The 288,358-nt window shown below is 32.6% G+C and overlaps 20 protein-coding genes and 2 long non-coding RNA genes across 23 annotated transcripts in view; 15 read left to right on the forward strand and 7 right to left on the reverse strand.

Moving 5' to 3' along the window:
- Window positions 1-3,998: 3,998 nt before the first annotated feature.
- On the forward strand, window positions 3,999-6,824 carry LOC145333132 (uncharacterized). Its single transcript, XR_013884471.1, has 2 exons — window positions 3,999-4,082; window positions 4,680-6,824. It is a non-coding gene; the product is annotated as an uncharacterized LOC145333132 (long non-coding RNA).
- Window positions 6,821-10,252, forward strand: LOC145333131 (uncharacterized). Of its 2 annotated transcripts, XR_013884470.1 has the most exons (3): window positions 6,821-6,891; window positions 8,391-9,886; window positions 9,985-10,252. XR_013884470.1 is itself a non-coding variant. In XM_080178285.1 (2 exons), the coding sequence occupies exon 2, from the start codon at window positions 8,431-8,433 to the stop codon at window positions 9,604-9,606; it is 1,176 nt and encodes a 391-aa protein (XP_080034411.1). In that variant the 5' UTR covers window positions 6,821-6,891; window positions 8,391-8,430; the 3' UTR covers window positions 9,607-10,252. The 2 variants fall into 2 exon arrangements, 1 of the variants encoding a protein (XP_080034411.1); XM_080178285.1 differs by having other exon boundaries at window positions 8,391-10,252.
- Window positions 10,250-13,601, forward strand: LOC145333133 (uncharacterized). The gene is made up of 2 exons (XR_013884472.1): window positions 10,250-10,325; window positions 11,776-13,601. It is a non-coding gene; the product is annotated as an uncharacterized LOC145333133 (long non-coding RNA).
- Window positions 13,600-22,499, forward strand: LOC145333129 (uncharacterized). The gene is made up of 2 exons (XM_080178284.1): window positions 13,600-13,675; window positions 16,603-22,499. Exon 2 carries the CDS (start codon window positions 16,653-16,655, stop codon window positions 18,600-18,602), a length of 1,950 nt encoding a protein of 649 aa, XP_080034410.1. The 5' UTR covers window positions 13,600-13,675; window positions 16,603-16,652; the 3' UTR covers window positions 18,603-22,499.
- A 6-nt stretch (window positions 22,500-22,505) lies between these two features.
- On the forward strand, window positions 22,506-31,020 carry LOC145333135 (uncharacterized). The gene is made up of 3 exons (XM_080178287.1): window positions 22,506-22,572; window positions 25,493-25,566; window positions 27,179-31,020. The coding sequence occupies exon 3, from the start codon at window positions 27,222-27,224 to the stop codon at window positions 29,367-29,369; it is 2,148 nt and encodes a 715-aa protein (XP_080034413.1). The 5' UTR covers window positions 22,506-22,572; window positions 25,493-25,566; window positions 27,179-27,221; the 3' UTR covers window positions 29,370-31,020.
- Window positions 30,959-63,095, forward strand: LOC145333134 (uncharacterized). Its single transcript, XM_080178286.1, has 3 exons — window positions 30,959-31,080; window positions 33,427-35,332; window positions 62,385-63,095. Exons 2-3 carry the CDS (start codon window positions 33,478-33,480, stop codon window positions 62,804-62,806), a joined length of 2,277 nt encoding a protein of 758 aa, XP_080034412.1. The 5' UTR covers window positions 30,959-31,080; window positions 33,427-33,477; the 3' UTR covers window positions 62,807-63,095.
- On the reverse strand, window positions 48,285-49,327 carry LOC145334368 (uncharacterized). The gene is made up of 2 exons (XM_080179822.1): window positions 48,859-49,327; window positions 48,285-48,578 (listed from the first exon to the last, which is right to left on the reverse strand). Exons 1-2 carry the CDS (start codon window positions 48,967-48,969, stop codon window positions 48,285-48,287), a joined length of 405 nt encoding a protein of 134 aa, XP_080035948.1. The 5' UTR covers window positions 48,970-49,327.
- On the reverse strand, window positions 57,494-58,984 carry LOC145333137 (uncharacterized). The gene is made up of 2 exons (XM_080178289.1): window positions 58,031-58,984; window positions 57,494-57,729 (listed from the first exon to the last, which is right to left on the reverse strand). Exon 1 carries the CDS (start codon window positions 58,851-58,853, stop codon window positions 58,260-58,262), a length of 594 nt encoding a protein of 197 aa, XP_080034415.1. The 5' UTR covers window positions 58,854-58,984; the 3' UTR covers window positions 57,494-57,729; window positions 58,031-58,259.
- Window positions 63,096-63,232: 137 nt separating the features above from the next.
- Window positions 63,233-72,251, forward strand: LOC145333136 (uncharacterized). Its single transcript, XM_080178288.1, has 13 exons — window positions 63,233-63,368; window positions 63,825-63,888; window positions 64,248-64,381; window positions 65,176-65,239; window positions 66,016-66,104; window positions 66,509-66,574; window positions 67,063-67,169; window positions 67,603-67,637; window positions 69,351-69,431; window positions 69,838-69,926; window positions 70,460-70,592; window positions 71,141-71,206; window positions 71,778-72,251. The coding sequence occupies exons 1-13, from the start codon at window positions 63,304-63,306 to the stop codon at window positions 71,973-71,975; spliced, it is 1,191 nt and encodes a 396-aa protein (XP_080034414.1). The 5' UTR covers window positions 63,233-63,303; the 3' UTR covers window positions 71,976-72,251.
- Window positions 72,252-75,543: 3,292 nt separating this feature from the next.
- LOC145333139 (uncharacterized) lies at window positions 75,544-81,270 on the forward strand. Its single transcript, XM_080178290.1, has 2 exons — window positions 75,544-75,598; window positions 79,253-81,270. Exon 2 carries the CDS (start codon window positions 79,314-79,316, stop codon window positions 81,237-81,239), a length of 1,926 nt encoding a protein of 641 aa, XP_080034416.1. The 5' UTR covers window positions 75,544-75,598; window positions 79,253-79,313; the 3' UTR covers window positions 81,240-81,270.
- A 1,348-nt stretch (window positions 81,271-82,618) lies between these two features.
- LOC145333141 (uncharacterized) lies at window positions 82,619-85,938 on the forward strand. The gene is made up of 2 exons (XM_080178292.1): window positions 82,619-82,696; window positions 83,865-85,938. The coding sequence occupies exon 2, from the start codon at window positions 83,934-83,936 to the stop codon at window positions 85,026-85,028; it is 1,095 nt and encodes a 364-aa protein (XP_080034418.1). The 5' UTR covers window positions 82,619-82,696; window positions 83,865-83,933; the 3' UTR covers window positions 85,029-85,938.
- LOC145333140 (uncharacterized) lies at window positions 85,936-92,298 on the forward strand. Its single transcript, XM_080178291.1, has 3 exons — window positions 85,936-85,998; window positions 86,530-86,594; window positions 90,254-92,298. The coding sequence occupies exon 3, from the start codon at window positions 90,317-90,319 to the stop codon at window positions 91,871-91,873; it is 1,557 nt and encodes a 518-aa protein (XP_080034417.1). The 5' UTR covers window positions 85,936-85,998; window positions 86,530-86,594; window positions 90,254-90,316; the 3' UTR covers window positions 91,874-92,298.
- Window positions 87,150-89,212, reverse strand: LOC145334461 (uncharacterized). Its single transcript, XM_080179925.1, has 3 exons — window positions 88,700-89,212; window positions 87,477-88,542; window positions 87,150-87,280 (listed from the first exon to the last, which is right to left on the reverse strand). The coding sequence occupies exon 2, from the start codon at window positions 88,537-88,539 to the stop codon at window positions 87,748-87,750; it is 792 nt and encodes a 263-aa protein (XP_080036051.1). The 5' UTR covers window positions 88,540-88,542; window positions 88,700-89,212; the 3' UTR covers window positions 87,150-87,280; window positions 87,477-87,747.
- Window positions 92,299-98,516: 6,218 nt separating the features above from the next.
- LOC145333142 (uncharacterized) lies at window positions 98,517-103,384 on the forward strand. The gene is made up of 2 exons (XM_080178293.1): window positions 98,517-98,740; window positions 100,168-103,384. Exon 2 carries the CDS (start codon window positions 100,214-100,216, stop codon window positions 101,771-101,773), a length of 1,560 nt encoding a protein of 519 aa, XP_080034419.1. The 5' UTR covers window positions 98,517-98,740; window positions 100,168-100,213; the 3' UTR covers window positions 101,774-103,384.
- Window positions 103,385-103,418: 34 nt separating this feature from the next.
- Window positions 103,419-114,696, forward strand: LOC145333144 (uncharacterized). The gene is made up of 3 exons (XM_080178295.1): window positions 103,419-103,458; window positions 103,698-103,791; window positions 113,058-114,696. The coding sequence occupies exon 3, from the start codon at window positions 113,118-113,120 to the stop codon at window positions 114,156-114,158; it is 1,041 nt and encodes a 346-aa protein (XP_080034421.1). The 5' UTR covers window positions 103,419-103,458; window positions 103,698-103,791; window positions 113,058-113,117; the 3' UTR covers window positions 114,159-114,696.
- Window positions 114,697-114,991: 295 nt separating this feature from the next.
- Window positions 114,992-117,998, forward strand: LOC145333143 (uncharacterized). The gene is made up of 3 exons (XM_080178294.1): window positions 114,992-115,494; window positions 115,734-115,827; window positions 115,997-117,998. The coding sequence occupies exon 3, from the start codon at window positions 116,059-116,061 to the stop codon at window positions 117,412-117,414; it is 1,356 nt and encodes a 451-aa protein (XP_080034420.1). The 5' UTR covers window positions 114,992-115,494; window positions 115,734-115,827; window positions 115,997-116,058; the 3' UTR covers window positions 117,415-117,998.
- A 4,044-nt stretch (window positions 117,999-122,042) lies between these two features.
- Window positions 122,043-124,187, forward strand: LOC145333145 (uncharacterized). Its single transcript, XM_080178296.1, has 3 exons — window positions 122,043-122,146; window positions 122,385-122,478; window positions 122,648-124,187. Exon 3 carries the CDS (start codon window positions 122,710-122,712, stop codon window positions 124,063-124,065), a length of 1,356 nt encoding a protein of 451 aa, XP_080034422.1. The 5' UTR covers window positions 122,043-122,146; window positions 122,385-122,478; window positions 122,648-122,709; the 3' UTR covers window positions 124,066-124,187.
- Window positions 124,188-127,160: 2,973 nt separating this feature from the next.
- On the forward strand, window positions 127,161-129,954 carry LOC145333147 (uncharacterized). Its single transcript, XM_080178297.1, has one exon. The coding sequence runs from the start codon at window positions 127,222-127,224 to the stop codon at window positions 128,935-128,937; it is 1,716 nt and encodes a 571-aa protein (XP_080034423.1). The 5' UTR covers window positions 127,161-127,221; the 3' UTR covers window positions 128,938-129,954.
- Window positions 129,955-159,640: 29,686 nt separating this feature from the next.
- LOC145333574 (rho guanine nucleotide exchange factor 16-like) lies at window positions 159,641-171,585 on the reverse strand. Its single transcript, XM_080178734.1, has 17 exons — window positions 171,476-171,585; window positions 171,226-171,294; window positions 170,234-170,288; window positions 169,966-170,090; window positions 169,444-169,502; window positions 169,128-169,241; window positions 168,698-168,756; window positions 168,241-168,292; window positions 167,702-167,883; window positions 167,080-167,133; window positions 166,441-166,519; window positions 166,187-166,262; window positions 165,884-165,985; window positions 165,322-165,464; window positions 164,348-164,483; window positions 160,479-160,566; window positions 159,641-160,042 (listed from the first exon to the last, which is right to left on the reverse strand). The coding sequence occupies exons 2-17, from the start codon at window positions 171,248-171,250 to the stop codon at window positions 159,967-159,969; spliced, it is 1,425 nt and encodes a 474-aa protein (XP_080034860.1). The 5' UTR covers window positions 171,251-171,294; window positions 171,476-171,585; the 3' UTR covers window positions 159,641-159,966.
- Window positions 171,586-175,177: 3,592 nt separating this feature from the next.
- LOC145334463 (uncharacterized) lies at window positions 175,178-197,962 on the reverse strand. The gene is made up of 12 exons (XM_080179927.1): window positions 197,895-197,962; window positions 189,949-190,064; window positions 189,321-189,540; window positions 188,607-188,773; window positions 184,825-184,953; window positions 183,833-183,885; window positions 183,495-183,694; window positions 183,101-183,160; window positions 182,411-182,509; window positions 176,347-176,404; window positions 175,401-175,472; window positions 175,178-175,186 (listed from the first exon to the last, which is right to left on the reverse strand). The coding sequence occupies exons 1-12, from the start codon at window positions 197,960-197,962 to the stop codon at window positions 175,178-175,180; spliced, it is 1,251 nt and encodes a 416-aa protein (XP_080036053.1).
- A 13,921-nt stretch (window positions 197,963-211,883) lies between these two features.
- LOC145334464 (uncharacterized) lies at window positions 211,884-218,471 on the reverse strand. The gene is made up of 5 exons (XM_080179928.1): window positions 218,343-218,471; window positions 217,149-217,309; window positions 216,433-216,604; window positions 212,970-213,021; window positions 211,884-211,888 (listed from the first exon to the last, which is right to left on the reverse strand). The coding sequence occupies exons 1-5, from the start codon at window positions 218,436-218,438 to the stop codon at window positions 211,884-211,886; spliced, it is 486 nt and encodes a 161-aa protein (XP_080036054.1). The 5' UTR covers window positions 218,439-218,471.
- Window positions 218,472-228,077: 9,606 nt separating this feature from the next.
- Window positions 228,078-288,358, reverse strand: part of LOC145334465 (uncharacterized) — a 144,524-nt gene continuing 84,243 nt past the window's right edge. Inside the window, exons 13-23 of the mRNA XM_080179929.1 lie at window positions 278,797-278,852; window positions 276,234-276,342; window positions 257,744-257,803; window positions 256,133-256,198; window positions 254,219-254,367; window positions 253,015-253,170; window positions 250,106-250,174; window positions 246,012-246,083; window positions 245,212-245,311; window positions 244,430-244,667; window positions 228,078-228,178 (exon numbers count right to left, since the gene is read on the reverse strand). Coding sequence (XP_080036055.1) covers window positions 228,078-228,178; window positions 244,430-244,667; window positions 245,212-245,311; window positions 246,012-246,083; window positions 250,106-250,174; window positions 253,015-253,170; window positions 254,219-254,367; window positions 256,133-256,198; window positions 257,744-257,803; window positions 276,234-276,342; window positions 278,797-278,852 — 1,176 coding nt within the window. The remainder of the gene's footprint in view (window positions 228,179-244,429; window positions 244,668-245,211; window positions 245,312-246,011; window positions 246,084-250,105; window positions 250,175-253,014; window positions 253,171-254,218; window positions 254,368-256,132; window positions 256,199-257,743; window positions 257,804-276,233; window positions 276,343-278,796; window positions 278,853-288,358) is intronic.

Consider the following 288,358-nt stretch of genomic DNA (forward strand, 5'->3'; position numbering starts at 1 on the left):
TAATTACCCCAAGTTTTGGTATCTTTCAAAAAAAACGGCGGCGGGACCGCCGCTCCCGCCGCCGTTTTCCGCCGCCACCAAAAATATTTTTTTTATTGCATTTCTCGTTGAATTAGGCAATTTGGAATCATTTGAGACCATGTTATTTTTTTCAAAAAATTTTCCCCTTACAAGCACCCCTGACAGTCATTTTTTTCAAATTCTCGTTTATCAATGTATATCTTAAATTCAGAGCTACTCCTGTGCTTTTAAAGATATTCAAACAAAATCTTTTTAGGTTGGTAAGTAAAAAATATTTGAATTAAGAAAACGGCGGCGGAACCGCCGCTTCCGCCGTCCGCCGCCGTTTTCTGCCGCCACAAAAAATATTTTTTTTCATTTCTCGCCGAATTAGGCAATTTGGAATAATATGAGACCAAGTTATTTTTTTCAAAAATTTCCCCTTACAAGGAACCTTGCTCCCTCCATCCGCCGCCGCCGTTTTCCGCTACCGCCCCCCAAAAAATTTGAAAAAATAACATGGTCTCATATTATTCAAAATTGCCTAATTCAGCGATAAATGCAATAAAAAAATTTTTTTGGTTGCGGCGGAAAACGGCGGGAGCGGAGGTCCCGCCGCCGTTTTTTTTAGAAAGATACCAAAACTTGGGGTAATTAGTGACACAATCAAAAAGATTTCATCCAATTATCTCTAAAACTAAGGGAGTAGCATACTGTATTTAAGATATACCTTCATAAACAAGAATTTGAAAAAAAGTCCCCCTGTAAGGGGAAAATTTTTTGAAAAAAATAACATGGTCTCAAATGATTCCAAATTGCCTAATTCGGCGAGAAATGAAATAAAAAAAATATTTTTGTTGGCGGCGGAATTCGGCGGCGGGCGGCGGTCCCGCCGCCGTTTTTTTTTGAAAGATACCAAAACTTGGGGTAATTAGTGACACAATCAAAAAGATTTCACCCAATTATCTCTAAAACTAAGGTAGTAGCACCAAAAATAAAATTGCTGGTATGTCGTGTGACGAGTACTTCATTCCCCCCCCCCCCCCTTTTACAAATAAAGTAGAAATTCCATCAGAGTCAATTATCTATAATACAAAACAGACCGATGTCTGTCCGGAGCTAGGTCTAGGTAACTGCTGAACTGAGTGGACACCCCACAACCCACCGTAAATAAAAAAATTCCTACCTTCCGGCAAAAAAACAAAAACAAAAAACAAACTAGTAATTGGGGGGAGGAATATACAAAATATAATAGATACAAAGATGAGCAAATAATATTTTTTTACATTGAAAATATGTAAGCATGACTGTTTAAAAGCATCCTAAATTACCTATCTAATGTACATCATTTACAATGAAAATCATAATGTTTAATACCTTAGTTATGTCAGTATAATTCAATGTAATTAACACATAATATTTGTGACTTTCTTTAATAGGTATATATCTGAAAATTATAGGCATCATAAAATATATTTATTACTAGTATGGCTTCAAAACTGATAAGTATTCGTTGTATTAGAATTTGTTCTCAGCCTTATATTGAAAAATCATATATAGCATCGTATTATAGGCAGGTTTCCACAAATATAAGAATAAAAAATCATAAAATTAATGTTAGTTTTTTTCTTACAGATATTTTTTCATTTTTTAATATCCACGTACGGAAAACTGTCTATAATACAGTGCGTTAAATAAAACCGTTTAATTTAATAAATTTGCATATTATATAAAGAATTTTCACTGTAAAAATCATTGCCATATAACAAACTTGTGTAAAAATCTCCTATTTCTATCATAATTAATTTTAAATAAATATTCTAATTTCTAATGCATTTTATTAAGTTTAATAATTATTTTACAAATTATTCAAAAAAATAATTATTTATTGCATCGTATCATAGACAGCTATTCACGGATATTAAAGTAAAAAATTATGATAATAAAACCAGTTTTGTCAGTCCCGTGGTGCCTACAGCCCAAGCTAACAAAACTGGTATTGATTTTTATTTTAATAATAGTAAAAAATTAGCTGTAATACGATTCTTAACATGGTTTTATTGTATGGACGAGAATCGGTTCTAATCCAGCGGATATTAATCGGTTTCTAAGCCGATAGGCAGGTATATGAGTTGTTTATAAACAAAGTACAAATGCCGCACACAATTATTTCATAAATATGTCGTCTTTGTTTGAAAACAAGTTTTCATGATATAATTTTTCTATTTTTAAATTTAATTTTCATTTAATCAATTATGTTTCTTATCAATTTTTTTTGTAATATAAAGTATTTTATTCTTTAAAGGTATTGTTTATTAACTTTTATGAACTTAAATAAATATTGCATTAAGGTTAATTAAATATTAATAGCCGGGGAGAAATGTCTTAGGAGGAATTGTTACAAAATTTTCATGGTATTAATTTTCCTTCATAAAAATAAATTACAAATTATTTTTCCTTATTTTTCTTTAAAATAACGTCAATATATCTTTTTAAGTTTTTATATTGAATTATTTTATTTTTTTTTTAATATTATTACAGCAAGTTCTGCTCCTTGGTATTTGCCGGAGAAATTCGTTACAAAGTTTTCATGTCATAAATTTTCTTTTTTATTAAAAGTATGTATTTTAAATTCACTCCGCATTTTACTAATAAATGACGTGAATTTATGTTGATTTATTAAACTTTATAATGATTATTTTTAAAAAGTATATTGAAGGTTAGTAAATTATCATTTTATAATTTATGTTTGTCGGGAAAAGTTGTCCACAGAGGAATTGTCCAACACTTTTTATGCGTAGACGACATTTACATAAAAAATCGAAGTGCGGCATTTGGACATGTAAACAAAATAATTTTTGCCGTTAGATAATCATTTGTAAACAATAACTTTTTGAAAAATAATAACATAAAACAGATCGTTTATTATTGTTTTTTTTAAAATAAATACGTTTTCAAATGCTCTTTGATTTTTTAAGGAAGCAATTAAGAATATGAATTTTATTCGTTTTTTTTATATATAAGAAAAATAAATCTAAGAATATTTATATTTTTTTAGTAGAAATTGAAAATATACCAAGTTTTAAGCAATTTATTCAAAAAATATTGTGTATAAACATTTAAATCAATTGAAAATGGAAGGTATTACGTAAAAAAATTGTGAAAATTGTTAAAAAGAATGAATTTACTGAATAGATGTTACATTATTTCTGTAATTTTGTTAATAGCTAGGTATGATGTGCTTATCACAATGTAATGTTGAATATAGTATGTAGATTTTAAATATGTATATGTGAATAAAACAATTTCGTTTTTCTTCATTAGTACTAAATCTTTTTTTGCCAATGTATGTATAATGTATATGGCATGCAGTTTTTATGTTTAAATCAATTGAAAAAAGGAGGAGGGGCCGGGTCCTTAAAAAAATAAATAAAATGAAGGTTAAACTTTGCTTCCCCCCCCCCCCCTTTTTTTCAGATGTTGAATGTTTATCCTCTTTAAATTTTTTTACCCTTTCTCCACTTAGAATTGAAATCTTTGACAGATATGATTCAATGACCTAATAGCCACAATTTAAAATTCGTTACTTAAACTACATATTTATTTTCCTCTATCGGAAATATAGAATGCCATATGGAATGAAAGTAAGCAGAATAAAAAAATGGATAAAATCCTCTTAGAAATATTTTTTTCAATTTTGAAAATTTTTATACAACATATAGCATGGACAACAAAAAATTTTACTGATTTAGATTAAGTTTATAAATGATTTTTTAAAAACAAATGCGTAATTATTATTATTATTGCCCATGATCATATCTCATCTCTCCCATCTACTTCCTTAATCCTTTATTTTTAATGACAGATTGGATGATTAACTAATAAGTTATCTGTAATTTATAAAAAAAAAGCATTTTTAGATGCAAATTTCAACTCAATGCTTGATTTTTAATCCCAAGTGTTTTCTGAGAAAATTTCTCAATATTATTATATTTTTCAGATACGCAGGATGCATTAAAATCATTAAGCTAGAATAGGAAGAACTTTACTTAAGATTCATTTGGAAAACAAAGAAAATTCAGGTGACTTGTCTTGTTTTGACATTAAAATTTATGGCTTTTAATACTTACACTTTCTTCAACCTAAGAATGGCAGTTGTCTTACTTGGAAAAGAGTACATAATGTTTAAGACAGTGTTTCGGAGCCGGGAGCAGCAACATTTTTGGTGGAGCCGGATCCGGAGCCGTATTTTCGTTAAAAACGGCTCCGGCTCCAGATTAGCTAAAAATGATTTTTTAAAGAAATATTATAATTTGGCAACGGTCTTTTTCCATATAATAAACTGAAAAACTATTGTTACTTAACAAATAGACACACATCCTTCTACTTTTAAATAGCTTTTATCAAATAAAAGCAAAATATTTTATATTATTTATTTTATTTTATCAAATTCAATAATGAACAAAAACTGATATATTAATTTTAAGGTAGGAGCCGGAGCCGTATTTCCAGATACGGCTCCGACACCCTGGTTTAAGAATACAAAGAATTGATAAGTTAATAGCTGTTGTTTTTTCCAATTATTTCAATTTTCTATTGTCTTGTAATCAATTTTTTTATCTGTCCTAAGTTTTAAATTCAAACATTGATCAATTATTGACTTGATCTTGATAATTTAGATTTGTGCCAGATTAACTGTTGGAATATTAGCAATAAACAAAGAATAATGGATACAAAAAAGAAGCATTCTTGTGACGTTTGTGAAAAATCATTTAACACAGCTCAAAATAAAGATATTCATATGAGAACCCATACAGGAGAGAAACCATTTTCATGTGAATTATGTAATAAGGCATTTTCACAGTCCAGTACTCTTAATATTCATATGAAAATGCATACAGGGGAAAAACCATTTTCATGTGATGTGTGCGATAAATCATTCACCACAATTCAACATAAAGATATTCATATGAGAATACATACTGGAAAGAAACCATATTCATGCAAAATATGCAAAAAGAAATTTAATCAGTCCAGCAGTCGTAATATTCATATGAAAATACATACAGGTGAAAAACCCTTTACATGTGATATGTGTAATAAATCATTCACCACATCTGGTAATAGAGATACTCATATGAGAACACACACTGGGGAGAGACCATATTCATGCGAAATGTGTAACAAGTCATTTACACAGTCCAACAGTCTAATAATTCATATGAGAACATGTAATGGTGAGAAACCATATTCATGTGAAATATGTGGTGAAACATTTTCATACTTAGGTAATAAAGATGCACACATGATAACACATACTAAAAGTTCAACAATGAGTTTAGAAGAGAAAACCACTTGTCAGATTTGTGGGAAAACATTTGGCACAGAATTTAATAAAAATGTTCATATGAGAACCCATACTGGGGAGAAGCCATATTCATGTGAAATATGTGGTAAATCATTCGCGCAATCAGTCTATAAAAACATACATAAAAGAACGCATACGGGAGAGAGACCATATTCATGTGAAATATGTAATAAGGCATTTTCACAGTCCAGTAATCTTAATAAGCATATGAACAAAATGCATAAAGATGAAAAAGTTAGGCATTTAAATAAAGTCGAGAAGAATGAAGACTATGAATCAGAATCTTTTGACTGTAATGTTTGCCATAAAATATTTCCTAGTATTGATCTTTTAAATGTCCACAAATATCTTCATCCTGTACAGAAAGAAAAGAATGAAAACATTAAAGAGAATGAAAATCATGTGTTGGTTAAACAGGAGGAAGAAACTCTTATTATTAAGGAAGAACCCTTATATAATGATGAAGCTCCTAATATCATGAATGTTAAAGTAGAAATAATAGAAGAAGAAAATGTTTCTCTCTCTATTAAGGAAGAGCCTGCTCAGAATGATAATGCTTGAGACACTGCAAATATAAAAGAAGAAGAAACTGACGATTATCTCTAATAACTAAATTAAATAATATTTACGAATACAACAGGCATTTATAAATCTGTAAATCTTTTTTTTGTGAGTTTACTTTTGTTGTTCTTGGAAAATTCAAAATTATATCAATATCTTTATTTATCATTTCACAATTCTATGAAAAGGAATTATTTGCAGCACAAAATTTAAAAAAAAATGTTAATTTTCTTGTTTTATGTAATCTTTCCTTGAAAGAATAAGTAAGTTTAATTTGTACTAATTTTACTCTATAATCAATTTTAAAAAAATAAGTTATGTAAACAAAGAAACTGAAGTGGAAGTAATATTTGATAATGATTCTCTATCTGGTAAAGAGGAGCCTGTCTTGAATGATTAAAGCTGTAAATGTATAAAGACATCTTCATTTATTTTATTAGTTTTAATTATAGACAAAATATTTAGGTATATTAAATGATTTTAAATATTTTATTATATATAGTACAACACCATTGTTTATGATTAGTGTTATTTGAAAGGAAATTTCCACTTTACTTGAATCCACCCTAATTTATAGAACCTTGATGTATCAAGCCATGATAGGCTGTAGAGAATATTTGATTATCACATCTTTGTGATGCTTATGCTAAACTCGAACTATCCACTTCTAGAATTAAAAGTACCCAAACAACTCAACTTCTTGTTTAAAATAATAATTCAATCAAAAAGATATTTTTATGTTGTCAAGGTAAATATAAATTAAATGTGTTGAGTTTTAGGTTTGTTTTTAAGTGTTCAACCTGCTTCCCTCCTTTTTTTTATTGTAGATTTTTGTTAATATTCATTCTTTAAGCTACCTAGTCATTAATGTATAACTAATGTTACATCTTTCAGATGAAATGAGATGATGAGCTAGAAATATAAAAACTATAACACAGGCCGGTCATTCACAAGAAATACAGGTGACGTTTCAAATATTTTTAGTAGTGAGGCTAGTCTATATATTCTTCGTTCGTATTCCTATTTGCCACGTAGAAATTGCCTTTCCCTCTAAACATTTTTTTTAAGCTTTTTCTCGCAAAATTAGACAACTTTGTATCATCTGAGACAACTTTTTTTAGCTAATAATGCAAAGTGTAAAACATTAAGTTGGCCTTAAAAAGCACAAATAAATGTGGCGGCAGCAGTGGTTCTACAATCATTTCTTCACAGTTCGATTCCACATTGTATCTTGTGAAAGCTACTGTCAGGCCTTATTTTACGCAGAATTATTATTTGCAATCATCCCCCCCCCCCCCTCCCACATTATTTTATTGAATATTTTTTAACTAGGTGTATTAAAAAGTTTTTCATAAAGAATGACAATTTTTTTGTATAAGCAAAAAAGTCATTTTTGAGATTTATAACAAAATCAATAAATATAAAACTGATGCTATTCAAAATTTATAAGTGGCACCAGATCTGTACAGTTCTTGTTCATTATTTTGTAATTGGTAATTACAGTGAGATTCCTTTTAGACCTTTTTATTCCAGTTCTAATGATATGCGTACAGTACACTGAATGTGCTGCCAGCTGTTTGGGAGCTACTGCATGATCTTATATCTATAATACAAAGTTAAATAATGTCTGTCCGTCCGTCTGTCCCTTAAGATATCGGTAACCACTGAATCGCTTGAATTCTACTCTTCAGGGAATATACCTGCTGGTCCTGTGGTGGTTTTAGGATATTTTCTTAAACCCTAAAACCAACAAATCCCCCCAATTTTTTTTAAGGTTGATACCTTTTTTTAAAGTTAAATTTTTGTGTATACAGCGAACAATCTGGGTTTAATTTTGCCATAGAGTCTTTTGACAAATAATAACTTTTAAAAAAATATGTAAAGCTCTAGGTAAGAAAAATTCTAGATAGGAGGGTTGACTTCCCAATACATTATAGGGCTAAGCCCCTAGAGGCTAGAGGCGAAGCCGCTAGTTACTGAAATTAAGTGAATGCTCAAATAAGGTCCAAAAAACAATCAATAGGTATAAAAATCGTATAAGTAGATATTTTATGCAAAGCAGCAAAATATTACAAAACATTTACAAATGCGCGCCATTTGATTAAGCCTATGAAATATTTCCTTATATCTGCCGTTACCGCCGTAATGGTGCTTCCTTCGAGAATGCTACTTATGACAACTTATGCTGTGTTTTAGAAGTTCTAGAAAAAAGTTTTTAAAGTTCAAGTACGTAAAATGACTACCAAGACCACTCCTAGGGGTTGAAAAGGTTCTCCCATATCCGCCGCAACCGCCATAACAGAACAGGGGGGGGGGGCCAATGCAAAAATCTCGAAATCAATGATTAAATGGCACTTAGAATCCGAATTCCATTGAAACTTGGCATGAGTAATTATTAGCATGTATCTAATTATCCAAACAACTTCAAACATCCTAATATTAACCCTTGTTTTTTATTTAGATTTCAACAAACAAGCTTGAGACTAGGAATTACAACAATAATGGATTGTGAAGAAAGTAAACATTCTTGTCAGACATGTGGAAAATCATTTTCAAGGCCTGGACATCTCAATATACATATGAGAATACATACAGGAGAGAAACCATATTCATGTGATATATGCGGTAAATCATTCTCCGATAAAAGTGCAAAAAATAAACACGTGAGAATACATCTTGGAGAGAAACCATATTCATGTGAGGAGTGTGGTAAAACATTCTTAACAGCTTTTGAAAAGAATGCACATATAAGATCTCATACAGGAGAAAAACCATATTCATGTGAAATATGTGGACAATCATTCTCCCAATTAAGTCATAAAAATAGACATATCAGAACACATACTGGTGAGAAACCTTATTCATGTGAAATATGTGGTAAATCGTTTTCGGAAATTGGATCCAGAAATAAACACATAAGGACACATACTGGAGAAAAGCCATATTCATGTGATATATGTAACAAGGCATTTTCACAGTCCCATAGTCTTAATATGCATATGAAAATACATACAGGTGAAAGGCCATTTTCATGTGAATTGTGTGATAAATCATTCATTACAGCTGCAAGTAAAGATATTCACATGAGAACACATACTGGAGAAAAACCATATTCATGTGATTTATGTAATAAGGCATTCACCACATCTCAAAATAAAGATATTCATATGAGATCACATACTGGTGAAAAACCGTATTCATGTGATATATGTGGAAAGTCATTTACTGAATCAAGGAGTAGAGATAGACATGCAACTAAGGCTCATAAAGTTGACACTGGTGACAACAATATTGTTAAATCTGAATTAGCTAAAAAGAAAACACATTCCTGTGATATATGTGGCAAAACATTTACACGACCGAGTCGTAAGAATAGTCACATGAAAAAACACAAGGACAAAAATGAAACAAAGAGAAGTGCGCTAACTGCTGACCTAGTTGACTGTGTAGGGGATATAAAAAAGGAAATTAAAGAAGAAGAAACTCTTGATGATGGACTTTTTACCATTAAAGAAGAACCTGTATACACTGATGTAACTCCTAATATTATGAATGTAAAAGTAGAAATTAAGGAAGAAGAAACCCTTGATAATAATTATCTGTGTATAAAAGAGGAGCCTGCTCAGAATGTTATTGTTAAAGAAGAAGAAACTGGTGATTATACCTCTGGAAATTAAAACATTTTAAGAATACTATATCGACATAATATAAATCGGACCATAGAAAGAAAAAAAAGTAGTGTGTTTTGTCGTATTTTCACAGTAGCGTTTCTCCTAATTATAGCCCCTGCGTGGGGCTCTAAGCCTTAAGGGCCAATTTCCTAACCTTAACATTGATTTACCTAAAATAACCTATCTAAAACTAATGTAAAAATACGACGAATCCTCTTAATCTTGTTTTGACTGCATTTCCTTTATAGAATTCTATGGAAAAAAATCAAAAAAATTTTATTTTTAGGTTAGGTTAGGGAAGAAAACCCCTGTGGAAATGAGGGTTTCAGGACTTTTTGGTAAATTTTTGTGTAACCTAACCTAAAACTAAAATTTTCCATTTAGATGTAGTACCTATTGGACTGGGCTTATGTATCAAGTTTCAAAATTCTAGCTCAATATTTAGTACTTTTTGCACACGGTTTACGGTCAGATGTCATTGTGTGTGCACCCCTCTCCCTTTCCAGTCTTTTCTAGTTTTAAAAAGTGTCTCATTACCCTCCACCTCTTTATTTTTGTTTTGTTTTAGAATTATGTACATGCATATTCTTAATTGTAGAAATCAATGCATTATGGTTTTTACTTCTTTTTAATACTGTTAATATTTTTCAGATTAATAAGATTAAATGAGATAAAGAGCAAGAAGAATAAGAACTATATCCCAGGATCATTTATAAAAATTACAGGTACAAATCAAGTATTTCAGTAGCGAGGCTATTCTTTATTCTCTTTGTTCGTTCGCCTGTCAGTCAACCACGTTTAGGTGAAAACGGTTCAAAGGGTGAAGTACAGTATTTACAAAGTATGTGGTGTCAAATTTTATAAATTTATGGCAAAAAAGACAAATTTAGAGCTCTTAATGAAAAAGACTTACCGTATAAAAATCTATTTTTCTATAAAGTAGTAAGGTTTTTTTTAATCTTTTGATCTTGAAAATTATTGGTCTGAATGTGTTTTCAGAGAGGCATTATAAATGTCTTGAACTGGTTTTACGCTATTTTCATGACATCCCAAACCCCTACCTCACTCAACTTCCCCTAGAGGCTAGGGGCGAAGCAAATAGTTTGATATACTTTGGAGAAATTACACTTAACCCCTGTGGGCCACCAAACCTAGCTGGCTGATGGTATTTTTAAGTTTAATTTTTGATATTAATGTCACGCTAATATTTAGTAATAGTCACTGTCATTTTAACCAAACAAGGGGAGAAAGGAGTGGAAGTTTGTACACTTATAGTGAATGAAAATTCAGTATCAAATTTTGCCGTGGACGTTTGGCTTGTTTTTATAATTATCAACCTAATTCTTTTTGTAAACTCTCTTATATGATTGGATCTACCTGCAAAACTTTGAAAATCGAATTTTGGAACTTTCCTTCTAGGAGCTAATGGGCCAAAAGACCCCCACAAACACTAAGATTTTAAGCAGTTTTTTTTAAATGGAACCTTTTATTACATAAATGAGTTAGTTAGTCATCATATATTTCATTTTTGCAATCTACTTCTTGGGGCTTGTGATCTCAAAACTTTTTTATATTTGGGGGGGTTGTTTTACCCCAAAAGTTCCTAGAAGGATAGTGCGTAAATGAAATCTGTAGTTACTACTTAATTCAGTTATGTGAAAATAGTTTCTAATAAAAAAAATCTGCCCGATATCTTTAAAAATAAGTTCAGTTCTTAAAATTTTTGTTTCAGGGGGTCTTTTGACCCATTAGCCCCTAGAAGGAAAGTCCCAAAATTTAATTTTCAAAGTTTTACAGGTAGATCTATTAATAAAAGAAAGTTTACAAAAAGAATTAAGTTGATAACTTTAAAAGTAAGCCCAAGCCCAAACGGCCTGGCCAAAATTTTATAGCACTTTTAACAGTTATCAATCTATCTCAACCATAACATTTATAAATTAGTAACTACTGCTCCTTCATAACGAAATATATTTCAAAGAAAAAATCTTCATTATCAATCGCATCTTTTAGTGAAGTGAATCAAGTAAATATAGCTTGGTCAGTTTAGAATTTTATACTGAATTTTCATTACCATATATACCACAGAAATAAACATAAATCAGAATAGTAAAGAATCGAAATAATTATTAAAGTAATACTTTATACTATTCGAAATTATACGAGTTAACATTTCAGATTTGTGAGAGATACTTGTAAGAATATCAAATATCCAGAATAATAGAATAATGGATACTGAAAAAGAAAAGAACTCTTGTCAGATTTGTGGAAAAACATTTAGCAGACCTTACCATAGGGACATTCATATGAGAACACACAATGGAGAGAAACCTTATTCATGTGAATTATGTAGTAAATCATTCTCGGATAAAGGCAATAGAGATCAAAGTATGAGAACTCATACTGGAGAAAAACCATATTCATGTAATATATGTGATAAGTCATTTTCAAGGTCTAATGATAAAAATAAACATATGAGAACTCATACTGGAGAGAATATATTATATTCATATTCATGTGATATATGTGGTAAATTGTTGTTGTTGTAGCCATGATTCTCTGAAGTTAGGATGCATTCTCACGTTCAAATAGTAGAGATATACATATGAGAATACATACTCGAGAAAAACCATATTCTTGTGAAATATGTAATAAATCATTCCCGCGTAAAGATCATAGAGATACACATATGAGATCTCATACTGGTGAAAAACCATATTCATGTGATATATGTGATTAAATGTTCACCACATCTAGTGAAAAAAATGTCCATATGAGAACTCATACTGGAGAGAAACCATATTCATGTGAAATTTGTGCAAAATCATTCTCGCAGCATGTTCATAAAATTAGGCATATGAGAACTCATACTGATGAGAAACCATATTCATGTACTGTATGTGGTAAATCATTCACCACATCTCATGGTCAAGATTATCATATGAGAACTCATACAGGTGAAAAACACATTAGTGAAAAATCATATTCTTTAACTCTGAATTAGCTAAAAAGAAAACACATTCCTGTGATATATGTGGCAAAACATTTACACGACCGAGTCGTAAGAATAGTCACATGAAAAAACACAAGGACAAAAATGAAACAAAGAGAAGTGCGCTAACTGCTGACCTAGTTGACTGTGTAGGGGATATAAAAAAGGAAATTAAAGAAGAAGAAACTCTTGATGATGGACTTTTTACCATTAAAGAAGAACCTGTATACACTGATGTAACTCCTAATATTATGAATGTAAAAGTAGAAATTAAGGAAGAAGAAACCCTTGATAATAATTATCTGTGTATAAAAGAGGAGCCTGCTCAGAATGTTATTGTTAAAGAAGAAGAAACTGGTGATTATACCTCTGGAAATTAAAACATTTTAAGAATACTATATCGACATAATATAAATCGGACCATAGAAAGAAAAAAAAGTAGTGTGTTTTGTCGTATTTTCACAGTAGCGTTTCTCCTAATTATAGCCCCTGCGTGGGGCTCTAAGCCTTAAGGGCCAATTTCCTAACCTTAACATTGATTTACCTAAAATAACCTATCTAAAACTAATGTAAAAATACGACGAATCCTCTTAATCTTGTTTTGACTGCATTTCCTTTATAGAATTCTATGGAAAAAAATCTAAAAAATTTTATTTTTAGGTTAGGTTAGGGAAGAAAACCCCTGTGGAAATGAGGGTTTCAGGACTTTTTGGTAAATTTTTGTGTAACCTAACCTAAGACTAAAATTTTCCATTTAGATGTAGTACCTATTGGACTGGGCTTATGTATCAAGTTTCAAAATTTAGTACTTTTTGCACACGGTTTACGGTCAGATGTCATTGTGTGTGCTCCCCTCTCCCTTTCCATCCAGTCTTTTCTGGTTTTAAAAAGTGTCTCATTACCCTCCACCTTTTTATTTTTGTTTTGTTTTAGAATTATGCACATATTCTTAATTGTAGAAATCAATGCATTATTGGTTTTACTTCTTTTTAATACTGCTAATATTTTTCAGAATAATAAGATTAAATGAGATAAAGAGCTATAAAAATAAGAACTATATCCCAGGATCATTTATAAAAAATACAGGTACAAATCAAGTATTTCAGTAGCGAGGCTATTCTTTATTCTCTTTGTTCGTTCGTCTGTCAGTCAACCACGTTTAGGTGTCAAATATTATAAATTTATGGCAAAAAAGACAAATTTAGAGCTCTTAATGAAAAAGACTTACCGTATAAAAATCTATTTTTCTATAATATAAAGTAGTTAGGTAGTTTTTTTTTAATCTTTTGATCTCGAAAATTATTGGTCTGAATGTGTTTTCAGAGAGGCATTATAAATGTCTTGAACTGGTTTTAAGCTATTTTCATGACATCCTAAACCCCTACCTCACTCAACTTCCCCTAGAGGCTAGGGGCGAAGCAACTAGTTTGATATACTTTGGAGAAATTACACTTAACCCCTGTGGGCCACCAAACCTAGCTGGCTGATGGTATTTTTAAGTTTAATTAATGTCACGCTAATATTTAGTAATAGTCACTGTCATTTTAACCAAACGAGGGGAGAAAGGAGTGGAAGTTTGTACACTTATAGTGAATGAAAATTCAGTATCAAATTTTGCCGTGGACGTTTGGCTTGTTTTTATAATTATCAACTATATTCTTTTTGTAAACTCTCTTATATGATTGAATCTACCTGCAAAACTTTGAAAATCGAATTTTGGAACTTTCCTTCTAGGAACTAATGGGCCAAAAGACCCCCACAAACACTAAGATTTTATGCAGTTTTTTTTAAATGGAACCTTTTATTACATAAATGAGTTAGTTAGTCATCATATATTTCATTTTTGCAATTTACTTCTTGGAGCTTGTGATCTCAAAACTTTTTTTATATTTGGGGGGGTTGTTTTACCCCAAAAGTTCCTAGAAGGATAGTGCGTAAATAAAATCTGTAGTTACTACTTATTTCAGTTATGTGAAAATAGTTTCTAATAAAAAAAATCTGCCCGATATCATTAAAAATAAGTTCAGTTCTTAAATCTTTTGTTTTGGGGGGTCTTTTGACCCACTAGCCCCTAGAAGGAAAGTCCCAAAATTTAATTTTCAAAGTTTTACAGGTAGATCTAATAATAAAAGATAGTTTACAAAAAGAATTAAGTTGATAACTTTAAAAGTAAGCCCAAGCCCAAACGGCCAGGCCAAAAGGGGGGGGGGTAAAATGTGGTGACTCGTGCCACGACATACCAGCAATTTTATTTTGGGTGCTACTCCCTTAGTTTTAGAGATAATTGGATAAAATCTTTTGGGCTGGGTCAGTAATTACCCCAACTAGAGGTATCTTTCAAAAAAAACGGCGGCGGGACCGCCGCTCCCGCCGCCCGCCGCCGTTTTCCGCCGCCACCAAAAAATTTTTTTTTTTTGCATTTCTCGCCGAATTAGGCAATTTGGAATCATTTGAGACCATGTTATTTTTTTCAAAAATTTTTCCCCTTACAAGCAGCCCTGCGGGGGGACTTGTCATTTTTTTCAAATTCTCGTATATCAAGGTATATCTTAAATACAGTACTTCTCCTGTGATTTTGAAGATAAAACGCCGCTCCCGCCGTCCGCCGCCGTTTTCCGACACCAAAAAAAAAAATTTTTTTTTTGCATTTCTCGCCGAATTAGGCAATTTGGAATCATTTGAGACCATGTTATTTTTTTCAAAAATTTTTCCCCTTACAAGCAGCAGGGGGACTTTTTTGTACATTAAGGTGGTAGGTACTCCTGTGATTTAAAAGATATTGAAAAAAAATATTTTTAGGTAGGTCAGTAACTAATGGCAGAGAGAAATGCAAAAAAAAATTTTTTTTGTTGGCGGCGGAAAACGGCGGCGGACGGCGGGAGCGGCGGTCCCGCCGCCGTTTTCTTCAAAGTCCCCCCGCAGGGCTGCTTGTAAGGGGAAAAATTTTTGAAAAAAATAACATGGTCTCAAATGATTCCAAATTGCCTAATTCGGCGAGAAATGCAAAAAAAAATTTTTTTGTTGGCGGCGGAAAACGGCGGCGGACGGCGGGAGCGGCGGTCCCGCCGGTCCCGCCGCCGTTTTCTTTATTAAAATATTTTTTACTTACCAACCTAAAAAGATTTTGTTTCAATATCTTCAAAATAACAGGAGAAGTACTGTATTTAAGATATACCTTGATATACGAGAATTTGAAAAAAATGACTAAGTCCCCCCGCAGGGCTGCTTGTAAGGGGAAAATTTTTGGAAAAAAATAACATGGTCTCAAATGATTCCAAATTGCCTAATTCGGCGAGAAATGCAAAAAAAATTTTTTTTTTGGTGGCGGCGGAAAACGGCGGCGGGCGGCGGGAGCGGCGGTCCCGCCGCCGTTTTTTTTGAAAGATACCTCTAGTTGGGGTAATTACTGACCCAGCCCAAAAGATTTTATCCAATTATCTCTAAAACTAAGGGAGTAGCACCCAAAATAAAATTGCTGGTATGTCGTGGCACGAGTCACCACATTTTACCCCCCCCCTTTTATAGCACTTTTAACAGTTATCAATCTATCTTAACCATAACATTTATAAATTAGTAACTACTGCTCCTTCATAACGAAATATATTTCAATGAAAAAAATCTTCATTATCAATCGCATCTTTTAGTGAAGTGAATCAAGTAAATATAACTTGGTCAGTTTAAAATTTTATACTGAATTTTCATTTCCTATAAATGTACAAACTCTCTCCCCCCCACCCCTCCACTTTAAACACAAGAATTGTGTTCTTATGTATAGCAATGAGATACAACCATCAGACAATAACAATTTAATTTGCTATTATAAAATTATTTAATATCAGACTTGAGATTTACTTACAATACTATAATACTGCAGAATATTAATTACCATTTATTAGGGCAGGTTTCCTATTTTAATACCACAGAAATAAACATAAATCAGAATAGTAAAGAATCGAAATAATTATTAAAGTAATACTTTATACTATTCGAAATTATACGAGTTAACATTTCAGATTTGTGAGAGATACTTGTAATTATTTCAAATATCCATAATAATAGAATAATGGATACTGAAAAAGAAAAGAACTCTTGTCAGATTTGTGGAAAAACATTTAGTAGACCTTGCCATAGGGACATTCATATGAGAACACACACTGGAGAGAAACCTTATTCATGTGAATTATGTAGTAAATCATTCTCGGATAAAGGCAATAGAGATCAACATATGAGAACTCATACTGGAGAAAAACCATATTCATGTAATATATGTGATAAGTCATTTTCAAGGTCTAATGATAAAAATAAACATATGAGAACTCATACTGGAGAGAATATATTATATTCATGTTCATGTGATATATGTGGTAAATCATTCTCACGTTCAAACAGTAGAGATATACATATGAGAACACATACAAGTGAGAAACCTTATTCATGTGAAATATGTGGGAGATGTTTCTCAAGATTAGATCATATAAAAGTTCATATGAGAACACACACGGGAGAGAAACCATATTCATGTGATATATGTGATAAATTGTTCACCACATCTAGTGAAAAAAATGTCCATTTGAGAACTCATACTGGAGAGAAACCATATTCATGTGAAATTTGTGCAAAATCATTCTCGCAGCTTGTTCATAAGATTAGGCATATGAGAACTCATACTGATGAGAAACCATATTCATGTACTGTATGTGGTAAATCATTCACCACATCTCATGGTCAAGATTATCATATGAGAACTCATACAGGTGAAAAACACATTAGTAAAAAATCATATTCATGTGAAATATGTGGAAAATCATTCACCACTGCTCAAAGTAAAAATATTCACATGAGAATACATACAGGAGAGAAACTATATTCCTGTGAAATATGTGAAAAATCATTCACCACATCTGGAAGGAAAGATACACACATGAGAACACATACAGGAGAGAAACCATATTCCTGTGAAATATGTGAAAAATCATTCACTCAATATCAACTTAAAGAATCACATATGAGATCCCATACTGGGGAGAAACCATATTCATGTGAGATATGTGGAAAATCATTCGCTTCATTTAATGGTAAAAAATTTCATATGAGATCTCATACTGGTGAGAAACCATATTCATGTAATGTATGTGGAAAATCATTTACTCGATCAAGCCAAAGAAATAAACATGCTATGACACATGAAGTAAATACTAGTGGAGAGAAACCATATTCATGTAATATATGTTTAAAATCATTCACCACAGCGCAACATAAAAATTCACATATGAGAACCCATACAGGAGAGAAGCCTTTTTCTTGCCAAATTTGTGGTAAATCATTCTCAGAGTCTGGTTCTAAAGTTAGGCATATGAGAACACACAGTGGTGAGAAACCACATACATGTGAAATATGTGGTAAATCATTCTCAAAGAAACAAACTAAAGACACTCATATGAGGAAACATACTACAGGAAATAAATTAGATACATCTGACAAGTCCAGTAATTTATTCATGGATGGTAATAAACATAAGACTGGACATAAGGAAAACTACAACGGTCTAATATCAACAATGAAACCTGTTTGTGTCAAGCTAAGAAAACTTTCATCTTTAGAAATAAAATCATTATCTGAAAAAAATAATGAACACTGTCTTGATTCTAGTGAAGTGTTCATAGAAAATGTGATTAGTGATCCTCTTACTATTAAAGATGAACCTGTCCATGATAATGATGTTAGTATTATAAATTTAAAAGAAGAAATTAAGGCAGAAACTCTTGCTACTGATCCTCTCCATATAAAAGAGGAGCCTGCTTTCATTCACAAAGCTGATGCAGATGATAATGTAAAAGAAGAAGAAACTAATGATTATCTCTATGACATTAAGGAAGAAGAAACTGATGAATATGGAATTAAGGGAGAAGAAACTCTTACTAATGATCCTCTCTCTATTAAAGAGGAGCCTGCTTTCATTGACAAAGCTGATGCAGATGTAAATGTAATAGAAGAAGAAACTGGTGATGTTTAGTTCCTAATCTAACCCATTTATAAATACTTCTATTTTGTTTTAATTAGGGATGACAATCCGTCTAATTTTTGGACCGGATTCGGATTCTTACAAGAATCCGTCCAAAAATAAAACGGATTCAAGCGGATTCCGGATTCTAGCAATATTTTAAAGGCTTTCAAAAATAAATAAATTAAGGGATTGAATTTTACCGGGTACTGGGACGAATCTAAAGCTGCGTTTTATCATATTTTCACAGTAGCTTTTCTTTTATTTCTAGACCCTACAGCGGCCAAAATGACTGTTAAAAACTAAAATATATATTTGGACCAAAAAAACTCAAGACGCTAATTTTAGCCCAACAATTAAGAATCCGAATCCGCTATTAAAAACCGGATTACGGATTCGGATACGGATTCCAAAATTGGCCAAAAATTGGGCGGATTCCGGATTGCAGATCCCGAATTCTGATACGGATTGCCAATCCTAGTTTTAATTGTATTTAAACCTCATATATCTACCAATTCTTGTAAATTCTTGTTATAATGTAGTATATATTTATCAATCATTGAAACAGTTTGTAAATCAGTCCATCTGTAAATGGTAAATGGTATTAGAACATCTTGGCTTTTATTGAACATATACCTTCCAAGGATTGCACATTGCCAAGTTTCATAACGAAATTTGGATTTTAAGTCCTATTTGCGCATTGATTACGAGATGGTCGTATTACCCCCCCCCCCCCCCCCCCCTCCGAAACGTAATTAATCTTATCTGGTATTGTATATTTATATTGTTTTGTATTAGTTGATAATTTTACATGTAAGTTATCTACATGGTGTCCCTCGTAAACTGTTTTTTTGAAACGCTTATTACTCCCTTAATATTTGAGCTATCTTGGTAAAATAAAAAGTATTTGGCAGCCTACTACTGACCATTTTATGGGGTAATGATGAGAAATCCACAAAATCCACAGGAAAAAATCTACGAGGTATTACATAAGAGATTAATTTTTTTAAATTAGACTAACCCACAAGAAAATATTTGCTTTGTGAACTTTAAGATTAGTTTGGGTCCAAACGGCTGGTCGCTCAGACTTTCTAAGCACAAAAATAGAACAGGCTTGACATGGCATACCAGAAATTCTCAATATTCAAGAATCTGAAGTGTAATATAAGTGAACAATATGTAAAAATAGGCATAATATTGATCTTCATTGTTAATTTTTCATGCGAGCTCGCTTCCAATGCACACAAGAACCTGAAATATATCAGATTTTTTAATTAGACTACAATGCCAGTTCTTATAATGTTTGGAGTAAGTCTTTGTGATCCACTGTTTGACCACCAGCTGCTTTAAAAGTTAACTAAGGCATATTTTTTATGTGGATTAGTCTTATATTCACTAAAATCAGCCTGTTTCGTATTACCTTGTAGATTTTTTTCTTTTAACTTTGCGGATTTTTCATCACTATATCATTAAATAGTCAGTAGTAGGCTGCCAAATGCTTTTTGTTTTACTAAGATAGCTCAAATATTAAGGGAGTAATAAGCGTTTAAAAAAAAAAATAGTTTACGAGGGACACCCTGTAATTCACTTTGATTTACTTTATTACAATTTTTCTTCCTTGTAATTGAAAAAGTATCTCTTTTTTTTAATATCCTATTATAACCTACCTGTATATATACTTCTATTTTAGTTAAATGTTATGAGCTGTAATATTTTTTTATCAAGGTGGGGGGGGGGGGAGTTTGTACACTTTTAGGAATGGGATGGACGTGTGGGCTTGTTTTTATAGTTATCAACCTAATTCTTTTTGTGAGCTCTCTTATATGACTGGATCTACCCATAAAACTTTCAAAATTGATTTTTGGCACTTTCCTTCTAGGGGCTAGTGGGGCAAAAGACACCCCCAAACACTAAAAATCTAGGTTCTGAGCTTATTTTTAGAGATATTGAGATGATTTTTTTTCTTCAGAAAACTTTTTTAACATAACCAAACTAAGTAGGTAATCATTAGAGATTTCAAAAAGAGCAAAAGACCCCCAAACACTAAAAATTTGAGTTCTGAGCTTATTTTTAAAGATATCAACCTGTTTTTTTTTAAGTAAACTTTTCCAACATAACCGTACCAAGTAATCATTACAGATTTCATTTTGGGACTTTCCTTCTAGGGGCTAGTGGAGCAAAAGACCCCCAAACACTAAAAATTTAGGTTCTGAGCTTATTTTTAGAGATATTGAGATGATTTGTTTTTCAGAAAACTTTTTAAAACATAACCAAACTAAGTAATCATTAAAGATTTCCTTTTGGGACTTTCCTTCAAGGGGCTAGTGAAGCAAAAGACCCCCAAACACTAAAAATTTAGGTTTTAAGCTTATTTTTAGAGATATTGAGAAAAAAAAAATTTCAGAAAACTTTTTTAACATAACCAAAATAAGTAATCATTACAGATTTCATTTTGGGACTTCCCATCTAGGGGCTAGTGGAGCTAAAGACCCCCCAAACACTAAAATTTAAGTTCTGAGCTTATTTTTAAAGATATCAACCTGTTTTTTTAAGTAAACTTTTCCAACGTATCCGAACTAAGTAATCATTACAGATTTCATTTTGGGACTTCCCTATAGGGGATAGTGGAGCAAAAGACCCCATAACACTAAAAATTTGAGTTCTGAGCCTATTTTTAAAAATATCAACCTGTTTTTTTTTACTGTACTGAGCAATGTTTACAAATTACATTTTGGGACTTTCTTTCTAAGGGCTAGTGGAGGAAAACATCCCCCAAACACAAAATTTTTAAATCTGAGCTTATTTTTAGAGATATTGAGATGATTTTTTTAATGAAATCTTTTTGAACATAACTGAACCAAGTTATCATTTTAGTTTTCTTTTTGGGACTTTCCTTCTCGAGGTTAGTGGAGCAAAAGACTCCCAAACACTAAAAATTTAAGTTTTGAGAGGGGTCTTTTGCCCCACAAGCCCCCAGAAGGAAAGTCCCAAAATGAAATCTGTAAAGATTGCTTAGTATGGTTAGGTTAAAAATTTTACTTTGAAAAAACAGGTTGATATCTTTAAAAATAAGATCAGAACTTAAATTTTTAGTGTTTGGGGGGTCTTTTGCTCCAATAGCCCCTAGAAGGAAAGTCCCAAAATGAAATCTGTAATAATTACTTAGTACGGTTATTTGAAAAAGTTTACTTAAAAAAAACAGGTTGATTTCTTTAAATAAAGCTTAGATCTTAAATTTTTGGTGTTTGGGGTTCTTTTGCTCCACTATCCCCTAGAAGGAAAGTCCCAAAATGAAATCTGTAATGATTACTTAGTTTGGTCATATTGAAAAAGTTTACTTAAAAAAAACAGGTTGATATCTTTAAATATATGAGCTCAAAACTTAATTTTTGGTGTTTCGAGGGTCTTTTGCTTCACTAGCCCCTATAAGGAAAGCCGCAAAATGAAATCTATAATGATTACTTAGTACGGTTATTTTGAAAAGTTTACTTATATACTGAATTTCATTTCCTATAAGTGTACAAACTCCCCCCCCCCCCTTATTCTTCAAATTAACTTTTCTGTCTGTAGAAAATGGTAAAGATAGACTGCTTGACTTTTTTGTAATATTTTCCTTATACCCTATCAAGCATATAAACTATTTAGGTCAATATCTCATATATTTTGTTTAACTTTAAAAGGTATAAACTGTATTATTAATATTATTATATATTTATTGTTATTAAGCATTTTTTTAAGGCATCTTTTTTTTCGTTTAAACATTGATTTAACCATTTAGTACATCTCTCATAAATATGTCTAATTTGTTTAACTTTAATGTTATGTTGTCATTAAAAAAAACCACTTTGTTTTACAATAAGGCATAGTTTATGTATAAAATATAGTTTATATGTTAAAATATTATTTTTTTTCTTCAGATAAATACAATGCAATGAAATGAATGTGGAGAATAAATAAGCACTGAAGATTATAATAGATAGAGGTGAGTAAAATATGTTTATTGTAATTGATAATTTTACCAAATAGTGAATATTTTTTTTTCTACAACATTGCTTGGCTGGGGTTACTGCTATCTCTTTTTAAAAAAAATAATAATTTTCAATATAAAAAAATTTGTTCAAATAAAATAATAGACTAATAATATCAGAAGTTTATTGTATGAGTTCAGTACATTTTGATAATTTTTGGAAAACGCAATCACTTTTATAAAGGTTAGAAAACAAATTCATTACCTAGCTATTTAAAAATAAATTCATATACAAAAAATATTTTTAAATTTATTATGTTTTTTCTTACCTATACATAAAGGGGGGGGGGCGTAATGACATAAGCTCTTAAACCGTGAGCAAAATGGTCTAAATATTGAGCTAGACCCTTCAAACTTGGTATATAAGCCTAGTCCTATAGGTATTACATCTAAATGGCAAAAAAATCCAAAAATTTTTATTTTTAGGTTAGGTTAGGTAAGAAAAACCCTGCTGAAATGGGGTTTTTAGGCTTTTTTTTGTCTATTTTGATGTGGAAACTTGCCTTAAATTGTTTTTTCTTAGGGTTTTAACTTAAATACACTGTATCTATTGACATTATTTAAGATGATTCAGCAAGTCGGGGACCGACCCCAGCGGGCTAGGTGGGTGGCCCGCATGGGTTAAGTGCATTTTCCCCAATATATATGATGTGATACATCAAATGATATGTTTTTTAGGTCAAAGAACTCAAATTCAGAGCTAAAATAAGCATTAGAATAATCTGAAGCTAACCCCAGCGGGCTAGCTGGGTTGCCCACAGGGCTTAAGTGCATTTTACCTAAGCGAACCTAGAAACTTACATTTATTATTTTTTTTAGGTTTTTTTTCTAGAATAAACTGTCCATTCATGAGGACCTTATTTCAGATGATTCAGGAAGTCGAAGACCGACCCCATCGGGCTAGGTGGGTGGCCTGCAGGGGTTAAGTGCATTTTCCCCAATATATATGTTGTGATAAATCCAATTATATGTTTTTTAGGTCAAAGAACTCAAATTCAGAGCTGAAATAAGCATTAGACTAATCTGAAGCTAACCCCAGCGGGCTAGATAGGTAGTCCACAGGGCTTAAGTGCATTTTACCTAACCTAACCTAGAAAATTACATTTAATATTTTTTTTTTAGGTTTTTTTTCAAATAAACTGTCCATTCATGAGGACCTTATTTCAGATAATCCAGCAAGTCGAAGACCGACCCCAGCGGGCTAGGTGGGTGTCCCTCAGGGGTTAAATGCATTTTTTTTAAAAGTATGTGTTGTCATACATCCAACTATAGGTTTTTAAGGTCAAGAAACTCAAATTTACAGCTAATAAAAGCATCAGACTAATCTGAAGCTAGCCCCAGCAGCGGGCTAGGTGGGTTGCCTGCAAGTCTTAAGTGCATTTTACCTAACCTAACCTAGAACCTTACTTGTTTTTTTATGGTTTTTTTAAGATTTAAGACCCCAGCAGGCTAGGTGCGAGGCCCGCAGGGGTTGAGTGCAATTTTAGTTGTCATGAATAAAATTATAGGTTTTTTAGGTCCAGAAATTCAAAGGGGTAGTTTCACGAAATGCATTTGAACTTAATTTAGTGAACTGCATATTTTTTCCTGGTTAATTGGTTAAACTACATTTTGATAGTACAATGTTAGCGGTGGAAGAATTTAATATGCTAATAGGATACAATTTTTTAATTTAATGTATACCACATACCACGAAAAAACTAGCATCAGGTTGCTATTTGTTTTTTAGCTCCAAATTGACTTTAAAAACCTATAGTTTGATGTATAACAACACATAATTTGGAAAATTTACCCCTGCAGGCCACCCACCTAATCCGCGGGGGTTAGTCTTAGGTCAGTCTAATGCTTAAAATAGCTCTGAATTTGAGTTTCTTGACATAAAAAACCTATAATTTGATGTATGACAACACATACTCTAGAAAAAATGCACTACACCCCTGTGTGCCACCCACCTAGCCCGCTGGGGTCGGTCCCCAACTTGCTGGATTATCTAAAATAATGTCCTCATTAATAAACACAGTTTATTCAAGGAAAAAAACCAAAAAGAATAAGTAAGTTTCTAGGTTAGCTTAGGTAAAATGCACATAAGCCCTGTGGAAAATCTACCTAGCCCGCAGGGGTTAGCTTCAGGTAAGTCTTATGCCAATTTTAGCTCTGAATTTGAGTTTCTTGACCTCAAAAATCTTTATTTTGATATATAACAAGATCTATATTGGAAATAATGCATTTAACCCCTGCGGGCCACCAACCTAGCCCGCTGGGGCTAGTTTCAGATTAGTCTTATGCTAATTCTAGCTCTGAATTTGAGTTCCTTGACCAAACTTATAATTTGATGTATCGCAACATATATATTGGGAAGAATGCACTTAACCCCTGCGGGCCACCCATCTAGCCCGCTGGGGTCGGTCCCCGACTTGCTGGATCATCTTAAATAAAGTCCTCATTAATAGACACAGTTTATTCAAGAAAAAAACCTGTGAAAATATAAGTAAGTTTCTAGGTTAGGTTAGGTAAATGCTCTTAAGCCCTTAGGCTAGGTTTAGGTTAGGGAAGAAAACCCCTGTGGAAATGAGGGTTTCAGGACATTTTTGGTAAATTTGGTAACTTAAAACTAAACTTTTTGGATTTTTTCTATTTAGATGTAGTACCTATTGGACTGGGCTTATGTATCAAGTTTCAAAATTCTAGCTCAATATTTAGTACTTTTTGCACACGGTTTACGGTCAGTCATTGTCTTCTCTGTTTTTAAAAAGTGTCTCATTACCCTCCACCTCTTTATTTTTTGTTTTGTTTTAGAATTATGTACATATTCTTAATAGTAGAAATCAATGCATTATTGTTTTTAATTCTTTTTAATACTGCTAATATTTTTCAGATTAATTAGATTAAATGAGATAAAGAGCTAGAAGAATAAGAACTATATCCCAGGATCATTTATAAAAAATACAGGTGACAAATCAAGTATTTCAGTAGCGAGGCTATTCTTTATTATCTTTGTTCGTTCGTCTGTCAGTCAACCACGTTTATGGGAATACGGTTGAAAGGGTGAAGTACAGTATTTACAAAGTATGTGGTGTCAAATTTTAGAAATTTATTGCAAGAAAGTAAAATTTAGACTTACCGTAAAAAAATCTATTTTTCTATAATATAAAGTAGCAAGGTTTTTTTTTAATCTTTTGATCTCGAAAATTATTGGTCTGAATGTGTTTTCAGAGAGACATTATAAATGTCTTGAACTGGTTTTAAGCTATTTTCATGACATCCCAAACCCCTACCTCACTCAACTTCCCCTAGAGGCTAGGGGCGAAGCAACTAGTTTGATATACTTTGGAGAAATTACACTTAACCCCTGTGGGCCACCAAACCTAGCTGGCTGATGGTATTTTTAAGTTTAATTAATGTCACGCTAATATTTAGTAATAGTCACTGTCATTTTAACCAAACAAGGGGAGAAAGGAGTGGAAGTTTGTACACTTATAGTGGATGAAAATTCAGTATCAAATTTTGCCGTGGACGTTTGGCTTGTTTTTATAGTTATCAACCTAATTCTTTTTGTAAACTCTCTTATATGATTGGATCTACCTGCAAAACTTTGAAAATCGAATTTTGGAACTTTCCTTCTAGGAGCTAATGAGCCAAAAGACCCCCACAAACACTAAGATTTTAAGCAGTTTTTTTTTAATGGAACCTTTTATTACATAAATGAGTTAGTTAGTCATTTTTGCAATTTACTTCTTGGGGCTTGTGATCTCAAAACTTTTTTTATATTTGGGGGGGTTGTTTACTCCAAAAGCCCCTAGAAGGATAGTGCGTAAATAAAATCTGTAGTTACTACTTATTTTAGTTATGTGAAAATAGTTTCCGATAAAAAAAATCTGCCCAATATCTTTAAAAATAAGTTCAGTTCTTAAATCTTTTGTTTTGGGGGGTCTTTTGACCCACTAGCTCATAGAAGGAAAGTCCCAAAATTCAATTTTCAAAGTTTTACAGGTAGATCTAATAATAAAAGATAGTTTACAAAAAGAATTAAGTTGATAACTTTAAAAGTAAGCCCAAGCCCAAACGGCCAGGCCAAAATTTTATAGCACTTTTAACAGTTATAAATCTATCTCAACCATAACATTTATAAATTAGTAACTACTGCTCCTTCATAACGAAATATATTTCAAAGAAAAAATCTTCATTATCAATCGCATCTTTTAGTGAAGTGAATCAAGTAAATATAGCTTGGTCAGTTTAGAATTTTATACTGAATTTTCATTTCCTATAATTGTACAAACTCTCCCCCCCCCACCCCCCACTTTAAACACAAGAATTGTACTCTTATGTATAGCAATGAGATACAACCATCAGACAATAACAATTTAATTTGCTATTATAAAATTATTTAATATCAGACTTGAGATCACTTATAATATTATAATACTGCAGAATATTAATTACCATTTATTAGGACAGGTTTCCTATTTTAATACCACAGAAATAAACATAAATCAGAATAGTAAATGATTAATAAAGTAATACTTTATACTCTTCGAAATTATACAAGTTAACATTTCAGATTTGTGAGAGATACTTATAAGAATATCAATAATAATCGAATAATGGATACTGAAGAAGAGAAGAACTCTTGTCAGATTTGTGGCAAAACATTTAGTAGAGCTTACAATAGGGACATTCATATGAGAACACACACTGGAGAGAAACCATATTCATGCGAATTATGTAGTAAATCATTCTCGGATAAAAGCAATAGAGATCAACATATGAGAACTCATACCGGAGAGAAACCATATTCATGTAATATATGTGATAAGTCATTTTCAAGGTCTAATGATAAAAATAAACATATGAAAACTCATACTGGAGAGAAACCATATTCATATGATATATATGATAAATCATTCTCACATTCAAACAGTAGAGATATACATATGAGAACACATACTCGAGAAAAACCATATTCTTGTGAAATATGTAATAAATCATTCCCGCATAAAGGCAATAGAGATACACATATGAGATCTCATACTGGTGAAAAACCTTATTCATGTGATATTTGTTGTAAATTGTTCACCACATCTAGTGAAAAAAATATCCATATGAGAACTCATACTGGAGAGAAACCATATTCATGTGAAATTTGTGCAAAATCATTCTCGCAGTCAAGTAGTAAAGACAGACATATGAGAACTCATACAGGTGAAAAACCATATTCATGTGAAATTTGTGGCAAATCATTTATCACTTCATTTGAGGTGAAAAAACATATGAGAAATCATACAGGAGAGAAACCACATTCATGTGAAATATGTGGAAAATCATTCACCACTGCTCAAAGTAAAGATATTCACATGAGAACGCATACAGGAGAGAAACTATATTCCTGTGAAATATGTGAAAAATCATTCACCACAGCTGGAAGTAAAAATATACACATGAGAATACATACAGGAGAGAAACCATATTCCTGTGAAATATGTGAAAAATCATTCACTCAATATCAACTTAAAGAATCACATATGAGAACCCATACTGGGGAGAAACCATATTCATGTGAGATATGTGAAAAACCATTCACTTCTTATAATGGTAAAAAATTTCATATGAGATCTCATACTGGTGAGAAACCATATTCATGTAATGTATGTGGAAAATCATTTACTCGATCAAGCCACAGAAATAAACATGTTATGACACATAGTGGAGAGAAACCATATTCATGTAATATATGTTTAAAATCATTCACCACAGCTCGAAGTAAAGTCTTTCATATGAGAACCCATACAGGAGAGAAGCCTTTTTCTTGCCAAATCTGTGGTAAATCATTTTTAGAGTCTGGTTCTAAAGTTAGGCATATGAGAACACACACTGGTGAGAAACCATATTCATGTCATATATGTGGTAAATCATTCACATGGTCTAGTAATAAAGATTCACATATGAGATCTCATACTGGTGAGAAACCATATTCATGTAATATTTGTGGAAAATCATTCTCAAGGAAAGGAACTAAAGACACTCATATGAGGAAACATACTACAGGAAATAAATTAGATACATCTGACAAGTCCAGTAATTTATTTCTGGATGGAAATAAACATAAGACTGTACATAAGTATAACTACAATGGTCTACTATCAACAATGAAACCTGTTTGTGTCAAGCTAAGAAAACTTTCCCCTTTAGATATAAAATCATTATCTGAAATAAATAATGAACACTGTCTTGATTCTATTAGTGAAGAAGATTCTCTCACAATTCAGATAGATGGAACAATTACAACTGTTGTAGAGAAAACCAAAGAGAAAGTTCTTGATTCTATAAATACAAGATGTGAAATTAAGAATGAAGTGTTCATAGAAAATGTGATAAGTGATCCTCTTACTATTAAAGATGAACCTGTCCATAATAATGATGTTAGTATTATAAATTTAAAAGAAGAAATTAAGGAAGAAGAAACACTTGCTACTGATCCTCTCCATATAAAAGAGGAGCCTGCTTCCATTCACAAAGCTGATGCAGAAGTTAATGTAAAAGAAGAAGAAACTGATGATTATCTTTATGAAATAGAGGAAGAAGAAACTGATGAATATCTTTATGAAATAGAGGAAGAAGAAACGGATGAATATGAAATTAAAGGAGAAGAAACTCTTGCTAATGATCCTCTCTCTATTAAAGAGGAGCCTGCTTTCATTGACAAAGCTGATGCAGATGTAAATGTAATAGAAGAAGAAACTGGTGATGTTTAGTTCCTAATCTAACCCATTTATAAATACTTCTATTTTGTTTTAATTAGGGATGACAATCCGTCTAATTTTTGGACCGGATTCGGATTCCTACAAGAATCCATCCAAAAATAAAACGGATTCAAGCGGATTCCGGATACTTATTTTTGACAGATTCCGGATTCTAGCAATATTTTAAAGGCTTTCAAAAATAAATAAATTAAGGGAGTGAATTTTACCGGGTACTGGGACGAATCTAAAGCTGCGTTTTATCATATTTTCACAGTAGCTTTTCTTTTATTTCTAGACCCTACAGCGGCCAAAATGACTGTTAAAAACTAAAATATATATTCGGACCAAAAAAACTCAAGACGCTAATTTTAGCCTAACAATTAAGAATCCGAATCCACTATTAAAAAACGGATTCGAATACGAATTCCAAAATTGGCCAAAAATTGGGCGGATTTCGGATTGCAGATCTCGAATTCTGATATGGATTGCCAATCCTAGTTTTAATTGTATTTAAACCTCATATATCTACCAATTCTTGTAAATTCTTGTTATAATGTAGTATATATTTATCAATCATTGAAACAGTTTGTAAATCAGTCCATCTGTAAATGGTAAATGGTATTAGAACATCTTGGCTTTTATTGAACATATACCCTCCAAGGATTGCTCTTGCAAAGTTTTATTACGAAATTTGGATTCCCAAAGTCCCTTTTGCGCATTGATTACGAGATGGTTGTATTAGCCTCCCCCCCCCCCCCCTCCGAAACGTAATTAATCTTATCTGGTATTGTATATTTATATTGTATTAGTTGATAATTTTACATGTGAGTTATCTAATTCACTTTGATTTACTTTATTATAATTTTTCTTCCTTGTAATTGAAAAAGTATCTCTTTTTTTTTATAATACTAGCGGCTTTGCCCCTAGCCTCTTTCTCGATTAAATAACGAATTCGCAAATTCGTAAAAAAAAAAATAGCGATTAAATAACGAATTTGCAAAATTCATAAAAAAAAGGGGGGGAGGATTTTTTTGGTTTTGGGGGGGGTTGAGGGTGTCCCACCCCCTCAAGAAAATAGCTTAAAACCACCGCAGGACCAATAGGTATATACCCTGAAGAGTAGAATCTGATCGGTTCAGTGGTTACCGAGATCTTAAGCTTCAGACGGACGGACGGACGGACGGACAGACATCAAGCTACTTTGTATTATAGATACTAATATAACCTACCTGTATATATACTTCTATTTTAGTTAAATGTTATGAGCTGTAATATTTATTATCAATTATTCTTTAAATTAACCCATCCTTCTGTAGAAAATGGTAAAGATAGACTGCTTGACTTTTTTGTAATATTTTCCTTATACCCTATCAAGCATATAAACCATTTAGGTCAATATCTCATATATTTTGTTTAACTTTAAAAGGTATAAACTGTATTATTAATATTATTATGTATTTATTGTTATCAAGCATTTTTTAAGGCATTTTTTTTTCGTTTAAACATTGATTTAACCATTTAGTACATCTCTCATAAATATGTCTAATTTGTTTAACTTTAATGTTATGTTGTCATTAAAAAAAAACACTTTGTTTTACAATAAGGCATAGTTGATGTATAAAATATAGTTTATATGTTAAAATATTATTTTTTTTCAGATAAATACAATGCAATGAAATGAATGTGGAGAATAAATAAGCACTGAAGATCATAATAGATAGAGGTGAGTAAAATATGTTTATTGTAATTGATAATTTTACCAAATAGTGAATATTTTTTTTCTTCTACAATATTGCTTGACTGGGGTTACTGCTATCTCTTTTAAAAATAATAATAATTTTCAATATAAAAAAATTTGTTCAAATAAAATAATAGACTAATAATATCAGAAGTTTATTGTATGAGTTCAGTACATTTTGATAAGGGGGGGGTTTTTAATGCAACCATCTCGTAATCAGTGAGCAAATGGCACTTAGAATTCGAATTTCGATCTGAAATTTTGCATGAGTAATCCTTGATAGGTCTATTTTCCCTAAATCGAATAAAAAGTTGGAAAAGTAACGGCTGGCGGCTGGCAGCTCAGCCGTTTAGCCGTTTTTTGCCTATTTTTAGGGCAAATTCATCATTTATTACGTAGGAATCAACATTTTCAAAGATATTTCTGGTTTAATTCATGTTAAATGATAACAATAACCATTTTTCAAAATTTTTAGTACCAGCTGCTAAACGGCTAGAACCGGCTGAAAACGGCTGGGAGCCGCCAAGAGTATAAAGGGTAGATAGGGCTTGTGACATGTCTAGGGGTAGGTTTCTATGGGTGCTGAGCTCAAAAATGCTACTAAAAATAGTGACGGCCAATCCATATTGCAGCTGGGTAACAGCTGCAGCTGAGCTGCGAGCGGCCAAGAGTAGAATGAGTAGATAGGGCTTGTGACGTGTCTAGGGGTAGGTTTTTATGGGTGCTGAACTCATAAATGCTTCTAAAAATAGTTTCGGCCAATCCCTATGGCAGTTAAGTTTGTGAGAAGTTCAATAAAACTGGTATGACCCCCACCGTGGACACACAAACAATGTAACATTTCACTTAGTAGTACTTGATCATTGTAGGCCTCTCTAAAATACACAAAATAGGATTAATACAACATAAAATAAAACCCCAGAGATCTATGGTCCTTCACTCTCTGGAATTGATAAAACATAAAAATAGAATCATAAATGCTCATAAAATATATTTGACAAAATACAATTTTGGTCTTTGATCACTGTAACAGAAGAATCCATTCTTTTGTCATTGATCATGTCTTCTTCTGTTCACATCCATGGAACATATTTGGTCTTTAGCTTGGCATCACAGGTACCTAGATAGGAATACATATTTTAGTCTGTTATCACATTAATTATAAATACTTTCTTTTCCTATCTTTTCATTCTTTAGTATTCTATCTGTTGGCTTAACAAAACCTTACAGAGAGTGACAAGACTAAACTAGATTTTTTGTTACATTGAGTCGTAGATCTTTTCAATTGACGCCAAAAAACTCTGCTTCAATTGAGAAGTTCAATAAAACTGGACACACACACAATGTAACAATTATCGGAAACACTTGTAATACTACTAATATATTACTTAACTTGGTAGGTCTATTTTCCATACATGGAACAAATAGTTAGAAAAGTAACGGCTGGCGGCTCAGCCGTTTAGCCATTTTTTGCTTATTTTCAGGGCAAATTCATCATTAATTACGTAAGAATCACTTTTTAAAACATATTTTGGTTTAATTCATGTTAAATGATACCATTTTTTAAACTTCTAGTACCAACAGCTACCGGCTAGAACCGTTTGATAACGTTTTTAAGTGGCAAAGAGTATTATGTGGAGATAGGTTTCGTGACTAATTTGCTCTATAGATAGCCAAAAAATGGTAAAACGGCTGAGCCGCCAGCCGTTAGCCGTTACTTTTCTAACTTTTTGTTCGATTTAGGGAAAACATACCTACCAAGGATTACTCATGCAAAATTTCAGATGAAAATTCGAATTCTAAGTGCCATTTGCTCACTTTACTCCCCCCCCCCCCCTTTTATTTAATAAAGGTTCTAAGAACCACTTAAAATATTGCAATATATTACATATTATTAATTATAATACGTAGATAGTGATCAGTGGGGTAGGCGGTCCGCAATTTTTAATGAAAAAATCGTCTAGTCAGGGTAAAAACAGACTCATTGAAAAAGGTTTGACTCTTAAAACTATGTGAGAAGTACCCAAAAATGAAATTGCAAGTACTTCTTGTGTCGAAGGTCTGTAAAGCATCCCCCCCCCCCCATTCGCTAGTTTAATTACAACTTAAAGATGGGTTAAAAAAACAAAAATAAATTAAATATATTATTAAATAGATGATTAGTTAGACAATAAACTTATGAAAAAAAGCCTTATTTTGGTACAAAAATACAAATAGAATAATATTATTTCTTTGATAATGTCAAGCCAATTTTTAGTAATATTCACTATCACATTAACCAAACAATTATAAACCTTAAACCTTCTAAAATAATCCTTGTTTTTATTTCAGTTTTCTTGACTATTATCAACAAACAAGCAGAAACTCGGAATCACAACAATAATGGATTGTGAAGGAAATGATTACGCAAAAGAAGAAATTAAAGAAGAGGAATCTTTGGATAATGACTTTTTTCCCATCAAGGAAGAGCCTGATTATCCTGATGAATATCCTAATATCTTGAATGTTGTTGTAGAAATGAAGCCTCATTCATGTGATATTTGTGGTAAAGCATTCGCTCGTTCTGATCATAGAAACAACCATATGAAAACTCACACAGGAGAGAAACCATATTCTTGTGATATATGTGGTAAAGCATTTACACAATCAAGTCATAAAAGTAGACACATGAAAACACACAAGAACCAAAGTGAAACAATGGACACTGAACAAACTGTTGATTGTGGTGGTATGAAAACACACATAAAAGACAAACCATATTCATGTGATATATGTGGAAAAGCATTTACACAATCAAGTCATAAAAATAGACATATGAAAACACATAAGAAACAAAGTGAAACAATGGACAGTGAACAAACTGTTGATTGTGGTGGAAATACAACAGAAAATATTGATGTTGGCCACATTACCAAAAAAGAGAAACCTGCATATTTAGATGTAACTCCTAATATTATGAATGTGAACGTAGAAATTAGGGAAGGAGAAAAAGAAACTCTTGATGATGATACTCTCTCTATTAAAGAGAAGCCTGAACAGAATGACACTGTCAAAATAAAAGAAGAAGAAACTGGTGATTATATTGATCCTCTCTCTATTAAAGAGGAGCCTGCTTTCATTGACAAAGGGCAAATGAGTGAAAATGAGAAGCTCTCATGTCAGGTTTGTGGCAAAACATTCAGTCAAGCTTATAATAGAAACATTCATATGAGATCACATACTGGTGAGAAGCCATTTTCATGTGAAATATGTGGCAAATCATTCTCTGTTTCCAGTCATAAAAAGAGACACATGAGAACACATACAGGTGAGAAACCATATCCATGCGATATATGTGGGAATTCATTCACCACAGCTCAAAGTAGAGATATTCATATGAGAACTCATAGTGGGGAGAAAACATATAGTGAAAAACAGAAGAGTGATTGTCAGATATGTGGCAAAACATTTGTTACAGTTCAAAGTAGAAATACTCATATGAGAATACACACTGGGGAGAAACCATATTCATGTGAAGTATGTGGTAAGTCATTCTCTGATTCAAGTAGTAAAATTTGTCATATGAGAACACACACAGGAGAGAAACCTTATTCGTGTGATATATGCAACAAATCATTTTCTCATGGCCATGGATTAGTTAAGCATAAGAGAATACATACTGGTGAGAGACCATATTCATGTGAAATATGTAATAAGGCATTTCCAGAGTCAAGTAGTCTTAATATTCATATGAGAATACACACAGGAGAGAAACCACATACATGTGAAGTATGTGGTAAATCGTTCTCCAATTTAAGTAGTAAAGTTTGTCATGTAAGATTACATACCGGGGAGAAACCATATTCATGTGAGGAATGTGGTAAATCATTCACTACAGCTGGTGATAGAGACAGACATATGCGAACTCATACAGGAGAGAAACCATATTCATGTGAAATATGTGGAAAATCATTTGCTCATTCAAACAGCAAAAAGAAACATGTTAAGAATCACGAGAGAAAAAATGATTATCCTGAGTTTGTTAAAAAGGATGTTGAAACATTTAATTATGGCCTTCCTTCCATTAAAGAAGAACCTGTTTATATGAATGTAACTCCTGATATTATGAATGTGAATGTAGAAATTAGGGAAGGAGATGAAGAAACTCTTGGCAATGATTCTCTCCGTATTAAAGAGGAGCCTGCCCAGAATGAAAATGCTTATGAAAATGTCAATATAAAAAAAGAAGAAACTGGTGATTATGGAGATGCGATCCTCAATTTTCAAATTCTTTGAACGTACATATGAGACTTTTACAGAAATGCTTCGCATCCACAACTATCTATCTATGCTTGATATAGAATCAACACTTTATAGATCATATTATGAACCTTTGATTGACACGTGCCCTGCAATTAACTAGTAGCACTCAGGGGCAAGACACAATTACTTTAGCTAGGCCCAAGGCATTAGTTGTATCAATTTATGCATTCATAGGCCTGTCTCTACCTATATGACACCAAATACGGGTAACGACAGCCTATTCATGGTAATCTGTATGTGATTTGCTAATAGTATATGTTTATTAAAGATATTATGTTTATAGTTAATGTAATCATATAAACAACCAGTACATATATGTATGCCTACAACCATGCCTGATTTACGTCACATATTAACACACAGATATTTAATTGCACAGACAAACACTAAAATCCTGGTCCAGAGCTAATGTTATAGCATGTACCTCTTGAATTTATTCAGTTATTTACTAACTCTCCTACCATCAACTTCTCTTTCTGGCTTTAAAAGGTAATGACTTAGTTGTTTGGCATGCATTGTAGTTTAAATTTAGGCCCCTTAGTACTTAGCATGAATTGAGCTCAGGCCTTATGTTAGAACTCTAACACTTAGCACAATTCACTGCTTGGGACTTAGGGCACATTTCTGTCCTACTCTACTTATAATTTTAACACTTATCCTGTAAATATTCCCATACTTAACTTATGCACTTGTGATATAAATACACTTTATAAAAACGTTTTCCTTCCTTAATACTTAATATACTTATATGATTCTGATCGAATATCAAAACCAACCATTTATTCTTAGGTTAAAGCAACATAATACTTCGCGTGGGTCTTTTGTTGAGCTTCCACCAGCTCAACCAAATTCGTATTATACTTGTGGGAATAGAGGGTTAAGCATTCTAAACAAGCGAACCGACGATGAGAATGTCTATGTGTATTGCATTAAAATTAGGTTTTAGTAGTACTCATAGAAGAGCGGTCTCCATACCTAAATATGGACAAACGCCCCATTCGCACACACAATGGTGCAACTTACCGGTTGTATCTTAGAAAAATTTTACTTCATAAATTTTTTTTTCTTTTTTTCCTTACCGTACCCGAACCGCCTAAGGCAGGTATTTTTACCAAAATCGAATAATTGTAGCTATGGCAAAATCGGATTTACCAAAACCTGTGATACTATTTGAGAGCAAGGTTAGGACTATGAGGCGTTTGAAGAGATAGGGACTGAAAGGCACGACACAAATGCAATTGAGAGCCTCGTGTACGAGCAGTTGCACTAGCTGACACTCTAGAGGCCCTAGGGAATGCTAGCATATTTGTGGCCATTGGTCGCCGCCCTATAAGGACACTCGCACTGGTTGACACTCTAGAGGCCCTAGAGAATACCAGCACACCGGCACCTCCATGTCCGCCTCTCTTTAGTAAAACACTTGGGTTGGAATAATCTATGATTGAGCCATGTGCAAAATTTTGATTTTTGGACTTAGTCAGAATTTTGAAACTTAGGAGTTGTGCTAGGTGGCGGAGTATATATATAAATCTTCGGACTTAGTATGATTTTTACTTATTCGGAAATTCTCTAAGTGTTGAAATACTTGAATCTTTGATACTTAAACCAGAACTTATTAAGAATCAAGCATGGAGTAACTTTTCATTTATAAGCTATCAAAATACTATTTGTAAAGGACCATTTTGAACTGCCTTATTAAATGAAAACTTAGGAGCAAATCCTATAGAACACGGGAAACGCTGTTAGTTGGGATACATATTGTCTTTGGAGCCATGTTTCTGAAACAATATGCCGAAAGCAGTTAGTACTCTTGAGTCGTAGTAAAGGGCCAAAAGATTATTACAAACTTGTAGCATTTTTACTCAAGTTAAACTGTACTAATACTTTGGTGCCGTTAGAACCGATTTTCTGAGATTTGCACTTACTTATACATGCCTAGGACTTATATTCTTAATGCAATTCTGATTTATATGCGGATGTATCAAAATAACTATCGCCTCTAAAATTTTGAGTTAAACAAAATATTTCAAAGTCTCAAAGATATTCTCAACATCGATCGGTTGGAATGATATAAGTGTAGACAAATTGCTGTATGCAATCAGAGAAATAACTCCAGAGACTTCCTGAGACTCTGAGCAAAATATTCCACTTTTGGACTTAGCACCGTTTCTATTTCTTTTGTTACAGAGAGAATCTCGAATCTCTGGACTTATAGTAATTTTTATAAAATTGTGAATTTGGTTGGAAATTTACCAAAATTTGGACTTGTAATAATTACGGTTTTTTTTCCAACTAGATTAACAAATTTCATTTTCCACACTTAAAAGAAAATTTTGTCTTAGAGTATTTTTGTCTTAGCCAAAATATTCCAATTATGGACTTAGAGAGATTCTATTTCTTTTGGTGAAGGATAATTCTAACACTCTAATACTTTATAATTTTAAAATCCTTAACTTAGCGAGATTTGCATTTAGTCAAAATATTCCAACAGTGGACTTAGAGTGATTCTATTTCTTTTGACTTATAGGCAATCTTTAAAGTAGCTTTGTGATTGAACTGTTAGGAAATTTCTTCTCGGACAAAATATTCCACGTCTGGACTTAGAGTAATTCTATTTCTTTTGTCTCAAGAAAAATTCACTATTTTTGTACTTAGCATAATTTCATTGAAAGGTTTTGGACTTAGTCAAAATTCACTAATCTTGTACTTAGCATAATTTCATTGAAAGATTTTGGACTTAGTCAAAATTCACTAATTTTGTACTTAGTATAATTTCAATAAGAAAATTTTTTTTGACTTAGTCAACATTTGCTAACTTTTTGTACTTAAGATAATTTTAGATTTCTTTTTCCTAAGCCAAAATTTATTGATTTTGTACTTAGAATAATTTCATTAGAAACTTTTTGGACTTAGTCAAAATTTTCCAACTTTGGACTTAGAGTGATTCTATTTTATTTTGACTTAGAAAGTTTTTAATTCAATCTTAACTTAGAAAATCTTTTTGTTTGTATGTTCCTTACAAACACATATATAAATACAATAAGCAGTTCACTCAACAATAAGTAGGACATGAAAACTAAATTTTTACTTGCTTTGCTAATGCTAACATTTCTATTTCATGTACCACCAGGATTCAGCAGTGAAAGTGAAGACAAGTTAATTACTAGTGATAGTGACCATTAGTGATATAAAAGTATAGTCAACAATATAGGCCCTATATGTACTGAATAGCACACTTTAAGAGACAAAGTTCTATACACCAAACGCAGCAGGAGGTTGCAGCAGCCTACCTTGGGAGAGTAGGACGTCTCTAAAAAGAAGTAGCAGAAGTACTACGGAAAAGTACCCTACTGTCTTTAAATATCCGGAATCATAATTTTTTTCATATCGAGAAACGTATGTTTACTTAGGCTTACTAGCACATAGACTATAACCAAGTAACATAAAAGTGTGTCTACATATAGCCCAGAGTTTTTATAACCTAACAGATTACTTTTAGATAAGTAAAAAAAAAAAAAAAAAGTGCACTAAAATCAGTTAGATTAGTTTTCAAAAAGTATAAGTATCGTTTAATTCAAAGTTGATAGGCTCCTTTGAAGTTTGATTGACAACCTCCACATTATAGGTTGGCCACCTAGTGTAGGATCTCACACTTCCTCAGAGTAAACTTGCACTTGAATATTGTAATACTACTAATTATAATTAGATTACATCCGGTCAGATAATTTTGAAAACAATCTTTACATATATAAATATAGGTATATCTAAATTGTATATCCCACTACAGTTATAAGAATTGAAGTCATAAGTGAAGCCCCAATTTTGCGCAAATTACGTTATAGGATTGGAAGGAAACCCCTAATACAACTATAAGTAAGAGGTGGCGAGATCTTTGACATTCAGGCAAAATTGTTGCAATATTATTAGAATATAGACGATCCTTTGGGAGTGAACCTTAGTAAGTTATATTCATAATAGCCTTACAGGAATAAGTAGATCGTAAGCTATAAACACATATCCTTGGAGTGAAGTAAGAGTTCAACAAGGATTATAAATTGCTGTTTTCTTTTCTCGACAACCATAATTTGCTAGGAAAGTCGACTCCTGAGCAAACTAAAAGTTAATTTGCGATAGTATATAAGCATACCCAAATTAACTCCGCTGCAAACATTACTTAACTTAATAACCAATTTGAATAGCTAACTAGCTCAAATTGACTCCATAAATAAAACTATACAAAAGTTAAGTAGGAGTGTTTCTACAGTTGAGCCTAATTAAGAATAAGAGTGCATTAGCGCACATCTTTAGAATATCAATCAAAAGCTCACACGCACGTATATACGACGTAGAAACAACTATAGGTGAAGCATATATCATACCCATCTATAACCAAACACAATTTAAAGCAAAGAATTGTTAACTTAAACAGATTCTTGATTGTTTTAAACTATACTCATTATTTGTATTCCTCTCGAACTTTCGCTATTTTTATCATAAAAATAGTATAACATTCCACTGGCATCTAAAAGAACTTACAATTAGTTTTAAGACTTTACAACTATTATCATGTCATCTGCCCGCAAGCAAGGCCAGCAGAATGATGAAGCTGGTAAGGAAACCACTCCTTGTCGGGGACGCTCGACAACACCTGGTATAAACACCCCTTCAGCTAATACAGACATTAGAGACTCCGATGCTTATGAGGAAATACAAATATCCAATTTAGAAGAATCAGAACAAATTGGCAAGAGGAATATGAGCCCTGAAGTGAATGCGATATCTCTGGTCTCACTATCAACACAAGCTAACTTATCAGACTCATGGAAAACTGTTTCCCACAGGCGGACAAAAGTAGCAGAACCAGCAGAAGAACTTCTACTCTCACAGAAACTGAACACAATACAACTTGGTAGACCTAACACGAGTGGTTCACTTGAAGTTGGAAGGCATCTCTGCACAAACTGTACAACGAGTATAGAATACAAGAGAATCCACACCACCAACACTTCGAAATCTAAAGAGAGAAGAGCTAACTACAGAGACAGACAAATTGCCAAAATAGAGGCCATCTCAAATTATCATAGAAGAAGATCCACCGCTAAAGAAGTGGCTACAAAATCACCCAATCCCAAACCTCATCACAGGGATAACAGGGACAGGCATTTTCAGAGGAATACCAAGCGGGATTATCAAGCTTCTTATAGGTTATCACCTGGACGCTACTGTGTAGCATGTGGACAATATTCTCACAACATATCTGATGGATGTAGATTATTATGTGATGATACAGGGCGGTTATACCCAACTGTATTGACATCAGCTTTCTGTACAAACTGTTATAAGACATATGGTAAAGAGTTATACCATTCTCGACACTTATGTCCTGGAAGGCCAGCCATGATGGAATTATACCATAGTGGTAAGGTGAAACCTAGTGGTGTCTTCAGGCAAACATATGAAGACTGGGCTAAAGCCAATGCTGAGGAATCATCTAGAGATTGTAACTTCAGTGGAATCACAGCTGCCACAGCGGAAATAATTCCCAATGAGCCTAAAGATCAAGTAAGAGATAACATTATACCAGCAAAGGAGGAAGAAAGAAAATTGTACCTTCATTGCTCTGGTTGTATGCCAGAAGAAATAGATTGTAAATATGACTATGATGTACGCATGACAGCTTTACTTGACTCAGCAACAGATAAAAACATCATATCAGCCAGGTACTATAGCAAGTTGTTTGGCATAGTAATGAACGATGATAAAAATCAGCTGGAAGAAAGTCATGATCTACCAGTTACATGTGCAGATCACAGGATCCCCGAACCCAGAGAAGTAACTCTCATGATTCGCCCCACATCATTTTCAAGCCGTCATTACCCAATTCTCTTTTCAATTGTAGCTGAAGACCATGAGGATGTCGCACCTATGATAATTGGACTGAATGGTATTAGAAGCCTACAGCTAACATGGACGCCTGTCACAGACAAATACCGGTTAGCACCGTGTTTGTATTCCATTCTTCACCCTGAAGGACCGCTGAGCAGTATCTTCTGTTCTGAACTTGAGCTCCAGCTCTGTACAGGAGTAGTTAAAAAGATCAAAGCTAAAGAAACCCAAGTGATAGTAATGAATATCAACCACTTTTTCAACCTAGCACCTGGAACACAAGTAATCCTCAGCGACGATCATATTTCAAACGAAAATGCAGGAATCAAAATCTTACCTGGACAAACACAACTCATTATCAATGATGATGGACAACTCAGTGGCAGAGCTTTAATAATCAACAACTCCGATCACACTATCACCAACACAGTTATCACTGGTTACATAGAGTCCAGCGACCAATCTATTGTCAGAGAGGTAGTCGTTGATTTTGACTTCTCAGGATCATTCATATATGGACTACCTATGCTACCAGAAGTAGACGAATCTGATGACGAATTGGATCAACTTGCCATAGCACGAAACACGCCAGCTATTAATTAGATCACTCTAGTTACTAGTAGCCAACCCAATAATACTCTTATACCAATCTGAAACACAAAATCAATTATTACATTGATTAACTTATTAAGCTGATAGATACACTTTAATTCATACAGCTATCAAACAGGGCACTCACATATCATGAGTGATCTTAATCTGATTATCATCTTAATGCTAAATAAAACTCCAGTCTCATCAACTCCTGAATACAGTAAATTCATTGAACCCATAGATGATGATGTAAAAATTAGGTTAAGGTATATGATCAAGATTGAAAATTTCACACACTACTATTTCAAAAAAAAAAAGAGAGAGAAACTTGAATAGTAAAATAGCTAATGTTTTATGGCATAATTCTAAACTCTTCATACATTCACATGTAGACAAAAAAAAAAAGTCCTGAACAATCAACAGTGCCAAAATTCCACTGGGACTTTGTCTAAAGACTATCATTACTTGTGAAGCAAACTTTACACTAAAACTCACCCTAAGACAGACAAGACAAAATTGTAAAACAAAAATATATATTAAGGACATGACCTGGATAGTACACTCCACCCCAGGAGCCCAGTATACTTAGGGAGTATCATTAACTTGATTGAACTATCTAAAAACGAAGTCAGAATTACTGAACATATATTTTGAATATTCTGAAGAAAGTTGTGGAGAATACGCACATAAAAGATAGAAAATTTAGTTTGAGAAAATTTCACTTACCTTGAAAAGTTGTAACTTTTCCTTAATTCTAGATTTACATGTCTATTGCAGTATAAATTGAAAACAAGCATAGCAGTTTTCAAAAGATATATGGACTTACAGATTTTACAAAAAAAAACTTCTTATGCGCATATTCACAACAATAGGCATAAATGAACCAATAGCACATTCGATCTCACTTATACCTTCGGGTTGGATGAACTTTTGTCTCAATCCTAGCACAACGGTGAAACTTAGAGGACACTATGAAAGTTTGGCAATTGGACCAATTTTGGTAGAATTAACTAGCACATTGACATGTAAAATAACCCTGTCAAATAAAGCTAGTACCACCTCTAGCTTTTATGTAATAGTCTTATTATAAACTGCATTATTAGAACTCACAGACCACTTTTACCACCTGATCTAATCTTTATATAAGCATACAATATTATATCACTCCTGGTGATAAGATACCAAGCTTATCGTTGTATTTGCAAGCAAGGAAAACAGTATTGAATCTCTTGAATTTAAATTTTGATTATCTCGAAAACCCTATGAATTATAATTCCCAAGTAACCTTGCAGTTAACATTAAGTCTAAGAAACACATCTCGGATACTTAACCCATCAGCCTTTAATAATACCTGAAACATGTACCCAAAACCATGTTGCGGCAAAAGTGCATCTAATTTGTATATAATTGTGATACAAACAAAAACTATCGATTAGGATCTGTACGAACAAAACTATATCTTTAATGCTCTTATTTAAGAACACAACAACAGTATACATTGTGATATGCCACAATTTCACCCATCAATGATTTTATTTAAAAATCTAGTAATTAAGCAAAAACCATTGCCTACCCTCAAAGAAAACTTCAATCAAACAAGATTAAGTTTTCTTTCTTGCATATTGTACTCAGACTTCTTTAAAACTTTAAACTTCAGAACTATAATATAACCCAAATACCAATGCATCTTGTCAACAAATGATTAACAAGTATATTACAGTTCTAACCAAATTAGATTTGAACTGCTACAACAACAACACAACTAATAATGATGCCATAAAATATTTAAGTTATAAACCATATGAACTAATTATAGCTCATACTATAAGAAGGGAACACTATTGCTCTTCTTTCCTTACGCAATATTATATGCTGTACGCAATTTTTGATGAAACAGGGATATTTAAAAGTTTAAATAATAAAATTCCCCTATATCTATTTTAAAAGATGCCAAAACCTGTTTTAATTGCTAATTAAAGATAAGATTATAACTAAAAATCACATAAAAAAAAATTATAAAGGTAAACTTACAGAAAATACATGAAATTAACTAAATACTTTCCACGTGAGACCAATCCTAATATCACACATATCCTCTCACAGTATTAATAAATTGCAAGTTTTCAAAATAAACATGGTTGAAAGGAGATCTGATATAAATACAGACAAGTTAAATACCCTTTCAAAATCAAAGAGTTTCAAACTAATTGGCTAATATTTTGACACTTTCATAGAGAATACAAAAGAGTAATTATAAAGTCTTACAATAAGTCATGGACTAAAGATAATTAACTAAACGAGACGCTTCCACTTATAATTTTGGCCAAAAACAAATTCTGCGACTAGAGATATGTGCACAATCATCCCTTTATGCACAAATAAGCAGCAGAATGACTATCATTATAACAAAATGCAAATTTAATTAATACAAAGCCTATAATTCTGCACACGTACAGAATTCATATCTGTAAAACATTAAACATAAATTATAATATCAGATTTCGAGAGATATAAATCAAATCCAACAACAATCACTTGCATTTCCGTTTACCCTGTAAACTCGGGAACATGTAATAGTATGTTATTCTAATCTGATAACAGAGATATCATAATTTATGCAGAATTTTCCCACTCAAGGTTATATATCCAGTGGTAAAATTTACGTCTTCTCTCTTAACAGGGGGAGACCAACCATATACAATACATGTCGACTAAATAAGTCGATCCCTTCAAAAATATTTAAACACAAAAATATATAAAAGGAAAATTGTATATGTATAAGTTTTGAATCTGTATAATCTAAACAGAGTCAAACGAGTAATACAAACTGTACAAATATACGCATGTCACTGCGTAACCCAATATATACAAAATTGAGTTAAAAGTTAAAATATCTAATCACACAAGCATAAAAATATTATTAGACAACCTATATATAAATGCCTTGAATTGAGATGAACTTGATTAGTTATTAAGCTTATAACCAATCTACATACAAAAAAAATATGTCAAAAACTTTAATTATAGTTAGAAACCGGAAACGCCCACTCAGGATCTAGCAGTAGCGAAAGTGGGATAATAAATAGATTTTGGAAAAATAAGTTAGTTTATCATAGAACTCCAAGCAGTGAAGACCTTAACTATTAGTGTAAGTGTACCAGTCAGAAAAGTAACTTTTGATTGTGGATATAAGCATCTATTAAATAAACTTAACTGTTTAACAATGTATTCTAAGATAATATTAATAATACTAAGTACGTACTACTATAGTACAACAGCAGACACAATGACAGACTTGATACCCACTCACTATCAAAGTGGAGAATATATAGGCTACACGGCTGTAGCAATTCGATCCATTCAAGTTGATATATCTGTAGACAATACAGCGCCTGAAATAGCAATCTATGATGGCCTGAAGACTCAATTAGACATTAGCTACGATGGACGCACATTCACTTCAGCACAAACTAAACTTATAGGCAAGTTATATACCAAAAAGATTAAGGACTTGCTTAATGAAGTAATAAAACTTATCCGCAAAATCAAGGAAGCTATTGAAACAGTAACTCCTTTAATAAGTTCTAACCGCATTGAAGTGACTAATAACGTAAATAAACTTTCTTATAAGCTAGATCATGATAAGTTTGACTTTACACAGTTATTGCTTGCGGAGATAGTACCACAAATTGTAAGTGGTATAATCCTTCATGCCAAAGCAGCTAACTTTGTGCAAACAGCAGAATACTCTTATGTTGATAGCTTGAGCAACTTAGCCATCACGAACTTAGAAGATCTTAAAGCAGACTTGAACTTCAGACTTACTCTAATTCAAGATCTTGCAAAGACAGACATCACAGACTCTATTAAAACTTTTGTAAGGCAAGAACTTAACTTGGACTATACTCATAATCTTGGATTGGAAGTCCAAAGTCGTTTAAGTGGTGGTACCACATCATTCACCACTATCCTATCCATGGAATTAAGTTCTGAGCCAATAAAAATCTACAGATACGCACCAATTCCTTTTGATGAGTGCTATATCGATTCCATTTATTACTTGGATAAAACCAAAAGAGTTTACAGACAATCTTATTATAACGCTTATCTACCGGTTGAAGCTGACCAGTGCCTTAAGGGACTACTTAGCGTTAATGAAACATTGATAACCAAGCACTGCCCTTTGGCAAAACAGACTTATCCCTACGCTCATGTGCAAGATGGAATTGTCTTTACTAGCTTGAGCGAGAATACTAATCGCAGTTTAGAGAATGCATCAATAACTATTACATCCACTCCTTTTATTATAACAGGAGGATCATATAATCTCACATTGGGAGATACGATCGCACAGTTCGCATTAGGATATGACCGACAGACCACGGCACGAACTTTACCATTTGCGTCAGAAGCACTGTGCCCACCAAAACCTAAAGAACCATTGACCATTAGAACTATCTTCGCTCATATAGAAGAAATAGCTATATACGTGTCAATAACAATTATCATGGTTATAATATTAGACAGGATCACTACATTCCTAGTCAGACTCTTGAAAAGAATATTAAGAGTATTTCAGAGGAGTTTGCGTATACGCGGTAGAACGCTTGTCCCTCAACGACCAGATGCACATCATCATAACCTAACGGTAATCTACGGCAGGAGAGGTCACCCCGCCGCGACTACCGCTAGTTATCGACCTAGGAACTCAAACAGAATAGTTAGATAAATATACAAGTTAACATGATTCCCATGACTTAACTTCTAATGCATCCAGATGGAAAGACTAACGGACATTCCCAATGATATAAAAGACTTTGCCAAACGGAAAATATAATACTCTCGTAGTTACCTATACAATATTGTACTTATATTCTTGTACGTTTCTTATAAAAATCTCCACGTTATTATTATATGAGTTATCTAAAAAGGTAATGATAGAAACGGTAAGAAAATAGACCACATATATAATAACTATAATACCAAAAGAACATAGTAGGTAATGTTATTACTCATTTTAATTGTTATAAAATAAGCGAACTTTAAAACTAGGCTAGACGCTTCACAAAGGTAACAATTTAATTTAATTATTATCACTACTAACGTGACAAACAAACAAGTAACGCTTATAGAGTAAGCTACGTAATTTTACACAACATATGTTAAACCAGTAATTAACAAATTATGTATGTTACTTAAAAATCTCTATATTTATTTTAACAAAAGTAGATAATCTTTAGAAAAGGTATAAAAATTTGACAAATATTTCTCTTTGGTGAAAATTATAAAGTTAAGACAATTTCGAAAACAGAATATAACCTTTCATTTAACAAAAATCGTTGGAAAACAAAATTGTGATAATAAGAAAGATTTCTGACAAGTTTTAACAAATTTAGTTAATATTTTTTTTTGGACTTAAGCTGTATACTGGCACATAAGAAAAAAAATTCCGAGATCATTAAAAACAATTGAGCAATAAATGCAAAAACTTATATATATATATAGGCACACAGCCTATCAACGACTCTACTTGAATTAGGAAAATTCTATTTGGTGGAAATAAAAATTTAGATTTAACTTTAATGACAGGCCTAAGAAAATTTTACCCCGAAACTTAAGTTTTACGGCTATTGTAGTAAGAATTAAAGGGATGTAAAGTTCTATAGTTTTGAAGAGGAATGATATATATTCTAAACCTTAATAAGTTAAATAATCTTCCTTAATAAAATTACCCGATCAATGAAACTACTCTAATTGCTCAAATATTAAAATTTACAAACAGTCTTTACATATCTCTCTTATAAGTACTTGAATAAGCATATTTGAATAGCTTTGTCTAACGTCAGTCCTTCAGTCTACTTAGATATTGGTTACAAAAAATATACGCTATTTACAAGTCCTCTATATATATCACAGCACAATTAAAATTCACGATTAATGCACAGGGATGGATATAAATGAAAGATCAGAGAAAAGGTACTGAGGCGCAAGTTCGATTAAATATCTATATACATAACCCTTAAAGCTAACAAGAATGAATAAATTGTGATATAAGGCTGAAATTAAAATTGTTAATATAATATTGAGAAAAGAAATTTAGTTCAACTATGACGAAGGTGATTGAGATTACACGAAGTTTTAAATTAGGGGAAAGAAAATACAACCTTATACCATTATTTCCTTACATACTAAGTTCCTTACAAGCTAACATGTAATGATATAACAAAATAACAATGGTGTAAATTATTTGGTCTTGTACAGTATGAAAGTCATAACGTCTAATATTTTACTGAATAGTAATCACTATTTTGACTAGTTACATAGATTAAGAATTTTGTCACACGTGTCTGAGCAGTCTTTGTCTAATAAAATTTACAATGTCTATGACCAAGCTAACATTCGCCACTTCAACGCGTACGCTTAGGGCCGGCAGAACCCCGTCGCCGAGGGACACCTTCAGCATCGGACTCCTCTCTGCTGTTATCCGACGAACGCACAACTGAGGTCAGGCTAGCAGTCTCTGAGGCAGTCTCTGGTGGAAGAGATGGGGTGGGAGTCTCGACTGTAAGACGCAGCCGCTCTAAACCTCCAACCATTCTCTCTGGCAATGGGAACCGAATCTCACTACCCATGGAACCGAACTGGCTGGATGGTATATCGATCTCGAACACGTTCACCAGAGGAAGGGTATTTTCCGCTTCCTAAAATAGGGAAGTAAATATTAGTTAAAATAGAAAATCTTAACGAATAATCAGGGAGAAATATAATAATGCTTACCCATATAGATAATTGAGCATTCTTGATACTTTTAGAAAATTTTTATTAAATCCGCTAAAGTCATGATGCTAACCAATGGAACGGGAATAGCACCATGATTAAAATAACTTATTGTATATACGCATAGCTAAAGTCACCAAATTCTTTACCTCAAGTCACGTAGTTTTGGTGACTAATAATATTAAACGAATGTAGCAAACTTACCGCTGAAAGGTCCGCTGCAGATGGGGAATCAATTCGACTCAAGCATAGGGATGAACTATAGCTGGATCCTTCTGCAGACCCTCCAGAACTGGGTGGGCTAAACCTTAGCATGTTTGTATAGTGTTCCTCCAGATTGACTGAGTTGGTCGCCTAAAATATAATAAATCTTATTAGTTTAATCGCAATGCCAACAAAAGAATCTAGGAAAATCAGGAAATGAGAATGCCTAAAATCCTGTAAAGCTATATGATTAGGTAGCAATTCAACCCACTTTATACTAGAATTAAAATCTTAGATCGGTTCAAAAATGCTTACGCAACCATACATTTTAAGATTAATATTCTACCAATAAAAGAATTTTAGTTGCAAATACCTCTAGATACGTGTACAAATATACAGCCTCTTTCTAAAAAATTAATAGAAAACTAAAGCATGGATACTTACATGTAAACGCTCTGTTTGATCAACGATCAACGGACGGAAGCCAGGACTTCCCGTCGAGGCTTCCAAGCCCACAGGCACATTTCTTCCAGTAATCCGATCCTCAGTGGCAGACAAACAGTGTACGGCAAACAGGCCAATTCTGGACCTTACTTCTGCTGGAGTCGATGGACTAGCAGAGGGAGCCTAAAACAAAAGGAAAACATTAAAGTCTTGATCTAACATTTAAACCCCCAAGGAGAAACGTACGGCACGAGCAAACTCTTAACCTTCCCAGAGGGATATAATATTAGGTTGCTACTTAAGATTTTAGTAAATGTTAACTGGTATCTCAACTTAATTGCGGTAACCGAGCAGATTTCTCTGGCGACATAAAACGACGACAAACGGAGAGCGATATATATGGAAGAGCCGAAAGTCAACGTTGAGGAAGTGAGAATAGGACAGAACAACCCTGCAACAACATGATGCTTTATTAGACAAAACGGGTGGCTAGAAAAAAAATTATACAAAAAAAAAGAATATACAACAGAAGACAACTCACCTGTGTATCCGACAGAATATCATCAATCTCAGAGGACGCGGCTTCATACATGGTGTCCGACGGCTCCGCAGTTGGTGACATAGCCCCAGATCTAGTCCTGTTGGTCCTGTTACCGCAGTGAAGAAGCTCAATGGTCCTGACGCCTATGTTTCGGAGGCGCGTACATACATCTCTGTCTCAACCATGACACTTTGGTTGAGCTTGGACTTCCGAATTAGCGGGAAGTTCACGAGATCAGTTGGCGAACATACAAAACCCCCAATACCAGGAACCATCAAGTTTCAACAGCAGGTTTGAATATAGATTTATTGATGAAATTATTTCAAAAGACCTGAAATTACAAGATCAATTAATAAACAGAATAAAATATTATTCGTTATCTTAAAACTTTGAGCACTAAAAAAATCTTTTTCTTTTCTTATGGTTAAAGAATCTTTGGAAACTTTGGCTTTTAAAGGAAAATTATTTGGTTTAATAAATCATTGTTAAATGCAACAATAAGGCACATAAAAATTACTAAAACATATATTAATCATAATTAAGTTTCATGCTTAGCTGGCTAAAGCCTTTTTTTAAAACTACATATAATCGTCCTATACACCATACTTCTTAATCAAATTAACAAATTCTACCTGAAGCTCTTATGGTTTCAAATCCCTGATATACTAGGGTAGTTCACACTCAATGAGACCAATGATAGGCCCAATTTTGTTCTCCGCAATCTTCACACTCTCATATCTCATTCAAAAGTAAAGAACGTGCGCTTCAAAATAAACAAACACTCTATGCCGCGCCACATTATGAAAGGAAAGCCCTAAAAGACGACATTTGCGCTTTGTTTTTGGTTTAATGATAAGGAATTTAATTTCGAACTTGATAAACACAAAGCTTCCTCGAAAAGAGGTTAAGACACACCCCCCGTTTGAAAGTCAAATTAACTTCCTTAACGAGATTCAAGGTTTTTTTTCGCGCTGAGCACTAGCAACATTTCTCACTAAACTCAACTCACCATAATCACATGAGAATGGCCACATCCCGAAAACGTGACAATTTTGCTCCTAACTAAATGAAACCCCGTGAAATGCATACACAATATTATACTCCTCACTAGGACTCATAATACCTCACATTTTAGGATAGAAGGATGGGGATTGGTTTGTACCATACAACATTCCATGCACATGACAATCACAAGATCACATACACAATCCTAAAATAGATAATCCTATTAATCATGATGTTGTAAATATAACAACTATACTAAATAATAATCATTTCATAATCAATAGGCAATAAATCATTATTAATAAATCAATAAGTACCTACGAAATCAGGTTGAAATGTAAATGTAAACAATAATGGTAAAAATAAAACGAAATAAATCTTAGACAAGAAAATTAAGATTTATAGGTACTTAAAACTAAATTTGTTAAGCATCAAAAAGAGTAGTAAGAAAAAATTTTTCAAAATCCTTGGGCAGAAAGTTTTTCAAACCTAATGAATAAGAACTGTAATATCTTAATCAACAATAAAACTTTTTAATACTTAAAGAATAGCAAAATAATAATATCTTCTTTAGAATTTTCATCGGAATTATAAAAAAATACCAATTTTTTCTTTGTAAAAAAAATGAGACTTTAAATATGAATTTTCAATCATTCCTTGATCTGAATAAAAATGTTTTACTTGATTGAAATTCATATATAATTTTAAAAAAAATCTGCTAAAAAATACTTGATTTTTTTCTTAGAATAAATATCGAATCACGCAACCTCGACACATTTATTCCTTTTTGTTAAACTTTTCAGGTAAGTTTTTAAAATGAATTGAACTTTTGAAAAGAAATAAAACTCAATAAAATTAAATTTGAGCATATGAAATAGAAGAAAATTTAATCGCATTTCATTTGATTCTTATTTTAGGCATAAAAATAGGCATATGAAAAATGTGGCTTTTTACTAAAAAAATCTCAATTTCCATAAAATAAGAATCAATTATTAATCATAATTTTTAACAACTGCCTGACTGATACAGCATGTTCTTCTAGGGGAGATTTATCTGTCAGTCTGAACAAGACTCTTGCCGTCTTTCTTCCATCCTCAATTCTCGTCACTCGGCCCATCCTCAAACATCTCATCAGCGGATTGGTACTCGTAACCAGAACTATATCTCCATCAGTTAGTGGCTCCGCCATCTCATCCTTCCACTTGGACATCCGTAATATCTTCGGTAGGATCTCCTGGCGGTAGGCAGTCCAAAACTGGGCAGATAAATCTTCCAACAACTTCAACCTGGAGGAAATTTGGTCCTCCGGTTTCATCGCCACATTGCACAACGGCTGGCGGTCAACATTTCCCAGCAGCTGGCCAGGGGTAATCAGCCGCCAATTCTCCACGTCGTTCGCAGCTTCAATCGTCAGTGGTCTGCTATTCATAATTTTGCTGACCTCCGCCAACAGCACCAGGAGCTCGTTGAAATTAACAGAACTATTCACCAACTTCTTGGACAGCAATCTCTTGGTTAATCCCACCATTTTCTCAGCCTGCCCAATATAATGGTGGGCTCGGGCCGGGATCTGAGACCAAGAAAACTCTACCTGGCTGCCCAACTTCTGCTCTAAAACCTTGCGAGCACCGGATAATTGTGTGCCCATGTCGCTTACTATGATCTTCGGCAGACAATGAACAGCTTCCAACTTGCGCAGGGACAACAGGATACTGCTGGTATCATACTTTTCCAAGGCATCTAACCACAACGCCCCTGAGAATCTGCAGACTACCACGAACACCCACACTTTCTTCGTTGCTGTCTGACTCCTCGTTTTGGCGGCAGCTCTCCTCGTAACCAGCGGACCCATCAGGTCGACTTGCACAGCTTCAAAAGGCCTGCTCGGGACCAACTTGTCAGGTAACACCTCCTTCATGGTAGCACGACATTCCTTAGCCCTCTCGACACTGCAGGGCCAACATTTCTTCACTTCCATGATGGCCAATCTCCTTGCCTTCACAATCCAGCACCAACGGCGGCTCTCAGCTAAAGTTCCACGGACACCAGAGTGAAGCTCAACATGCGCTTCTCTCATAAAAACAGCAGCTAACCAATTACCAGGCTCCAAAATTATTAAACCTGGCATGTCTTCAAATATCATTTTACGGCCGCCAGTAATGGCGTCAATGACTGGCTGTCCTCGACCAACCATTTTAAGAATCCTCATCTCCCTGGTCACATAATTTCCACCGGGACCAACGACAGGCCAGGTCAATGATACTTCATGCACTAATGGATTTAATGACGCATAATTGCCTTTAGCATCATTTATCCACTCATCCTCTTGGCTTCGTGACACAATGAAAAGTTCCGCCGCCGCCATAAAATTGTACAAAGACGGCTTGTACACAGAATCTGCGGCTGCTACATGACTACCAGCGGCTGTAGCCTTACCTTCTTGTCTGCTCTTTAGCTTCTTCAACCAGGTGTTCGCAACTTGCAGGACAGCTGCCATAATACGTTTGGCCTGTCCAAATGATCTCCTGTGCTTAAACCTAAAGACATCTTCAGCGGCTTCTCCGGCAACTTTCATTGAACATAACTTAACCATTTTGGTATTCAACTCCTCTGGGGGTAAAACTTGCTTGACTTCTTCGGCAGTTTTCACCGGCCACGCACTTTCATCCTGGCGCAACCATTCTGGGCCCAATCTGTACCTGGAACCTGGTCCCAAATCTGATACTTTGCAGGTGCTTCTGGTGCCCAAATCTGCAACGTTTTGCGTCCCCGGGACCCACCTCCAGTCATCCTTGTTGGTCGCAGACTGAATTTCTCCAATACGATGAGAATTAAATGTGTTCAACATAGCACTGTTGGAAACTATTTGTGATAAAACACACGATGAATCAGTAAAATACATCACTCTGATAATATCGAAGGGCAGGGCATCTCTGACGGACTTTGCCAACCTTGTGGACATCTGGCACCCCATCAACTCAAGGCGTGGAATTGACTCACACTTGACCGGCGCAACTCTTGACTTGGTGGCTAGCAGAAACGTTTCAAAACCTTGTCTAGTTGGCCACCTCAAATATGCATTAGATGCATAAGCCTCTGATGACCCATCCGAAAACATCATCAAGGATGGAAGGCCAGTTGGTTCATCCGGGACCACACAACGGTCAAACTCCAATTTAGCGACCTCAGCTCTGTCCTCCAGCGACTGGACAAGTTCATCCCGTAGACTTTTTGGAATGAAATCTTGCCAGCCCAAATTCAGCAAACAGGTTTTCCGCAGGACAAGTTTAATTCTCAACAGAATAGGGCTGCAAAGCCCGATCGGGTCGAAGGTTTGGGCGGCGAACCTATGGACCATCTTCTTTGTCAGATTCTCGTCCAAGGCGTCCTGGAGGTTGTACAAATCAGCATCCTCTTTCACCTTCCTTCCCTTGACTTTACCATCTTGGTTGACTCTTGTGGCGATGGACAACACATCGGTGGCTGGCTTCCATATCAGCCCGAGAACCTTGGTATGCTGGCAATCATCTCCAGAATAAATGACTTGTTTGAAGGAAAAACTACCTTTACCGATAATCCTGTCGGCCTCTTTCATCATCTCCTTGGCTTCTGGCTTCGATCCTGCTCCCGAAATAACGTCATCTATGAAGCTGTGCTTCTCAAGCTTGACTGCAACTGGAATCTGAGGTAACTTGAATTCCTCATCAGGGTAGGTAGGTATTTGTGGCTCCTTCCATAATTCAGGTTTGGCAACAATTTCACTACCATTTATTTGTCCCTCTCCATACATCTCCTTGACCTCTGCTTCACTCTTTCCGCCGAACAGGCGGGACGTCAACTTCAGGGCTGTAACTGCCAAATTTCCCGCAGCTAACTCGCCGAAATTTACAACTTTGGTCAGGTAAATTTCAAGTGGACCATCTGGCGTCGGGGAAAATAAAACTCTCTTCATCTGGCTGTCGAACTCTGTGGCCAGGATGGAGTTATAAAACTTGGAGATATCCGCGGTTATACCAACCCTGTAACCGCGGAAAAGCATCAAATGATAAAATATCTTCTGCATTGGCGGCGGGCCTCCCAGCATTATGTTATTAAAACTGGTACCCTTGAACGTCAGAGAACTATTTGCACACAATCGCATGGGTGTGGAACTTGAATCCTCCTTGAAAGCAACCACTATTGATGAACAAGACTTAGGTCCTTCATACTGCAACTCTTCAGGCGTGGCTTTTTGGAAAACGCCTCTTCTTATGGCGTCGTTGAATACCTCCACATACATTCCATAGGTACCTTCCTTGACCATCCTGGCACGATCCTTTTCAGCAATTTTGCGGGCTAAACTCTCATTGTAGGGTAAAGTGTGAGGATCTTCAATATAAGCATATTGACCTGTCCACTTGTTGGACTGCAAGTCTAGTGTTAAACCTGCCTCAATTATCCTCTGCCTCTCACGCTGGTCCCAGGTAGTGCCGTCGGCCATAGCCTTGCACTCTTGACAAGCAGTACATCCTGGACAAAGTGCCTGCGGCTGTATGCCAAACGATTCAGACGTCAGAAAGTCTGGCAAATTGCCTCCACTGACACTGACAGCCTTATAAGCCGACTTTTGATCTCCAGCTCCACCATCAGCACTCGTACAGATAAAACCACTACCAAAAATGGTTCGCCACAACATAGACTGGCCCACTTTCTGGTAGGTTGAAGGAAACACGTCAGGATGTGTATTTCCAATGATGATATCTAAGCCTCCACTAATATATGTAAACCTTTCTGGCGGCATTTTAAATATCTCGGCGGCAGTTTCGGGGTGGACCGAGCGCATCTCGTTGGCCCCGCCGAGGGTAGGCATGACAGCTGCCTCAAACTCCCTCAGATTGCCGTCCCTATCCTTCAAATAAAACACAACATTGCGGCAGGAAGACTCACTGCCATCAGCTACAGAAATCGTTGTATATCTGCCAGTAGATTTCAGCTTCAACTTGTTGGATAACTTCTCAGACACAAGTGGCAAATTTGCCCCGGAGTCAAACATTACCGTGGCGTGGCAGGTGCCGCCGCCAGGTGCTACAACAGGAACTAACTGCAGTAAGAAAGTACAGGGGCTGGGTGCAGAACTTGACTTGTAAACTGTATTCACACCAGCACTAGCCTCATGGAGTAACCTGGAATGGTATCTGTCGCAATTATTAGTACCACAAACACCAAGCTTATCAGACTTATTACACTTGTCAGCAGTATGGCCGTCACATAGGCAAAGTTCACATAATTTCTTCTGCTGGACAACTTTCTTTCGGTCAACCACGTCCATCTTCTTAAACGTGAGGCAACGGAAAATCGGGTGTTTCTCCTTGCAGCTCTCCACAGGACATGCACTGTTCCACTTGGAAGCCTTGTCCTTTCCAGCCTTTCCATTCTTATTGTCGTTGCGGCCAGATACTTGCGCGGCGGCAGCTCTGTCACGATTTCTCTTGCCGGCGCCATTGTCATAGGACATATCACCAGCCAACATGGCACCCCTGGTCCTCTCCAGCAGTTCAACAATCTTCGGGATGTTGGGTTGGTTCATGCTACCTAGCTCCATCATAATTTTGTCTCTCAAATTTTCAGGGCACTTGTCTTTAAAAATATGAATGAGAGTTAGGTGGTTGTAATCCTTAGCTGCAGAACCAACGATGGCTTCTACCTCCTGCATCATGCTCTTGAAGGTAGCAATTGCGCTAACCACGTCCACAGGTTTATCCACAGGTTTCATCTTGTTCAACTTAGTTAAAATCCTCATGAACCGGCGAGTGTTTGATAAAAACATCTGGTCAAGAAACGCCCATTGTTCATTGTGATCTCTAATCGCTGACACTTGCTTGCGTAGTTCCGGGTTGGTTATCACCTTCTCCATACACAACATCAGACTTAACCTCTGGTCAGCAAATCCATAACCAGAGCAAAGATCCTTAAAGACCTGTTTAAAGTTTGGGTAATCCGTGTCAGTACCGTCGAACGACGGCAATAAACTGTTGTCCCAGCGCCCATACTGCGGGTTGGAACTCCGAATATCCACGGCAGACATACTTCTGGAGAGCATGGCAGGTGTCCCACTCTCATCCAGGTTAGATGAACGACATTCCATCTCTCTAAGCCTTCGGTACATATCACGTACTTCTTGGCGCAACTCCACGGAAATTTTAAGCACTCCCATGTCCATCTTCACCTTCTCAATGACGTCGAGGTTCCTGGCGACAGTGCTTGACCTCGCGTCATCTGAATCATTGTCAAGCCAGTACAGAATTTTTGTACACTGCTCCAACGACGCATAAACTTTATCTGCAACAGTTTTCTGCTCACTAGCTTCATCCAAATCACGCTTAAACTCGCGCAGCTCACTAGTCTCCACGGCAGGTTTTAGACTTTTTATTAGGTCAGATTGGTCCTTGACCTCACTAAAAATGTCACGAATTGATTTTACATTCACATTTTCACATGAACTAAAACTTTGGCAGGCTTTTAGATTGTCATAAAACAATTTTAACTGTTCATCAAAAACTTCTAGCCTTTCACTGCCAATAGCGATTGCTCGCTCAATTTTCTGCTTTTTGGTTAGTGGCATATTGATTCACTAGGTACTTATTTCACAGAAAAAAATTGTCACAGTTTATTGCATCAATAATTCACTAGATGCTATTGATCTCTTGATGAATGCTAACGCCTATTCATCAGATATTTTGAAATTGTCTCAACCATGACACTTTGGTTGAGCTTGGACTTCCGAATTAGCGGGAAGTTCACGAGATCAGTTGGCGAACATACAAAACCCCCAATACCAGGAACCATCAAGTTTCAACAGCAGGTTTGAATATAGATTTATTGATGAAATTATTTCAAAAGACCTGAAATTACAAGATCAATTAATAAACAGAATAAAATATTATTCGTTATCTTAAAACTTTGAGCACTAAAAAAATCTTTTTCTTTTCTTATGGTTAAAGAATCTTTGGAAACTTTGGCTTTTAAAGGAAAATTATTTGGTTTAATAAATCATTGTTAAATGCAACAATAAGGCACATAAAAATTACTAAAACATATATTAATCATAATTAAGTTTCATGCTTAGCTGGCTAAAGCCTTTTTTTAAAACTACATATAATCGTCCTATACACCATACTTCTTAATCAAATTAACAAATTCTACCTGAAGCTCTTATGGTTTCAAATCCCTGATATACTAGGGTAGTTCACACTCAATGAGACCAATGATAGGCCCAATTTTGTTCTCCGCAATCTTCACACTCTCATATCTCATTCAAAAGTAAAGAACGTGCGCTTCAAAATAAACAAACACTCTATGCCGCGCCACATTATGAAAGGAAAGCCCTAAAAGACGACATTTGCGCTTTGTTTTTGGTTTAATGATAAGGAATTTAATTTCGAACTTGATAAACACAAAGCTTCCTCGAAAAGAGGTTAAGACAATCTCTTATCCAGCGAGCCAGCGACCTGTCTGAGGTGTTGTCAATACGTGTAAGAGTCTCAAGCCCTACAGCGCCGAAGAAGACCACTATAAGAGCACATGAAAACAAGCCTAAACCCAACAACATGTTAATTAAGCCATCCATGTTGAATGTGTCCAGACTCGTCTTCTGGTCTCTCCCCAACTCGGCAGACCCAGAATCACCTCCGGCAACATCGTCACCAATGTCACCGCAGGAGTTCTGCATCACCGAATTGAGGAGAGACCAGATGATTTGTATCGTTCTACTAAGCATCAGTGAGAGATGCTCGTTGCCGAACATCTCCCCTTGATCCCTTTCGGACTCTACAGTACTTGTACTCCCATAGTCATCGACATCAGCAAGGCTTGGCATCCCAGACTGGTCGCTGTACACTGAACTCGAGTCGTCTAAGGAGTTTTCAAGAAACGAGGAATTGGCAAGAGTGGCCGCAGCCGCCCTCATTGATTCCTCGAATCTTTCCTTAATATTCTGATGCGCGTCCAGGCTGTCAGGCACATACATTATGAGCAAATGTAAATTTAAAAATAGAGGACTAGTGATTCTGAAAGGCAATATAGAAAAGTTAATTTTATGAAAAAGACTGTACACACGAATGTTTTTTTTTGTATTTTAAGCAACTATGGTTGAACCTCCTAACCATTAAAACTTTGATTTATCATCTAAAAGTAAAATTCTTTAAGTTAAAGAATATGTAATTAATCTTACATGATTCAACGCTTAAAAATAGCTATCGTTAAGCTATTTAAACATTAAAACTTTGTTTTATTAGATTCAATTAAGTTAAAGAATATGTAATTAATTTTACATGATTCAATGCTTAAAAATAGCTATCGCTGAGCTATCAAAAACATATTCATTATGATGTATTGAGCAATAAAAAAAACTTATATACTAGCTAAATCTGAGTATCTTCACTGATGTTTTAAAAAAAAAAAAAAACACTTTCGATAAAGCTAGCTAAATATAATTTTTGTAAGCGACCATTTTTTTTTATAATATGGTTGAGTTACTCGTAACGCAAATAATCTATCAATTAGCGTCATTATAATTGAATTAAGTAAAAAGAAAATCTTATTTTAAAACCTATAGTAAAATTGTTTTAGAAGATTTGAATCAGGACTCAATAAGTTTTGATTATAAAAAGGGAACGCTGTAATCAAAAGTTAAAACGAATAGAATGATGGAACATATCTGTGTCAATATAAGTTTTGTTTACGATGAACGAATTTAACTTTTGCAGACGGAAAACGTAAACAAAACAAGGTACGTCAATTTACCTGATGACTCAGATATGTCCTATCAAAACTACAAATATTATATAGAATAAAATTGTCATATATTGAAGATGTACCCATATTGCTTCTAACCCACTTTCGTTTAAAAACACAGTGATAAAGGCCTTATCGACGAAGAAAAAAAAAGATTCTTGAGTCTTAAATAGCGGCTAACGAATGCAATAATGGGCATATCAACAATCTATAACATAAAAACATTCATATAAAACAAACGGGTTACTATATTTTATCACTTTTATATAAATTCTCTTGGAATTTAGCGGTAAAATTAAACACTCGAACGCAAGCTCCGCTCGCAAAGACAATTATTATATAAATGAGCATAATTACTGGGCCGCCAGCTTTTTATAACCTCGCTCAAATCCAACCCCTATCACTTTTGACCGCCCAAACATAAACAAAGGGTTGACAACTTATTGTTACGTAAAATTTAATTACGGACGTCGAATGATATATTTTATAGATATTAAGTCAAAAAGGTACACTTGATAGCGACGTAATGTAAGATATTAGTCTTTAAAATGATTAAAATTTATTCATGTTAAAAATAACATAAATACAGCTAATACCAACAATGGTATAAACCATATGTACATATACAAAATATACAAACAAAGGGTTACCAACTATTGTTAGTAAAATCTTATATTTTTACATACATACGAGTAATGTAACCAAAGAAAATAATACGATATGTAAATACTAATTGTACTTATACATTTTTATATAAAATATTGTTTATATTCAGGAAACAGTTATATTTAACAGAAATAAAGATAAATAACCAATCCATTATAGGTCTATCTGTAACGAAAGAACTTCTAGAATATCCCAGGGATAAAAGGATTAATAAAAGATTATTAAAACTTCTTTTGTTTAGATTACCATAGCCAGGATACCCCAAGGAACCGGTTGGAGCACGCGCACTAACTCTTTTTAGGATCTACCATGGACCAGCCTGGAGATAACCTAGATGATCATGGAGTATTGGAGCCCTACCACCACCCTACCTTGGACGGATTGCGGTTGTGTTCCTGTCAACACCTTGACACTATAGACGAGAACAACAACATCATCACCATACCAGAGTACGATGGATTCTCAGAGAACCTGTCCATCACCATCAGGAATTTCTTGTTAAATACAGCCCTGACTACCAGAGAAGATAGTAGAGTGGAGACCGATAGTGACACTAGCTCCAGCAGCACACTGTCCCTCTCTACCAATGACCTCAACCAACTCTACTATGACCTGGAAAATCACTCAATCACCTTGGACGAGAATGGAAACGAGGTAGCACAAGTGGACGCCCTTGGCTACATATCTACCTCACCCCCAACCTCAACCTACACTTCGAACGAGAGCACTTCACCACCTAGTTCATCATCAGAAGAAGCTGAACTATCCAGAACAACCAACGCAAAAACATTTATTGATGTGACAATGTTAGATAAAACTAAACCCCTCAAGAAAAGAATGTATTCTATTTGGGAGGTTTATCATCTTGTATACCCAGCTATGAAAATACGCAAATCATACTTTCTTAATGGAAAGCGTATTTAACTTAGCTTGGAATACATTTATAGTTTATTATATATGCCTATATACTGGGACTACTAAACTTTTTCTTTTTCTCTTTTTTCTTTTTTTTTACAACTTACCCCCATTGGAGATGCGATCCTCAATTTTCAAATTCTTTGAACGTACATATGAGACTTTTACAGAAATGCTTCGCATCCACAACTATCTATCTATGCTTGATATAGAATCAACACTTTATAGATCATATTATGAACCTTTGATTGACACGTGCCCTGCAATTAACTAGTAGCACTCAGGGGCAAGACACAATTACTTTAGCTAGGCCCAAGGCATTAGTTGTATCAATTTATGCATTCATAGGCCTGTCTCTACCTATATGACACCAAATACGGGTAACGACAGCCTATTCATGGTAATCTGTATGTGATTTGCTAATAGTATATGTTTATTAAAGATATTATGTTTATAGTTAATGTAATCATATAAACAACCAGTACATATATGTATGCCTACAACCATGCCTGATTTACGTCACATATTAACACACAGATATTTAATTGCACAGACAAACACTAAAATCCTGGTCCAGAGCTAATGTTATAGCATGTACCTCTTGAATTTATTCAGTTATTTACTAACTCTCCTACCATCAACTTCTCTTTCTGGCTTTAAAAGGTAATGACTTAGTTGTTTGGCATGCATTGTAGTTTAAATTTAGGCCCCTTAGTACTTAGCATGAATTGAGCTCAGGCCTTATGTTAGAACTCTAACACTTAGCACAATTCACTGCTTGGGACTTAGGGCACATTTCTGTCCTACTCTACTTATAATTTTAACACTTATCCTGTAAATATTCCCATACTTAACTTATGCACTTGTGATATAAATACACTTTATAAAAACGTTTTCCTTCCTTAATACTTAATATACTTATATGATTCTGATCGAATATCAAAACCAACCATTTATTCTTAGGTTAAAGCAACATAATACTTCGCGTGGGTCTTTTGTTGAGCTTCCACCAGCTCAACCAAATTCGTATTATACTTGTGGGAATAGAGGGTTAAGCATTCTAAACAAGCGAACCGACGATGAGAATGTCTATGTGTATTGCATTAAAATTAGGTTTTAGTAGTACTCATAGAAGAGCGGTCTCCATACCTAAATATGGACAAACGCCCCATTCGCACACACAATTATCTCTCCAATGTGAAAGTAGAAATTAAGGAAAAAGAAAAACTTGATAATGATTCTCTGTCTATTAAAGCGGTGGCTGCTCAGAATGATAATGCTTATGACACTGTCAATATAAAAGAAGAAGAAACTGATTATTATCCCTCCAATGTGAAAGTAGAAATCAAGGAAAAAGAAACACTTGATAAGGATTCTCTACCTATTAAAAAGGTGGCTGCTCAGAATGATAATGCTTTTGACACTGTCAATATAAAAGAAGAAGAAACTGGTGATTATCTCTCTAATATGAAAGCAAAAATTAAGGAAAAAGAAACATTTGGTAATGATTCTCTCTCTATTAAAGCGATGGCTTCTCAGAATGATAATGCTTATGACACTGTCAAAATAAAAGAAGAAAATGGTGATGATATTCCTGATAATTAAAACAAAGAATACAATATCTAAGAAGTGAATATTCTGCACAAGATTCATTTAGAAAAATATTTTTAAAACTCTTTATTTTATTCTTATTTTCCCCCCTCCTACATATTCTTTTAGTACTTTTCACCAAAGAAGGGAGAAAAATGCTTTCATTTCTTTTAATTTTTACACTTTTTTTATTCCATCCAACCTCATATTTTAAATTTTTTTTACCACCCCCCCCCCCCCTTTAACAGGGTCAAATTTGCAGAATATAAACCCCCGCAATATCTATGAATCTTATTCTGTTTTGATTAAAATTCAATTTCTAGATAAATTCAAAATTCAAGAAACATTTTGTAAATATAATATTTTTGTTTGTTTTATATTTGTGTAATGTGTATTATTGTCGTTGCTTCTTTTTAATACTGTATTATACTTTTTATTATAATTTTTCAGCCTGAAATTATTCAATTGACTTCAATTTCAGAAAAAAAACCTTGTTGTTTATACAAATCAAAATGCCATTGGCTTATATTAGAAAAGGGGATGAAGTGGTGAGTGCTCCCGGAATAGTAGAGTTACGGTAAGGTTTTTCAATTAAAAACTTTAAATGTATGTATATTGTCATTACTTTTGATAATAACTTCTAGGGGTAAATACTCAAATTGAATTATTAATAATAGAAATACTCTGTTTCTAACATTCAGAATCACCAAATTAAGATTTCTCTGTTTATAACTTACATTTAAATTAAATGTATAAAATATGTACACAATACAAGTTAGAATTATGACTAGCCAACTAAAGGGGGAGGTAGGTTGTGGCAAAACTCCGTAAAAGTGTTAGTTTTAAGGCTTAAAAAACAGTAGTAGAAGGATAATATTCACTAAATATGTGTATTCTTCATTGACAAGAATTATAGACAAAAAATTTTTAAGTTAACATAAATTTTTTCGTTCTACTACTGTTTTTAAGTCCTAAAACGCACACCTTTACGGAATTTTAGCACAACCTACCTCCCCCTCTATATTATTTTTAGTTGGAAGGGAGATGACCCTATGTTCCATAAGGATCCTGTTGATATGTTCGAAAAACAAAAAGAAGTAAGTTCATTCTTTCATAAAAGTAACATGTTGTCTGTAGCTTATGATCTCTATGAAAAAAAACCTTCCTACTCATACAAAAAAGTTTGTTGATGCCTATCTTTTTTTATTATTTCCCTAAGTGCCTCAAGAGGCCTCTAGGGACGAAGCTGTTATTAAAAAATTTCATGGTTAAAAGGAAAACAAGTATTCCAAAACACATACCTACAAAAAATCCTCTAATTGTCTTCGTTCTATTCTTGTTTTTTCACATCAATTTATTTCTTTAATTAGTAAGCCCCAAGAAAAAGTAATCTATTCAAGAATATTTTGCGTTGAATATATCTATTCTTTTCCAATAATTGAGAATATGTGTTCAGGGTTTGGATGAAAGTTACGGGAAGAAGGACAAGAAAACTGGGATCCAATCATATTTTAGATGTCTCCTCTGTGAATGTGATATGGCGAGTATCATCACTCTACGATTTCATTGTGAAGGATCTCAACATTTTATGTAAGTGGTTTCATAGCTGTTGGATGTTTGTCTTCGAGAGTATTTTAATCAGACGGGCTAATGCTTTAAGAGCCAAAATAAAAAATATTGATCTGGTCATAATTATTATCCCATTATATAAAGAAGTAAAGTTTTAAGATTTCAATAACAAAGATCAAGTTCTTCACGTTAGGGAAGCTTCACATAGGTCCAGGAATAGTTTTAAGCTATTCTATTTTTAGATTTAAGTATTTGGATGGCTTTAGGCTATTTTTCTTACCCCTACTTAACCCTTTGAAGTCAGTCGATACTTCTAGATAAAATAAATGAATATTTACAAGTTAATAGCTTTGATATAAGAAAATATTCTATAGGTGCATCCATTCAAAATGTTTGTTGTATTAAATTTTTAGTACGAGAAAATTGGGGGGGTGGGAGTAACATAACCTCCCATCCCTTGCCCCGTTCATAACCTAAGTATAAAAGTTTTAACCATAGATTCAGCCGTGTACAGTATCCTACTGGTCATAAATCCAGACAGAAATGTTGTAAAAGAAGTAAAAGAATAGAGGGGGCACAAGCTATATGCAATTCTACCCGCTGGGCGGGGACCCTGTGCCGACTTTCAATTGGATCTTTGAATATCAGCCAATAGCTTCGGAAATTTAAACACAGCCAAGTTGCTACAAAAGATCAAAGCAATTTGCTAGCAGACGAAAAAGGTCCTTACAACTTGGGCCAGTTAGTTGTCTGGGTTATACGTCTATACTTTTACATTTATTGTATACCTAACTATAGTATATATTTTAATTTAGGAAGTCGTGTTCTGTAGTAGCAAAATATAAACAAGAATTGAAAAATGATCCTTCACTTAATATGGTAAGCATCACATTCTTACAAACCTAAACAGATAATAGAGAGCAATGATGTTTACTTTTTTTTCTTTGTTTGTCCAATTTCTTTTATTTTGAGCATCGCATTAACGGAAGTTGTCATCCTTGTAAGTAAGGCAGCCAGTTGACCAAGATTTGGGAGGCAGGGGTTCAAGACATCATCTAGAGAACATAATTGAATCTTATGCAACCCTTTGATTGCAAGACTTCTATCTGGAAATCCTAATGAGTTACGCCTGTTTATTTTCCAAAATATTCTCTATACTTTCACAATTGGTGACAAAGCAGGTAATATTTGTAACGTCTTTAGTATAACCCGTTGAGGCCCAAACTCGAACCCGACACCTCCCCATTATCAAGCAGGCAACCTACCGTTTAGGCCATTGTCGTGGGTTTAGAAATAGCGGAGCTACTCTATGAATATTGTTATTACAAATTAAACCTGACCCTGAAAGCGAGGATAATGATCCTCAGTATGATCTTCATTCTGTCTTGGAAATATGAATATTATTATTATAGAAACCTGACCCTGAAAGCGAGGATAATGACCCTCAGTATTATCTTTATTCTGTCCTGGAAATATGAATATTATTATTATAGAAACCTGACCCTGAAAGCGAGGATAATGACCCTCAGTATTATCTTTATTCTGTCCTGGAAATATGAATATTATTATTATAGAAACCTGACCCTGAAAGCGAGGATAATGACCCTCAGTATTATCTTTATTCTGTCCTGGAAATATGAATATTATTATTATAGAAACCTGACCCTGAAAGCGAGGATAATGACCCTCAGTATGATCTTTATTCTGTCCTGGAAAAGCAAAGAAAAGAAATATGTGGACTCAGGTATTATGTATAGGGATACATGGATAGGTCAATTATCAATAGAATGGCAATTTTTATTACAAAAAAAATCAGCAAAAAAGATATCCAAAGAAATGAGAATACCCCTCCTCCGTTCCCGCAGGGTTATATATTTTTAAAAAATAACATGGTCTCAACTTGATTCAAAATTGTTTAATTTGGAAAGAAATTACCTACCTATGATTTTTTGTGGGTCTAAGGTTTCGCCGCCGTTTTTTATGAAAGAATTTTCTAGTTTGAGAAATAACAAGCTCATTATTAAAGGTTTGACTTCATTACCTCTAAAACTAAGGTTAAACCACCCATATTATATTGCACTTGCTTAATGCTAAGAGTTTCCACTTCTCAAGATGATTAAAATGATATATGTATATATATATATTAAGGTATATAACAGAATTTACAACAAATGACAGAAAGCCTTTGTACCACTGTAGACTCCAAAATTGCAAGTGAGTATTTAATTTCAAACATATTCTATATTTTATCTAGGTACCTACCTAAAAATCCATAAATATATTTACTATCTTCAATTCTATCCTATGTAATTATCCATCAATTTAAACATAAATCTATCTAAAAATATATTAGTCTGTTTTGTATTAATTTGTTACTATTTAATATTCTATTTTTGCTTTCTGGAGCAACACATGTCTTATATTCAGCATTTATTTTTATCTATCTGTATGTACATCCATCTATCTATCTTTCCATCTATCAACTTGTCTATCTAGAAATAAACAAGGGGATGTTGGGTATTTTAACTCAGCATTCATGCGTTTTATCTTTCTATCCATCTTTTTTTCATATATTTATCTATCCTGATATATCTATCTATCTATATTTCTATCTAGAAATGAACAAGGGTATGTTAGGTATTTAAGCAAAAACATATTTTAACTCAGCATTCATTGGTTTTTCTATCTATATATCAATCTAGAAATGAGCAAGGGGATGCTGGGTTTATGAGCAGACACATATTTTGCCTGAAGCACAGAGCAGCCTGGATCCAGGAAGACCAGAATGTTCTTCATTGTGTCAAATTAGGTATGTTAGCCATGCTCTTCTATAAGTACTGTCCATTTTTTTGTTTTAACAAGATGCTATCTCTGCAATGATTTTTATAACTTTTTGAAATAAAGAAATGAGTAGGTATTTTTTTCCATAAACCATTTAAAAATTTTTTTTGAATGCTTTTTATTTTAGTGGGGGGAGGGGGGGGGAGTGAACACCACTTTAATCCCCTCCTCCACACTTGGATGTTCTTCTTGCCACCCTGAAAATCATTTGAGGAAGGGGAAGGTTAATCACCCATCCCCGATTGGACGCCCTTGTTGCTAATTCTGAATTCAATAATATCCCATATTTTTATAAATTAGCAGCCTTGTCATTTTTGTAAGTACTCACCTGACCGACTGTCGGATTTGTTCATGAATATTATCATCCATTTTTTATTAGTAAACTTTTTTTTTGTTTTTAGAAACTGTTACAAGTTATGTCCAACAACACAAGGAGGTAAATAATAATTTTCTGGAAAGACCTTATTTATGATTGAACGACCATTAATCAAGAAATTTTGGGAAATATTTAAGGACTTTTTGTTTAGGTATACTTCTAGATATTGTTAATATTGATTGCGTTGTTTCTTTATATTTTTCAATAAGCTTCAATAGTTTTTGTTAATGGAGAGTTTTTTTTAATAGAGAGTTAATTGCAATTGCTTTAATGGGGTATAACGGGGATTTGCCGGGTTTATAATTTTTTGGCTGGCGACAGCGGCGGTTTTGCTGCCGTTTCTTCAAAGTTCATTGTATCAAAAGCGCAACTGCCGTACCAAATTTTAGAATTCTATTCCTTTTTTAAATTCTTAAAAAACTGGCCTTTACGGAAAATCCGCTCAAAAATGTCTTAATTTAAAAAGTTGCCCTTTAATAGCTAATACTATAGAAGAAAAATGATAACTGATAAGTCTTTCAAATATCAATATTCAATAATCAATAGCTATTTTGCCTATAGACTAAAGAGTCTTTGTTGATTCTAAAATTCTTAGATTACCCTTACATCTAGCTTTGATTGTTTACTGTTTAGGACCTGAGAGAAGATTATGGTAACATCTGCCAAGTTCACGATGAAATATTATATGTTTAGGATCTGAGAGAAGATTATGGTAACATCTGCCAAGTTCATAATGAAATATTATATGTTTAGGATCTGAGAGAAGATTATGGGAACATCTGCCAAGTTCATAATGAAATATTATATGTTTAGGATCTGAGAGAAGATTATGGGAACATCTGCCAAGTTCACGATGAAATATTATATGTTTAGGATCTGAGAGAAGATTATGGTAATATCTGCCAAGTTCACGATGAAATATTATATGTTTAGGATCTGAGAGAAGATTATGGGAACATCTGCCAAGTTCACGATGAAATATTATATGTTTAGGATCTGAGAGAAGATTATGGTAATATCTGCCAAGTTCACGATGAAATATTATATGTTTAGGATCTGAGAGAAGATTATGGGAACATCTGCTAAGTTCATAATGAAATATTATATGTTTAGGATCTGAGAGAAGATTATGGGAACATCTGCCAAGTTCATAATGAAATATTATATGTTTAGGATCTGAGAGAAGATTATGGGAACATCTGCCAAGTTCACGATGAAATATTATATGTTTAGGATCTGAGAGAAGATTATGGGAACATCTGCCAAGTTCACGATGAAATATTATATGTTTAGGATCTGAGAGAAGATTATGGGAACATCTGCCAAGCTCACGATGAAATATTATATGTTTAGGATCTGAGAGAAGATTATGGTAACATCTGCCAGGTTCATAATGAAATATTATATGTTTAGGATCTGAGAGAAGATTATGGGAACATCTGCCAAGTTCACGATGAAATATTATATGTTTAGGATCTGAGAGAAGATTATGGTAATATCTGCCAAGTTCACGATGAAATATTATATGTTTAGGATCTGAGAGAAGATTATGGGAACATCTGCCAAGTTCACGATGAAATATTATATGTTTAGGATCTGAGAGAAGATTATGGTAATATCTGCCAAGTTCACGATGAAATATTATATGTTTAGGATCTGAGAGAAGATTATGGTAATATCTGCCAAGTTCATAATGAAATATTATATGTTTAGGATCTGAGAGAAGATTATGGTAACATCTGTCAAGTTGATAATGAAATATTATATGTTTAGGATCTGAGAGAAGATTATGGGAACATCTGCCAAGTTCATAATGAAATATTATATGAAAAAGTCAAAAATAAAGAATTAAGGGTGAGTCTTCATCTTAAATTGCCTTTTAAGTTTTTTTCTTCCAAACAAATATTTACTGTTTGTCCCACTTAAGTTTGAATACATATTTATCGCAACGTATACAGGCAGCTTTCCGCGGATATTAAAATTAAAATTATATGATTAAAACCTTCGAGGCTGACAAAACTGGTATTAATTTTATGCTTTTCATTTAAACATTTGTGGAAAATTGTTCGCAATACATAACTCTACATGATTTTTCAGTTTGGCTGAGAAACAGTTCTAATCCAGTGGATATTAATCGGTTTCAAAGTCTTATTGGAAATTAATTTCCACACGTTCTATGATTATTATATGCCTACTCAAAAAGACAGTACCTAATCTTGTAAAAAGTATTTAAACTTTTCACTAATCTTGTTATTTTTAGAGTTCTCGTGAGTTACCTGAAATGAAAGCTAAACCCAAACTTGAGAATGATTATCTAATTCCAAACAAGAAAATGAAATTTGATCATAGGTACCTACAAAATATTTTATATTATCTATTTTATTGCAATCTTAATGATACTAATATAATCACATTGAAAAAAGATTTAGATCTCTGTTTGTTTGATAATATTTTGTTTCGGCAACACCTTCTTAAAATTGAAAAAGACCCTTTTCCCCCTTTTCACCCCTTCATGGTTTGCACCCCCTAGAAAAAAAACATGTGCACACCACGGGGTTGAACCCTTGCTGTGCCTATAGATGAAGGGCTACCCATAAGGTAACAAATCTACTCACTCTTCCCCACCCCCCTACTACATTGTTTGTTTTAAAAATAAGGTAGATGGTGAGGTTTTGTGTGGTCTCTGGACACTTTGAGGGAAACCACCGAAAAACCCTTTTGCATTTTGAAATTCTTTTTAAAGTTTGAAGAAAAATTGTGATTGATTGACTATCTCGGGGAAATAAAGTGTTGTTTATTTAGTGACATAGCAGCTGATTAGGGTAAATAATCAGGGATCTAAAGGGATAAGACAATGGATGATAAATGTGTTGTTTATTTAGTGACATAGCAGCTCCTGATGATGATATTGCTGAACCTGAACAACAAGTGTCAGTACAACCACAGCTGTCGGAAATGCACAACTTTGAGGTGAAACCACAGCTTTCTGATGATCAAATCAAAAAACAATTCAAGGTAGGTACCCATTAATATTTATTGATGCTTTCCCCCCAAAAAAGCACTGCGCTAGTTAGTAGATTAGTTTTTAAAACCATTACGGTCGTTCCGTACGTGCGTAATTTAGGAGGCGTAGCAACTCAATAATCGTTAATATAAATTCCGTACGCCCATTTATAACATGTTGATTTTAAACTTATTTGACAACAAATTTTTATATGATAAAAATTTAAGTATGTCATTACTAAACAATACATTATCCTGTATTTAGAGCTTTGAAACAAATCTACTTACAATTTTATTTAGACTTATACATTTTGCTTATTCGGTTGTAAATGTTTGTTTGTCCTACCGTTTAAGAGCCTCTCTTTAATGGATGTTGTCATCCTTGTTTTCCTATGCCTAACACCTGCGGTGAAACATCTTAATTTTGAAAATGGCAGTTAATTTTTCTATTCTTATTCAATCTGTATGTTTTCAAGGACTTGTAAAATGTTTATCTGTGTGTCTGCCAATCCATGTAGAAATTTTCAAAGATATGAGTTTTCATGAATATCTTTTACTAGAGAGATGTGGCTGAGGTTGTAAAATCCTGTTTGAACACACATTATCCAACTGCCGCGGAGTATAAGGTATATATACTTTTTTTTCTATTATCATTTATTTAATACCAGCTGCGGCTGTGCCCCCTAGAGGCCTCTACAGACATGCGAGTGAATGTTGGTGGGGGGGGGGGGGGGGTAACTTGACCATTGTTTGGAATGGCAGCAAGAATTATTTTTCCTAGGAGCGATTTCTCTCTAGAGGATGGAGAATGAGATACCCATCAAATTGCAATAAACTTCCCTGGATCCTGGAACTTTAAGAAGCTTTACTGTAAAGGATAACTATATCGGTTCAAAAGGAGATCCTTTACTACAGAAAAAAACTGTTAAAGCGTTTTTAAAGTTTATTTCTATCAAATGAGTTTCAACTTTTATGAAAAATCTAGCTTGTAATTAACAATATTAACTTAAATGAATACCTACCTACTTATATGTATAATGATTCCTTTAACAAATAGGTACAACTGTATAAGTAAATCATAATTTTTTATTGCCAGGTTTTATTCATAATCCATGCATACTTTATTTAAACAATGGCTGTTTTCATTTTTGTTGTATCTATCTATTATCTATCAATCATTGGCTTTACTTATTTCAGGAGGGAAACAAAGCCTTGACAAAAGAAGAATACATCAACTTTGCTCAGAAATTCACCAAATCAATGAAAGCTGAACTTCTGAATGATTTTATTCAGACAAATACTTCAGTCAAAAATCTTTCTATTACTAAAATATATGAACAAAAAATACGGGCCTATGTGCTCAAATACTTAGAAGAATATAACAATGAACAATAGTCATAAAAATAGATGATTAAATAGCATAATGGGAGGGAGGAGACATTGAAATGTAAAAGGGGGGGGGGGGGGGGGTGGTGTATGTGACACTTTTTAAAATCAAAACTAAAAGTCAAAGAAAAGAAAAGAAAGAGTTACAACACTGAAATTTGGCATGGCATTTGTAACAATATATATATTTTTAAATCGCGTGATTTACTTTTAATTAGATTTTATATTTTTGTATTTTTTACCAAATTATTAGGTATATCTGACTCAAAATACATATTTCAGAAACTGAAAATGGGTCGGCTATACTACATATAACAGACAATTGTAAAGTAAGTTATTCTAAGAGCCAAGCTATTCTATGATTGTTCTGAAGTCCGTTTTGATACATTTAAAATCTAGGGGGTGGAGCTACGGACTTTCAAAGATACTGATTCAATTCTTTTTGTAAAATCTTTTTTAAAATTTTGTTTTGGCACTTTACTTTTAAATCTGAATCCTAACTGATCTGAATAAAGTTAAAGAATTTAATTTACTTTTGCATTGGTTAATGCATTATATTTTTTCGATTGATGTTTTACCTAATTTATTAATCAAAAAAAAGTATATGTTTACTTTATCTTTTGATGAATCTTCAAGAAAATTATACCTTTTATTTTATTATTAAATCTTTTTAATTCAGTCATCTGCGAAAATTTTCTTGGTGTTACCAGTCAGAACTTGGGTCTCTTAATAGTTTCAGATGTATCATAATATATAGAAGTAGCATTATTTTGTAAAACTTATATTATCTTGCTTCTTACATTATTACATTCAAAATCAATGACGACATTTTCTTTTGGGTGCAACGACGACATTTTTATAAATAAATACATTTTAAAGAAAAATGTACTTCTTTGCATTTAGTTTTATTCTAACTTGGCCACTTCAAATGCGAAAATGCCGTGAAACTGTTAATTGTCGCGGCATTACTTCTCTTGTAGACGTAAAGAAAATATTTTAAAACTCACCTTTGTTGTTCATTTTGCCGGTTCACGAATTAATCTATAAAAGTCTCTTATTTTATTACTTTAAATGATAAATTGTTCATCTCTCGCTCTTAAATGGTGAATCATTAAGACCCCACAGAAGTTATTCTAGAAGATAACAATTTCACAATTCATTGCCTAATCTAAATATTATATGCAATTATATTCTCCAGTATAAAAGTAAATGAAAACAAAGAAATTTAAATTAAAAGATTAATACAACTAAAACTATAATATATTATTTACATGATATTTAATATTCTAGGTTTGTGCCTGATCCACTGTAGGAATAGAAACAGCAAAGAATAATGGAAATTAGATAAAAGGAGCTTACATCGCATATTCATACGAAATATTCGCAACAAGTCAAGACAAAGATGTTTATGTGAGAACACATACTGAAGAGAAACCATAGTCATGTAAAATTAGTTTCTCTCCAGTATGTGTTCTCATATGATAATCTCTACTACTTGATTAACTAAATGTCATACAGCTTATATCACATGAAAATAGCTTTCCTCATAAATAATATGAGTTCTCTTAAGACACTTGAAAACACATGATATGAAAATTCAGATGTGTTCTCATATGATACTCTACACTACTTGATTGACTCAAAGCTATACAGCATTTATTACATGAAAATAGCTTTCCTCATATATAATATGTGTTCTCATAAGACACTTGAAAAGACACAATATGAAAATACAGATGTGTTCTCATATGATAATCTATACTTCTTGATTGACTAAATGCCATACAGCATATGTTACATGAAAATGGCTTTCCTCATATATAATATGAGTTCTCTTAAGACACTTGAAAAGACACAATATGAAAGTACAGATGTTAATGTGAGAACCATATTCATGTAAAATTAGTTTCTCTCAAGTATGTGTTCTCATATGATAATCTCTACTGCTTGATTGACTAAATGTCATACAGCATATATTAAAAGAAAATGGCTTTCATTATATATAATATGTGTCCTCATAAGACACTTGAAAACACATGATAAGAAAATAAAGATGTTTATGTGAGAACACATACTGGAGAGAAACTATAGTCATGTGAAATTAGTTTCTCTCCAGTATGTGTTCTCATATGATAATCAAAGAAATTGTGGAAAAGATATGAAAGAAAAAATTGCAGAAGAAGAAACTTCAGATAATGATGTTTTTACAACTAATGAAGAACCTGTTCAAGTTCATAATGATGAAGTTTCCAATCTCATGAATGTAGTAAGAAGAATCTCTTAATAGTGATTAAAGAAGAGCCTGCTCAGAATTATAAAGCTAATTAAACTGTCAATATTAAAGAAGAAAAATTAGTTGATTATTTTCTGTTATTTAAAACGTTACATACGTTACATTATTAGTATTGATGTTTAATGCAACAGAAGACACATGATTATTTTTGAAAAAAGTTTTCAGGGTTTTATACAGGGGTGTATATTCTGCACAAGATTTATTTTTTTTCCCCTGCTACAAAATTTTTTATTTTTCTCTCCCCCTAGTTTTTTCTCACCCAGTAGGGGGAAAATGGAAAAATATTTATAGAACTCTATATTTTATTTATTTTATCCCTCCTACCACACATTTTTTAAAGTTTTTTTCACCAAGGAGGGGGGGGAAATGGAAAAAATGTTTTTAGTTTTCTTAATTTTTACATTTTTTTTCCCTCCAACCACTTATTTTTTATTCCCCCCCCCCCCTCTGAGCAGGGGATCCCATGTAGAATATACACCCCTGGTTTTATATCATTCTTAATGACAATTGAACATTTGCTTCTTTCACTTTGTCTGCTTGTCAAAAGTAAAATACTAAAGGAAAGTAATATTGTGTGTATTTAACTAGTTAAGTTTATAATGCAAATAATTTTACAATTCTTATAATAAAGTAACAGGATATGATATGTGTCTGTCTGTGTGAGAGTGCCGAAGGATCTCGCCTGAACCACTGAACTGATATGGTTCTATTATACAGTGTAACTTCTCTTTTGTCCTGAGAAAGTTTAATATCTAGTTTGGGGATGGGAACCACTAACCCCCCACCCACTTACCACAAAGAAATCGCTCCAAGAAAAAAGTATCTCCCTCTAAATTTTTCAAAAACTTCTCTTTTTAAACCAAAAATAAAAATTAGAGGTGAAAAACCCCTCCCCCCCCCCCATAAAAAAATGCCCTTCCCCTCCACCTTACCCTCAAGTGCACCTAGAGTACCGCTAGTGTAAAGTTAAGTATCTACTTGCATTTGGTGTTTATGCTATTAAGTTATAAGTTTAAATGGATATTGCATGGACAGGGGTGTATATTCTGCATAAGATTCCTTTTTTACCTAGCTGAAAAAATATGTCCCCCCCCCCTTATTTATCTTTTCATATTATACCTTATTAAAAGCTACTTAGAGCTTCTTTTTCCACCTTTCATTTTTTTTTTTCATTCCCCCCTCCTTTCTTTAACAGAGTCTTCAATGCAGAATAAATACCCCTGTGCATGAAACTATGCCTTTATATATTTTTATATTTGATGATTCTGTATAATATTTTTTTTCAGAGATGTATAATGAAATCAGATAATTAAGAAGATTTTACCTAGGACAATTTATGGTGAGTAAAATATGTTAACTAGAATTGTCAATTTACATTGATTTTCTTTTTCCATGCAATTATATTGTATTGTCAGCATCCTTAAACTAAAATCTAGGGGGATGTGAGCTAAAGGTAGGTGCAGGGGTTTATATCCTGCCCAAGGAAGATTAATTTTTCTCCCCTGCTTCAAACTTTTTATTTTTTCCACTTCTAGTTTTTTCCAGCAAGGAAGGAAAAAAAATGGAAAAATATTTCAGAACTATATAATATTATCTCCCCTTCCCCATATTCTTATTGTTTTTTTTTTCGTCAAGGAGGGGGGAAAAGGTAAAAAATTCAAATATTTTAATTTTTACTCCCTCTTCCCCCTCCAACCACATGTTTTGTTTTTTTTACCCCACCTTTTAGCAGGGTCAAAGAAGGCGTCTTAACTTTTTAATTTTTATTCTAGCTAGTCGGTGTTTTTAGTAAGTAGTAGATACAAAATTTTCCATAGAATTTAGATATGCAATCGGTTTTTTTTGTAGACCTCTTATTTTTAAAGTAATTTAAGTTTTTTTTAATAAATGATTAATTCGGTTTTAAGGTACTAAAACACAAATTGCCATTATGAACAAAAATACTAAGATCTTTAATTTGACATCTTACTATTTGAATTCTGTCAGGTAATTATTGAAAAAATCAATTTTTTAAAACCTCGGTTTAATTAAAACTTTTAACATGAATATATCCTAAAACAGGCATAAAAAATATGGGATCTACTGCAGTTCATGGTAAAATATTGCTGGTAACGAATGCTTCCTGGTTCCTGGCAATATTACAAGATTCCTGGATCCAGCAGCACGCAAATTCCCCTAAATCCTAGGTTCCTGTTAGCTGGCAATCTGCAAATTTTCCAGGTTACCAGCAATGAGAGAAGATTACTGGCTTACAGGAGTTTTTACCCCATACCCCTTATCACATTTTCTTAGGGGGTAAACAGCAATGATTAATAAGGGACAGTTGTTTCAATTATTTTATTAATAGAGGTGGGGAAAGGATATAGGAGAGTTGGATCTTTACCTATATATTTAACTGTTTATATCTTAATATCCACTTTCGCGCCAAAATTTAGGCGCTCCTTTTTATTTTTATAATATATTGAAAAGTGGGGGAGATAAATTCGTAATTTTAATCGTATTAATAAATCAATTTATTTCTAAGTGAGGCTCTGAAAACGGTAAAACCAACAAACTTGAACACCTATAGAATGCCAAAACTTAATACTAGCCCTTATAACCTAAACTAACGTAACCTAATTATAAAAAAGTGCCGCGGCCAGGTTTCATTGTTTTTTTTTTTTTTGGGGGGGGGGGGAGGATCAAAATTGAAAAAAATTTCTAAGAGGATAACGCCAACAATTCTAGCATAAATCAACAAAAAGTGTGGCGTAACTGGGCAGTACAGACCATAGAACCATGTAAGTAAGATTATGGCGGGGTTTTTATTTCAAATTATTCTATTCCCTCTCTTTATTAGACTTTCAAATGTAAATCAATAAACCTTTACACTCATATGATTAAATTGGCGCCAAAATTTCGTAACTATACCTTACAACCCATCCCACTCAATACTGTACAGACAGCTGAAGAGCGGGAGTTTTTAAATTCAATTAACGCTACCCCCTCCTCATTTAAGGCTGTATAAACTTTAGGGGAAAGTTTAACACTTTTGCGCCAAAATTTGAATGGCATCTTTATTGCGTCTTATAAAATGCGGGGTTCTAATTGGTGGGTATTCGAGTTAAGATAAAGTAACCTCTTGACAAAAAAGCTAATTGGTTACCCGTTTTAAATTTAAAATTTATGAACTGAATCTCTGATAATTTTGGCGGGTGTTTTAAATTCTAATTAACTTCCTTCCTTTTGATGCTTTGTAAACTCAAGCAAGCAAGGTTGACAATATAGTAAAATTTGTTTGTCTCTCAATTAATATCTCACTAACCACTGATTCGATTGAGTTCTTCATTTTAGAGAAGCTTCTCAAGGTTCTATCAATTTAAAAACGGAGCCTCATGATGCTAGGGGCGCAACCGCTACAATCTACAATATAAAGTAAAATATTTAGAAGAAGTAAGTTACTATTACATAATGAGTTTCATACTTATTTATAAGTATCACATTTTTGTGTGTGTTTGACTGTCTTTGTACATAGAGGGATCTTGCTAACCGAAGAACCAAAAAATTATAATATTTTTTTCTAGTGGCGGTTTATCTTAGGAGGATTGTGTATGATACCCTCAAATAAACCAAATAGTTAAAACCTTCCCAGGACCTATTAACCTTAAAGTTTTTCCTGACTACTTTTATATTGTTACTTTTTACACCTTCATAAACGTTGTATTAATAACTGTTGATAAAATCAGAAATAAGGAATTTTTATGATATTTGTCTCATTCCCCCCCCCCCCCCCTCCCCTTTCTCTAATTCATTATTTACATTTGATCAGTTTAAGGTTTTTAATTTACTGTGAATTGTTGCAGAGCGGAGCAATATTTATACCTTTTCCTAAATCCCACAATTACTACAGAGAAACAACACCCCCCCCCCTCACCCCCCCCCCCCTCCCAACATCAGACAAACATGCCAAAATAGCCACTTTTGAGTTTTGTGAATCTTATCAACCTCTAATTGTGGGGTAAGTGTAATAAAAGGGAAATGTGAATTAAAAGGGAAATATTGCTTTTTAACAGGAATATTTCAAAAATGGCAGTGACCAGGAATATGCATAAATTGCTGGCAACTAGGAAAGTTAAACATTGGTAGCTCCAGCATTATTTCTTGTTATGCTAGATCCAGGAATCTTCTAACATTGCCAGGAAACAGGAAGCATTCGTTACCAGCAATATTTTACCATAAAGTGCAGTAGATCCAAAATATGGGTTCATATATGCCTTTAGAATCAGAAAAATTTTACGAATCCATTGTAAGCAAAATTGAAAAAAAGTAAAAAAATTTAAATTAAAAAAAATGGCCCAACATATTATGTTAAACAGACAACACTTACTTTAACCACCTCTTTACCCCCTTCCCATTTTTATTCTCAAAACAACATTTAAGATGGTTGCCTGTATAATAATTTCATATAATTTCTTTTATTGTAGTTATTTACTATTTTGTAAACTTTTTATTTCAATTTTGCTTACAATGGATTTGTAATATTTTTCTCATTCTAAAAGTATACATAAAATCCTATTTCTTATGTCTGTGTAATGATATATTTATATTCAAAGTTTTTTTTCTCGTGGGTTCAAAAAATCGATTTTTTCAATAATTACTCAACAGAATTAAAAAAGTAAGGTGTCAAATTAAAGATCTTACTATTTTTGATTATAATGGCAATTTTCGTCTTTTTTTTGTTGCGTTCTAGTACCTTAAAACCCACTTAATTCTTTTTTTTTTAAATCTTAAATTACTTTAAAACTAAGAGGTGTACAAAAAAAACTGATTGCATATCTAAATTATATGGAAAATTTTATATCTACTACTTACTAAAAACACCGTCTAGCTATTTAAGATAAAAATTTTAAAAGTTAAGACGCCTTCTTTGCAGAATATAAACCCCTGGCTATGTTACTTGACTGTATTAATCTTTATATGATTATTTTGAACTGATTACTCATTTAAATTTCAGGTTTGTGACTGATGCCACTGTAGGAATATCAAATATTTATATTAATAAACATCAAAGAATTATGGATACCCAAGAGGAAAAGAACTCTCTCTGTATTAAAGAGGAGCCTAAACAGAATGACACAGTTAAAATAAAAGAAGAAGAAATTGGTGATTATAATGATTCACTCTTTATTAAAGAGAAGCCTGAAAAGAATATTAATTCATATGACACTGTTAAAATAAAAGAAGAAACTGGTGATAATAACGATTCACTCTCTATTAAAGAGAAGCCTGAAAAGAATGTTAATGCATATGACACTGTAAAAATAAAAGAAGAAGAAACTAGTGATTATAATGATCCTCTCTCTTTTAAAGAGGAGTCTGATTTTATTGACAAAGCACAAATTAGTGAAAAAAAGAAAAACTCTTGTCAGATTTGTGGTAAAACATTTAGTACACCTCAAAGTAGAGATATTCATATGAGAATACATACTGGAGAGAAACCACATTCTTGTAAAATATGTGGTAAAGCCTTTACGCATTATAATAGTCTAAAATTTCATATGAAAACACACACAGGAGAGAGACCATATTCATGTGAAATATGTGGAAAATCATTCATTCAATTAGGTCATAGAGATGCACATGTGAGAATACACACTGGTGAGAAACCATATTCATGTGATGTATGTGGTAAGGCATTCTCACGTGCTGGCGACAAAGATATTCACATGAGAAAACATACGGGAGAGAAACCATATTCATGTGAAATATGTGGTAAATGTTTTACCACTCCACATGACAAAAATAGACATGTAAGAATACACACTGGAGAGAAGCCATACTCTTGTGAAATATGTGGTAAATTATTCTCTCAGGCTGGGGATAAAAAATCGCACTTGAGAACACATACTGGTGAGAAGCCATATTCATGTGAAATATGTGGGAAATCTTTCTCACGTTCTAGCTATAGAAATGTACATCAAAGAGCACACACTGAAGAAAAATCTGTATCAGGCAATGAAGATAGTGTTATACAAACACACATGAACAAGAGTGAGACAATGGACAGCGAACAAAACGCTGACTTTGTTTATTACGGAAAGGATATAAAAGAAGAAGTTAAAGATGAGGAAACTTCGAACAATGAACTTCCTACCATTAAGGAAGAATCTGATTATCATGATGAATATCCTAACATTATGAATGTAGTTGTAGAAATGAAGCCATATTCATGTGATATTTGTGGTAAAGCATTTGCTCGAAATGAACATAAAAAAAGACACATGCAAACACACACAGGAGAGAGACCATACTCGTGTGAAATATGTGGAAAAACATTTACAAGATCAAGCAATAAAAGTAAACACATGAAAACGCACAAGGACAAAAATGAAACAATGGACAAAACTGCTGACTCAGTTGATTGTGGAAAGAATATAAAAGAAGAAATTAAAGAAAAGCAAACTTCAGACAATGAACCTCCTATCAATAAGGAAGAATCCAATAAATATGATGAATCTCCCAATATAAGGAATGTCGTTGTAGAAATGAGAGAAGAATCTCCTAAGAAGGTACATTCATGTGATGTTTGTGGTAAAACATTTGCTCGTTCTGATCATAGAAACAAACATATGAAAACTCACACAGGAGAGAAACCATATGCATGTGATATTTGTGGAAAGGCATTTACACAATCAAGTCATAAAAGTAGACACATGAAAACACACAAGAACCAAAGTGAAACAATGGAAAGTGAACAAACTGTTGACTATGTTGATTGTGGTGGAAATATTAAAGAAGAAATTGAAGAAACTCATGATGATGGCCATTTTACCATGAAAGAAGAACCTGTTTCTATGGATGTAACTCCTGATATTATGAATGTGAGTGTAGAAATTAAGGAAGGAGAAGAAGGAACTCTTGATGATGATTCTCTCTCAATTAAAGAGAAGTCTTCTTATGCAGCTGTCAACATAAAAGAAGAAAAAACTGTTGATCATTGAAACAATTAATATTTAATTATACAATATTGTTTAATATGTAAATCTTAATCTTTTTAAAAAGAAATTCATTTTTTAGATACCTAAACATTATGAAAAAATTAATTTTTTAATTTCGAGTCAAAATGAGAGAAATCATTTTTAGCCTAGAATTTATTTATTTAGGATGTTTTGTTCACAATAATAATTCGTATTTCAAGTAAATCAACCTTTTAGAATTGTCCTAAATTATGACTTAATGTAGATATCTGTGTAAATGATTTTTCGTGTTTTTTTGTCATTGAACTGAAATGATTTATTTCATCTTATTAGGGTGAGGCGGGGCATTACCGGTAATTTTTTCGGTTTTTTTAAAAAAAATGGGGTAAATATTAATATTTTTAAATGGGACCAAGACCATTAGAAAGCTTACGGAAAGGACTATCAGGTCCTAATAGGACGTTATCCTAGGACTTTTAGAAGTTTGTCATAACTGGACTCAAAGAAATTACCGATAAATGCCCCATGGTGGGGCATTGTGGGTAACGTCTTTTCAACCTAAAAAAAATCGATGAAAAACGGCCAAACGGCCAGTCAAACATGAATAATCATAATTAGTATAGGTTATAGGGATTATCCACAAAAATTTTCATAAAGATCGGACTATTCCTTCTATGTCAAAAATCATTTTTTTTAAAGACGAGAAATTTCGATTTTTTTTTCACAAAAATTTTCTTTCAAAATAAAATTTAAATTTTTTTATATAAAAAAATCTGTTCTATTCACTTTTTGGCCTAATTCTTAAAAAGCCCATATTGAATTTTAGATTTTACCAAAGAAAACCTGAAAATTGATCTTAAAAATCGAATTTGAATTTTTTTTTCGACGTTACCGAAAAATACCCCGCGCGAACTTTGGTCATTTTTGAAAAAAATATTAACTCTACATTTAAGCTCTCAACGGATTTGGAAAGAGCGGGCAATTCTTAGTTCAAAAGGTTTTTACGGATCAGTTCTAGGTCTTACCAATTTTTGTGTAGGTCGATCTTTATACACATAGGTGAAAAAAATTTTGAAAAAAAAATTTTTTCGTCCGACTTTGAGACCCCAAAAGTACCCTTAAAATTTATCTCACAAAAATTTCATTTTATACTTTTTTGTAGGCAATTTAATAAGGAACGAATTTGCTTTTATGTTTTTTTCTGTCAGTCGATTAAAACATGGAGAAAAATGTCATTTTCTGAAGGTGGGTAAAAAATTACCGGTAATGCCCCTTACCGGTTAATGCCCCGCTTGACCCTACTGTACTAAAGTATTTAGTACTAAGTGTAAATAATTTTGTAAAGTAATGAAGTTAATTTGATAATATAACTATTTCAAAAATGTCACTGTATTTTATTTTTCAGATTTAATACCTAGATGAAAAAGAAATAAAGAACTATAAGAGTAGGAACTGTAACCAAGATTCATTTCTAAATGCAGGTGACTTATTAACTATTTACAATATTACTTTATATTTTCCCTGTTTGATTATACCTAATCATAATTTAACATGAGTAATCTCCACTAACATGACTAATAAAAAATTTTTTTTTAATGGCGGAAAAGTTTGGAACAAAATATAGTTTACCTTAACTTAATTAAAGATACAAATTACCACTCGATCGTGATAAGAAAAGCAAAGATTATATTTTTAAATTCTGAGTTTGCTTTTATAAAGGTCTTCATTTAACCACTCCTAAAGGGATTATATTAACGGCAATTTTTATTATTTGGTTGCTAAGGTCAAGCAAATTCAGCTACCAATTAATGATATATTGAGTAGTTTTATTAAAATTTAAATCAAAGCGAACTTGTAAAGAATGAAAATTATGAAAAGGATAGTTTCATGAAGTGCATATCAGAAAAACAAATCAAGAGCATAAGTTACAAGTATACCACCAAACTTATATAATTTTGTATATCATAAATAACAAACAAGAGGGGGGGGGAAGTTTTGACACATTTGCGTAAACAGTGAGTATAGGCTTTATCTTTGGACTGCGAGGATAGGTTATTAGGGATAAAATCATTCTTATATGATGAATTTTCCCAAGTTTTAAGATTTTTTGGATAGACCTCTAGGTTCAGAAGCTGCAGGCTCTAAAATTGCATATATCAGAAGAATAAGATTTTCAATTTTTATTTTTAAAACAAGTAGCTTAAACAATTGAACAGTAAAAAATATGCAGTTGAATTCAAGTTTAAATGCATTTTGTGCAAATACTCCTTTATTATGATTGTGTTGGACCTCCTAAAGGATGAAGTTTGAACCTGAAATTTTCAAACTTAAAGGGATAGTTGCACGAAATGCATTTGAACTTGAATTCAAACTGCATATTTTTTCCTGTTCAATGAATTAAACTACATATCTAGGTCATATATTTTGAGGAATTTCAATTTCTTTGAAAACTTTTTTAGGGATGTCTAATAGTTTATTTTTTTATTGCAATCCAAAATTAATATGTAAGTTAATTTATCGAATTGTACTAAAGCATTTAATGGTTCACTGCTTCAAGTACCCAAACTCGTTAAATACCCTTCATGCAACTATCCCTTTGCAAAAATTAAATTTCTTAGGATTTTCTGTTAATGCTAGCTTTTTTTTTAGAACCTGTTATCATTTTGAGAAACCAAATTCATACAAACTGAAAGCAGGAACCAAAACTTACTAAATATAATGAATAATGATGGTAAAAAAATTTCTTGCAATTTGTGTAGCAAGTTATTTTCTAGGTCTGATCATCTCAAAAGACACCTTTTAACACATAGTGATAAGAAACCATTTTCATGTGATGTGTGTAGTAAATCCTTTCCTACTTCTTTCGAAAAAAATAGACATATGAAAATACATACTGGAGAGAAACCATTTTCATGTGATGTATGTAGCAAATCATTTTCTACTTCTTACGAAAAGAAGAGACATATGAGAATACATACTGGAGAGAAACCATTTTCATGTGATGTATGTAGTAAATCATTTACTACTAATTTTGATAAGAAGAGACATATGAGAATACATACAGGAGAGAAACCATATTCATGTGAAACATGTGGTAAATCTTTTACACAGGCGAGTGATAAAAAATCACACTTGAGAACACATGCTGAAGAGAAACCATTTTCATGTGATGTATGTGATAAAACATTCGTTGATTTGAGAAGTAAAGTTTCTCATATGAAGACACATACCGGAGAAAAACCATTTTCATGTGAAGTATGTGGCAAAGCATTCTCAATTTCTAGTAATAAACACAGACATATGAAAACATGTGGAAAGAGACCACAAATAGTCTCCCCAACCCAATATCCATGTGATATTTGTGGCATGATATTCATCAAGGCTGAAAATAGAGATAGTCACATGAGAACACATACTGGTGAGATGAAATATGAATCAGCATCTTTTTTCTGCAATGTTTGCAATAAAATATTTCCTAGCATTGATCTTCTAAATATTCACAAATACCTTCATCCTGTCCAGATAGAAAAGAATGAAGATTTTAAAGAAACTTTTGTTAAACAGGAGGAAGAAACTTTAGATAATTACCCACTTTCCATCAAAGAAGAACCTTATGAAGATGAAGCTCCTAATATCATGAATGTGAAAGTAGAAATTACAGAAGAAGAAGAAGAAACTCATGATAATGATTCACTCCCTGTTAAAGAGGAGCCTGCTGAGATTGATAATGCTTATGACACTCTCGATAATAATGAAGAAGAAACTAATGATATCTCTGATAATTCTGAAGAGGAAAGTGCAGGCATTAACTAAACTTATGATGCTGTTAATATTATAGAAAAAGCAATCAATGATAATCTTCAGTTGGACTATAATTGTCTTTTTTATTAAATACCTAGTTATTGATAAATCTATTCTTCAGCTTTTTAAATGTTTAGGTACCTATTTATTTAACTTTTCATTGCTATTATTCAATTTTCTCTGAATTAATGTATTTTTTTTTAATTTTAAAACTGATCGTTTAATTTGATGTTTTATTTCTTTGATTTTAAATCAAGTGGCCATTTAGGCTTAAAAGGGGAGAGTTAGATTTCGCAGAATTCCGAATGTGTGTGTGTAGGAGTAAAAATAGGAATAGAACTCTAATATTTGGTATGGCTGTTGCTCTAATATGGTACAACATAGAATTATGAAGAAACGGCGGCAACCTTCGAAAACCGTTATGTACCGCAAAATTTTTTATTGGTATTCTCGCTAATTTGAATCATTTAAGACAAAATATTATTTTCTAATAAAGTTGACCTTTTATTTGCTTTGGAAACTTGTTTTTTTTTATTTAATAAAAAAATGTGTCAGTAGAAAATTTAGGACAAATTTTGTAGAAAAAAAAGTTTGTCTCAAATGATTTAAAATTGTCTAATTTGGTAAGAAAATGTGAGAAAAAAATTGGCGTTTTTCGGTGAGAGCGACGGTTTTTTCCAAAATCCACGTTATCCACACCTTACCAAATTATAGATTTCTCCTATTTTAAAGTCTTATAACACATAATTTTACGGAATTCTGCGAAAGCTACCTCCCCCTTTAATATTTTCATACTTACCTATTCTTATGCCCATGTAATATACTATCATTATAATAGTTAAGATATTATGATATAGTGTTGATATTATTGTAAAGTAAAGTTTTGTCCATACTTCATATATATTACTGTATATATTTCAGATTGTTAAGATGATAGGAAGTAAGTGAGCGTAGTAGCCTAGGTTTATGCAGGAATATTCAGGTTATATATTTTTTATGCCTTTTTTATTAAAGGCATCTGGTTCTCATATCTTCATTATTTTTAAAATGCTTTTTCGTCATTTTTATGGCTCTTGGGACATATAAAAGATGGTCCCCTAAAAGTTTGTTTGCCTGTCTGTTCGTTACGCCGGTTAAATACTGATTTGGATGTAGTATAATTGAAGAATGGTTTTCTCAGTTTATTGAAAAGGAACCTAGTCAATCTAGGAAACTAAGGCAACTGCAATTATATCGTTTGCATGTCCGTACGTCTGTTCGTCCATCTAAGTAAGTTAGCACTTTGGTTACAGTAGGACAAGAAGAATTGTTCTTTCATTTTTAAAATCGTCCAACTCAATCTAGGACACTACTACGTCCGCATTCTCATATTTGTATGTCCGTCCATCATAACTATACCTTTGTCTATAATAGGGCTAGAAGAATTATTCACAAAATAAAAAGGGTTCAACCAATCTGCTATAATTAGGAAATCTCTTTATCGATTGTTTTGACATTAGTTTTTAAATTTTAGTCTGGTGTGGATATATTGTTGGTTGTACCATTCAGAACTGTTGTCCCAAGTTTCTTTTATTATAGGTAAGTAATTTTTATAAGAATAGAATTCTTATAATTTTTCAAATCTATGATAGGTTGTAAATATTTGTTCAATATTAAAGGGATAGTTCTACGAAGTGTATTTAAAGAGTTAAGGTACTTAGAGTAGTGAACTTTTATATGTCTTAGTAGAATATATTAGGCATTGGATAGATATGATTATATGTTAAAGAATTTTTAACATTGACCAGACCAAACTTTTTTTATTTAACAATATCTAAAAAAGTTAAAGTGATTTGCCACATAAATTACATGAGAATGGTCTATTTTTTTCCAAATATGTATAGCCAAAACACCAATATGAGAGAATCTTTTTTCCACATATTTCACAAGAGTTATAAAAAAATTGAACAGGGGTTCCCCTTGGGACAAATAAAAAAATTGAACAGGGGTTCCCCTTGGGACAAGTTACTTAAAAAACATAAAAAATTGTGCGAGTCTATAAATTTTTACCTTTCAAGGAAGCCTTAAAATTTCTTTGGCCTAGTCAACTCGCATTTTGACTTTTTCACTATTCTTCTGAAACATATTTTTTACTCAGTAAATAAGCACAAAATTAAGCTCTTAGTTTCATAAATATTTCTTTATATATTTTTGGCATTGATTTATGACTTGAGATTTACTATTTCTTAGGTTTCTTATTTGTGGCTTGAATTACAGGTTAAAACCTACAAAAAATAGTTATTAATTTAAATAAAGATTTTAAATTAAAAATGGTCTCAAAATATTTTCTCAAAACAAGGATGACAACATCCATAAGTAGCAAAGCACAAAATTTAATTCCCAGATCCTTTACAATAATCATTATTTAGACAAATTGGCTTATATCAATACAAATAATAATTATATGATTAAACTACTTACATTTTGCTCCTAGGCAGAATATTTGGCCTAAGGACTTCCTCTGCTTGTAGAGGGAATATCTGGATGGTCACCAGGGACTAGTCCACCATGGTTATCGCTTGAGTAATCACGCTCATCCTCACACTCTGTCCCTACAGAAGCATCTTCTTCAGAGTCCACAGAAGTATCAACAGACACCTCAAATATGTCTGAACCAGTATCATCAGGGTTAGGGAATGGACCCAAAGCATCCAACCTGGACTTAAGCCTCTGAGCCTCACTCAACTCAGTATCACGCCGCTTGGCTGGCCACCTTCAACTCCAGGATTCGAACCTGCAGGGACTCAATACAGTTGGCCAGAGTTCTAACCTCTGCATGTAACAACTCGAAGTGGATCAAACTGTCACACACTCCCCTTTCCTCCGTGCGGCAGGTCAATAAACGCTCCCGGCACTCATGCAGATTCTTGAACCTCTCGGAGAAAAACTTGTCACTTAACCCAAACAGCAATGTGTTCTTGTGACCAGTCAAAAGCTCCTGAGCAGCCTGCAGATCTTTACCCAGGGTTTCAGCCACCTTATACTGGGCAAAATAATGGCGTGCTAATACTTCACACCGCCGTTTCCACCAGGTCTCAGTCTTCCCGCGTTCAACATTAAACCTCTGCTTTCTGGCAACTCTGGCCTCCACAGCAGCTTCCTCCTGTTCCCTGAGGACACCTGGCAACACTCTCAGCTCAGCCTCTAGACGCTGTCTCTCAGCAGTCAGTCTCCCTTTCTCCGCCGTCTGTCCGTTGACTTTCTTGTTGACTTTCACAACAGAAGCTAACAACTGAGCAGGAGTAGGATCTCCTTCTACATCAGACGCATCAACAACTTGTACCTCGCTGTCAGCATCATCATTGTCGGCGGAACTATCCACACTTCTCTCTACAACTCTCCTCTCTCCCTCATAGATAACTTCATCATCTTCCCCAGGGGCATCTGGGTTCCCTACCTCACCAAGGTGGGCTGCCTGCACATCTGGGATCTCATCACCAGAGTATCGCCTCCTGGGGGAATGGTCAGCTCGTCTCTTACTCATTAACTAAAAGAAAGGTATTGTTCATATTTAACTTGTATATGTTTAGCTTCCCCTTCTTTACTTGACCAGAGACAACCAGGGAGAAAGTTTTTAATAATTTCATATTAATAGTAAGACATTTATATTCAAGACATATCTTTTTAAATAAATAAACACATACCTCTAATTAACTGCTTATTACAATGGTGCAAGTTAATTTTAGGTCATTTACTATTAGGATCTGGAAATAAAATGCCAACATTAATAATCATGAATTATATAAAAAGGTGTTATGACCACATCTGGCCTTACATAAATAGTATAAAATAGGTGTATAAAATCTGTACAATAATGGTTTGGATAAAATAGGCCTTTAATCCACTTTAAAATATCTCAATAAAGACCTTTCACTCAAATATAGCTTTGAACTTTAGCTGCTAATTAAATGCATAAACTGCTCACTAAATTGGCACAGATCCAAGCAAATGAACATAAATTAAGTCACATATTATAATAGCAGCCTTCTTCTTTGAAGGAGCATCCACTTTAACTTCATAGTTTGGAAACAATCTTCAAGCTTTGATCTTGCATGTTTCCTCTTTATGGTTGAGATAATCTTGGGTGGTCTATCCCTCCAGGTATCATCATCTGGCTGGTTCATATCAACAGATTCTAAACAATATCTGATTACTACAAAAATAACGTCCGGTTCATTATAGGACAGGTTTTCTATAGATTCTTTTTAAAAAAAATAAAGAAAACCGTCCGGTTTACTTACAGTATACACATTATCTCACGCGGAAATACCAACTAACCATACTACATATAATATATATATATATAAAAAGACCATTCTCATGTAATTTATGTTGCAAATCACTAACTTTTTTAGATATTGTCAAATAAAAAAAGTTCGGTCAGGTCAATATTAAAATTCTTTATCACAATCATATCTATCCAATGCCTAATATATTCTACTAAGACATATAAAAAGATCACTACTCTAAGTACTATACTAAATATTTTATTGGTCATTCTTTGTTGTTATGTATATTTTGTTGTATAAAAAGTTTGAAGTTCTATTAACTAGTAAATGCTATCTAAAGTTGTATTTATGACAATAAAGTTTTTGCCATATATAACATGTAACGAAGTTGAAAATAAAAATGAAAAACTCATTTTTTAAGGAAAATCCCTGGTCAAATCTTTTAATTTTAATCAATAACTTTATATTATGCACTAATACGTTATTTAAAATAGAAAAAACTTACAGTTCACTATTTTTTTTAAAATGCACTTCGTGAAACTATCCCTTTAAGAAATATATTAACAAAAATTCTTTCTATTACGGCATTAGATTTCGTACTTATTAAGTTTGTAAGCTTTATATTTTTAATGAAACTACCATAAGGCTCGTAATGCAACTATTCCTTTGATTGAGTGAAATGATATTCTTGTGCAAGTCCTTCCTGTGCGTGGTAATTGTTTGCACTCCCTCCTACGTTTAATGTATGTATGTGCATGAACTAAGATTTAAGCTTTCACTGCTTATATTTTCTGACTTGTCAATTTGTAATTATCTTTAAAAATCATAAAAATAATCAACTGTAGTAGCTAAATAAAAATAACATCTCTGGTAATCCTCTGCCAAACTCCCATTTATTACTTTTAGTTTTTCTACTGTTTTCTACTTGGCTGTATTAACATATTCTTCAGCTAATTATTTAAATTTCAGGTTGTGACTGATGGCACTGTAGGAATATCAATTATTTATGTTAAAAAAAAACATCAAAGAATTATGGATAATCAAGAGAACATGAACTCTATCTCTTTTAAAGAGAATCCTGAACAGAATGTTAAAGCGAACGACACTGTCAATATAAAAGAAGAAGAAACTGATGAATATAATGATCCTATCTCTATTAAAGAGGAGCCTGTTTTTATTGACAAAGCGCAAATGAGTGAAATAGAGAAAAACTCTTGTCAGATTTGTAACAAAACATTTAGTACAGCTCAAAGTAGAGACGTTCATATGAGAATACATACAGGAGAGAAACCATATTCTTGTGACATATGTGGAAAAACATTCTCTCAATTATATCATAAAAACAATCATGTGAGAACACATACAGGAGAAAAGCCATATTCATGTGAAATTTGTGGCAAATCATTTATCACTTCATTTGAGGTGAAAAAACATATGAGAAATCATACCGGAGAGAAACCACATTCATGTGAAATATGTGGTAAATCTTTTATTACTTCATTTGATAAGAAGAGACATGTACGAAGACACACTGGAGAGAAACCACATTCATGTGAAATATGTGGTAAATCGTTCTCACAGTCTGGTGAGAAAGTTATTCATATGAGAATACACACTGGAGAGAAACCATATTCATGTGAAATATGTGGAAAATCATTCACCCAGGCTGGTGATAAACAAGCACACTTAAGAATACATACTGGTGAGAAGCCATATTCATGTGAAATATGCGGTAAATCTTTCTCACGTATTGGTAACAAAAATGTACATAAGAAAACGTTGCACAAAGAAGAAAAATCATTATCAGATAATAAAAATAGACTCATGAATACACACAATAACGAAAATAAAACAATAAACAGTGAACCAAATACTTATTTTGTTGATTGTGGAAAGGATATAAAAGAAGAAATTAAAGAAGACGATAATGACCTTTTTACCATTAAGGAAGAGCCTAATTATAATGATGAATATTCTAATATCATGAATGTTGTTGTAGATATGAATGAAAAAAACCTTGAGAAGCCACATTCATGTGATGTTTGTGGTAGAGCATTCGCTCGGGTTGGAGATAAAAACAAACATATGAAAATACACACAGGAGAAAAACCATATGCATGTGATTTATGCGGAAAAGCATTTACACGATCAAGTCATAAAATTAGGCACATGGAAACACACAAGGATAAAAATGAACCAATAAACAGTGAACAAACAGAGAAACCATATTCTTGTGATATATGTGGAAAATTATTTACACGATCAGGTAATAAAAGTAGACACATGAAAACACACGAGGACAAAAATGAAACAATTGACAGTGAACAAAATGTGGACTTTGTTGATTGTGGAGGAAACATAGAGGAAGAAAAACTTGATGATGACCATTTTACCATGAAAGAAGAACCTGTTTATATGGATGTAACTCCTGATATTATGAATGTGAATGTAGAAATCGAAGAAGGAGAAGAAGGAACTTTTGATAATGATTCTTTGTCTATTAAAGAGGAGCCTGCTCAGAATGATAATGCTTATGACACTGTCAATGTAAAAGAAGAAGAAACTAGTGATTATCTCGTTGATAATTAGAATATTTTATTATTACTTTTTAAAGACACAAAATTTTAATCTTTTTTGGTGTTTTTTTTTAAATTTTATATTAAGTTTTAGATTTCCAAAGAAGGGGGGGGGGGCTTGACTAAAAACCATGCGGAAATGGGGTTTTAATGCCTTTTTTGGTCTATTTTGATGTAGAAACTTACTTTTAATTATTTCTTTCTTGTATTTTTTTCCTTGAATACACTATGTCTATTCACAAGGACATTATTTAAGATGATTTATCTAGTCGGGCACAGACCCCAGTGGTGGCTTGCAGGGGTTAATTGCATTTTTTCATATTTTGTGTTGTCATATATCGAATTATAGGTTTTTTTAATTTCGGTCTCCAACTTGCTGAATTATTTTAAATGATGTCCTTATGAATAGACTTATTGCATTCAAGGAAAAAACTTAAGTTCCACTTCTAAGTATTGTTCCAAATTATGAAATAATACAGATTTGTGTACAGATTAAACTTATAGGTGTATAACCTTTTTTTTATTTTTTTATTAATGCATGTATAATTATTAGGGTTGGCAATCCGTCTAATTTTTTGACCGGATTCGGATTCTTACAATAATCCGTCCAAAAATAAGACGGATTCTCCACGAATTCCGGATTCTTATTTTTTTGACGGATTCTGGATTCTAGCAATATTTTAAAATGCTTTTTAAAAAAATAAATTAAGGGATTAAATTATACCGGGTACTGGGAAAAATCTAAACCTGCGTTTTTCATATTTTCTTATCTGTCCTTGGTGGGTAAGTGGGAAGAGATGGGGGGGGGGTGATATTTGCATCTAAAGAGGGGGGGGGGGGATTGAAAGAAAAAACTCAAGACGCTAATTTTATCCTAACAAGGGGGGGGGGGGTAGATATACCACACTTTTCTGGGATCTTGCCAAGTCAAGTATCAACTGTTGGGAATATCAAAGGATGACTCCATGCAAAATTTGAGCCGGATCCGGCCAAAACCGGCCGTGAATTTTATGAAAAACCGGTTTTTTCCGGTTTTTAGGGGGTATCTGTAAATCGATTCAGCTGGAGCAAAACCGGTTAGAGGTACAAAAAATTTTACTTCACATGAAATTTAGCCAATGCAATTGCCTACAAAAATGTACTTCATCATCAACTTGATTGGACAACTCTTTCTCCTCCTAAATGTCCATTAAAACCTCGGAAACGGCAAAAATCGCCAAAAATCACGCCTTCGGCGGCAAATAACGGCTAAACGGTCAGCCGGAGGCGAATGAAACATAAATAAAGAAATGTCTGCCTCAAAAAGTTGTTCAACATCAAAGAGATGCTTGAAGTCTCTAAAACGACTCCTTCCCCTCCTTTAAGGGGAATAACTGAAAAAACGTGATTTTCAAAAGTATGCCCACTTCGTGGGTGTGGGGGGCACTGAACCCATCACCCCAGGGTCACCAAATATAAAGTCTAGGCGGCCCACAATGCTGAATTTTCACCAAGTGAAAGTCTTGTGTCATTATCTCTTATGAGAAAAAAGTTATTAATTAATTAAAATTTCAAATTGTGATTTTTTGATGGATTTCTTTGATGAAATGACAGGCCGGTCAATTTTTAGGCTATTTTTTGCGGTTTTTGGGCCGTCACGCCCAAACGGTTTGAGATAATCTCACGGGACCTTTTGCCCAACCTAAGTCTGGTTATTTGTGAGGTCTAGGAAAAAAAAACAGACTTACGCAAAAGATTATAATTATAATCTTTACACAGAAAAATGGCACGAGGTGAGGGTTTGAGGGGGCAAAATGAGCCGACCAGCGATTTTTGACGGCGCGCAGCGACGTCGTGCTTCATCCAATCCGGGATTTTTTTTTTCTTAGACCTTACTAATAACCAGGCTTAGGTCGGGCAAAAGGTCCCGTGAGATTATCTCAAACCGTTTGGGCGTGGCGGGCCGAAAACAGCAAAAAATGGTCTAAAAATTGACCAGCCTGTCATTTCATCAAAGAAATCCATCAAAAAATCACAATTTGAAATTTAAATTAATTAATAACTTTTTTCTCATAAGAGATAATGACACAAGACTTTCACTTGGTGAAAATTCAGCATTGTGGGCCGCCTAGACTTTATATTTGGTGACCCTGGGGTGACGGGTTCAGTGCCCCCCACACCCACGAAGTGGGCATACTTTTGAAAATCACGTTTTTTCAGTTTTTCCCCTTAAAGGAGGGGAAGGAGTCGTTTTAGAGACTTCAAGCATCTCTTTGATGTTGAACAACTTTTTGAGGCAGACATTTCTTTATTTATGTTTCATTCGCCTCCGGCTGACCGTTTAGCCGTTATTTGCCGCCGAAGGCGTGATTTTTGGCGATTTTTGCCGTTTCCGAGGTTTTAATGGACATTTAGGAGGGGAAAGAGTTGTCCAATCAAGTTGGTGATGAAGTACATTTTTGTAGGCAATTGCATTGGCTAAATTTCATGTGAAGTAAAATTTTTTGTACCTCTAACCGGTTTTGCTCCAGCTGAATCGATTTACAGATACCCCCTAAAAACCGGAAAAAACCGGTTTTTCATAAAATTCACGGCCGGTTTTGGCCGGATCCGGCTCAAATTTTGCATGGAGTCATCCTTTGATATTCCCAACAGTTGATACTTGACTTGGCAAGATCCCAGAAAAGTGTGGTATATCTAGGGGGGGGGGAGTTCTGCCACTTTCGCGTAAACAGTGTGCAGTGGACTAGGTATTGATTTTAGATTATAGGTTATTTAAGATAAAAGTTTACTTTTGGGTATTAGTTCACGTATATTTAATCATTTTTTGAATAGGTCTCCAGGTTCAGGTGCTGCAGGCTGGAAGGTCGTTTCTGGACAGGTAAAAAAATTAAAAATTTTTTGTTTGAAGAGTTAGAGAGCAACTTATAAAACAAAATATGCTTCTTTTTGAATGTTATTAACATATCTGCAGAAAAAATTAAATTCGGCCTCCAGGTTCAGGTGCTGCAGGCCTCCAGGTACACTCTGGACAGGTAAAAATTAAAAAAAGTCATTTGAAGAGTTAGAGGTACACTTATTAAACCAAATATGCATCTTTTTGAATGTTATTACCATATTAGAAGAAAAAATGACAATCGGCCTCCAGGTTCAGGTGCTGCAGGCCTCCAGGTACACTCTGGACAGATAAAAATTAAGTTTTCTTATTTGAAGAGTTAGAGGTACACTTATTTAACCAAATATGCATCTTTATGGATGTTATCATCATATTTGCAGAAAAATTTAAAATCGGCCTCCAGGTACACTCTGGACAGGTAAAAATTAAAATTTCTTATTTGAAGAGTTTGATGTACATTTATTTAACCAAATATGCATCTTTTTGGATGTTATTACCATATTTGAAGAAAAAATGACAATCGGCCTCCAGGTTCAGGTGCTGCAGGCCTCCAGGTACACTCTGGACAGGTAAAAATTAAAAACATTTATTTGAAGAGTTAGAGGTACACTTATTTAACCAAATATGCATCTTTTTGGATGTTATTACCATATTTGAAGAAAAAATGACAATCGGCCTCCAGGTTCAGGTGCTGCAGGCCTCCAGGTACACTCTGGACAGGTAAAAATTTAAATTTCTTATTTGAAGAGTTTGATGTACACTTATTTAACCAAATATGCATCTTTTTGGATTTTATTACCATATTTGAAGAAAAAATTACAATCGGCCTCCAGGTTCAGGTGCTGCAGGCCTCCAGGTACACTCTGGACAGGTAAAAATTTAAATTTCTTATTTGAAGAGTTTGATGTACACTTATTTAACCAAATATGCATCTTTTTGGATGTTATTACCATATTTGAAGAAAAAATGACAATCGGCCTCCAGGTTCAGGTGCTGCAGGCCTCCAGGTACACTCTGGACAGGTAAAAATCAAAATTTCTTATTTGAAGAGTTAGAGGTACACTTATAAAACAAAATATGCATCTTTTTGGATGTTATTACCATATTTGAAGAAAAAATGACAATCGGCCTCCAGGTTCAGGTGCTGCAGGCCTCCAGGTACACTCTGGACAGGTAAAAATTTAAATTTCTTATTTAAAGAGTTTGATGTACACTTATTTAACCAAATATGCATCTTTTTGGATGTTATTACCATATTTGAAGAAAAAATGACAATCGGCCTCCAGGTTCAGGTGCTGCAGGCCTCCAGGTACACTCTGGACAGGTAGAAATTAAAATTTCTTATTTGAAGAGTTAGAGGTACACTTATAAAACAAAATATGCATCTTTTTGGATGTTATTACCATATTTGAAGGTAAATTGACAATTGGCCTCCAGGTTTAGGTGCTGCAGGCCTCCAGGTACACTCTGGACAGGTAAAAATTTAAATTTATTATTTAAAGCAAATATGCAACTTATTGGATGTTATTACCATGTTTGAAGGTAAATTGACAATCGGCCTCCAGGTTCAGGTGCTGCAGGCCTCCAGGTACACTCTGGACAGGCAGTTATAATATTTTTTGATACTTTTTGATTTGGACACCTTACCTGGATCCTGGTGACCACTGGTGACTGCTTGTGGCCGCTGGCAAGGTAAATTCCAATAAAGGTAATATTTGATATTAGAGGAAAGGTTTCTAAATAGAAAATTATTAAAATATAATAATATGACAAAATTTATTAAGTAAGTCTTCTATTTTTGTTCCAGGCAGGCTCTAGGTAGCCTCCAGGAGCCTGCTGGACAGGTTTAAAAATCAATTTTATAATTTGTTTTATTTAGATGAAAGGTTTGAGTTGTTCTCCAGATAGGGTCAAGGTGGCCTCCAGGAGCCAGCTAGATAGATCTGTATTTATTACTTTTTGTTTATGTATGGTTTTCCACACATATGCAAAATATAATTCTGTCTAAGAAATAATATTACAGATACTCAGAATGGGGAATGCAATTTCAATAGGATTCAGATTATAAAGTATAGATGCTAGTGAAATAATTTTAAAATTACTACTGAGAGAGGTTAATTTTATCCAGATGTCATTCAGAGCTACAGATTCTCCATCCAGGTTAGTAAAATATAAAGAAATTCTTAGATTGTATATTCAATCCACGTCTAAAGAAAAAGGCAGGAATTCCTGACACTTAAATACCTGGAGGCATGCAGCACCTGAAACTAGAGTCCAATTTGAATTTTTTCTGTAAATATGATAATAACATCCAAAAAGATGCATATTTGGTTTTATAAGTGTACCTGTAACCCTTTAAATAATTTTTTTTAATTTTTACCTGTCTAGAATGGATCTGGAGGCCTGCAGCACCTGTACCTGGAGGCCGAATATCAATTTACCTTCAAATATGATAATAACATCCAAAGATACGCATATTTGGTTTAATAAGTTTACCTCTAACTCTTTAAATAATTTTTTAAAAATTTTTACCTGTCCAGAATGTACCTGGAGGCCTGCAGCACCTGAACCTGGAGGCCGATTGTCATTTTTTCTTCAAATATGGTAATAACATCCAAAAAGATGCATATTTTGTTTTATAAGTGTACCTCTAACTCTTCAAATAAGAAATTTTGATTTTTACCTGTCCAGAGTGTACCTGGAGGCCTGCAGCACCTGAACCTGGAGGCCGATTGTCATTTTTTCTTCAAATATGGTAATAACATCCAAAAAGATGCATATTTGGTTAAATAAGTGTACATCAAACTCTTCAAATAAGAAATTTAAATTTTTACCTGTCCAGAGTGTACCTGGAGGCCTGCAGCACCTGAACCTGGAGGCCGATTGTCATTTTTTCTTCAAATATGGTAATAACATCCAAAAAGATGCATATTTGGTTAAATAAGTGTACCTCTAACTCTTCAAATAAATGTTTTTAATTTTTACCTGTCCAGAGTGTACCTGGAGGCCTGCAGCACCTGAACCTGGAGGCCGATTGTCATTTTTTCTTCAAATATGGTAATAACATCCAAAAAGATGCATATTTGGTTAAATAAATGTACATCAAACTCTTCAAATAAGAAATTTTAATTTTTACCTGTCCAGAGTGTACCTGGAGGCCTGCAGCACCTGAACCTGGAGGCAGATTTTAAATTTTTCTGCAAATATGATGATAACATCCATAAAGATGCATATTTGGTTAAATAAGTGTACCTCTAACTCTTCAAATAAGAAAACTTAATTTTTATCTGTCCAGAGTGTACCTGGAGGCCTGCAGCACCTGAACCTGGAGGCCGATTGTCATTTTTTCTTCTAATATGGTAATAACATTCAAAAAGATGCATATTTGGTTTAATAAGTGTACCTCTAACTCTTCAAATAACTTTTTTTAATTTTTACCTGTCCACAGTGTACCTGGAGGCCTGCAGCACCTGAACCTGGAGGCCGAATTTAATTTTTTCTGCAGATATGTTAATAACATTCAAAAAGATGCATATTTGGTTAAATAAGTTGCTCTCTAACTCTTCAAACAAAAAATTTTTAATTTTTTTACCTGTCCAGAAACGACCTTCCAGCCTGCAGCACCTGAACCTGGAGACCTATTCAAAAAATGATTAAATATACGTGAACTAATACCCAAAAGTAAACTTTTATCCTAAATAACCTATAATCTAAAATCAATACCTAGTCCACTGCACACTGTTTACGCGAAAGTGGCAGAACTTCCCCCCCCCCCTTAAGAATCCGAATACGCTATAAAAAAAACGGATCCCAGATTCGGATTTTAAAATTGGGCGGATTCGGATTGCCAGCACTAATAATTATATTGTTTCTTTGTTTGATTAATTGTTTCTTTGAACTATTACAATATTTACTTAAATGTCACTGTGTTTTATTTTTCAGATTTAAAAAGATAAAAAGCGCGAGAAGAGTAAGAGCAGTACCCCTTGTCATTTCAAAATACAGGTGACTAGTTTCTTTATTGCTTATACTTTTCCCTTATAAAAAACCTTATTTGGGGAAAATATCTTTTCCTTAATTACTTTTTTTTATAACTAGTGGCTACACCCCCCCCCCCCTAGAAGCCTCTAGGGGCACTTAAGGTGAGAGGGAGAAGATTTTTAATTTTAAAAAAGAAAAAGTAAAAGTAAAAAAAATATTCTTTTTAATTGTGGGGGGGGGGGGTCTTTTTTATTGGGATGGTGAAGATTCTCTCTTCCAAAATAGTTAAAAACCTTCCCTGCAACTATTAGAATCTTCACTGTAAAGGAGAACCATATCAGTTCAGCGGTTAGGGAGACCCTACGCTACAGACAAAAAAGCTTATTACTTTATAAAATAGGATAGTGCCATGAAGTGCATTTAATGAGTTGAGGTGAACCTGGAAATATTTTTGTAGAATATGATTATTTTGGGTTGGTCATAAATATAATCGAAAGATAATGAAATTTGAACACAAGGTATTTGATCACCGTCAAAAAAAGGAGTCATTTTTTCACGTATTTTTTGTAAAAGTTGTCCTAACTCTACCAAAAAATAAGATGAGATAAATATAAATAATCTATGTTATACCCCATCAAAGCAAAAAGCAACTGCAGTTTGTGTCAGATGATTAAAAAATTGCCTTATTTGGCGAGAAAAAGCAGAAAAAAATTTCGTCGGTTTTCGGAGAGAGCGGTGGTTCCGCCGCCGTTTCTTCATTGTTCCATATTGTTCCTCTTTAAAGCAACTGCCATGTTAAATGTGATAGTTCCACGAAGTGTATTTAAAGAGTTAAGGTACTTAGAGTAGTGAACTTTTATATGTCTTAGTAGAATATATTAGGCATTGGATAGATATGGTTATGTGTTAAAGAATTTAACATTGACCTGACTGAACTTTTTTTTACAAAATCTAAAAAAGTTAGTGATTTGCTACATAAACTACACGAGAATGGTCTATTTATATATATTTATGTGTTGTATGGTTAGTTGGTTAACGTTGTTGTATAAAAAGTTTTTAGTTCTATTAACTAGTAAATGCTATCTAAAGTTGTATTTTTGACAAAAAAGTTTTCGCCATATATAACATGTAATAAAGTTAAAAATAAAAATGAAAAACTCATTTTTTGAGGAAAATCCCAGGTCAAATCTTTTGATTTTAATCAATTGCATTACTACGTTATTTAAAATAGAAAAAACTTACAGTTCACTATTTTTTTTAAATGCACTTTGTGGTACTATCCCTTTCAGTTTTTAACCTTTTTTTTTAAGTTTATTTCCTTTGATTTAGTTTTGGTTTTTAAGTGTGACACATCTGCCCCCCCCCCCCCTCCTTTTGTTTGAATTTTTCTTTAGAATAGGAATCTTTTAACTGAAATTATAATTTATTATAAATTAGATTTTTATATTTAGAGACTTACCTACACTACTGAAGGAAAAATAATAACTGCGGATAATTATGGAAACTCAAGAGAAGAAGCAGCATGAGTGTCAGATATGTAATAAATCATTCGGTAAAGCTCAACAAAGAGATAGACATATGAGAACTCACACTGGTGAGAAACCATATTCTTGTGACATATGTAAAAGATCATTTTCAGATTTAAGCACTAAAAATAAACATATGAGAACACATACAAGTGAGAAACCTTATTCATGTGAAATATGTGGGAGATGTTTCTCAAGATTAGATCATAAAAAAGTTCATATGAGAACACACACGGGAGAGAAACCATATTCATGCGAAATATGTGGTAAATCATTCTCAATATCAAGCAAAATAAATTCACATATGAGAATACATACAGGAGTGAAACCATATTCATGTGAAATATGTAATAAATCATTCTCACAGTTAGGCCAAAAGAATACTCATATGAGGCTGCATACTGGTGAGAAACCATATTCATGTGAAGTATGTGGTAAATTATTCTCTGATTTAAGTAATAAAAATACGCACATGAAAACACACAAGGACAAAAATGAAACAACTGACAGCGATCAAACTGCTGTCTTTGTTGATTGTGGAGGTAATATAAAAGAAGAAATTGAAGAAACTCTTGATGATAGCCATTTTACCATGAAAGAAGAACCTGTTTATATGGATGTAACTCCTGATATTATGGATGTAGAAGAAGAAAATAAGGAAGAAGAAACTCTTGATGATGATTCTCTCTCTATTAAAGAGGAGCCTGCTTATGACACAGTCAATATAAAAGAAGACGAATCTGGTGAAGAGAAGAAGAAGCATGAGTGTCAGATCTGTGGCAAAAAATTTAGTAAAGCTCAACAAAGAGATACACATATGAGAATACACACTGGTGAGAAACCATATTCTTGTGACATATGTAAAAGATCATTTTCAGATTTAAGCACTAAAAATAAACACATGAGAACACATACAAGTGAGAAACCTTTTTCATGTGAAATATGTGGGAGATGTTTCTCAAGATTAGATCATAAAAAAGTTCATATGAGAACACACACGGGAGATAAACCATATTCATGCGAAATATGTGGTAAATCATTCTCAATATCAAGCAAAATAAATTCACATATGAGAATACATACAGGAGTGAAACCATATTCATGTGAAATATGTAATAAATCATTCTCACAGTTAGGCCAAAAGGATACTCATATGAGGCTGCATACTGGTGAGAAACCATATTCATGTGAAGTATGTGGTAAATTATTCTCTGATTTAAGTAATAAAAATAGACATATGAAAACACACAAGGACAAAAATGAAACAACTGACAGCGATCCAAATTCTGTCTTTGTTGATTGTGGAGGTAATATAAAAGAAGAAATTGAAGAAACTCTTGATGATAGCCATTTTACCATCAAAGAAGAACCTGTATATATGGATGTAACTCCTGATATTATGGATGTAGAAGAAGAAGATAAGGAAGAAGAAACTCTTGATGATGATTCTCTCTCTATTAAAGAGGAGCCTGCTTATGACTCAGTCAATATAAAAGAAGAAGAAACTGGTGATTATCTCCTTGATAATTGAAAAAATTGATATTTAATTCTACAATATTGATGATAATGTAAATCTTAATCTATTTTTTTTCTTTTTATAAGAAGTTAATTTATTAGATAGAGATGATACTAAAATATTTTTTTTTAAATTTTTATTTTGAGGCAAATGAAGGATTTTTTTAGCCTATAATTTATTAATATTACTTAAATGTTTAGTACTTTAAACTTTATTGTTGTCCATTGTTTACTTCTAAGAAAGTGTCAGTTTATACTTTGTAAATTAGAACTTCCTTTAGTATTATATTTTTAAACTATTTTTAGTAGCGAAGCTACTCTATAACTTGCAATGTCCGTCTGTCTGTATGTCTGTCTGTATGTCCGTATGTCTTAGTTTGGGGGAAACGTGATTTTCTCGGCTCCTATAAAAGATAAAAGGCTGAAATTTTTTGACAACATTCCCATTATTAAGGAGCACAATTAACTTTAAAACATCAATGGCGGTTGGACCGCTTTTTAGCAGGTTTTAGGCTATTTTTGTATTTTTTACATTTTTGTCTATATCTTTGGTGTTTATGGTCCGATTTCCAAATTTTTTTTCAGTTATAGTATCAAAATTAAGTTTCCTGTCTTTTCCATAAAACAATTATGACGGTCAGACTGCCTTTAAGCAGGTTTTAGGCTATTTTTGTATTTTTCACATTTTTCTCCATACCTTTGGTGTTTATGGTCCGATTTCCAAAGTTTTTCAGTTATAGATATCAAAATTTAATTTCCTGTCGTTTCAAGAAAACATCAACGGCGGTCAGACTGCCTTTTTGCAGGTTTTTGGCTATTTTCATATTTTTCACATTTTTCCTCACATCTTTGGTGTTTATGGTCCGATTTTAAAAATTTTTGTAGTTAAAAATATCAAAATTAAATTTCCCGTTGTTTTGAGCATCCAATTACTTTGACTGACCTTCTGTTAGTCATAGTACTGAAATATAAATATCAAGAAATTAAAAACAAATGTTAAAAAGGTTTCATGATTTTTTTCCTAATATACATGCTTTTGACAAATAATCTTTAAATTCTTATACATATTTTTTCTGCTTCGCTACTTATGGATGTTGTCATCCTTTTTACAATAATAATTCATATTTTTATGTAAATCCACCTCTTTGTATCAGTGTTGCGGATCCGCATTGATTGCATGCGGATCCGGATCCTCCAAATTTGGTCAGTGCGGATCCGGATCATTGACAATAAAATTAAAATCACCAAATTTTTCAAAAAATATTTATTCTTTAATCTCTTAACAAGGTTACCAGATAGTTCAAAATTTGTAAGGACTATTTTATATAAATTTAGGTAGATTTAAAATTTGTACTCAAAAGTTTGGACTCAAAAAAATGCGGATTCTTGCGGATCCAGATCCGGATCCGCAACACTTCTTTGTATTGGCTCAAAGTAGATAATTGTGCAAATATTTCAGTTTTTATTAGTTTTTATCTTTGAAATGAAATGACTAAATATTATTCCATATTCCATCTTTTTATTGTTCTATAATATTACTTATTGTAAATAATTTTGTTGATTAATGAATCTTATACCTAATGTCTTTAGTTTCTAAAATGTCATCACTGTATTTAATGTTTTCAGATTAAAAGGATGAAAAAGAAATAAAGAGCTGGAAGAGTTATAAGAATTGTTACACTTGTTCATTTCTAAATACAGGTGACTTATTAACTATCAACTATTTTGCTAATTCTACCAGTTTAATTATACCCAATCATAATTATAAATTAGTAATCCCCGAGAACTTTACCAATTAAAAATTATTTTGTGCTGGCAAAAAGTTTAAAACAAAATATTCTTTAACTCAACTTAATATAAGATGCAAAAATTTCTAAGGAAGCTATTGATCAATATTTATTCATTATAAACCTTTTTAAAAATTAATTTAATTGTTTCAGACTGCTGAGGAATTATTATTTGGAATAATATTGTTGTACCAGTCAGTACTTGAGTCTCCAAAGAATATTTAGATTAATTTCGTAATATATCTAGGTAAGTATTTTTAGCATCATTGTATGTTTAATAGCATTGTATTTCTACAATTTATTTGTGCAGAATCTATATTAATATAGCTTCTCTAACATTGAACATAAATTTATAATTGGTATAAGAGCATCATAAATAATTATTTAGAGTAAATTATTTAAGTTTACTTTTACAGATTTGTGACTGGTGCCACTGTAGGAATATCAAATATCTATAATTATATAACAGCATAGAATAATGGATAATGAAAAAGAGAAGAACTCTTGTCAGATTTGTGGCAAAACATTTAGTACATCTAGTTATAGAGACATTCATATGAGAACTCATACTGGGGAGAAACCATATTCATGTGATGTATGTGGTAAATCATTCTCTCATTCAAACAGTAGAGATGATCATATAAAAACACATACTGGAGAGAAACCATATTCATGTGATGTATGTGGAAAATCATTCACCACAGCTCAAAGTAAAGACAGGCATATGAGAACTCACACTGGTGAGCAACCATATTCATGTGATGTATGTGGAAAATCATTCACCACTGCTCAAAATAAAGATACTCACATGAGAACACATACAGGAGTGAAGCCATATTCCTGTGAAATATGTGGAAAATCATTCACCAAAGCTCAAAGTAAAGATACACACATGAGAACACATACAGGACTGAAACCATATTCATGTAATGTTTGTAGTAAATCATTCTCACGAGTAGATAATAGAGATACACACTTGAGAACACATACTGGAGAGAAACCATATTCATGTGAAATGTGCGGTCAAACATTTTCTCAATTAGGTAGTAAAGATCAGCATATGAGAACACATACTGGTGAGAAACCATATTCATGTGAAATATGTGGAAAATCATTTTCTCAATTAGGTAGTAAAGATAAACATATGAGAACCCACACTGGTGAGAAACCATATTCCTGTGAAATATGTGGTAAATCATTCTCACAGTCTGGTGATAAAGATATACATATGAGAACTCATACAAGAGAGAAACCATATTCCTGTGAAATATGTGGGAAATCATTCTCACAGTCTCAACATAAAGATAGTCATATGAGAACACACACAGGTGAGAAACCATATTCATGTGAAATATGTGGAAAATCATTTTCTCATTTAGGTAGTAAAGACCAGCATGTGAGAACACATACTGGTGAAAAACCATATTCATGTGAAATCTGTTGTAAATCTTTTTCTGAAAAGGGAAGTAGAGAAAGACATATGAGAATACATACTGGAGAGAAACCATACTCCTGTAGTGTTTGTGGAAAATCATTTACTCAATTAAGCAGCAGAAATAGACATGCTAAGACACATGAAGTGCATACTAGTACGAATAATATTGATATTAGTGACAACAATATTGATATTAGTGACAACAATATTGATATTAGTGACAACAATATTGATATTAGTGACAACAATATTGTTAATCCTGAATTTGAACAAGTATTTATAAAGGAAGAGGACAAAACTAATATTTCTCAAGTAAAAACAGAAAATGTTGAAATACAAGTTGAAGAAGAAGATTTGGTGAAAAAATATTGGGAAGAATTTACTTCAGATTTGCCCTAGTACCTTAGTGTGTCAATTAAAAATTTCCATGGACTAAAAATTGTGTGTTAAAGTTGTGAATAACTAAAATATTTGTTTAGGTTGTTTGTTGCAAATTATTTGTGAATGTGAAGATTACCTAAATCAGAAATAATGATTAAGATCAAAGTTTATATTTTGTAATTTCAATGATATAGAATTATATTAATTTTTCTTTATTCAAAAGCTTTTATATTTGAAATTCTTTATTAAAGAGGGACATAATTTTATTTTCAGAGAATTCACTATTTTTAAAGCACACCTATTATAGGAAATGTATGTAAAATATCCAGTAATATAAAAGTGTGTTAAAGGGAAAATGTACTGTTAAGTGAAATAAAATAACCTAATAAAAATATACCTTTCCATTATTCTATTAATTGCAAGGATTGCATACCAAAAGTAGCTTTTATTTGGGACAATCACTTCTCGTTAATGTGAAGTTCTTTCAAGTAATTGGGCAAATATTTCATTGGCTTGTAACTATAAGTTTTAGGCGCCACACTTAGTAACCAGCTAGCATAGACATTGTAATTTAAGTTTTACTAGATTTGATGCTTAAAAGCGTAACAATTTACTGAAGTATAAAAAATAATGTAAACATATAAACACGAAGGTTTAAATAATACCTATTTAAGTTTTATATCTGAATAATCCAGAGATTTTTACATGTTTTTCCTTAGTAATAAACTTTGTTTTTATAATTTTAAGGTAATGTCATTAAGTTTATTTATTCAAAAATTGTTTTAAAGCTTTGTTCTTTTCAGGTTTAAATCTTTATAAATCTAATATATTTAATTACCAACTCACAAGTATTATTATAAAGTTTTTTTTATATTACAAATTTCATGTACAGATATGTAAAATCCCCAGATGCGTATAATAAACTCTAAAATATGACCTAATATAATTCTAACATATGATTTTCTACTGACCATATTTTTAAATTATTTCTTTTTATTGAGTAAATCTAAGCATAAGCTTGTAGAATAGGGGTTAAGGAGGGAAGGGGCAACACTCTTTAATATAGGAATTGTAAAATTCTGATATTTATCACCCAAATCATGCTTTAATCTCCCTGGCAAAACTCTGTGGATGCCACTAAATCTAAAATTTAAACAGGGGTGTATATTCTGCACAAGATTTATTTATTTCCTTGGCTGTAAAAATATTATTTACCTATAGAACAAACAACCTGTGTGATCCTGATAATTGTGCAAATATTTCAGATTAAAAGAATGAAAAAGAAATAAAGAGCTGGAAGAGTTATAAGAATTGTTACCCTTGTTCATTTCTAAATACAGGTGACTCATTAATTCAAGAATTATTATTTGGAGAAATATTGTTGTACCAGTCAGAACTTGGGTCTCAAAAGAATTTCAGATTAAAATCATAATATATCTAGGTAAGTAGCTTTAGCATCATTGTATGTCTACAGTTTACTAGCATTGTATTTCTATAATTTATTTGTGCAGGATCTATGTTTATAAAGCTTCTCTAACATTTAATTATAAATCTTTTCTCTAAATTGATAATTATATCACAAATAATTGTGTTCTTATGTATAGCATTGAGATTAAGTTAATCAATAGATTAAGTATGGCAGGTGTTGTCCTATTTCAATACCATTAAAATGTACATTATCCTAGTATCAATTAATAAGTACATATTTTATTTGAAAATATATAAGTTTATTTTTACAGATTTGTGACTGGTGCCACAGTAGGAATATCAAATATCTATAATTGTTATAAACATAAAATAATGGATTGTGAAAAAGAGAAGAACTCTTGTCAGATTTGTGGCAAATCATTTAGTACACCAAAGTTGTTTTTCTAAAAAATATCCTCCAAAATCATAGGTATAAAAAATCTACAAAAATTAAATAAAATCATTTTGTAACAACCCTTATATGATTTTTTAACACTTTTCTTTAAAGGGGGGGGGGGGGGGGGTTAATGCAACCATCTCGTAATCAATGATTAAATGGCACTTAGAATTCGAATTTTGATCTGAAATTTTGCATGAGTAATCCTTGGTAGGTCTATTTTCCCTAATTCGAACAAAAAGTTGGAAAAGTAACGGCTAACTGCTGGCGGCTCATTTTTTGGGTATCTTAAAAGAAAATTAGTCACGAAACCTATCTCCTCATAATACTTTTTTTTGCTTAAAAAACTTATAAAACGGTTCTAGCCTGCTGCTGTTGGTACTAGAAACTTAAAAAATGGTTTTTGCTATCATTTTATATGAATTAAACCAAAAAATGTTTTAAAAGTTGGTTCCTACGTAATTAATGATGAATTTGCCCTGAAAATAGGCAAAAAGCGGCTAAACGGCTGAGCCGCCAGCCGTTACTTTTCCAACTTTTTGTTCAATTTAGGGAAAATAGACCTGACAAGGTTTACCCATGAAAAATTTCAGAAAGAAATTTTAATTCTAAGTTCCATTTAATCACTGATTACGAGATGGTTGCATTAACCCCATCCCCCCTTTATAGACAATTTTGTTTAAAATGAAATTTTGTGATCTGGCTACCATCGCCATTTTAGCAATTTTATATTTTTTAAGAAACCACCTCTGATAGTTTAAATAAAGATTCCTAGAAATATGATATTATAAATGCAGAAGTAGGAAATAAGGAAGAAGAAACTCTTGATGATGATTCTCTCTCTATTAAAGAGGAGCCTGCTTATGACACAGTCAATATAAAAGAAGAAGAATCTGGTGATTATCTCCTTGATAATTGAAAAAAAAACATTTAAATATCCTTATTGATTAATATGTAAAATGTTAATCTATTTTTTCTTTTTATAAGAAGTTAATTTATTAGATAGAGATGATACTAAAATATTTTTATTAAAATTTTTATTTTGAGGCAAATGAAGGACTTATTTTTGGCTCAGAATTTATTAATATTACCAAGATGTTTTGTACTGTAATCTTTATTGTTGTCCATTGTTTACTTCTAAGAAAGTTTCAGTTTATACTTTGTAAAGGGGGAAGGCGGATGTGCCACTTTTGAAACCAAAAGTAAAACGCGCATGATCTCGGCCCATAAAAGATTTACAGCTCTAAAATTTGGCACAGCGGTTGCTTTAGTGAACAACAATATGGAACTGTGAAGAAACGGCGGCGGAACCGAAGCTCCCGCCGAAAACAGGCCGTTTCCCGCCGATTTTTTTGCCTTTTTTCGCCATATTAGACAGTTCTCAATCATCTGAGAAAAACTTTTTTTTATAAAAATTTCCCTTATATTTTCACGTGATTTCAAACATGTCTAGTGTCAAGTGAAAATAAAAGGGAAATTTTTATGAAAAAAAAGTTTTTCCTCAGATGATTGAAAATTGTCTATTATGGCGAGAAAAGGCAAACAAATATTTCGGCGGGAGCGGCGGTTCCGCTACCGTTTCTTCACTGTTCCATATTCTTCTCTACAAGAGCAACTGCTGTGCCGAATTTTAGAGCTGTAACTCTTTTATGGGCTGAGATCATGCGCGTTTTACTTTTGGTTTCAAAAAGTGGCACATCCGCCTCCCCCCTTAGAACTTCTTTTAGTATTATATTTTCAAACTATTTTTTACAATAATAATTCATATTTTTATGTAAATCCACCTCTTTGTATCAGTTTTGCGGATCCGCATTGATTGTATGCGGATCCGGATCCTCCAAATTTGGTCAGTGCGGATCCGGATCATTGACAATAAAAATAAAATCACCAAATTTTTCAAAAAATATTTATTCTTTAATCTCTTAATAAGGTTACCATATAGTTCAAAATTTGTAAGTGACTATTTTATATAAATAGATTTAAAATTTATACCCCAGGATACAGATCCGCATTTTTTTGCGGATCCGGATCCTTGGACTCAAAAAAATGTGGATCCTTGAGGATCCAGATCCGGATCCGCAACACTTCTTTGTATTGTCTCAAAGTAGATAATTGTGCAAATATTTTTCAGTTATTATTAGTTTTTATCTTTGAAATGAAATGACTAAATAGTATGCCATATTTCATCTTTTTAATGTCCTATAATATTACTTAATGTAAATAATATTGTAGAATAATAAAGGGGGGGGGGTTCGTAATGACATCTATTCGTAAACCGTGAGCAAAATTGTCTAAATATTTAGCTAGACCCTTCAAACTTGGTATATAAGCCTAGTCCTATAGGTATTACATCTAAATGGCAAAAAAATCCAAAAATTTTTATTTTAAGGTTAGGTTAGGTAAGAAAAACTCTGCGGAAATGGGGTTTTTAGGCTTTTTTTGGTCTATTTTGATGTGGAAACTTACCTTAAATTGTTTTTCTTAGGGTTTTAATTTAAATACACTGTGTCTATTCATATGGGCATTATTTAAGATGATTCAGCAAGTCTTGGACCGACCCCAGGGGGCTAGGTGGGTGGCCCGCAGGGGTTAAGTGCATTTTTCCCAATATATATGTTGTGATACATCAAATTATAGGTTCTTTAGGTCAAGGAACTCAAATTTAGAGCTAAAATAAGCATTAGACTAATCTGAAGCTAGCCCCAGCGGGCTAGGTTGGTGGCCCGCAGGGGTTAAGTGTATTTTTTCCAATATATATCTTGTTATATATCAAAATATAGGTTTTTTACGTCAAGAAACTCAAATTTTCAGCGAAAATTAGCATTAGACTAACCTGAAGCTAACCCCCCCGGGCTAGGTTGGTTTTCTGCAGGGCTTAGAGCATTTACATAACCTAACCAAGAAACTTACTTAAATTTTTACAGGTTTTTCTTGAATAAACTGTGTCTAATAATGAGGACTTTATTTAAGATGATCCAGCAAGTTGGGGACTGACCCCAGCGGGCTAGGTGGGTGGCCCGCAGGGGTTAAGTGCATTTTTTCCAATATATATATGTTGTGATACATCAAATTATAAGTTTTTTAGGTCAGTAACTTAAATTCAAAGCTAGAATTAGCATAAGATTAATCTGAAGCTAGCCCCAGCGGGTTTAGGTCGGTGGCCCGCAGGGGTTAAATGCATTATTTTCCAATATATACCTTGTTATATATCAAAATATAGGTTTTTAAGGTCAAGAAACTCAAATTCAGAGCTAAAATTGGCATAAGACTTACCTGAAGCTACCCCCCGCGGGCTAGGTAGATTTTCTGCAGGGCTTATGTGCATTTTACCTAACCTAACCTAGAAACTTACTAATTCTTTTGGTTTTTTCCTTGAATAAACTCTGTCTATTAATGAGGACATTATTTTATATAATCCAGCAAGTTGGGGACCAACCCCAGTGGGCTAGGTGGGTGGCCCACAGGGGTGTAGTGTATTTTTTCTTAAGTATGTGTTGTCATACATCAAATTATACCTAGGTTTTTTAGTTTAAGAAACTCAATTTTTTTTATCTCAAATCATCGGAATCTGAAAAATCTTATTTTAGCTTCTTGACCTAACTAAAACTGTAGTATGATGCAGTAAATACTTTTGAAAAATTTTAATTAACCCCCTGCAGGCCTTTCTTCTATCCTCCTTGGGTCAGCCTCCTGTATGAAGAATCTTTTAAATGATGGCTTTAGGAATGAACACTGTGTATCTAAGTAAAACCTAGCCCGCCTGGGTCAGTCCCCGACTTGCTGGATCATCCTAAATAATGTTCTCATGAATAGACACAGTTTATTCAATTAAAAAACCTTTATAAAAGTAAGATTCTAGGTTAGGTTAGGTAAAATGCATTTAAGCCTTGCAGGCAACCCCCCTAGCCCGCAGGGGCTAGCTTCAGATTAATCTGATGCTTTTATTAGCTGTAAAGACCTAAAAACCCTATAATTTGATGTATGACAACACATACTTTAAAAAAAATGCATTTAATTAGTCTGATTCTATTATTAGCTCTAAATTTGAATTTCTGGACCCAGACTTGCTTGATCATCTTAAATTATGTTCTCATAAATAGACACAGTTTATTCCAGAAAAAAACCCTAAAAAAACAAGTAAGGTTCTAGGTTAGGTTAGGTAAAATGCACTTAAGACTTGCAGGCAACCCACCTAGCCCGCTGGGGCTAGCTTCAGATTAATCTGATGCTTTTATTAGCTGTAAAGACCTAAAAACCCTATAATTTGATGTATGACAACACATACTTTAAAAAAAAATGCATTTAACCCCTGCGGGTCACCGACCTAGCACGCTTGGGCTAGCTTCAGATTAATCTTATGCTAATTCTAACTCTGAATTTGAGTTACTGACCTAAAAAACTTATAATTTGATGTATCACAACATGTATATTGGGAAAAATGCACTTAACCCCTGCGGGCCACCCACCTAGCCCCCTGGGGTTGGTCCAAGACTTGCTGAATCATCTTAAATAATGTCCGTATGAATAGACACAGTGTATTTGAGTTAAAACCCTAAGAAAAAACAATTTAAGGTAAGTTTCCACATCAAAATAGACCCAAAAAAGCCTAAAAACCCCATTTCCGCAGGGTTTTTCTTACCTAACCTAACCTTAAAATAATTTTTTTTTTATTTTTTTGCCATTTAGATGTAATACCTATAGGACTAGGCTTATATACCAAGTTTGAAGGGTCTAGCTAAATATTTAGACCATTTTGCTCACGGTTTACGAATAGATGTCATTACGAACCCCCCCCCCCCCCTTTTTTAATGTCTATAGTTTCTAAAATGTCACTGTATTTTATTTTTTCAGATTAAAAGGATGAAAAAGAAAATAAAGAGTTGGAAGAGTTATAAGAATTGATACCCTTGTTAATTTCTAAATACAGGTGACTTATTAACTATCAATTATTTTGCTAATTCTACCAGTTTATAATAATAATAATAATAGAACTTTTATTCAATAACTCTTCAATCCTGTTATGAGTAAATCACATAGACAATTAATTATTATATTGAAATTACATGTTAATATTTCATATTATATCGATAATAATTATATGTTTTTATTATTACTGGTAAACATAATTGCGGATTTTGATAAACTAGGTGATTTCTCTTGGCGGCCCAGGTGTGGCTGAGCCTACTTCGGGCTGGACTGTGGTTGGTGTCGGTACCACTTTCGCCGGCCGGTAACCGCCAAATAAATGCGGATCAGAAAGTTATCCGCTCGTGGTTCCACCGCTTTACCATCTGCGAGCTCGCCTTCACTTCAGCTTTGCCTGCACCTCCTTCTCCATACCCTCCATATGTCAACCTTTACAGCAATGTTAGTACGTGACCGGTCAACGAATTGACCGGCTAGCGGTTAGACAGATAGATAAATATTGCGCCGATATGGGAATATGAACCATTTGATTATACCCAATCATAATGATAAATTAGTAATCCCCGAGAACTTTACCAATTAAAACATATTTTGTGCTGGCGAAAAGTTTAAAACAAAATAATCTTTAAATCTTAATATAAGATGCAAAAATTTCTAAGGAAGCTATTGATCAATATTTATTCATTATAAACCTTTTTAAAAATTAATTTAATTATAAATCTTTTCTCTAAATTGATAATTATATCACAAATAATTGTGTTCTTATGTATAGCATTGAGATTAAGTTAATCAATAGATTAAGTATGGCAGGTGTTGTCCTATTTTAATACCATTAAAATATACACTATCATAGTATCAATTAATAAGTACATATTTTATTTGAAAATATATAAGTTTATTTTTATAGATTTGTGACTGATGCCACTGTAGGAATCAAATATCTATAATTATATAACATCATAGAATAATGGATAGTAAAAAAGAGAAGAACTCTTGTCAGATTTGTGGCAAAACATTTAGTACAGCTGGTAATAGAAATACTCATATGAGAACACATACAGGAGAGAAACCATATTCATGTGATATTTGTGGCAATACATTCAGTAGAGCTTACCATAGAGACATTCATCTGAGAACTCATACTAGAGAGAAACCATATTCATGTGATATATGTGGGAAATCATTCACAAATTCAAGTCATAAAGCTAGACATATGAGAACACACACTGGTGAGAAACCATATTCATGTGATGTCTGTGAAAAATCATTCACCACAGCTCATGATAAAGATACTCATATAAGAACACATACTGGTGAGAAACCATATTCATGTAATGTTTGTAGTAAATCATTCTCACGAGCAGATAGTAGAGATACACATATGAGAACTCATACTGGTGAGAAACCATACTCCTGTAGTGTTTGTGGGAAAGCATTTACTACTTCAAGCAACAGAAATACACATGTTAAGACTCATGAAGTACATACTAGTGAGAATAATATATCTGTTAGTGACAACAATATTGATATTAGTGACAATAATATTAATATTAGTGACAACAATATTGATACTAGTGAGAATAATATATCTGTTAGTGACAACAATATTGATATTAGTTACAACAATATTAATATTAGTGACAACAATATTGATATTAGTGACAACAATATTGATACTAGTGAGAATAATATATCTGTTAGTGACAACAATATTGATATTAGTTACAACAATATTAATATCAGTGACAACAATATTGATATTAGTGACAACAATATTGATATTAGTGACAACAATATTGATATTAGTGACAACAATATTGATAATAGTGACAACAATATTGATATTAGTGACAACAATATTGATAATCCTGAATTTGAACAAGTATTTATAAAGGAAGAGGACAAAACTAATATTTCTCAAGTGAAAACAGAAAATGTTGAAATGCAAGTTGAAGAAGAAGATTTGGTAAAAAAATATTGGGAAGAATTTACCTCAGATTTGCCCTAGTACCTGGCTAGTATACATAGACATTATTATTAAAGAAGGGGTTGCCGAAAGCTTGTAAACTGTGAGCAAAATGCACTAAATATTGAGCTAGAATTTTAGAAGCCTTGTCCTTTAGGTACTACATCTAAATGAAAAAAATCAAAAGAAATTTATTTTTAGGTTAGATGAGGTAAAATGCACTTTACCCCTGCGGGCCACCAACATAGCCCGCTGAGGTAAGCTTCTGGTTAGTCTAATGCTAATTTTAGCTCTTAATTTGAGTTTGACCTAAAAATCCTATGATATGATGTATGACAACACTTGTCTTAGAAAAAATGCACTTAACCCCATGCGGGCAACCCACATAGCCTGCTGGGGTCGGCCTCCGATTTGCTGGATCATTTTAAATAATATTCTTTTGAAGAGACACAGTGTATTCAAGGGAAAAAACCCACAAAAAACAAGCAATTAAAGTTTCTACGTCAAAATACACCAAAAAATATTTCTGCTTTGTTTGTCCTACCTAACCTAACCTAAAGCTTAAAAAAAAATTTGGATGTACTACATATTGGCACCTAGCTTATGTAGATATTGTAATTGATAATAAAAATTTTAATACGTTAAAAATATTCATTATTAATTATGCAAAAGCAAAAGCATAACAATTTACTAAAGCAGAAAAAATAATGTAAACATATGAACACGAAGGTTTAAATAATATTTAAGTTTTATATTTTAATAATCCAGAGATTTTTACATGTTTTTCCTTAGTAATAAACTTTATTTTTATAATTTTAAGGTAATGTCATTAAGTTTATTTATTCAAAAATTGTTTTAAAGCTTTGTTCTTTTCAGGTTTAAATCTTTATAAATCTAATATATTTAATAACCAACTCTCAAGTTTTTTTATATTACAAATTGTTTTAAGTGCAGATATGTAAAATCCTCAGATGCGTATAATAAGCTCTAAAATATGACCTAATATAATTCTAACATATGATTTTCTACTGACCATATTTTTAAAATTATTACTTTTTATTGAGTAAATCTAAGCATAAGCTTGTGGAAGGGGAAAAACTCTTTAATATAGGAATTGGAAAATTCTGATATTTATCACCCAAATCATGCTTTAATCTCCCTGGCAGAACTGTAGGTGCTACTAAATCTAAGATTTAAACAGTGGTGTATATTCCGCACAAGGTTTATTTTTCCCCGGCTTTAAAAATTATTTACCTAAAGAACAAACTACCTGTGTGATCCTGATAATTGTGCAAATATTTCAGATTAAAGGATGAAAAAGAAATAAAGAGCTGGAAGAGTTATAAGAATTGTTACACTTGTTCATTTCTAAATACAGGTGACTTATTAACTATCAACTATTTTGCTAATTCTACCAGTTTAATTATACCCAATCATAATTATAAATTAGTAATCCCCGAGAACTTTACCAATTAAAAATTATTTTGTGCTGGCAAAAAGTTTAAAACAAAATATTCTTTAACTCAACTTAATATAAGATGCAAAAATTTCTAAGGAAGCTATTGATCAATATTTATTCATTATAAACCTTTTTAAAAATTAATTTAATTGTTTCAGACTGCTGAGGAATTATTATTTGGAATAATATTGTTGTACCAGTCAGTACTTGAGTCTCCAAAGAATATTTAGATTAATTTCGTAATATATCTAGGTAAGTATTTTTAGCATCATTGTATGTTTAATAGCATTGTATTTCTACAATTTATTTGTGCAGAATCTATATTAATATAGCTTCTCTAACATTGAACATAAATTTATAATTGGTATAAGAGCATCATAAATAATTATTTAGAGTAAATTATTTAAGTTTACTTTTACAGATTTGTGACTGGTGCCACTGTAGGAATATCAAATATCTATAATTATATAACAGCATAGAATAATGGATAATGAAAAAGAGAAGAACTCTTGTCAGATTTGTGGCAAAACATTTAGTACATCTAGTTATAGAGACATTCATATGAGAACTCATACTGGGGAGAAACCATATTCATGTGATGTATGTGGTAAATCATTCTCTCATTCAAACAGTAGAGATGATCATATAAAAACACATACTGGAGAGAAACCATATTCATGTAATATATGTGAGAAATCATTCACCACAGCTCAAAGTAAAGACAGGCATATGAGAACTCACACTGGTGAGCAACCATATTCATGTGATGTATGTGGAAAATCATTCACCACTGCTCAAAATAAAGATACTCACATGAGAACACATACAGGAGTGAAGCCATATTCCTGTGAAATATGTGGAAAATCATTCACCAAAGCTCAAAGTAAAGATACACACATGAGAACACATACAGGACTGAAACCATATTCATGTAATGTTTGTAGTAAATCATTCTCACGAGTAGATAATAGAGATACACACTTGAGAACACATACTGGAGAGAAACCATATTCATGTGAAATGTGCGGTCAAACATTTTCTCAATTAGGTAGTAAAGATCAGCATATGAGAACACATACTGGTGAGAAACCATATTCATGTGAAATATGTGGAAAATCATTTTCTCAATTAGGTAGTAAAGATAAACATATGAGAACCCACACTGGTGAGAAACCATATTCCTGTGAAATATGTGGTAAATCATTCTCACAGTCTGGTGATAAAGATATACATATGAGAACTCATACAAGAGAGAAACCATATTCCTGTGAAATATGTGGGAAATCATTCTCACAGTCTCAACATAAAGATAGTCATATGAGAACACACACAGGTGAGAAACCATATTCATGTGAAATATGTGGAAAATCATTTTCTCAATTAGGTAGTAAAGACCAGCATGTGAGAACACATACTGGTGAAAAACCATATTCATGTGAAATCTGTTGTAAATCTTTTTCTGAAAAGGGAAGTAGAGAAAGACATATGAGAATACATACTGGTGAGAAACCACACTCCTGTAGTGTTTGTGGTAAATCATTTACTCAATTAAGCAGCAGAAATAGACATGCTAAGACTCATGAAGTACATACTAGGGAGAATAATATAGTTGTTAGTGACAACAATATTGATATTAGTGACAACAATATTGATATTAGTGACAACAATATTAATATTAGTGACAACTATATTGATAATCCTGAATTTGAACAAGTATTTATAAAGGAAGAGGACAAATCTAATATTTCTCAAGTAAAAACAGAAAATGTTGATATGCAAGTTGAAGAAGAAGATTTGGTGAAAAAATATTGGGAAGAATTTACTTCAGATTTGCCCTAGTGCCTTAGTATCCAGTTGCATATATCTTAATAATGCAGAGATTTTTGCATGTTTTTCCTTTGTAATAAACTTTGTTTTTATAATTTTAAGGTAATGTCATTAAGTTTATTTATTCAAAAATTGTTTTAAAGCTTTGTTCTTTTCAGGTTTAAATCTTTATAAATCTAATATATTTAATTACCAACTCACAAGTATTATCATGATGTTTTTTTTTATATTACAAATTTCATGTACAGATATGTAGAATTCTCAGATGGGTATAATAAACTCTAAAATAAGACCTAATATAATTCTAACATATGATTTTGTACTGACCATATTTTTAAAATTATTACTTTTTATTGAGTAAATCTAAGCATAAGCTTGTGGAAGGGGCAACACTCTTTAATATAGGAATTGTAAAATTATGATATTTATCACCCAAATTCATGCTTCAATCTCCCCCTGGCAAAACTCTGTGGATGCCACTAAATCTAAGATTTGTATATTCTGCACAAGATTTATTTTTTTCCCTGGCTGTAAAAATTATTGACCTATAGAACAAACAACCTGTGTGATCCTGATAATTGTGCAAATATTTCAGATTAAAAGGATGAAAAAGAAATAAAGAGCTGGAAGAGTTATAAGAATTGTTACACTTGTTCATTTCTAAATACAGGTGACTCATTAACTATCAACTATTTTGCTAATTCTACCAGTTTAAATATACCCAGTCATAATTAAAGATTAGTAATCACCGAGAACTTTACCAATTAAAACATATTTTGTGCTGGCGAAAAGTTTAAAACAAAATATTTTTTAACTCAACTTAATATAAGATACAAAAATTTCTTAGGAAGCTATTGATCACATTCAAAATATGCATAAAGTCAATTTGTATACTTTGTAACCTTTATAAACCTTAAATAACTTCACAATATAAACATGACGTCTAACATAACATAATTATTTTCATAGCAGCAGGAAACAATCTGAAATAAACAGCAAAACATTAATAAAATATTTATTCATTATACCTAAGAATATCAGATAAATTTCATAATATATCTAGGTAAGTAGTTTTAGTATCATTGTATGTCTACAGTTTACAAGCATATTTCTACAATTTATTTGTGCAGAATCTATATTGATATAATCTCTAGAACATTGGATAAAAATTTAAGAGTTAGAGAGCAACTTATAAAACAAAATAAGCAACTTTTTGAATGTTTTTAACATATCCGCAAAAAAAATAAAAATTGGCCTCCAGGTTTAGGTGGTGCAGGTCCACTCTGGACAGGTAAAAATTAAAATTTCTTATTTGAAGAGTTAGAGGTACACTTTTTTTACCAAATATTCATCCTTTTGGATGTTATTAACATATCATAGAAAAATAGAAATCGGCCTCCAGGTTCAGGTGATACAGATATCCGGCTGATTTATATTTATATATGATTTTACTTTATCATTTTGCTAATTCTACCAGTTTAATTATACCCAGTCATAATTAAAAATTAGAAGTCGCCGGGAACTTTACCAATTAAAACATATTTTGTGCTGGCGAAAAGTTTAAAACAAAATAATCTTTAAATCATCTTAATAAAAGATATAAAAATTTCTAAGGAAGCTATTGATCAATATTTATTCATTATAAACCTTTTTAAAAATTAATTTAATTATTTTAGACTGCTGAAGAATTATTATTTGGAATAATATTGTTGTACCAGTCAGAACTTGGGTCTCTAAAGAATTTCAGATTAAAATCATAATATATCTAGGTAAGTAGTTTATCATCATTGTATGTCTACAGTTTACTAGCATTGTATTTCTATAATTTATTTGTGCAGGATCTATATTAATAAAGCTTCTCTAACATTGAATAGATATTTATAATTAGTGTTAGGAGATTCTACTTGATAATTACATCCCAAATAATTGTATTTTTATGTATAGTATTGAGATACAACCATCAAATAATAACAATTTATTTGTTATTTTTAAATTATTTAATATCGGGCATCAGGCTCACTTACAATAATACAGCAGAATATTACTTACCATTAATTATGGCAGGTGTCCTATTTTAATACCATTGAAATGTATATACATTATAATAAAGAATAGAAAGTAAATACTTTAGTTTATTCGAAATTATATAATTTTACTATTACAGATTTGTGACTGGTGCCATAGTAGGAATATCAAATATCTATAATTATATAACAGCATAGAATAATGGATAGTGAAAAAGAGAAGAACTCTTGTCAGATTTGTGGCAAAACATTTAGTAGAGCTAAAAATAGGGATATTCATATGAGAACACATACAGGAGAGAAACCATATTCATGTGATATATGTGGAAAATTATTCACCACAGCTCAAAGTAAAGATATACATATGAGAAGTCACACTGGTGAGAAACCATATTCATGTGATGTATGTGGAAAATCATTTTCGCAATTAGGTAGTAAAGATCAGCATATGAGAACTCATACAGGAGAGAAACCATACTCCTGTGATATATGTGGAAAATCATTCACCACAGCTCAATATAAAGATAGACATATGAGAACTCATACTGGAGAGAAACCATATTCATGTGATATCTGTGGAAAATTATTTACTTCATCTAGTGTTAAGAATAGACATATGAGAATACATACTGGTGAGAAACCTTATTCATGTGACATATGTGGAAAATCATTCGCCACAGCTTATGGTAAAGATACTCATATAAGAACACATACTGGTGAGAAACCATTTTCATGTGATATATGTGGGAAATCATTTACTCATTCATACAGTAGAGATATACATATGAGAACTCATACTGGAGAGAAACCATATTCATGTGAAATATGTGGAAAATCATTTACTCGATCAAGCCGTAGAAATAAACATGCTAAGACTCATGTAGTAGATACTAGTGAGAATAATATATCTGTTAGTTACAACAATATTAATATCAGTGACAACAATATTGATATTAGTGACAACAATATTAATATCAGTGACAACAATATTGATATTAGTGACAACAATATTGATATTAGTTACAACAATATTAATATTAGTGACAACAATATTGATATTAGTGACAACAATATTGATACTAGTGAGAATAATATATCTGTTAGTGACCACAATATTGATATTAGTTACAACAATATTAATATCAGTGACAACAATATTGATATTAGTGACAACAATATTGATAATAGTGACAACAATATTGATATTAGTGACAACAATATTGATAATCCTGAATTTGAACAAGTATTTATAAAGGAAGAGGACAAAACTAATATTTCTCAAGTGAAAACAGAAAATGTTGAAATGCAAGTTGAAGAAGAAGATTTGGTAAAAAAATATTGGGAAGAATTTACCTCAGATTTGCCCTAGTACCTGGCTAGTATACATAGACATTATTATTAAAGAAGGGGTTGCCGAAAGCTTGTTAACTGTGAGCAAAATGCACTAAATATTGAGCTAGAATTTTAGAAGCCTTGTCCTTTAGGTACTACATCTAAATGAAAAAAATCAAAAGAAATTTATTTTTAGGTTAGATGAGGTAAAATGCACTTTACCCCTGCGGGCCACCAACATAGCCCGCTGAGGTAAGCTTCTGGTTAGTCTAATGCTAATTTTAGCTCTTAATTTGAGTTTGGCCTAAAAATCCTATAATATGATGTATGACAACACTTGTCTTAGAAAAAATGCACTTAACCCCATGCGGGCAACCCACATAGCCTGCTGGGGTCGGCCTCCGATTTGCTGGATCATTTTAAATAATATTCTTATGAATAGACACAGTGTATTCAAGGAAAAAAAACCACAAGAAACAAGCAATTAAAGTTTCTACGTCAAAATACACCAAAAAAGGGCATATAAAATATTTCTGCTTGGTTTGTCCTACCTAACCTAACCTAAAGTTTGAAAAAATTTGGATGTACTACATATTGGCACCTAGCTTATGTAGATATTGTAATTGATAATATAAATTTTAGTACATTAAAAATATTAATTATTCATTATGCAATGCATAAAAGCATAACAATTTACTAAAGCAGAAAAAATAATGTAAACATATGAAGACAAAGGTTTAAATAATATTTTAATAATCCAGAGATTTTTACATGTTTTTCCTTTGTAATAAACTTTGTTTTTATAATTTTAAGGTAATGTCATTAAGTTTATTTATTCAAATATTGTTTTAAAGCTTTGTTCTTTTCAGGTTTAAATCTTTGTAAATATAATATATTTAATAACCAACTCACAAGTTTTTTATATTACAAATTGTTTTAAGTGCAGATATGTAAAATCCTCAGATGCGTATAATAAGCTCTAAAATATGACCTAATATAATTCTAACATATGATTTTCTACTGACCATATTTTTAAAATTATTACTTTTTATTGAGTAAATCTAAGCATAAGCTTGTGGAATAGGGGTTTAGGAGAGAAGGGGCAACACAATTTAATATAGAAATTGGAAAATTCTGATATTTATCACCCAAATCATGCTTTAATCTCCCTGGCAGAACTGTAGGTGCTACTAAATCTAAGATTTAAACAGTGGTGTATATTCCGCACAAGGTTTATTTTTCCCCGGCTTTAAAAATTATTTACCTAAAGAACAAACTACCTGTGTGATCCTGATAATTGTGCAAATATTTCAGATTAAAGGATGAAAAAGAAATAAAGAGCTGGAAGAGTTATAAGAATTGTTACACTTGTTCATTTCTAAATACAGGTGACTTATTAACTATCAACTATTTTGCTAATTCTACCAGTTTAATTATACCCAATCATAATTATAAATTAGTAATCCCCGAGAACTTTACCAATTAAAAATTATTTTGTGCTGGCAAAAAGTTTAAAACAAAATATTCTTTAACTCAACTTAATATAAGATGCAAAAATTTCTAAGGAACTATTGATCAATATTTATTCATTATAAACCTTTTTAAAAATTAATTTAATTGTTTCAGACTGCTGAGGAATTATTATTTGGAATAATATTGTTGTACCAGTCAGTACTTGAGTCTCCAAAGAATATTTAGATTAATTTCGTAATATATCTAGGTAAGTATTTTTAGCATCATTGTATGTTTAATAGCATTGTATTTCTACAATTTATTTGTGCAGAATCTATATTAATATAGCTTCTCTAACATTGAACATAAATTTATAATTGGTATAAGAGCATCATAAATAATTATTTAGAGTAAATTATTTAAGTTTACTTTTACAGATTTGTGACTGGTGCCACTGTAGGAATATCAAATATCTATAATTATATAACAGCATAGAATAATGGATAATGAAAAAGAGAAGAACTCTTGTCAGATTTGTGGCAAAACATTTAGTACATCTAGTTATAGAGACATTCATATGAGAACTCATACTGGGGAGAAACCATATTCATGTGATGTATGTGGTAAATCATTCTCTCATTCAAACAGTAGAGATGATCATATAAAAACACATACTGGAGAGAAACCATATTCATGTAATATATGTGAGAAATCATTCACCACAGCTCAAAGTAAAGACAGGCATATGAGAACTCACACTGGTGAGCAACCATATTCATGTGATGTATGTGGAAAATCATTCACCACTGCTCAAAATAAAGATACTCACATGAGAACACATACAGGAGTGAAGCCATATTCCTGTGAAATATGTGGAAAATCATTCACCAAAGCTCAAAGTAAAGATACACACATGAGAACACATACAGGACTGAAACCATATTCATGTAATGTTTGTAGTAAATCATTCTCACGAGTAGATAATAGAGATACACACTTGAGAACACATACTGGAGAGAAACCATATTCATGTGAAATATGCGGTCAAACATTTTCTCAATTAGGTAGTAAAGATCAGCATATGAGAACACATACTGGTGAGAAACCATATTCATGTGAAATATGTGGAAAATCATTTTCTCAATTAGGTAGTAAAGATAAACATATGAGAACCCACACTGGTGAGAAACCATATTCCTGTGAAATATGTGGTAAATCATTCTCACAGTCTGGTGATAAAGATATACATATGAGAACTCATACAAGAGAGAAACCATATTCCTGTGAAATATGTGGGAAATCATTCTCACAGTCTCAACATAAAGATAGTCATATGAGAACACACACAGGTGAGAAACCATATTCATGTGAAATATGTGGAAAATCATTTTCTCAATTAGGTAGTAAAGACCAGCATGTGAGAACACATACTGGTGAAAAACCATATTCATGTGAAATCTGTTGTAAATCTTTTTCTGAAAAGGGAAGTAGAGAAAGACATATGAGAATACATACTGGAGAGAAACCATACTCCTGTAGTGTTTGTGGAAAATCATTTACTCAATTAAGCAGCAGAAATAGACATGCTAAGACACATGAAGTGCATACTAGTACGAATAATATTGATATTAGTGACAACAATATTGATATTAGTGACAACAATATTGATATTAGTGACAACAATATTGATATTAGTGACAACAATATTGTTAATCCTGAATTTGAACAAGTATTTATAAAGGAAGAGGACAAAACTAATATTTCTCAAGTAAAAACAGAAAATGTTGAAATACAAGTTGAAGAAGAAGATTTGGTGAAAAAATATTGGGAAGAATTTACTTCAGATTTGCCCTAGTACCTTAGTGTGTCAATTAAAAATTTCCATGGACTAAAAATTGTGTGTTAAAGTTGTGAATAACTAAAATATTTGTTTAGGTTGTTTGTTGCAAATTATTTGTGAATGTGAAGATTACCTAAATCAGAAATAATGATTAAGATCAAAGTTTATATTTTGTAATTTCAATGATATAGAATTATATTAATTTTTCTTTATTCAAAAGCTTTTATATTTGAAATTCTTTATTAAAGAGGGACATAATTTTATTTTCAGAGAATTCACTATTTTTAAAGCACACCTATTATAGGAAATGTATGTAAAATATCCAGTAATATAAAAGTGTGTTAAAGGGAAAAATGTACTGTTAAGGGAAATAAAATAACTTAATAAAAATATACCTTTCTTTATTCCATTAATTGCAAGGATTGCATACCAAAAGTAGCTTTTATTTGCGACAATCACTTCTCGTTAATGTGAAGTTCTTTCAAGTAATTGGGCAAATATTTCATTGGCTTGTAAATATAAGTTTTAGGCGCCACACTTAGTAACCAGCTAGCATAGACATTGTAATTTAAGTTTTACTAGATTTGATGCTTAAAAGCGTAACAATTTACTGAAGTATAAAAAATAATGTAAACATATGAACACGAAGGTTTAAATAATATTTAAGTTTTATATTTTAATAATCCAGAGATTTTTACATGTTTTTCCTTAGTAATAAACTTTGTTTTTATAATTTTAAGGTAATGTCATTAAGTTTATTTATTCAAATATTGTTTTAAAGCTTTGTTCTTATCAGGTTTAAATCTTTATAAATCTAATTTACTTATTTACCAACTCACAAGTATTATCATGAAGTTTTTTTATTTTACAAATTGTTTCATGTGCAGATATGTAAAATCCCCAGATGCGTATAATAAACTCTAAAATATGACTTAATAATATTCTAACATATGATTTTCTACGGACCATATTTTTAAAATTATACCTATTTAATTGAGTAAATCTAAGCATAAGCTTGTAAAATAGGGGTTAAGGAGGGAAGGGGCAAGACTCTTTAATATAGGAATTGAAAAATTCTGATATTTATCACCCAAATCATGCTTTAATACCCCTGGCAAAACTCTGTGGATGCCACTAAATCTAAGATTTAAACAGGGGTGTATATTCTGCACAAGATTTATTTTTCCCCGGCTGTAAAAATTATTGATCTATAGAACAAACAACCTGTGTGATCCTGATAATTGTGCAAATATTTCAGATTAAAAGGATGAAAAAGAAATAAAGAGCTGGAAGAGTTATAAGAATGGTTACACTTGTTCATTTCTAAATACAGGTGACTTATTAACTATTTACAATGTTGCCAAGTCTTTTCCAGTTTGAATATAACGCATATGTCCTTGTTCTCTATACATTTCCATCAGAAAAAAATAAAAATATTTTTTTATATCAATTAACAGTAGAGATTATCAAAGTTAACAGTTTAAGTATACCCAATCATAATAAAAAAAATAGAAATCGCCGAGAACTTTACCACTTAAAACATATTTTGTGCTGGCGAAAAGTTTAAAACAAAATATTCTTTAACTCGATTTAATATAAGATACAACAATTTCTAAGGAAGCTATTGATCAATATTTATTCATTATAAACCTTTTATAAAACTAATTTAATTATTTCAGACTGTTGAAGAATTATTATTTGGAATAATATTGTTGTACCAGTCAAAATTTGGATCTCCAAAGAATATTTGGATTAATTTCATATAATATATCTAGGTAAGTATTTATAGCATCATTGTATGTCTACAGTTTAATAGCATTGTATTTCTACAATTTATTTGTGCAGGATCTACAGCATGACCCTCGAAAAAGTATTTTTAAGCATCTGCAGCCTATATTTCTCAATAAAATATTAAAAGATTCATATGTACTTGTTCTCTATAATTTTCTACATCAAAGGATATCAAAATATTTTTTTTACATCAATTAACAGCCGAGATTTTTAAAGCCTTGTTTTGAAAAAGTGCTTGAGAAACTGGATATTGCTAAATATTTCTTAGTTTTTTATTAGTATATTACTTTTTATCAACCAGTTAAAAAACAAATAAGAAAGAAGAGCAAGTTTACAATTGATACATTTTTTATTGCATTAAAAAACGTTACTTTTACTTAAAAAACTACTTTTCAAATTTTACTGAATAGGTACATTTTTCTTATAACCATTTTCCATCAAATCTTATAATATCTCCCACTTATTAATATGACCTTAAATAAACCCATCCCCAATTTATGCTCATTTCCGGAAGGATTAGCACCACCTTTACCTATAAATTCACGCCCACTCATCAAATTAATCTAAGACACATAAAAATCATTTAAATTGTTAAATGTTTAATAAAAGTTTGTAGCTGTAACTTTTTGGTTTTTTAACTTATTTTGATAAAATAAAAGTGTTTCATTTCTATTTATGTAAACTTTCAATTTGCTACTATTTTTTATAGGATTTCTTTCTGTAAGGGTGTTTTTGCAATTTACACTAATCTAAAAATGCCTTTTAGAGCAAGTGAAAAAAGTGAAACATCTTTATATAAGTTTTATAAAAAGTATTGAAATTATGAGGAAAACACGTCATTTCACTTTAAAAAAAAAACATTTTTCTTGAAAAGTTACTTTTTCCTCAGCCACTTTTTCAAAACTTTGGCTCTAAAAATCTCAGCTGTTATTTGATGTAAAAAAAATATTTTTATATCTACTTATGTGGAAATCTACAGAGAACAAGGACATATACATTTTTTGATAATTCATTGAGAAATATGGGCTGCAGATGCTTAAAAATACTTTTTCGAGGGTCATGCTGTATGTTTATAAAGCTTCTTTAACATTGAATTATAAATCTTTTTCTCAAAAAATTAAGAGCATCTACTTGATAATTATATCACAAATAATTGTGTTCTTATGTATAGCATTGAGATTTAATTAATCAATACCGGGCATCAGACGCAATTAAGTATAGTAGGTGTCCTATTTTAATACCATTAAAATGTACATTATTATAGTAGCAATTAATAAGTAGATATTTTATTTGAAATTATTTAAGTTTACTTTTACAGATTTGTGACTGGTGCCACTGTAGGAATATCAAATATCTAAAATCATATATCATCATAGAATAATGGATAGTGAAAAAGAGAAGAACTCTTGTCAGATTTGTGGCAAAGCATTTACTACAGCTGGCAATAGAGACATTCATATGAGAACACATACTGGTGAGAAACCATATTCATGTGATATCTGTGGAAAATCATTCACCACAGCTCAAAGTAAAGATACTCATATAAGAACACATACTGGAGAGAAACCTTATTCATGTAAAAAATGTGGGAAATCATTTACTCATTATCAAAATAAAGATACTCATATGAGATCACATACTGGGGAAAAACCATATTCCTGTGAAATATGTGAGAAATCATTCTCACAGTCTGGTGATAAAGTTAGGCATATGAGAACTCATACTGGTGAGAAACCATATTCATGTGATATATGTGAAAAATCATTTTCTCAATTAGGTAGTAAAGATCAGCATATGAGATCACATACTGGAGAAAAACCATATTCGTGTGATATATGTGAGAAATCATTCTCACAGTCTGGTGATAAAGTTAGGCATATGAGAACACACACTGGTGAGAAACCATATTCATGTGATATATGTGGTAAATCATTCTCATGGTCTAGTAATAAATATACTCATATGAGAACTCATACTGGTGAGAAACCATATTCATGTGAAATATGTGAAAAAGAATTCATTTCAGCTCAGCATAAAGATACACATATGAGAACACATACAGGAGAGAAACCATATTCATGTGATATATGTGGTAAATCATTCTCACAGTCAAGTAGTAAAGATTTACATATGAAAACACACACTGGAGATAAACCATATTCATGTGATATATGTGAAAAATCATTTTCTCAATTAGGTAGTAAAGATCAGCATATGAGATCACATACTGGAGAAAAACCATATTCGTGTGATATATGTGAGAAATCATTCTCACAGTCTGGTGATAAAGTTAGGCATATGAGAACACACACTGGTGAGAAACCATACTCATGTGACATATGTGGTAAATCATTCTCATGGAAAGGAAGTAGAGACAGACATATGAGGAAACATATTACTGGAAAGAGACTAGATACATCTAACAAGTGCAGTAAATCATTCCTGGATGTTAATAAACATAGGACTGTACATAAGAACAACTACAATGGTCTACTATCAACAATGAAACCTGTTTGGGTCAAGCTAAGGAAACTTTCACCTTTAGAAATAAAATCATTGTCTGAAATAAATAATGGACAAGATTTTGATTCTATTAGTGAAGAAGAAACTCTTAATAAAGATCCTCTCACAATTCAGATAGATGGAACAATTACAACTGTTGTAGAAGAAACTAAAGAGAAAATTATTGATCATATGGATAAAATATGTGAAATTAAAAATGAAGAATTTGTAGAAAACGTGTTTATTGATCCTCTCACTACTAAAGATGAGCCTTTGAATAATGATGAAGCTCTTAATATCATGAATGTAAAAGAAGAAATTAAGGAAGAAGAAACTCTTACTAATGATCCTCTCTCTATTAAAGAGGAGCCTGCTTTCATTGACAAAGCTGATGCAGATGTTAATGTAAAAGAAGAAGAAACTGGTGATTACCTCTATGAAATTAAGGAAGAAGAAACTCTTGCTAATGATCCTCTCTCTATTAAAGAGGAGACTGCTTTTATTGACAAAGCTGATGCAGATGTTGATGTAAAAGAAGAAGAAACTGGTGATTATCTCTATGTTAGTTACAATATTTGTGATTCAGAGATTTAGGAAAATATAATTGCAATGAAAATTGAAGACTTTTTTGTTTTAATTGTATTAAACCCTATAATATCTACCTATTCTTCTAAATTCTTGTTTTAATGAATATAATAATATTATTAATCATTGAAAAATTCTGTAAATCATTCCATCTCTGTGTAGAAAATGGTAAATGGTACAGGGACTGTTAAAGAGTGATTATTTGTGAAGATTTCCTGTACCCATGCAAATAAAGTATATAAATTGCCTGGTTTGTCAGTAATGCAATAGTTGAGTTTAGCTTTAAGGTCCGAGAATAATATTTTATAAAAGAAAGCTATTCCTTCAAATTTAAAATTTTTCTTTTAAGATGAAACATTTTTAAAAAAATTTATGTATTGCATTACGCCATTTTTAGTAGCGAAGCTACTCTATAATTCACTTTGTCCGTCCGTCCGTCAGTCCGTAACGCTATGGGGGAAATGGGATTTACTCAGCTCTTATAAAAGATAGAATGCTGATTTTTTTGATAACATTTTCATCAATAAGGAGCACAATTAAGTATAAAACATAGATGGCGGTAGGACCGCCTTTAGCAGGTTTTAGGCTATTTTTGTATTTTTCACATTTTTTTCAATATCTTCTGTGTTTATGGTGCGATTTTCAAAATTTTTTCAGTTATAGATATCTAAATTAAATTTTCAGTCCTTTAAAGAAACCAACTATGACAGTCAGACTGCCTTTAAGCAGGTTTTAGGCTATTTTTGTATTTTTCACATTTTTCTCCATATCTTTGGTGTTTATGGTCCGATTTCCAAAATTTTTTTAGTTATAGATATCAAAATTAAATTTCCTGTCCTTTTAAGAAAACAACTATGACGGTCAGACTGTCTTTCAGCAGGTTTTAGGCTATTTTTTTTTATTTTTCACATTTTTCTCCATATCTTTGGTGTTTATGGTACGATTTCCAAAATTTTTTAAATTATACATATCGAAATTAAATTTCCTGTTGTTTAAAGAAACAATTTTTCCATATCTTTGATGTGTATAGTCCAATTTTTCAAATTTTTAAAAGTTTTTTGTATTTGCTATTTTTGTATGTTTTACATATTTCCTCATATCTTTGGTGTTTTTTGTCCAATTTTAAAACTTTTTTGGGATATCAGTAATGTATCAAAATAATTTTTCCTATTGTCATGAGCATCTTTTATGTTATTTACTTTGATTTTCATCATTATACAAAATAAAACAGGGTTTCGTGTTTATTAGTAGCGAAGCTACTCTATAATTCACTTTGTCCGTCCGTCAGTCAGTCCGTAACGCTATGGGGGAAATGGGATTTACTCAGCTCCTATAAAAGATAGAATGCTGAAATTTTTGACAACATTCCCATCATTAAGGAGCACAATTGACTATAAAACATTATTGGTGTTCGGACCGATATTTAGCAGGTTTTAGGCCATTTTTAATTTTTTCACATTTTTCTCCATATCTTCAGTGTTTATGGTCCGATTTTCAAAATTTTTTCAGTTACAGATATCAAAATTAAATTTCCCATCGTTTCAAGGAACAACCATGAAGGCCAGACTGCCTCTTTAGCAGGTTTTAGGCTATTTTTATATTTTTCACATTTTTCTCCATATCTTCAGTGTTTATGGTCCGATTTTCAAAATTTTTTCAGTTATAGATATCAAAATTAAATTTCCCGTCTTTTAAAGAAAATAATCATGACGGCCAGACTGCCTTTTTAGCAGGTTTTAGGCTGTTTTTTATATATTTAACATTTTTCTCCATATCTTCAGTGTTTATAGTACGATTTTCAAAATTTTTCAGTTATAGATATCAAAATTAAATTTCCCGTCTTTTAAACAAAGTAACCATAACGGCCAGACTGCCTTTTTGGCAGGTTTTAGGCTATTTTTATATATTTAACACTTTTTTCCATATCTTCAGTGTATATGGTCCGATTTTCCAAATTTTTTAAGTTAAGGATTTAAAAATTAAATTTTTTGTCGTTTTAATAAAACAACCATGACGGCCAGACTGCCTTTTATCAGGTTTTTGGCTATTTTTATATGTTTTACATATTTCCACATATCTTTGTTTATTTTGATGCAATTTTCAAACTTTTATGGGATATCAGTATCAAAATAATTTTTCCCATTGTTATGAGCATCTTTAATATAATTTACTTTGACCATCGTCATCATGCAAAATAAAACAAGGTTTCATGTTTATTTTATCCAATAATTCTATTCTTGATTTTAGTAAAAACCTTTTAAATCTACCTGTACGTATTCCCATCGACGATTTTTTGTGCTTCGCTACTTATGGATGTTGTCATCCTTGTTTTTTTCCAATAAATCAATTAATAAATACACTTTAAATCTACTTGTACGTATTACCATCTATGATTTTATTTTTTGTGCTTCGCTACTTATGGATGTTGTCATCTTTGTTTAAACTATAACCTCTTTTTCAAATGTATTTTATGGAACTATAAACATTTTGATTTGCTTAAAATACTTACAGCTGATGCTAAGCTTGTCTTGTATTTTTTAATAATGTACAATACCAACTCCATATACTTGATTATTATTTGTATAATGTACAGAACATAGTTCATTATTTTTCAGACAAATAGAAAATGTATTGAAAGAAAAAAGAAGAAATAATAGATACTCTAGATTGGAGTTTATAAGAGGGAAAATAGAGTTGAGTAAAATGTTTTTTATAATTTTCCAGAATAGTAAATGTGATTTTTCTTCAATATTTTTTTTTTTTAATATCAATTATATAGGTACCTACTTATAATCCCCCATACTCTAGAGAGGGCGGGGGATGTCAGTAAGTAGCCTGAAACCAACCAAAGACATTCATAAAGTGCCACTCAAAAGTACAACCCAGTTGGATCAGTATTTTCTGTGATCTTTAGCTTCAGACCAAAACCTTAATTATGTAATATGTGAATTTATATTTAGTTTTTACAAATACCACTTTTTTTATGTACCTACTTTCTTAAATAGATATTTAGAATTTAGATAGAGACAAAGATATAAATAAATAACATCTCTATAAATTTTTCTTTGCAGATTCTATTTTTTAATCACTTAAATAACAAAACTTACCACTAATACTTTGATTAAATGAAATATTTCTAATAACTACCTTAGATATTGCTCCATCATGTTATTCCCTGGAACAAAAAATGTTTATTCCTTGCCATGGTAGTGATTAGAAGAAACATTCCTATATCAAAATTTAAAAATTAATAGGTAGCTATTAGCTAAATGTATAAATAAAAAATTCTTATTCTACATTGAATTATATTCTTATGTATAGCATTGATTTTGATATTTCAAGTATTATTAAGTATTGGACATTAAGTGTGGCAGGTGCCCTATTTTTATACCATTCAAATACATGTAGATTATAGTAATAAAGAATTTATTGTATTCTTGTCCAAAGCAATGAGATACAACCATCAGTTGATAACAATTAATTAGGTAGTATTCAATTATTTAATATTGGGCATCAGACTCACCTATAATACATTATTTATCATTAAGTACAGCAGGTGTCCTTTTTTATATCCTTCCAATAGTATTTATAATAAAGCAAAGAAAGAATTGATACGAAAGTAGATACTTGAGTTTATTTGAAATTATAAAAGTTTACTATTTCAGATTTGTAACTGATGCCATTGAAGGAATATCAAATATCTATAAATATATAACAGCATAGAATAATGGATAGTAAGAAAGAGAAGAACTCTTGTCAGATTTGTGGCAAAACATTTAGTACTGCTAGTAATAGAAACACTCATATGAGAACACATACTGGTGAGAAACTATATTCATGTGAAATATGTGGCAAAACATTTAATTCATCTCAAAATAAAGATATTCACATGAGAACACATACAGGAGAGAAACCATATTCCTGTGAAATATGTGGTAAATCATTCTCACAGTCTGGTGATAAAGATAAACATATGAGAACTCATACAAGAGAGAAACCATATTCCTGTGAAATATGTGGGAAATCATTCTCACAGTCTCAAAGTGAAGATAGTCATATGAGAACACACACAGGTGAGAAACCATATTCATGTGAAATATGTGGAAAATCATTTTCTCAATTAGGTAGTAAAGATCAGCATATGAGAACTCATACTGGAGAGAAACCATATTCCTGTAGTGTTTGTAGTAAATCATTCTCACGAGCAGATAGTAGAGATACACATATGAGAACACATACTGGTGAAAAACCATATTCATGTGATGTTTGTTGTAAATCTTTTTCCGAAAAGGGAAGAAGAGATACACATATGAGAGTACATACTGGAGAGAAACCATACTCCTGTAGTGTTTGTAGAAAATCATTTACTCATTTAAGCAGCAGAAATAGACATGCTAAGACTCATGAAGTGCATACTAATGAGAATAATATAGTTGTTAGTGACAACAATATTGATATTAGTGACAACAATATTGATATTAGTGACAACTACATTAATAATCCTGAATTTGAACAAGTATTTATAAAGGAAGAGGACAATACTAATATTTCTCAAGTGAAAACAGAAAATGTTGAAATACTAGTTGAAGAAGAAGATTTGGTGAAAAAATATTGGGAAGAATTTACCTCAGATTTACCTTAGTACCCAGCTGTTATAAATATACTAGGCTTGAAGGAATCCATATTCATGTGACATATATTGATAACCATTATTTAAGCATAATCATGTAAATACTTTGTAAGTCTCATTAAATCTTATAAAAAATAACAGGATCTTTGTGTCTGTATGTACTAAAGGATCTCGCTAACCGCTGAACTGATTTGGTTCCCCTTTACAATATAACTTCTTAGGTCCTGGGAAGGTTAATAAGGTGGGGGAGGGGGGTGTTTTAATGCAACCATCTCGTAATCAATGCGCAAATGTCACTTAGAATCCGAATTTCAGGATGAAATTTGGTATGAGTAATCCTTGGTAGGTATATTTTCCCTAAATCAAATAAAAAGTAAAGACTAATAGCTGGCGGCACCATTCTAAGAGAAATCGCCCCTAGAAAAAAATGAACCTCGCCTATTTATCTAAGGGAGAAACCGCTAGTATCACATAGAGTCCTGATATTGAAGGGAAAAATTTGGAAATACATGTGTTAATAAAATTTAACCTTTAAGATTTTTTAAACTTACAATTTTTTTTTATATACCTATTTATAATCTAAAAGTAATGCAATGCTTCCTATTTGCTTTCTTGTTTTAATTTAATAGTAGAAAATTTATAATTTTAAATATTCATTTATCAGCTTTTGATTACATTAATAGACAACTTAGAACTACAATATAAATTATACATTTGTAAAAATATACTTTGCATTAAATATCATAATAGTTATTTATCGCATCGTATCATAGACAGTTTTCCGTGGATAATAGAATAAAAAATTATAGGTTTAAACCCAGTTTTTTTAGTCTAAGGTCCGGTCTATTAAAACTGGTATTAATTCATGATTTTATTATAATATTTGTAGGAAAATTCTGTAATACGATGCAATACATGCATTTTAAGTATGGCGGAGAACCGGTTCTAATCCAGCGGGTATTCATCGGTTTCGAAGACATACTGGAATATTTATGCTTGTTAGATATGAGCAAGACAATTAAAAAAAATTTTAACTTTTGTAAAACAGTTTTAATGATACATTACATTTGTTTATTTTTAACAGAACTCTATTTATTTTAAACATTTTTATAATGAATAAAAAAATGTATTTAAATGAACGGTTTATTATATATTGTTCAATTTTTAAAAAGAAATATTTACTATACCTAAACATGGCTTTGAGATTGGAAAATTTTTGTACAGATTTCCTGATTCAAGTATCTATTACACTTAGAAACATTAAAAATGTAAATTACACAACTTTGCTAATAAACTATTATCCAAGACCTCTACCTGGAACATTTTTAAAATCTAAAGTTTGGTTAAGGAGGGGTGTGTGTTAAAAAAAGTACTTTATGAACTTGGTATCTAATCTTAATTTTTATTGGTAAAAAAGTATTTTTTCAATTTTAAACGGTTTGTTTTACTTTTATAATCAAAGAAAGAAATAATTAATTTACTTATCTTAAGTTATTTTTAAAAGCGAAGCTTTTTATAATTATAATTATTTCGTTTGGTCTGTCCAAAATGGATAGCTCTTTCCGTTAACTTAGACAGGTTAGAGTATTCCTATAGATTATTAACTTAGCATGGCGATTCCTGTAACAGTTAGGTACGATTTAAAAGCGTAATAACTCTATAATCATTGCCAGATAGTCCGTTCGTCCATTTAAAACATGTTGATATGTTATATGTCTTTTAAATTCAAATTTTACTGAAAAGTTTTCACTTAAGTTATTAATATTAGAATTATCACATAAGCCATAGGAACTGCATGATTTCTTCGTCCTTGGGAGGGTTTTTACTCTTCAACATTGAGGAGTACTCTTGTAGCTTATCTGAAATATATTATTTATTGTCAGAATAGTTCTTAAGTCATTTCTTTTAACCCGCGACCTTGGCTCAATTCGTAGCGCATCTGCTCGTCGTTGTGAGGTGATAGGTTCGAATCTCGGTCCGACACCGCGCCATGACTAAGGACGTTAAAACTGGTTCCTACTGTTGCTATGTCAGATGCGCGACATAAATATTTCGAGTATGGGGAATTCCTTGGCCAGAAATAGGTGCAACTCATTACCATGCACAGTTAGGACTTTTCAGACAAAGGTCGTGCAATCAAAGCGTTGGTTGTCTGATCGGTGTTACCCTGGGCGATTTAGCGCGTTACACTGCAATTCAAAACGCAGAATATGGTCAAAGGTGACGTGTAGATGACTTGTACCCGAAGGGTCACCTAGCCCCTAAACAATGAAATCATTTCTTAAGGTAAAGCTCTTCTATAACTAAAGTCAGTCCTTTAGTCCTATCAACTATGTTAGCTATGACTGTAGCAACTCTATAATTATTGCAAGAAATTTAGTATGCAGTTTTGCCAGGGGAAAATTTGCCGTCTATTTTTATCTTTCGATTTGTTTATCTCTCTATCTATCTATTTTCTATACCTTTACAAATATTAAAATCTTTCAAAGCTCTTTTTACATTCAACTTCTACATTCATACCTGTATTAGTTAGGTACTTTTAAGAAAGCAGAGAAACTCTATGATCGTTATTAGAATGTCCGTACGTCCATTTTAAACATGTTGATTTTGAAGTATTTTAACAGCTAATTTTTATGTGATATAATTATTCGATCGATCTGATTTTTTAATACTGATTCCTAGGACAACAATTTACAATGTTATAAGCAAAGCATCTCTATAATCAAGATGTAAGTATGCCCTTAAACATTATCATTTATTTAAGCAGATTTTCAACAAATTTACTTTTTTACATTTTTATTCAGTTCTGACACTCTACAAGTGTTAATGTTTGTTTCAGATCTTCGCTTTTAGGGATGTTGTCATCCTTGTATTATAGGTATCTACGTATTAAAATTTTTCAATAATATTAACAGCCTTTAACTAACCATTATAGGTATATATTTTCGCATTTTTAGTAGCGAATCTACTCTTTAATTTACTTTGTCTGTACGACAGTCCGTCAGTCCGTAACACTATGGGGAAAATGTTATAAAGATAAATTTACATATGCACATAAATTATATAAATCGTTTTGTCCTTCTGTCCGTCGGTTATGCTTCAAAAGACATAAAGCTTACTTTTAAAAGGTTTTGTGATTTCTTTTGAATTTTCATATTTATCTATCCTTTTTTCCTTGTTAAGTCAATTAAATTACATTTTTTTAGCTTTGCTACTTATAGATGTTCTCATCCTTGTTTTTCCATAAATATCAATGTATTTAATATTTTTCAATAATATTGAAAGCCTTTAACGAATCTCATTAAGAAATAATATTTCCAATATATAAAATTAAAATTTTTCAAGTACTAAATAACTAGATTTTTAATATGAATAAATGGAATTTTATGTTGTTTAATGTTTATATCATAAAATTATATAATGTGTTCAAAACTACAATTTTAGTGTATTTTTAGTAGCGAAGCTACTCTATAATGTAATTTACTTTGACTGTCATCATTAAACAAAGTATGTGTTTATTTTCTCCAATAAATTTATTATTGAATTTAATAAATACACCTTAAATCTACTTTTACGTATTGCCATCCATGATTTTTTGTGCTTCGCTACTTATGGATGTTGTCATCCTTGTTGTGTTTTTAGTTAGAGTTGAATAAGCATGACAACGTCCACCATATGTAGTAAAGCACAGATTAGATATATTTCATTATATCCTTTTATATAAAGTAGTTTGGGTTTCTTGTCCGAAGCTAAAGATCTTGGGAAAAACTGGTTGGGAATGGTCGTACTTTGAGCGGAAGCTTTAATTATGTCAAGGGGTAGTTTCAGGCCATTTTCTGGATTTCCCCCTCAATCCTCTTTAGGCTAGGGGCGTAGAAATTAGTATAGCATATAGCAAAATATCTAGAAAAGTTAAACAAACAGACTGATTATTCTTCAATTACTGACAACAACAAAATAGTGGATGAGGAAAGAAATGTCATGGGAATCTTCACTAAAAATATCAGTTTTATCGGGAATAAGGTATAACCAACAAGCAAAATAAATATAAAATAAAAATTTGGGGGGCAAATGGAGAGGTCGTCAATTTTACGATGTGTTGCCCCCCAACGACAGCTGAAAAACACGTAAAGGTTTCGTGATTATTTTCAGAATTAATTTCGTTATTGGTGTAAGCTGCAGTTTTATATCCTCTATAGAAGCTAAACAAATAATGTTTCCTTTAGTCTTACAAGCGGACGGAAAACGTGAATGACAGGAAAAAAGTATTTCAATTTAGTTCCAATTTCCCAGTTGGAACCAATTGATATATTATATCTTTTTATTGTTTTATTGAAGATGATTTGTAATATTGTGGATAACTTTTTTTGATACTACATTGACCATTTTAGGTTATCCTTGATTTTTAAGCAAAACTTTTCTTTGATTAGTGTTGGTATACTCGCACTCCCGTATTGAAAAGCCCTTGATTTCAAATTTACTTATTGGAATAATGATTTCTAATTCAACAATGTTTTAAGCAAGGCATCTCTATAATTAAAACATTCACCAAGAAGTACATGTATATTTTTAAACAGTAAAATGTAAATATTATTTGCATCAAATCTACATAAAATTTGGGTTAGACAATAGACATGTATTTGTTTGTTTGATTTTGCGCAACCGCTTTTTTTAATGTTGTCATTCTTGTTAGACGACAGTTAAACTATTACAAATTAAATTTCTAGCTGTGTAACATATGGTAATATCTGCAAATGGCAATAATCAACCATGAATTTTCAATTTTTAAAAGCGAAGCTTTTCTATAATTAGGGTCGGTCCGTCCGAGATAGTTAGCTTTTATTGGTTAATTTAGGCATGTTAGAATTGTCCTATCGATTTCAAACTTTGCATAGTGATTCCTCTAGTAGTTAGGTACGATTTAGAAAGCGTAGCAACTCTATAATCATTACCAGAATGTCCGTACGTCCATTTTAAACATGTTTATTTTTCTTCTTTTTTAACAACAAATTTTTATGTGATGTAATTATCCGTTTGATCTGATTTTTGGTATACTGATTCCAGGGACAACAAAGAACAATATTTTAAGCGAAGCAACTCTATAATCAAGTCCTAAAGATGTAAGTATGTCCATAAATATTATCCTGTATCAAGCAGTTTTGACAAATTTACTTACAATTTTGCTTCGACTCTTATACTTTTATTATTCAGTTCAGACACTATAAAAGGGTTAATGTCCGTTTGTTCACCGATTCAGTGCTTCGCTTTTATGGATGTTGTCATCCTTGTTTTATTTAATTTTAAGAAAATAGTCCCCATGACAATCTAGGCACCAATTGCTTAGAAATTATTTACCCTAGGAAATTTTTGATACCTTGGAAAGGAATAATTAGGTTATCAGCCAAACAAAGAGGAGTCTTTTTTTTTGGATATAAAGCAACATGAGTATTCAATAAAAATCGTGTTATTGTAGATGGACAAGCCTAGTATGTATTGTATACTGTATATAGAAAAGCTGCGTTCTTTAGACCGATGTATTGTACATTATGTTGTAAAACCATTTAATTAATTCCTATTGTCAATTGTGTTTATTCTAGATGTCATGGAAAACCGGCAGGGAGCAGGGATACGGAGTCAGACCTCATATTTGCTATATTGTTGTATATCAGGGAGTAAGGGAGGGGACAATGGATCGAATATTCAATCTTTAGGAGTCTCAGACTTTGGGGACTGGATTAAAGGGAATGTGCAAGAATTTAGCAGTTTCTGACTGAGTTTGGGGACTTGCGCAAGAAATGCCGTTACTCGCTATGTTAGTTTTGAATATATATAGTTTTGCAGACAGAGAGTAGTTCAAATATAAATACACGGCCCCCCTCCCATACTATATTTCACTCCCTTCATCCCCACCTCCTTTTTAAAAGTAGACGAGAAAGGGAAATGGAGAAGGGAGGTGGGGGAAATAAACAGGATAAAAAGGGGCAGGAAGGCGTGCGGGTCAGTATACTTGCCCATCCAGCTACATGCCTGCCTGCCCCTTTTTTCCGTTTTCACATCACTTGCCCCCAAATCTCTTTTCTCTTTCCCTGTTATCTGAAGAGATCCAGAGAGATATTTCTAGTAATTAATTACAGAATGGTTATGTCAGTCTGTAATACTGGTAATCTTATTTTCAAATGATTGCTTTTATTCTTGGAACTTTTTTCTTAGTTTATGGTTTTCTAGATTTAATCAACAATCACTTTACAATTTCCACCATATTTTCGGGATTATTCTGGTTTTCATGGCCTTTCTTCAAAAACTCTTAAATTGAATTAATTGCCCATTGTCCCCTCCCTTACTCCCTGGTTGTATATATTATGATTATGTTTTGTATTAACTATCCCTTTCACCCTGAATAGGGTGGAATTTTGTTATTATTATCAGTAATCTGTAAACCCCTAATAAAACTAATTGTAAATAGTGAACTGTGTTCTTTTTTGGAGCAAAGCTCAACTATAAACCAAGGTTACCGTATGTCCGACATCTCTACTGGAAGCGTAGCTACACTGTATCTGCATCCGTACCGTCCGTAGTTCCTCACAGGATTTCACTCTAACAAATGCCTCAAAATGTCAAACTAGTATAAATTTATAAAGAAAATACTACAGTTACATCAAATTTATGCCTGTTTTTATAATTTGTCAATTTTATTACCCCTTTTTTAGAAAGAAAAATACTATTTCTTTGATGTGTTGACCTCCTTAAAAACCCCTCCCTTCTCCCTTATTTTTACTATCATGTTAGCATTTACCCTACCAGCTTCTTAACCCCTTTATTTAATAATCCTTGTTCTAAGGTCCTAAATTGGATTATAACCTATTACCTAAAGTGGTTAAAACAATTTTGCTATGGTCGTATTTTTACTTTGATGACTCAGCTAGATATTCTGGCATCCTATTTATAGCCATGTGAAATAACATAACCCCCTCCCCCCCCCACATAATAATTATTTGTGACGTATGAGGGGATGTACAGACAGACCGGAATACGAGTATAGAGTAGCTTCGGCGCAATTATATATTAATAATATAACAAAGGTATTTCTAAAAAATACAAGATTTATTAAGTAAATAAACTGGTTAGAATAGGCAGATTAATGGGATGATTATTTATTGGATATATTTAAATATGATATCAATTAAAAGCTTGGACGTCTCGTTTTCTGTACAGGACAGAAAACCACGTGCACAGGAATATGGAACTAAGACTGTCGACAACCTAGCATATAGGTATACAGTCTACCAAATGTAAGCTGGTGGTGAAATGTTCACACAAGGCCTACATAGAATCAACTAGTCCCTCAACACAGCAGGATGGAGTATAATGGCGGTTATAAGTGGAGGTCTGACTCAGCTAGAGAAGTATAGGAATGTGGACAGGGATGGAAATGCATAAACTTGAATGAAGAAGGCACCATGCCACACTCGCCTCCTTCTGAGGGAATATGAAATATTCCCTCACAGTTGACCTGCACGCCTGCTTCTGCGGGTGGTTGTTGTACTCGCAGGTTCTTCGATTTCGGCCATAGCCTTTTTTACGATATCAACAGGATTGGGTTCTGAGGGAGTAGGACCTTCTGGAGCTTCTGGAAGCTCTGGAGCAACAGCATTCTGGAGGGCCAACACACCTTCGCAGGGAGCCTGGGCCACTGGGTCCTCAGAGACAGCGCCAGCCTGTGGGTTAACAGGCAGATCGATTCCAGATGGAAAGAGCTCGCTGATTTGAGCGTCAAGCTCTGTGTCACTGTTTTCCCCCTCTGCAGGATCAAGGACCACGGGATTGCCTTCTCTGTCGGTGGGTCTGTATTCATCAGAGCACTCAGAACCACCGTAGTGGGAAATCAGCTCAACCCCATCATCATCTGGTCGGGGTGCGTCCTCAGCGGGAAGAGATGCCTCTATGGTCGCCACATTCTGCCCAGGTACATTTACAATATTACAACGAGTATTAATATATTTAATTACCCTGTCAGAGTTTTGGTCCAATAGTCGACTAGTGGACTCAATAACAGAGGTCATTCGTGCTTTTAGCTCGACGGTCGAGTCCTCGGAGACAGTGCGAATTTTTTCGCGTAATGTTTTGCGGTTCCGCAGTAATTCGGCGGAAATTTCAATAAGGCGCTTGCCATGGTGTATGTGTGCTTTCTCAACATATGAGGCATTGTTAGCAATTTTAGATTCCAGACTTCTCTGGAAGGGGAGAAGGGCTTCTTCTACTGCTTCTTTTACGGTGGAGGATAGAACTTTTTTCCATTCCTCAGCAGTCACCCAAAAAGCTTTAGGCTCATTTTTGCTTTCTGCTAATGTCTCTTTCTTTTTAGGGGGTAAAGGAGGCGGTTGAGTTTCCACCTTAGCCTTCTTGGCTGCTGGGCCGCCGCTGCCTGTTGGTGTTGGCGGTCGTTTTTCTACCGCTTTTGGGGCTGACTTTACGGCGACTACCTCTAGTTCAGGTGAGGCATTACATTTTGGTGGTGATTCCACCCGATTTTTTTGCGGTTCCCCTCCCCTTGGTATCATATTTTGTTCCATTAAAGGCCTGACCCTAGGTCTGGCTTTATCGGGATATTCGTTGGCTTCTAAACTTTTAGCCTGCCGCAAGTTTTCTTGGTGCTCAAGTAGCTCCTTTGGAACATCTTTCCCAGCAGTGCGATAGACGTGGATCGCTTTTGAGACACACTGGAGGTCAGTGAGGTTCTCAGGGTTGCGTGGCGGTTTTACTCGAGGCTGGGTGTGATACCTGTTCTCGTCAGGCTCATAGTAGGCTTCCTCATGGCCCTGGGGATAGCCATGGTTGTTGTCGTAATAATAGTCCTCTTCGGGGTAGAAGGGTGCCTCTTCATATCCACGACGGTATGAAGGGTGACCGGCCCCATGGGAGTGGTGAAAACCCCTTGGGAAATTTCGCCTGGGATATCCTAAAATAAAAATAATAAACTTAAAATTAAGGGTCTTTAATTCCTTATACCGAATAAGGAAATATTTTTACAAAGACAACCTTCAGGGACGACAATCTTATAGGTATATATGTCTGTTTACAGGTCGTCCGTTTTTTGGAGATTAGTTTTCCCCATTATTTGTAAAATCCCGTAATTCGTGTGTTTCACTCGTACCTCCTGCTTTGTACGCGTGAATTTTGGTGCAGGCTAATATGTAGATGATAAAAACGACGCATAATAACGACCCTATTCCTGTAAGGATGGCTGCTACTACAAGCACCATATGGTACCAAGTACTAGATAGGAAATCAACCACTTTATGATACGTTTGAATAAACCAGGAGTCGGTAATTTTTACTTCAAAATTATTAGAGTCTGCGGCCAATTGGCTGAGGTATAATTCCTCGGCGCTTTCTGAGAAATTAGTTTTTTCTAGGCTTTGCCAAGAATGATAAAGAAATAGGCTAATCGGTTTATCCATAAGATATTGGTTTACATTTAATACTTGCATACCCTGCCCTTGATTCCCAATGAATTTTCCTTGGTACAAATGTAAGAAAATTGGATTTTCGGAACATTTGGTTGGAGTTAGATGGGTGGTGTTAACCAATCTGCGTGAAAACGGTGATATCCCCATAGTCTTATTATTGATTGAAACTGAGAAATGATCCACAAAACAGGGTAAATTTTCTCCCACAGAAACATTGATTTTAAGGTTATTGCACTGTATTACCAGATCCAGCTCACCGAGCGCCCTAACTAACTTTTTACGATGGGTCTGAATACTACTTTTAGACAGAAAGTGGTTCTGTAAGCAGCGATTTTCGGGGACAATTAATTTACTATATTGTTGGTAGGAATAAAAAATCTCTAGTGGTAGCATGTCATCTTTTTCCTTAGCGTTTAAAAGTGGAAAATATGGTTTTACAGAGTTTGTGAACCATACCATTAAGTTATCAATATTAGTTTTGTAATAAGATAATTCAGGAATTAGATTTTCAAAATGTCTTTTATCTTTAAGTTCTAACGCTAGCGTAATTTGGGGATTGATCACTAGATATTTTTGGTCACCCTGTTCTCCCTCAAATGTAAACAATGAAATATTAAAGATGTCTACCGTTCGCCAAGGAGAAGTGAATTTTTGTGCGTTATCAGATTTATCATCTGAGATAATTCGATCGTAGCCTAATCTAAGATTGTGATCTAGACAATTGTTTCCCACCCAGTGACTACCCAGGTAACAGCCCGCCTTTGTTTGTAATAATTCAACAGGTTCAGCCTGGACCCCTATTTGTTTTTCCTCAAATGTCCCAGGGATAAAAATGCCGTTAATGGCTACGCCGTGTCCCTCGCAGGCGGGGTCAATGCCGTTAAGGAGGTCGTTGGGGTAAGAAAGCGTCCCGTTTACAATGAAACGCGTGTATGACATCTGGTGTTCATACACTGAGACTGATTTTCCTTCAAAGTTAAATATTTTAGTTTTGGACATGGTGTAACAGTCTTCATAAGATACGAGGCTCGGTATCTCCACCAGTGCTGGAGCAGCGAGGTGGACGTGGCTATATCTGCCACAATACCAGTAGTGAGTACTGGTTCGGAGGTGGCAACGAATTCCAGGTATAATTTTTCTTTCAACCTTTTGAAGCAGGTGAAATTGCTTTTGTTCAATATTAGTAATATTAAGAAACGCAGCGCATTCAGAGATTTTCAAACGCGGGTTTTCGTTTGCTACACATTGAGTCGCATCTATTTGTATTATTTCGGACGCATTTGATTTTGCCAAAATAATAAAAAGCCCCAAGAATCCCAAAATAAATTTACCTCGGGCTCCTGGTGCTTTTGCCAAATGATGCTGCATTTTATTTTTATGCTTCTTGTTTTCTCTGAAATATGTTAATTCGTTAGTTTTAACGTATATTTTTTTTTTTTTTTTTGTTTACTTTCATTATTATACATACATAAATTAAGCTATATACATTTGCCAATTTTTTTTTTATATACATTTTATTTCTTCCTTTTAATTGGGTTATGCAGTCCGATTTGGACGTGTATGCGGTTATCCCCCCCTTGTGACCTAGTTTTTCTTTCTTCTTCTAATATATATTTAGGTACTATGCTTTGTTTGTTAACATTAATAACTTTTTCAGGGCTGGATTGTTTGGGTCGTTGCGCGAAGAAAGATGCCTCGGACGGGACAGTCTCTTCTAAGAAACTATTTTCGACATGGATGTTAGGACCGGATGACCGATCTACGCCAGGGGATTCTTGGTTTTTGGGCTGTGGCTCAAGTGGTGAGTTTTTTTCCATTATATCCCCTCCCCCATCGCAATCCACCTCCCCTTGGGGTACATCCTGATTAATTTCAGGGTTTTCTTCGATAAATTCATCGCTATCATTATCTAGGTAGGTAAAATCGTCGTTTTCTATACCTTTATTATCGTTTATTTCGGTTTGTCCGGTATTATCTATGGTCAATGTTATTTCCTCAGACGGGACAATTTCTTCAATTGGAAAGACGTTAAAGGAAAGTGTTTCCCCCAATAATTCTACTTTAGAATCTATTTTTCGTATTTTATCTCTGCTAACAACTTGGTTAGTTTTTATTGGATTTGACCCAAAGGGACTAAGTTCAAAAAGGGCCTCTGAGAATTTTTTTGTTACAATAAAAGGACCCCCATAGAAAGATTGCAATTTTTTGCTGACCCCTATCTTGACTAGGTTAAAAAAGGCAAAGCATACGTCGTTAACGAAAATGGGGGATGAAGCCTTTCTAGATTTATTTTGAAATTCTAAATAGATTTTAGATTTTTTGGAAACCTGTGCAATAATTTCTTCCAAATTTTTTAGGTAGTTTAAGTAAGACCTGCAATCAATGTCTTGCCTGTTCTGCAGAATTGGTGAAAAGAAATCGAGATTAAGAGTTGGTTGTCTGCCGAACATAAGGTAATATGGCGTATACCCCGTTCTTCTAGACGTACTTGCGTTAATTACAAAAGTGGTCAAAGCTAATTTTCTTGCCCAGTCTTTACTTTCGAATCGGTCATCAGATCTTAGACCTGCATAAATGCTTTGATTATGCCTTTCGCATGGGTTACTATTAGGGTTTCTTGGGGGAATAAGTTTAGTTTCGATACCTAATTCATCCATAACTTTTTTGAAAACTTCCCCCGTGAAATTTGTTCCCCTGTCACTCCTCAATGACCGAAATAAGCCGTAGGTGGGTACCACCTGTTCAAGAATTACTTTTACCGTGCTCTCTACGGTGGCGTCTTTGATAGGGTGAGCGATTATGTACCTAGAGAATAGGTCAACTAGGATAAATATGTAGCGGACATGTTGTCCTTGAAAGTAGTTAGGGGTTAAGGGACCGATAAGGTCTACTGATACTTGGCCAAAAATCTCGTGACTAATGGCTGAATGGGTGATGGGTTGTTTATGTTTAGGTACCTGTCCTATTTTTCTTAGGCAGGTGATACAATTTTTAATGCGTGATTCTACAAACTTATTAATTCCTATAAGGAAGAATCTTTCATTTATTTTGCGTATTGTTTCATTAACCCCCTTGTGACCTATAATATTATTATGTGCTAATTCAAAAACTTTATTATATAATCCAATGGGTACGACGGGTATTTCAATGAATGTTCGATTGCTAAGAGGTTGTCTAAATATTAGAAGTCCTTCCATAACATATAAATGTTCTATTAATTTAAAAAGGACCTCTTTCCGGCCAGTTAGTTCTGCTCTTTCAAAACTCGACAACTTCTTTTTTTCAAATATCTACCTACGAATGTCAGATAATACTTGATCTTTTTGTGTTTCAGATTGCCAGACATTGTGCACACCGACTTCAGACGCCGCATGTAACTCAAAAATCTGGTCTTGGTAGGGACAATCCTGTTCATAAGGATCTAAGGTAAATGAACTAGTGCATTTTTCACAATCGGTTTCCTTATGTTCTTTGCATAAAAATTGCCCTCTAGATAGATTGTCGGCATTGCAATGGTCCTTACCCTTCCTATGAATTACTGTAAAGTCGAAACTTTGGATAAAGAAAATCCAACGCAGAGTTACCCCATTTATTGTCCCTTTTTGCCATTTTTTGTAATGAACTAAGGAAATCGAATCTGTTCGTACAATAAAGTTTCTAAATCTTAAATAATGGAGAAAGGTTTTAAGAACAAATACTAGGCATGCTAACTCGCCTTTATAACTTGGATAGTTTTTCTCTGCCCAGTTACATTTTTTGGAACATATTCCAATAATTCTTTCTTCACCCCCCTGTTTTTGGCTGAGAATTCCAGCGAAATAACTTGTAGAAAAATCTACATCTACTATAAAGGGGTTTGTGTTATCCCACTGGGGATAACCTTTACTTATAGAATTTGAGAACATATTTATAAAATTTTCCCAATCTTTTGATAGGGAATCGGTCCATTCGATAACTTTATCGTTTCTGTGTTCATCTAGAGTACAAGAATTTTTTGCATAGGATGGGAAATAAGCCCTATAATAATTGGAGAAGCCCAGGAAACGCTGGAGTTCCTTGCCTGTCCTGGGCCTGCTCCAATTTTTAATCTGTTCTAAGTATGCGGGGTTCATTTTAAGTCCCTGGGAACTGACTATATGACCTAAATATGTACATTCAGATGTAAAAAATTTACATTTGGCTAGATTTAACTTCAGTTTTGCTATTTTTAGGACTCCGAAGAGTTTTCTGAGATGTTTCAGATGTTCATCAACATTTTTTGAGAATATAATAAGATCATCAAGGTAAGAAATTATGAATTCGTACAAGCCAAGGATAAGGGTTAGGACTCTGTCCATCAAATGGCAGAAAACACTTGGCGCGTTACACAGTCCAAACGGCAGTTTCTTGAAAAGATACTGCCGGTTAAGGGCTGTGAACGCCGTCAAATGTTTACTTTCCTCTGAAATGGCTAGCGCATGGAAGGCGCTAGTCAAATCGAGAGTGCTAAATACATTGCCAGTGCCTAATTTTTCTAAATTACTAGAAATCAAGGGAAGGGGCCAGTTAATTTTTCGTGTTACACTATTAAGCGCACGAAAATCTATTACAAACCTAAGTTTACCCTCCCCCCCAGCCGTCGGTTTTTTCTTTACGGCAAAGATCGGGGAGGACCACTCGCTGTAGCCCTCCTCAATGACGCCCCCCCTTAACCAATTTTCAATTTGTTCTTTTAATTTGGCTTCGTACAAAGGGTTTAATTGAATGTTTCTAGCCTTAGTAGGTTTGGCCCCGGGGATCAAGTCTATTTTATACTGTAAGAGGTCGCAGTTACCGATATCGGCATCGTCAACCGAAAATATATCGAAATGATCAAGGCATAATTTTACTACCTTTTCCTTCATCCCTGGGTTATTTCTGATTAAGTCGCTATTTTCTAAGTCTAATTTTTCTTTAATGAATTTAATTCTTTTAAGAAGTGTAGTTCCTGACAATTCATTTATTTGATTAATATTTTTATTGCAGGAATTCTGGGGATCTGATTCAAATTCAAAACAATATCCAACTTTAACGTTATTCAGTAAGGTAATATTTTTTCCTGCTAAATTAACAAAATTTACCCAACATTCTCCCTTCTCATTTACATTATAAATACCCTCCATAAGCATCAAGCCGTTATGGCTTGTCATTTTAGAATTATTTGGAGATATATACAGCTTCCCGTTTTTTCGGCGGGTAGGTATTGTTATTACCGTTGTATTTCCTCCCGGCAGAAATGTTGTTTTCTTTGCTAGTTTTACGCATGTTTTATTTTGCTTTAATGTCCCAGTCCCCCCCTTGTTACTCCAATTTATTCCTGGGATAAGGGAATTTTGTTCTGTATGAACATTGTTTGTAGGAATTAAGGGTATGTTTTTACTCTCTTCAACTATGTTAATTGTTGAATTTTCTATTGGAATTTGCTCGCCAGTGGGGAGCTCAAATGAAAACTTATCTAGGAGCAAATTAATTCGATTAACTTTAAGAAATTCATATCCTAAATTTATAATTTTAGACGTCGTTTCAGGGATGTAAAATGTTTCCTCGAATATTTTATCTGATCCATCAAAACTGAATTTTAAGTTTACGTGTCCTATGATATTTACTGGTTTTAAATCTACGGACAGGGCGCTAAGATTGGCAGGGGTAAATGTGATTTTATTATCATCTAAGATTTCTTTAGAAATAAGGGACCTAAAGTTATTTCCTGTATCCACTAAAGCGTGTTGCAGGAATTCCCCACCCCGCGGGATTAAAAACTTTTAGTTTTGCACAGATTGGCATTATAAAATTAATTATATTTTTAGGCGAAACCTAAGATGCATATCTTCCAAGATCCCAACCCCAGCGGTTAAACGGTGGTAATCCTCACACAGAGATTTCCTGTGCTCCAGGTATAGTTGTTTGTCGAATCTTTTTAAATAATGAAATGTTTTAACAATGTGGTTAATTGTTAAAATAATTTTATATAACTTCCTGGGTTTCATTAAGTTTTATTTAGCGCTTTTTAGCTCGAGAAATTTTTTAATAAGCATAAGAATGTTGATAGTTCTAAAGAAACTACTAAACTTTAGTACGGGTCCTTATTTATATACCTGGATATGTGATAAAGACCTATCGGAGTAAAATTGAACTAAATTTTTTTTTTTTTTTTGAAAGATTGAAAGGCTACAAAGTAGCTTAAAAATAAGTGTTCAGCTTGCAACTAACAAGACATTAAAAACCGACTGAATTATTTTTTGACTTCTGTCTGTATTTATACAAATTATAGTTTTACTAGTTTAGTATTTGAATCACAATTTTAAATAATATAAAGTTAGCGCTGTGTTACAGCTCAAAAAATATTAGATATGACTAATATAATAAAGAGGATCAACCATGACTGATTTATTATTCTGATATTGTTAGTATTTATACTTAATTTAAAAAGTTTTTTCCACCTATGGGGTAGAACAATATGCATTCACTTTTATATAGTGGCCCTTTATTCCGCTGATTATCCTAGCGGAAGTTAATAGAACTAAGATATTTTTAATTTGCTAGTAGTCCTAGTGAAAAATAATTCAATCAAATATTAATTGAAATAATTTAAGATTTTATTAATCACGTTTTAAGTGATTTAAGTTTTTAATTTTTAAATGCTGCTTGATTGCAGCTCAAAAAATCAGAGAGGAAAAGATAATTAAAAATCTTTCTGAACAACTGAATTAGATTTGGGTATTCACTCGTATTTATACAGATTTTCCAGTAGACCCCCCCCCTTTTTCTTATTATCTATTTATATGGACCGCGGTAGCACTCGAGGCGACATCTTTCGGATACATAATAAATTAAATATAGTTCTATTATTGTCACTGTGCAGAATACAATGATATTAACCCATACAAATCCGTTATTATACATAATTGCTGAAAATGAACTGAAAATGTGCAACTTTCAAATAAAATTGATACTGAGGATTTAGCTCTAAAATCATTGTTTATATACAGATAATTTGCTTACAGTCCCCTAGCGGTTAAAAATCGAATTCAAATGTTTTAGATTCATATGTATATACACTTAAAAATATACGCTATTTACATTTTAAATAGATCATGCGATATCAAAAATAAGTACTACTAAATAGTAAATAAGTATTCACTTGTTGGCTTCTTTATAAAGACTATTAATTTTTTAAAAGGAATGGAAATCTTAAGTGCATGTGAAATGCTCCTCAGGTTACCTCCCTATTTCCCCCAATTTCCTGTATCAGCTACAGTTGGATAGGGAAAGGAGGGGAAGGAGTTTATTTTATGTTGCTTAGTCATACTTAATAATAACAATTTGTTTTATTTTCCCGCGCCAAAGCATTGCCTGGTAAGGGATATTTGATATTAAGGAATTTGCAAGTTTAGCTTGACATGGGATATTTTGTTTATCTTTCCATATCAAAATATGAAATTCATTCAGCCAATTTTTATTTTCTAGGATAGGGACAATTAATATCGCATATATCCATTTATCTTTTACATATAATGGACGTGATTTTTAACAATCGCTTGTACATGTTTATCTATTTCAGATTCATCGCTGGCTTCCTGGTCCATTTGGTTGATGGTTTTACGCGCATACTGCTCAGGTATTTTATTACTATTACCTGAAACTTTTCTAGGTGGGGTGAATTTACTTCGTGTTTTACCAAAGCGGGACTCAGGATGTGGGGGCTCCCCAGCTTTCTTTTTGTTGCAGTTCTGCACTACGTGGCCAGGGATATTACAATGCCAACATTTAATATTTTTACTCCTCCCATTAAAGGCTCCTATGACGCCCTCGATTTGATCCCAAGCAATAGGATCATCCTCATGATCTACCCAAGAAGGAACCTCATCAGGTTCTTCGGTTAAGTTTTCCTTATACACTGCTGTGTTAGTGGGGGTATTATCTTCGATAATGCTGATTATGGGTTGTTTTTTCGTTTCCGCAGAATTTTTAGGTAGGAACATTTCCATGGCTTGGGAATAGCAAGCCGAAAGGTTTTCCTTGCTAATGTGGCCAGACCCGTCCCAATTAACGTATCTTTGTCCGAGGGTAATAAGTTTATTTAAGTAAGCGTTGTAGTCGTCCAAAAATTGCATATTCTCAACATAATTGGCCATGTCCATGGCAAGGTTTGAATACAGTAGATTTTTGCTAACGTTAAGGTAGAATTCTTTCCACTTCTTTTTAGGTATTATGCCAGGGTTCATGAGTTTGAACACCTTAAGTTTGTTTTCAAAGTAGGTGTCAAGGGGTTGATTAGTCTCCTGTTTTAGGTTATAGAAGTACTGCGAGGCTACTTCTGGATCCGAGAAAGGAGTGACCAGCCTTCTGATCATCAGGTAATAACTTAAGGCAGATAAGGCCTGATTTCTTTCAGGTGTAATTAGGTCTCCTAATCGTTCCCCTCTAGAGTCATAAATTCGCTGGTATAAAATATCCTTAAAAAGGATTGGGTCACAGATTCTGTATGTTTTAGCAACCCTCCACAAATTAGAAAAGAAATTATCAAAGTCGGCTCTACCGTCCCACCTAGGGGCATCCCTAGCAAAGTCGGAATCCCATTTTTGTCCCTTAATAAAGCATTCTTTAATAAAATCATCGTCGTCGGCGCTGGTTGCTGCCGTCGCGGGTGTGCCTGGTGTGCTTCTTGTAGAGGGTCTTGTTGCTACATTGGGTGCAGACCGTGTAGATCTACGGAGAGGCTCTAACGACTTAATCCTATCAGGGATAAAGGGAAACCTTTCTAATAAAGTTTTTTCGTATTCCGTTAGGGAAGTTTCTCTTACATTCATCCAATTGTCGTTATCCGCCGGACCTACAAAGCCTACAATTGAATAAGCCATACAACCTGGGGCTGTAATTCTATCCTTGGCGACCCATTCGGTCACGTTTATCTTTTGTTGGACCGATAACCGGTCGTAAAAAGTGGCATTAATTGAGTCATCACCTATGGTGTTAAAATGAGTCGTGTTGAGACTTTCGTTTAACGTTTTTTCCGCAAACAATGGGCCTAGATTTCCGTCCGCTGGGAGTTTTGATACCCTACGTTTTAGGTCTAAGATGTCGGTATCGGCTAATAATCTGCGATGTGATTCCGTGTCCTTAAACCCTGCCCATTTTGTTTCTATTTCGAGCTTCATAATCTCGGATTCTTGTTTTATTATATCTCTATAATGTGACGAGTATTCGTTTAATTTAACATTTAACGCTTCCGTTATGAGTTCTTTGATTTTTTCAGGGGAAAGTGGGTCTGACTGCGGCTGCGTGTTATCAGGGACGGCCGGAGCCGGCGGAGTTTTGGTTTTATCATCCCCCTTCTTGGCATTATCGGTCATGGTGCTGGAGCTGTAGTGTTCGTTAACACTTATTTGTCTACCACGAACTTTTTAAGAACTTGGGAGTATCCCTTTCTTCCTGTTTTAGGGAGAAAATATGGAAATGTGTGAAATTAAATACTAGTGTGAAAATAAAAGGCGGGTTCCTTTTTATCTTTATTTGGCAGTTTGCCACGAAATGATTATTAGCAATATTCTGTAACAAATTGTTACTATAAACTGTTTCCGTGAATAAACTTAGTTATCAGGAAAATATTAATTTCACTTTGCAATCGAAGCTACTTTACAGTTTGATTTTGTCTGTATGTTAATAATTATCTATACCTTCCCTCCTCAAAAATTGAGTGGTAGACAAGACTGCGCCAAAATGACGTATGAGGGGATGTACAGACAGACCGGAATACGAGTATAGAGTAGCTTCGGCGCAATTATATATTAATAATATAACAAAGGTATTTCTAAAAAATACAAGATTTATTAAGTAAATAAACTGGTTAGAATAGGCAGATTAATGGGATGATTATTTATTGGATATATTTAAATATGATATCAATTAAAAGCTTGGACATCTCGTTTTCTGTACAGGACAGAAAACCACGTGCACAGGAATATGGAACTAAGACTGTCGACAACCTAGCATATAGGTATACAGTCTACCAAATGTAAGCTGGTGGTGAAATGTTCACACAAGGCCTACATAGAATCAACTAGTCCCTCAACACAGCAGGATGGAGTATAATGGCGGTTATAAGTGGAGGTCTGACTCAGCTAGAGAAGTATAGGAATGTGGACAGGGATGGAAATGCATAAACTTGAATGAAGAAGGCACCATGCCACATTTGTATCTTTAGAAAAAGCTGGAGGTTATGTGGAATATATTGTGTTCCAAACCCCCACTTGGTATATAATTTTTCCAATTAAAGAAAATCAATATTCCCTTCAAAATTTTTCTATTAATAAATTTGAAGGTAACCAAATTAATTTTTAAATAATCCATTAGTCGTTAATCAAGTTTTAAAGAAGTTCAGTTTTTGTTAACCAATAAACACAATACATTATGTTTAGAAACACCTTTGTGTATTGTTTATTAAAAGAATGTATAAGAATAGGTGCATACCCAGACAACTTCATCTATATTTAATTTTTATAGGAATTTAAAAAAAACTATATATTCAATTCTATAAAAAGTAAATAATCTTTAAACCTTTTTTATGTTACTTTTTATATTTTCTTTTAACAAAGGTTTTCTTGGATTTTATTGCATCTCCAAGAGCCAGTGCTGCTATATTAAATTGCATTTTTATAGGACATAAAAACTAAAACATACTCTCTTTGTACAAAATATTAAGAATAAAACTAAAAGGAAGTCTGCAAGAAATACAACGCATTTAACTGCTGAAAGACAGCCAAAAAAGACCCAATACTCCAAATTGGAAGCCTTCAGCTTCAATAACAAAAAAGTTCTAGGCATTTAGAATTACATTTTATGTGCAATAGAAATTTTGAAAGATTTTCACTGCCCATACTAGAAATTACAATATTAAATTAAGTCGCCTAGACACAAAAGTATAACCTTATCTTTGTCAAACACCCCTTTTCATAGTCAAAATCTCAGAAAAAAATCTGTCATTTGTAAGCGTAAATTCATAGCAGAAACAAATGAAACTATACTAGCTTAGCTGTGATTGGTTGTTGAGCTGATTCAGCCTTCTGATTGGCTGTAGCTGAAGGCTTTAAATTTGGGGTATTGGATCTATTTGTGGCAGTCTTTCAGCAGTTAGATTGGTGCATTTCTTGCTGGGTTCCTTTCAAGAAAAATAAACATTTCCTACAAAAGTTATTCCTACTTTAAAAATAAAGTAAGACAGGACAAAAAACAAAGGTTTTGATATGAGCTAAGATAAAAATTAAATGAAAAAGAATAAGAAAAATATACTTAAAATGTTGATAAGGAACTTTTAAAAGGGGTATTTTTAGAGATTCTATGAACAAAATTTAAAAGTAACTATACAATTTTTATTTATAGTTTTAAAGTATGGATTTTAATATTTTGGTAATGCTCACATTGAATTTTCCCTCACCAATATTAACATTATGATAGTTAAATTAAATATATTTACAAGATATAAATTTTTATTCAACCAAAGGACCTGTTTTTATTTGCATATTGATATACCAAAAATTTAACATATTTTACCAAGATATGGAAATCAATGAAATGAAAGTATAAATGGACTTGATGTGATTGAGAATAATCAAAAAACACTTTGAAAGTTTTAGTGTTGGATAAAAGTGTAACGGATCCGACGTTCTTGTTGAGTTTTTTAAAAAGCAATTGTAGTCCGCCTCGAGCGGTGGTGACGGAGCTACTCGTTGACTTGGTAACGTTGCGGCTGAGGGAATATGAAAGCGATGCGATTCGATCCCTTTGTTTAACGTCTCCGATACGCAAATAATACAAACTAATCACGGATGCCCACAGGGGACTTATAAGGTTTCTGGATAGTTAATAGCAGCTAGTAATAGCTGCGCAAAAATTAGGAATTAGATCCTCCAATAAAGACTGATTCTGCGGAACTGATATATTTTGGATAGAACAATCATAGTTTACACAAATTAATGAATATATAATACATATAGGAAAATTACAGAGTATTGGTGGGCGTTTCTGATCATACAGGGATGGCTAAGGATACACGTAGGTCTGCACATGACATTTAAGCAGGCCGTAGTGTATGTTGAGTTTCCAGAATAGTCACGTTCAGTTGTGCCGTGGAAATCTCCGTGATGCATTGAGGATGCCATCCCTGGATATCTGGGTGCCTTTCCACTAAAAGAGTACAAAATTATATCTCTCTTAAAATCTACACGCGTAGGCTTAAAAAGGTCAAATATACATATTTATGCTGCGCAGAAATATGTATTTTGACTTCTTGGAAATTTTCCAGAAAACACATGATAAAATCATTCAATATTACAAAATACTAAAAGTACTAAGTTTTATAATTAATTACGAGATCCATCATTTGTGGGCTTAAAAATGCAAATAAAAGTTAAATCAATAGAGAAAATTAAATGCTTCAAAATGCTACTAATTTCATAAAAATCTGTCCACTCGTTTAGAATATCGTACTGTCATTCTGCTTTATTTTCCAAGTGTCTCAAGTAAGCCCCACTACAAAAAGAATTATCCTCACCTGAACATCTTGTTTAATATCTGTACAATCACTTGATTATTTGAAAAAGATTCTTGGAATTATTTTTCTTGTATTCATTCGAATCCGGTGGATAGGAACCGGTTCTCATCCATACCAAAAAAACTATGTCTAGCATCGTATTATATCCAGCTTTCTACGAATATAAAATTGTACAATACGATGAAAGAAATAAGTATTATCATATTCAGTGGATTAGAACCTGTTCTCATCCACACACAAAAAATCTCTAGCATTGTATTATATCTAGTTTTCTACAAATATAAAAATAAACAATCATAAGAATAAAACCAGTTTTTGGCCCGTGTCTTTGGCATCTTGGGGCTAAAAAAACTGTACATTTCATATCCATGGCAAGCTGTTTATAATACGATGCAAAAAATAACTATTCAAAGTAATATTTTGCATTACATTTCTTGTCCAAATAAGATATTCAATTAATAAAAACTACATTCAAACCACTGAGCATTTATTCCAATACTCTCAAAAGCCTATTCATAGTTCATAATTTATGAAAAAATAACTGAACAAGCGGCAAGATTCCTTGGAATGCCCATTGTCTGTAATGGATGAGATAGTTGGGCTACAGCAACAACATCTGGTGATAGAATGTTTCTAATTCAAAGTATATTTTTAGATAACTGCTCTCATCATCTTTCTATGGCAGACATTTACATCTATTTCCAACTATATAGATGATCCTACTGGATCCACAATTGAGAAGGTGACTCTGGCAGATGTTGCAAATCTTCAAATTGTTGCATGTGATATGGATCAGTTCATGGTGAACAAGTCACTAAAACATGGTTACAAGTTGAAAATCTCTTTTTACAGTGGTAAGTAATTCAAAAGTTTTAAATTTCTTGGATAGTAAAAGTGACAAAGTTATCTAATAGTTATCATAAGAAACACATGCTAAATTTAAAAGAAGTTCTAATCTTATGTGTCATTCTATGTTTATTATGACTTATTTGCAAACAGTTCAATATAAGTTTTGAATGTTTTGAATCTATGCATGTGAAATATTAAGTTCTATTTTTAGGTGAAATTGATGATCAGCCTGGTGTTGTCTCATGGAAAGGTGTAAATCACAATGAAACATACAATAAAATATTTGATGACATGTACAGTCCAAACTATGAATCTTTGGCTCCATATTTAGGGGCATACTATCAAAATTCAACAATAACTGTACATCCCTTTGGAAAGTGTCTACTGATTACAAACTATTCAAATCCTCTTATGATCAAGACAAAGAGAAGCATTGAGTTCTTTCTGACCGATGCATATCAAGACACTTATTTCAACCTGGCACGTAAATCTTTTACAGGGGACAAAATAGAGGTACATTTGAGTCACAATGTTGTCTCTGAGTATGCTACTTATAACATTAAGATTTCACAACACCAACAGCTAGAGTACAAAGGTTTGTGTCATGATTATGGATCTCTTCAAGAATATGATGACTGTCATCTTGCCGAGTATAAAAGAATATTGAAGAACTGTGTACCTAAGTGGGTGGACAATCAGACATCCTGTGAAATAATATCACTAACTGATGATATGAAAGATTTCAAAAGTGCTCTTGAAAATTTGACTATTTATTTGACTGGGGGAAATTCTCTATCAGTACCAGGATGCAAGCCTCATTGTATGAAAACAATGATTGAGAGTAATCAGCTGGTCTACAGGAAAAATATAGGTCAGTACAAATTTTAATAACTTAATTGTTTATACATTTAGAACAACTTCATATTATTCATAGAAAGGTTTTCATTTTACAATTGTTTATACATATTTTTTAAGCTTATGTAGATAATAAATTAGTTTAAAAGAGCCATATAAGGTTTGGTCCTACAAGGTCAGATCTTAGAGGAGGTCAGAAACAATTTTGTTTCTTTAATTTAATGGGATTGGGGCCATTGGTCCACTTGTTAGAATGAGTTAAACTTCCTATCATTTGAGGAAGCCTAGAAGAATTTTAAAACATAACATTGTCCATTGATGACAGTTATCTCTTACTTTCTACTAGGAAAATAAAGTTATGTAATCGCTGATTTTATTCTTTGCAATTATAAGGTTAGTTTTATACAAAGTTATAATTACTATATTATTAACAAAAAAAAAATTTAGGAGGCAATACCAGTTATATTGACCTTTTCTTTGAAAATACTGTGGAAAAAGTTGTAGAGACTCCCAAGTATTCTGTTATCACTGTTCTGGTTGACATTGGTAGTGCTCTGGGGTTATGGCTTGGACTTTCAGCTCTAGATCTTCTGGCCGGATTTTTTGAAAGATCAAAGTTAATTGTTGATAAGGTATGTTATAAGAACATGAAATAAAATGTGATATCTTAATAAGATTGGAATATTGTAGATGTTGACTGATTTTATGTATTTTATAATAAAATTCTAAAAAAGAAAATTTTTTGATCACATAAGAATTTGTTAAAATCACATGAGAAAGAAAATTACTTAATATGTGGGGGATATGGTTATTAAACTTATATAATTTATACATATGTCCTATACCTCTCTGAAAAAGGTAACTGTTATTCCACATGGTTATGCTGAGGACTAAAATTGATAAAGAATCCTTGATATATAGTGTAATAACTCTCAAGATCTAAATACGAATTATTGCTGGCAGACATCGTCCCGATACTTGGCTGTTCAGAAGAAAACACAGATGAGTTACAAATCATTTATTGATGAAAACTGAGATCTTTGGTGGCAAAAATGCATTTTCTTTTGATCACTAAACTCACATCTTAGCTTGTGCAGGTTCCGGAAGAGACAGAATTTTCTAGAATCTCTCGGAGCCGGCACAACACATTATGAATGCCGCGTTCTCTGGGAGGGGACTTAGAGGAAAGGTCGTCGTTGTTGCCTTTCTGATGTAAGGATTAAGGAACATTGGGATTTCCGTGAAGGTTCGACTTCAAGGACTGTAGGAGCAATTAGGATCTGGCACATATAGATATAGAAATACAATGCAAAAAGTAACTAAGACATTTAAGCAATCTGAAGTAAAATATGCTTTTTGATTTTGATATACAAATCAGATAAATGTATATAAAAAAAGAGAACAAAAACTAAAAAGCAAGATGTATGTTTTTTCACTCATTGATTAAAATGCACTCTAAGGTCTTTATCAATTAATTGAACCAAATTAATGCAATTATACAATTAATCCAGGGTTATAATTCAGTAAGCTTTGTTGTTGTTTTTGTTTTTTTACATTAATTTTGTTTAATTACTTAATAAAAATGAAATAACACAAAAGCAGTTAATGATATAGTCTAAAAAGTAACTGACTTTCTGAATTTGCTACACTTTCTAAATTGTACCTAACAGTTACAAGAATCATTTTACTATGTCATACTATAGGTCAATTCTATAATTCCAAAATTAACAAAAAAAGCTATCCGATACGGCCAGATGTACAGACGGACCGATCTCATAAATGCATAAAAGCTTTCCATTTAAAAATGTATTAAACTTTTTTTTAAAATTTTATTGTCTATACAAAAATATAAAGAAAAATCTACGAATATTTATCACAATATTAAAATCACATAAAAACAAAATCATTTAATTGAAATATTTATACATAAGCATACTAAAATATAACAATTTAGAGTAGCCAAACATTATTGGAGAGAATTAAGTAAAAATTAAAAAGTTGTTAAAAAATCATCTCTAAATGTCGTATTCTTGAAAGAGAATGAAAAAAATAGTAAAAAGCTTTTGAACACAATATGGTAAAGCTAAGTTTTAAAAAATAATTTTTATACTGGTAATTTTAAGTTACAATTAAAGCAATGAATCAATTAAATTCTAAGACTACAAATACATAAAAAAAAATTCTTAAATTTTCATTTGGTTACAAAAAATAGAGCTAAAATTGTTGTTTTTTCTGACATAAACCAAAATTTTCAATAAATATATCTAAAATTTTAAATAAAATCAAAATCACAAAATAACATTTACAATTTTTTACTATACATTAAAGCATAAGCGAAAGCCATCCTATAGTTTAAAAATTACTAGAAAATATATACAAAAAGTAGCAACTTAAAAAAATTAATAAAGCATTTAATAAAAAAAGAATAGATACAATTTCTATTTAAGTAGAGGGTTTATATATTTTATTCAGGGCTCGGCAGCCGCGAGTCAGCCTTAAATCTTATTCCGTTTGAATGCTTTTAAAATTTTTATTGAAAGAAGGATTGTCATATTTAAGTACTGTTTAAACTTCCAGTTGATTTATTAAATTGTAAAAGGTTTATTTTTCTGTGAATTACCAGTAGCCGAGCCCTGAATTTCTTCTTTGATGAAAAGCTAGATAGGTTTCTATACAGGATTAGAATCTATTGCAGCGGTTTCTAAGGATTTGAGAAACAGGTAGCGTTGCTTAAAATTCTTAGCTCTGAAACAAAAAGATTATTTATTTATCGCATTGTATTATAGACAGATGTAAATTGAAAAATTATGTTAGCCCCAAGAGGCCAAATACCCGGACTGACAAAAACCTGTTATTTTGGAGGGTAGGGGCAATTTTTTCTAGGGTCTTTTTCTCTTGGGAGATTGGGTATATCCTTTCCCAAATAGTTAAAATCCCCTGGACCTATAAGAAGCTTCATCGTAAATGATAACCATATCGGTACATTGGTTATCGTGATCCCTCACTACAGACAAAAAGCTTTACTTTATATCAGATGTAACCAGCAAAAAAATGGTAGGGGGACAAAGTGTCTCTCAACTCCCTCAATTTTATTACGTCACGTGGCTAATTTTTGAGACACTGTGTCCCCTTACGTCAGATAGACAGATATACAGACATACAGATAGACAGAAATACATACCTGACATGATCAGACTCGATCTCTTTGGTTATATATGCAGGAACCCACCCTTGGGCTCCATCCCGACACCTTTCTATATACAGGATACCTATAATAGATAGATAGATAGATAGATAGATTGATAGATGGTTATATATACAGGAACCCACCCTTGGGCTCCGTCCCGACACCTTTCTATATACAGGATACCTATAATAGATAGATAGATAGTTGAAAAGACCAATATATTGAGGGATGAATAGATAGACCAATAGATACATAAATTGATAGAATGAAGATAGATAAATTCATAGATGGAACAATAGATCGATAGATAAATAGATTAATGTATAGATAGATGAATAATTTTATTGAAATAGATAGAAAGTTAGATAGAATAATAGATTAATAGATAGATTGATGGATAGATAGATTAATAGGTAGGTTAAAATGCGGATCAAAAATAGATAAGTATAATTAGATTGATAGATTAAATGTGATTGATAGAAAAATTTTAGAATAATAGATATAAATTGAAAAAAATGATTTATCAAGATGATTTAATTAAATAAGTTTGAATAACTGACAGGCAAAGTAAATAATAGAGTAGCTTTGCAACTAAAATGTTTTCAATGATTAAAGTTAACTCCAAGGAAGTTTGGTATAATTTTTTTCCAGTATGGCTTCGAAACTGATTAATATCCGCTGGATTTGAACATTTTCTTATCCATACTGAAAAATCATTTTTCACAAATATTAAAATAAAAATCATAAAATATAAACCAGTTTTAATAGCTAGAGCCTTTGGCCCCTCGAGGATAACAAAACTGGTTTTCATTTTTATATTCGCGGAAAAATGAATATAATTCGATGCGATGAATAACTATTCCTTACCTTTGTAAATTTGAAGATTGTTAGTAAACAACCCAATACAAGCCACTAGAGTTAATATTAGGTAGAGGTTGCCACTAGAGTTAATACTATAGAGCTACAGTCTAGAGGTTTCTGTTAGTTCTGACTCGCATTCACAACCTAAGTAATAGGGTTAGTTCTATAAACTAGTTCATAACTATTCTATATATTAGTAATATCTAAGGAGGGATAGGACAACGGTGTATGGATTATTCTAACCCCTTTTCTTTCACAATTTCAACAAAAAACAAATTAATAACTTTATTTCGATTATTTTGAGGTAAAATTTAATTATCAACCATTGTCCAACCCCTTAATTTCTGGTAAAATAAAACTATTTTTAAAAATCCTTTTTTTACCAGTGCAGTGCAGTGGTCCAATTTTAATTTTGAAAAATACTTAAGATTGATTAAATCTTAGAACTTATTTAAAGTTAATAAAAATAAAATGGTGGATGGATTTTATACACTGGTTAAAAAGAGGGATTATAAAAATCCAAGCAATTTTTAAATTCATATCTCCAATTGCTTTATTATTAGGGGGAAAAAGGTAAAATAGCAACATCAACAAAAAAAGAACTTTTAAGGTGTTTATAGCTAATTTGTTGATTTTTTTAAAATTAAAAATTTATTTATACGGATTTTATTATTTAACATGCATTCTAATACCGTCACCCTACACTACAATAGGCAGAAATTTGCAAATTTTAATGGATTTTACTAAATTGTGTATTCAATTAATTTGTTATTTTCCCTTAGTAAATACACACACAAGAGAGAGAGGAGACAATGGACTGTTTGTTACACTAGTCCCCAAATTTTTATAATAGCCTTTTCTAATTTGTTTGCTTAACAACTTTTGGGACATCAGTGATTTCTGATTAGTTTGATCATTATGTTGAGTGTCCAAGCGTTTCAACTATTTATAATTGTAATCTTTAGAATGGATTATTCTATGTAATATGATTGGGGATTTACATTATTTTATTGGCCATTGTCTTATACCTTTAGATCCCTAAGATACACATGCTTAATAACGTGCTATTATTCCTGACCAGGGGCTGCTATTCAGCCAATTGATTCCAATTGAAAATACCGCAAAATTTAATATTTTGTTGGAGTAAGGCTGGAGTAAAAAAAAATTCCACGTAACTGAAGGGGAGTGGATGAGAAGGGGAGAAAAAAGAGAAAGGGCTTGTGGGGAAATTTTCCTTTAGAATTGTTTGTCAGAATATCATTCCCTGTTCCTGACATAATTTCTATTTTGAACAATTTTGAAACCAAAACTGATCTATTGAAAGTTTTGAAACAAAAGGGTATTTGCACTGTACAGATAAATTTAGAAATACCCTACAGACAATTAACACTTTGATTGAACAACCTTTGTCTTAAAGCCCTAATCATCTCACTCTCAATATAAAAGTATGGTTTTAAAATAATTTTATCAAATAAAGGTTAGATGATTTTTACAATATCGAGATTTAAGTTTAACTCAATTTAGAAGCAAAATAGAATATAAATTGTTTAATTCTTTACTTCAAAAGGATGAATAAAAAACGGCGCATTTTCTTTCATAAACTACACATTTGATACATAAAAGATTTCATTGAATAAAAAGACGTCAAAATTATAATATCAAAAAGAGACCATCTAAATCAAAAAGGAAACCCTTTCAAACTGGATTATTTTTTTTATGGAAAATAAGTTTTGTGTTTGATAAAAAAATTTAATATTTTTGTACGATTTATTTAAAATTGAATGAATTCCTATTTCCACTTAAAGGAAGCCTGCAAGAAATACCCCGCTTTAACTGCTGAAAGACTGCCACAAGTAGACTAAATACCCGAAATTTGAAGCCTTCAGCTTCTATAACAAAAAAGTTCTAGGCATTTTAAAATTACATTTTATGTACAATGAAAATTTTGAAAGAATTACAATGCTCATGTTGAAAACTTTGAAATTAAACTACGTGGTCTAGAAACAAAATTATAAGCTTATTTTTGTCATAAATTTAGGTTTCCAGTAACTAATTATATTTTTACAATAAAAATACTCATTTTTATAGTCAAAATCATTAAAAAAAAATAAGTTTTACTTGCGTTGTACCGAATGTACTGTAGCCAATCAGAAAGCTGAATCAGCTTAACAACCGATCACAGCTAAGCTTGTATTAGTTTACCCCTTTGTTTCCGCTATGATTTTCGTTTAAAAATGCAATTTAAATCGAATTTTTTTCTTAGATTTTGACTATGAAATGTGGTGTTTTTATTGTAAAAATGTAATCAGTTACAGGCAATCTAAGTTTCTGACAAAGATAAGGTTATAATTTTGTGTCTAGGCGACGTAATCTAATATTGTTTTTTCTTTTATGAGCATTGGAAATCTTTCAAAAATTCCATTGTACATAAAATGCTATTTTGAAATGCTTAGAACTTTTTTGTTATTAAAGCTGAAGGCTTTAAATTTGGGGTATTGGGTCTTCTTGTGGCAGTCTTTCAGCAGTTAAAGCGTGTTATTTCTTGCAGGCGTCCTTTAACTTTTAGTTAAATAAATTATAGATATACATCTTGAGCTACTTGCAATACATCTATACTTAATAAGTATAGATGTATGATCCAGACAAATACCTGCCTTACGCGGTTTAGAATCTTTTCGTCTGCTAGCAAATTGCTTTTTGTTCCTTTGAAGGGACTTGGTTATGTTTATATTTCCAACGAATTAGCGATTTCAAAGACCCAATACAAAATAGGTAAAGGGTCCCCGCCCTTTGGTCAGAGTTACATATCTATCATGCACCCTCTATTCTTTTACTTTAATCTACTTGCAATCAGTTTTTAATTCATGCAAACATGCTTTTTATAAACATCTAAGGATAGGACAATGGACAATACATTAATCCTTCCCCAAATACTGGAATGGGTTATTTTATTAATTTAATGTTCATTGTCCTCTCTCTTCTAAGATTTTTGTTCAACTTACCATCTTGTGATTTTTTCAATACTTTGGCGGTATCTGTAGGTTCTAGGGCTAGCTCTGACTCTGAGCATGGTTTGTACGGGACTATAGCTTCAACCTTGGGACAGTCCCATCCCTCGTAGATCTTCTCTCCATCAACCTAGATAGATAGATAGATAGATAGATATATATAGATAATTTGGTGTCTTGATAGATAGATAGTTCATCTAAGCAATAATTTAAACTGCAGAATTGTAGTAATCTAAAAGGATAAGAGACAAGTGCCGATAAATTGATCCAATGATGATACACGAAATTACTCCTTTCGTAGATTAAAATTAATGATTTCAACTTAATGAAGCAACCAATAAAAAGTGTTTTAGTCCCAAAAGTTGTTAAAACAACGAATAAGAAAAGTTATTATAAAATATTGGGGACTAGTGTAATAAAGAGCCTATTGTCCCCTCTCTCTCTCACACTCTCTCACAGAATTAATTATTATCTATCTGTCATTCTTTATGTAAATCTATCTATTTGTGTATCTATCCATCTGTGTATCTATCTATCTATCTATCTATCTATCTATCTCTACCCGGGCTGTATTAGGTGTTAGCAAGTCCATCCAAGCACATCTTTCAACAGCAGAATTAACAAGTATCTATCTATATATCTATCTATCTATATGTATATCTATCTAACTATGTATATCTATCTATCTGTACCTGAGCTGTATTAGATGTTAGCAAGTCCATCCAAGCACATCTTTCAACAGCAGAATTAACAAGTATCTATCTATCATTCTTTCTGTATATCTATCTATATGTCTATCTATCTATATGTATGTCTATCTATCTATACCTGAGCTGTATTAGGTGTTAGCAAGTCCATCCAAGCACATCTTTCAACAGCAGAATTAACAAGTATCTATCTATCATTCTTTCTGTATATCTATCTATATGTCTATCTATCTATATGTATGTCTATCTATCTATCTGTACCTGAGCTGTATTAGGTGTGAGCAAGTCCATCCAAGCACATCTCTCAACAGCAGAATTGACAAGGATAAGAAGTTCCTGAGTTTTATTCTCATGATTGTTGAGCAGGGTCAGCCATAGGGGAAAACTTCCAGGTTCACATAAACCTTAACAAAAAACAAGGATGACAACATTCATAGGTAGCAAAGCACTACTGTATATGGGTTTCAATTATATCAATTGGGTTCCTGTATCCACTACCTTTAATTGACTGGCTTTTTAAATATTTCTCTAAAAAAACCATTAATATGAAATCTAGATATCTACTGGCTATCTTTCTAAGTATCCACTGACTATATATCCACTAGCTATCTCTCTAGGTATACACTAGCTATCTCTCTAGGTATCTACTGCTAGGTATAAACTGGCTTTCTATCAAGGAATCTCCTGACTATCTAACTAGGTAACCTCTGACTATCTTTCTAGGTATCAACAGGCTATCTATCTAGGTATCCACTGACTATCTATCTAGGTATCTACTGGCTATCTATCTATGTATCTACTGACTATCTATCTAGCTATCTACCTGTAATTGGATGGCTATCTGAAACTTGTAACATATTTCTCGGACAATAATCTTGAACCATGACTCTTTCTCCTCCCTTTCTTTTTCCAATAATCAGAAGGTCTGAAAAAAAAGGAAAAAGGCATAAATAGCGTAATTTGTAATTTTCAGAAAGTGTTGTTTTTTTAAGCTTTTTTATAATTAGGTTCGGTCCGTCCGTCTATTTGCAACAAATTTACTTCCAATTTTGTTTAAATATATACCCTCTCAAAAAAGACAAGGCTGTTTTATTTAGCCGTTTTAAAGATCTTAATTATAACAAACCTGTTAATAAAACAAGAACAATTCCAGTCTTTTGTATCCGGCGACCAAAAGTCAGCTTTGCCGATTCTCCACCATCCTAGAAATTACAAGATCATGAAAATTGTCTGTTTTACGTTGCTTTACATGATTTTCCAGTATGGCTGAGAACTGGTTTTAATCCAGCGGATATTAATCGGTTTAGAAGCCTTACTGTAAAAATCTTTATATGTTATGTTTTCATTGATATAAAATTAGAAATATAGAATAAAACCTGCCTTTAAACAAACTTTAACAGCATCTCCCTTTTTAACAAGCCATCTGGATGCTGAGATTATGGGGACTGCCTTCAGGTCTCTAAAATAGACAGATAGATTATATAAATTAGATAGATAGATAGATAATAGATAAATTGATTGATTGATAGATAAAAGATAGATTAATAGAGAGATTAATGGATAGATTGATAGATAGATTAATAGATTGATAGATAGATAGATTGATAGATAAATAGATAGATGGTTAGAAAAATAACAGATAACATTAGTTAAATAGAGCCTGAAGCATTCTAAAGGTTAATTTTAAGGTCTCTACTATATAGATAAAGATAGTTTGGTTTAGATGGATGATGTTATAAATTGATAGATCTATAACATATTAGTGGCTGCGCCTCTAGAAGCAATTGAGGTGGAGTTTTAAAAGGAAGAAAATAGGGGATAGTTTTTTTCCTTGGGCCAATTTCTCTTGGAAGGGTAAAGTTACCCTTTCCTAAAATAGTTATAAATCTACCCTGGAAACTTTATAGCAAAGGAGAACCATGTCAGTACAGTGCAGCGGCGGTTAGTAAGACCTGAAGCTACAGACACACAGGTTATAGACATCCTGTTACTATAATATAAGGATAAAACTAGACTAACCTAAAGTCCAGTTGTTGTGATAATAACAAAAGTTCTTCCATTCTTTCCATAGTTCTGAAATAAAGATTTAATCAGGGATCTAAAGGTATAAGACAATGGCCAATAAACTGATGTACATCTCCAATTATGATAGGCAAAATTACACCTTAAGTAGATTACAATTAGTGGTTGAAACGTATGGACACTCAACTTAATGACACAACCAATCAAATTCAATAATAGTTCCTAAAGTTGTTGCGCCAATGAATAAGAAAACGTAGGTGATGAAACTTTGGGGACCAGTGTAAAAAACAGCTCAATGTCCCCTCTCCTCCCTGGATAATATATTGAGATTTATTTATGGATAACTAGATGTATTTCTAACACCAAAAATTAGTGATAGTGGGTTACCCCCTCTGTCGCCCTCTTGTAACCGGAAGGTACTTATTTATTTATTTGTTGATTACTTTAGATCATGTTAGGTTAGGTTATGTTGGGCACTCAATAGTTCCACAGGTTTAGGCTTCCCGCAGGGTTTAGGTATAGGGAAAAAACTACTTTCTTTCCATTTTTAAGGGAGGGGGCTCAGCACTCGAAAAATTTATAGACATTAAGGGAAATCACCAAAATATATTTAAAATACCTGGTTGATTCATTGCATTCAGTGACCAAGCCGTTGAGTATGTGCAACGCTTCTTTGGCGGCCGCCAAATGTGGGCTGTCGGTTGGGAGCCGGCTGACCAAGGCTTCGGCGAGCAGCGGCAGACGGGTGATACGCTGCATGGGCAGCATTAGGAAGGAGTGCATAGCTAGCGACTGACATTTCTAAATAGATAGATAGAGAATAACTAAGATAGATAGATAGAAAATTAATAAGATAGATATTAGGAAATTAATAAGATAGATAGATAGAAAATTAATAAGATAGATATTAGGAAATTAATAAGATAGATATTAGGAAATTAATAAGATAGATAGATAGAAAATTAATAAGATAGATATTAGGAAATTAATAAGATAGATAGATAGAAAATTAATAAGATAGATATTAGGAAATTAATAAGATAGATAGATAGTAAGATAAACAAATAGATAGATAGTTAGAATAACAAATAAACAAATGGATAGATAGTTTGTATAACAAAAAGATAGATAGGTAAATGAAAAGATTTAAAATCTCACCTGACTAGATTCTAGTTCTTTTAAAGCTTCTACAAATTTGGGATTCTCACTTCTAAAGAAAAAGAAAAAAAGTAAGATTTATTTTTTTACCAACTTTTCTTTTTAAAATGTTTTTCAAGTATAGCTAAGAAACCGATTTATTTCAGCTGGATTAGAACCGATTCTCAGTCTTACCGAAAAATAAAGTATAGCATCGTATTACAAAATTTTTCCACAAATATTAAACAAAAAATCAAAAAATTTTTACCAGTTTTGATTTCCCGGGCCCTCGACCCCTCGGGGCTAACAAAACTGATTTTAATCTTATAATTTTTCTTTTTAATATCCTTTGAACGCTGTCTATAATACGATGCAATAAAAAAACTAATTATTTTTAAATGTTTCTAAAATTTGCATCATAACATCATTAAGATAAAATCTTGTAATGTTTTGAAAGTGTTCTATAAAATAGATTTACCTAAGCATATTAAGAATTCTGTCTTGGTATATTTGGTTAGAGCAATACTTTACATACACCTGAAATAAATATTTATAAATAAAGACCAGGCATCTAAAAGATAAGACAATGGCCGATAAATTAATGTACCTCCTTAATGATGTTATAAAAAAATTTCCTGTTTTTAGACTACAACTAGTGTTTGAAACGTTTTGATACTCAACTTAATGAACCAACCAATTAAAATTCAATAAAGTCCCCAGTTAAGCCAACACATTATCATAAAACTTTGGAAACTTGTAACAGCCTAATGTCCCCTCCCTCCCTTGTAAAATACATAGATAAATAGATAGAGGGATATATTAATGCATAAGAAGTTAATAGATAATTAATAAGGTAATAGATAGATAGATAAATACATTGATAAAACAACGATAGATAGATAGTTTACCTGAAAATGATTTCTGGCATGGAACCTGATAATATCAGGTATAGAGTCTAGGAGGACAGATTCCTGCCAGGCTGACTCCAGATCTGCCAGGAACCTTTCTGAACAGGCCCGCACCTAGATAATAGAGATAACCTAGAGACGTACTGTCTAAATCAGCCAATAGGAAAAAACTAAAAGACATATCATTGGTTAAAACATTTTACAGATCTTGGTACGTAAGGGTATAATTTTTTCACAAAATGTTAACAGTTTTGTCTGCAAAATATGTATTTTTAAGTTTGACGAAAAATGTGGTCGGATATATTATGTCCATTACCTGGATAGCTTCAGAAAACAGGATTCGCTGTTCTCGCTTGCTGATAACTGCTCCTTCACCTATAGATAAAGTGGGTCATTTCATCGCAATTTTTTCTGGAAAGTTGTGTTTGAACTTTTTGTTAAATGCTTTATTAAGTTAAACTGGTTTTAATGAGAGAACAGGATGACATCATTTTTTTTATAGGCACTATAAGTTGCATCCCCAATGATTGCACACCCCCCAATGAAAAATACTCTGCACGCCACTTTTTAAATGTATTGTTTAATTACCTTTAGCCGGGAGCAAACAAAAAATGTCTTATAATTACTATATTTCAAAACCTACATACTAACAATTTAAAATATATGTCAAACCCATGTCATTCGTCTAACAGGTCCTGTGGTCATTAATAACAAAGAAAATAAGAAAATAACTTGATTTTGTAAAGACTTATGAATTATATGGATATAAATATAGATAATATATAAAGAGTCTGACAGATAGATTGATAGATGGATAGACAATAAAAAAGATAAATACCTGAAAACTGCGGACTCTGAACAAAATGTGAAATGAGAATGTTAAGACTTTTCAAATAGCTGGCTTCACTTGATATCACTTCAAATAAAGCTTCTTGGACAGCCTTCTGATTCTCACTCATACCCCTAAGATAAATAGAAGCATTTTTATGACGTCACATGGCTGATTTTATGAGACACTTAGTGAAGCTTCGGATAGATAGATAGATAAATAATAGGACATATACAGATAGATAGATAGATGGACAGATAGAAAAATAAATTCTCACCGTAATATTCCAGAATCTTTTACTTCTGGCAATTCTGACCATAAAGATCGTCGTCCTAAAATAGATTCACAGATGATTAGAATGATAGATAGATAAATATGCAGAAAGATAGGTAGATAGATATGTAGATAAAGATAAGTTAGTCCTATGGTTAGGACAAATAGAAAGATGGAAGGGTGTGGACATAAGACTTTAACTTTTATTTAAACCCAAATTATTATAATCTTAAACTTTTAGTCCATTCATTGAATTTTGATTGGTTAGTTTTAAACTAGTAGTGAAACTTTTTAATTAGCAATAATATAAATTTACAGAGGTTGTGATCTTGTTTATCATAATTGGGGATGTATTTTAATTTATCCTCATTTGACTTTGATAGATAGAAAGATATACAGATAGATAAACCGATGGATAGACCAATAAAAAGATAGTTGTTAAGGTACATCTACTCAAATATTCATTTGACACAATTTTCATTATTATAATTATTTCTACCGTGGGTTGTAAAGGAAAATAATTCTTTTAAAAGGATCTTAATGGTTTGTTTTAAGTACAATATTGAAAAGAGTTTTTTATAAAAAGAAAATCAAACTTCTTTCTTTTAAACTCAATTTTATAAAATCATTATGAAAAATCTTAAAGAAAGAAGGGGATATTTAGAAAGTCAGATCATGTAAAGAAGTGCTTTTTTCGTTAAAAGATAAATTTTCAGACATTTTATTCGAAATATTTGAGTTAGACTCCTCACTTTTGAAGCAATTTGGCTTAGTTTATATTTACGACGCTATTGGCTGATAAAGTTAGGTAAAGTTACATTTAGCTCGTGCCCCCTTAAGAACTTTGGGGACTTTTATTGAAATTTGATTGGTTAGTTGATTAAGCTGAGATCAAAATGTTATTATAATTTACAGAAGGGGTAATTTTGTGTATTATTAATGATGCACATCAATTTATAAACCATTGTCTTATCCCTTGAGAACTCTGTTTTGTACCTGTACTGTTGATAACAATATCCATGGCAGAACTTCTCTTCTTCTTTGTACTCCACACATCATTCACTTCTAGCATAGATAGATAGATAGATAGATAGATAGATAGATATATAATTACCTAAATTATTAGATGCTTGAAGATGATTGTTGGTATGTGGTGAATGATTTGGATTGTTATGATAGAATTGATACAATGGTTCAGATAGATAGATAGACAGATAGTCGGACAGAAAGATAGATAGATAATTACCTAGATTATTAGATGTTTGAAGATGATTATTGGTATGTGGTGAATGGTTTGGGTTGTTATGATAGAATTGATACAATGGTTCAGTCTGGAACAGAGAACTTGAATAGGTCTCTTCTGATAACAGGACAGTACATTCATTTGTATTCAGTAAGTAATATTTTCATTGGACAGTTCTTTTGGTTGATATTTAAGGTTTTGATATGTATAGTATCAATATTGTTACATTGTACATGAAATAAAATTTTAATTGGAGAGTTCTTTTGATTGAAAAAAAATTGTATATGTGTTACCTTATAATATCACTTAGCAAGTCGTATATGAATTTTTATACTGACATTTTTAGGTCATTTAAAATCATAAGCATAGTTACTCTAAAACTTATATAAAGTAGTAAGTTTTTGTTGTCTGAGGATTAATTAAATAATTGACGATTGATTTCTCTATTTTAAGTAAGCTTCACATAGGTCATGTGATGATTTAAGGCTATTTTATTATCAGATTAAAGCTATGGGATGGTTTTAAGCTATTCTAGTAATATATGAAATCTTAGAATGTCACATTAAGTGATTTATTCACATTATTTAAAAAAAGTTACTCAAGAATAAAATTAGTCACTGTTGCAGTAGTAATTAAATCACTATTATTAATTTAACATTATACTTATAACTATATAGAAACTTAATTATTATTTGATGAAAAAATGTAAAGAATTTGAAAATATGCAGAAATTTGAAGTAATTTAAACAATAAACTTGACGTAACTAAAAAACATTGAACATATTTTTAATACAATATTGTCCTAAAACAACGGGAATGTTTTCACAAAACTACATGATAAAAAAGTTTAAAATCGTTCTAACGAATTCAAGCTCTTATAGAGTATTCCTTAAACAATAAGTATGATTTGTAACATAACTTGTTGGTTTCAAATTTTGATTCCTGTAATGAATAGGCACAATGCTATAATGGGTAATGATGATACACAAAATTACCCATTCTGTAGACTACAATTCGTGGCTGAAACGTTCGGACAATCAACTTAATGAACAAGTCGATCAAAATTTAATTAAAGTCTCCAAAGTTGTTAAAACAAGAAAACTTTGGGGACTATTGTAATAATTTAAAGATTTTAGTTGAAATGTGTGAATACCCGTCACGGTATGCAGTTACTATTAAACTAACACCTTTATATATATTTATTAATACTCAGGGAAATAAGGGACAAGACAATAGATGATAAATCAATCTTCTTCCAATAATATCCTTTTCTTATTCGTTGGTAAGACAACTTTGGGGACTTTCACTGAATTTGGATTATTAAGTTGAGTGTCAAAACGTTTCAACCACTTATTGTAACTTTCTGAATGTGTAATTTTGTGTATCATCATTGGATTTGGGGATGTACATCAATTTATCAACCATTTCTAGCCCTCTTTCTCTCTAAAATTTTAAAGTATTTAAAAATTTGAGGGATAGATGATTTATCATCCATTGAACTATGCCTACCTCCCTGATTTATTTATACTGCTTCATTAAGGATAGGCATAGTTTATTAGGAGATAGGATAGGTCAATATAAGATTAATTAAACAGTGATAAGAGATTTTAAATTGATAATAAACAAAATTTGCCTTGTCATATATTAATATTATTGGTTAAAAAGATTGGACACTGCTAATTTAACAGTGCTTAATACAAGTACCCAAAGTTTTAAAGCCAACGAATGATAGATCATGCCTGTACAACTTTGGGTACCTTATATATTCTAAAGTCCAATGTCCTCTCCCTTCCTGACCAAAGCTACTCTATAACTTCAGTATAGTACGTCTGTTTGTCTATTCTAAATCATATTTATTACGGCTGCCGAAAGGCAATAGACTGTCAAGTACCCAGAGATCTAAAGGGATAATACAATGCTGATAATTTGATGTAAATCCCCAATGATAATAAACAAAATTACCAATTCTGTAAATTACAATTTGTGATTTAAATTTCTGGACACTCAAATTAATAAACCAACCCATCAAAATTAAATTAGAATCTTCAAACCAGCGAATAAGAAAAATTTTATTATAAAACTTTGAGGACTATTGTTATACTAATGTCCCCTTCGTCCTTGTAAATACTTTATGTATCGTAAGTTTTTTTTATTATATTCTGTAAATGCCTAAAAAACTCGGCTTGAATTTTTTTCTCACTCCTAAAATGCGGATTATCTTTTGTAAACACAATTTTTATAAGCTTTTATACAAATATCAGGGGGGGGAGGGGGCATTGGCCGATAAATTGATGTCAATGATTATACACAAAATTACCTCTTCTGTAGATTAATAAACACTGTTTCGGTATGTATTTCTTGTATTCCCTGGCAAGTTCGAACCCATTAATCCCTTTTCCTTACACCAGAATTCCCCAGAGAATGAGTGTGTACGCGGCATTCCTAACTATCTCCGCGCGTCTCGTGGCTTGTAAACGAACAAAAAAGACGCGCACTTTTCCTTTGATTAGTCCCACGTGAGGAGCTACGTGAATGAAAATAATGTATTGCTTGAATATACATGCGCTCTGATCTGTGGAATATCTCAAATAAGCCTTCCTGTTTAGTTTGACATCATATGTGGTAAGAATTTATCTTTTAATTCTTGAAAATAAGCGTAGAATGGTACAATTTTATGAAGAAATTTAAATCATTAATTTTTCAACAAATAGACCATTTAACTGCTAAGTTTTGACATACGAATATTTACTTTTATATTATTGATCATTTTAATCTAAAATTATCAATTTCTGATGCGATTTAATATGTTTCGTGCCAATTTAAAGTTTTTTTAGAAAATTCATATTTTTTATTAAATTGAAATCACGCAACCTCGATGTTACAAAAATAATAACCATTAATTTTATGTATTTAATTCTTATATTTTTGTTTTAGACTCACTGTTTTCATGGTAATAAATACACATTCGTAAACTTCACTATGTTGGTCATTCGGAGGGCTTGGAGATAAGATTTCGAGAATGGCTAGGCATTGCGTTCCGAAACAAACACTCAACTTAATGAACCAACTAATCAAAATTCAATTAGACCCCAAAGGTGTTAAGACAACGAATGAAAAAAAAAACATTATTATAAAACTTTGGGGACTAGTGTAATAACAATTTCCCCTTAGTCCCTGAGCTTTTTATACAGATATTAATTAAATAAATTAAAAACATTTGTTCAAAAGCTTAGACACTATTAGTTTAATTATCTACAATTAAAAAAAGTACCAAAAGTTTTTGAGCCAACTAATGAAGCATTATGGTTAAAAAACTTTGGGTACCGGGGTAATTTACAGACATATGTCCCCTTCCTTCCTGTTGTAAAACACTAAATAAATAAACTTAAACAAAAAATAACAATTCACGCCGTATTTTCTAGATTGTTAAATTTTGCATGATTAAAAGCATTGTTTTATATTTCAAAAATTCAATCCCCAATTACTTCACAAGTAAGTTCTAAATCTCATGATTTTTATTAAATCTTTTTAATGATTGCAAAAATGGGACTTTTGGTCCCCTACTGAAGACTTCTTTTAATATTCTTCTTGATAGTTAAGGACTTACAGACGTATGTAAATCAATCAAAAGAGTAGCTCCGCTCCTTAAGAAATGCGTATTGATAAAACAAATAGACTTACGCTTTAAGGTCACAATATACTCTATTAGTCATTCTAGATAATAAAAGTTGGATTTGTAAACAAGGATGACAAAATCCATTAATGCGAAGCTAAAAGGAAGTATTAACGATCTATAACTCTTGTAGAGGTCAGAACTTGATAAGTAGACCATCAATTTGTAAGTCTAATATCCCCTCTTAACCATAATTTTAACATTTTGCTTTTTTAAAAAACTTGTAAATGACGTAAGAAAAAAATGAAATGTAACAGTTCCTAAGTCTTGAATACTTGATTGTTCTGAAGATTCTTCGCCCCCAGAGCAAAAACCGGTATAAAACTCCTAAAAAATAATTAGTAATTATTAGTACAATTCTAGACAAACGCAAGAGTGACAAACGTCGGACATGACAAGCACAGGAGTGTCTAAAATATTAAATTAATTGAGTACTTCCATTAAGGTTAGGTAAGGTTAAGATATGAATATACAAATAAGGATCCCCGTAGGGGTTTGGCATTTAAAATACCTGTAAGATGGTTTGAACTAGATTAGGTTAAGAGTCCACTCCGACATTTGTCACTACTGTGTTTGTCATAGGTCCCAGGAAATATATAAATATAGGTTTTTTGTTTGTAAAGTGAGGTTTTGATAGGTAACTTTTAAACCAATTTTTAAAAAACTTCACTTAAGGTTTTAGGCTATTCATTTTTAGGTACAAGTCTTGGGATGGTTTTAGGATATATTTCTGCTCTCCCTACCCATCGAATACATAGCTCTTATGCTAGATTAATAAAAGAGACATAAACCATATGTATTAATCTCAAATTTTTCAGAGGAGCTTAAATAATCTAACATTTATCTATCCCTGTATCTCGAAGCTTCTAACAGTGCCTATAAAAATTACGTCATTCTGGCCTACCATTGGTCAGGTAAAATGTATACTGGCCTGCCTTTGGTAATTTAGTCTGTGTATTGGCCTATCATTGGTCATTTGTATTGTATGACGTAATTTTTATAGGAATTAAGTGCTTCCTGTATATCCGAACGGGGAGAAAGTCGCTCAAAAAATCAGCATGTGACGTAATAATAATGAGAGATTATCCGTCTCTTTTTTAGGGGTTTTCTTTCCCACTTCTCCTCCTTCTCCCTCATTTTTATGACGTCACATGCTGATTTTAAAGCGATTTTCTCCCCGTTCTGTATCTCCAATATTTACCTTTAGTGATTGACACAACAGGATAGAGTCAGCCTGGTCACCATCTCCTTCTTCACTCCTAGGATAGGTAGATAGATAGATAAATAGATAGATAGATAGATATATAGATAGATTTTTTTCTCCTTATGCAAGCATATTGATTAGGGTGGGTCGATTTTGGAATTTCATATTAGTGGACATTGGCAAGGGTTACTAGGCAGGAATAAGGTATAACCAACAAGGAAAATAAATCTAAAATAATATTTGGGGGGCAAATGGAGAGGTCGTCAATTTTACGATGTGTTGCCCCCCAACGACAGCTGAAAACACGTATAGGTTTCGTGATTTTCTTCCGAATTAATTTCGTTATGAGCTGGTTACTAGGCCAATATAAAACCATGTTGCATATCAAAATGACCATATTGAAATGCTGATTACAGATCTGAAAACCGTTTTGAAAAATATTGATTCAGTCTGAAATGACTTTTATATAACCTACCAAAATGAACAATTTTGACTAAATCAGCTGTTTTTAGGTACTTAATGATATATTATTCGAAATAGGAGCAATATTTTTCAAAACGGTTTCCAAATTCGTAATCAGCATTTCAATGCAGTCATTTTGATATGCAACATGCCTGTGTTTGAAGAAATTTAGATTTTTGGTTTATAAGGGGGTGGGCACTTTATATACCCCCCGCGCGCCGGCAGCCATAAGAGCCAAGTCACTTTTGAAACCTAAATGGAGCTAATCATACATATATATGACTTATGATAACAGTAAAATCTAAAAAAAAAGGGGGAAATGGGCCTAATATTGATATCTATTAAAGTCTTAAAAACTACTTATCAACCAGGGATAAGACAATGGAAGATAATTTAAATGTTCTCAACCACTAATTGTAATCTACAGAAGTTGTAATTTTGTGTATCATCATTAGGGATGTATTTCAATTTATCGTTCATTGTCTTATCCCTTTGGATTCCTGGTAATTAACTCTTACTTTCTTCTTTTTATGCTAATTACATTAGACAAAACATATATAGAGTTAATATTGATTTGTAAAACTATATTCGGGTATTATCCCTTTCGTAACAACGCCTCTTAAGGGACGTTTTGTCATATTTTCACAGTAGCTTTTCTTCTATTTCTAGCCCATGCGCGGGGCTCTGAAAATATGACTAAACGCCCCTTAAGAGGCGTTGTCACGAAAGGGACTATACACAGATACACATCCTAAAACCTCCAAACTTACCATTGCTAAGCTTTATTTTGGCATTCTATATCTGACATTTAAGCCGTTTTCGATACACAAAAATCTATAAATTACACTGGTACCCAAAGTTTGGTAATCAAGTAATCTTATTCGTTGGTTCCAAAAGTTTGGATACTTTTATTGAATTTTTATTGGTTGGTTCTAGACTTTTAGTATACAAACTTTTTAACTGATAATTCTAATATACAGAGAAGAGGTAATTTTGCTTATCATAATTGGGGGTGTATGTACAACAATTTATCATCCACTGTCTTATCCTTAAGATTCCTGCAGTTTCATTTACTCTTGTAAAGTGATGCTCGCAGTTGGCTAAATTAACTATACCCCCCAACCATCCAATTTTCTATATCCCCTGTCCTTCTACTGGATGAACGAACTGACCAATAAAAGAGGTTCGTATTAGCAACCTAAGTAACTACAAATTTTTCCCAGCCAATATATCTACGTATATCCTATATCCATTACTCTATGTTACCTCTATTAAGCATCATAGCTCGGTGGTAATTAACAATTTAACTTTTTCCTTTCTACCAGCTTGATGGATGGACAAACATAAATATTTTTGAATAAAATAAATGAGAACAAAATTTTTGTTGGCTAGTCTAGCTGTCTGCAGGGATCTATAGGGATAAGACAATGGCCGATGATTTGAAGTACATCTCCAATGATGGTAAACAAAATTACCCCCAATGTAGATCACAAATAGTGGTTGAAACTTTTTGACACTCAGCTTAATGATACAACCAATAAATTACAATTAAAGTCTCCAAAGTTTTTAAACAAACGTATAAGAAACCTTTACTATAAAACTTTGGAGACTAGTGTAACAAACAGCCCATTGTTTCCTTCATTCCTGCTTTAGTAAATTGAATAAGAGTTAAAAAATCAGTTCTCATACAATTCTAAAACATGTAATTAGTAGAAGATTATTTTATCAGTTAATATGCCAAAACATTCCAAGAATATGATAATAATTTGCATTTAAATAGCATTAAGGGATCTTAAGGGATAAGACAATGGACGATAAATTACTATAAATCCCCAATGAAAGAAAATTACCCCTTCTGTAGAATTATTGGCTTAAATGTTTGGACACAATAATTTATTGAACCAACCAATCAAAATTTATTAAAAGTACCAAAAGTTTTCAGGCCAACTAATAAAAAAAACTAATGTAATTGCTGCGTACCAAAATATTTAAAAGGATTGTTTTTAGAAAGCTTGAATCACCAAAAATGGCGACAACCGATATATTATTACTTGGATGTTGCACCAGATTTTCATGTACTCCGATAAAATGATGCTCGCAACTGGCTAAGATAACGATATCCCCCATCCACCCCCTTTACCACACCACCTCCCCTCCTACTGGATGAACAAACTGACCAATAGATGAAACCCATGTTAACCAGCTAAATTGAAGACAAATTTTCTCCTGTAAATATATCCACGTTTATCCTTTATCCATTATGGCGACACATAGCATTTTATTTATTCAAAGAATATAGTAGTGAAATTTTATTGGGATTCATACAAAGCTTCAAAATTGGTGAATCTTTTAATTGCCAATCTACAATAAATGTATAAGTATAGATATCCTAAGTCGCGGAGACCCTTTTCGTCTACTAACAAAAGTAAATGTTCCTTCGTAGGGACTCGGCTGTAATTCAAAGACCAAATACAAAATCGGGATAGCGTCCCCACCCCGAAATTAGAGTTGCATATAGCTCGTGCACCCTCTATTCTTTTACTTTAATGTCGGAACGGTTGTGGGGGAAATTTATTAATTTTTGTTAAAATTCCCTTGATTAATTAGCACAGGGTCTCTAGGAGCCCTTGAGGGTAGTGGGGAAGTTGACCTTCCACTTTCAATAATAGTTTTTTTAAGGTGAAAAAAATGTTGGGAGGTGGTGATTTGTTTCTAGGATTGATTTATCTTACTAGGGTGGTTGTACCCTCCCTCAAAATAGTTAAAAACCTTCCAGGATCTATATGAAGCTATCCTGTAAAGGAGAACCATATCGGTTTAGTCGTTAGGGAGATCGATACACATACACAGATACTTAAACAGAGATTATTTTACTTTATCATAAGGACAATGTTGATTCTATGACAGTAACTGTTTTATTTGTACACTCTAAACAATAAAGATGTCACAGTCTATCTTTTATACAATTATTTTTAGTCAGTTTTGAAATAAACTTTTTCTTTTTAGTATTTCATGTGAAGATTTATTTATTCATTATGTTACTTAATAACAAACTGGTTTGTCCTTCATTCGTATTTAATGTTTTAGAAGAAATTTGATTCATTTAACTGTTATAAATTAAATAATATGGTTTTCTGAATTTTCTTTGAAGCTTTGTTATCTAACTATGTAGAATATATACGTATTTTAGGGTCAACAAAACAGGAATTAATCTTGATACTTTTAATTTTACTAATCGTTGAAAACTGTCTATAATACGATACGACAAATAACTATAATTCTTTGAAACTACCTAAAATCAAAAAAGATCTTTAGTTTCAAAGCATCATGCACAGTAAAATTTCTATCATCCAATTGTCTAATTATGTATTTGAAACTAGTATATTTTTTTAGGGATCTTCAAGAATAATACAATGGAAAATAAATGGATGTACACTAAGAGATATAAGTTTTCCGGAATTTTAATGTAGGGAGTAGATTTGAAATCTGCATCAAATTTTAAGGATTTTTTATAAAATTCGTTTTTTGTATAATTCTTTATCTAAAAGCGGAAATACAAATTAAGTTAATTAATTTTGGCATCCGTGATTGGTGGATTTAAAAAATCTGCGCTCTGATTGGATGTCGTACATCATTCAACCAATTAGAGCGCAGGTAGTTTAAAATCCACCTATCCTATTGGTCAAAATTAATTAACTTAAAATGTATTTCCGCTTTTAGATAAATAATTTTACAAAAAACGAATTTTATAAAAAATCCTTAAAATTTGATGCAGATTTCAAATCTACTCCCTACATTAAAATTCCGGAAAACTTATATCTCTTAATGTACACCCCAAATTATAATAACAGATTTACCATAAAATTTGGATAATGCTGGTTTGTACAATCCAATTAAGATTTTATCAAAGTTTAAAGATAGCAAATGAGTCAATATTTTTAAATGACCAGTATAATTTACAGTCCAATGTCCAATATATCCCAGAAACCCACAATAAACAGTTATTGTTAGACCCAAAATATCTTCCAATGTCCTATCCCTGTACTCCCTGAAAGTTATATCTAGCCTGCACATCTTAAATCTTAATATCAAAGTCGTATTATATAAAAAATGGATACAGAAAATAAGTGGTTTTGATAACAGGAGAATAATTGTCGTCAATTTAGGTTGCTAATATGGACCTCGTTTACTGGTCAGTTCGTTTATCCAGTAGGAAAGGAGGGGATGTGATAATAAAGATGGATAAGAAATATCGTATTTTAGCCTTCTGCGAGTTTCATTTTATTACAAATCATGTCAATCTGGTGTAACATCAAAGTAATGATAAATACAATCATAAGGGTTTTATACGGAGTTTTTTCCACATATTTTTCTTAATGCTTAAAAACTGAAAATTTCAGGCTTGTTTCTATGTTATAATATTCAAAATTGAATAATACGTCCGTGTATCCAATTTTCTACAAAAAAAAATAATACGGCTCTCTTGATGATTTCACCTAATAAAATTATTTAGAACACAAACCAGGACCTTCCTTTTAGGGATATGAAGGGATAAGACAATGGATGATAAATTAATGTACATCCCCAATAATGATTCACAAAATATCCCTTTTATATATTACAATTAGTGGTTGTATACGTTCGAATACTCAACTTAATTAGCCAAACAGTCAAAATTCAATAAAAATCCTCAAAGTTGTAAAGCCAACGAATTAGAAAACGTTATTATAAAACTTTGGGGTCTAGTGTAATAAACAGCCCAATGTCCCCTCCCTCCCTGCCTTCCTTTGCTTAGGAGGCGAATACAATAAAGCAATTTATTTAGAGTAAAACTACTCTTTGAATAGGGTAAGTCAATACGTCCGCCCCTATGTCAATTCAAGGTTTCGATTTTATTAGTATTTTATTCACAGTTTATTAAGCTTTAACAGTTTAATTGTAAAACTTTAAAACCAACGAAAAGACAAGATCTAGTTCAACCACTCTTCAAGTGACGTTTTTAATACCTATAGAATGATAAGATTTAAGCCTGGTCTTAAAATAAAACTTTTTAAAAAATTGCTTATTTTAAGAAAAACTTGCTGTTTTATAATCACTTCTTTTATTTTTTAAGTGCATTTTCTATGCCCAAATATGTGAAAAGGTTTATTTATTCAAAATAGATTCAATTAAATTTTCCTTTGTTTTTTTTAGTTATGTTAATTATAATTTTAATGCATATATGCATTTTATTAATGATTCATGAATATGCCATAATAATTATTTATTGTATCGTATTATAGACAGCTTTTCGCGGATATTATTATGAAACATTATAAGATAATACCAGTTTTAAGATTTTTATGTGTGGAAAATGTATGTTATACAATGCTATATATTAATTTTTTAGTGTGGCTAAGAATCGGTTTCGAAGCTAACCTGGAAATATCATTCATGTTGTAATTTGATCTTTAGAGATTCAACCCTTTTTGACTGTTTTACAATTTTTTAAAAATGTAAATACCGATAGATAGATACCTAAAATGATAAATAGATATGTGGATAAAGATATAAATAGAATTATAGTTAGATAGAAAGCAATACAGATAAAGATACTAACCCATGGCTGGTAGAGCTAGCTAGCGAATGTGTGGAACTGTGATAACGTCCCGAGGACCCGCTACTCTCGCTCAACCGGTCAACCGATCCAAGTTTAAACCTATACAAAGAAATGAATAATGATTTCTCCAAAAAAAAGGACTTTTAATAAATATTGATTGGTTGGTACAATCTAGTAGTATATAATCTTTTTCCATCAATCATTTTCTTCAGAAGGGGTAATATTGTTTTTCATAGTTGGGAGTATGCATCAATTTATTGTCCATTGTCTTATACTTTAAGACCATTGGCTTAATGAATATACATTAAAAATTATCGTCAATTTAGGTTGTTATTTTAGCCCGCTGCGAGTCTCACTTTATGAGAGAATATGAAAATCAAATAATATATCCATTCCTGGATTATAAATAGAAAAAAAAAAGAATAATAGTTATTTATCGTATCATATTATAAAAAGCTTTCCACGGATATTTAATTGAAAAAAAAAAATTATATTAAAACCAGTTTTATTAGACCACAGGGGCAGAAGGCTCTGACATACAGAACTAGTATTAATTGTATGATTTGTATCTCAATATTCTATGAAAATTGTCTGTAATACGATTATATACATGATTTTTCAGTTTGGCAAAGAATCGGTTCAAAACTAGCGGATATTATCGGTCTCGAAGCCATACTGGAAAATCCTTACCTAACAGCACCCGTAGAAGTATTGTTAATTTCTTCTGTGTCTACATTTGTTTCGTGTAACCTAAATTAACAAATATCAATATGGGCGTTACATATATGTAGACAAACAGACAGAAAAAAATAAAGACAGACACATACAAACATACAGACAGATATACAAGATAGCTTTCCGCGGATATTAAAAGAAAAATTATCAGATTTATACTAGTATCAATTTTATGATTTTAATTTAATATTCGTAGAAAACTGGATGTAATACGAGGCTATATACATTATTTTTTAGTATGGCTGAGAACTGGTTCTTATCCTTGGTTTATGAATCGGTTTGTATGCCATAGTGGTAATGTTAAACATTGTTTTGAATTTTTAAAATCTGTCAATAAACAAGAACCTACCTTGACACCCCTTCGTTATGTGCATGCGGGTGTAGCAGATGGGGGTAGGGGGAGGAGGAAGAAGTGGAGGTGGGGGAGACAACCGGAGGCGCGGGGGGAGGTACGGCAGGCCGTACAACAGAATAATTTCTCGAAGATTTTCTACGACTTGGCGTTTGTCTGTCAGTGCTTGAGTTTAGGTACCCACTGTCTGAGGACATCTAGAAAGATAGAAATTAATTAGATACCTTAGTTTAGATACCTAATAAATATATCAAATTAGAGATTTAAATGATTAATAGAAGTTTTGGACTTAAGTTGAAAGTTGAGTCAACTAAATGATATTTTTGGACTTGTACCTGGCTATAAGTCGACGAATCTCTATCACTGTCGGCTCCAGATCTCTCTGTATCTAAATTATTAGAAATTAATATTTGGCCTTTATTTTATGAATATTAAGAATTGTGTAATAATAATATAACAGTTTAATGTGGAATTATAACAATTTATAGGCTTACTAGTGGCTTCGCCCCTAGCCTCTAGGGGCTTTGCCCCAAGAGGTATAATTACATCTTCTATTACTTACCCAGCAGAACGGATCACAAATTTTCGCACCTACCCAGCAGGAAAACATTTTGCGATTAAATTCGCAAAATTCGTAAAATTCGTAAATTTCGTAAAATTCGTAAAATTAAAAAAAAAAAAAAAAAAATGGGGGGGGATTTTTTTGTTTTTGGGGGGGTTGGGGGTGTCCCACCCCCCAAAAAAATAGCTTAAAACCACCGCAGGACCAATAGGTATATACCCTGAAGAGTAGAATCCAATCGGTTCAGTGGTTACCGAGATCTTAAGGGACAGACAGACAGACGGACAGACGGTCAGACGGACAGACAGACATCATTCTACTTTGTATTATAGATAGTAAGTTTCTTATGAAAATTAATAAATTTTTTAATTGGGATAGAGAAAATAAGAAGAAGCTTTTAGTCAGGGAAAAGGAAATGTGATTCTGACAAACAATTATAAATGAAAATTTTCTTACAACCACCTTCCCTTATTTCTTCCCTTCTTACCCACTTCCCTTCAATGACATAAATTTAATTTTCGGCAATTTAAATTGAAATTAACTGACTAAATAGAACTTGTACAACTTGAAGGCTTATAGTAAATTAAGCCTTTTAATTTTACTATATCAATTTATATGGCTTTTAGTAAATAAATATAATATTTTACCTACTGTATGAATATTTATAGGTTTAGGGAAATATAACTTTTAGGCTTATAGTAAATTAAGTTACTTACCAATATTCTTTAATTCCTAGGGCTTTTAGTAACTCAAATTGTAACTTACCTACTGTATGAATATTTATAGGTTTAGCTCCCTCCTCTTCAATGGTGAGGGTGATATAAAACATTTTATCATCTTCTAAACCAATACTTTTGTGTATCGATGGTCTTCTTCGAGCTTTTCTATTTGAACCTGTAAAAGTTTGATGTTAATGAAAATAACTACTATAACAGGGATAAATAGGGATAAGATAATGCTCTATAAATTTAATGTACATCTCCAATGATGATACACAAAATTACCCCCTCCATAGATTAAATTGGTAGTTAAAACGTTTGAACACTCATCTAAATCAACCAACCAATAAAATTCAATAGTTGCCCCCAAATTTTTTTAAGCCAACGAATAAGAAAACGTTATTATAAAACTTTGGGGACTGAAATTAAGGATATTGTCGTAAGTTACTTTCTACAATTTTTACACAAATGCTATTTCACTAACAAATTTAACTTCACAAAATTTCTTTGTAAAAAAATCTTCAAAATTTCTAAATCACAAAAAATTGGAAGATCAATGTTAACAATGAAAGGTTTAAAATGCTACTAAATATCTCAAAAATATGAATTTCAACCAATTCTTAGCATGGATAGAAATAAGGTTTCTTTAAAAAAAAAAAAGAAAAAATGACAAAAAAGATATTAAGAATAATACAATTTCAGTCAAAAACATCTTTTAAAACAAAAAAACTATTTAGATTAAACAACATGTATATATTTTGTGTGTTTTTTAAAACTAATTTTTTAAAACAAATGTCTTTGGTTCTTACCTAATACACTTTATTAGTTTTATTCGTGTTTTTACCAAAAAGAGAAAATTTTTTTTTTTATAAATTTCATCAAAAAAATAAGTTGTTCCTTCTTTTATAATCCATCAAAGTTTTAAAAACATAAAACATATAGAATATAGCCTTAGACCTGCCTAAATCCCTTTTTTAAAAATACACAATTTGCAAATAAAAATAAATATATTGTAACTTCATTTAAACTCCATTTCTATCAACATTTAATAACAAAAAAAGCTAATTAAAATATTTTGAAATTCTTTAGAATTTTAGAAGCGGTTTTTTTTAGTCAATAAATACTAAAATGTTACAATAGAGATTTAAACTGTAGAACTCTATTTCTTTGATGTGATTATATTTTTACATAACCATTTTAGAACCATCTTTAATACCAAAATATTTAAAACTAGAAAAGACAATGAAAAGCCTAAAAACATCAAAATATTTGCTACAATATTTGATAAGTCAGGGATCTAAAGACACTGCCCGATTAATTGTTACATCCAAATGATGATATACAAAAATATCCCCTCTGTAGATTACAATCAGTGGTCGAAATGTTTGCACACTCACTTTATTGAACCAACCAATCAAAAATTAATTAGGGTCCCCACAGTTGAAGACCAACGAATAAGAAAACTTTTAAAATATCTTAAAATTGATAAAAACTGATAAAAGTTGATAGTTGTAGAAAGTAGAGATAGATAACAAAAGATACAACAATAGAAGAAAAAAGATAGAAAAATAAATAGATAGATAGATAGAAAAGGATTATCAAAGAGAAAGGGTTTAACTTTGTATATACAGTATAACAAGAAGATATATAGATGGATAGTTAGATGGATAGATAGATGGACAGATAGATAGATAGATGGATAGAAAGAGATTATCAAAGAGAAAAGATTTAACATTGTATATACAGTATAACAAGAAGATAAATAGACAGATTGATAGATAGATAGATGGACAGATAGATAGATAGATGGATAGAAGGAGATTATCAAAGAGAAAGGGTTTAACTTTGTATATACAGTATAACAAGAAGTCAAAAGTTCACTAGATCAAAATATTTACAGTTTTTACTATGTAGCATTATTTATTATAGTTATAAGATGTTTTCTGTCTGTACCGAAGATCTCACAAACCGCTGAACCGACAAAGCTTTCGTAGGTTGTGAAAAGGTTTATAACTATTTTGGAGGAGGGTACCACCACCCTACCAAGAGAAATCGCTCATAAAAAAAATTACCCCTCCCCCACAATTTTATTATTTTAAAAAAATGAAGATGGGTAGGGTGAGACTTACCCCCTCGGGCCCTCCCCCACAAAATAAGTACCACTTGGAGGCCTCTAGGGGCGTAGCCGCTATAGTTTCATTTAATACAGTAGCTACGTCCTATAATATCTTAGAAAAAAAACTGGATAAATTTGTCATGCTATATTAACTCTAAGACAGGCTTTAGGCTATTATTTTTTATTGATGGCTAATATATTAATATCTTTTTGGTTGTTTTTTGAGTAATATAATAATATTGTGCATAGGAATTAAATTTTGCTATTGTGTGAACATTAAACAGAGGGAAAGGGCAGGGATCTAAAGGGATAAGACAATTGATAAATTGATGTAATTCCCCAATGATGATACACAAAATTACCCCATTTATATGTAGATTAAGATTAGTTGTTGATACGTTTGGACACTCAACCAAATGAACCTACCAATCAATATTTAATATAAGTCTATGGGTTGTTAAGCCAACGAATAAGACTTTGGGACTAGTGTAATACACAGCCCACAATCCCCCGGGAAGAGGTGATTCCTGAAGTCTATTATTTTTACTTGAGTAGTTGTATGTTTATGGGGGACTATAAGTTATGGGCACTTGAGTAAAAAATAGGGGTGGGTGGGGAAGGGAGGTAGTCGACCCACCCCCCATTTTAAAGTTTGGTTTAAAAAAAGAAAAGAGCAAATTTAAAAAATTTTATTTAGGGGGGGGGGTTGGCATTCTTCCCCAAAATGTTTTAAATTACTCCTACATTGTAAAGGACAACCATAACAGTTGCGATTAGAGGAATCCTTCGGTACAGACAGACACATATCCTGTAAATTTTTTATTCCATTTCTACTTTCTTCCTTTTCCTGGGTTTTCAATTATACTGGATTGAACTAACTTAATTCACTATTATTTTGTACATTACACTATTCATAGAAACCGCATTTTAAAAAAAAGTTTGCGCATTTTTAATCCAAGCTTGCACCTATTTATCTTTCCTTTAAAAAGGAACAAAAATACCTTTTGTGTGAGTGGCTAATCTCTGCAAATAAAGGTTAGTGCAAATAAATCAGAGAGGGAGGGGACATTGGCTGTTGATTACACTAGTCCCCAAAGTTTTATAATAATGTTTTCTTATTTGTTTGCTTAATAACTTTGGGAACCTATAATAAATTCTGATTAGTTAGTTTATTAAGTTGAGTGTCCAAACACTAATTCTAATCTATAGAAGGGGTAATTTTGTGTATCTTCATTGGAGATGTACATCAATTTATCGGGCATTGTCTTAACCCTTTAAATTCCTGGCAAATAAAGGTTATTGCAAATATTATGCCTTTTTGTTCATTTTGTTTAGAAAAAAAAGATTTAAAAACATGTGAAGTGCATTCATTTAAAAAGTGTGCAACTTTTTGACCTGTGTTTATTAAAACTATCCTAGTATAAGTTTTTTATTTGTTCATTAAGTACTCAATAACCTTTGAACGGTATTATTTTTCCATTTTAGGGATGTTTTTTGTCTATCCTTCTAATGTTAGAATCTATTAAACAAACAGTCAATACAGAATATATGTTTGACAAACTATCTTTTTTTCAATAGAGATAATCTAAAAACACGCTCTTTAAATCAGCCAATAGGATAATAGTGTAAGAACAATACGACAATGCTATTGGTTGAAATATGTACAGATCATGGTAAGAAAGGGCAGTTGTTTGTTAGAAATTCTATCCTACCTGAAACCACATAACCCTCAGTGGGGAACGCAGGACCTCCCCCAGTCTTTCTGATCCGGGACAAGCTTCTAGTGATGTCCCTGCTCTTCAGGGAGAAGTTGGTCTTTAGTTTGCGCATTTTCTTGTTGGCAGCCTCCGCTATCTTGGACAAGTTCGTGTTGGGGTGTCTAATGTTTACATTTTAGCAAAGTTGAAAATTGTTATAGTTGTCCTTATATAAAAGTAACAGGATGTCTGTCCGTTTCTCTGTACTTAAGTGTGTCTGTCTGTAGTACATAAGTAATGTATATCGCTAGCCACCTGAACCTATATGGTTTCATTTACAATGTAGCTTCCCAGAGGTTCTGGAAAGGTTGATAATTATTTTGGAGGAAGGTACCAACACCTTTTTTAACTTTTAAACTACAATTTAAAATGAAAGTAGGGGGGAGGTTGAATTCCAACACCCCAACTCATGTATCCCAAGAGACCTCTAGAAACGAAGCTTATAATATTGTATAAGCTAACAAAGGATAATAACTGGCATAGAAAAGCCTTACATTTGACAACAGACAATATATAGTTTCTTAGCTGCAACTCTTGACAGCAGACTTTATAATGAAAACTGCGTAGATACTGCATAGGTTCCTTTTGTGACTATTTGTCATTTTAAGTACGATCTAACTTAGTCATAAAAAGACAGCGCTATGAAAAATTATGCTTTGCTAAATTTGCCTGTTTAAATCATCCGCAATTGTAGAGGTACTACTTCCCACAGCTGCACCTATCATATTACTCGAGGTTGTGTGAGGAGACGACATTCTCATATTGGACAACGACATTCTCACAGCATTAAAGTCGTCTTCAATTTTGGAGTTGTTGTTGTTGGTATTGCATGTTATGTCACCGTTTCGCGGATTTATCACTTCGTAGATGGATTCATATAACTCATCATCTAAAATAAAAACAATAAGTAAATGATAGAAGGGTAGTATGTTTGTTTGTATATCTTGCAGTCTGTACCAAAAGATCTCACAAATGGGCTGTTTTGATAGGATGGTCAGACAGACTATTGACATTACCAGAAGATAGATAGACATGTCTACCTGTCCGTTTGTGTATACCAAAAGAAAAACAATAATAGATGATCTGATATACTTCTCCTCTACAATTAAGATTTTCATAGATCTAGGGTAGGTTTAAAACTCTCTTTAGGAAGGTTACCATCACCCTCCCAAGAGAAATCTTCCTTAAAAAAGAAACCCATCCCCTCTTCAAAAAAAATATTCAAGTGCCCATAGTTGTCTTTAAGGGTGTAGCCACTAGTAAATAATAAAGAAAGATATGTCAAAACAATGAATACCTTTATTTTCTGCTGGTCTGCTGGCAGCCTCCCTCACAGCTCTGTTCCAGTCTCTGCCAGAAGTTCTGAAACCTATGACCCGCTTGCTTGACCGCACACTAGAGCGTACACTTCTCCTAGATAGATAAATAAAATGGTAGATAGAAACACTAACTAGATGGATTAAAGATATATAGACTGACAGACAAACAAACAGATAAAAAATAGATACATAAAAAGACAGACAGACAGATATATTGATAGACAGATAGATATTTTTAACATTAATATAACAAGATAAACTTAAAACTAATAAGTAGTAGAATAATTAAATGATCGAGAGAAAATTATAAATTCAGAGATTAAAGAATTTTTTTTTAAAATCATGATTAATTGAATTTACAAATTGATAACAAGAAATATTATGAATTAACCCAAAATTAATTTAATTTGTTAGTAAATAATAAGTTGAAACAAGAATGACAACATCTAAACCAAGTTGCGAAGCCTCAAAAAATGAAGAATTGACAAACGGACAAAGTGAATTATAAAGCAATGCTTTTTTTACATAATCGCTTAACCGACAGACAGTCAATAATAGAGAAGCTTCACAAATGAATAAATATTTCATAACTATTTAAATTTTGTTTTATTTAAATATTATGAATTTACTCAAAACCAATTTAATTTGTTAATAAATAAATTGTATAATATAACAAGAACAAAAATGTCTATAAGAAGCGCAGCATTACTAATCTGTAAAAGACAACAAAAAATGATATTAGTTATATGTTTTTATTTATTATTCATGGTTGCTAAACATGATTTTTTAGTATGTCTAAAAAAAACTGTTCTAATCCAGCGGATATTAGTCGGTATCGAAGCCAGACTCAAAACTTGTTCATCAAATATGCATAGTTAACTTCATCAACTGCTTAACGGACGTAAGGACATGTGTGCACGACCTAGTTGGAGAGTAGCTTAACCTCTAATTAATAAAAAATTGAAAAGATTAACTTAAAGAAATGTTTCTATAAGCTACAATATAATACCATTAAGAAAATAAATAAATAAATATAATTTTTGTTCGTTTTCATGAATTAATTTGGAGATTTGTTTTTTAAAGTAGCATAGCAGCTCTATAACGAAGGTCTTCTCAGTCTTAAGTAAATTACCTAGTTCTTGCTTTTCGCAGATTTTTTTTTTATAAATTTCAAGGATCTAAAGGGATAAGACAATGATACACATTCCAAATGATGAATGATGATAAACAAAATAAGAGGTACAATCCCCTAAACTTATAAAAAAAATCCCTGGACCTATAAAAGCTCCACTATAAAGTAGAACCATATCTGTTCAGTGGTTAATGAGATCTTAACACACAGACAGACATACTATTACTTTTATATATGATAATAATATCAAAGGCCTTACATACCTAATGTATCAAATATAGAGTTGTTACGCTATTCTTTAAAAATCACTGTACTGAGAATTATATAAGACTGATATCTGTTTGAATATGGCTTAATGCTTAATGTTAAATATTAAGATCATATTTCAATTTTCTCTCTCTCTCACTCTTTATATCTACGTATTATTTTACCACCCAAGACAATTGTGTCCAAAACTAGAGCAGAAACAACAAGCTAATACCATTATATGTTTTAATTTTTTTTAAACAGCCCATAAACACAATTTCCCTAGATAGTCACTTATAAGAGACCTTAAGGGATAAGACAATGGACTATAATTTGATGTACAACCAAAATTATGTTAGACAAAATCACCACTTTTGTAGATTACAATTATTGGCGGAAATGTTTTTCCAACTATCAAGTTTTCAACAACAAAAAAATTATGGCAACTTACGAGAAAACGTTTTTTTTCTGTAACTTTAGGGACCATTATAATTTATAGCCTAATATTCTGTTACTCCCTAGGGTATAGGCAAACATGTTTGGATAATAGATATTTGGGTAAGAAGCAAAATTATTTGGCAGGGAGGGGATATTAGGCTGTAATTGATTTACTACGTTATCGCATTAGTTAGATTAAACACTTTTGGGGGGGGGGGGGGAATTTTTCATTTTTTGGGGGGGTTGGGGGGGTCTCACCCGCCAAGAAAAATAGTTATAAACCTTCCCGGGACCTATGAGAAGCTACCCTGTAAAGGAGAACCCGATCGGTTCAGCGGTTAGCGAGATCCTTCGCTACAAACAAACAAACAGACAAACAAACAGACAAACTAACAGACAAACAAACAAATAGACAGACATCGTTCTACTTTGTATTATAGATATATTCTTGTAAAATTTGACAAAAATGATCTTTTAATTTTCCCAATTAAAAAGAAATAATAGAATCCTTTAGTGTGAACTAATGAGAGTAATTCATTGTTTTGATCACACATTCCCCCAAACAGGGATTAAGGGTTCGGGCAATTGAGGTTAAGGAAGACAAGCCTCCCCCCTACTTCCCCCTTTATTCTTTTTCAATAAACTTAGATAAGGGAGATTTTAGTTAAGTCTCCTATGCCTTTCCCTTTGAGGTACCCAATAGATCTTTTCATGAAAATACGCTTTTTCGAATTTCAATCTTCTGCTAACCTAAAAAGTTACTTTAGGGGCCTAGAAATATATGTACAAAATTTCAGCTCTCTATCTCTACTGGCGACCTAGCGCCAGGCATGTAAAATATCAACAGATAACGGTAGCACGGCGGTTTTAACAATATCTCAGTAATGTGCAGGTTTTCAGCTCTTCTGCATATTTCAATTTAAACACATAAGGCCAACGATATTTTATCCAAAAAATCTTTTGTCAAAGTCTACTCTAGACCTAGCGCCAGTCAGTTTTCTAAAATCATGCATTTTATACCTGTGAAAAATGAAATCGCCAGCGCTAGGTGTAGAGTAGACTTTGACAAAAGATTTTTGGGATATCATATCTTAGGCCTTATGTGTTTAAGTTGAAATATGCAGAACACCTAAATTCACCTTCCAAGCCATTCTCTAAGCATTTTAATTTTTTTTTGAAATAACGGGATTTCAAAACTGCCTTTTGAAAAGGCCTAAAAAATATCTTGTTTTGTCCCTTTTTTCACTGTATATAGTTACAACTTATTAAGATAATATTCTCAGTTAAAAAAAAATTGGCGCTTCCAGCACCAAAACCGGCAAAAACAGGCAGTTAAACTTCTGAACCCCTACTTAACCCCCTGACAGACCCCCCCCCTCTATCTCGGCTCCTGTTAAAGATAGAGTCGTAAAACTTTTTTCTGGTTGTTCATGTGTATTTTTAGAGAATTAATTTTTTCTAGTCATAGCGGTCAGACCGCTCCTTATCCGCTTTTTAGTGTCCAGCCACTAAATATTAAAATAGCTGTAGAGTGGCCAATTTTAAAGCTAAGAAAACCAAATTTTATGACAAACTATTATTTTTTACAGGGTTCGGAAGCTGCGCCTCAGCCGCGCATAAGCCTCAGTTTTAAACCTGCTTGTGAGCATAAAAAAAAAATTCAGAAAGAAGGATTGTCTGCTAAAGAGCAGTTTTATACACCCAGCTGAATTTTATAGTGATAACATGAAGATTTTACTGAGGCTTACACGCGGCTTACGTGCGGCTTCCGATCCCTGATTTTTTAAAATAAAAAAATACCTTTTTTGACCATTGTTGAAAAACGACAAATAGCGGAAACCACCAATTTTGTCAGTAAAACGGCCAATTTTAAAGCTAAGAAAACCAAATTTTATGACAAACTATTATTTTTTAACGGCCAATTTTAAAGCTAAGAAACCCAAATTTTATGACAAACTATTATTTTTTATAATAAAAAAATACCTTTTTTGACCATCGCCGAAAAACGACAAATAACGAAAACCGCCAATTTTGGCGGTAAAACGGTGGTTGGCAGCCCTAAATAATATTTTTATCTGTTTATAGTTACAACTTATTAAGATATTATTCTCAGTTTAAAAAAATTGGCGCTTCCAGCACCCAAACCGGCAAAAACAGGCAGTTAAACTTCTGAACCCCTAATTGATTTGAAGCTTACATGGACTGCCGCCACTGGCTGCGGTCAGCTGAAAACAACAGCTGATTTTTAAAAAAAATTGAATATGTCATGTAGGCATGTAAGATAAGCTTAATTTTACAATTTTAAGTCTATGAGTAAAAAAATAAATACACTGGAGCCATTCAAAGTTATTTGAAGACTAGGAGGATTATATCCTGCTGGATCATACCTGAACACCTAATTTTCATCTTATTTTTTACTAAGGTTGATTAAATATTACAAAAGTAATTACAAGAGAGTTGTCCTTACTTCTGATCTTAGAGCTTTGTCTTTATGGATGTTGTCATCCTATTTTGTGTCAGTATTTAATCACTTATTAATGTTGTCATCATTGTCATATTATTTGATAAAAATATCAATGCTTTACAAATAAAATTTATAGAGAAGATCATCTTGATATTTTTAATAATTAAATTTGTATATTTTGATTATGTTGTTAACCCTTCATAGACAAATTGATAATATTTCTAAATGTTATTTTTTTAAAATTGTCTGCGTCTGGCATCTGACTAAAATAAAAATCTATTACATTAGTTCAAACAATTAACTGTCTTGACCCTTTCCAGACCTTAATCAGCCAATTTTTGTATGTAGTCTTTTATTGTGATTATAAACAGATAAAGATATTAATTGGCGCTGCCAACCGCCATTTTACCGCCGAAATTGGCAGTTTCCGTTATTTGTCGTTTTTTGGCGATGGTCAGAAAAAGCATTTTTTTTCTTATGAAAAATAATTGCTCGTCATAAAATTTGGTTTTCCTAGCTTTAAAATTGGCGCTCTACAGCTTTTTTAATATTTAGCGGCTGGCTGCTAAAAAGCGGATAAGGAGCAGTCTGACCGCTATGACTACAAAAAGTAATTTTCTCTAAAAATACACATGAACCAACAGAAAAAAGTTTTACGTCTCTATCTGTAACAGGAGCCGAGATAGAGGGGTCTGTTATGGGGTTAAGTAGGGATACAGAAGTTTAACTGCCTGTTTTTGCCGGTTTGGGTGCTGGAAGCGCCAATTTTTTAAAACTGAGAATAATATCTTAATAAGTTGTAACTATAAACAGATAAAAATATTATTTAGGGCTGCCAACCGCCGTTTTACCACCAAAATTGGCGGTTTTCGTTATTTGTCGTTTTTCGGCGATGGTCAAAAAAGTTATTTTTTTATTAAAAAAAATAATATTTTGTCATAAAATTTGGGTTTCTTAGCTTTAAAATTGGCTGTTAAAAAATAATAGTTTGTCATAAAATTTGGTTTTCTTAGCTTTAAAATTGGCCGTTTTACTGACAAAATTGGCGGTTTCCGCTATTTGTCGTTTTTCAACGATGGTAAAAAAAGGTATTTTTTATTATAAAAAATCAGGGATCGGAAGCTGCGCGTAAGCCGCGTGTAAGCCTCAGTAAAATCTTCATGTTATCACTATAAAATTCAGCTGGGTGTATAAAACTGCTCTTTAGCAGACAATCCTTCTTTCTGAAATTTTTTTTTATGCTCACAAGCAGGTTTAAAACTGAGGCTTATGCGCGGCTGAGGCGCGGCTTCCGAACCCTGTAAAAAATAATAGTTTGTCATAAAATTTGGTTTTCTTAGCTTTAAAATTGGCCACTCTACAGCTGTTTTAATATTTAGCGGCTGGACGCTAAAAAGCGGATAAGGAGCGGTCTGACCGCTATGACTAAGAAAAAGTAATCCTCTAAAAATACACATGAACAACCAGAAAAAAGTTTTACGGCTCTATCTGTAACAGGAGCCGAGATAGAGGGGGGGTCTGTCAGGGGGTTAAGTAGGGGTTCAGAAGTTTAACTGCCTGTTTTTGCCGGTTTTGGTGCTGGAAGCGCCAATTTTTTTTTAACTGAGAATATTATCTTAATAAGTTGTAACTATATACAGTGAAAAAAGGGACAAAACAAGATATTTTTTAGGCCTTTTCAAAAGGCAGTTTTGAAATCCCGTTATTTCAAAAAAAAATTAAAATGCTTAGAGAATGGCTTGGAAGGTGAATTTAGGTGTTCTGCATATTTCAACTTAAACACATAAGGCCTAAGATATGATATCCCAAAAATCTTTTGTCAAAGTCTACTCTACACCTAGCGCTGGCGATTTCATTTTTCACAGGTATAAAATGCATGATTTTAGAAAACTGACTGGCGCTAGGTCTAGAGTAGACTTTGACAAAAGATTTTTTGGATAAAATATCGTTGGCCTTATGTGTTTAAATTGAAATATGCAGAAGAGCTGAAAACCTGCACATTACTGAGATATTGTTAAAACCGCCGTGCTACCGTTATCTGTTGATATTTTACATGCCTGGCGCTAGGTCGCCAGTAGAGATAGAGAGCTGAAATTTTGTACATATATTTCTAGGCCCCTAAAGTAACTTTTTAGGTTAGCAGAAGATTGAAATTCGAAAAAGGGTATTTTCATGAAAAGATCTAGTACCCAATATAATCTAACCCAAACGAATCAAAAGTAATAAAAATTACCCACCTATATTTTAAATTTAAAAAGAATGTGTTGGGGGTTTTGTCCAGAACTAGGCACTTCCAGAGAAAGCGCAAAATATTGATTTTCTTCAATGGATCTAACCCTCTATTATTTTATTTGTCCACAAGCTACAAATGCAGAGAAGCTTTGCTATGATTGCACCAGGGAGTGGACAATGACATTGGGCTGTTTATTGAACTGGTTACCAAAGTTTTAAAATAACGTTTCTTTTTCGTTGGTTTAACAACTTCGGGGATTTTAGTTGAATTATGATTGAATGGTTTCAACCACTCATTGTAATCTATAGAAGTGGTAATTTTGTGTATCATCATTGGGGATGTACATAAATTTATCGGCCATTGTCTTATCCCTTTAGATCCCTGTTGATTACGCAAAATTCTCACACACTCACATATGGCGACCAAAGTTTTATATATGGACGAATTTCTGTGTATTTTTTTATTCTTTATATTTAACACAAGAATGACAACATACATAAAAGCACCTCGGGGCTAAAAAAACTGGTTTTAATCTTATCATTGTACATTCTATTTCCGCGGAAAGCCGCTTATAATACGATGCGAAGAATAACTATTAAAGGATATAATTTTAATAATAAGTATACTGTTAATTCAATGATTCTAGTAGTGGTTTTAAAGATGAATAGATGGATAGATAGGTTGGTAGTTAGATAGATAGACAAGACGATACCTAAGGGTTTATCTCCTTCAAAGAAACCCAGTGCACGCCACTAAATAACTATATAGATAGAAAGATATAGATATTAAGTAACTAAAAATATTCATATAATATAAAAAAACACTAAACCTCTCTCTTTAGTAGATAAAGAAATACAGGTTCAATAATTTATTTTCTCGTGTTCATTCGAATCCGGCGGATAGGAACCGGTTCTCATCCATACGAAAAAACTATGTCTAGCATCGTATTATATCCAGCTTTCTACGAATATATAAATGTACAATCATAAGATTAAAACCAGTTTTTTTAGCCGGTGCCTTTGGCACCTCGGGGCTAAAAAAACTAGTTTTAATCTTATAATTGTACATTCTATATCCGCGGAAAGCCGTTTATAATACGATGCGAGAAATAACTATTAAAGGTTTAGCAACAAAATAAAGTGATCCTTGCAGTGTATTTTGACCAAATTTTGCTAAAGAATTTCATGATTTTGTAGTAAATCACCCCAACAGACAACCAACCCTTTGATATAGCATCAATAAGAACCATTTTAAATGTCTTTAGTTATGACGCGATGTTTTGCCGAGATTCGAACCAATCACCTGTCCAACATGTTACGTGTCACGCTGGTATTAATGCTGGGCATGGTTAGACTTATCCCCGCAAGCGTTATGCTTATCCCCGCAGGATTCAATTGGACAAAGTTCTCACCTTGAAAAAGCAGTTTGTTTACTTCTGACAAATTCTCTTTCATAATCTTCATCTAATATTGAAATCATGCGTTAGAATATTTATAAAATATTATATTACATTATCTGAGAGAGAGAGAGGGGACAATTGGATGTTTAGTATACTAGTCCCCATTTTAAAATTTTATAATAACGTTTTCTTATATTTTAACTTAAACAAATTTTGATTGGTTGGTTAACTAAGTTGAGTGTTTGAACGTTTCAACCTTTAATTTGAATCTATAGAAGGGGTAATTTTGTTTATCATCATTTGGGATATACTTCAACTTATCGGCCATTGTCTTATTCTTTTAGATTCCTGTTACATTACACTGTTGTTTATTAATTCTTATTTTTTAAGAATATACAATTGGAAACTTAGAAAAAAAGTAAAACTTTGATTTTAATAACATTTCTATTTCCAATAAAATTAACATACAATTAGCTAGTTTTAATTTTTTTTTTTTAAACTAGTAATTGTTAGAAAATTTTTACTATTCTAATATAGATTTAAATGAAATAAACGTTTTATAGCTTAATTTTAAATCTAGAACTGTTTTGAATGCTTTGATTGTATTGTTAGTCATAGAAAAAATTAACATACAATTGTTGATTTTCATTGTTAAAAAATAGATATGGGTAGAAAATTAAATATCTTTCAAAAGTGCAGCTACTCTACTACTAGTACAATTTGATATACGTACTTTCGACGGTAACTTAAAATTGTTGAAAAATTTCTTGGTAGTGGATAGATTTCCGAAAAAGCTGTATGTAATAGTTGTAAAAGCTGTCAAACATAATGTAAAAGCTCTCAAACATAATGTAAAAGCTGTCAAACATAATGTAAAAGCTGTCAAACATGAATTGTATAATCTTAGTGGCTTTACTTAAATCTATTTCTTAACCATCAAAAAATCAAAACACCCTAATATATATTTTGAAACTTATTTCTAGCCCCTGCAAGGAATAGGGGTATCTAACCCTGCGTGGCATTATCTCTACGGAGAAATAAAGCTCTACTAACCTAACACAAAATGAGCACCAATAATTTTTTTTGTGATCCATATTCAATTTAAGGAAAACCACAATAATATTGTTGTGCTACGTATAATTATTTTGAATTTGAATAGAAAAGAAATAAAACAAATAGGTTCTTTTTCAATGTTTTCTGGGTTTTTCAATGTTTTTTTTCAATGTTTTCAAAAACATGACAAAAAATCTTCGAACTGAAAAACATTGACAATAAATGCTCCGATGAAAATATCTAAAATATTGTTTACGATAATCTATCTATCACTCCGGGTAAAAACGTATCCTATTATATAAAGTAGTAAGTTTTTTTTGTCTGAAGAAGGATCTCGCTAACTGCTGAACCGATTGGGTTCTCTTTTTCAGACAAGCTTTACATAGGTCCTGTGATGGTTTTAGACTATTTTTTGCTAGGGAAGAAGCCGCTATTTTTATATAAACTATCGCTTATAAAAGAACCTTTAATTGAAATAAAAAGTCACTATTTTCTTTTATTGCTGATTTTAACTATTTTGAATATCCATTCCACAAAAAAATATCGAGAATAAAGGTGTCAATACAATATAGCAAAAACTTTTAAGTTTTTAGCTGCTATAATATTGAAAGACTGGCAATAGAATTGAAATGTTTCATAAATCAAATTTTGACTTGTTTTGGTTCAAACTAACAGGGATATGACAATGGAAGATAAATTTATGTACATTCCTAATGATGATAAACAAAATTATAATATGGATATATTCCTTCTGTAGATTTAATTAATGAATAACAGTTTAGGACACAAATAGTTCAGAACCAATTAATCATGATTCAATAATAATATCAAAAGTTTTTGAGCTAACAAATAAGATAAATATGTAGTTATAAAACATTAGGTACCAGTGTAATTTACAGTCTATTGTCCTCTCCTTGAGTAAAAAAGAAACAATAAATTACAGAAAAGATGTTCATGTACATAAATGTATCGTCTTATCCCCTAAGATCCCTGAATATAAAAACACTACTAAAGTTTAACAGGGTGTTGGAACACTTTTTTTGAGATGTGATCAAATGTAAACGTGACTGTTTCCTTGAGACAAATGCGAGGGTAAGGTATTTTTTTCATAAGAAGGGCAAAAAATGGAGTTATATAAAGGTGAAATTGATAAATTTTTTACATTGATGTAACATAAAATTTTTCGATTCCTAATAAAAAACGTTTTAATCTTTGTTTAAACAATCTCTACAAGCACCCGTTTGGAGCAGAAAAGGAGAGGACATTGGGCTGTTTATTACACTAGTCCCCATAGTTATATAATAACTTTTGATTAAGTTGATTTTCCAAACTCCCAATGTTTCAACCACTAATTGTAACCACAGAAGGTTAATTTTGAGTTTCATATTTGTGGATGTACATCAATTTATCGGCCATTGTCTTATCCCTTTAGAACCTTGTTTTTGAAGAGTAAAAAAGGGTAAATTTTGCATTAATAATAATCATTTTTATCAGGCGAAAGATTAAGATGCCTCTTAAATAGTCTTTAATGCGACAGTTTCATAAACAGATTAATAGTATAAATGTATGTAAGACAACTACCTCCCTTTCTTTTTCAAGGACCTCTTTCGTCAACTTCTACATTATTTTCTGCTACTTGGCTGTGTTAATATAAGCGACACCATTGGTTAATTTTCAATGACCCAATAAAAATGTTGCACAAGGTGGTTGCAATGGGGAGATATAGTTATTTAACCCTTTCTTCCTCTAGTGTTTTACTCTAATGTTTCATATATCTTAATAAGCAGATAAACATTAAACATACACCCTACTACTATTAATTTATAAAAACTAAGCATGATTTTTATTCCTGAGTCAATATCAATCCAGTCTTCAGATTTTTCTGAAGCCAAGCTTCCTCTTTCCAGTAGGGAACTTCGTGCTGAGCCTAGATAGATAGATAGATAGATAGATAGATATACAGATATATAGATAGATAGATAGATAGATATATAGATATATAGATAGATAGAGAGATAGAGTCAATATCAATCCAGTCTTCAGATTTTTCTGAAGCCAAGCTTCCTCTTTCCAGTAGGGAACTTCTAGCTGAACCTAGATAGATAGATAGATAGATATATAGATAGATAGATATATAGATAGATAGATAGATATATAGATAGATAGATAGATATATAGATAGATAGATAGATATATATATAGATAGATAGATAGATAGATAGATAGATAGATAGATAGATAGATAGATAGATAGATAGATAGATAGATAGATAGAGTCAATATCAATCCAGTCTTTAGATTTCTCTGAAGCCAAGCTTCCTCTTTCTAGTAGGGAACTTCGTGCTGAACCTAAATAGATAGATAGATAAATAGATAGATAGATAGATAGATAGATAGATAGATAGATAGATAGATAGATAGATAGATAGATAGATAGATAGATAGATAGATAGATAGATAGATAAATAGATAGATAGATAGATAGATAGATAGATAGATAGATAGATAGATAGATAGATAGATAGATAGAGTCAATATCAATCCAGTCTTTAGATTTCTCTGAAGCCAAGCTTCCTCTTTCTAGTAGGGAACTTCGTGCTGAACCTAAATAGATAGATAGATAAATAGATAGATAGATAGATAGATAGATAGATAGATAGATAGATAGATAGATAGATAGATAGATAGATATATAGATAGATAGATATATAGATAGATAGATAGATAGATAGATAGATAGATAGATAGATAGATAGATAGATAGATAGATAGATAGATAGATAGATAGATAGATAGATAGATAGATAGATATATAGATAGATAGATATATAGATAGATAGATAGATAGATAGATAGATAGATAGATAGATAGATAGATAGATAGATAGATAGATAGATAGATAGATAGATAGATAGATAGATAGATAGATAGATAGATAGATAGATAGATAGATATATAGATAGATAGATATATAGATAGATAGATAGATAGATAGATAGATAGATAGATAGATAGATAGATAGATAGATAGATAGATAGATAGATAGATAGATAGATAGATAGATAGATAGATAGATAGATAGATAGATAGATAGATAGATAAATAGATAGATAGATAGATAGATAGATAGATAGATAGATAGATAGATAGATAGATAGATAGATAGATAGATAGATAGATAGATAGATTGATAGATTGATAGATAGATAAATAAATGGGTAGATTGACAAATGGATGGATAGATAAATAGATAGGTTGGCAGAGAAAGATTTATAATGATGGATTGATAATGATAGACATAAAGATTCAGATAAATAGATAGTTTTATAGATAGATTGATGAAAAATAGATAAAGATTAATAAATAAATGAATATAAATAAGGTAGTAAGATAGATATATAGAAAAATAGATAAAAAGTTGAATAAACTGATTTGCTTAAATGATAGACTAATAGATATATTATTTATAAATAGATCGATGGATAGATGAATATATAGATAGATTAATAAATAGATAGATAAGTAGATAGATTAAATATAAGATCTAGAGACATAGAAGGATATATGAATTTTAGATAGACAAATAGATACTTAAGATTATTTAGTGATAAGATTAATAAATAGATAGATAGAAAGATGGATAACCGGATAAATAGATAGATAGACAGAAATATAGATAAAAATTTAAGGCAAAATAGATAGGTGGAAAGATTTTAAGAAAAATTAACTAAAATACCTTTTTGGAATCTATTATGATCTTCATACCCAGCAGAGGATATACTAAACATTCCAATCCATTACATATAAATATTTTAAACAGATAGATAGATGGTCATGTGGATATATTTAATATTAAGGGAGGGAGGGAACATTGGCTTGTTTATTATACTAGTCTCCAAAGTTTTATAATAACGTTTTCTTAAATGTTGGCTTCAAAACTTTAGGAACTTTTATCTAATTTTGAGATGTCGGTTAATAAAGTTGAGTGTCGAAACGTCTCAACCACTTAATATAATCTACGAAAGAGATAATTTGGGTAGCATCATTGGGGATGTACCTTAATTTATTCCTTTAGATACCTGGGATAGAGAGATAAATCCTATAATATAAAGTAATAAGCTTTTTTGTCTGTAGTGTAGGATCTCGCTAACCGCTGAACCGATATGGTTCTTTTTTACAGTGAAGCCTCTTATAGGGTCTGAGAGGGTTTTAGGCTATTTATTTTTTTCAAATAAGTCTGGGTATTGTTTTAGGCTATTTTTGTGCCCTCCGAATATAGAGCCCCTAAATGCTAGGGGCGCAGCCGCTAGTAGAAATATAAAGTAGATAAATAGATATATACATGGACTAAGGAATAAGACAATGGCCAATGAATTGATGTACATCCCCAATGATTATACACAAATTTACCACTTCTTAGTGGTTAAAACGTTTGGACACTCAAGTTCATGAATAAACCAATAAAAATTAAATAAAAACTTTGGGGACTAGTGTGATAAACAGCCCAATGTTCCCTCCCTCCCTTATATAATGACTAGATTGAATATAATTGAAAAAGAAAATAGAAAACTTGATGGGAAGATTGCATAAATAGAACAAGGATGACAACATACATAATAAGCGAAGCACAAAAATATCATGGAATGAGAAAACGGACAAAGTGAGTTATAGAGCAGATGTTCAGTTGACATAACAAAGACTATAAAAGGTAGGATTATGCAAAAACTTAAAGAATATAAAGAAATTTTACAAGATAAGGTTTATATCTTTTGAAGTATGACCGACAGACAGACGGACAAAACAATGCATAGACAAGATGCGCATATGTCAAAATAATTTTCACATTTCTCCCCTTAGCGTTATGGACTGACCGACTGACGGACAGACAAATTACATTATGTAGAGTAGTTTTACTACTTAAAAAAGGGGTATTCTAAACAAAACAATTTAATTTAAAATTAGACTTTCATGCCGACAGAAAATGAATGATTCTCAGTGTGACTAGGAGTTCTTATAAAATAGTCAGGAACCCAATATCAAAAATAGCTAATACTATAAAAAAATACTAGAAGGAGAGAGAAGATCTAATTTGTTGGCCTAAAACTTAGTTGAATTAAATTTTGATAATGTTGTACAATCTAGCATGTATTAATAATTAAATAATTGCTATTTTATATATTTTTTGATGTATTGTCAGATGCCCCTCTTTGTATTTACATATATAGTCTTGCAAACTTTTTCTAGACATTCCATTTTTGTCTCTCTACTCACTTTTACCTAGGGGTTGGCCTACAAAATTGCAGAAAAAATTCGCCGGAAAAATCGCATTGAATAGGGGATGAAGGGGATGTATTCAACCCCCAGGTATATTTAAGGTGGTGGATACACCCCAATAGAGGTTATAACACCACTACATTCCCCTAAAACAGCCAAAGGGGGTGTCGAGGTATATAGTTACACGATTCTAAATTTTGGCTTAATGGGGGAGTCAAAAATCGTTAGGGTGATTTGTGCTTTCAGTAATTTATTTTGTTATTTTGGAACACCTTTGTAAATTGTTTTACATGCTGCATTGCAACTAGAGAGGCTCAAGTGGCAATTTACCTTAAAACAACAGTGGAGCCATAATACCTCCCCTCTCCCCTGTCGCCATATAGACCAGTTTGGCCCTATGCATTCCACATCCCCCCTTGAAATATTGATTTGATAATATTAGTGTCTTTTGTTGAACTGTTTATAATAAATTAGGTTAGGTTATTTTGGATATTAAAAAGCCCTTCAGGGTAAAAATTTCAATGTTTTTTGGCTCCTCAAATTATTGTATTGTTTGCTCTTTATCTTTTAATTACTGCCCCCTCCCCATTGTACTTTATAGAGCAAATGTAGGAGGGGAAGGGAGGTATTGTATCCCATCAACGATTTCGAGGGACTACACCACCCAAGTCTTATTCTAATTGGTTATCATTGCTAGGGAGAAAAAAAGTAATTTTGCTTTGTTCTTTTTGCAACCATTTTAGATGATTGCAAATACACACAACAGGGAGGGAGGAGAAATTGGGCTGTTGATTACACTAGTCCTCAAAGTTTGATAATAACGTTTTCTTATTCGTTGGCTTTATAACTTTGGGGACTTTTATTGAATTTGGATTGGTTGGTTCATTTAGTTGAGTAACGTTTCAACTTCTAATCTACAGAAGGGATGATTTTGTGTATCATTATTGCATATGTATTATGTCTTATCCCTTTCGATCCCTGCACACACACACACACACATAGGCAATGGGTAGTTCTAGGGGTCTGGTCTAACTTTTTATAAGATTTATTTGATATTCAAACATTTTTTGTTACATCTAATTATAATTTGATTATTTATTTTAATCCCCATGATGATAAACAAAATTACCCTTTATATAAATCATTATTATTAGTTAAAAAATTTGCATACTACTAGTTAAAATTAATCAATCAATATTTAACATAACAGTATCCAAAGTTTCTAAGCCAATGAATACGATAACATAGTTATATAACTTTTAACATCAGTGTAATTTACTTCTTAATAAAAGTTAAATTTTGTATGAAGATATTTTTTATCATAAATGTTTGTTTACGGGGTAATAATTTAAATTTGATTCAAACTAAAACTGCATGACAGATAGACATCTGATTTGATTGCCCTTAATTCGCCCCCCCCCTTACCCCCTTCCATCCCACTAATTTATATGTATGTGCCCAAAAACCGTTTAATCTCCCCCTCCAAAACTATCCCTTCATATTATTTTATACAAGGATGACAACATCCATATATGGCGAAGCTAATCCATATATTATTACTTGAATTTTTCACCAGATTTTTCAAGTACTCTGACAAAGTGATGCTCGCAGGTGGCGAAAATAATGATACCCCCCATCCACTCCCTTTACCCCATTACCTTCCCTCCTACTAGATGAGCAACTGACCAATAAATGGTGTCCATATTATTAGGCACTAAATGTAAATAAATAATATTTCTTTCAGGGAATCTTCACTAAAATTTCAGAAGCCTACCTTTGAAGTTTTACAACATTCATTTAAAACATGCTAAAACTGACGGACAAAGTATGTAATAGTGTAGATACATATGTTTTCGTAATGGCAATTTAAAAATCTATGGACCTACGGACAACAAATCAAAATTAAAGAGAAGCTTTGATACATAAAAAAATATTCAAACTCATCAACAAATTGGCAATTTGCTTTTAGTATTACAGGAAAGAAAGGATAGGACAATGACAGATAAATTAAACTTTGTATTTGAGAAACAGTAACATTAGTAGATAATCATTAATAGGGGGGAGGGAGGAAAGGTTGTAGATTAATATTATTGTTAATGTCTCCTTAATCCCTGGAGTGTTGTGATTAGATTAGCATTCATACTATGTAGCCAAAATGAGCGTCATAGAAATAGTAGCAATAGATACTGAAAATGTCATGTGTGACGACATAAAAATTCGTCTAAAAAAAGAAGGATGAGAGGAGAAGTCGGAAAGGGAATCCCTAAAAAATAGAGATAGATTTAGACGTATTGATATGACGTCACATATGACACTTTCTGTATCTCAAGCATTTTAATAAAATGCAGGTATTGTAAATAAATCTCTCGATATGACATATTCATTAGAAACCTCATTAATTATTCAAGCATCTGTGTTTTTAGATTTGAAAAAAAGCTATAAAAGGGGCAATATCCTCAAAAACTTAATCTTTTAGGTGAGTTTAATCATCCCTCCCCCCCCATTGTAAATTTGGTTTTGAGTTAAGTCTCGACACTAACCCCAAGCAAAATACCTAAAATGTTAAACTTTAAGGACACCTTTAATTTTTCACATATAACTGTAAATGGATGAAAATGATATATATTTGATTCAAGATTTGGAGAATTTTTTAAAAATCTGCATGAAATCCAAGAATCTTTAAGAATAAGACAATGGCCGATAAATTAATGAAAATGGTACACCCTCAATGATGATGAACAAATTTGTACCTTCTATAGATTGAAATTATTGGTTGAAAAGTTTAGACACTGCTAGTTTGAACCAACCAATCAATTTTTAATATAAAGTGCCCAAAGTTTTCAAGCAAATGTGTTTATCATATTTTGGGTACCAGTATAATTTACCGTCCAATGTCCTCTTCCTCCCTGAAAATTCTGCATGAAATCTCATAATTTGCTATGACAAGAAGCTTAATAAAACAGTAAAGCAATATTTAGCAAAATAAAAGCTCAAATTTTCGCAATCTTGTACATTTAAGAACTTTTATGGGTATAAAAATATTTATATAACAGTTGTTTGTAAGTTAAGATCTCGTTAACCAATGAACCGATCGAGTTGTTTATTTTACAGAAAATTTAATCAGCGCATCGGATGGTTTTGCGCTAAACTTTTCCTAAATATTGGCAATATTTCCCATTGTCGTATACCTGTATATTTATGCGATATATTTTATTATTGTTATTATATTTATTATTACTTGGAAGTTACACCAGATTCGCATGTACTCTGTTAAAGTAAATCTCACAGCTGGCTAAAATAACAATACCCCCTTTCCACCGTCTTTACCCATCCCCTCCTCCTGAATGAACGAACTGACCAATCAATAAGTTCCATATTAGCAAGTTTAGTTGAAGACAAATTTTCCCTTGGCAATGTATCCATGTATATCTTATATCCATTGTAATGAGTAATAGCTTCCTATTATACCTCTATCAAAAGTAATTTAGAATTTGTCAATTTTCATTACAGTTACATTTTTAGCTTCCTTATTCAAATAGAGATTTCAATATAATGGGTTATGGCAATTAGGGCTCGGCAGCCGCGGCTGAATGCTTTTAATTTTTTTTTGAAAAGATGGATTGTCATATTTTTGTCAGGTTTAGACTTCCAGCTAAATTTTTAAAATTGTAAAAGGTTGATTTTCCTAAGGTTTACAGGCGGATGACGCGCGGCTGCCGAGACCTAGTGGCAACTCTAATAACAGTGAATGTCTGTGTGTACTTATACTTGAATGTAAAGAAGAGTTATATTTGTTTAGCTACTATGTAAGATAGGTATCTTATTTTACGGTGTGCAGCTTTTCAAAAGCATATTTAAGACAAATAGATAGGTTTATAGAAAGATAGATAGACGGATAGACAGACAAAAAGATAGATAGATAAATAGATAGACAAATAGACGAATAAATAGATAGATATATGGATAGATAGATTATTATGTAATAGTTTCCTGTAATCACTATAGATGTCACTCAAGTCTCCAGGAGTGAACCTAAAAATAAACATAATATCTTAAAAATAATATTTCACTAAAAATGTCAATTTAAGCATGTATAAAACAGGTTTAAAGGGAGGAAGTTGCCCCACCACTTTAGTTTTAAAAGAAAGAAAAAATATTTTGTGGCGTAATTTTTTGGGGCCATTCGAAAAATATTTATAAACCTTTCCTGGACCTATAAGAAGTGTTTTACATGGATAATCCTTTAAAATAAAGTAGTATGTTATTTTTATCTGTAGCTAAAGAATTCAACAGAACCGATTGGTTCTCCCATTAAGAAATACATCACAGAGGTTTTAGGCTTTTACATTTTTATATCTAAGTTTGATTTTAGGCAATTTTCCTACTTTCCTTACTCCTTTGAATACAGAGCTTCAAGAAGCTAGGAGCGCAGTAGCTAGTAATATATAAATAAAAAAAAATGTACCTTTGAGCATTTGCAACATTGGTATAGTTAGATTCAACACATCTGAACAGAGGCTCATAGCAGTCACTAGCATTCACACTTAATAGATAGATAGGTAAATATATAGATCATTAGATAGATTGATGAAGAGATCATTTGACAGGTAAATTTATATATAAAAAGATTTATACATACATAGATAGATAGATACATATATTAAAAGATAGAATGATAGAATGATAGATAGATAGATCTATAGATAGATCTATAGATAGATAGATAGATAGATAGATAGATAGATAGATAGATAGATAGATAGATTGATAGATAGATTGATAGATAGATTGATAGATAGATTGATAGATAGATTGATAGATAGATTGATAGATAGATTGATAGATAGATTGATAGATAGATTGATAGATAGATTGATAGATAGATTGATAGATAGATTGATAGATAGATTGATAGATAGATTGATAGATAGATTGATAGATAGATTGATAGATAGATTGATAGATAGATTGATAGATAGATTGATAGATAGATTGATAGATAGATTGATAGATAGATTGATTGATAGATTGATAGATAGACTGATATTAGATTGATAGATAGATTGATAGATAGATTGATAAATAGATAGATTGATAAATAGATAGATTGATAGATAGATTGATAGATAGATTGATAGATAGATTGATAGATAGATTGATAGATAGATTGATAGATAGATTGATAGATAGATAGATTGATAGATAGATTGATAGATATATTGATAGATTGATAGATATATTGATAGATTGATAGATATATTGATAGATTGATAGATATATTGATAGATTGATAGATATATTGATAAATAGATAGATTAATTAATAGATAGATTGATAAAAAGATTGATAGATAGATAAATGGTTAGATAGCTATTAATCCTACCTGTTAGTATCATCATCCCTAATAAGAGCAGGTAGAGCAGTAACTATTTCATTATTTTCTAACTCCAAATGATCTTCAGGATTACTTATTAAGTCATCTTCATCTATATTGGTACCAGTTTCAGTTTCACTATTTCAAAATTTAAATAATTATATCAAACTTGTTTGTAATAAAGCATTAATACTACGATTAATAGCTTGATTAGGAACATTACAGTTTTAACTGTTTAAGGTAAATTCTTTCTTTTTTATATTTCCACTAAACATATTACAAGAATTATTATCCTATTGTATGAAGTAGTAAACCTTTTTTGTCTGAAGCTAAAGATTTCAATACCTACTGATCCCAATGAGTTCTTTTTTTATTAAAGCTTTATATAGGTCCTGGGTTGATTGACACTATTTTATTGGATGGCTTTAGGCTATTTTCTGTCCCTATACTACCCCTAGATGCTAGGGGCGAATCTGCTAGAATAAAATAAAATTTAAATGACAGATCAGCATAAAATATCAAAATTATCCACATATCTATTACAAAATAAGCAGTAAGTCAATAAATTGATATTTTAAAATTTTAATGATTTTTCAAATAAAAATTGTGGATTAACTTTAAATGATATTATATGTTTTACATAAGTTTTTTTTGTAAAATAAGCATAATATTATATCATATTATGTAAAAACGATTTAATAAAGCAGCCGTTTTGATTTAGAATATTTATAAATATAGTACTTATATATTAAATATTATCAGGTAGCAAAAATATAATACAACTTTTTGTTGATAATGGTTCCCATTTTTAAAAGTCTTACATTATTTGTTACTTAAATTTACTTTACGTAAATTATACTTGAACTTAAAACAAAAATCTTTTAATATTTAATATTTATATTTTAAAAAATCAGGAAACCTATGGAATCATAATTTTCTTGTATAGTAAGCTTCAAATAAACACATTCCAATTTAGAGAAGGTTTACAGCTATTACTGGGGCGAAGGTCACCACCACCCTTCTTAGCAAAATCCCAAAAAATTAACCCCATCCCAAATTTTTTTAAAACCTGTTTCTTTATAAAACTAAAATTAATAGTAACTCCTCTCCCCTTTTCTTACGAGTGCCCCTAGAGGCCTTTAGGGACGCAGCTGCTAAATTATATAAATAAGAAGTAAAGTAAACGTTTTACTTTTGCATTTAAAGCAATAATTTTAACAAACGTTAATGAGATATTTCTTCAACGTGATATTGTAAATTCCTTAAATCCAACTGGTAGATAAAATATGAGTATCTTAAGGGATAAGACAATGGACTAAAATAATGTATAGTTTCATTACATTACCCCACCTCATGAAGATTAAAATTATTGGCGAATAAGTTAGGACACAATTAGTTGGCTCAAAAAATCAGGATTAAAAAAACAAATTTTAAAAGGTGTATCAAAAGCTTTGGGTACATATAAAATTGGAACCAATGTTACTCCTCTTGATACAATGCAATGTGTTTATTTATAGCCTAAAACCTGCTTTTCCCTCAGTATGATATCTTTTACTATCAAAGTTTTTTTTCTTTAAAGGAAAATCTTAATACGATTTTTAATACTATTTTGACATGATTAAAATTAGGTTTGTTGTCAAAGTAAAAGAATAGAGGGGGCATGATTGATTAATATGTAACTCTGCCCACATGGCGAGAATCCTGTCCCGGTTTTTTTGGGTCTTTGAAATCTGATAATAGCGTCAGAAATATAAACACAATCCCTACAAAAGTAAAGAAAGGAATTCGCTAACAGACGAAAAGGGTAGGTAGTTGTCATGATTAAACATCTATACTTATACATGTATTGGTTTGATATAATTATTTTCCTAATTCTGGGAGGTGGGAGGTTACAGTAGACAGGATCTTCTTCGGGTAAGCGGATTTCTGGTAATTCTTAAATAGATTAAAATTTTAGATAGATGGATAATTGGATATATAGATAGCTGGGTAGATTAATAGATAGCAAGTTGATAAATAGAGGGCTAGATATATAAATAAATAGCTAGCGAGATATATAGATAAACAAATAGATAAATAGATGGATAGATAGATGGAGGATATATAGATAACTTGATAGATGGATAAAAAGATAGCTAGATAGAAAAAAAACATAGATATATAGATAAATAGATAGCCAGATAGATAAATAGATAGCTAGATAGATGAATAGAAAGCTAGATAGATAAATAAATAGCGTACATTAAAGCTATAGATTAGGTTGCAAGTTAAAGGATCTTTAAGTAGCAAAAATTCTGGTTATTCTTAAATAGGGTAAAAAGTTTAGATTGATAGATAATCAATTATATATAGATAGATAAATAGATAACCAGCTAGATAGATAAATACAAACAAAACAAAAAAAAACATTAAAGCTATAGATTAGGTTGCAATTTAAAGGATCTTTAGGTATCAGGATTTTCCCTAATTCTTGAATAGATTAAAATTATATATGATAGGGAATCAGATGAAAAATAAGTCTTCTTATTTTGAACACAGTAATAGTGTCTGACTGATTATGACGTAACAAAAAAAAATTAGCCAATGGGAGGCCGCTATTGACCAATGGTAAAATTTATAGTGGCCTCTCATTAGCTAATTTTTTTTGTTACGTCATAATCAGTCAGACACTATTACTGTGTTCCTTATTTTGTCTTTGTTATGTCCTTGCTAAAGAAAATAAAACCAAGGATCTAAAGAGATGAGACAATGGCCGATAAATTGATGTACATTCCCACTTATGTAACAAAATATTACCCCTTCCATAGATTACAATTAGTGGTTAAAACCTTTAGACACAAAATCAACCAATCACAATTCAATTAAACTCCCCAAGGTTGAAAAGCAAACAAATAAGAAAACATTATTATAAAACTTTGGGGACCAGTGTAATAAAAACAGCCCAATGTCCCGTCCCTCCCTGAATAAAAAAACACATTTTACAGTTAGTTTTATTGAGAACGTGTTCCAGAATCACGAGTTCTTACCAGAAAAAAGAAATAAAAATTCCGATTTTTGTCAACTTACATTTTCATAATAATTCACGAGTCAAAAATTCCATGAATCGTTGAAAAAACACATTGTGCCAAAATATTAAAATACGTTGAATGTTAAATATTTAAAATGTCTCAAAAATCAGCCATGTGACGTCATAGAAACGAGGGTGATGAGAGGAGAAGAGGGAAAGAAAACCTCTAAAAAAGAGATGGATAATAACTCATGACGTCGCATGGCTGATTTTTGAGACACTTTGTCCCACTACTATGTATGACTGAGAACCGGTACTAATCCAGCGGATTAAAATCGGTTTCTAATCCATACTGGAAAACATAAGATATATTTTACCTGTTTCGTTTTGGATGATTGTGTTTGGTTCATTTTCATTTTCCACTAATCCCTAAAAAAGAAATTTATATAAAAAATACAAAAATCTTAAAATAGATAGAAATCTAGATAAATAGATAATAACTACTACAAATATCTATTTAGATTAAAAGTTGCTATTCCCTGAGATTGATAGATAGATAGAAAGATTCTTGTCTCTTAAAAAAAATAGGCATTTATTTATGTAGATAGATAAAATGATAATAACACCTTGCATAATATTATTGTTTTTCATATCTAGTTAAATAGATTCTTGATAAAAATATTTAAAACCTTTTATACGATTTCTTCCCAATTTTTTATTATTTAACCAGGATCAACAAAAAAATTCTTTTTAAATAAACATAGAAAATAATACTTAGAAAAAACTAAAATTTATCTTGTTTTTTATCTTTTATTTATTAGTACCTTATCAAACGTTTTGTTAAGATCAGGTTTTAATTTTAGAATTAATGAAGATCAGTGATGAGACAATGGCCGATAAATTTATGTACATCCACAATGATTATACACAAATATACTCCTTCTGTAGATTACTATTGGTAGTTGAAACATTTGGACACTCAACTTTATGAACCAAAAAATCAAAATTCAATAAAAGTCCCCAATTTGTTGAGGCAACAATTAAGAAAATGTTATTATACAACTTTGGGGACTATTGCAATAAACAGCCAAATGTCCCTCTTTCTGAGCTAAACTATTTTAAAATTACAAATAATTATTCTGTCCTTCTGTCAATACGGCTAAATATGGTTTTCTTGGCTGATATTTAAGAAAGAAGTCTTAAATGATTTTCTCGTATTCATTCGAATCCGGTGGATAGGAACCGGTTCTTATCCATACGAAAAAAACTATGTCTAGCATCGTATTATATCCAGCTTTCTACGAATATAAAAATGTACAATCATAAGATTAAAACCAGTTTTTTTAGACCCGAGGTGCCGAAGGTGTACATTCTATATCCGCGGAAAGCCGTTTGTAATACGATGCGAGTAATAACTATTAACTCTTTGCAATAAACAGGATTTTCTGACAAGATATTTGTTTAAAGTGAAAAAGACTTTAAAAACAATAATTTAATTGGGACAAATTCTTTTTTAACTTCTTTTAAAAACTCTGAACAAAAGGTTTACTCAGAAAAATCTTGTTTTGATAAATTGCAAACATCCTTAAAAGATTAAAAGTACTTATTTTTCGTGTACATTCTATATCCGCGGAAAGCTGTTTATAATACGATGCGAGAAATAACTATTCCATTTTTTCTTCGTCTGACCATTTTATATTGGGATTTCTGCTGAGGAGATTATTTTCTTAGCTGAGATAAGTGTCTTGTAAAGATTTCCTTTTGAACTAATCTAGCTCTTTCATTAGTGCAATTGTTCTGTTTTTTTTTATCTTATGTAAAAAAATAATGTCTAGGTGAGTTTTTTGGGTACTTTCTCCAAACCCATTTCTTAACAACTGAATAGTTATTTCTCGCATCGTATTATAAACAGCTTTCCGCGGATATAGAATGTACAATTATACGATTAAAACCAGTTTTTTAAAGTCCCAAGGTGCCGAAGGCAAGGGCTAAAAAACTGGTTTTAATCATATGATTGTACATTTTTATATTCGTAGAAAGCTGGATATAATACGATGCTAGACTTAGTTTTTTCGTATGGATGAGAACCGGTTCCTATCCACCGGATTCGAATGAATACGAGAAACAATCTTTCCCTTATTAAAAAAAACAAGAACTTATTTTCATCTTTTGTGGTACAAATTCATTCTGAGGGAAACCACATTTTATAGATGATGTTTGGGACGTCCAAGCTTTTATTCTGAGGGGGGGTAAAAGAAGTTTCAAAGGTAGGAGGGAGATATTCTAATGCATTTTTAAGAATTTTGAGAGGGGGTAAAATTTGCGGATTTCAAAGTTTGTGGGGGGTTAACAACCCTTTACCCCTTAACATGGATTATATAGATGTTTTTTATTTATTTCGCAAATAATTAATGTTGTTTATGAAACGTTTTTTTCAAAGATCATGTTTTTATTAAACATGAAAAAGAACGTGAAATTACATTATGAACCTATTAGAAACTAATTTGCTTACAAATCAATATATTTATTGAATTATTGAATATTTTATTGGCTATTTATAATTGGGAAATTGAACTGATTTTTCTTTCTTAGAGGCTAAGATTTATATTGATCTCTTTTAAATTAAAAAATTGTCTTATCCCTTTAAATTACTGGTTAAAAATAATATTGACGTATATCCACAATGATGATAAATAAAAATTCCCCATCTGTAGATGTAAATTATCGGTTGAGAGGTGTGGCCACTGATAGTTTGTACCAATCAATCAAAAAATAATAGTACCTAAATTTTATAATCAAATGCAAAAGACAAAATTTTAAGAAAACTTTGGGTGCCAGCATAATTTCCACTCCAATGTCCCCTCCCTCCCACCCTAGTGAAACAGATTTTCTGTGTTAGACCGGAGAAATATTTGAGCTTCCCATCTAGTTCTATGATTATTTGTTGGTGTAAGCAAATCTTAAATATTCATAAATATTAGATTTTTAAAATCATAGTATTGAATACCACAATAGGTTGAAATTAAGAATTTTAAAAACTTTTGGGAATTCCTTTAAATTCAAAATTAAATGAAAGACTAAAGCGTATGAAAGAGCCAAAAAAACAGCCTAAATCCCTCCCAGCGCTCTAAAAAATAAAGAGTAGCCTAAAGCAAACCAGACAACTAACTTAAGCTTCCATAAAATTGTGTACTTAATCGGTTCAATGGTTATTGCAATCTTAAGCTACAGACAAAAAACCTTACTACTTACTATAGGATAGAATATATGTTCTTTTTGATTTAAATATTTTTTTGCCCTTACTTTTTCTTTTTATACCAAAGTACATATTATATTAGCATCTCAGCAATTTTAGAATATTATTGAAATTAGTTTAATAAATAATAAAAACATGCTTTTTTAAATCATGTGTTTTTAAAATGAATTTCAGAAACAAAAATGAATTCAAAAACGGAATAGGTGCTCAATAATGCATCGTTATTTCGCAGTTCGCATAAATGCGAGAAAAAGACTTGTTTTACACGTTTTTTTTTCAGTAAATCTTTAACTGTGCATTATTGGATCTTGGCTATTCCATATTATTTATAGGCTTTCTTATGCAACTAAAAACTGTGTATATGTTCAGCCGTTTGGCAGCTGGCAGTCTTTTAAGTTAATAGATTTCAACCGTGAACTGCAACATATGAAGACGAAAGTCGCTCAATGTGACGTCATAAAAATGAGGGATTATCCATCTCTTTTTTGGGAGTTTTCTTTCCCACTCCTCCTCTTCTCATCCCTCATTTTTATGACGTCAGAATTTCGTCTTCGCAACATATCCCAAAAAAAATGATTACTTACCAAATCCCTTGGAATAGAATAAAACAATTCTTCGCTCTCACTTCTTTCGTTGGTAGATTTTTCCTCCAAATTTTCGTGGATTTTTTGTTTGATGTTGATAACATTAACAATGTTATTGCTGTCCACTTTTAGGCGAAGTTTGTCGCTACTTTCCACTACTACGTTGGTCGTCCTTGTTAAAAAAAGAAATATGGCATTCAAATATTTTTTTTCGTTGACAAATTATAAAAAATCATGACTTATTTAACCTTTTTTTCATTGGCAAATTATACTTATTTTATATCTAAATATTAATAGAAGCTACGCTTGAATCTGAAAATTAAAACCATCCTGGCATAAATGTAAAGCTTACCTAGAATGAAAAATCTGAATTAGTTCAGAAGTTTTTTTATAATCAAAAGCTTCAAACAAAAAAATCTAACACTTTTTACAATAGACTACATTTTCAACTATATCTCTCTCTCTGTGTTTAATTACTTTTCTATTTATCTAATACTAGCGGTTACGCCCCTAGAGGCATCTAGTTGCACTTGAAGGAAGAGAGTCGACCAGCTTCTCCATTTTTACTTTTGATTTGAAAATAAAAATTAAATTTTTTGGGGGTAGACAAATCTGATTAACAGTTAACAAGATCCTTCAGAAAGACACATAGATATCTAGTATCCTGTTACTTTTATAAAAGGTTTACTAAATATTTTAACCATATATTTCTTTGCCTAATAGTGATGTCATTATGTGTATTAGTAATAATACTGGGCGGTGATCGATGTGGTTGTTGCGTTGTTGTTTTGTCTGCTGTGGCTTGCTGTGCTACAGGGTTGTGGGGGGAGAAAGTGGTGGTCTGACAGCCGGGTGATGGATCTGTAGTGCTGTCCACCTAGATAGGATAGATAGATAGATGGATAGATATATTTTGGTGCAGCTTTTGTCATTAAAATATATTTTTAAAAATCATTTCATACTTTTCAGCAAAAGATTTTTTAGTCATGTATTTTCCAGGCCTTTTTTATAATCTTAAATAGTTTTAGGCTCTTATAATTTGGGTCTAACCCAATAGAAATGACTCTAAAAAGCAGTTGCCTTAAAGCTAAGGACATATTAAAACACATATCTTTAATAGTAGCTGAGTTAATCACATATTTTATTATCAGGCTACGACATATTTAAATTTTTGTTGCTTTGAATAAAACCATGTCATTTAAATCTCAAAATGTGCCAAGCTGAAAAAATGAATTTTAAATTCCTTTTGAAATTTAAGAATAATTTACGACTAGGAGATAATTGCCAAAAGTTGGGTTTCATATAAAATTACAAATATAATTTTTTTTCAAATAGAGCACCTTAATTTTGTGTATATTTTTTTACATCCCAGAGTCTGCTATTACAATAGTCCCCAAAGTTTAATTATAATATTTTCTTATTCGTTGGCTTTACCACTTTGGGGAATTTATTGAATTTTGATTGGATGGTTCATTAAGTTGAGTGTTCAACCACTAATTGTAATCTACAAAGAGGTAATTTTCAAAAGTATTTTAATAATCAAAGAAAAATTTTTTTCTGTCTTTTTGCTAAAGAATAAAAACGTTTTTGTTTTATTTCATTTTCATTTGAATAGTTTTCCTTTGGTCCTCTATAAAAATGCTAATTAATTTATAACTTTTAAAAATTGCATTTTATATTTCAAAATAGAGATTGCATTTCTAAGAAAGCTTTATATTTCTCAAAAGTAAGTTTATATGTATATTGTTACAGGTCGAAACGTTTAGATATTCAATGAACAAACCAAAATAAAATCAAATAAAAGTTCCCAAAGTTGTTTTGCAAACGTATAAGAAATGTTACAATAAAACTCAGTGACTAGTGTAATAAACAGCCCTGCAAAAAAATAATATCTAAAGTTAAATCCTTACCTTTTTATCCTTGGAATCTCCATTTGTTATTTTCTCTGATTCTTTCATCTCATTAGCTGCTGCATCCGCCATTTTGTCAGCTGACGTTCCCGCCATTTTTTCCCCAGTTTTTCCCGCCAATTTTGTGACTTCCTGAATTGTGAGCGCGGCATTTAAACAATGAGGAAGCGCGGATGATTGAAATAGAGACGAGTTACAGTTGTCATTTTTTTCTCGACGGGTTGTCGCACAAAACGAAGTATTTTTGGACTTTCGATCTTTAACCTATAAAACTTTTTAAAGAAAATATAAGTAGTAAAAACAAGAAATTTTTCTATGAAAATGAGATATATTTGGTAGAAATACAATCAAACTGCTCAAAATAATTGGACAGTTTACCCCTTAAACAAACTTTTTGAAAAAAAAAATATTTTTTATTTCGATGTAAGGTTAGGTCATATGGTAAAATAAAGGTTAAACGAACCCTTACAACCATTGAAAATGGTCCTGCAATGTTAGAGTCTCCCACAGGGGTGAGAATACAAAAATGTTAAACTAGTTGGAAGAGGGAGAGGGTTAGGTGGTGGTCAAAAAAAAATTAAACTGCAGCAAATAAACCAATCATATTTATTGTAAAATTAGGCTAATTTGAAGAAAAAAAATTTAGCAATATTTAGTAAACACTAACCAGTGGACATTTTTGTTATAACATTTGAGAATTTGAGGTTGTCAGGACATTTAGTATTTTTAAGGCAGTGTTTTTACAATGTAAGTGTTTCTTTTGGATGCTGTGAGTATTGGTGCAAAAAATGGGGACAAATTTCAAATTGTTTTGGTGTGTGACGTCATACCCCCATCTCTTTTCTAGGGGGTTTCTTTCCTCCTTCCCTTTTCTTTCCCCTCACTCTTGACGTAAATAAACAGCCCCATCAAATCAATTTAAAAATTGTCCCCATTTTTTTGCACCAATACTCACAGCATCTTCTTTTGTCGCCAAAAATATAAAAAATGGGGTTGAGCTCCTATTGACATATTACATTTAAGAGAGAAAATAGCTATAAACCTTCATATAGGACTTATATATCCTATGCTATAAACTCTGTCCATTTAATCATTAACAAGGAATCTAAAGTGATAAGACAATGACCAATGGATTTATGTAAACTCCCGATGGAGATATACAAATTACCCATTCTGTAGATCACAGTGAGTGGTTGAAACGTTTGGAAACTCAACTTACTGAACCAACCAATCAAATTCAATAAAAGTCCCCAAAGTTGTTAAGCCAACAAATATGAAAATGTTAGCATAAAACATTGGGGACTAGTCAAATAAACAGCACGATGCCAACTTACTCCCTTTCTTATTTGTAAAAAAAATACTTACTACTTGAAATAATATGATTATTGATAATAATTTAGAATTATTTGCAATTATTGGGACAGCGGAAAATGTCATGTGTGACGTCATAAAAATGCGTCTATTATCCATCTCTTTTATAGGGGTTTCCTTTACCACTTCTTCTCTCATCCTTCCTTTTTAGACGCATTTTTATGACGTCACACATGACACTTTTCGCTGTCCCCAATTATTTTGCAACATTTTTAAAACACCACCCCAAGACAAAATTGACGTAAGAAAATACTTTTTATTACAGCTTTGTTTATTTTCGTGGTCATTTTGAGACCCCTTGATCACCTTTAAAGATATTCATCGTTTATAACAAGGACATGTATTGTACAATTACATATATGCTAAATGCGTATTATAGACAGCTCTCCGCGGAAATATAAAATTATTAGATTAAAGATTAAAAACAGTTTTGTTAGACCCGGATAACAAAACTAGTATTTTTAGGATTTTTACTTTAATATTCGTGTAAAATTGTCTGTAATACGGTGCTATAAATTATTCCTCAGTATAGCTGATAACCGATTCTTATCCAGCGGATATTTATCGTTATCGAAGCCATACTTGAAAATGTTTTTATTTTGGAAAAATAACGGATTTATAGTCTAGTAGAGATGCTTCGCATCCGAAAATGGACTAAATTGAAGAGAGGGCCCTAGAAACATAAACATAACTGTAATTTGTTTTATGTGTACTACAAATTTTACGGCTAGGTATTTTGTAGAGAGAGTCAATGGACTGTTTAATACACTATTCCCCAAAGTTTTCTTATTTGTTAGCTCAACAACTTTGGGGACTATCATTGAAATTTGATTGGGTGTTCATTATGTTAAGTGTCTAAACGTTTCAACCAATAATGAAAATCTACCAAAGGGGCAACTTTGTGTATTATTATTTTCAATTCATTTTTATTAAAAGAGTAGGTGGTTTCAGAGCTCGATAGAAAAAGGAACAAATTGTTTAACATAAAAAAAGCATTTCCGTGCTTAATAGAAAAAGCAACAAATTGTTTAACATAAAAAAAAACATTTATGTTTCAAACAATCAATTAACTGACGAAAAGATGTATGTACACACCCTAGTTATAGAGTAGCTTCCAGTGGTCTAAATGTATGCACATTCCCAATGATGATACATAAAATTACTCCTCCTGTAGATTAAAATTAGTAGTTGAAATGTTTGGACATTCATCTTAATAGAACAACATTAAATGAAAGTCCCAAAAGTATTTAAGCCAACGAATAAGAAATTCTTTATTATAAAACTTTGGGGACTAGTGTAATGAACAGCCCAATGTAGCTTCGCTACTAAAAATGTAATACGGAAGTTTATTATAATTCATGATAAGACTACTTGAACTTTAATAAGAATTTTTGCAACCTTACAATATTTTTTGCAACGTAAAGCGCCCATTACGGGTGTTTTTACACAAGTTTAGATTTTAATCTTTGAACTTTAATTTTGAAACTTATTGTACATTTGCATGTCAAACTATTAAGATCAATGCTAAAATTTATAAGATTAATTGCTCATTTCATTGGTGGCGAACTTAAGACAAAAATTTGCAAAAAAAAATATTTTAATATGTTTTAAAAGCACACTCTAATCAAAATTCTGTGTTTTTTTTGGAACAATTTTAGATTTTGTAATGAAAGAAATATAGACGTTGTGTTGGTTTAAGTAAGTTATGATTGGAAAATGTAAGACAAATTTAACCTCTCCCAAAATATTAAAGTTATTGGTTAAAATGTTTGAACACTAATAGTTAAAACTAATTAATCAAGATTAAATAAAAGTACTCAAATTTTAAAGTTTGGGTACTTTTATATTTAAATTCTAAATATTAATATTTACTCAAAACTCATATATATTATACATTTTTTTATTTTATTGGCCTATACCTAAACAATATAGGCCCTAAGAAACGATATATTATTACTTGGATGTTGCAACCGATTTTTATTTACTCTGATAAAGTGATGCTCGCAGCTTGCTAAAATAAAGATCCCCCCCCCCCACCGGCCTTACCTCATCCCCTACCCTCTTATTAGATTAAAAGAACTAACCAATAAATAATGTCCATATTAGCAAGCTAAATTGATGACAAATTTTCCCCTGTCAATATATCCATATAATTCTTATATCCATTGCCTTTATAATATGTAGAAAATCTCGATAAAAAAGTAGGAAGTAAAGTTTTATATAACAAGGATGACAACTTTCATGAAAGCAAAGCCATAAAATCAGAATGAAGGACAAACGAACTATAACTCTTGTAGAGTGTCATAAATTATTATACAAAATAATATATCAACAAAATTTATATAGAAATACAGACTTTCTGGTAACGATTATATAGTTTCTACGCTTTCTAAATCGTACCTGACTGTCATATGAATCATCATGTAAAGTTTAAAATCAATAAGACATTTCAACATGTATAAATAAAAGAAAAGACCTAACCGTTACGGACGGACCTGACCTAATTTAAGAAAAGCTAAGCTTTTAAAAAGTAGGAAATAAAGTTTTATATAAAAATTCTTGTAAAGAATCTACCATCAATCAAAAATAAATGTTTTTTTCCAGCCAAAAATAAACAAAAGTTATGAGAAGAATTCAAAAGGGTTTTTGGAGAGTTAACACAAAAAAGATAAAAAATTGATTAATAAAAATTTTTAGATTTCATTCTAAGCACAAGAGGCTTCGCCTCCCAAATGTAGGAAAAGTATTAACACTCAATGTTTTCAGAAGAAAATATTTTTAATTAATAGTTTATCTATAACATAGAAAAATTGTCTAAAAATATACCCTGTAACATTTCTATACCTCAATTCATTTGCTATTAAGATATTTTGAAGGAAAGTTTTGACATAAAAAATTCACATAATGCTTTTATGGTCACTAAAAGTCAGCAAAATATATGTTTTTTTTGTTCAAAAAACAAGTAAAAGATTTAAAAGCCTATATTACAATATTTTTTAATTGAAGTTTCCATTGCTGCTATATCATGAACATTTCCAGAGAGAGAGAGGGGACAATGGGCTGTTTATTACACTAGTCTCCAAAGTTTTACAATAACGTTTTCATAACAACTTTGGGGATTTTACTGAATTGAGCGTTCAAACTTTTGAACCTCTAATTTTAAGAAGGGGTAATTTGGTGTGTTATCATTGGAATGGGGGTGTATTTTACATCAATTTATCGGCCATTGTCTTATCCCTTTAGATCCCTGCATTTGACAACCGCACAATTTAAAATGCATATCCCAATTTCTGGCATTCCGAAAATGGTCAAAGGTCCTATTCATATAAATTGTTGTTCTTTACACCTGCAGTTTTTGGGGTACATACATTTGAGCAAAAAAAGTTGTAAATAAAATTTGCTATCCTATAATGTAAAGTAGTAAAGGTTTTTTTGTCTGAAGTTAAAGAATCGGAAAATACTGGTCCGAATTGGTTGTACCTTTCAGAGAAGCTTTTAAAGGTGGTTTTAGGCTATTTATCTTACCTACCCCACCCTTTCCAACACTTTAGATGCGCAGCCTCTAGTGAAATGAAATTGTACTAAAATTGAACATATCAATATCAATAAAGACTATAATAACTTATTGTATAAGTAACAGGATGTCTGTCTGTCTAATATCTATGTGTGCTTTTGTAGCCAAAGTTGTCTCTAGACTGATATGGCTTTCATTTACTTTAAAAATATTTTCACTCTCTATAGTGAAAATACCCTTCAAAATTTTAAACTTTTTCGTATAAACATTTAATAATTTCAAGCATTTTAGATATGGTTCCTTTCATCTAAGTATATGGGAAGCTGAGATACATAAATAGATAAATAGATAGATAGGTAACTACATAGATGAATAGATATATAATGGATAGATAGATGGTTAGATAGATGGATAGATTGCTAGGTATATAAATGGATAGAAAGATAAATAGATAGATAGATGAATAGATATCTAGATATTTGATAAATAGATAGTATGATATATAGATGGTTAAATAGATAGATAGTTAGCTAGATAGAAAGCTAAAAAAGATTATTAATATTAATTTAAAAGTCATGAAACTTAGTGTTTTTGTTTCCCTATAATTAAAACAATTTTCTCCAACTGTCATTGAAAGAAAATAATTATTCAATTTACTTAAAGTAATACAGGGTTAAAGGCAGGGAGTGAGTGAACTATGGGCTTTTTTATTACACTAGCCCCCAAAGTTTTATGATGAGGTTTTCTTATTCGTTGGCCTAACAATTTTGGGGACTATTATTGAATTTTGAATGGTTGGTTCATTACGTTTAGTGTCCAAACGTTTCAACCACTAATTGTTAACTACAGAAGGAGTATTTTTTAGCATAATTGAGAATGTATATCAATTTATCGGACATTGTCTTGTCCCTTTAGATCTCTGGTTATAGGGGTAGGACAATGGATAATAAATATCACCTCCCCACCCCTCATTCTTTAAATGTAGCCTTCAATGTTAGAGGGGATGTACCTTTATGCCAAGTGTACCTTCATGCCAAATGTACCTTTATGTCAAATGTATCTTTATGTGAAATATACCTTTATGTCAAGTGTACCTTTATGTCAAATGAGTTTATGTGAAACGTATTTATGCTACTATCCTTTCCCTCCCTGGGGTAATTATAGTAATCATTACTTAAACATAGAACTCATTTATAGAGAAATGAAAGTGATGCTTTGTAAAATCTTTTTTTTAGGGAGGGCATAAACGTCTTGGGAGGGGGGGGGGGGAGGGCTTAGGGTGTTTAACATCCTTTAACGTTAAAGCCCCTCATTTTATCCACCTCAAAATGAAAATTAAAATACATTATATTACCATATCAAACCTTTAAAACAACTTATTTTACCCCTCTCAAAATTTTATCCAAAAAAAAAGCTTGGACGTTCTTGATTGGAGCATTCATAAACGCATATTTTTCAGGGAGGGGGGAAAGGTGGCATTTTTCTGTAGTACCCAAAGTTTTAAAACAAGTTGTCACTAGTTGACAGACTGGTGACAATGTCTAAACTTATCCACAAATGATTTTAATCTAATTTTTAGATAAATCATGACAAAATAATTCTAACATAAAAAAGTATAGCTAGTTTTATTATTGTTAAAATTTTCTTTTGCCCAAACAGATGTGGTTTGCGGCAACTCTGGACCATGCAGAAACCAAGACATTATAGTGATGCTACGCACCCAGCTAAATCCTGTTATTCTACAATTGTAAAGCCACCTGAAAATATGTCAGATAACGGTATTGATTTCATCTCTCAGTTGTCCTGCAAATGGAGGGAGGGGTGTTACCCCTCCCTCTCCCATCTTAAGCACCGGAACCTTCCCCTTCAACCACCAAGTTATCAGCACCACCTCAACCCTGAGGATAAAGGATCTAAGCCTTCCCTCACCTGATAGAATCACCCCCCACACAGACTGTTGTTGTCACAGTAATCATCAAACCTTCCCTCTTTAGTACCCAGACTTACCACTCAACCCCTCTATGCTTATCTACCTATTGTGCTGTTCCATGGGCTATCCTGCCTTCCCCAGACAGGGATAGCTATCTACCTAACCATTGCAATTATCTATGTTTTACTTGTATGATTTATCTTTAACTATCTTTATTCCTAATCCATATGTATTTATATTATGTTGTACAACTTTAGTAACTCTTAGACCTTCAATAAAGTGACAACTGAAATAGATGTTGATTATTATTTAGTGAATGCTAGAGAAGCGTAGCTTCTCTATAGTAAGGTGTCCACGTCTGTCACACTGCCGTAATCTAATTGAACTCCGGTGTCTGCCATTTATCCTCGGCGGATACCACACAGATATTGCTTAGATTATAATTCATTCATTTTACAAAAATAAAATGTTTATGAAAAACAACGGATTTCAAAATGGGTTGTTTAAGTTATTATTTATAAATTTAAGCTTGTACTATCTATTCGAAACCTTTTACATAGAGTCATGTAACGACAAGGTACAATCTTGAAATGGGAGCTACTCATTAAATATTATCAGAAATTATTTCTTTTTATGTAATTATTTTTTTTAGGAAACACAATAAAATAAAATAATAGGCTTTAGAAATGATGATTCCTAGTGCAATAAGACAAAACATAAAATAATTTACTTTAGTCCGTGCGCTTCTTAAGATCGCATAAACAGCTGTAATGATCCTTTTCAGAAGAGCATTTGGCAGGTTTTAGGCTGTTTTGCTAGAGCACTATTACAGAGAAAAAGCACTAATAGTCTTTTGTCACGATTTTCTAGTCTATCTTAACAAGGATGTGCAACAATATGATTAGAGCAGCAATAACATCTTTTAAAAAGGTAAATCAATTAATAAAAACAAATCATCTTTTAAAAATAATATTTTAAAGTTCAAAGCAATGGATATAGCATACAGGTGGATATATTGATAGGGTAAAATTTAGCTTTCTCATATTTTGGTCAGTTCATTCATCCAGTAGAAGAGGAGGGGATGGGATACAGTTATTTTGGCCAGCTTCGAATATTACTTTATCAGAGTACATAAAAATCTGATGCAACAAGTAATAATAAATCGATTGTTTAAGCGTTTTCTACTGCACATAAATGGTCATTTTAAAATGAAAGTATGTACGTACGAAATAATTATATACTATAGAGTAGCTAGCTACGCTTTATGAAAAATCTCAGTAGATGGAAATAAATTATTCAATTTAAAACGTGGATGACTTTCAAATCTTCATGTTGTAGATAGATAGATAGATAGATAGATATATAGATAGATAGATAGATAGATAGATAGATAGATAGATAGATAGATAGATAGATAGATAGATAGATAGATAGATAGATAGATAGATAGATAGATAGATAGATAGATAGATAGATAGATAGATAGATAGATAGATAGATAGATAGATAGATAGATAGATAGATAGATAGATAGATAGATAGATAGATATATAGATAGATAGATAGATAGATAGATAGATAGATAGATAGATAGATAGATAGATAGATAGATAGATAGATAGATAGATAGATAGATAGATAGATAGATAGATAGAAAGATAGATGGATAAATATAGATAGATAGATAGGAAGATATAGATAGATAGGTAGATATATATATAAATAGATAGATAGATAGGTAGATATATAGATAGATAGATAGATAGATAGATAGATAGATAGATATATAGATAGATAGATATATAGATAGATAGATAGATATAGATAGATAGATAGATAGATAGATAGATAGATAGATAGATAGATAGATAGATAGATAGATAGATAGATAGATAGATAGATAGATAGATAGATAGATATATAGATAGATAGATAGATAGATAGATAGATAGATAGATAGATAGATAGATAGATAGATAGATAGATAGATAGATAGATAGATAGATAGATAGATAGATAGATAGATAGATAGATAGATAAATAGATAGATAGATAGATAGATAGATAGATAGATAGATAGGTAGATATAGATAGATAGATATTATGAAACGTTGGGGACTAGTGTAATATACAGTTCAATGTCCTCTCCTTCCATGGCTACTAAATAAAAAAATGGCAAACGGGGGATAATTTTGTTTTTCATCACAAGGGATGTATTTTAATCTGTCGTCCATTGTCTTATCCCTTAAGATAATTTCTGTGACAACTAAAAGCAAAGCTGGCCGTAGAAAAGTATATTTTTCAAATATTTTCAAAAATGAGCTTGAAAGACTTTAACGAATGGTATGAGAGCATCGTATCGTATATACCTAAAAACTATAGTTAACAGATTGATATTACTAGAGGCGTACAGAAACTCCCTTAATTTGCCGCGGACACCCCCTTTTCAATCGGAGCTTGTTTGAATGTTGAATATGTTGATTATGTAGGTGGTTGGTCAAATAGGGGGGTGTATCAACCCTCCTCATAATGATATAACACTTGTTGTCTGTATTACGCTCCCCTAAACCTAACACCACTTTAAAACAGCTCAAACTTTGTCTTTATTTATATATTCTATGTAAAATCACTGGCGGTTGCTCCCCTAGCATCTAGAAGCTCTAAATTCGAAAGGATATGGAAGGGCAGAAAAATAGCTTAAAACCATACAAAGACTTAGTTATCAAAATAAAAAAAATATCCTAAAACCATCTCAGGACCTATACGAAACTTCCCTCTAAAGGAGAACCATATCGGTTCAGTGGTTAGCGAGATCCTTCGCTACAGACAAAAAAAGCTTTAAAAGTACTTTATATAATAGGATAAATAGAAAATTTCATCCAACTATCTATCTACTTTCAATCTATAAATCCTTTTTATCTCAATGTTTAATTGCCTGAGTAGTATTCTTATTGTTGGCTGTATTTTCTGCCGCTAGCTTTGGATTCTTTTCGTTCATGTTCTGTTTTCTTGTCATTGAACCTAAAAAAGATTTAGTATTAAATTGATACAAACATTAATACTCTGGGATCTTAAGGGATAAGTCAATGGATGATAAATTAAGTTATATCCCCAATTATGATAAATAAAATGACTCCTTTTGTAGATCAAAGATATTGGTGGAGACGTTTGGATACTGTATTATGCAGATAGCTAGATACAACTATTTGGAAATAACACTTTAATTTAAAATGTTGGAATCGTTCTATCGAATTGAAACCCTAAATAAAAATTCCTGTATTAACATTGTATAATTTATAAATAGATATACATTTGAATATATGTTTATTATAACACCTTACTTTCCATTTCATTAAATGTTTTGGATGTTATCTCTTAATCTTTATTTTGGCCTCAAGAAATGCATACATGCCAGTGACTTAAGGGATACGTTATGGTACATCTCCCAATTATGATAAACAAAATTACCCCTTTCTGTAGATTTGGGGCACTAATAGTTTGAGTAAACTAATCAAGAATTGGTAAAAGTCTCCAAAAAATCAGGCAATACAATAAGAAAACATGATTATAAAACTTTAGGGACTAGAATAATTTACAGTCCAATGTCCCCTACCTCCCTGACACAAACTGACATTGACTTAGAAATTCAGAAAGGAGGTTTTTATGCTACAAAAAACAAGGAAAAGAAAATCGACAACGTCCATAAGTATCATAGCAAAGAAAAAAGAGGAAAGAACAAACGGAAAAAAAGATATAATAATGATGGCAAATCAAAAAAAAAACTTTCATAGAATAAATATATATTTGTCTTTTATTATATGATCGATTGACCAATCACATTTTCTCCGCAAAGTGTTTTGGACTGACGGACGGACATACATAATAAATCATAGATTAGCTTCGCTAATAAAAATAGAGGCAACTTAGTTTTACTTTAGATAAATCAAGCAATTTTATTGTTAGTGTGTCTTCAAAAAGGGAGGGAGGGGACATTTGGCTGTTTATTACACTAGTCCCTAAATTTTTATAGTTTTGTTTTCTTATTCGTTGGCTTAACAACCTTGGGGACTTTTATTGAATTTTGATTGGTTGGTTCATTTAGTGTCCAAACGTTTCACTCACTAAATGTAATCTACAGAAGGGGTAATTTTGTGTTTTATCATTTGGGATGTACATCAATTTATCGCCTTTTGTCTTATCCCTTTGGATCCCTATGTATTGTCAAAATGTCTTCAAGCGTTTAAAGAATTTGGAAGCCCGGAAATAACAGTTACATATATATATGTTTTTATGTGGTCCTTTAAAAAGTTGGGCAAAAACAGGGAAGGAGGGAGAGGACATTGGACTGTAGATTACACTAGTACCCAAACTGTTATTGACAATTTTGAGTACTTCTATTGACTGGTTCCAAACCAGTTTTGTCCAAACTTTTCAACCAATAATATCTTGAAGGATAATTTTAAGAATCAAAATTGGGGATGTACATCAATTTATCGTCCATTGTCTTATCCCTTAGGATCCCTGTGCAAAACTGAATAGGTAGATACTTCTTATATATACATTGTTGATACGCAGAAAGGAGGGAGAGGTTAATGCCGCTAAAATTGATTTACATAACCCATTTTTATGTTGTTAAATGCTAACAAAGGCAGATTATTGTGTTTTTTTAATTAGGGGGAGTGGAAAATTAATTCTTCATTGTGCTATCCCTGTAACCCTGATAGGATGGAAGAAAAAAGAAAAGATGCCTGTTTTTGATAACAAGGAAGGTAGGGGACAATGGGCTGTTTATTACACTAGTCCCCAAAGTTTCATAATAAAGTTTTCTTATTCGTTGGCTTAAAAACATTTGGGACTTCTATTGAATTTTGATTGGTTGGTTAATTAAGTTAAGTCTCAAAACTTATCAGCAACTAATTGTAAGCTACAAACGGGGTAATTTTGTATAATATCAATGGGGATGTGCACAAATTTATCGGCCAATGTCTTATCCCGTGTAGAACCCTGGATGATAACAGTTTTGGGTTTGTGTCTCGGCGTTTTCACACAAATGCCTAAGTTTTAGACAGTCATTCTCTGTGATTTATTGGCAAGATCTATAATTTAGTATACAAATTATTAATTATTAGGGATTACACATTTGTACGGTCCTAGTTGACTTTGTGATTCCTTACTTTTGTGTTACAATTGATGGCTCAATACCAGCTGAGTATCCACGTGGATATTCAGCTATTATTGGGGTCATTTTTGGATACTCAGCTACTATTATTATTATTATATATTAAACATGTATCTGCTAAATGTTATGTTTACTTCTCTTACTTTACTGTTGTTTTTAATTTGGCACAGCCGTTTCTGATATCTTATTGGACAAGCATTCTATAGAAAATTGAAAATGGTAAAAATTAGCTAATAAATGTTGTAGAGTAAAAATAGAAACACCAAAACTTTGGGCTTTAAGAAGCTTTCACTTGAAATACAACAAAAGCTGGTTCTATAGTCTACTATATGCTGAGTAACAGCACTGTAGCTAGCTATTACAAGCCTAAACTCTACTGTGATTCTTTTATATTTAAAGGTAAAAGAAACAGCATATGACTCTGCTCTAACACAAAAATAGAAATAATAATAACCATCAAGGTTTGGGTAGTTATAGTATTACAGACAGCTTTCCGCGGATATCAAATAAAAATTATAAGATTTGAACCAGTTTTGGTAGCCCTGAGGGGCCTAAGCCAAGGTCTAATGAAACTGGTACAAATTTAAAGATTTTTATTCTAATATTTGTCAAATTGTCAACAGTACGATGCTATTCTTGATTTTCAGTTTGGCAGAGAACCGGTTCTTATCCACCGGATTATAGTCAGTTTCGAAGCCATACTGGAAAAAGTGTTATAGAGATCTCTAAAAGTCCCTTAATGAATTTTATCTGCGTTATATTTAAAGGGAGCAGGTTTCAGTCTACTTTCAGGGAAAGATATATATTTAAAAGAGGGATAGAAAAAGAGGCCTTAAACTATAACTTAAACATAATATAGCTTTAAACCATCACATGATCTTATTAAAGATTCCCTGAAATAGAAAAATAATACCATTATGTACATTTTGGACTAATACGAAAGAAAAAAATCCCTTTTTTCTCTCATCCCAATTTTAAAGACCCAAAACAGTAAAAAAAAAAAGTACCGTTTTCACTTTCATCTTAAATAGAACAATATTTTGGGTGGTCATACAAACTAGCTAAAACTTATATATTAATAAAAAGAAAGTTAATTCCCGTATGGCTGCAAAACCGATTAATATCCGCAGTGAAAAATCATGTATTGTATCGTATTGTTTCTAGTTTTCTACGAATATAAAAATTTACAATCATAGTATAAAAACCAGTTTTGTTAGCCCGGCATCTCGGGGGTGACATCCGCGGAAAGCTGTTTATAATACGATGAGATAAATAACTATTCCTGAATAAGTAAAGTTACATTTTTATGGGGCTGTTTGTTCCTCCTTTTTCTTTGGGAAGGGGATTGGGAGGAAAGAGGGGATTTTAACACTCCCTAAAAACCTCCACCTTCAACCTAATCTTTTACTATTTTGTAAACACACCGAATGCCCCCCTCAACAAAATACTGTAATTTCATTTCACTAGAAACTATTGTGTTCGGTACTTTTTTTACAGGGCTCGGCAGTCACAAGTAAATTAATGTAAACCTAAGGAAATCAAACTTTCTAATTTTTAAGTCTGAAAGTCTGAACCTGACCCAAAGATCGCAATCCCTGTTTTTAAAAAAATGCAAAGCATCCGAACAGGTTTAAATTTGAGACTTATTCGCTTTTGACGCGAAAATGCTGAGCCCTGCTTTTTTAGGTCTTTGTAAAGAGTTCTTCATATGGTTTCCTTTTTAGAAAGAATGTCATAGTCATCTTTTTATCATCATTTCCCTTTAAAACTGTAATAGAAATTCTATATTTTTCTACAAAACACATTTTTTACAGGTATAAGACAATAGCAGATAATTCCATGTACAATGTACATTCACAATGATGATATACATAATTACCCGTTATATAGATAACAATTTGAATACTCAACTAACTTTATTAAACAGCCCAATGTCCCCTCCCTCCCTGCATTTTTTGTTGTTTAGAAATATCATTTTGGTGTATAAATAACAAATTAAAAAAGTAAAATTAATTTAAGTTGTTTTTTAGTAAGATATTGAATTTGTACATAAGTAGATATTATTAAAACTGTAATCCTATCAAATAAAGTAGTAAGAGATTTTGTTTTTGACCGCTAAGACCATTAAACCGATTGACTTTCCAATTTAAGTTAAGCTTTACGATGGTTTAATGCTATTATTTGGAATTTTATTCTTTGGGTAGTTTTAGGCTATCTTACTCCCCTTCCTTCTCAAAATTGAAAATTCTAGATGAATCGCTGCTAGTATTTAAGATAGAATTCCTATAATTAAATCCTTTCTATAAAAACATAAAAAAATGTTTAACATTATATCTATGTCAGGTGCGCGTCATAAATAGTTAAATTAGGTGAAATGCCATGGTCAATAAACTGGCGAAACACATTACAATGCACAGATATGACTTCTCAGACAAAAGTCGTGCAATCAAAGGGTTGATTGTTTGTTGGATGTTACTCATATCCTTGGGTGTTAGAGTATCGCATCACATTGCATGCGAATGATGCTCTGGATTCTCTAGATGATCACTTGAAAATCGAAGGAGAATCCCCCCCACCCCCCAATTAGATAGTAGATAAAGTGCTCAATAAGAACTTTGAGTAATGGACAAACTAAATACCTACACTTTGCCTTAATTCCTGGATGAAAGAGAAATTTGAATGGAAAGTATATTGCAAATAAATAACCAGGGCTTTAGAGATATGTTAGGTGTTGATAACCTATAAATCAACAAATAACTTTGTAATAGATATTTTTTGGGCATGTTTAGATAAAAAATAAATCAACTTTTAGTTTGATTTTATTTTTTAATAATCCTTATATATAAATAAGAGGATGTCTCTTTGTCTTTCTGTGTGTACCAAAGGATCTCGCTAACTGGTTTTACTTTACAATGTAGCTTTTCATATGTTCTAAGAGTTCTTCTAAAAAGAAGTACGGTATTGATTGAGTTTTTATCATTTCAGGGAGGCTTCAATTATGTCCTAAAATGGTTTTAGGCTATTTTTATTTTAAAACTAAAGTCTTGGAAAAGTTTTAGGATATATTGTTGGAAATATGGAAGCATAATTAATCTCTCATTTACATGTCCCTATATCCCCTTCAAAGCTGATTGCAAATATATTGAAGATCTTGTCAGATAAGGGATACATTATTAGGTTACTCCAATTGGTTCCAAAGATATCTGTATTACAGGGATTGGAGGGTTAATCACCCCCTCCCCCAATCAATATTTTTTTCTTCTAAAATAACGAATTCAGTAGAAAGGATGAAAATCACTTATCCTTATTTAATTTAGTTACATGATGTCTATCTGTAACGAAAAATCTCCTTAACCGACGTGGTTCTCCTTTACGATAAAGCTACTTATTGGTCCTGAGAAGGTTTTTTAATATTTTGGGGGAGGGTACCACCACCCTACCTCCATAGAAAAAATAACTGTCCCAATTTTTTAATAAAGGCTTTTTAAAATGAATATTCTATAGTTTTTAAGCTAACAAATAAGTCAACGTAGTTATAAAACTTTAGGTACCAGTTTAATTTACAGTCCAATGGCCCTCCTTGAATTGATTGATACATTTTAGAGTAAGAATAATTTATCCCTTTTATCTTGGATAACTAATAAGATAGTGTAGTTAGATAAAAATACATTATTAGCTAACTTTATATATATTATCAAGGAGGGAGGGGACATTAGGCTGTTAATTTTACTGCTACCCGAAGTTTTATTAACATGCTCTCTCATTCGTTGGCCTTTACGTATTTTTAAAACTTTGATTGGTTGGTTCAAACTATCAAAGTCTAAACTTTTGATTTTATCACCATTGAAAATGTACATCAATTAATCGCCCATTGTCTTATCCCTTAGAAAGTAATAAAAATAGTAGCTCAAAAAAGACCACATATCATTTTTAATACCAATTTAGTCTGATTTTTCTAACCCCTTCTTTATATACGCAATTAACACTCTAACCCCTATTTACTTGGTTTGGTTGCGTAAGCAACCCCCCCCCCCCCCCAACGCCCCCAGGATTGGGAAAAAGATTCAGAAAAAATTTAATCAACCCTTCTTCTCCCCCCCCCCCAAAAAAAAAAAAGATAATTTTTTACCACATCGTATTATAGACAGCTTTTCGATAATAAAAAAAATTAAGAATTAAACCAGTTTTGTTAGCCTGGATTGACTGTAATACATGCTATACATGAAATTTCAGTATGGCTTAGAACCGGTTCTTATCCAATCTAATTAATAAATCTTTTAATTTCAGTATGTTTGTCCCCTTGTTCTTATTTCTAACCAAACCCCAGGGAGAAAGGAGACACTGGACTGTAAAATATTTTGGTACCCAAAGTTTTATAAACCTATATCTTTGGCTCAAAAACTTTGGGTACTTATATTTTATTTTGATTTTTGGTTCAAATTACCAGTAACCAAACTTTCGACAAATGATTTCAATCTACAGAAGGAAAATTTTGTATATCATCAATGAGGATGTACATAAAATAATCACCCATTGTCTTATCCCTTGCTATCCCTGACAAAGCCGCACCGAATTCTTGATGAACTGAAATTAGTTTCCGAATGTGAACACATTTTCCTAGGTGTTTCCCAATCCTAGCTCAATATTTGCTACTAGCTAAAAAACCTTCAAACTTCAAAAAAAAATCAAAATTTGAATGTATTAACGATTTATATATTATACATTCAAAGTTTTAATTTTTCAAATTTTGATTTTTTTTTGGAAGTTTGAAGGTTTTTTAGCTAGTAGCAAATATTGAGATAGGATTGGGAAACACCTAGGAAAATGTGTTCACATTCGGAAACTAATTTCAGTTCACCGAATTCTTATATCACTTCAATTTCTTTCCTGTCTTATTTAAAGTGTTTTTACTTTTTGGTAAAAAAAAGTCTTAAATCCGAATAAATTAGAAAAAAAAATATTTTATCAATTAGAAGAGCAGCAATAATAAGCTATAACCATAGTTTAATTGATAAAAAAAGCAAAGAATTATACTACTAGTGGCTTCTCCCATAAAGGCCTCTAGGGACACTTGAAATGTGGGTCATGGTGTTTGTTTTATCCCCCTTAAATTCTAAATTTTAGTTTTAACAGAAAAAGTTTATTTTCTAGAGACTATTTCTCTTAGAAGGGTGGTGGTACCCTTTCCCAAAATCAGACAATAAGACGAAAGGGCGGACGTATAGACATACCTAAATATAGAGTAGCTTCGCTACTGAAACTATAAACATTTGCTTAATCGTAGGAAATCTTCTAAATTTCTTTTCCTTTCCTTTTCACCACTTCATTTTATTGTTATATACTTTTTTACGATTCTATAATTATAAAATATGATAGTATAACAATAGGATTGAGGATTCATTTGCATTGTTATTTTAGTGTCAAAGTACTACTTGGTTGTCTTTGAAACGCGACAAGTTTTTTTGTGTCTTTTAGTGGTGTGTGGTATTGTCAGTGCCGCATTATATATATTTTCTTTTATTCTTTATATCTATCTATAGAAGCTAGGCATCTAGAAGCTACACAGGAATTTATTTTTTTTGAGGGGGGGGGAGGTTTTTTTTCTAGGTTAAGTTTCTTTTGTGTTGGTTGAGGTACTTTATCTAAAAATAGTTATAAACCTTCCCTGTTAAGGGAATAGTTATAGTTTCTCTACAGACAAAGATATTTGGTTCTTTGTTTCAGGGAATCTTAACATAGGTCTTCAATTGGTATTTAAGTTTAAGAATGGTTTTAGGCCATTTAATGCTCCATACTCCTTCTTCAAATGCAGAGCCCCTAGATGCTAGACGCGCATACTAATATAAAGTAACAAACTTGGATAATCCCCACTAAAAACATTTGAAACACCTTATTTTACCCAACTCAAAATAAAAAAAAAGATTGGATGTCCCAGGATTTATTGTTAATACCACTCTGAAAGACCCCGATTTATCATCTTAGTTTTGCAATACTAACCCCCTATGATCAGAGATATAGAGTTAGGACAATGGACAATAAATTATTTTCAATCCCAAAGCTGGTATATACAAACCGGGGAGGCTGTTTATAACACAAGTCCCCAAAGTTTTATAATGACTTTTTCTTATTTGTTGGCTTAACAACTGTGGAGACTGTAAAATAAAGCTAGATAAAAACTATTTGATAGCTTCCCTTATAAATAAAATAACTCATAACAGTTCTTTACCTGAAAGGGCCTATTGAGCACTAAAACCCTCCATATTTTATCTAATCTAACCCCTACTGGATCTATATCTGTGGTGCCTCAACCCTGTGGGGCTACAAAGTACCAAATATAACCTAACCTATCCTGAACTAAAATAGTAAACAAGTAAACGAAAAATTACCATCTCCCCCCATTATCTAAAATTTATTTCAGATTATAGAGGGGTTTTCTATGCTCAACTAGGTACTTTTAGGTGAACCTCCAACAAAACACACAAACATACATTTTATATGAGAATTGGAATCAAAAGGAAAAAAGGGTTTGAGCTTTTTCTAGAGTGAATCTTACAATTTTAATGGATGAATTTTCATTCTTGAAAATCATTCCTAAAATCTATCTATTTATCTATCTATCTATCTATCCAACTATCTATCTATCTGTCTATAATTCCAGAAAACGAATATTAACAAAATGCATAAATTTTTGAAATAATAAAATGATTTTATTGGAATTGTTACTTTCTTTTATGATTCTTTGATTTTAAACTTCATTTTTCCCAGGGAGGGAGCGGACATTGGGCTGTTTATTCCACTGGTCACAAAAGTTTTATAATGACATTTTCTTATTTGCTGGCTAAACAACTTTTGGGACTTTAGTTTTTATTAACTAGTTCCAAACGTTTCAACCACTGATTTAATACACATACAATTTTTGTAATTTTGTGTATCATCATTGGGGATGTACATCAATTAATCAGTGTCATTGTTTTATCCCTTTAGATGCCTGCATTATTACCCAGTTAAACTATTGTGTTGACAATGATATTCCATTTAAATTGTTTATGTCGACTACATGACATTGATAGAAGTGGCTATGACTGACAAATTATCGAATGTTGTTACACCTTCAACTACCGACCAAATTATGCATTTTGGGTAAGCTTCACATATGCTCCTGTCTGTTTGTCTATATGTTTGTCTGTATATTTATCTGTCTGTTTGTCTGTCTCTGTGTTTCTATGTGTGTCTATCTGTCTGTTCGTCTGTAAGTTTGTCTGTGTGAGAAATTGTAAGGTTCATTAAATTTTTAAATTTTCTAACGGGCCAGTGGTTTCTTAACATTTTTACTAGGGTGTCCATACCATGAAGTAAGGAGATAATTATTGCCATAAATTGGTGTAAAATGTACATCCCACATGATATTATACAAAATTACCCCTTCTGTAGATTATAATGAGTGGTTGAAATGTTTGCACACTGAACTAAATGAACCAACCAATTTAAATTCAGTAAAAATCCCCAAGGTTGTTAAGTCAACGAATAAGAAAACGTTATTATAAGACTTGGGAGACTAGTGTAATAAACAGCCCAATGTCCACTCCCTCCCTGAATAACATACATATGTTCTGTGTAATGGAAATTTTAAAAAGCAGTTAATAAAAAATAACAAAATAGTCGATTTGCTCAATGTACGGACAGACTTATAAACCATATATTAAGAAGCTACGCTACTAAAATGATAGTTACTTTGCAAAGACACTATTTACTAAATTTTTGTATGAAATAAAAATGCTTTTCATTAATTTGGCTGTCATTTTTTTATTGTATTATTTTACAACTTTTTATTTGGTCAAAAAAGTAAAGGTTTTGGTAATAAAAAAAGCAAAGTTATTACGTCGCATAGCTGTTGTGTTAGGTGCATGATGGGATAACGAACGAGTCATTGCATTGGTTGAAAAGTCTGAAGATTCCCCAATGTTTTTAAGCCAACAAATGAGAGAATTACAAAACTTGAGAATGAGAAATTATGGTCCAATGTCCCCCCCCCTTCCTGATTTGTTATTTTCAAAAATAGTTAAATAACTGTATGACAGCTTTCAATTGGGTCATTGAATATTAGCCAATAGCGTCAGAAATACAAAACAGCCAAGTCGCTATAAAAGAGCAAAAAACAATTTGCTAGCAGACGAAAAGGTCCCAAACACAGAAACTAAGTAGATGTCTGGGTTATACATCTATACTTTATATATTTATTGGTTTGTTTATGATTATAAAAGTCCCAATCCCATAAAAAAAGACCTTATGTCGTAATAAAATATAAAATCTTCTGGTTTTAGTATAAATATTTGTGCTTGACTAATGAATATATTATTACTTGGATGTTACACCAGATTTTCAATATAGTGAAACTCGCAGTGGGGTATCCCAAATCGAACCCATTTAATCCATCCCCTTTCCTACTACTATTTAGATGTACAAACTGACCAATAAATGAAATCCAAGTATGCAACCTAAATTGACGATAATTTTCCCCCTGTCATAATATCCACGTATATTCTATATCCATTGCATGGTTATTTTTCAAGCAACTGTGCCAGCTAGTTTGCCAGTTGAATTTAATAGTTTTAACTTTGTACAATATATACTTTACTATATATTGACGTCGTCCCTATCCTCTAGGGGCTTTACCCAAAGAGGTAATTTAAAAAAAATATGTAACTCTGGAGCTGCCACCACTAAAATTAAAGGGGGGATTTTTTGTTTTTTAAGGGGGGTTAGGGGTGTCCCATCCCTCAAGAAAATGGCTTAAAACCACGATAGGACTTTGTATTATAGATAATAATCATATCTGTTTATCTATCTGTCTATCTATGTATCTATCCGTCTATCTATCTATGTATCTATCCGTCTATCTATCAATGTATGATTAATATTGTATATTTATCTGTTTTGATATATATCAATCTATCTATCTATCCATCCATCTATCCATCTATCTATCAATCTATCTATCAATCTATCTATCAATCTATCTATCAATCTATCTATCAATCTATCTATCAATCTATCTATCAATCTATCTATCAATCTATCTATCAATCTATCTATCAATCTATCTATCAATCTATCTATCAATCTATCTATCAATCTATCTATCAATCTATCTATCAATCTATCTATCAATCTATCTATCAATCTATCTATCAATCTATCTATCAATCTATCTATCAATCTATCTATCAATCTATCTATCAATCTATCTATCAATCTATCTATCAATCTATCTATCAATCTATCTATCAATCTATCTATCAATCTATCTATCAATCTATCTATCAATCTATCTATCAATCTATCTATCAATCTATCTATCAATCTATCTATCAATCTATCTATCAATCTATCTATCAATCTATCTATCAATCTATCTATCAATCTATCTATCAATCTATCTATCAATCTATCTATCCATCTATCAATCCTTCTATCTATATATCTATCCATCTATCTATGCACTGACATTTTACTTTATTAGTTTCTTTTTCTGAAAAAAAATGTTTAGTGTATCTATCTATCTATCTCTCTATCCATCTATGAATCAATATTTCTATTTATCAATATATCTATCTATCTATCACACATAAAATATTTCTAAATATTAGGTAAAGTGAAACTTAATAAAAACACAATATTTGTGTCTGCAGTTATGCATATTCGTCTTGCATACCATAGAAAAAATATTTAAGAGGTTTACAACATTGATTTTTTTTAATAAAGCTTAGACATAATATCTTTCTTTTAAAGGGAAAAGCAATGGCTGATAATTGTGAACATCCCAAATGATGATACACAAAATTACCCCTTCTTTAGATTACAATTAGTGGTTGAAACGTTTGGACACCCAATGAACCAACCAATCAAAATTCCCAAAGTGGAAATGCCAACAAATAAGAAAACGTCACTATAAAACTTTGGGGACAAGTGCAATAAATAATGTCCCCTCCCTTCCTGTAAATCTGCACTACTAAAGAATATAATTCAAAGTCTCAATTTTAAAAAACATGGTTCTCCCTCTTTCGATATTCTCTCCATGTAAAGGCCACTGAAGCTTAGCAAATAAAAAATTTGCAATTTGAAATTTGGTTTCCTTAATGAAGTACTAGGCTTTCTAATTTTTTTTACATCAGATCTTAATAGGAAGGAGTTAAATTTACCTTTTTAAGAGAGAATCTTTTCTATAATTAATGTTGGTCCGTCCGTACGTCCGTTAGAGATAGCTTTTACCGTTAATTTAGGCGTGTTAGATTTGTCCTATCAATTTTAAACTTGTCATGGTGATTCCTATATTCGTTAGGTACGATTAAGAAAGCGTAACTACTCTAAAACCACCCATTTTAAACATGTTATTTTATTTTTTGTTAAAAAAAAATATTATGTGATATAATTATCCTATCTATCTGATTTTTGAAATACTGATTCCTAGGACAACAAAGTACAATGTTAAAAGCTAAAATTCTCTAAAATTAAGTCCTAAAATTCGTCCAGAAGTCTAAATAAATATACTTACTTTTTTGTTGAGACTTTTTGTTTATACAGTTTTGGCACTATACAAGTTTAATGTTGGTTTGTCTTACCATTTTGGAACTTGGCTTTTTAGATGCTTTCGTCCTTGTTTTCCTATGCCCTTCTTATGATATATGAAAAAAAATATTTTTTATATTTCATCAAAATTATATTATTTTATTAAAAAGATTAATCATGTCTTAAGAAATTTAAATTGTGTTATAAGAGTTAAAAAATATGAAAGGAATATTTTGACTTTTAATTATAAACATCAATAAAAACCTTTTTGATTTTAATAGCTAAGCAATTGATTAAAATCTTTAGAAAATTTCTATAGATTTTTTTTGAATTGCGCTTAAAATTTTTGTTCAATTGATTTTCTTTTTAATATTTTAAGCCTTTAATAATTAAAAAATATTATTTTTTTTTCATGAAAAAATGATTATATTATATTATGGTTTATAAATCGATTAAAATCTGGAATATGAACCGGTTAAAAGCCCTACTTAAAAATCTTGTATAGCATCGAATTACAGACAATTTTTCATTTCAATATCCACGGAAAGCTGTCTATAATACGATGCGATAAATAACTAGAAAGAAATCATAATGTAGAGATATCTCCTTTAAAAGAAGGTCTTACGTGGTTTTAAGAAAAAAACACATATTTACTGAAGAATAGTTATTTATCGCATCGTATTATAGACAGCTTTCCGCGGATATTAAATGAAGGCCCGGGCTAACAAAACTATTTTTATTATTTGTGTAAAAGTGATATGATGCTATTCCTGACTTTTCATTATGATTGAGAAAAGGTTCTAATCCAGCGGATATTAATCGGTTTCGAAGCCATACTGGAAAAGAATTTAAGTTCTAACCTCAAATATGTAAAGTAAAAATACCATATTGCACTTTTATGTGTTTTGCTATATGCATTTTTATTAGTTATTAGCAGCAAAGCTACTCTTTAATTCAAAATGTCTGTCTGTATTTCTGTCTGAAACATTCTGGGGGGAACGGTATATAATTAATTTGTTATTATTGATATTAGAAAGGCAGTTTAGTTAGACGGCTGATTTTTTTGATAGGATTTATGAGCATCTACTTTTTAAATCACTTCAAAACAAGGATGATAACATCCATAAGTAGCGAAGCAAAAAATTGAAAATCATGCAACCTTTAAAATCACGAAAACTTAAAAATCTTGGAATCGATCTAGCACCGCAATTAATAGACAAATCTTAATGAAACATAGTAGAAATATGTAGAATGTAAAATTGATTTATCCCTGAAAATTTCAGCCCTCAATCTTGAAAAGGAGTTGAAAAAATCAAGAAAACTTCAAAATCTAGGAAAAGTTGTAGCACCCAAAATAACAGACAGATGGAAAAAACAATGTATAGATTAGATGAGCATATTTAATAGGAATCTTCACTAAAAATTTCAGCTATCTATCTTGAATAGGAGCCGAGAAAATTACGTTTCCCCCAAAACGTTTCTTACGGACAGACGGACATTTCAAATTATAGAGTAGCTTCGCTGCTAAAAAACGGATAGATAAATAGATTGATAAATGAATAGATATATAAAAACTTAAAATCATAACAATTGTTTAAACTAATATTACCAAGTAATAATAGATGTAATAAAAGACAAATAGATAGATAGATAACAGAAATAAATCTGCAGAAACTTAGCATCATTAGAATTGTTTAAACTACCGCTGATTTATGAAATCAATAGATATATAGATAGAAATAAAGATAGATGGATAGATAAATAAATAAATAGATAGATAGATAAAAGAAATAAATCTGCAGAAAGTTAGCATCATTAGAATTGTTTGAACTACCGCCATGATTTATGAAATCTTCCTATTGCAAAAAGATTTCGCATAAAACAGCAAAAGTTTGATTTTAAGTTTGAATTAATTTTAACACACTACATCACACTAAAGATGTTAAAAGATATCTTATGCATTTTATTGAAGAAAAAATGTAAGGATATTAGTATTAGATTAAAACCTTCTCACGAGGTCAACAAAACTGGTATTAACCTTTAAATTTTTATTTTAAAATTCGTGGAAAATTATTTGTAGTACAATGCTAAACATGATTTTTCATATTGGCTAATAACCGGTTCTAATACAGCGGATATTAATCGGTTTCGAAGCCATACTGAAAAATATTTTTTGTCTGTTGCATAAGATGCATAAAACTACTAATATCAATCAGTATTTCATATTTGTGAGGTTCTCATAGGATACTTAGTTTTTAAGATTTGGGTCTTTGGTTGGTTTTAGGCTATTTTTCGCAGCTCTACGTGGACACCCCTGGTAGCCAAAGTAAAAGTTCCGGCTGGTAGGAAGTTGTGGGAATATAACGGATTTCAAAAACGTTTATGCAATCCCACCAGATAGTTCAGGGATCTAAAGGGATAAGACAATCGTCGACAAATTAATGTACATCCCCAATTATAATACACAAAATTTCATGTTTGGTTGATTACAATTAGTTGTTGAAACGTTTAGACAAAAATTTCAATAAAGTCCCAAAAGTTGATAAGCCAAATAATAAGAAAACGGTTATTTTTAACTTTGGGGACTAGTGTATTAAACAGTCCAATGTCTCCTCCCTCCTTGCATCAAGTTGTTGCCTTGCAGGGATAGAGCCCTGTGGGGTTAGTAATGTATTAGGATACCAGAATAGATAAAAGAAACATCAAGTTAGAACCCGCAGGGGTAATACCCCATAGGGTTAGAAATTTAGAGAATAATTGAAGATAAATATTATAATATTTATAAAATATATGATTCTTTTTGGTTAATAGTTGATTTCGGTATTTAAACTAATCTTATATAGTTTATTTTGACTGTATTTACACACATATATTCTTACGGATTTTCACCTCTTTACATGCTGTTTCTATGGACTATTATCCTAGAGAATCACATAAGAAATTTAGCTGATAGGCTACTGTGATTATAGTTGTTTAGATATGTTTAGGATTATTTACATCTCTCTTTCTTTTTCTTGCACGCAAACATAAGAAAATATCAGGGTGGGGATAGGGCAAAGAAGATAAATTTAAAACAAACCTCACTCCAATATGTTAGATTCTTAAATTAAATTTAGGGAAAAAAGTAATTTATTGTCCATTATCTTATCCCCTAGATCCCTGGAGAATGTAAAGAAGACATTGACTTGGGAAAGAGAAATGAAATTATCATGTTGGATCTATCTATCTATCTATATATCTATCTATCTATCTATCTATCTATCTATCTATCTATCTATCTATCTATCTATCTATATATCTATCTATCTATCTATCTATCTATCTATCTATTTATCTATCTATCTATCTATCTATCTATCTATCTATCTATCTATCTATCTATCTATCTATCTATCTATCTATCTATCTATCTATCTATCTATCTATCTATCTATCTATCTATCTATCTATCTATCTATCTATCTATCTATCTATCTATCTATCTATCTATCTATCTATCTATCTATCTATCTATCTATCTGTCTCACCTGTATTATTATTATTATTCATATTGTCCACAATGATTCCAGATTTTTGTAGCAGTAACATTTGCCGCTGTTTAACCGTCGGCACAGCCGTTGGATTCGAGCTTAGCAGGCTGCGCGGCGTCAGGTCTTTGAGGGCTGGCGGCTTGGCAGTCTTGTCTTTTGAGCTGTCGGCAGCAGAGGCTAAGCCGTTGAGGCCGGTTTCTGATTGCACGCGTTGTGATAGGAATCTCATGCAGGCCTAAGATAAAAATTAAGGATTAATTTTGATAAACGCTGCACTTTAAGAAATTGGCGATTTTTCTTGAAATGGTAATGCTATCCTCCCCCAAAATAGTTATAACCTTTCTGGGACCTGTGTTAAGCTACATTGCATTGGAAAACCATATCGGTTCAGCGGTTAGCGAGATCTTTCGTACAAACAGACTGCTACTTTATTAATAAGACTAGCGGCTACGCCCCTAGAGGCCTCTAGTGGCACTTTAAATGATTTTGTTTGTTAAAGTTAATTTTTATGTACGATACCACCTTATTTGACGTTGAAGTCTCCCCTAAATTTTAAATTTTTTGTCATTTCTCTTGGGAGGGTGGTGGTACCCTCCCCAAAATAGTTATAAACCTTCCCGGGACTTATAAGAAGCTACCCTGTTAAGGAGAACCCGATCGGTATAGCGGTTAGCGAGATCCTTCGGTACACACAGACAGACAAACATCCTGTTACTTTAGTATAAGGATAAGAAGGAGCTTCTAATATTTATCTATTTTTATCTAAAATGTGTTAATACCTTTTCTTTGAAAGAATCAGTTTTCCCTTCTTTGGTCGAAGGCTCTGGTGTCGATTTAGTTTTCTCTTCCTTTGTCGATGCACTTTCCTTGTTTTGTGTCCTTAAAAGAAATATTTGAAAAATGTAATAGTTATTTTTCTTACCGTATTATAGACAGCTTTCCGCGGATAGCAACATGATAAATTATGTATATGATTAATTCCAGTTTTGTTAGCCCCGTATGAATTTTATGATGTTTTTAATATGAGTAGAAAATTGTCTGTAATACTGTGCGATTCATGATTTTTCAGTATGGCTGACAGCAGGTTCTAACCCAGCGGTTTCGAAGCCATACTGGAAAATAGTTTTATATAAAGAAGTAAGGTATTTTTGGTCTGTAGCTTAAGATGCCCATAACTACTAAACTCAATCAGTTCTCAAAGGATACTTTATTTTAAGATTTAGGTCTTTGGGAGGTTTTCGAACACAGTAATAGTGTCTGACTTTATGACGTAACAAAAAAATAGCCAATGAGAGGCCACTATAAATTTTACCATTGGTCAATAACGGCCTCTCATTGGCTAATTTTTTTTGTTACGTCATAATCAGTCAGACACTATTACTGTGTTCGAGGTTTTCGGCTAATTTTTGTACATCTCAACCCCATCGAATACGGATTCCTTTGATGTTAGGGGCGAAGCTGCTTGTATTGTTAAACGACATACGCTTTCTATAAAATATTGGCAAAAAAGTTGAAGGCAAAAAAACACCCCACAAATTAATCTACAAGAAATTAGTAAGAATATAAAATAAAAACTTACCTGTTATCGTTTTCAAAATTCTTATTTTCTGTAGGAATAGTAATATTGCTTGATTTCTTTCTGACTGAACTCCTAAATAGAAACAAGGATGACAACATCTATAAGTAGCGAAGCACTAAAATTAATAGTAGGAATCATTTAGAAGATGTTCAGTTGATAAATGTGCAATTATAGAAATCACGAAAATAGTGCCTTTAAAGCATGACCAACAGACAGACAGAGTAAGTAAATTATAAACTTTATGGTCATTGATACAAGAAATCTTCACCAAAAATTTTAGCCGTCTTTCTTCAATAGCATCTAAGAAAATCGCATTACACCAAAATCTTTATGGGCGGACTGACGGACGAACAGACAAAATGAATAAGTAGAGAGTTGTATAGATAAAATAATAAAAAGATAGAGATAAATGAAGAAAAAGATGATTAAAGCGCTATAATAAGTTTGAAAAGAAACTAGGACAAATCTTTCAATCAAGACGTTAAATATACGAATATAATAAATATAGAGTGGATATATAATATGTGGATATATTGAAAATTTGTCGTCAATTTAGGTTGCTAATATGGACCTTATTGATTAGACAGTTCGTTCATTCAATAGGAGGAGAGCAATTAGGATATATGGGTGTTATCATTACTTTAGCCAGCTGCGAGTAACACTTTACTAGAGTACATGAAAATCTGGTGCAACATCCGAGTATTATTAAATCGATTTTTTTACGTTTATCCGATTTTTTGGTATCAAAAATGGCACAATTCTAGAAATCGTTATTAACAAAATTTAAAATATGAATTGGATAATGATATTTTACTAAAAAGGGTTTTTAAAATATCTAAATTTTAATTTAATTACAATTAAAAGTATGGCTAAAACCGTGAGTTTTAATATATTATTTTTCGTGTAGTAACATGCTCATTTTTTGCAAGGAGGGAGGGGACATTGGCTGTTTATTACACTAGTCCCAAAATTTTTATAATAACTTTATCTTATTCGTTGGCTTAACAACTTTTGGGACTTTTAATGAAGTTTTATTAGTTCATTAAGTGGAGTGTCCAAATGTTTCAACCACAAATTGTAATCTACAGAAGAGATAATTGTTTGTATCATCATTTTGGATGCACATCAATTTATCGGACATTGTCTTATCCCTTTAGATCCCTCAATTTTACAAATCTAATTTGATTTATATTTAAAAGTGAGAACTTCTTTAATTTATCAAGGTACTAATTACCAAAGAACGTACAGACATAATTATAGAGTAGCTCCGCTACTAAAAAAAGTTTCCAACGTATGACATAAAAATAGCGCAAGTGTAAAGATTGTTTGACTGATTAGATAAAGAAGAAAAAGTTGCTTCTCAAGTCAGCAAATATTATTTTTAGCATCGTTCTTATTTAAGAAAAACAATAAAATTATAACCAGTTTTGTTAGCTCTGAGGAGTCATAGCCCCAGACCAACAAAATTGGTATAAATTTTATGATTTTCATTTTAATATTCGTGGAAAATTATCAGTAATTCGATGATATACATTTAAAATTTTTATCCTTGTAGATGGATGTATAATTAATTATGCATATAAATAATGTCAGGTTAGGATCTTGAAAACGGCTATTGCAATTAGGAAACTGTATTTAATTATAGAATTATATTTTTTTAAATCTACGTTGTTTTGTAGAAATATAAAAAGTTTAAACTATCACGGTCATCAAGATATAAGTGTTATCAAATTGTTTCAAAACATAATTGGGTTATGAGTTAGAGTTTTCCGGTTTTTCTGGAAGGGAGGGGACTTTTGACTGTAAATCATACTGGTACCCAAAGTTTTTTGAATATGTTCTCGTATTATTTGGCTGTTAAACTTTTATTACAAAACCAGGCATGTTCAAGTTTATCAACCAATAATTTTTAATTTAAAAAGGGGTGTATTTGTATATCATAATTGGGAGTCTACATCACATACTAGAGAATATGGATACCTTAACTAAATAAAAAAAATATTACCAATCTAGTAGTAAATTGTCTAATATTAAGATTACATCACTTTTAATTACTTATATAATGGCACACTTTTCACGCCTTATAATTATTATAGATAGATAGATGGATAAGAGAAAATTTAATTTAATTTAGAAAAAATAAATGATTCCACATCTGTATGAAAAATAACAAGAATGACAACATAAAAGCGAAGCTTTAATATAGGACAGTATGAAAAACGAAAATTAACACTTGAGAGTACTAATTCAAAAGTCTTAAAAAAGTAGTATGTAAATTTGTTGTAAAATTGAAAAAATTCCAGATTGGTATATGGTTGGATGTTTTTTTAATAAAGGATGGATGAATAGATAGATATATGGTCTTGTGAATTGATTAATAGATGGATATATATTGATCGATAGATGTATGAAAGGATAGATAGATGGATAAATAGAAATATGTAGAAATAAATTGATAAACAACATAATTAATAGCGATGGACATAAAACAGATTGAAAGACAGACTAGCCAATGATCTAAAGGGATGTGGCAATGGCTGATGAATAAACATTAATCATCAATGATGATACACAAAATAATCCCTTCTGTATATTATAATTAATTGGACACTTAACGTAATGCAGGAACCAATCAAAATTTAACAAAGTCCCCAAAGTTGTTAAGCCAACGAATAAGAAAAAGTTATTACAAAACTATGGGGACTAGTGTAATAAACAGCCAAATGTCCCCTCCCTCCCTGCATACTAACAGTAGATTATAAAATGAATAATATTAAAATTATCACATATTTTTTTGCTGAATCTTACAAAAATGTGACAAAATTTTATGGTACAATCCTTTAAACCGTCGAATGATCCAACAACCCCACCCCCTTTAATTTATTTCTTTACAAATGTTTGAACCTATACCTGCGGGGCTTATCTTGACTTAACCTAACCTAAATTATGCATAAAAATAAGATTGATTTTAGTTCCTATAAAATTGCAAGGAATTTAAAAGGATAAGACAATGTCCCATAAAAATAATGTACATGCCCAATGATGATACACAAAATTACCTTTTCTATCAATAAGTGGTTAAAACGTTTGCACAATCAAAATTCAATAAAAGTTCCCAAAATTGTCAAGCCTGTGAATAAGAAAACCGTATTAAAAAACGTAGGGGACTAGTGTTTTAGTACCCAATGTCCCCTCTCTCTCTTTGCAGTTTTCTTAAAACTCCTACGTGTAATAAATCCGTAAATTTGATACTGATATCTGAAAAGGTAGTTTTTTCAAAATTGTTCAAAATCTTAATTTAGACAAAACACTTTTTCAGTATTTTATTGTTATAACACATCATTATAGAAAGACAAAAGGTATAGTTGAAGTATTTAATAAAAAAATCTAATAATTCTTGCAATTTTATCTTCTTATTTGGCTTAATTAAAGAAACATTTCTCAAAATTAAAAATCATAGGTTTTAGCGAACCCAATCATTGCCAATTTTTTTTCAAATAACTGTTTTAAAATTTTATTCTTTTCTAATGAGAACAGCTTACATCAAAAGACAAAAAATATATAAGATTTAAAAATCAAGTTTAAAATAAAATAGCAGAAATATTTTTTTCAATTTTAAGGTATAAGACAATTGACATTAAATTAATGTACAACCCCCCAGTCATTATAGAAAGGTATGAACAGTTCTAAGTTATAAATAATACAACCTAATTAAGATTCATTATATAAGACAACGAATGGAAAAATGTGTTTATAAAACTTTTGGTACCAGAATAATTTACAGCCCTGGGTGTACTGTATAGTATATATTTTAAAGATAGGTATACCTTTCTCTTATAGGTGAAAAATATATGTATTATATTCATTTGAGTTTTAAATGAAAAGGTAAAAAAAGTTTTTGAAGGAATCATTAAGATACCCACCCACAAAAATGGTTAAAAACCTTCCCTGAACCTATAAGAAACTTCACATTAAAGGAGAACAATATCGGCTCAGCGGTTAGCGAGATCTTTTGCTACAGACAAAAAAAGATTGTTTAAGTTTATCATTGATAACGATTAAAGCATGGAAACACAACTAAATATTCTATTTACCTTGTTTTAGAAGTTGTAAATTTTGAGGTGGCAGGACTCGAACTCTCGTCTGTTGGTTTTATGTTGATTCTGATCAAATTTTATATGCATTATTCCCAATGATGATACACTAGATTACCACTTTCTAGATTACAATTAGTGGTTAAAACGTTTGGAGACAAAATTCACTAGAAGTCCTTAAAGTTAATAAGCCAACAAATAAGAAAACGTTATCACTAAACTTTGGGGACTAGTGTAATAAACTGCCCAATGCCCCGTCCCTCCCTGGTTAAAAACGTTTGCGCTCTTGAATTCATTCATTAAAACTTGAAATTGTTGATTAAAATTTCTTTAGACATAAAAAAGATATTTTAAAAGAAGTTGATGTCAAAAATATTAATATTAGACAAGGATAGGTATGTCCAAAAGTTACGCTGTCATAAAAGTAGCAGGATCTGTTTCTGACTGATTGTACCGAATGATCTCGGTAACCACTTGATTGATTGATTGATTAGCCATAGTTTCTTAGGGTTTGGACCTAAGTAGTCATGGAGTAGGCTGAGACACTTTTGTATAGCCACTAGGGCTATCAAGCTCCACGTTCAAGCCCATTATGACTTGACCCGCTATCTCATGAGAGCTACTCATTATTACCTCACCCTCGCCGAGTATGGCAGGTGTCCCAAATTAAGTCACCGTAATGAATGACGCTCTCCGCAGAGGAGCTTGGGATAAGGGTAGTACTGATATTATGTACGTGACTATTGAGTATCCAAACTTACTTAATAATCCCCTTCTTACACAACCAGGGGAAGTTGCGTAACCACTGAACCGATATGGTTCTCCTGGTACTGGGAATGTTTTAAAAATATTTTGAGAAGTGTGGTGGTAGAAAATAATACAACCCCCAAAAGAATGTATAGGGTCAACTTCCCCCCCTCCCCACATCATTAAGCCCAGGGGCGTAGCTGCCAGTAACAATTACAGTAGAACATATCTTATGGTATATTAAGTAAATGAAATGTTTAATAGACAAATGAATTAAAATCTTGTTATTGACGTAACAAATGTCGAACAGAAAAACCGTATGGTTATAGAGTAGCTGTGCTACTTTTAAAAAATGAAATGAAATAATGTATTTACAAGGCGTGAAAATTGCATTACCAACCTTTTTTCTTACAATTTAACAACAAAAAAGTTAAAATAGCTTTTTATTCAAAGAAATCTAAAAATTCAAATATGTTCATCTATTTTATTTTAGTACATTTTTGTATCTATTGCCTATACTTTTAGAATCGGTTCTCAGTCATAATGAAAAATCAAGTATAACATCGTATTACAGATAATTTTCCACTACATTAAGAATAAAATCATAAAACTAATACAAGTTTAGTTTTTTTTTATTTTAATTTCCGCGGAAAGCTGTCGTTATTAACTTTTTTATCTAATTTGTACTATCCTTTTTTTGGCAATACTGAAAAAATACCCGTTGCTTTGGCTTTAATAAGAATTCATCAGAGCGAATCTCTAATATTAAGTATTTTAGGTTTATGTTTGGTAAAGATTTATTTCTTATTTTCCTCTAACTGTATGGGGACCATAATCCTATTACCACCCCCCCCCCTCCCCCAATACCACCGCTCCTCAATTTTTTTTTGATTGAAGGCCCGGTGCTAACAAAACTTTTATCAATTTTATGATATTCATTTTAATATTCTTGTATAGTTGTCTGTAATATAATGCTATACATGATTTTTCACTATGGCTGAGAACTGATTCTAATCCAGTTTTATCTATCTATCTATCTTTTTTTTCTATCTATCCAACTATATATTTTTTTCATTTATCTACCCTTCTGTCTATCCTATCTATCTATCTATATAATAAAGCAAATAAAATCCCTGTTAAGTTCAGAAATAATAGTGGAGATGTCATAGGTTCGAATCTATCTATCTATCTCTCTATTTATCTATCTATCTCTCTATTTATCTATCTATCTATCTATCCTATCTATCCTATCTATCCTATCTATCCTATCTATCCTATCTATCCTATCTATCTATATATCTATATATATAATAAAGCATAATAAGTTCAGTCATAATGGTGGTGATGTCATAGGTTCAAATCTATCTATCTCTCTATCTATCTAACTATCTATCTATCCTATCTATATAATAAAGCATATAAAATCCCTGTTAAGTTCAGCAATAATGGTGGTGATGTCATAGGTTCGAATCTATCTATCTATCTATATATCTATCTATCTATATAATAACGCATATAAAATCCCTGTTTAGTTCAGCTATGATGGTGGTGATGTCATAGGTTCGAAGCTTCACATGTCTCCCGCTCATTCGTCTGTTTTAATATTTCATGTTCATAAAAACAAAGTAACAGGATGTCAGTTTGTCTGTGTGTACCAAAGGATTTTAATAACTATTTAACTCGTATTTCTAGCCCGTGCGTGGGCCTCTAACCCTGCGGGGCAATCACCTAACCTAAACTTAAAGTAACCTATAAAAAGCTAATGAGGCGTTGGCACTATACCTAATTTTTTTTGCAAAAAAACCTTAAAGTAAAATAAATAGCCTAAAACACGAATTGGAACTATCTAAAGCTTCCCTAACAAGTTTAGTTGCTACTGAGCTCTTAACAAAAACCATATTACTTAATTCATTTTGTATGATAAAAATTTTTAGCAGAGCAGCTATAAAAAGGTAGCTGTCTTTTGTGGCCTATTAAAATGGGGATAGATTTTACTGTTTTTGGCCTACCTATTCAATTGACGTCAGGAAATACCCTATAACCCATCTCTCAGCTAGAGGGTTTCTTTTCCCCTTCCCTTTCTTTCTCTTTCCCCCTACTATGACGCCAATAGAATAGGCAGGCCAAAAGCTGTGACATTTATCCCCATTTTCCTAGGGCACTGAAGAGCACAGCTACTATAAAATATGAGTTTGTATGTAACATTCCTCGTATTAGTTGTAGATGACGGGTTGGTGCTGGTGGTCTTATTCTGCACCAGGTTGTCAAAATGTGAGGCCAGGTTGGCTACAGTCTGCGGGCGGACAGCCACGGATAGCCTGTAATAGAAAGATAGATAGATAGATAGATAGATAGATAGATAGATAGATAGATAGATAGATAGATAGATAGATAGATAGATAGATAGATAGATAGATAGATGGCTAGATAGATAGATAGATAGATAGATAGATAGATAGATAGATAGATAGATAGATAGATAGATAGATAGATAGATAGATAGATAGATAGATAGATAGATAGATAGATAGATAGATAGATAGATAGATAGATAGATAGATAGATAGATAGATAGATAGATAGATAGATAGATAGATAGATAGATAGATAGATAGATAGATAGATAGATAGATAGATAGATAGATAGATAGATAGATAGATAGATAGATAGATAGATAGATAGATAGATAGATAGATAGATAGATAGATAGATAGATAGATAGATAGATAGATAGATAGATAGATAGATAGATAGATAGATAGATAGATAGATAGATAGATAGATAGATAGATAGATAGATAGATAGATAGATAGATAGATAGATAGATAGATAGATAGATAGATAGATAGATAGATAGATAGGGAGATATATAGATAGATAGATGAAAACTAAATTTAAATAGTAATCATAAATTATAAGCAACGCTTTCCAAATTTGTTTCAACTTTTCAAATTATTTTTCATCCAAACTTTTTTTCTTAAATTTCTTGCGTTAAAATATCTTCTTTATAAATATAATAGATTTACTATAGCGTAGATGGTCAATTAGGCAAACTATTATTTCAAACTTATAAGGAATATCTAGCTGACAAATGTTTTTATATATTTTGTCACGTGTTAAACAATATGATTTGTCGTTCAAATACAATAAAATCTGGCCGCAGCCGTCTTAGAAAATCTTAAGATGCAGATGCCCCAAGGCCTAAAAAACGGTATTAATATTATGATATGAATATTCGTGAAAAATTGTATGTAATATGGTACTATAAAAAATACATGATTTTTCAGTATGGGTGAGAACCAGTTCTAACCCAGCCGATATAAAAGGGTTTTGAAGCCATACTGCATGGACGAAACGCATATACCTGTTTCCGTTAATGTCGTGGCCGTTCCGGGTGCTCGACCGTTTCCCACCAGTTCTGTAGCCGCGTACAAACGGCTCTGGCGCAACTTTTACTTGGCTGGCGGCTTTAGCCGTTGTTATCTTGTCATCCTGGTTAGCTGCTGCATGCGTCTAAATAGATAATTTTGTTTATCATAATCGGGGGTTTCACATTAATTTGTCGTCCATTGTCTTATCCCTTAAGATTCCTGGAGAAATTGCTTTGGTAATAATCCTTATATAAAAGTAGTAGGATGTTTGTGTGTCTGTAATGAAGAATCTCGCTAACCGCTGAGCCGATCGGGTTCTCTTCTTTAGTTAAGCTTTACATAGGTCCTGTAATGCTTTTAAGCTAATTTATTTTTAGATTTAAGTCTGTGGATGGTTTTAAGCTATGTTTCTTTCTAGTCGCTCTCAGCGCTAAATTCTAGGGACGTAGCCGCTTGTATAAATCTAACTATATTCGTAGAAAACTGGATACAATACGTTGCTAAACATAGTTTTTTTCGTAAGGATGTAAACTGGTTCTAATCTACCGGATATTAATCGGTTTCGAATGAATACGAGAAAGCCCATTCCAATATTAAATTAATTATAACATTTTGTAGTAATAATTTACCGGCATTAAAGGGTTAAAACTATGAGATATTCTTAGTTTCTAATTTTGGCGCTAGATGTCTCAAACCAAAAAAAATGTTTTACAATGTTTAAATTTTTGATAATTTCCACGTTAATTCTTTTTACTTTTTTATATTTTCTAATACAATTTTTCATTAAAGCAATTTTTCATTAAAGGAGTATCTAAACATCTTTTAAATTACAAATTCTAAGTAAAAAGTCTTTAAAAATTTAAAGTTTTTAATTAATACCAAAATCTAATTTACATTAATTAGGACTCAATTTTTTGAACTAAGTGTATCCTTTTAATATATGAAGCATGCATATGCAATTTACTTCTTAAATATTAATGTCTACAACGATTATTGAATCTGACATTATCATAAGTGCTATTTTGTTATGGACAATCTTATATCAGAATTAGATATATATTATTTCACTTTTCAACAAATCATTTTATTATTCCTTTCATAAGAACCCTGAGGAAAGAGTTGATTTTTAAAAGCGAAGCTTTTCTATAATTAGGGTCGGTCCGTCCGTACGTCCGTCCGTCCGAGATAGATAGCTTTTATTCGTTAATTTAGGCATGTTAGAATTGTCCTTTCGATTTCAAACTTTGCATGATGATTCCTGTTGTAGTTAGGTACGATTTAGAAAGCGTAGCAACTCTATAATCATAACCAGAATGTCCGTATGTCCATTTTAAACATGTTGATTTTTCTACTTTTTTAACAACAAATTTTTATGTGATCTAATTATCCGTTTGATCTGATTTTTGGTATATTGATTCCTGGGACAACAAAGATCAATATTATAAGCGAAGGAACTCTATAATCAAGCCCTTAAAACGTAAGAATGTCCATAAACATTATCCTGTATCAAGCAGTTTTTCAACAAATTTACTTACAATTTTGCTTCGACTCTTATACTTTTATATTCTGATGATTCAGTTTAGACACTATACAAGTGTTAATGTCCGTTTGTCCTACCGTTTCAGTGCTTCGCTTTTATGGATGTTGCCATCCTTGTTTTCTCGTATTCATTCGAATCAGGTGAATAGGTGCCAGTTCTCATCCATACGAAAAAACTATGTCTAGCATTGTATTATAACCAGTTTTCTACGAATACATATAAAAATGTACAATCATAAGATTAAAACCAGTTAGCCCGTGCCTTCAGCATCTCGGGGCTAAAAAAACTGGTTTAAATCTTATAATTGTATATTTTATATCCGCGGAAAGCCGTTTATAATACGATGCGAGAAATAACTATTAATTACCTTTTCTTCAACTAAGAGATCTTTTTCACTGGAGGCAACATTATTTTTCACCACAGAAATATCATCCTAAAAGATAACAAAAATCATATTACCCCTATATCATATACAAATCTATACATTGTTTTGTCCGTCCGTCTGTCTGTCGGACATGCTTTATAAACATTAAAGGTTTCGTGTTTTTTTTGGTTTGGCAATTTTTCTCCCTTAATATTCTATATTTATATCTTTATGATTTTTGATGCTTTGCTACTTATGTTGTCATCCTTGTTCTTACTCTTCGAAGTACCAATAAGGAAATCATTATAAGTCAAATCAAATTGTTAAATTGTTAATCATTTTGTCAGGGAGGGAGGGGACATTGGGCTGTTTATTACACTAGTCCCCAAAGATTTATAACACCGTTTCTGTTTTCGTTAACTTAGCAACTTTGGGGACTTCATTGAATTTTGATTGTTTGGTTCACTAAGTTGAGTGTTCAAACGATTCAACCACTAATTGTAATTTACTTGTACTTACATCAATCTATCGACCATCTTATCCCTTTAAATCCCGGCATTCTGTTCATTTGGACTTGGAATTTTAGGTAATTATATATCATACATGAATAATTAGATAGATAATAAAGGATAGACAGTCAGACATACAAGATAAAGGGTAGTTAGATAGTAAGATAGATAGATAGATAGACAGATATATTGACAGATATATAGTCAGCTGGAAAGTCAATAAAATAAGATAGATAGATAGAAAGATGAATAGACAGATAGATATACAGATAAATAGACAGCTGAAACGACATTTATATAGACAGATATTTAGACATTTAGATAAACAGACAGTTGGACAGAACTTTAGTCAGAAAGACAAAAAAATTTATAGATAGATATGTATATGATTGACCTAATTATTCTGTGAAAAAGAACTCATTAAAAATTGATTGCGCCCCATAAATCTGGTAATTGAAAAAATTTGCCATAATTTATGGATTAAAGGGATTGGTCAATGAAATTTAATTAAATCTTCTCGTAATCAAATTGCAAAGTTCAGCCTTTGGAAACTTTTTTCATTAACAGGGATTCTAAGGGTAAAATAAAGCTTTAATTTATCGTCCATTCCAGGGATCTAAAGGGATAAGACAATGGCTGATAAGTTGACTTACATCACAAATGATTAAAAACAAAATTTCTCCTTTGTAGATTACAATAAATGGTTGAAACGCTTAGATACTCAACTAAATGAACCAACGAATCAAAATTCTATAAAATGTTCCAACGCTGTTAACCTAAGGAATAAGAAAATGTTGGGAACTAGTGTAATAAACAGCGCAATATGGGGTCAAATTTTGATTGGTTGGTTCCTTAAGTTGATTGTCCAAATGTTTAAACACTAAATGTAATCTACAGAATTTAATTTTCGGCCATTGTCTTACCCCTTTAAATCTCTGTAAAATTTGTGTATCATCATTGGGGATGCACATCAATTCATTGGCCTTGTCTTATTGATTGATTAATCGACCATTATCATATCCCTTTAAATCACTTCCAATAAAATCTTGCTAATGATAGAGTTCATCGATATATATCTCCTATATGCAGGTTTTAACTATTTTACCTGCATCATCATATCTTCTTCCTCGCTACTTTCTGTGAGTACGTCGGGTACTACGGGAATCTAAAATAAACAACAATTTTAGAAAAGCTTTGCTCTTGACAAGGATCATAGTTTTGTTTTTTTTTCTTAGGTAAAAGTAACTGTATGTCTATCTATCTGTGTGGTTGTCTATCTGTGTGTCTGTAGCGTAGAATCTCGCTAATCGCTGAACCGGTATGGTGCTCCTTTACAATGTAGCTTTTATTAGACTTTTAGAAAGAAAGATTGCCAAAAAAGGTAGATATAAGCAATATAATTACTAGGTAGACAGATAAACAGATGGATATAAAAAGATAGACGGAAAGATAAATAGATAGATAGACTGACATACAGAAGATAGACATAAAAAAGATAGATAAAAAATAGACTGAGTCAATAGATAAATTGACAAAAAAGATGGATATTAGAAATATATTATATATAGTTAGACAGATAAATAGATAGACTGACATACAGAAGATAGACATAAAAAAGATAGATAAAAAATAGACTGAGTCAATAGATAAATTGACAAAAAAGATGGATATTAGAAATATATTATATATAGTTAGACAGATAAATAGATAGACTGACATACAGAAGATAGACAAAAAAGATAGATATAAGCAATATAAATAGTTAGATAGATAAACAGATGGATATAAAAAGATAGACTGAAAGATAGATAAATAGATAGACTGACATACAGACGATAGACATAAAAAAAGATAGATAGAAAATAGACTGAGAGATAGATAGATTGACAAAAAAGATAGATATAAGCAATATAAATAGTTAGATAGAAAAACAGATGGACATAAAAAGCCAGATGAAACGATAGACTGAAAGATAACAATATAGATAGATAGATATATCTTGTTAACACGATAAATTTTGTGGATGACGTGCCCGCCTGCAGCGAGAAAATTATACGGATATCACTCCAATACCCAGAAATTTTAGAGATTATAAATTAGCAAAATAATAGCCTAAAACCTTCTTATGGAGGTTTTTGAATAAAAACAAACAACAAAAAAACAGACACAATCCATAAATATTTATATATTATCAAGGGTTTAAAGGGATAAGAAAATAGCCGATAAAATTATGTAAATCCCAAAATAATAATAGTGGTTGGAACATTTAGTCACTCAACTTAATGAACCAACCAACTAAAATCTCATAATAAAGTCCCCAAAGTGGTTAAGTCAACGAGTAAAAAACGTGTTATTATAAAACTTTGGGGACTTGTCTCCTTCCATCTTGATTTATTATGCTTGATTGTAAGAAGACTAATTTAACGGATGTCCTGAAAGGGTAACCAGAAAGAAATGCAAGCTAATCTAACTATAGATAATATGATAGTATCATGATGTTTGTCTGTATGCAATGCAAGCTAATCTAACTATAGATAATATGATTAATATAATAGTATCATGATGTTTGTCTGTCTGTCTGACTGAAACGAAAGATTTTAAGATTAAAACCAGCTTTGTTAGCCCTGATTAATTGAAGGCCCGGGCTAAAAAAACTTGGATTAATTTTATGATTTTGATTCTAACATTCGTGGAAAATTGTCTGTAATATTATGCTATGCATGATTTTTCAGTATGACTAAGAACCTATTCTAATCCAGCGGATGTTAAACAGTTTGGAAGCAATTTTAGAATGTATATTTTTGGTCAAAAATTGGGCGTTGGTTACCACCCTAGGGTAGTGTTTCTTAAATTTTCTAACAAAAAACAACGAACAATAGGAATAGCAAAAAAAATAGAAAAAAAGTCAAATTTGATTTACTAAATATAATACAGTATATTTGGATCCAAATCGGGTTGCAAAACCAGTTTTAAGCAGAGTTTTGCGGGAAGGGTGTACAATTACGAAATACAATCCCTACTTAGGAACTTCCCAACACCCCTCTGCGGAATTATTCAAAAGCTTTCCATTTTCATATCCGCTGAAAACAACCAAGGGATAAATGAATATTTAAATTCTAAGAAAACCTTTTGAAATAAAACAATAGAAAGTTGATATTTTCTTTTTGCAATTTTAAATATCATTTGCATTAAAGCTCCACAAAAATATTGTTCTTGTTCTTATACAATTAGCATATATGTAGAAACTCTGTGAGATATTGTATTACAAATGTGCCTTAATTTCTTTTCTTCAATAGCCAGTTCTTTGACACTACAATTTAACATTTTCACAGTAGAAATTGAGTCTAAATAAGATTGTAATTATAATGTGACATTCTAATTTAGAGAACTAGGCCTCAAATATTTTGTTGCAAAAAACGGGTTCTTTCTTTGGGCAAATAATTGGCGAATGTATATTGAACATAAATAGACCAAAGATGCCAGGGAGGGAGGGGACTTTGGACTGTTTATTATACAAGTCCCCAAAGTTTTAGAATAACTTTGGGGACTTTTATTAAACTTTAATTTGTCATTTCATTAAGTTGAGTGCCCTAACGTTTCAACCACTTTGTGTTTCATCATTGGAGAGGTACATCAATTTATCGGCCATTGGCTTATCCCTTTAGATTCATGAAAGATGTAAGGATAAGACCATGGACGATAATCTAAGAAAGAAATTGTATATTAATTTTAACTGCTATTATCCCCTTTCTCCCTGAAATTAGGTGGAGTTAAAAATTGCAATTTTAAAATATTTTTGCTTTATTAAATCTAACTTTACTCGATAAATAGGTTTTTAAAAGCGTAACATTTCTATAATTAGGGTCAGTCCGTCCGTCCGTCCGTGCGTAACGGTTAGCTCTTTTCGTTAATTTAGACATGTTGGAATTGTCTTTTCGATTTGAAACGATGATTCTATAACAGTTAGGTACGATTTAGAAAGCGTAGTAAATATATAACTGTTATGTCCATTTATAACATGATGATACACGTTTTGTATGATACAATTATCCTATTCAACTGATTTTTAAAATAATGATTCCTATGAAAACAAGGTACAATATTATAGGCGATGCACCAATATAATAAAATATTAAAGATTCTAAAATGTATAAATTGAAGAAACGCGACCCTCACTATTGAAAAGCTTCACTTTTAAAAAGGGTAAATTAAAAAAAAAGATTTATACAAAAGTTTTACCCAGGAAAAAAAGAAACTTTAAATCTAAAATTGATTAGGACAGATTAAATATTATTTTTATGTTTTTACTATGCAACAGAAAAAAATAATAATAGCATAAAAAAGAAGGGAGGGAGGGGACATTGATCTGTTTATTACAGTAGTCTCCAAAGTTTTATAAAAAGTTTACTTATTTGTTGGCTTAACAACTGTGAACACTTTTATTGTATTTTGATTGTTTAGTTCATTAAGTTGAGCGTCTAAACGTTTCAACAACTAATTATAATCAAAAGCAGAGGTAATTTTTGTAAGTTCGTTTGGGGATATGCAACAGTTTATCGGCTTATCACCAAAAATCTTATTATAATTTTTTTTAATTGGATGCTTTTTTAGAACACTAATTATCTATAGGGTGTGAATACTGAAAATAAAACGATTGGAAAATGATTGCGCTTTTGATTATCTATCTACATATATATATTTTTACCTTATTATAAAGATATGTTTAAAGATTTTATTTAGCTTAGTATATAGATAAATGAAAGAGAAATAGATTTATCGATAAAAATACATAAAAGTGATAAATAGATAGATAAAAGATATATATAACTAATATATATAGAAAAATAAAAATAATAGGAATGAAGTTCAGTAAGTCATTGAGTGGCGCTACCATTTGGCGATTTCTTTTAGGGGGGTGGTGGTAGCCTTCCACAAAATAGTAACAAACCTTCCCAGGACCTATAAGAAGCTACATTGTAAAGGAGAACCATATCGGTTCAGCGGTTAGCAAAATCCTTTTGTACACACAGACACACACACACACAGATCATGTTAATTTTATATAAGAATATCCAAGAGTTTATATAAATTTATTGATAGATAGATAAAAACAAGGATGACAACATCCATTAAAGCGAAGCTCTGAAACGATATGACAGACAAACATTAACTTTTGTTGAGTGTCAGAACTGAATATACAAAATATGAAAAAATAAGGTTTGACAAAATTATACGTAAATTTGTTGTTATTAAAAAAGTAAAAAAATCAACATGTTTGAAATGGACGTACGGACATTCTGGTAATGATTATAGAGTTGCTACGCTTTCTAAATCGTACCTAACTACTACAGGAATCACCTTGCAAAGTTTGAAATCGATAGGATAATTCTAACATGCCTAAATAAATGAAAAAAGCTATCCGTTATAGACGTACGGACGGACGGACCGACCATAATCATAGAAAAGCTTCGCTTTTAAAAACTGAATAATAATACACAATAGTAAACTGATCATGATTTATAAAACGAAGAAGGTTAGATTTAAATTTAAGATATTAGCTGAGCATAGGCGTCCAAGGGGGGGGGTAATGGGCCATTTGGCACCCCCAAACGATTTTGGGGGTGCCGTAGGCACCCCCAAAATTTTGTGAACAATACCCCCCCCAAAAAAAAATTACCCCTACCTTGAGGGTGCCGTAGGCACCCCCAACGATTTTGGGGGGGGTATTTACCCCCCCAAACCATTTTGGGGGGGGGTAATTACCCCCCCCAAAATAAATGTTCTTTAAAAAAAAAATTTTTTTGGGGGGGTATTTACCCCCCCCAAAATTGAATGTTCTTAAAAAAAAATTTTACTGAAAATATTTTTTTGGGGGGGGAGGGAGTAATCCCCGCCCCCCCCCCCACATGGTAAAGCAATTGGCCCCCCGCAGGGGCTAGAAATAGGAGAGAAGCTTGTGTGAAAAAAACGAAGAAACGCCCCTTAAAGAGCGTTGCCACAAAAGGGACTATACCCCAATATAGTCCAACCAGTTAAAACAGTTCTTAACCATGATAACAAAAAATTTAATAGTTTGATCATGTTTTATTTGCTTGGGCCTTTATAAGGGCTAAAACCATACCGGGGATCTATGATGTAATTGTAAAGCACTGAAGATTCCATAAAATAGATACCTAACTAAATTAAATATTTCATTAAATAATGAAAAAGAATTTCTATAGGCGATTTCTTTTGGGAGGATGTCAGGGTGTCTCAAAACTAGTTATAAAACTTACCAGGACCTATAAGACGCTTCACTTTATAGTATAATCATATTGGTTCATTGGTTAGTGAGTTAATTATTGTATTTTTATGTTCTAAAGAATGGGATACTACTATATATTTGAATAGTAGTGGCGCCCTTAGCATCTAAGAACTCGTGTTTTCTAAAGGGTAAAAAGGGAGGAGAAAAATAGCCTAAAACCACTCCAAGGATTGACCTATAATAGTGTGGAACCATCATGGGATCTATGTGAAGCTTTCCTAAAAAGGAGAACTCAGTATTAAAAGTAATGAAATCTGAAGCTATAGTCAAATAAACCTTACTTACTACTTTATGTTATAGGATAGTACTTATTAACTTAATAGATTAGGTAGGTGCTTTTTTTTACATAATTAAATTACCCCCCCCCAAAATTTTACCCCCGGGGTAAATTAGTTTGGGGGGGGTAATTACCCCCCCAACAGATTTGGGGGTAGTATTTACCCCCCCCCCAACAGACTTTAGGGGGGGTAATTACCCCCCCCAATCAAATTTTACCCCCGGGGTAAAAATTTTGGGGGGGGTAAAAAAAAATTTCGGCGCGCTTCGCGCGCCATTTTACCCCCCCCAAACACCAATTACCCCCCCCCCTAAAATTTTTTACCCCCCCCAAAAAAAAAAGCTTGGACGCCCCTGTAGCTGAGTTCTAAAGACACTTAGTTACATTGAAATAACTGGCCAGCTATAGTATGAATTCTACTGTGATGTTAAAAGTTTTAAAATGGTTTAGAAATCAATTTTTGAGTAGGGTTAAAGGTTGCTTTGAGCAGATATACATAGAAAAGTATTTTATAGATGGTAATCTATAAATTTTTCAAGAAGATGGATAGATAGATAGATATAAGAATTTTCTTTTACACATCATTTTAGATAACTATCTTAAATAGAAGCCTAGAAAATCTTGCATGAATAGCAATTTCCACTATTTGTTATAGAAAACTAAACAATTTCTTAAATAGCAGCTGAGGAAATTATAAGAAAAGTTAAAGGAAATATCTATCTGGGATCTTTATGGATAAGACAATGGCCGATGAATTGATGTACATCTCCAATTAAGATACACAAGATTACCCCTTCTGTAGATTAAAATTAGTTATTGAAATGTTTGGACAATCAACTAAATAAACCAACCATTCGAAATTCAATAAAAGTCCCCAAAGTTTGTAAGCCAATTAATCAGAAAACATTATTATAAAACTCTGGGGTCTAGTGTAATAAACAGTCCAATGTCTCCTCCCACCCTGAAATCTAGAGATTTTTCTATGGTTGTTATACCTATTGTATCTATTATAATCGATATATTATTTCTTGGATATTGCACCAGATTTACATGTACTCTAATAAAGTGATGCTCGTAGCTTGCTAAAATAATGATTCCCCCCCCCCCTCTCATCCATTCCCCTTCTACTGGATAAACGAAGCGACCATATGAGGTTCTATTAGCAACTGAAATTAACGACAAATTTTCCCCTGTCAATATATCCACGTATTCTATATCCATTACCATTATCACTATTTATCTTAATCTAAAACCAGACATATAGATTTTTCTATGTAGAATAACAAAATTTTGGGAGGTAGAATTATTTATTGTCTATTGTCCTATCTTCTTTCTAAATATTTATGCCAACAAATGAAAAAAATTAAATTAATAAAACTTTGGGGACAGGGATCTTAAGGGATAAGACAATGAACAATTGAATCTTGATTGGTTGGTTCAATAAGTTGATTGTGTAAATGATTCAATCACTGATTGTAATCTACAGAAGAGGTAATTTTTTCTATCATCATTGGGTATGTATAACAATTTATCGGTCAATGTCTTATCCCTTAAGATCCCTATCTTTTCCCCTTCCGCAAAAGCGCTGCAATCTTATTAACAAGTAATTTTAAATAACAAAAAACACAGTAAAATCATTTTGGAGATAGATAAGGATTTGAAAACTAGTTGGTTACAAAAGGTGGAGGCCCTTTTCGTCTGCTAAAAAATCGCTTTCTGTTCTTTTGAGGGATTCGGCTGTGTTTATATTTTCGACGCTATTTACTGATTTCAAAGACCAAATAACAAATTGGTACAGGTTCCCCGCCCTGTGGACAGAGTTAAATATAGCTCATGTCCTCTCTATTCTTTTACTTCAATGGTATTAGCTTTATTAGTAACGTGTCGGCTTGCTGTCGTTAAGATTTTTTTCTTAAAGAAATGTCTGTCTTCTAATACATATGGGAAGAGAGAAAGATAATTTACAAGAACAAAAAAGAGTAATTATATTTCAAGATTCAATTTTTCCCATACAGGGTCTACACTCTAGAAAATTGATTGTTTTTTTCAGGGGGGTAATGCTCAAATTTTGTATATTTTGTTACAATTGTGTGATTCTTAAGGTATAAGACAATGGAGACTTAATTTATATACAACCCTTAATGATAATAAACAAAATAATCCCCTTTTGAAGATTAAAATTATGGGTTGAAAAGTTCAAGAAACTCAATAAAAGTACCCAAAGTTTTTGAAACAACAAATAAGATTGGGTATCATTGTAATATGCAGTCATTGAATATCTATCTACCTATCCTTATTATGCTAAGTCAAAATATTCATGAAAGAAAACCATTTAAAGAAGTTATTACATTTAGAACAGTTCCCAAAGTCTTTTTTTGACACTATTATAACATTAGGGTAACAAGGATGACAACATCCATAAAGCGAAGCTCTGAAATGGAAGGACAAACGAACATTTACAGTTGTAGAGTGTCAGAACTAAATAATCAGAATATTGATGAAAGTAAATTTGATGTAAAATGTTTAAATATATTATACTGTTTAAGAACATACTTACATTTTTAGCACTTGACTATAGAGTTGCTACCCATATAACATTGTACCTTGTTTTAAAAGGATGTAAGGACTTTCTGATTATAATTATAGAATTACTGCGCTTTCTGAGTCGTACCTAACTATTATAGGAATCATCATGCAAAGTTTGAAATCGATTGGACGATTCCAACCTGTTAAATTAACAAAAAAGAGCTAACCTTTACTGACGGACAGACGAACAAACGGACCTAATTATAGAAAACCTTTAATTTAATTTAAAAGTCTAATGTTATACTGAGGGTAAAACAAAACTAAAAAAACAGCTTCAACTCATTGATATTCAAAATTCATACCTAGAAAAAGATAAGCAGGTTCGATTAAATGCAAAGCAAGCAAAAAATTAAGAATATAAGGGGATACGATGGACTATTGATGTATATTCTCAATTATGATAAACAAATTAACCCTTAATTCTAGATTAAGAAGTTTGGACACTGCCAGTAAGTTTGAACCAACCAATCAAGATCAAATAAGCGCACCATAAGTTAATATGCAAATTAATGAGAGATAATGTTTATAAAACCTTGGGTACTAGTTTTATCAAGTGTCCCCTCCCTCACAAGTTGTTCAGAAAAAAGTGATGACAATTTAAACAAAAGGGGAATAACTTGTCCCACAAACAGACATATTCTTGACATTTTCGAGCCTTTAACTATTTATATAAAAACAATTGGGTATAGTCCCTTTCATGGCATGGATTCTTCGTTTTTTTTCACAGTAGCTTTTCTCCTATTTCTACGGGGCCAATTGCCTAACCCTGTGTGGCAATTACTTAACCCAATATAACCTAACCTTACCTAAAATAACCTATCAAAAGCCAATTCAAAAATACGACGAATCGCCCCTTAAGGGGCGTTGCCACGAAAGGGACTATTCCCAAACAATCTTTTTTTGTTTAAACAAAAATAATTAGCTCACAGATTATAAGATCAGATGACAAATAATAAATTAATAAGCTAACTTGATATCAGATACTGAAGGTGAAACTTCACGTACTTGACAAATTGACAAACAGACGTACGGACATACCTTATTTATAGAGTAGCTACGCTACAAATAAAAAAAACAAGGAACGATGAGAAAGAAATACAGATCTAAAGGGATAAGGCCGATAAATTGATGTACATCCCCAATGATTATACACAAATTACCTCTTATGAATATCAAAATTAGAGGTTTAAATGTTCAGACACTAACTTTATTAACCAACCAATCAAAAATCAAGTCCCCAACGACTAAGAAAATATAAAACTTTGAGGACTAGTGTAATAAACAGCCCATTGTCCCCTCCCTCCCTGGAGAGAAATACAACTTAGACATACAAAATAGGTTACTCAAACTTTTTTTTTATATGAAGTGTTTATACGTTTCAGGTAATATAAAATATTAGCCCGGATTTTAGTTTAAATTAATTAATAATGTAAGATAGATGGATAGATAGATGGATTGATAAACGAATGAATAGATAGATAAATGAATATATGAATGTATAGTTGGATAAATAGATGGTTTGATAGCTAAATAGTTATATTGGAAGAGAGAGATGGAGAGAAAGAGAGAGAGAGAGAGAGAGAGAGAGAGAGAGAGAGAGAGAGAGAGAGAGAGAGAGAGAGAGAGAAAGAGAGAGAAAAAGAGAGAGAGAGAGAGAGAGAGAGAGAGAGAGAGAGAGTGAGTGCGAGTTGAGATAGAGAGAGATTTTGAAAACATATTAGATTTTTCTTTTTTGTTCCAACACCTTAGTTTTTATTTCTATCTTGAGGCTACTGATTGGAATTGCTCTAGGACATCTATTTAACATTTTCTATCTGTCTATCCTAGCGGCTAGGTATCTTGATACCTATGATTGGTTGAGCCTGGGGCGTACTATTTAACACTATTTGGTTAAGCTATCATATTTTCAAAGTGTTTTTTACAAAACGGCAAATTTTTATTCAGAAAATTTGAAAATTTTTAAAGCATGTAGATCCAAGGAGGGAGGGGACAATGAGCTGTTTATTACAATAGTCGCCAAAGTTTTATATTAACGTTTTCTTATTCGTTGTTGTAACAACTTTGGGGACTTTTATAGAATTTTGATTGGTTGATTCATTAAGTTGAATATCCAAACGTTCCACTAATTGTAATCTGAAAAAGGAATAATTTTATGTATCGTCATTGGGGATGTACATTAATTTATAGGCCAATGTCTTATCCCTTTAGATCCCTTGGTTTCTTGTTTAATATTTTCAAAGCATGTTAATTATATGTCAGCTACGACTACTTTTTTTGAATGACATTGTGGTAATACGACACCCAGACGGACAGGCCGTTTACAGAGTTGCTTCGCTGTGACTTATGATAACAAACCCCCCGCACTAATCCTATTATATCACTATCCATCTCATGACCGCTGTTAACCCCGCACCCAGCGGTCAAACTAGCCTGCCTAAATGTGGGGAGGGGACTTGAACATGCAACTATCACGAGTCCCTCATGCGCTTATATAATCGGGAGGCACTGCCTCCCCTTTTACCACCGTTGCCCCCACAGCCTGTCTACCGTCGGGCGCTAAGCCCTAGCGCCCCACACCCCCTTCAAACCTAACCATTGTTATATTTTGTTGTATATATATAGTAAACATAACTTGTAAATATTATTCAGTTTAAATATATAATTTCTGTATGATTGAATCCTGCTTGTTTGTTTGGTAGAATACTTAAAGGCTAGGGCTCGTTGAATCCGAACTCGTTACCCCGTGGGCCGAGAACGCTCGGCTTACCAGAACTTGGTGTCAGCGTGTTTCAATCGAGCCTTACAGAAACTAGCCTATTCTACCTCTGATTGGACCCTTTGGCAAGTAAGGGGACAATCAGCCGCCAACTGACCCGTGAGACGGCCTTTTTAGGTCGAATTTCCATCATTTTGAACGCAATATGTGGGCCCCTGGCCTACAGCAAGCAGATTTAGCCTGCTAAAAGCACCAGTTAAGACGCTTTTTCCGTGTCGTGTAGGAGTAGCGCTAGGTGCGCAGCCACGGCAATCGGATAATTTAGCTCAGACGGCTACAGAACTGAGTCTAAATTGGCAAGTGTAGCTGGGACAAGCCCCAGGACACCCAGGCCAAACCTACGAGACAGACAGCCGTGTGCTGGTCTCCCTAAGAAGGCAATGTGTGGCTGCGAAGCTTCAGCACACAAGTAAGCCCTACCACTGCGACGGATAGCAGATTTTGAGCCACAGGCACGGCAGGACGGGACATTCCCTGCCGCTGCCTCCCAGGATTTGAACCCGAGGCGCTGCAGGACGGGCCATTCCCTGCCGCCATTTGTCGGGATTCGAACCAGCGGCGCTGTAGGACGGGTCATTCCCTACCGCCGTCACCCCTCTGAACCTTGCAGGACGGACATTCCCTGCTGCCAGTGCTTCCAGAATCACACCTAGAGCTCCTAGTGATAACAACACATCAGTGTGTATAAATGTCAACCAAGTGATAAAAATAAATATAAAATTGTTGACCAAGTGATAATTAATAAGCTCTAGTGATTCGAAGCTACAGTCTAAGCCACCATGGTAAGCGATACCACCATAGCTGCGGTGCGGCCACCACCAAAGTTTCTGCCAACCCCAGCCGAACGAGAGGCCCCCTTGTCTCAAGGGCAGGACCTCCACTTCCCCTGCCATGTCAGGGTGAGGTTTCCTACTCCTGACCCTGCCCAGCATGTACAGGTTGATGCCATGATTGATTCTGGCAACCGTGTACCAGGGTCTGCTGTAATTTCTGAGCATCTCATGCACGCGATGGGCGTGCAACGCATGTTGATTCCGGACAACACCCAGATCCTGACTGCTAATGAGGAAGGCCAGCCCCTCCAGGTAATCGGAAAATTAAAAGAGTTATATATGGCAGTTTCACACACTCTTATACTCCATCTATACCACGTGACTGTGGTCCGGAATCTCTCACACCCTCTGAACCTAGGAGGGTATTTTCTCAAGGAGTTCGGAACTAGGCTCTGTTTCGACATGCAACCACCTTGCTTGTGGGTGCGTGGGGAGTTTATCCCACTCCGTGGCGTCCCCATTGACCGGGAGACAGCCGAGAGAGAGCTAAGCTATGAGGGGCCTCTGCCAGGCCCCCTGCCTGAGCAGCCGCGTGTGGTTGAGAAAGGCACACACTGGGTGGACGCTGAGCTCAACGCACACAAGGGAGCTAACCTGCTAGCCATGGGGTTGCCCCCAGTGCCCAAGGTGCCAAGGGAGAGCCTGCCAACAACGTTTCCTGAGATTGCCAGCCCTCCAGAACCAATCTTCTCCGCCGACATTTTTATCAACGGCCAGCCGTGTCCACCTGGCCCCCTCTACCTGGGACCTCCAGCCAGTCCACCAGCCAAGCCCGAGTCCAGACCAGTCAAGTCGCGGTCTGATGTACCCGGAGCCACACTCAACTCTCAGGCCCCAGCCTCTCCCGGCGCCGTGCCCGTCAAGTCGCGGCCGGACGCCCACGGAGCCAAAGCTGGACCCAGCACTTTTGCCTCTCCCAGCGCCAAGCCCGTCAAATCGTGGCCGGACGCCCCCGGAGCCACGCCTGGCTCCGACACGTCAGCCCCTCCAGAAGCCGAGCCCGTCAAGTCGCGGCCGGTGGGTCCCGGAGCCAAGGCTGACCCCGCACCAGCCACGTATAGGCTAAGCGCTGTCACTCCAACTGACGGTCAACCACCCCAGCTCCGCACAGCCAAGCGGGTGGTCCTGCCTGGCCGCGGGGTTATGGCGGTCCCTGTTGAGCTGGTAGGCCATCGCACCAAGGATGCCATTCAACTAGCTGCCCCAGAACAGAGGTTTGGGGAGGACCTTGTTATTCCAGAGGGCCTGTATGCCCACAGGCCTGGCTCTGCCACTGTGTTTAGAGTACTGGTGGTCAATGAGGGAGAGGTGCCCCTCTTGCTGGATGCTGGCCTCCCAGTGGCAGGGGAGCTGGTCAAACCTGACATTTTAGAGGTCTCTGATACGCCTCCCCCACGTCTCCACTCGTTCCAAGAACCTGCTGAGCCTATAGACATGCAGGAGTTGTGGGAGGCCCTGGAGATGGAAGACAATGAGTTCCTACGCAAGGACCCCTTGCTCAAGAAGGAGGTCTGGACTACGTTGTCAGAGTACAGGGACGTCTTCTCCAATTCTACCCCCGGCTGCACAGATGTGGTTGAGTTGCAGCTGCGCCTCAAGCCAGGGACCCAGCCGATCCGCCAGAGATTTAGGGATCTGAACCCGCGGCAAGAGGCTGAACTGGAGAAACAACTGGACACCTGGCTACAGGAAGGAGTTATAGAGCCGTCGGACTCCGCCTGGAGCAGCCCCCTGGTGCCCATCAAGAAGAAGGACGGGAGCACCCGCTGGGCCGTCGACTACAGAGCCCTCAACAAGTGTCTGGAGCTGGACAGCTACCCCCTGCCTAGGATCCAGCAGTTGGTGGAACGAGCGGGCGGGCACCGTGTCTACAGTGCTTTAGACGCGGTGGCCGCATACTACACCATCCGTGTGTCTGAGGATAGCCGGCCCTGCACCGCCTTCACCACCCCCAGGGGCCTGTATCAATGGAAAAGGATGCCCTTTGGCCTGGCGACGGCACCGTCTGTCTATTCCAGGTTTATTGCAGGGGTCCTAAATCCACTAGGCACAGCCAACCTCCAGTCATACCTTGACGACGTCCTGACCTTCCATCAGGATACCTGGGCCCACCTGGCCCGGCTCCGAGAGGTCTTGGAAGCCCACCGTAGGGGAGGGATCCGCCTCAAGCCAGCCAAGACCAAGTTGTTCCGATCCAAGGTGGATTATCTGGGACACACCCTCAGCCGTGAGGGGATAGCCATGCAAGAGGACTATATTGACCGCATCTTGGACTGGCCAGCCCCTAGCACCCCCAAGGATTTGCTGGCGTTGCTGGGCTTCTTTGGATACTACCGCCTGTTCATCCCAGAGTATGCAGACCTCACCTACGAGATGAATCGGCAGAAGACGGCCAAGGCCCTAACCTGGACGCCTGAGATGGAAGCCCAGCTGCTGCAACTCAAGGACAAGTTCCGCCAGGCCCCCATCCGAGCGCCGCCCAGGTTTGATTTACCAGCAGTGTTCCAGCTCACCACAGATTTCAGCAGCCGCGCCATCTCTGCCATACTGAGTCAATGCCAGGAGGGCAAGGAGAGGCTGATTGCCGCCGTGGGGCGCAAGACAACCGACCCTGAGACGCGCTACCCGTCCTGGAAGGGAGAGATGGCCGCCATTATCTATGGGATCCGAAAATTCCATGGCATCTTGTCCTACCGCAGCTTCCAGATCAACACTGATTCCTCTGCCCTGCTACAGATGAAATCACTGAACACATCCACAGGGATGGTGGCCCGCTGGCAGGAGGAGCTAGCGGCCTTAGACTTTACCGTCTGCCACAGGCCTGGCACCCAGAATACCAACGCCGACGCCCTCAGCCGCCGGGAAGATGCCAACATGCCAACGGCTAGCGCCGAAGAATTAGCAGAGCAGGCTGAGTATATCCACAACCTTGGCCAGCTAGGGGAGGCCGCAGCTAGCCGGCCTCCTGCCGCCCGACTGGATTCAGCTAGAGTATTGGAAGCCCAGACACAGGACCCCCTCCTGCTCCGTGTCCGCCAATGGGTGGCTGATGGCAAGGCCCCAACCAAGGCTGAGCTGCGTGGCAAGGAACGAGACGAGCAGCAGTACGCCAGCCGCTTCCCAGCCCTGGGGCTTGACGAGCACGGCTGCCTCACCACCACTGACCAGACTCTGACAGGAGAGAGGACAAGATACCTGCTGCCTTCGGCCCTCCAGCAGGACGCGTTCTTTCTAGCCCATGGGACCCCCATGGCTGGGCACTTTGGGATGGACGCAACTATCGCCCGCGTTGCCATGCACTTCTGGTGGCCCAACCTGGCCCGTGACGTCCGCCTGATGGTACAAACCTGCCCTGAGTGTGTCCAGAAAGTTACCAAGGAGAGGCTGAAGCAGGGGATCCACGTGCCCTCCCGCCAGGGGTATCCACAGCAAGTCCTATTCATCGACCTGGTGGGGCCACTGCCAGAGACCCCAGCTGGGAACCGCTACATCCTCACCTGCCAAGATGGATTCAGCCGGTTTGTCAGCCTCTACGCCATCCCCAACAAGCGCACCCTCACGGTGGCTGAAGCCCTGTTGCACCGCCACCTGGCCACGTTCGGATGCCCCCTGAAGATCCATTCCGACAATGGAATGGAATTTACCGGCCAGGTATTCCAGGAACTGGCCTCCCGGCTCGAGATTGGCCTGACACATCCACCACCCTACAACCCGCAGTCCAACCGAGTGGAGAGGTTTCATAGGACGCTCAACACAGGCATGCGCCTGTTCCTAGACAGAGACGATAACAACTGGGAGCCACACCTGCCTGCCATCGCCTTTGCCTACAACACCAAGGCCTGCAGATCCACTGGTGTGACCCCGTTCCTGGCCTTCTTTGGGAGAGAGGCCAAACTTCCGGTGGACATGGTGCTACGGCTGCCAGAGACCGAATATGCTTCAGTTCCAGCCAACGTCCAAGCTCTGTTGCAGCGCTACTATGCAGTTTATGATGCCATCCAGCAGAAGGAGGAGGGAGCCATCAGGAGGAGCGCGGCAGCTTACGAAGGCACGGCCAAGTATGAGGTTGGAGACTTGGTCTGGTACCTGGCCCCCCGCCTGGTGCCAGGGAAGGCAGCCAAGATTACCAAGAGATGGACTGGCCCCTGGAAAGTAGTGAGGAAAGCTACAGAAGTCCATTATGTCATTAAACCTGCCTCTCCAGTAGCCAGGATCTCAGAAGTTACCGCGCATGTAGGCCGACTGCGCAAATACACTGGAGATGTGACTGCCCACCAGATCCCAGAAGACATCCAAGTTGACGTGGACGGCGACGAGGATGCCACCGAGCTGCCAGTTGGAGCGGCGGCGCCCGCAGCTAGCAACCCAGGAGAGTTCCCAGTGCACCATCAGCCGCAGCCGCCCCACAGCCTAGCGGCCAAGATCGTGACCCAGTGGAGGAAAACCTGCAGGAGCAGCCCAACGAACCACCGCCGCCGCCGCCCGCTCCAGAGCCACTCAGAGATGCCATCTGGAACCCTGACGCAGACATGGAGAACCTGCCAGCCAGCAGCGAGCCTGTAGGAGAAGAGCCAGCCACTGCGATGGAAGAGGCCGCCCCAGAAGAAGAAGAAGAAGCCATGTGCCCCCTGCTGATGACAGCCATCCCCATCCGGGTAGGAGCTAGGAGGCCAAGCAACCTGAATCAAGCAGGCGCCCCCATGGAATTCTATGCGCCCTTTGCCATCACCATTCCACCCTTAGGAACCACCAGAGTCTGCCTAGGCCTCCGTGTCCAGCTACCAGCCGCGACAGAACTGATCCTGCAGACGAGGCAAAATTTCCAGCGGCGAGGCCTGGCCGTTGCCAACCCACGCCTAGAAGCCAACCAGGAGCTGACAATGCTGATCACCAACCACAGTCAGACCGAGCAACGAGTGTCCCAGGGAGCCTGTGTAGCCCGAGCTGTCCTCCATCGAGCTGTGCCCCAAGAACTGCCTGTCCGGCGCATGAGCCGGCTGTCGTATCCCCAGGTTCAAGGCCTGGTGGCTCAGGAGCCACGCAACCCTTGAAGGGGAGGTTGTGGTAATACGACACCCAGACGGACAGGCCGTTTACAGAGTTGCTTCGCTGTGACTTATGATAACAAACCCCCCGCACTAATCCTATTATATCACTATCCATCTCATGACCGCTGTTAACCCCGCACCCAGCGGTCAAACTAGCCTGCCTAAATGTGGGGAGGGGACTTGAACATGCAACTATCACGAGTCCCTCATGCGCTTATATAATCGGGAGGCACTGCCTCCCCTTTTACCACCGTTGCCCCCACAGCCTGTCTACCGTCGGGCGCTAAGCCCTAGCGCCCCACACCCCCTTCAAACCTAACCATTGTTATATTTTGTTGTATATATATAGTAAACATAACTTGTAAATATTATTCAGTTTAAATATATAATTTCTGTATGATTGAATCCTGCTTGTTTGTTTGGTAGAATACTTAAAGGCTAGGGCTCGTTGAATCCGAACTCGTTACCCCGTGGGCCGAGAACGCTCGGCTTACCAGAACATTAGTCGATATTGCTAATGGATGTAGAATATACGTGGATATTATGACAGGGGAAAAATTGTCGTCCATTTAGTTTTTTAATATGGATCTCATGTATTGGTCAGTTCTTTCCTCCAGTTGGAGGTTAGAGTATATTGTAAAGGGTGGATATCCGTTGTTACAGTCAGCTGCGAGTATCACTTTATTAGAGTACATTAGAATCTGGTGCAACATCCAAGTAATCCTTATAATAAAGTAACAGGATGTGTGTTTGTATGTCTGTCTGTTTGTCTGTCTGTTTGTACCAAATGATCTCGCTAACCGCTGAACCGATCGGGTTATCCTTAACATGAGAGCGTCTCATAGGTCCCGGGAAGGTTTATAACTATTTTGGGGGAGGGTACCACAACCTTTCCAAGAGAAATCTCCCCTAAAAAAAAAGTTCCCCTCCCCCAAATTTTTTTTTTACTTTTTCTTTTAAAATCTAAAATAACAAATTAGGTTATCAAATTAGACTCTCCCCCCCCCCTCAAGTGCCCGTAGAGGCCTCTATATATTTATAAGAAGGACAAACAAAAATATTAGTTGGAAAGTAAGAACACAAAATCCAATTTTTTTCTCCAACAGGAAGATACGTGATCCGCTAATCACACGACAAATTTGTCCGACATTTGTCTTATTATTCAGGGTGGAGGGAGGGGATATTGGACTGTAATCTACATATACCAGGGATGTAAAGGGATAAGACAATAGACAATAAATTAATATACATCTCCAATGATGGTAAACAAATTACAAAAAGATTGAACAAGTTTAAATTCAATAAAAGTACCCACAGATTTAGAGCCATCAAATGACATAATGCGGTCATAAAACTTTGGGTACCAGTGTAATTTACAGCCAAGGGGGGGGGGGGGGGGGTAGGGTCAAATGGCTGTAAGTTGATCTCCATTTTTTCATGACCACGTTATGTCATTCGATGACTCAAAAAATTTGGGTTCTAATACTGAATTTTAATGATTTTTTTCTAAACTTGTTCAATCTTTTTGTAATTTGTTTATTATCATTGGGGATGTATCAATTTATTGTCATTGTCTTTTAAAAATTAAAATGCTTATGATAGACAAAAACAATGTTATAAACAAATTTGAGTATGAAAATTAGATAATAGTTATTTATCGCATCGTATTATAAACAGCTTTCCGCGGATAAAGAATGTACAATTATAAGATTAAAACCGGTTCCTATCCACCGGATTCGAATGAATACGAGAAAATAATTTATAGATTTACCTTTCTCACTGTATCCGAAAGAAATTTTCTGCCTCCATTTGGACTTCCCTTGCCAGAGAGATCGTCTTTTCTTGACTCCAGGTTCACTTTCAAGATGGAGGGGGGTAGCCTAGATAGATAGATAGATAGATAAATAGATAGATATATAGATAGATAGATAGATAGATGGTTGGATGGATAGATAGATAGAAAATGATAAATAAGTAGATAGATAGATAGATAGATAGATAGATAGATAGATAGATAGAAAATGATAAATAAGTAGATCGATAAATATAACACAATGATAGATTAAATTTTGATAAAAAGATTAATTTTGTCCATTGTAATAGGTCATTTTGATTAGTTGTTTAGATAAAGAACATAAATAATATTAAAACAAGGATGACAACATTCATAGAAGCGAAGCTCAAAAAATAGATATTAATGTTCAATAAAATTGCTTACTATGGATGTATTATGCCCAGAGAGAGAGTGGACAATGGACTGTTTGTAACGCTACACTTCAAAGTTTTATAATAACGGGTTTTTTTATTCGTTGGCTTAACAATTTTGGGAACCTTTTATTGCATTTTTATTAGTTAGTTTATTTAGTTGAGTGTTCGACCGTTTCATCCACCAATTGAAATCTAGTACCTCAATGGGGATGTACATCAATTTTTCGCCCATTGTCTTATCCCTTTAGATTCCTGAGTATACCTCAATTTTACATGAATCCTAGTCCAAGCATTTAAATCTATATAGGAAGAAGGACGGACTTACTGACAGACAAACCCTAAAGGTAGAAAAACTTCGCTTTTAAAAGGATGGACAGATGAATAGATAGATAGATGGGTAAACAAGATAGGCGACGCCCAAAGAAAACCCAAAGAACAAAATAATTTGGGTGACTTTCGCAGTGTTTACGCGATACGACAAAAATTTTTTGTTATTACTTTAGGATGTTAATCTAGTAAATAATAAAATGAATCCTTATACTAAAGTAACATGATGTCTATTTGTCTGTCTATGTGTTTGTCTGTATGTCTGTATATTTGTAACGAAAGATCTCGCTAACCACTGAACCGACCGGGTTCTCCTTAACAAGATAGCTTTTCATAGGTCCCAGGAAGGTTTTTAACTATTTGGGGGAGGATACCACCACCCTCCCAAGAGAAATCACAAAAAATCGAATTTTTTTACGTATAGAGACTTGAACGCAACATAGATAGGTATCGTAGAGACTTGAACGCAACATAGATAGGTAACATGTTACTTTTATACAAAAAAAAACATTTAAAGTGCCACTAGATGCCTCTAGGGGCGTAGCCGCTAGTATCTACTAAATTGGACAGAGTTGACACATATTATGTCGACTGTATAAAAGTAGTAAGGGTTGACGTAATATCAGAAATCTTAAGGGAGAAGAAAATGGAGAATGAATTGAAATACACATCTCTAATTTTGATAAACAAAATTTTCCCTTTTGTATATTAAAATCAATGGTTGAAAAGTTTAGATGCTTTCAGTTTTAAATCAACTAATCAAAATTTTTACAAAGGTACTTATTTTTTTTGATCCAAGGAAAAATATACCGTGGGTATAAAAATTCCTGCTTACTATGATTCTAATGACAAAAAAATGCGAAATAGCAAATATTTGCAAGTATCAATAGACACCCCTAATGATTGCAAATTAGTGCAAATCATTGAGCACAAGAATAAACAGTGCAGGCACGCCCAAATGGATATACAATATACGTGGATATACTGACAGGGAAAATTTAGTTGGTTGCTAATATGGACCTCATTTATTGGTCAGTTCATTATATCTTTAGGAGGGGAGGATATAGGTGAAGGCACGCCCAAATGGATATAATATATGTGGATATACTGACAGGGAAAAATTTGTCGTCAATTTAGGTTGCTAATATGGACATCATTTTTAGGTCGATTCGTTCTACCAGTAGGAGGGGAGGAGATTGGGTAAAGCAGGGTATCGTTATTTAGCCAGCTGTAAGCATCGCTTTATTAGAGTACATGAAAATCTGGTGCAACATCCAAGTAATAATACATCCATTAATGCCCAATAAACCAGAGGAAAAAACTACCATAAAGAAATTTCAGTAAGTTTTATATTTAGTTGGCTAAAACTTTATGGAGGGAGGGGATGTTGGATGGTAAATCATAATTGTACCCATATAAGTTTTATAAAATTTGTCGGCTTAAAATTTAAGTCAAATCATAAATGGTTGAAACTTGAAAGTGTTTAAACCTTTCCACCGATACTTTAAAGAGAGATAAGTTGATAGATTTACTGATAGATAGATTGGTGGATAATAAGATAGATTAATAATATATTTAAGGATAGATTGATATATAGATAGATTAAAAGATCAACATATAGGTAAATAGATATAGTAATAGATAGATTGATATATTGGTAGATAGATTGATAGATTTATTAATAGGTTAATGAATAGATTGAAAATATATAGATAAACAGATAATAAAAAGATGAATAGATTAATGGATTGATGTATTAATAGATAAATAGATTGATGGATAGATAAATAGAAACTCACCTCGTATTTGAACCTCTGACGGTCATTGGACTACTCACAGATATTCCTTTTCCAGCCTAAAAAATAAAAAAAATATTCATTATTAAATGTATTGTTTTGCTTCAATATTTTGTTTGTAATTATCCTATTTACCTAATATTTGAAATAATGATTCCTAGAACAACAATGTACACTATAATTAGCGAGGAATCTCTATAATCAAAACCTAAAAGTATGACATACAAATTAATGTTCTACTTCTTTTTAACTTTGACACTCTAAAAGAGTTATTGTTAGTTTTTCCTTCCTTTTGATTTTTGAGCTTATTAAATTAACCTTGTTAAAAGAGAAGCTTTTTTTGATAAATTTATTTTATGTTAATGTCAAAAATAGAACAAAAGTAACTAAAATAAAATAAGCATAAAGAAAACTATGTCTTTTTATAATAACATGATCTTTTTAGGTTATTATTACAGTTATATGTTGCGTATTTTTTAGGCCTTTATTTGGAGACAGAAAAATGTATTCTGATTATAGTTGTTCATTGCATCAGTTTTATAGACAGCTTTCCGCGGATATTTAAATGAAAAATCATGAGATCTAAACTTGTTCTGTAAGCCCCGAAAGGCCGAAGGTCTGGGATAACAAAACTTTTATTAATTTTAAGATTTTTATTTCAATATTCGTTGAAAATTGTTAAAAATAAATAACTGTACATGATTTTTCAGTATGGCTGAAAACCGGTTCCAATCCAGCGGATATTAATCGGTTTAGAAGCCATATTGGAATACTTTGTTTTTATGCTGAATTTAATTGATTACTACTAACTCTATTTATGAGAAAATTTGTCTATTTCGCGGAATTTTAGGACCCATTTGAGCATTTTTTAAGGCCTATATTAAAGCATTTTAATATCAGAATTGCGTGTTTTATGGCATTTAGGAATGATAACATTACACAAAGTACCCCAAAAACAACAAAAAAATAGCAAAGTTTATTCCAAAGATTATATTGAATGATAAATTCGTGCGATCAAAAATCCCTTTGCTCGCACGACCTTTGGAAGTCCTATTCGTACAAGGTAAATAATAAAAGCACCATTCAATAAGCCAATACATTACCCCTACTCTAACTTTCAAGATGCTCTAAGAAAAAATGTTTGACTCGGTTAAGGTAGGGACTCAATCCAAATACCCCCTGAAAAAATTAGCTAAATATTTCCACTTATTTATATGTTTTAAAAGAACACCAATTACATCAAAGCATACATTAGAGCAACATCTATCATTCTGATTAAACCATTTCAAGGGGGATTATTCTAGAAGAAAAATAAGTTACGCGTTAATTTCCAAAGATCTAAAGGGATTAGACAATGGCTGATATATTGAAGTAGAACCCTAATGATGATACAAAAAATTGCCCTTCCTGTAGAATACAATTAGTGGCTGAAGCGCTTGGACACTCAACTTAATGAACCAACCAATTTAAAACTTAATAAAAGTCCCCAAAGTTGTTAAGGTAACGAATAATAAAACATTTTTATAAAACTTTAGAGACTAGTGTAATAGACAGCCCAATGTCCTCTTCCTCTTAAGTTAATTTCATATTACAAAAAAAAATAAATCATAGGCTTATTTTTTAAGACATCCATAAACAAAGTTCTCCTTTTCAGAGAAACTTAATTTAGGTCCTTGGTTTTTATCTATTCAAGTCAGCCGTTTAATATCCGCTGGATTAGAACCGATCTTTGCCATACTGAAAAATCATATATCTTTTCAAACAGTAGACAATTTTCTACGAAGAATAAAATAAATATCAGTTCTGTTGGCCCAGGCCTTCGGCTCTTGAGGGCCAACAAATTGGAATTAATCTTTTAATTATTTATATTACTATCCGCGAAAAGCTGCCTATAATACGAAGCTCCTTAATACTGTAAGTATAAAAATTGTCAAGAATTTGTACCCAATAATGTCTTTTAACAAAGACAAATATCTTTCTTCTAAGTTACAACTATGGCAAATAAATCATAGAGAGATAGATTAATGGGTAATGAGACAGATAGATAGATAGATTGCTAGATTGATAGTTAGAAAGACAAATAGATAGATTATCCGATAGATTGATTTATATTCAAAACTACTATGGCTAATAAATCATGGATAAATAGAATTATTTGTAATGAGACAGATAGATAGATAAATTGCTAGATTGATACTTAGAAAGGCAAATAGATATATTATCTGATAGATTGATATAGTCAAAACTTCTAAGTTACAACTAGGGCAAATAGATTATGGATAGATAGATTAATTTGTAATGATAGGTGGATTAATAGAGAAATTATTGTGTAAACAGATAGATAGATTTATTAATATAGAGATTATTGTGTAAATAGATAGATAGATAGATTGACTGATAGATTGATTTAATCAAAAACTTCAATGTCATATAAATCATGGATACATACATTATTGGGTAAATAGACCTACAGACAGATAGATAGATAGATAGATAGATAGTTAGATAGACATATATTATTGAGAGATAGATAGATAGATAGATTGACGGATTGATAGATTTATATAGTCAAAAAATAACAACTATGGTAGAGAGATAGACAGATATATTGATAGATAGATAGACATATAAATAAACAGATAATTGAGAGATGGATAGATAATAGATAGATTTAAAGATATATTTGTAAAAGTATTTTATTTTTAAATGAAGCAAAAATATTTTTAAGGGTTTGGTATTTCTTGCTACTGAATAAAAAATTGGGGTGGGATGTTTTTTTGTGTTTTAAGATGCAGCAAAAAAATAGGTGGTTTCTAGATAGATAGAAGGATAGCTAGCTAGGTATCTAGACGGATAGAAAGATAGCAAGGTATCTAGTTATGAACTCCTGGGTAGAAAATAAGGGTGTGTTGATCTTGATTCATTTCACAGTGTTTCACTAATGTATTATGTAAAACAGCAAAGAAATATCTTAAATAATAGCCGAGTAAATGCAATTCCCCCATAACATAAACGTTTAAATGCTTAAGTTGTTTTCTTTAATTCTAGATTTTGACGGTCAGAAAAATTGAAAGCAAAATGAAATTGTATTATTTATGCATGTTTTTTTGAGCAACTTTTTGGGGGATTTTTTTTGGTTGTTTTATAGTCTAACTTTTGCACAAGGCCTGTGTGTAAGCTTTCTAGGCCATATTGCTGGGCTTTTAAGACAAAGGTTGTGCAATCAAAGATTGGAAAATAAAAGGTCTTAAAGTGTCTTAGGTTATTTTAAAATAAGGTTTAAGACAAGGATCTAAAGGGATAAGACAATGATTAATAAATTGATGTACATCCCAAATGAAGATTCACAAAATTACCCATCTGTAGATTACAATTATGTGCTTAACTCAACTATATGAAGCAACCAACGAAAATTCAAAGTCCCCAATGTTGTTGAACATAGCCAACCAATAAGAAAACGTTATTAAAAGACTTTGGGGACTAGTGTAATATACAGCCCAATGTATAACTTAAGTAAGAGGATGTTTTCTGTGAGTATGAGTGTAAAATCTCAAAAACAGCTTGACATATAGGTATAAAACCTTTATATTGATAGCAAGCAGGTTTTGGGCTAATTTTAGGAGGTAAAAAACACTTTAAAGAAAAAACCTAAAAACCCAACCTTACAGTAACGTGATTTAAACCCGGGCTCATGCAATATTTTGTAGGTTAAAGGGTAACACAAAATAGGCAGAAAGAGAAAACAAAAAGGGGGAGAGGGGGAGAAAAGGGGTAAAAAATAAATGTAAAAAGCCTAGATGTCCAATCCATAAATAGAAACACCCAGAGACAGAGGTAAAAATGGGCTGTTACACTAGTCCCCAAAGTTTTATAAAAAAGTATTTTTTTTTCGTTGGATTTAAATCTTTGAGAAATTTTACTGAATTTTGATTAGTTGGTTTATTAAATTGAATGTTCAAACGTTTCAACCACTTATTTTAATCTAGGGAATGGGGTTATTTTGTGTGTCATAATTGGGGAAATACATCAATTTATTATCCATTGTCTTATCCCTTTAGATCCCTAAGAAACACCATACCATACTTTAGTACAAAAAGACAGTTTTTTTATTTATATAATCATATAATGTCAAATGTCTATTGTCGAAGGATAAAGCCTTTCTTTATTGAGATTTATTGAGATTCCTTTATACGTTTGATGGATTTTTGTGCCAGATTTAACATCTGGAGTAATAAATCTATTGGGGAAACAGCTAAAAAACCAAGGATATACTTTTATTTGTTCTTCTAAATTTCTTTTGTTTGTACGGAGGTGTCATGTTTGAGTCTAAACCTCATTAATCCAAAGTAATATAAACCTTATAATTACCCTGTGTTGGATTTCAAAGCGATGCTTTTCTATAATTTAACAACACAATTTTGTATGATATAATTATCCTATTCATCTGACTTTTGAAATAATGATTCCTAGAACAGTAAGGTAAAATGTCATAAGCGAGGAATTTCCCTAAAATTTTACTACAAATTAATGTACAATTTTGTTTCGAAATACAAATTAATGTTAATGCGAATAACATGCTTTTTTGTGTTTTATTCAAATAAAAAAAAGAACAAAAAGAGATGAAATCTTAATATCATATTATATCATTATAAATACTTTCTTTTGTATTATAAAATTTACAAAAAAAAATATCATTGTATATTATTTAAATTTAATTTTTTACATTACTTTATTGCAGGGACCTAATAGAATAATGAACGATAAATTGATGTAATTTGATAAGCAAAAACTTTTTTAAAAAAGATTTAAAACTGCAGAACGATACAATCAAGATCAGCATTTTAAGCCAACGAATGTGAGAACTTTGGGTACTTGTTTAACTTAAAGCTAAATACACCGCCCCACCCCCCTTCCTGACTTTGTTGACACTAATAAAACATTTTCAAATTCTTATGTTTTTTAACTTAAGTTTTTTTTCGCATTGTCATTTAAATATTTTAAGAAGCGAAGCTACTCTAAAATTATTAGCTTTATTTCTGTGTGTTCGTTTCTTGTTCTACTTATTCTCAGGAAGGAAAAGGACATTGGGCTATTTTTTATACTAATCTCCATAGTTTTATAATGACATTTTCTGAATTTCTAATTTTGATTGGATGGTTTATTAATTAAGGAATCCAGACGTTTCAACACAACTAGAAATCTACAAATGGGGTAATTTGTGCTTACTGGGGATGTACATCAATGTATCGGCCATTGTCTTATCCCTTTAACTCCATGAACTATTTACAAACCAAAATTATCCTTACTTTTCCATCAACAATAAATTCTAATCTTAAAAGGGGTAATTTTGTTCAACAAGGGAGTAATTGTCCAATGTCGTATACCTTTGTTTAAAAATCTACGCTACCATTTGACCAAACTATACTTGTTTTTTCATCAAAAGGCAGGTATAAGGTATAACCAACAAGCAAAAAAAATCTGAAATAATATTTGGGGGGCAAATGGAGAGGTCGTCAATTTTACGATGTGTTGCCCCCCAACGACAGCTGAAAAACACTTATAGGTTTCGTGATTTTCTTTCGAATTAATTTCGCTATTGGTATAAGCTGATGAAAAGGATTAAAATTATGTAATAGATATTATTTATCATGAAAACTATTATATAACTTTTAAATATTAGTAAAATATTTGAAAAATTTAAATAATATAGATCAGCAAATTAATTATTATGAATTTTTTGTTAGTTAAATTGCTTTTTAAGAATATTACTAATTAAAACTATGAGATTTATAATATAATAGATAGATAGATTGATCGATAGATAGATACATACATAGAATAAATAAACAGTGATAACCAGGACCTATAAAATTAAAGATAGCTACTCTTATAAAATAGATAAAAATAGATAGATAGAAAGATGGCTAGATTGTTATCTCCAAGGAGCTAATCCCTTTCTTATTGTGCAATGATAGCCAACAAAATTTCAAATTTCAAACAATTGTACATTGAAAAATGCACAGACAATGAACAATAAATTGTTATAAACAAAGAATTATTGGTTGAAAAGTTTGGACCAACCAATCAATATTTTTAGAGGTACCCAAGGTTTTGTAAATCGTTGACTTTAGGAACAAACTATCAATGTTAAAACTATTCCATCAATCATTTCAATCCACAGAAGGGTTTATTTTGTTTTTCATAATTGTGTGTGCACATCAGTTTATCATTCATTGTCTTATCCCTTAACATCCCTGTAATACAAAGATTGGGTCGCTGTACAAACGTATGAAACTATTCTCGAGATCTTATATGACAAAGTTTGAGATATTGTTATGACGGTAGTCACGCCCTAACACGTCCTTACAAAATAATAAATATTGAAATAGCAAATAATATAACAATCCTCCTATTATATAAAGGAATAAGCTTTTTTGTCTTTACCGAAGGATCTCGCTAACCGCTGATCGGGTTCTTCTTAAAAGGGTAGCTGTCCCAGGAAGGTTTATAACTATTTTGGGGGAGGGTACCATTACCCTCCCAAGAGAAATAACCCCTAGAAAAAATCCACCCCTTCCCCCCAAATATTAATAACAGAAACCATGGTAGGTAGGGAAAGTAAAATTGCGTTTTCATAAATCTACAACCCTTAATTTCCCCTAATATTACTACGTGGCCATGTACATACATATGTTGTCTTAATAACTAAACAAAAAATTTATATAGTGATTGAATTAATCTCAAACAGTTTTGTAAGAACGTTTAATCAACTTTTTAATAAACAAAGCTATGACAAGAAAATTGTCTTGCTTTTTTAGTTTTATTAAACTTATAATTATAAAATAGTTATAGGCCTGGTCTACCAAAACTGGTATTAATTTTATAATTTTGAATACGATGCTATAAGTGGTGAGAACCGGTTCTAATCCAGCGGATATTAATCGGTTTCAAGCCATTCTGGAAAAGACTATCTTAACTTAAAGCAGGGAAAAGGCAATTCCTAATTATGAGTTTCGAATGTAGATAGATAGATAGTAGAAAAATAGATAAAAAAATAGATAGATATTTGATTTAATGTTATTCATGGATTGACAATACAAAAGAAATTAGAAATCAAAAGAAAACTTTTTTTGTTAGCTACTATTGCAAGAAATAGATCTATCTATCTATCTATCTATCTATCTATCTATCTATCTATCTATCTATCTATCTATCTATCTATCTATCTATCTATCTATCTATCTATCTATCTATCTATCTATCTATCTATCTATCTATCTATCTATCTATCTATCTATCTATCTATCTATCTATCTATCTATCTATCTATCTATCTATCTATCTATCTATCTATCTATCTATCTATCTATCTATCTATCTATCTATCTATCTATCTATCTATCTATCTATCTATCTATCTATCTATCTATCTATCTATCTATCTATCTATCTATCTATCTATCTATCTATCTATCTATCTATCTATCTATCTATCTATCTATCTATCTATCTATCTATCTATCTATCTATCTATCTATCTATCTATCTATCTATCTATCTATCTATCTATCTATCTATCTATCTATCTATCTATCTATCTATCTATCTATCTATCTATCTATCTATCTATCTATCTATCTATCTATCTATCTATCTAAAGTGGGTTGAATTAAATAAACATGAAAATAATATCCCTGCCAAAAAATATATTTTCAATTTTAAAATGCAAATTTTTTGTTTATAGGTAGTTTTAGTTTTGTTTTGTTTGGTAGATAGATAAATAGATAGTTGGTTAAATAGATAGATTTATGGATAGATAAATAGATAGATGGATAGATAAAAAGATGATGGATAGATAGATAGATAGATATATAGATAGATAGATATATAGATAGATAGATGGATAGATAGATAGATAGATAGATGGATAGATAAATTGATAGATGGATAGATAAATACATAAATAGTTAGTAAGATAAATAGTTAGATGGATAGATAAATAGATAGATGGATAGATAAATAGATAGATGGATAGATAGATAGATAGATTGATAGATAAATATATAGATATGTAAATATATATTTGGATAGATGGAATAATATGAAAATAGATAGTTAGATATGTAAATAGTTAGATATATAAATATAATGGTAAAAATATAGAGTAACGGATATTAAAAGAAAGAGGGATTATTAATAGATTGATAGATTATAAATAAATAGATAGCTAGGTACATAAATAGATAGCACGGTAGATAGATAGATAGATAGATAGAATAGAAGGATAAATCTTAACATAGATATAAAATGGATAGCAAGAAAGTTAGTTACGACAATAAAAGATTTTATATCTAAATACTTGAAGGCGTTGTAGAGGATAAGATCTAGAGGGATAAGACAGTAGATAATAATCAAAATTACTCTGTAGATTCAAATTATTAGAGGAAAAGAAAAAATCCCCAAACAATTTTAGATGTCTTGTTTATGAAACTTGGAGTACCAATAAAATTTCCAGTCCAATGTCCCCTTCCTCCCTGGGTCTAACAAAGATATTTTCATTTTAGCACCCCGCCCTAAAATTCATACATTTCTTTAACAACAGTGCCTTACTATAAAAAAAAACAGGGTATAGGACAATTGAAGATAAATTGATGTACAACCCCAATGATAATACATTAAATTGACCCTTCTGAAGAATACATTAGAAATTAACACTTCTGTAGATTACATTAGTGGTTGAAACGTTAATATACTCAAATAAATGAGCCAACTAATCAAAATTCAATAAGAGTCCCCAAGGTTGATATGGAAAAATAAGAAAATGCTATTTTAAGACTTTGGGGACTAGTGTAATAAAGGACCCAATAGGGGAAATGAAATGGCTGCCCAAATTTAAATATCCTCACTTTTGTTTCATGTTTCATGTTTTATTTAAAGATCACAATTTAAATTTTTTTGTTTTTAAATAATTTTATGACTAGAAGATTTTTAGTGGTTTTAGCGCATTTTATATTTTAATTTGACTAATTAAAAACTAGGATGATAACATCCAAGCTAGGAAGAAATTCGTGGCTACTTTATGTTCAGACGAATGAATTTATAAACATATTTTATCATAAAAATTATTTTCTATCTATGAGTATATCATATTCAGTGATTTATTAACAAAATATAACACATATAAAATGTTTTAAAAGTAATGGGTTTTAGCTATTTTATGTTTTTACTCAAATATATAGACACTGTTTAATTTTAATTTAACCAATATGAAGAAAAAATCCTGTAATTTAATTTCGTTAACCAAAACACTTAATATTTGCTGTTTTTACATAACCGCTGATTTTTTAAGTTACAAAAATCTTCAGTTAAGAATTTTACAAAAGATTAACTTTTCTGTAGATTACAATTAGTAGTTGAAACGTTTGGACACTCAACTTAATTAAGCAAACAATAACCCAACGAATAAGTCAATGTTATTATAAAACTTCTGGGAATAGTATAATAAACAGCCCAATATTTTACTACAATGTGAAAACATAAGTCCTTAGTTTTTTTCTAAATAAAT

Source organism: Acartia tonsa, chromosome 12 (genome assembly GCF_053477335.1).
Source record: "Acartia tonsa isolate MP-2025a chromosome 12, ASM5347733v1, whole genome shotgun sequence".
In the NCBI taxonomy this organism is placed as follows: Eukaryota; Metazoa; Arthropoda; class Copepoda; order Calanoida; family Acartiidae; genus Acartia; species Acartia tonsa.

Excerpts from the sequence above, each read along its gene's own strand:
- LOC145333131 (XM_080178285.1), top strand. The coding sequence starts at position 8,431 with ATGGATTGTGAAGAAAGTAAACATTCTTGTCAGACATGTGGAAAATCA.
- LOC145333129 (XM_080178284.1), top strand. The coding sequence starts at position 16,653 with ATGGATACTGAAAAAGAAAAGAACTCTTGTCAGATTTGTGGAAAAACA.
- LOC145333135 (XM_080178287.1), top strand. The coding sequence starts at position 27,222 with ATGGATACTGAAGAAGAGAAGAACTCTTGTCAGATTTGTGGCAAAACA.
- LOC145333134 (XM_080178286.1), top strand. The coding sequence starts at position 33,478 with ATGGATTGTGAAGGAAATGATTACGCAAAAGAAGAAATTAAAGAAGAG. Across the intron at positions 35,333-62,384 it reads AAAAAAAGAAGAAACTGGTG|ATTATCTCTCCAATGTGAAA; the intron begins ATTATGGAGATG and ends TTCGCACACACA.
- LOC145334368 (XM_080179822.1), bottom strand. The coding sequence starts at position 48,969 with ATGCTAAGGTTTAGCCCACCCAGTTCTGGAGGGTCTGCAGAAGGATCC. Across the intron at positions 48,579-48,858 it reads CTGCAGCGGACCTTTCAGCG|GAAGCGGAAAATACCCTTCC; the intron begins GTAAGTTTGCTA and ends TCCCTATTTTAG.
- LOC145333137 (XM_080178289.1), bottom strand. The coding sequence starts at position 58,853 with ATGTATGTGCCTGACAGCCTGGACGCGCATCAGAATATTAAGGAAAGA.
- LOC145333136 (XM_080178288.1), top strand. The coding sequence starts at position 63,304 with ATGCCATTGGCTTATATTAGAAAAGGGGATGAAGTGGTGAGTGCTCCC. Across the intron at positions 64,382-65,175 it reads GAAGGATCTCAACATTTTAT|GAAGTCGTGTTCTGTAGTAG; the intron begins GTAAGTGGTTTC and ends ATTTTAATTTAG. Across the intron at positions 69,927-70,459 it reads AAAATGAAATTTGATCATAG|TGACATAGCAGCTCCTGATG; the intron begins GTACCTACAAAA and ends TTGTTTATTTAG.
- LOC145333139 (XM_080178290.1), top strand. The coding sequence starts at position 79,314 with ATGGATACCCAAGAGGAAAAGAACTCTCTCTGTATTAAAGAGGAGCCT.
- LOC145333141 (XM_080178292.1), top strand. The coding sequence starts at position 83,934 with ATGAATAATGATGGTAAAAAAATTTCTTGCAATTTGTGTAGCAAGTTA.
- LOC145334461 (XM_080179925.1), bottom strand. The coding sequence starts at position 88,539 with ATGAGTAAGAGACGAGCTGACCATTCCCCCAGGAGGCGATACTCTGGT.
- LOC145333140 (XM_080178291.1), top strand. The coding sequence starts at position 90,317 with ATGGATAATCAAGAGAACATGAACTCTATCTCTTTTAAAGAGAATCCT.
- LOC145333142 (XM_080178293.1), top strand. The coding sequence starts at position 100,214 with ATGGAAACTCAAGAGAAGAAGCAGCATGAGTGTCAGATATGTAATAAA.
- LOC145333144 (XM_080178295.1), top strand. The coding sequence starts at position 113,118 with ATGGATAGTAAAAAAGAGAAGAACTCTTGTCAGATTTGTGGCAAAACA.
- LOC145333143 (XM_080178294.1), top strand. The coding sequence starts at position 116,059 with ATGGATAATGAAAAAGAGAAGAACTCTTGTCAGATTTGTGGCAAAACA.
- LOC145333145 (XM_080178296.1), top strand. The coding sequence starts at position 122,710 with ATGGATAATGAAAAAGAGAAGAACTCTTGTCAGATTTGTGGCAAAACA.
- LOC145333147 (XM_080178297.1), top strand. The coding sequence starts at position 127,222 with ATGGATAGTGAAAAAGAGAAGAACTCTTGTCAGATTTGTGGCAAAGCA.
- LOC145333574 (XM_080178734.1), bottom strand. The coding sequence starts at position 171,250 with ATGGATATTGTTATCAACAGTACAG. Across the intron at positions 165,465-165,883 it reads AGATAGCCATCCAATTACAG|GTTTATGTGAACCTGGAAGT; the intron begins GTAGATAGCTAG and ends TTTTTTGTTAAG. Across the intron at positions 160,043-160,478 it reads ATCGAGTCTGATCATGTCAG|AGCTAAGAATTTTAAGCAAC; the intron begins GTATGTATTTCT and ends TTTTTGTTTCAG.
- LOC145334463 (XM_080179927.1), bottom strand. The coding sequence starts at position 197,962 with ATGATTTCAATATTAGATGAAGATTATGAAAGAGAATTTGTCAGAAGT. Across the intron at positions 183,695-183,832 it reads ATTCGTCGACTTATAGCCAG|ATGTCCTCAGACAGTGGGTA; the intron begins GTACAAGTCCAA and ends CTATCTTTCTAG. Across the intron at positions 182,510-183,100 it reads ACTTCTACGGGTGCTGTTAG|GTTTAAACTTGGATCGGTTG; the intron begins GTAAGGATTTTC and ends TTCTTTGTATAG.
- LOC145334464 (XM_080179928.1), bottom strand. The coding sequence starts at position 218,438 with ATGGCGGGAACGTCAGCTGACAAAATGGCGGATGCAGCAGCTAATGAG. Across the intron at positions 217,310-218,342 it reads GAGATTCCAAGGATAAAAAG|GTGGACAGCACTACAGATCC; the intron begins GTAAGGATTTAA and ends TATCCTATCTAG. Across the intron at positions 216,605-217,148 it reads CATAATGACATCACTATTAG|GACGACCAACGTAGTAGTGG; the intron begins GCAAAGAAATAT and ends TTTTTTAACAAG.